Genomic DNA, 284,204 nt, shown 5'->3' with positions numbered 1-284,204 from the left:
CCAAATACTCTACAGCAGCTACCTCGACTATCAGTATTGACCCTTTTTTGCACTAACTTTTTTGACTCATCACATACGCTGCTGCTACTGTTTACTATCTTGTCACTTTATTGCTAGTTACTGTATATGTACATATATACCTCAATTACCTCGTACCCCTGCACATTAACTCGGTTAGCCAAGGTATTGTTACTCATTGTGTATTTATTATTACTTTTATTATTGCGTGTTTTACTTTTCTATTATTTATCTATTTTCTTTCTCTGCATTGTTGGGAAGGGCCTGTAAGTAAGAATTACACTGTTAGTCTTCATCTGTTGTTTACGAAGCATGTGACAAAGAAACATTTGATTTGACCAAATTATACGAAACAAAAATATTAACACAGAATGCAACATTTTCAAAGATTTTACTGAGTTACAGTTCATATATGGAAATCACTCAATTGAAATAATTTCATTATGGCCTAACCTATGGATTTCGCATGACTGGGAATACAGATATGCATCTGTTCATCACAAATACCTTAACAAAGAAGGTAGAGGCGTGGATCAGAAACCAGTCAGTTTCTGGTGTGACCACCATTTGCCTCTTGCAGCGGAACACATCTTCTTCGCATAGAGATGATCAGGCTGTTGATTGTGGACTGTGGAATGTTGTCACACTCCTTTTCAAGTGTGAAGTTGCTGGATACTGGCGGGAACTGGAACACGCTGTCGTACACATTGATCTAAACTTGATCAATGGGTGACATGTCTGGTGAGTATGCAAGCCATGGAAGAACAGGGACATTTTCAGCTTTCAGGAATTGTGTATAGATCCTTGTGACATGCTGAAACATGAGGTGATAGCGGTGGATGAATGGCACGATAATGAGCCTTAGGACCTCATCACGGTATCTCTGTGCATTCAAATTTCCATAGATAAAATTACATTGTTTTTGTTGTCTATAGCTTATGCCTGCCCATACCATAACCCCACCTCCACCATAGGGCACTCTGTTCACAACATTGACATCAACTGCTTGCCTTCACGATACACGCTTTCTGCCATCTGCCCGATACAGTTGAGACCAGGATTCATCAGTGAAGAGCATGGTTCTCCAGCGTGCCAGTAGCTATCAAAAGTGAGCATTTGCCCACTGAAGTTGGTTATGAAGCCGAACTGCAGTCAGGTCAAGACCCTGGTGAGGACAACGAGCACACAGATGAGCTTCCCTGAGATGGTTCTGACAATTTGTGCAGACATTTTTCGGTTGTGCAAACCCACAGTTTCATCAGCTGTCCTGGTAACTGGTCTAAGACAATCTAGCAGGTGAAGTAGCCGGATTTGGAGGTCCTGGGCTAGCATGGTTACACGAGGTCTGCGGTTGTGAGGCCAGTTGGACGTACTGCCAAATTCTCTAAAACAACGTTGGAGGCGGCTTATGGTAAAGAAATTAACATTCAATTATCTGACAAAAGCTCTGGTAAACATTCCTGCAGTCAACATGCCAATTGCACACTCCTTCAAAACTTGAGACATCTGTGGCATTGTGTTGTGTGACAAATCTGCATATTTTAGTGGCCTTTTATTGTCCCCAGCACAAGGTGCACCTGTGTAATGATCATGCTGTTTAATCAGTTTCTTGATATGCCACACCTGTCAGGTGGGTGGATTATCTTGGCAAAGGGGAAATGCTCACTAACAGGGATGTAACAAATCTGTGCACAACATTTGAGAGAGTTATGTTTTCTGTGTGTATTGAACATTTTGCGGATCTTTTATTTCAGCTCATGAAACATGGGACCAATACTTTATATGTTGCGTTTATATTTTTTTCAGTGTAAAACGTTGTCTAATTCTTCTCTATTGGAAGTGATTGATTTCCATACTAATTTCCAATGTCTCTACAACTCAATAGTTAAAATAATTGTGGTAACATTTGTTGTAGTTTCATTACTTGTTCTGTTAGCCTTGGCCTACAAGTTTCAAATCTACCTGTCATACTGTTGAATTGGGAAGGTGGAAGAAGATGAGAATGAGGGGAAGCCTCCAAACGCCTTAAACCAGAGTCAGGAAATGCACCCACATCCACAACTGCTCGACTAGGCCCAAGGAAACCCAGAACTAGAAGCAGAGATGAGAGCTCAGGCTGAGCACTCCTACCTGGAGACGGTGCTGTGGAGGTGGCAGAGGATGCTGGGGGGCCAGAGGGACGAGATGAGGAGGCTGAAGACTGACATGAAGAGGGAGACAGAGAGCTTGCAGACTCTGCTCGCTGGCCTCTTGAAGATCTGGGGGTGGAGGCAGAGAGAAATTAAAATTAAATGCAGGTTAGTTCAAGTGAGTCTTAACTGTCATGCTTCACTCACTTTTACAATCTGTTTTTTTTTTTTTTATAATAAAGGGCCTCCGTTTTAGCCTTGTGCTACATACCCAGTCTATTGTTCTGTTTCAGCTGTCTGAAAATGTAACCCCAGTTTGAGGTGGCGCCGAACCGCTCTGCCAAGTTCCTGAAGGAGAACAACAAGCTGAGCTGCCTGCTTCGCATGGTGGAGTCCTTGGTGGCCGACCTGCAGCCCCATCTCACCTACCACCAGGTCCTTGTGGAGGACACCATGAAGGACAACTCCGTATAACACAAGATGTAAAAAGAACTCTGAAGGACTGATAAATAAAAGTTTCTGATTGTGGATCCTTTTGTGTTTGCTTACTGTTTCTTTTGGGCTCAAACATTTTATAATGTATGATCTAAATGATCTAACTATTAGTCTTTCCCTGCGCTTTATATGGCCCTAAGTCAATATAACTTTATTGCCCTTTATCTTTACAATAAGAGCTACAATTATCTACTAGACTATACTGAGAACCTATGCTATCTGGGATTCAAAGTTCTCTTTATTTTAGAGGGCGTAACCGCACATAATGCAGACAGTTGCCGATCCAACTTACAAATGTTGCACTTCTCTGATGACCCTTTAATCAGAACAGTAGGGCATAACCTCACAACAGTGACCTGAGAAGCATTAGACATGGCTTGCATAACCAATAAAATAACAATCCCAAACATGACATTTCCATTTGCAATAAACTTTTAAACAAGCTCAAATTAATTGAGTTTATATGTTTTTTTGTATGATGCAAACTGGTATAATACCTGAAAGTAGTTAAGTGACAATATGTAGCTGCACTGTGAATACACAATACCTGCCTATGTAACTCCCAATGTAATTACATAGGTATTGGGTATTACATTTATTCTAAAAGGGGTCAAGTACTGTTGCTAAAATGGATATTTGACCTAATCATCTATCCACTAACCATGAGGTAAAGGAGAAGAGCAAACGGGGTCTAATCAGAAAAGTGCTGTGACACAGTTCATCAGCACAGACAGCTGACAAATAATTATTTACAGAATATAGCCATTTTTTATCATTTTGTATGTTGTCTGTAACAAGTCCTGAAATCACGTGTATAATTAAGCAATAAGGCCCGAGGGGGTGTAGTATATGGCCAATATACCATAGCTAAGGAATGTTCTTATGCACAATGCGGAGTGCCTGGATACCAACGTAATTAGATTTATTTCTAATTAAGTATTTTAGGGGGTCATACTGTCATACAGGGGTGTCAACATATGGCCCACAGGTGGTTTGAGAATACATTTCTACACAGTGTGACATGCGTCACCTAACTGTGATTGTGCCCAGGTATGTCTCGTTATCTGAGGGTGCGGTTTTTCCTATAGAATGACCGTGTTTCCCTGTGCCCAACAGATTGCCGTTATTTGTAAAGGTTGGAGTACCTTGGGAGGACAAATTCCAGTGTGGCAGTCCAAATTCCAGTGTGGCAGCCTGGTAGGCTAATCGTAAGTATGTTGTTGGCAAATGTGTTCCCTTCAGCCATGATCCTCTCTCCTCCTCCCTGTGGCACACTTCCCTCAACAATGGACGGAAATGCTTGTTTCAGTAAGAGGGTCAACCATCCAACTGCACATATTTTTTTGCTGGTCAGCAGAATAAACAGCAAAACTGTAAAATATGGTTTGATAAACCAATCATTCACTATATCACAATAGTTATTAGTAGGGGTGAATACTCAATAGTATGCAGCATACTGTAGGCTTAATGATAGTAACCGTTGTAACAACAATGATAATCGTAAAGTTTTATATTTTGTTTGGTATCCAGGCCTTTTTAATACCCTTTATCAGTGTAATGTCTGCTCAAACACATTTTCACACAGAAACATGTTTCAACAACACTGCTTCTCACCAATTCTTCTCCAGGTTATTCTATTGTCATTTAAGTGATTGTGTTTGTCAAGGAGTGACAGAAAGTGACCCAGTTGTTTCTTTCGTTGTTACCGAATCAGACAGTGTAGTCTAGTTATTAATAATATTAAGTCAGGTATCAGCTTGTTCCTACATTTGATGATATTCTGTAGTCCTATTTATAATTCTCTATGTGACTTGAAACGGGGTACGATTGATTCCGGCATTAAACATTTGTTTAACACATTTCTGCTATCAGACCTGAATAAAAACCACAGAGTGATAAATCAAACTCAGACACTGAAGTGACACAAATTACCTGAATCAAACTCACACAGATGAAAAGTTACAGAAGCATCTTGGATCAAACACACAGAGATCACAGTGATTACACAGACCGCATGTGATCACAAGCATACTGCAGAGTAACACAGCCAAGATGAAATTGCACACACTAACCCTGTTTCCATCCACAGTTTTTATGCGAGGAAAGTCATACCGTATATTAAAAGAAAGCTGTGATGGAAACAGGCAGTTTAGTTACAATTTTATAAATGCCAATTTTTTGTCACTTTTTGGAGTCTTATTTAGCTAAAGGGGTTGTCCCTCCATTTCAGGTAAGTGTTCCTTTTGAGGTACCTATGGAGCCCAACAACTTTCTTGGTCCTCTCCTTCTCTATGTCTTCCAGTATGATGTTGGGGTTGCCCTCAAGTAGAAACCAGGACTGAGCCACATGCAACTCAAAGCAACACCACATACTGTCAACAAAGTTTCTCACAATGATCTTGTGGCTTTTCATAATCCCCAGATTGATAATATTGGACGCAATGGAGGGACTCTTTCTCAAGGTTCTCCACCAGTTCCTCCATAACCCAGGACTTGTCCTTGTTGGAGTTGATCACAAAGGCACCGCAACTGTATTCTTGGCGTTGAGAGACCTTGTAGTTTCTCAGCTCATTCACCCCAGCTTATCTTGAGGCGCAGTATGGCGCTGACCTTCTGCACCTTCTCCCTCATGCGCTCCTCCATGCCTCCCATGGAGCATCTTGCTGCTGCTTCTGTTTCAACTCCTCTGCCTTCTGCCTCTTCAGAGGCATCGGCAACCATCTAAAAGAGAGAGGGTTAAGGTAAATTAACAATAAACAGATACATCAGTATTACCTCATCTTGTTTGCCCTTATCTTGACGAAGGAAACATGCTCACTGACAGGGATGTAAATGAATTTGTTCACATTGAGAGATATAAGCTTTTTGTGTGTATGGAACTTTTTGGGGATCTTTTATTTCAGTTAATGAAACATGGGACCAACACTTTACATGTTGCATTTATGTTTGTGTTCAGTATACATTCACTTAAGGGTCTGAGTGTGTTTGTGTCCCAATAGCCTTACATGGTTTCCTTCCCTTGTATCCTTAACTTTGTAATAAACTATTAGATAATGTGAGAACAATACGCCCTGGTTAGCATAGGTATCCATCCACTGTATTGTTTTCACCCATTCAGAACTGTTATATCAGTAACCTAAAAGAAAGGAGTTGAGGAGAGGCACTCAGGCACCAGCACCACTGTAGAGAATTGGGACATGGTGAGCATATGACTGCTTGGTTGCTGCATTTTGATTGGTCCCACTGTGGCTGATAAGACCTCTACTTTGCCCTAACATTTTTACCTCTGAATGAGAGGGAAAATGGCAACTGCAGGAAAGGTTAGTGTGTATATTATATTCTCATGTAAATTGCCTTCAGAAAGTATTCACACCTCTAGACTTTTTCAACATTTTGTGGTGTTACAAAGTGGGATTAAAATGGATTTAATTGTCATATTTCTGTCAACGATCTACACAAAATAATTTCAAAGTGGAAGAAAAATTCTAAACATTTGTAAAAAAAAAAATAATAATAATATGAAAAATGAAATATATCTTGATTAGGTAAGTATTCAACTGCCTGAGTCAATACATGCTTGAATCACCTTTGGCAGTGATTACAGCTGTGTGTGTTTCTGGGTAAATCTCTAAGAGCATTCCATACCCGAATTGTGCAACATTTGTCCATTATTATTTTCAAAATTCTGTAAGCTCTGTCTAATTGGTTGTTGATCATAGCTATACAACCATTTTCAGGTCTTCCCATTGATTTTCAAGTAGATTTAAGTCAAACTGTAACTTGGCCACTCAGGAACAGTCACTGTCTTCTTGGTAAGTTACTCCAGTGAATATTTGGCCTTGTGTTTTAGGTAATTGTCCTGCTGAAAGGTGAATTAATCTCCCAGTGTCTGGTGTAAAGCAGACAACCAGGTTTTCCACTAAGATTTTGCCTGTGCTTAACTCCATTCCGTAATTTTTAAAAATCCTGAACCTCCCCCCAGTCCCAAGTATACCCATAACATGATGCAGCCACCGCTATGCTTGAAAATGTGAAGGTACTCACTAATGTGTTGTATTGGATTTTCCTCAAACATAAGACTTTGTATTGAGGACAAACAGTTAATTGCTTTGCCACATTTTTTGCAAAATGTCTATATTGCCTTGTTGCAAACAGGATGCATGTTTTGGAATCTTTTTATTCTGTACAATAATAGTGTTTAACATTATTTTTGAATGACTACCTCATCTCTGTGCCTGCTCCACACATACAGTACAATTATCTGTAATGTCCCTAGGTTAAGCAGTTAACACAGATTCAACAACAAAGACCAAGAAGGTTTTCCAATGCCTCGCAAAGAAGGGCACCTATTAGTAGATGGGTAAAATAATAAATAAGAAGACATTGAATATCCCTTTGAGCATGGGATTAATTACACGTTGGATGGTGTATCAATACACCCAGTCACTACAAAGTTACAGGCATACTTCCTAACTCAGTTGCCAGAGAGGAAGGAAACCGCTCAGAGATTTCACCATGAGGCCAATGGTAACTTTAAAACAGTTACAGAATGTAATGGCTGTGATAGGAGAATATTCAGGATGGATCAATAACATTGTAGTTACTCCACAATCCTATCCTAATCGACAGAGTGAAAAGAAGGATGCATGTACACAGAGTGAGTCCATGCACCTTATTATGTGACTTGTTAAGGAAATTGGTTCTAAGTAGTTGACTCAAGACAGTTTAGCTTTAAATGTTTTATTAACTTGTAAAACATTTCGAAAAACATTATTCTACTTTGACATTATGTGGTATTATTGTGTGCAGGCCAGCGACAAAATAAAATCTATATTTAATCAATTTTAAATTCAGGCTGTAACACAACAAAATGTGGAAAAAGTCAAGGGGTGTGAATACTTTCTGAAGGCATTTTAATTGTTCCATATTCTTCTAAAGGTGATATGTCAACAAAACTATCTGTGTCGTGTGTTTTTTTGTTGTTGATAATAATGGCTGTAATGGAGTGGATGGAATGGTATCAAATACATGGTTTTCATTTCATTCCAGCCATTATTATGAGCTGTCCTCCCCACAGCAGCAGTTCACTGTCACATGGCCAGACAAGATGCAACTCCTTACTCATTTCAATCTACACATTTGATAGAAAGAAACACACATTTGACAAATCAAACCTTGTTCACTTTGTTTGAACTTGGCCACCAATTTCATGCCAAGGAATCATGTTTGGCTTAGCACTCAAAGCGCATACAGAATATTCAATATATAAACAGTAGTTTTTCCTTTGCCACGGATAGTGCAGTCAGACACAAGCAGGGAGACAGATCTTTAGGCTCTCCAGCTCAGCCAGTGTTTATAAGAGGGTGTGCCATTTTGTGTGCTGTATTCTCACTCAGCAGCCATGTCTTCCCCCAAAAAACTGTACTATGAGGCCATGTGTTATATTCCAATGTATCAAAGGTCATGTAGAATATTGCTAAACTATAAAGAGTATGATTATTGTTTTTCAAATGAAAAGAAAGGCAGAAATCCAGGGCTTGAGCAATCTGTCGTTTTGGGAGAGGAGACAGTCCACTGTTGCAATTATTTCCACACAATCCGTGGCAATGGAAAAACTACTGTTTATAAATTGGATATACTGTATGTGTCTGGGGGGAAATACATCTTTGAGTGCTAAGCCAAACATGATTCCTTGGCATGAAATTGGTGGCCAAGTTTAAACAAAGTAAACAAGGTTTGATTTGTCAAATGTGTGTTTCTTTCTATCAAATGTGTTGATTGAAATGAGATGCATCTTGTCTGGCCATGTGACAGTGAACTGCTGTGATCCGATGCCGGGCAGCAGTTGCATGCTAGGCTGGGAAGCCCCTCTCCGTGGAGGAAGTGCGCATCAAGATAAAGGTCACAAGGTCATGTACTATAGCATGGAACCACTGGTGTACCTTATACCTTGGTCACAAGAGCACACTTAGTATTATTAACTGCTTTCTTTCAATTACTTTCGATTCAATTGATTTAGCTTGCCATGTTGCAGTGCTCCTTACAGTAAGAGATTACCGTGAAGATGGGACAAGTTCTGGGAGGGGGGAGAGTTGAGTGGGTGACCAGAAATCATAGGGCAAGAGTCCAGTTGCTCTTAAATTACTAACATCATTGACATTTATGGGGGGTGGTTTCATGATTGCCCTTGAAAACACTGGTTATTGTAATTACCTAAGTGGACAATGGTAAAGTTGAATCATCTCCTAAATTGGCCGAATTAAAATACCCTGAATGTGTTGCAAATTGTTGCCTCTGGGATCTGCCATACAGATTCCTGAACACTGAGTGGCTCAAACCCAGAGGGGGGTTTCCCTGTCGTGAAGGTGCTGGGACGATGGAAAGCGTTGAAGATGGTATCACAAAATTCAAACCAGGTAGTCATACCAGAGAGGTAGCGGCGAAGCGAGAGATTTCACTCTCACCAAAATAAACCCAATAAGTTTCTATGGATTTATTTTGGATCTAAGCTTGTCGCCAGCCTTCCCGCCTTTGGGACGACGACTCCCATTGTTAGGGCGGAGATGTGAGCATCTCATCATTATATAGAGATCTCTGATCATACTGAGTGAGTCAGAGAACAGAAGGATATTGTTACCTCCTATTGCTCACATTCCAAGAGCTTTCAATAATTTTATTTAAATATCTTGATATAATACATACAGGGCTTTAACAAGTTATTTATTGTGTGTGTTTTTAGGGGATACTGTGATCCTCCTGTACCTCCCTGTGTGGAGAGTGCAAGTTCTGTAAAAAGCACAAGACTAACCTGGTCAAAAGATCAGGTGAGTGTTCCGGGCACAGCCAACAAAATCAGAGACAACCTCTAGCCACTACATCTGGTTGTCACTAGTTGCCACAGCCACAGAGTCAAAACAGCTGCATCATAATAATTCATGAAAACAAAGATGTGGTTTTGGTCTTAATTTAAGGTTAGGCATAAGGTTAGCAGTATGGTTAAGGTTAGGGTTAGGTTTAAAATCAGATTTTAAGACGATAAATTGTAGAAATAGGCTGGGTTCATTCAGTCAATTCTCCCGTTAGGGGATAAGTCTGGCCCACTTCATGGGCTGCAGCACTTTCTTTCTCTGAGTACATGGTGGTGGCAGACATCTCGCTGGCCAAGGTGGACGAGAAGGCAGGGATGGGATTTCCACAGGCTACAGGGCAGCAATTAACATAGCTAAGGTGTCACTGGATTTCCTGATGGTAGTGTCTCTCCTTCAGGAAAAAACATTTCTAAAAGTTTTGAAAACAGCATGCCATTTTAGAAAAGCAGAATATTTTCTTATGAACACAACTGATTCAACTGATTGTTTATAGCAGGACAAAACTCTCACCTAGTCTCTTTTGGTGATTTGCATGCCCAATGATGTCCTTACAGGTGGAGACGGGCTCGACCTGTGCAGTGTTTGGCCTTGGCGCGTTGGGTCTGGCTGCCATCAAGGGATGCAAAGCAGCTGAGGTGACCAGGATCATTGGGATTGACCTCAACCCAGTTTAAAGTGGCCAAGGAGTTTGGATTATTCCTTCATATGTGTGTGCAACATGGAGATCATGGTGAGGAAGTGGATTCTACCTTTACAGACCACCCTTGAGTGTTTGGGGAATTTATGACCATTTTACAGACAATGTGTAGAAAGAGTGCACAGTGCTTTTCTCAATTTTATGATAAAAAAAAACAAAAAAACAATGTCAACAAATGCTCAACTAAGCAGTGGTGTAAAGTAATCAAGTAAAAATACTACTTAAGTAGTTTTGGGGGGTATCTGTACTTTACTACATTCCTAAAGAAAAGTATATACTTTTTTCCATGACACCCAAAAGTACTCGTTACATTTTGAATGCTTAGCAGGACAGGGAAATGATCAAATTCACACACTTATCAAGAGAACATTCCTGGTCATCCCTACTGCCTCTGATTTGACACTCACTAAACACATGCTTCATTTGTAAATTATGTCAGTGTTCGGGCTTGCCCCTGGCTATCCGTAAATTAAAATAAACAAGAAAATGCTGACTGGTATAAGGAATTTGAAATTATTTATACTTTTACTTTAGATACTTAAGTATATTTCAAACCAAATACTTTTAGACTTGTACTCAAGTAGTATTTTACTGGGTGACTTTCACTTCAGTCATTTTTTATTAAGGTATCTTTACTTTATAAAATTGGGTACATTTTCCACCACTGCAGCTAAGTGTTGTAATCTCAATTGTAGCATGTTATCTGTTACACCTAATGGCCATAGTGGCACGATAGCAAGGTTACAGCTGTGTAAGTGATTGTTCCAGAGTGCAGCCCTGAAGGCTTGTCAGCAGGCGGGCAAAAGATCTCCATTCACCCATTCCAACTGGTGACGGGATGAACTTGGACAGGAACTGGGATGGGTCTAATGTGTTAGTGAGAGCCAAAAGCTCTGTGTAGATGTCTATCATTTGATTGAACTGAGGTCATGCTTTTCATTTGCTTTCAATAGGAAATACAAGTGTGGAGGGTGTTCCTAAACTGGTCAGTGAGTACATGAACAATAAGCTGAAGGTGGATGATTGTGACCCACACATCACCCTTCGAAAGGATCAGAGGGCTTCAGTATAATGCACGCTGGGAAATTTTAAGGCATTGCACAAAAATCACAACAAATGTAAATCTTTCTCGTTTCCTCGGTCCTGCAGTATTCGTGTTGTCCTGAAATTTTAGATTTCAAGAGGCGGCTCTGAAAACCATAACATCACTCCTTATTTCTCCATTTCAATTGAATACATTAAATCAAAGGATACTCAAAGGATTGTCTTACTGGTCAAATTAATTTGAACCCCGTTGCCAGGATAATTGAGCCTAGCATTGGGAGAAAGCATCTAGTGAACGAGTATCATGTCATTTGCAGTCAGATTCTCTTAATGTGCACATCATAGAAGTACAAAACAAGAAACACTTAACTTTGAGCTAATGCAAAACAATCAATACTTCAATGATTATGTTATTACTATTTTAATAATACAGTACTCTGAAAAAGGGTATTAATTCACAGGTCTGTAGTAAACCCAGACTTCTGCTGCAATAGAGCCTTTGGCATTTATACAGTCCTCACCACACTCAAACACAAAAGCATATACGCACACACACACACAAACAAACTACAGAACAGCTGTTTATTACTCCCATCATAGAAGAAATAAAAAGCTGGCAGAGAAACTGGAAAGATTGGATTAAAATGGAGACTCAAGAGTGTTGCTCAACAGTATATCAAGGTAAATATTGATTGACTGGATTGAGGAATAACAGACACGCTGCCTAGACATTATCTGGCATGGTTATTCTTAATTCACACAGATTAAGGCTCAACGCGCTGCACCAGGGCAATTCCAATCCAGGCCTTGGGGTCCACCGCACTGCAAGCTTTCCTCCCGATTCAAACCAGACCTGGCAAGGAGATTCTGGTCAATCAATGAACCTAAATCAACTAGTTCACTAGAGAGAGAGAAAAGAAAACTAGCAGTGCTGCAGACCTCAGAACCCAGGTTTGAATAGACCTGCACTACACACTTTAGCAGAACACTGAGCTCAACAGCTCCCCTCTCTGGCCAGTCAATAAGACCCAGCTGCCTTGCTGTCAATTAGGCAACACAGTAAGGTGGCACATGTCTAGAGGTCAAGGAGTCAAACTGAAGCATGACCCTTTCCACACCTCTGCAGTCAAATATGTCAACAGAATCAAAGCTCACAATCAAGGTAAAAATTAAACCTGCTACTGCGCATAAATACACTTCTTTATTTTTACTTTTCATCTCCTGATGAGACATTTATTTTTTAAAACAGCCTCATTAAAACAATCCACACAGTTGATATCAGATGTATTCAAGTACTTCCCGTAAATCTTGGAGAACAACACTAAATTCGTGGAACGGTGAGAGCCAGGCCGCGGCAGGGACAGCCTCCGGAGGGGGGGGGAGGGGGGGGGGGGGGGGGGGGGCAGGCGGGCGGCGTGCCTCAGGTTAGAGGCGTGTATGTGTGATATGACATTGGGGATCAAAGTGAGCTGCCCACGAGACAGTCATTTCGTTGCTGTATCCCTCCCCCCATTTAGATTTGGTTGAGGAAGTGGGGACGCCCGTTGTCGTCCAGCCGGCGTGTCAGAATGTCACAGCCCGTCTCCGTCACAAGCAAGGTGTGCTCAAACTGGGCGGAACGCTTCCCATCCCGAGTCACAGCTGTCCAGCCATCAGGCCACGTCTCGTCCTGCCAACCACCTACACAGAACACACAGGTAGCCAGTGTTAAGCACACAAGTACAGTATTAAAACACAGGTATACAATTACCAACCATTACATTAAGCACACAAACAAAATTATACCCCAAACCTGCTGTCATGTCTGAGAACCCTTACCTTCACAGATCATGGGCTCGATGGTGAATACATGGCCAGGTTTCATCACTCCGACCGCTTTGTTTTCTGCAAAGAAAGGAAACCCACCAATTTATACATCTTCCCCCAAAATCCTTTGAGGATTAACGTGTACGTGACCTATAAAACTTGAAGTAGGCTACTGTGTTATCTGAGAAAAGGACGTCAATTTCACAAGCGTATTGGTGGAAGGAGACGGAGGGGTACTCACTGGCATAGTGGGGCACGTTAGGAGCAGTGTGGAACAGTTTGTGGATGCCATGGCCACAGTAGCTCCGCACCACAGAGAAGCCGTTAGCCTGGGCATGTTTCTGGATGATGTTACCGAGCTCCCTGTAGCGGATACCAGGCTTTACTAGAGAAGGAAGAGGGGGACATTGTGATAGTGACCTAATTGAGACTCGTTCCATGAAACTAGGCATATGTCACGTGTCACTACTTCACAGGAGCGCCATTTGAATGCAAACTTTATTTATCAAAATGCATTTGGTCAGAAATGCCTTCTGGAACATGTGAACTTTCATGTGCCTTAAACAAACTTGTATGTCATCTGTAAATACAAATAAAATTGTTAAATTACGAGCCTAGTTGGTTTAGCCATGGAAAAAAGCCGCAACCTTCCAGCTAGCCATGGTTGGCTGAGACAATGAGTGGGCTGAACATGCCGAGAGATGAGTTTGGATTGGCCTGCCATGTAGCATGCTTCTATCTATAATATGACCTGGCCAGTATGTGTAGGTAATCCTTTCCAAACAGGGCTTTTGAAAGATATTAGGTAGAACTGCATAACTGTTGCTCCCCACTTTCTGGAGGACCGAGTTTTGAAATCAGTGGAATTAGAGTATGATAGCTAAGGAAATTCTGGCGTTTTGATTGCAAATATGCAGACTGAGTCAAAAAGAGAACACACAGAAGGCTGTTGTATAAAAACACCTGTCAAGAAACTATTTCAATAGAATGTTTATGATGTCACTGTGACAACTGTCGATAGACGTAGCTGGTAAATTTACTCTCGCTATCTACTCCGATTTCTGAGCACTCTCCCGAGTGTGCCAGAGTGCAGAATAACTGACAAATTTACAAACGCTCAACACCCAACGAATATGTTCGGTGTCAGTAAACTTGGGCAAAAAATGTGTAATTAAATAGTTGCCAGCGTCACAGTTGCAGTCACCAACGCTCTGGATAACCAGCTCTGCTAGGGCGAGTAAAATGGTCAGAGTGAGCTGTTCTCTCATTTGTATCTGAAAGTAGTTAGCTTGGGTGCTTGACTGCTGTTAGGTCAGAAAGCTCAGATCAACCCAAAGTTTCATCCAGAGTGTCCAATGTTTGCTCTAAACACCCCAAGAGAGAAATGCTCTCAATTTACAAACGGTCAATCTGACAACACTGGGTTTCCGAACGCCCAGAGCACACTGGCACTCCAGATTAAATTTCCCAACACTCCCGTAGTTTCAGCCTTTAGTCTTGAAATCTTTGGTTGTTTAGTACATAGCCTCACATGTGAATCCTTAAAGCTTCAAATGTTGTGAACGATTCTGAATGGGTGTAGACAAAGAAGAGCTCTCCAGTAGATGTACCAAAACATTCAAGGGACATTTTCTCAAAAGTGAGGTTACAAGTTTATCAACTTTAAAAAGTACAATTACTTTCCCATTGTTTATCAACTGCAGTATATGACATACCATTTTCTAGTCTCTACTTTTACTCAATGTAAAAAACACATTTTATAATTTTGCTACATAAGACCTATTCGAGCCGGTCATCCACAATTATATATAAAAAAAAAACTAGTTTATCTGGCATCAGGTAAGAGATCCTACCTGAGTCGATGGCTTGCATAAGGCATTCAAAGGTGGTCTGGACAAGCTTTTTCGCCCCTTCATCTGCCTCTCCGACAAAGAAGGTCTCGTTGAGATCTCCGTGGAATCCATTGTGGTACACAGTAATATCCACTGCACGGGGGGGGGGGGGGAATGCTGAACATTAGCAGAAATATATACAGTGCCTATAATAAAAAATTAATGCTTTATCTTGATTATATATATATATATATATACACACACACACATATATATATCTAAAAAAAAACACCTTTGGCTGACATTACAGCTTTTGACTCTTTTCTGATAAGTATTTAAAAGCTTTGCACACCTGGATTGTGCAATATTTTACCATTATTCTTTACAAAATTCTTCAAGTTCTGTCAAGTTGGATGCGGGATAACTGCTAAATGGTCATTTTCAAGACTTGCCATAGATTTTCAAGCAAGTTTAAGTCAAAACTAACTAGGCTACATGGAAACATGATGTCTCTTTGGTAAGCATCTCAGTATATATATTAGGCCTTCTGTTTTGGGTTATTGTCCTGCTGAAAGGTGAATTCCTCTCCCAGTGCCTGGTGTACTGTGCAGCAGAGCATGAGCAAATGGCTCCGTTTCAAAATGGTAGTGATTCATTTAGTGATACCCGAGCCCTGCCCATACCCTAGTTATTGATTAAAAAAAACAGGCTCTATGTATAATGTCGGGTCATGCAAGACTTGGGTTGGGTTAGGAAGGACAACCATCTTTGTAGTGTCTGGGTCGTTTCATACAACATCCACAGATTAAGTGCTAACTTGAGCCTACTTAAAGGGATATTCAGTGTCTGCTTTTTATGTTTTACCCACCTACCAATCTGTATGAGGCGAGGCACTGGAAAAGCTCCCTGGTATTATAGATTAAATCTGTGCTGGAAATTCAAAACACGACTTAGGGACCTTACAGATGCTTTATAAATGGGGTACAGGGGAAGTCATTAAAAAATATAGGGTTGCCATAACAAAGGGGGTGAATACTTATACAACCAAGATATTGAAGTTGTTCATTTTTATTAATTTGTTAGCATTCATATAATTTAATTTTCACTTTGACACTGACATTTTCACTTTGAAATATTTGTGTAGACAATAGAAAAAAAATCACAATTAAATCAATTTCAGTCACACTTTGTAACAGAGGGATAAATACTTGGGCACTATCATGCTCATGAGACCACTTGTCTTGTCAAACCATGCTGTAAGTCAGTTTTTTTGGTAGTGTCTCATGGGATCTTTCTCTTGAGAATAGTCCCGTTAGCAGACATATATAGGACACAGGCTACATTTTGGCTGAAGTCCTATAGACTCTTGCTGAATACTAATAAAAACCATTTCTCTTGTCAAACCATGATGTCAGCAAGAGCTCTTTGGCAGTCTGTCTAATGGGAACTAGCCCGTTCTCTATGTGCATCTCAATAGTCTAAAGTCTCACTCACCTATTTAAACCACATCATACTCAATGATCTGAAAACACAAATTAGGTGAAAGAATATGGAGGATGCCAACTGGGGATTTATATTTCACCTGTCCAGTCAATTCAAGTAAGTAACGGTAAAGGGACAGATGGGGAAGCCACTTTTTGCCCTTGGGAAACTTACCGTTGAGGATATCCCCATCCACCAGACGTCTCCTGTCTGGGATGCCGTGGCAGATGACCTCATTGACTGACGTGCAGCAGGACTTGGGAAAGTTGTAGTAGTTGAGAGGGGAGGGGTAACAGTTTCTGGCTGTGCAGGCCTGGAGGAAGGAAGTACTTACACGTCAACGTTCAAGACGAGGGAGAGAGGAGGAAAGAGTGAAAAAGGAAGAGAGCGACAGGAGAAAGTGAGTGGATGGGAAAGAGGGAAAAGGAGGCTAGTGTCTTTACCAGGTGCACAGTGTGGTCAATCTCTTCCGTGGTCATGCCAGGTTTCACCATCAGGGCGGCAATGTCAAGCACCTCTCGGGCCAGCTACAAAAGACAGAAATAGACTTTGCATTTCAAAACCACTGTTTTTAAAACTGTTTGAGTATGTTATTAACTGCAACAGCGAAAGATTAAAAAACAATTGAATAATTTACCGTAGACACAACTCTCATGCCTTCAATGTCTTCGGCAGGAAGGATCTTGATCTGTGAAGTGCCCTTCAAAGACTGCTCCGACTCAGACATGCCTTTAAAAAAAAACAAGCGAAAAGAATAGGCATACTGGCCTCATTTTAACGTCACTATTGTATCCATACACCAACTCACCCTGATCAGCTTTCCATTAAACTGAGTCAACGAACATCACTCAGCCCAGTCTGACTTTCACGCAAAACGGACTACCAGTCTACTGACTCAACCACTTCATGCATCTGCTCAAAAAAGTAGTTATGCTACTGGAAAGAGCTTAAAAGAGATACTTTGGTAAATTAGGCCCTTTGTCTACTTCCCCATATTCCATTGAACTAGTGGATATCATTTTTGTGTCTCCAGTATGAAGGAAGTTCGAGGTAGTTTGCAAGGCAATGCTAACTAGCGTTAGCGCAACGACTGGAAGTCTATGGTATCTACTAGCATAGACTTACAACAATAAAATATCAGAATTGGGCTGCCTATGTAAAACACAACTTTTGAAGCCCACATACTCACAGAATAGATTCACTGCATTAAAGTAGACACCAAACGTCCTCACCTAACCTGGCTATATGAAAGAAAAATAACACACTATATCACAGCACGTCACAAGGATGCAGTTCTACACAAGTCGACCAAGGGGCATGATAATATTGATCTGCAGACTTCCTGAAGCCGCCTCAATTCTGCAGCGCTCCAAATCAACCTCTGCCCCTTACACTAAAAACCTGTAGAGCTGAAAGGATCCTTATCCGGCTGGGTGGAATTCTCTATATTGTTTATTCCTATGGAAATATTTCAGAGCTACATAATTCTATGGCATGGGGGCCTTTTTATTGACATAGGCATACAGTTATTCTGGTTGAGCCACATGGTTAGACTATTTTCATTGAAAAGGCCCATGTCATTCTTCTTGTACAGTTTTTATCTGGTTATCAGATCACAACACCAAACAATGTTTACATACAATGTATAGACCACAGCACTGACATGAGCGTCATAATCGGTGTAGGTAACATCACTGAAGCATGAGCCACAACCACATCAGTATGTTTATCAACCACTTAGCAGAGACAACACAATTACTATACAAAACCCCCATCACTATGATAAAATACAGACCATAGCTCTAACGCAGCAGCAAAAGATGAATGAAAACAATGCCATGCAGAAACACAATATCTTTGACCATGGTTCCATTTCCTGCCTGGTGTTCGCAGATGGAGACATACAAAATAAACATACAACAAGAGGAGCGACAGTGTGTGGTTATGTGCTGCACAGATGGGGGGGATAAGGGATTGTTGTGGGTGGGGTAGGACGTACCTGCCATAAGACCCACTTCTGCTGCTGAAGTGATGAGTAGAAAAGAGCTTCAGACACCTACCTCTCCCACTCAAACATGCGAGCACACATACACCCCCTCTTAAACTCACACAAACACTCAAAAGCACTTGCATACATAGCCAGACACAAGTGGGAATGACCATGGGATCGACCAAGACGAATATGCTTTTTTCAGAAGGTAGCAAATGTATAAAGGAATGCCATTGTTTAAGCTAGTTTGTCTACAGATTAAGCAGAGGTAAAACGTTATTATAGGGTAAAGTTCTCGTTTAATGGATTGAGTAGGAGAATTTAACTGGACAGAGTTCAAGTGCTGTAGACCCAAAACCTTGCTAAGAAGCTAGCAAAAAGACAAAAGGCACCTGCTACAACAGCCATCTACTGTAACATACACAAAGAAATTCATCCCGTTTACTTGTTTGCTGAGATGAAATATTAATGTGCATGTGTACAATACTGAGTTGCAGTTCAACAATGGGTTGTTTGTACTCTGAACCAACAGAGAAAGCCTAGGGGTAGATCAATTATGCCATCTCACTAGCCAGGGTCACACCGTAGACTAGACTCAGGACGACAGGAAGCGATTTGATGCCATTAACAATGAACAGCACTGTGGCAGACTCAAATCACATTTTATTGCTCGCATACACATATTTAACAGGTGTAGCAATATGCTTCTGTTCCTAGCTCCAACAGACTGTCTGGCGATTAATTCTGGGAAAGGACAGCAAAGCAAATCGACAGTTGTGCTGCTTATGGTTATATTTAACCCAGCCAAGCTGTATGAGGTCTAGATTTTTACATTTCGAAGTGCCCAGAAATCTAGGTTACATTCTAATTTTGAGAACACTGCAATGCAGAGATCATCAGAACTGGGAAGTGACTGATGTGAAATGGATTAGGAGTAAAGTTATTAATTCACGAAAACACGCACGCTTAGTGCTGGCTAACTGAATGGTCAAATATATGTTATGCAGTAGTTGGCCGGAGTCAACATTCCAATCAGATTCCATACATAGTCATTTCTATTTATGGAAGTTTGCATGGTTGCCTAGCAGCATTTTGCCAGGATCATTTGGCTATGGAAGAAAATGTTCAAGCCCCTTGCCATCCAGAGAAACTGAACTGGAATTCACTGTGCACTAGCTACTACTTACTTACTCTCAGACTTCGCTGCTTCAGTAGAGAAATACATAAACTATTGTTCCAAAGTTTGGGATCACTTAGAAATGCCCTTGTTTTTTAAAGAAAAGCAATTTTTTTGTCCATTAAAATAACATCAAATTGATCAGAAACAGTTTAGACATTGTTAATGTAGTAAATGACTATTGTAGCTGGAAACAGCTGATTTTTTTATGGAATATCTACATAGGCGTACAGAGGCCCATTATCAGCAACCTTCACTCCTGTGTTCCAATGGCATGTTGTTAGCTAATCCAAGTGTATCATTATAAATGGCTAATTGATCATTATAAAACCCTTTTGCAATTTTGTTGAAAACTGTTGTACTGACTAAAGAAGCAATAAAACTGGCCTTCTTTAGACTAGTTGTGTATCTGGAGCAAAAGTCATTTACAACACTAATAACGTCTACACTGTACATCTGATCAATTTGATGTTATTTTAATGGACAACATTTTTTGCTATTCTTTCAAAAACAAGGACATTTCGAAGTGATGCCAAACTTTTGAACGGTAGTGTAGGTATTGTAACATAAGTCGAAATGAGAGTACTTATTGCATCTTTAGAAAGGTTGTGGGATCATAGCTAAATGAATGCATGGAGTTCCCATCATATCATGTTCCAACATTGAAATCACCAGCATAATGGCGCTCTTTTGGCTGACCTTACACGATGTGGCTAGGGTTGCAAAGGTTCGGAAACTTTCTGGTCAATTTCAGGAATTTTGAGTACATTTTCCATGAGAAGTTAGAATGCACTGTGCATGCAGGAATTTAGCTTAAATTTAGCTTAAATTCATCAAAAACTTTAGCTTATAACAGTGAACCTTTATTGTGGGATACACAAGGCAATTCTAGGTCTTGTGTCATTTTGTTTAAACTATCCCCAATTCAATGGAATTGCAACCCTATACATGCACAGTGCATTCTTCTATCACAGCTGATTCTCAAGATCTTGCACACCAATGAGATGCTATTACGCCCACACGAGTCAAGGACTACATGCTTTCTGGTAAGTTTTGATTACAATACTGGGTGGGGTGAATATATTTTCTGACATACATGATTTTTTGTTAACTAGTAAATAGTAGCCGACAGCAAAGTGTGTTTAAATCATTTCTAACAATTCCTGCGAGTTAGTTTTTGCTACCATGTGGATTTCAGCTTGCTTGAGCCTGCTAACTGAGTGTTAATTCACCTGTTTCCATACATGTTCCATTTTAAAACATTTATCTTACAAAGGAGTTTAATCTAACTGCTTAACTATTTATCTGTACACGGATTTTTATTTTTATTTTTTTAACTCATTTTCTTCAAATCTTTACAGGAAAATGCCACGGGCACAATCTGATGTGTGGAGACATTTCACTGCAGCTAATGTAGAAGGAAAAGCTGTGTACCTTTGCAAATACTGTGCCAAATCATATGTGAAGAATGCAACAAAGATGCAGAATCTGGCCAAGTGCATAAAGTTTGCTAAGCGCTCACAACAAGCAACCTCTGACAAGTCCCTCTACTTCTATTTGAGGTGAAAATGATGAATCAGACACCTTATCGATAACAACAGCTCGTGGTCCTCCTGAAATCAGACGTTTTTTTGACTCAATGGAAGAACATGGTCAGAGAAATGCTGATGAATGTCTTGCTCGAGCTGTATATGCAATTGGTTCACCGCTGATGCTCACAGGCAACGTGTACTGGAAGAGATTTCTCAATGTTCTTCACCCAGCATTACACCCCCCCCCCCATCCAGACATGCTTGATTTACTAATTTGCTGGATACAGAATTCAAAAGAGTTCAAATGAAGGTCAAGCAAGTCATAGAGAAAGCAGACTGTATTGCAATCATCTCTGATGGGTGGTCGAATGTTTGTGGGCAAGGAATAATGAACTACATCTCCACCCCTCAACCAGTATTCTACAAGAGCACAGACACAAGGGACAACAGACACACCGGTCTCTACATTGCAGATGAGCTGAAGGCAGTCATCAATGACCTTGGACCACAGAAGGCATTTACACTGGTGACAGACAATGCTGCGAACATGAAGGTTGCTTGGTCTAAAGTGGAGTCCTTCCCTCACATCACACCCAATGGCTGTGCTGCTCATGCATTGAATCTGAACCTCAAGGACTTCATGGCACTGAAAACAATGAATACACTCTACAAGAGAGCCTTGGAAATGGTTAAGTATGTGAAAGGTCATCAAGTTATAGCAGCAATCTACCTCACCAAGCAAAGTGAGAATAATAAGAGCCCCACATTGAAGCTGCCCAGCAACACCCGTTGGGGTGGTGTTATCATGTTTGATAGCCTCCTGGAGGGGAAGGAGTCTCTCCAAGAAATGGCCATATCACAGTCTGTCGATATGGAAAGCCCGATCAAGAGGATCCTCCTGGATGATGCATTTTGAGAGTGGTAAGCAGCCTGAAAGTCCTGAAACCAGTAGCAGTAGCCACTGCACGGATTGAGGAAGACAATGCCATCCTGTCTGATGTTTAGACTCTGCTTGCAGATGTAAGAAGAAATCCGTACTGCCCTGCCCACTTCACTGTTGCTCCAAGCAGAGGAAACTGCAGTTCTGAAATGCATCAAAAGGCATGAAGATTTCTGCCTGAAGCCCATACACGCCGCAGCGTACATGTTGGACCCAAAGTATGCTGGGAAGAGCATACTGTCTGGTGCAGAGATCAACAAGGCCCATGGTGTCATCACTACTGTGTCTCACCCCCTTGGCCTGGACGAGAGCAAGGTTCTTGGCAGTCTGGCGAAGTACAGTTCCAGGCAAGGGCTTTGGGATGGAGATGCAATATGGCAGTCATGCCAACATATCTCATCAATCACCTGGTGGAAGAGACTTTGTGCATCTGAGGCTCTTTCCCTTGTTTCCTCCATCATCCTCAAAATCCCACCCCCTCAGAGCGCAACTGGTCCTTGTTTGGGAACACACACACACCAAAGCACGCAACAGGGTGAACAATATAAGGGTTGAACAATTGGTGGCCATCCGGGCAAATTAGGCTTTCTGAGCCTGACAATGAGCCATCCTCAACAAGGTTGGAAAATGACAGTGAAGATGAGGCCTCAGAGTCTGATGTCCAAGAGGTGGACATTGAGGAGGTCCAGGGAGAAGACATGGAAGCCTGAGAAGACAACCAAAGCGTTAGCTTCTCGACTATCATTTTACAGATGTTGAAAACGTTTTTGGGACATGCGATGGATCATTCAATATTCCCTTTTGTTGTTCAGGGAAATCATCCCATGTCAAGAGCCAACTCAATTAATTAAAGGTCAATTCGGAACTAAATTGCTATTGTGAGGATTTAATCATTTGCAATTGTTATAAGGTAAAAGTTATGTTGTCATCTTCATATGATAAATATATCTAATGCAACAAACATCTACATTTAAAAGGTATTAATATTAATTGCTGTATATTCCTGTTAATTCCCATGGAAAGTTTCTACCTCTGAATAAAATGTGCAACCCTAGATGGGGCTGCAACTAAAATGTCAGACTGATCTGATGACGAAGGCCTAATTAAACTGATGTTCAACTTTAATTCACTGGCGCTATGAAGAATAGTTTAGCCATTAATCATTGATAGCCTAATATATACTTTTGGTGAATTTACGAGGCAGATAGATTTCCAAGAGATAGCCTACGCGCGTGGTTCTGACTGTCTGTCTGCCCCTCTCCTTTGCTCCTCTTTCTCTTCGCTATGAAAAACGCTAATGTGTGTTCGGGCTGTTGCGTGTAGTATAGCTCAGTGCATTAGAAGCACAATTTCTAATGTCTTTGCATTGGTTTTAACTTACACTTGTATGTTGACTTCTCTATTGATGTTGTTTAAGTTTTCGCAGACTTTTCTTAGCGGGTGTACAATCGTTGTAAACGGAATTATGGAGAGTTTCGGGCCCCGGAGTGAACATAATTGTACACTCGCAAAGCCAACTAAAAACAAGGACTGAGGGGCTTACGTTGCAAATTTCCCTTGCTTGGCTAATCATTTGGATCACCGTCCAAGATGGCGATGGGGATTCCCCGTAATGCGAGGGTGTGTATTAAGTATTTGGACCGCAGCCCCAGAAATGGGAGTCAAGGAATCTATTATTTTGGAGTCGAATCCACACCCTGAATCAGCAGTCAGATGGTGCGTTCGTAAAATTCACTCTGATTTCAGAGGACTCGTGTTTGAGTGTAGAATAGTTTATGAATTTACGAACACGCAACACCCATTGTTGACTGGTGTCAGTAAATGTCCGCAAAAAAAACATTGTTTCCAGCAGCACAGTTAGTCACCAACATTCTAGATAACATTAAAACAGCCTAATCAGCTCTGGTGGTCAAAGTGATGTGTTCTCTCATTTGTGTCTCGAAGTAGCTAGCAAGCTACTTAATGTTAGCTTGGGTGCTTGACCGCCATTGTGATATCAGAACGCTCAGATCAACCCTACTCCTCAGCCAGAGCATCCAGTGTGCGCTCTAAACGCTCCTAGAACGAAACACTATGAATTTATGGACAGAATGGATGCTCAGCCTAGAGGTTCCCATGGTTACAACATGAATAACCAGCTTTAGTGGAATCTAGTAACCCATTTTCTATGACTGATATTGTATGTCAGGTGAGATGTTAAACATAGAAACAATACTTTTCTGGGAAGCGTTGTTCCGGTCTTTTTTGATACTAGATCATGAAAAACGGTTTGGCACTAGATTTGTCTTTACTTTGGGCACTTCTGTCAAATGTGTCTCACGGAACAAGTCTGTTAATCAGCGCAGCCAACCTCTTATTAAAGTGCGCACTGTGCTTTCTCCACTTACTGGGAGTCTAGGCTGCATCATGTTAGCTCCCCACTCATGCAGCACTGAAGTTAACACACTTGAATAATGCAACACTGCATGTAGAAATGTTGAAACTGTTAATTACTGTTCGCAAAACAATGTTCATACAAGCTTGAACACTTTACAACGCAAGAAGATATCAGTAGCTTCCAGCTTTATAGGCAGACTTTGCCTGTAGGCAGACTGTGCCATCAGAGACTCTAGGTTCGCGCCCAGGCTCTGTCGCAGCCGGCCGCGACCGAGAGGTCCGTGGGGCGACGCACAATTGGCCTAGCGTCGTCCGGGTTAGGGAGGGTTTGGCAGGTAGGGATATCCTTGTCTCATCGCGCACCAGCGACTCCTGTGGGGGGCCAGGACGCGCACTAACCAAGGTTGCCAGGTGCACGGTGTTTCCTCCGACACATTGGTGCGGCTGGCTTCCGGGTTGGATGCGCGTTGTGTAAAGAAGCAGTGCAGCTTGATTGGGTTGTGTATCGGAGGACGCATGACTTTCAACCTTCGTCTCTCCCGAGCCCGTACGGGAGTTGTAGCGATGAGACAAGATAGTAGCTACTAAAACAATTGGATACCATGAAATTGGGGAGAAAAAGGGGTTAAAAATAAAATTAAAAAATAAACTACTTCTACGCAAATATTGTTGATAAAAATAAGTCACAAATTGAAGGGAAACATTGTCATCTGTAACCCCCAGCACAAGCTCAATAACGCAATGCATGCACAGTCCTATTGAATATGCATTCACCTGTATATAGGCTACATACATCTTGATAAGAGATATACCATCTTGTTAGATTGGTAAAAACAAAGTACAATTAATTGTATGAATGTATAATTGTCCCATGGCTGTCTGAAAAATGTTGACGTAAAAAAAACATTGAATGTAATGATATTGGGGCAGCAGGTAGTCTAGTGGTTAGAGCGTTGGGCCAGTAACCCGAAAGATTGCTGGATCGAATCCCTGAGTTGACAAGGTAAAAAAAATCGGTCGTTCTGCCCCTGAACAAGGCAGCGAACCCACTGTTCCCCGGTAGGTCACCCATGGTATCATTTTTTGTTTCGAGTATTGTGATGGTATTGAGTATTGTGATACAAAACCTGGTATCGAAGTCAAAATGATGGTTTCACGACAACACTATTTCTAGGTATAGTACTGGGTATTGACTAGAGGTCGACCGATTAATCGGCATGGCCGGTTAATTAGGGCCGATTTCACGTTTTCATAACAATCGGTAATCAGCATTTTTGGATGCCGATTATGGCAGATTACATTGCACTCCACGAGGAAACTGCGTGGCAGGCTGACAACCTGTTACGCAAGTGCAGCAAGGAGCCAAGGTAGGTTGCAAGCTAGCATTAAACTTATCTTATGAAAACAATCAATCTTAACAGAATCACTAGTTAACTACACATAGTTGATATTACTAGGTTAACTAGCTTGTCCTGCGTTGCATATTATCAATGCGGTGCCTGTTAATTTATCATCGAATCACAGCCTACTTCGCCAAACGGGGGATGATTTAACAAAGGCACATTCACAAAAAAAGCACAATCATTGCGTGAATGTACCCAACCATAAACATCTTTTGCCTTTCTTAAAATCAATACACAGAAGTATCGTTTTTTAAACCTGCATATTTAGTTAAGAAATTCATGTTAGCGGGCAATATTAACTAGGGAAATTGCGTCACTTCTCTTGCATTTATTGTACGCAGAGTCAGGGTATATGCAACAGTTTGTGCCGCCTGGCTCGTTACTAACTAATTTTGCCAGAATTTTACAAAATTATGACATAACATTGAAGGTTGTGCAATGTAACAGCAATATTTAGACTTCGGGTTGACACCCGTTTGACAAAATACGGAACGGTTCCGTATTTCACTGAAAGAATACTAGTTTTATTTTCTAAATTATAGTTTCCGGATTTGACCATATTAATGACCAAAGGCTCGTATTTCTGTGTTCATTATAATTAACTATGATTTGATAGAGCAGTCTGACTGAGTGGTGGTAGGAAGCAGCAGGCTCGTAATGTTTGAATGAATGCTTACTGTGTTTGCCAGCAGCTCTTAGCAATGCTTGATCACAGCTCTGTTTATGACTTCAAGCCTATCAACTCCTGAGATTAGGCTGGCAATACTAAAGTGCCTATTAGAACATCCAATAGTCAAAGGTATATGAAATACAAATGGTAGAGAGAAATAGTTGACACGTCATAATTCCTATAATAACAGCAGCCTAATATTTCTTTACTGGGAATATTGAACCACCAGCTTTCATATGTTCTGAGCAAGGAACTTAAACGTTAGCTTTTTTACATGGCACATATTGATTGCACTTTTACTTTCTTCTCCAACACTGTTTTTGAAATATTTCAACCAAATTGAGCATGTTTCATTATTTATTTGAGACTAAATAGATTTTATGTATTATATGGAGTTAAAATAAGTGTTCATTGTTCATTCAGTATTGTTGTAATTGTCATTATTTCTAATATATATAAAAAAAATTGGCCGATTAATTGGTATCGGCATATTTGGTCCTCCAATAATCGGTATCGGCGTTGAAAAATCATAATCGGCTGACCTCTAGTATTGACAGTGTAAATTTGACTTGGATAAAGTGTAAATGTTTCAATATCAACACAACTCACAACAAATAATACTAGCTTTGGGAAGATTTTCCAAATAGACACCAAAGGATTTCATAACAATTAAAAGCAACTGAAGGCTGTTTTAGTCTAAGAGGTGTAGCGTTACCTAGTGGATGATCAGCATAGTCAGGTCTTTGGATGTCACTGGGGACAGTCCTCATCGGAGTCTACATGGGGGAACCAATGACAACAGAGATTGATTATATGGAGCTCACAGAAGCAACCAACAAGAAGAGCGATTACAGACATGATTACACAGCTCCCGGGAGCTAATGAGTAAACTTATACAAAGCTTGTGTGGTTTACATCTATTAATCATGTTATGTGGACATTAGATGAACTACTATGTAGCCAAGAAAAAAATATCCTACATAAAAGCTCATATCAGCACTATTTAGAAATGTACCAGAAAGGTGTTCTTACGAGTGGGTAGTGAGGGCGTAGTCTGCCCGTGTAGCGGTAGCCAGGCCATGGGTCTGTGTTGGTGTCGGTCTCCACGCAGTTCTTTGCCTCATCCTGGTTATCCTCCTCTGCAAAAACAATGTAATTTAGGTCATCTGATTTGGCACCATTGTGAAAGATCACAGTTAGTCTTGAGTGTATACGTGAACATCTAAGGCAGGGGTGGGCACGCTTAGCCTACGAGGGCCAAGTGTGGGTACAAGTTTTTGTTCCAGCCAAGCAGTAAAATGCCCAAATCTACTAACAAAATAAATAATTGCCTTTAATGGTGACATTGTTTAGTTGAATCAGTTGTGTTGCTGCCCTCTCAGGTTGTCCGCCCCTGCTCTAATGGCTTGTACTGATTGCAGTGTATCATCCACTTTGAATGGCTACACCATTGCTCTATTCCACCATAAAAAAATAGAGGATGGAAAAGTTTGGGCAATTATGTGGGCTTTCACCTATTCTATGCTTTCAGATGATATGTAAGAATGGGAACAATGACAAACGCCATGAAGGGACATTTCAGTCTATTTGAAAAATGATTTGGAAGGGAGTAAGCCTATGTGATAGAATATTGCTGAGGATACATACTTGCTTTTTTGTGCAGCTGCTTGTGAGTGGCCCAGCTCCCTTTGAAGCACTCCTGAATGAGAGGACATGGGGAGAGAAATACATGACTCAGTACACCAGGGGTGTACAGGTGTTAATGGCAGCAGTGTCTGCTGATTGTTGGTTTTTCACTGGCCCTAATTGCGGAATCAATTCCTCATCAATTCCTCTAATTAACTGGGAGTTGTGCATCCCTGCTCAATATTAAAGGCAGATGGAGTGAAACCAATGAGCTCTGAATTTCACACATGACATAAGCCACTTTAGTTTCCAACAGTGTCATTGAGGAACGCTGCCATTTAGGCTAGTCGAACTGGTAAGACATACAAGGCTAAGATATAACTTTCTTTCAAAACTAGGTCAATGGCCATTTGACCATAACTAATCTCTTGGTTGTTCAATTAATGGATTGTTTTTAATGACCAATAGAATAAGGAGAGAGTAGTGGGGTTAAAATATCCCTTGGAATGCAACTAGCCTCATGGCTCTGGGTGGGATAGAGGCCCTGACAGAGCTACCTGTGTGGAACGTCGCAGCAGATCCACCTACCCATCTGTATCAGACAAATGAATCTAGGCCTACACTGCCAGAGAAGTTTAAGCTTAAAACTAATTACACTGCCTTTTATCCTTATCTCTAGTGGTACACAGCTAAACTGCCACTTGGCCCCTGCATCCTTGGCAATTTCAATGATCGTATCCCATTCTAACAGACCCTTAGTTACCCATTGGTAATGGTATGCATTCATTTAACGTTCAAAGTTGCTCAACGTTTCACACAAGCAAGCCACAGGTGGTTTACAGCCAGGCCAGGGGCAGATAAATCAAATGAATGAATATAGCTAGTTAACGTCACATCAGCGTGTTGAACGCATGCCTCAGTTAGCCTAACTTGCTCAATGACATTGTTTGTTAAAATGAATTAAATGGTTAAATAGCCAAACAAGGAAGAGCTATCTAGCCAGCTAACGTTAATTTGCTAGACTTCGCAAACTTGATGTTCAGATGAACAAACACAGACTTAACGTTAGCTAGTAGCTAGCTAGCAACTAACTTACTAGTAAACCCATAAAGACAACTTTAACAAGCATTTTTCATACATGATTATAACATTAGTTGTTGACCTCCTAGATAATCTATTTGCAAACCGTTACTTTTTAGCTAACGTTAGGGTTTTATGCAGAAAATTGTTTGTAAGTTAGCTTCATGTGCTAGGCTAGCTAAAGGGGTGTGTGAGGAAACTCAATCAGGGCCGTTATGTTACCTCGTGATGAATTATGTATTGCTGGGCCGCTGTGTATCATGTCAGACCCCTCTCTAACTGAATGAATTAGAAAATTAATGTTACCTGAGAGCAGAAGTATGAGCCTTGGATCCCGAGCTTGATGCAGGTTGGACATTGAAGTTTGGCCTTGCTGCTACAGCCTTCAGTTTCGCATTCCCGAGCCTCGATAGCCGCCATGCCTGCAGTCTGGAGGGGTGGAGACTGGGGAGTGGACTGGACGATCTGTCAGCTGGAGAGAACCTCGCGAGCGCTGCCTGTGCACATAATTATGAGAAATTCAACATGTAGTTCTGACCTTGGCTAGCTATTTTATATGCTGAAATAAAGTGTATTTGTGTGTTCACCATAAAAAATAGTTAGCGTTTACAATACGATTGTGTATTGACAGTGCGCACGAGTAATAGCATATCTGATTAGTTTACACAATACAATTATATTTATATTACATTTTTTTATCCACCTCTTTTATGACTATTATTACGTGTTAATTGACAATTACACTAATAAAATGTAGGCAAATAATATTTAAATTACTTATTTCAATAAACTTTTTTGTTTTACCTATGCCCAAAGAGGACCTGTCACGTTGAACGGGGTGGATTCACTAGGAACCAAATAGAACCAAACGGAACGAACCCGGGAGGGAGCTACCTGAATTCTATTCAAAAGAAACTATCGCTTTCGTTGCAAAACGAAACTGTTTGCAACTGTTTGGACTAATGATTACACCCCAAGTCAGTCCAATGAATGTCAACGTTTACGCGAAGAATCATAAGATGGCGACCGCGGAACCGGTGAGTACCTTTACCGGCCAAAATATTTAATAAAGTTTATCGGAATCCGTTTCCTAAAAATATACACTAATACTCCAAATATGGTATTAGTAGCTGAAATCTAATAACTTAGAATTAAATGCATGTTTATGGTCATATTTTCGGTTGTAGAAACTTTTTGTGCCACGACCCAAGCAGCATGGCAAAGTGAGAGGGGAATGTTCGCTAGGTTATGTGAATAGCCTTAATAATAGCTAGTATCTGGCTTGCTACCAAGCTCGGTAAACGGTGTGACAGCTGTTAAATATGCTCGGTCATAAATGTTTTAATAAAATAAGTAGTGCACTAAACATGGTATAACTCGCTAGGTAGTTGTCAGCTTGTGCTTTCTTGGGACTTTTTATCCCACTTCAGGCTAGCTATCTCTAGCTGGTTTCCTAATAAAATCACAGTGCGCTATACAGGTAAAATACAACTGGTGGGTCTAATCCTGAATGCTGATTGATTAAAAACGCATTCCAGCCGGTGTCTATTCCACAAGTTACCACCGGCTAAATCTATGACCTTAAAATGCCTATTTACTCTGATCCATCTGACTGGCAATTCACTGTCTCGTCAGCCCAGCCAGGAAAATTATAAACTTGATATCCACTATAAAAAGCATCTTGACATTATCTCACATTGCTTTTAGACTAACATTTAGTTTAACAGCAGAGATTTGTATAAACGTTGCTGTCGGTCTCTCCGACATTTGCAACATTGTTTCAAAAGTCAAATTAGATCTCCAATTGCCCCATCGTAGGCTGGACACATGACATTTAACAATGCTTTTTTTTCTGATTAAAAGCTTTTTCATTGCATCCGCCGTGGAGCCCAGTTTAATAATATTACCATATGTCCCAGCTGCTTGCGGTAGTTTAAGTAATCACGAAAAAATAGGCCTTATTTTAGGGCATTTTAGCCTTCCGAACGTTCTATTCCCTGCCTTTTGTTCTACGTCACAATATGTGCGTTGCCATTTTTGGCAATGAGACCTGTCCAGTGATGCCATTTTAGCAATTTTCAGACTACCCTGACAACTTTTTTTTCATTCAGCACCTAGCAACAAATTTAGCTACTTTTAAAAATGTATTTGCAACTTTTGAAAAGTGACTCAAACGCTAAAATGCACGCATTTCCCCTCTAAATGACAAACGACTTTCTGTCACAACACACGTGCCTGGCTGCAAAAGTGCGTTGTGAGTGACGTCAGCAGCAGGCGCTCAGCTCGTGCACAGGCAGCAGCAGGACAGCAGCAATTTCAGCAAATTGCAAATCATGACGAGCCAAAACCAATTAATATAGTTGGTCACGAATGTTTGATCTTGAACAGAACTTACAACATCAATCAACAAGTTTCAATCAAAATTGTACAGAAAAAAGTGGGAGGGAGTCTGTACCTGAACAAAAATGTCAAATCAAAGTGGATAACTGCAAAAGCGTAGAAGCTACTATGGCAATGGCCATTGCGGAGCATTGTTCCCTGCTAGCATGCAACCATTTAGGTATGGCTTGCAAAGCTGCCTTTTCAGATTCTATGACAGCAACAAACTTCCAAATGCACTGCAGCAAGTGCACAGAAATGATTAGGGGAGTACTGGCTCCTTATTTTCTCAAAAGGGTAACATCAGATTTGGGGGATGAGAAGTTCAGTCTTCTTTTGGATGAGTACACTGATGTCAGTGTCTCGAAATACCTGGGTGTGGTGATTTGGTATTTCAGAGCTAAAGAAATAACCATTGTGTCCACATTTTTCGGGTTGGTTGAATTGGAGGGGGTGAAGCCAGATCAATAGCAAAGGTGGTAGTTGAGTTTCTTGAGAAGTGTAACCTTAAAAAAGAGAATCTTCAGGGTATTGGCACTGACAATGCGTCCGTGATGACTGGGGTGCACAACGGGGTTCACAAGATTTAAAGGAAGAATGTGCATTGCCCAATTTGGTACTCATCAGCTGTGTGTGCCAGTCTTTACAATTGGCTGTCAGTGCAGTATCCAAAGAAACCATCCCTAGGAGTGTTGATTACTTAATCAGGGAAACCTACATCTGGTTTTCGATTTCCCAAAAATGGTGCGAGGCATACAAAGCAGCGTGTGCCACCATTTAATTGTGGCCAGAAACCCCTGCAGAGCACCAAAGTGTGTGCCACACGTTGGCTATCGATTGAGCCAGTGGGAAGAACTGAAACTCCACTTTGAGTTGACCAAGGCCAGTGAGCATTACTACATGGCGTATGTGCTCCACCTCATGTACATGGACAAGACCAACTATGTCTACCTGACATGCTTGAAATCAATCCTGTCCGAAGTACAAGTTGCAGTGAAGTCAGTTGAGGGAGAGCAAACAGATCCTGTCAAGCTTTTGGACAGTCTGGTACACCTCTTAACATCAATTTTCAGCAGAGTAGTCAACCCTATGGCAAAAATTGAGGTCCTGAAGGATGCCATTGATGGACATCTCAGTCCATCACCATACCTTGGGTACCTTTTCGAGAGCACGGTGTACCAACTCAGTCTTGCGCCAGAGGACGAAAAGGTCATTCGGAGACAGTGCATCAACTACATTGTTGCTTTAAGCAAGGAGCTGCAAGCAAGGCTCCCAGACAACCTAGACGCCTTGCAAAACATGGCCTTGTTCAGTGTTAAGGAAACGGCAAAGCACAATAAAGGCACCACTGAAATTATTAAAGTAGCTGAGCTACTGGGGTACCAGCCCCCAAAAATTGATACAATTGTTTCCCAAATCTTTTTATATAATATATAATATATATTATATATATATATATATATATATATATATATATATATATATATATTTATATATATATAATTTATAAATATATATATATATTATTTATTTATATTTATTTATATATATATAAATAAATATATTTATTTATTTATATATATATTTATATATATATATTTATTTATTTATATATATATATATATATTTATTTATATATATATTTATTTATATATATATTTATATATATATATATATTATATATATTTATATTTATATATATTTATATATATATTTATATAATATATATATATATTTATATATATATAATATATATTATTTATATATATATATATATATATATATATATATATATTTTTTTTTTACTAGGCAAGTCAGTTAAGAACAAATTCTTATTTTCAATGACGGGCCAGGAACAGTGGGTTAACTTCACTAGGGTATGGGGCAGCATTCAGAATTTTGGATGAAATGCGTGCCCAAATTAAACTGCCTGCTACTTAGGCCCAGAAGCTAGGATATGCATATAATTAGTAGATTTGGGTAGAAAACACTTTGAAGTTTCACAACTGTTAAAATAATGTCTGTGAGTATAAGAGAACTGAATGGCAGACGAAAACCTGAGGAAAATCCAACCAGAAAGTACTATTATTTTGAAAGGCTGTTTTTCCATTGAAAGCCTATCCACTATACAAAGACTTAGGACCCAGTTCACGATATCTATGGCTTCCTCTACACGTGGCCAGTCTTCAGGCATTGTTTCAGGCTTTTACTCTGAAAAATGAGGGAGATACAGCACTTTCAATGAGAGGCCAGTGGAAAATTCCCGCCATGAGTCCTGCGCATGATCGGGAGCGCGCATTTCTTGTTTCTCCTTTTCTATTGACGAAGCTTTTGTCCGGTTGAAATATTATTTATGACAAAAACAACCTGAGGATTGATTTGAAACATCGTTTGACATGTTTCTACTAACTTTTATTGTACTTTTTTGACTTTTCGTCTTGATGTTGAGAGCGTGCATATTGTGCCTTTGGATTTCTGAACTAAACGCACCAACAAAACTGAGGTTTTTGGACATAAAGAGGGACCTTATCGAACAAAACAAACATCTATTGTATAACATGGAGACCTGGGAGTGCCACCAGATCAAGATCATCAAAGGTAAGTGGTTAATTTGAATGCTTTTTTGAGCCCTCTCCTTGGCTGGAAAATGGCTGTATGGTTTTTGTGGCTAGGCGCAGACCTAACATAATCGCGTTGTGTGCTTTTGCCGTAAAGCCTTTTTGAAATCTAACACAGCAGTTGCATTAACTTCTTTGGGGTACCCTCCTTCTTCTCAATTTCCGCCTAAAGTCGTACCCTAATCTAACTGCCTGTAGCTCAGGCCCAGAAGCAAGGATATGCATATTCTTGGTATCATTGTTTTTTTTAACCTTTATTTTACTAGGCAAGTCAGTTAAGAACAAATTCTTATTTTCAATGACGGCCTAGGAACAGTGGGTTAACTGCCTGTTCTGGGGCAGAACGACAGATTTTTACCTTGTTCCGGTTACTAGTCCAACGCTCTAACCACTAGGCTACCCTGCCGCCCCAGAAACACTCCGAATTTTGTGGAAATGTGAATTGAATGAAGGAGAATATAACACAATAGATCTGGTAGAAGAAAATACAAATAAATAAACATAAGTTTTTTGTTGTTGCTGCATCATCTTACAAATGACCAAGAACAGGCAAACATACAGATAGGATGCTGGGGATGATTTTAATGAAGAACATAAGATGGCAACAATAGCTGAGCAACGTTTTAGACAGATAACTTAAAAAATGAGCGAGCTACATGACATTGAGCATGAAGTCATCCAGGTGTCCCCCACAAATGTAACCAAATGTACCCAAGTGGCCGAATTGGTACAGTGATACATTGTGAAGGAAATAACTATATACATAAATGCTATTCTAACACACACCAAAATAATATATATATATATAAAAAAAATAACAATTTACTCGCTTTCTCTATCAATTTCCTCTATAATTTGGCTTAAATCTGTATATCTAGACTTTGTTTTAGCTTTTTCTGATTTATTCGCCATAATTTAAACTCCAATGCGTAACACTTGTGGCTCCGTCAAGTAAGATTTGCAATGGCGAATGAACCTCTTTTACGCCAGAGTTTACGACAAAGGCTGGTCTTCGAACGTATAACCATTACATATTGCCGTTTACCTCAGCTCATTGGCTATCTTCCAAGCTAGATTTCAAGATGATCATTGGGCCAAAATACAGTCAATCAACAATAGACCGGTCCTACCATTGATGCGCAATGAGGTCATTGATTGGTGTCTTCAAATCGGTTTGTTTCGGTCAATACGTCCCGGGAAAATAACCTTCACGTATAGTTGTGTTAGTAACAACCAGAGGATTGCAATGAAACCATTTGTTTAGTGTGTGTAATTACCACGAACGCTTCGTCCAAAGTTGAATGAGACGGAAATCACGACGAGGCTATATAAATGGATGTTATCAAACAAAACGAACATTCACTGTGTAGTTCACTGTGTAGTCAGGACACTTGGCTTTGCCACCAGAGGAAGATCTTCAAAGGTAAGCAATTTATTTTATTGTTATTTCTGACTTTCGTGACTAATGCTTGGTTGGAAAATGCTAGTAATACTTGTGTGTGCGGGGAGCTGTCCTCAGAAAATCGCATGGTTTGCTTTCGCAGTAAAGCGTTTTTGAAATCTGACACAGCGGCTGGATTAAGATGTTTATCTTTTAAATGATGTAAGATACATGTATTTACAAGAATGTTTACTATAACAAATGGTGTATTTAGAATGTTAGCTCTCTGCAGTTTCACCGGATGTTGGCCTGGTGGGACGTTAGCGTCTCACCTACCCTAGAGAGGTTAAGGAGAAGTTTATCTTTAAATGTATGTTAAACACTTGTATATTAGATCAATGTTTATGATGAGTATTTCTGTAATTTGATGTGGCTCTGCACTTTCACCGGATGTTTGTTTGAGACCATGCATTTCTGAACAAAACGCGCCAATGTAAACTGAGATTTTTTTATATAAATATGAACTTTATCGAACAAAACATACATGTATTGTGTAACATGAAGTCCTATGAGTGTCATCTGATGAAAATCATCAAAGGTTAGTGATTAATTTTATCTCTTTCTGCCTTTTGTGACTCCTCTCTTTGAAAAATGGCTGTGTTTTTCTGTGACTAGGTGCTGACCTAACATAATCGTTTGGTGTGCTTTTGTCGTAAAGCCTTTTTGAAATCTGACACTGTTGTGTGATTAACAATACGTTTATCTTTAAAATGGTGTAAAATACTTGTATATTTGAGGAAATTTAATTATGCGATTTCTGTTGTTTGAATTTGGCGCCCTGCACTTTCACTGGCTGTTGTCATATCAATCCCGTTAGCGGGATTTCAGCTGTAAGAAGATAAACTAGTAATATCATCAATCATGTGTAGTTCACTAGTGATTATGTTAAGATTGTTTTTTATAAGATACGTTTATTGCTAGCACCTTACCTTGGCTCCTTAACAGGTACCTGCACTCGCATAACAGGTAGTCAGCCTGCCATGCAGTCTCCTCGTGGAGTGCAATGTAATCTGCCATGATCGGTGTCCAAAAATGCAGATTACCGATTGTTATGAAAACTTGAAGTCGGCCCTATTTAATCGGTCAACCTCTAATTGAAATGTCTTCGAACACGTGTGTAACGAAAGAACAATGCCAGAAAAATACTGTCAGCTTGAACTATGTTAAAACCGGTGAGTTGTGTATTTTCTATTTGTGAAATTATTTTGGTGTGATGTGAAAGTTAAGGGCTTTATGTTTCCAAATTTGTATTGCAAGTGAGCATTATAACGTTTCTAAACATTAAAACAGAGGGTCGGGATTGTAGTTCACATGGAGCCAGCTGTGGTCTATACCTTCAGCTAAGAACCCAAGAGGGGAAGCTTTAAGCCCCCTTTTGTTGTCCAGATCTAGATGATAGACAGTTCACCAACTTGCCCAATCATTATGGCTGGTGCAAAAGTTTATGCTTGTCCATATTTCCACCCTAGCAAAAACAAACAGTTTATTTCATTGATTTTAAATCATGTTGGACCATCTATGTGATTAGTGTCTATATAAGTTTTTTTTTATTTATTACAATAAGCTTTCAAACATCACGTTTCATTGATTGTTACCTATACTCACTATCAACCCAGCTTTGTATAAAATAAACTACAAAAAAAACATGACAATGACCCAAGGCATGACAGTCCTGCAAGATCACGCTTCTTACTTCTTTCAAATTGTTTTCCACTAGGAGAACAATTTAAATCCCCAACATGCTGAAGGAGGAGAAGAAGCAGAGACTGGTCAGGAGATAGTGAACCCTGAGAGCTATATCAAACACCCCCTCCAGAACAAGTAAGCTGACCCAGGCTACTGCTCTTTAAAAACCCTTGTTCATTACAGGCTGCTGCTCTGTGGTAAGGAAACTTTTCTTGCAAAAGGCCTCCGGGGAGTTGTTTTCTGTAAGAGTGGTGGGTATTCATCTGATGTAAAGTATTACATAGATCCCACCCGTTTGCAGTGTTGCACAGCTGCCAATGCAAAGCACCAATTCAATCTTGTGTGTTACCACTTTGAGTTTGCGCCCCCCCAGGTCTCAGGTATGGTGAATTCACATTTATTCATGACCCAAACCTAAAGAGGTGACCTTGGCTTATGAGTGTTCATACCACCACAAGCTGAGGCTGTCTGTGTGTGATTACCAACCATGCATTGCCCTTTCTTATTGCAGTCAAGTGCAGTTGAACTGCCTAAGGATTTTACATTGAATGAATGTCACAAAGCAATGAACTGTGTCAATGTTTTCCCCATCATCCATAAGGTCCTAATTTGCTTTGAGGCTTATGGGCTGTTGATTACATTTGTTTAGCATGCGTTTAATTAGCCAGTGTTTACCTTATGTAAATCCCATTTCTGTTTTGGCCCAACAGATGGTCACTTTGGTTCTTCAAAAATGATAAGACCAAAACATGGCAGGCGAACCTCTGCCTCATCTCCACGTTTGACACTGTTGAAGATTTCTGGGCGTAAGAATCAATAAGACTAAAGTTGATCTTGTTTTGTGATGACAAGGGTTGAATTAATATGAAAAGGATGATTTGAGATTATACCAAAATTTGTCTTCATTCATCATCTTGATAGCATTCAGTTGTCAATAATACACTGCAATTGTCTATTGTACTTACGAAATGATCTTGTCATTTCAGTCTCTATAATCATATTCAGTTGTCAAGCAATCTGATATCTGGATGCGACTACTCTCTCTTTAAGGTAGGTTTGTTGCATTTCAAAAAGCAGACAAGGAACAAATTTTATTCCATGTTACTACATAGTATCTTTGCAACTTAATTAAGAATTGTACCTGGAAGAAAGTTGTTTAGGACTGTTCAGCCATGGCCTTGTTAATGCAAGTAAAGCTGTGTCTCTCTGGTGTGACAGGATGGCATTGAGCCCATGTGGGAGGATGAGCGGAACAAGCGCGGTGGGCGCTGGCTGATCACTCTCAGCAAGCAGCAGAGGAGACAAGACCTGGACCGCTTCTGGCTAGAAACCGTGCGTTTGTGTGTGTGTGTGTGGGCGTGCAGACAATTTGGAATGAAATGCAACCTTGACCTTCTCCCTGTGTGGCTGGATTAAGGAATTCTGTGATGCCACTGAAATGTTAATGTGTGGATCTATATTTTTCCTGACACTTCACCTGTCCAGCTTCTCTGCCTTGTTGGGGAGACTTTTGATGACTATAGTGACGAAGTGTGCGGAGCAGTAGTCAATATTCGCTCGAAAGGAGACAAAATCGCCATCTGGACGGCAGACTTTGACAACAGGGAAGCCATAACACACATCGGGTAAGTTAGATCAATGTGAAGTCAATGTTTGTTAGTTATCACTCCAACTTTGATCAGGACTCAGGAAAATGTGCTGATTTACAAAAAGTGTATAGTCTTAGTATTTGTAAATTATTTTGGGTTTGGTTAAATTACTAAGATCCAATACCAAAAAGTTTGTTGCTACCACCTCCCTTCAAATATGGCCATCTGTGTGACAACAGGAGAGTGTATAAGGAGCGCTTGGGAATCCCCATGAAGATGACCATTGGCTACCAGTCACACTCTGACACCTCCACCAAGAGCGGCTCGACCACCAAAAACAAGTTTGTGGTCTGAAAATGCTCCAGGCGCCTTGTCTATTACATTTTTTGGGGTCTACTACATTTCTTTGTGGGTGCATTTATTTACATAGCTACAATGACTGCGTGACACAATCTTGGAAAAACTCACGACTATATACAAAAACTTCTACAGAACCGTCCTGGACCTAAAATCAGGAAACACTTTCACAACACGGACACACTACTTTCTCTGGAAACCCCCACACAAAGACACCTGCCATAGCCACACAGGTGAACATGCAAACCTCAAAACGCAAATGAATACCTTTCATAGAAATGTAAGATGTTCAGAGTGCTCTTATAAAGAAAATGATTTTGTTGATTTATTTAATGGCAGGGAATTAATTTGACATTTAAAAAGTCAACATTTCTCTGCCCTTATACAGCATTGTAATTGCTGTTATCCTTAATTATGTTACGCCGTTTTAATTTATTATACCAATTAGCGTTTTTAGCTATTTTTAGAGTTGTTCTGTGCTATGGCCCTAAACTTCAAGTGGATGTAATCAAGACTTTTTGATCATGTCATGAATCAATTAGTCTGTGTTAACATGATTAAAACTTTGGGTTTGCAATTCAATAGCATCTGTTTTTATATTGTGGAGTACTTTTTGCAACTTTGTTATTTGTACATTTCTTGTTAGAAATGGTCTTACATTTGACTTACAGTGATGCTTTTTTTGCAAAGTTAAATTTTTTTAGTGATTTGTTTTGATCTTCTGCCTGCAATGGAAACAGCACTAATGATTCTTTAAAGTTATTCTGTGACTTTGGATGATTTTTTATAATATTATATATAGTATGATATAATATATGCCATTTCAACCCCAGGAACCAACAGGAAATAATCTCTTTCTATGCCACTTGTAATTGCCATAGCTCTTTGGCCCCATCCAGAAACAACCATCCTGTAGCCCCTAGGGACTTCATGTAGAGCTGAATAATGTATAAAGCCACAAGAAATATTATAGTAGCTACACCTACAGTACCTACAGTATATCACCGGTTGCAGCATATCATGACAGCCTACAACAATGGCAACATATAACATTGTCATGTCACCAAATCAGAGCTTTCAAATACTTTCCATTTCATAAAAGTATGAGTTGCCATTATTTCAGGCATGTTTCATTCTTATTACTTACTTTTCATAACCGCTCTTCAACATTCATACAATATTTTATGAATTTGGTTATTTTATTTGCAATGCATTAATAAACTGAGTTTTACACTTGAGTTTTAAGTATTATCCAATTGCTTTACAGTGAGGGTCAGTGATTTACTCATTTGAAGTCACCATGAAGTTTCATCTCTTCCCTCTTGAGGGTGCTGTGACCCCATTTTGAAGCGCAGGCAGTCATTGGAATAGGTACTTATTTGAACAGCTGGTATGGGACCTTGATTGTCAGTTCTCCACAGACCAAAATCCACAACATAAAACTAGACCTAAAAAATGTATACCAGGTCCAGTGGTGGCAGAAAGCCTAAAAGTAAATTGCCAAGGTTACTAATCACAAATGGGCATGGCTACAATTTAGAACATTGTTCCCACGGTGGGTGTCTTGTCCAGAGGTGTTATTTTGACATGGAGACTTATTTGACATACATTACAAAGGCCGACAAAAACAAACCCACACTTTATTTCAAGGGTACCTACATAAGGAGGACTTCAAAACCCATTAGTAAACCATATATTCCAAAGCAGTACATAAACATTTCATTAATCCTAGTACTTTGGCATTACTGTCAGTACTGCGGATATTAGCATACATGCACAAGAAAAATTCCCTTTTAAAGAGTTGAAGTATTCTATTCCATTCTGTACTTGTATTGTAGGCTATAGTGGCGAGGATGACAGCTGATCATTTTACAGAGGGTCTGGTTGGAGCTTTAATTTCACTCCCACTAGTGTGAAGATCAATGGCAAGATTTGTTATATGAGATTATGGGAATAGAAAGGATAATCAGAGACGCACTTAAGGATTTAGTATAATGCCTTTGACTTAGACATACACATGAAACATATGGGAGATCTAATGAGCTGAAATCATCTGAGAAAATGGTTAACACATACACCGCCTACCAGTGGAATACAAGTAACTGCCAAAATAAAGGAAACCCCAACATAGAGTGTCTTAATAGGGCGTTTGGTCACCACGAGCTGCCAGAACAGCTTCAATGCGCTTTGGCATACTGTAGATTCTACAAGTGTCTGGAACTCTCTTGGAGGGATGCGATGCGACACCACCATTCTTCCACGAGAAATTCCATAATTTAGTGTTTTGTTGATGGTGGTAAAAAAAACGCTGTCTGAGACGCCGCTCCAGAATCTCTGCTGACTGACACACTCACTCTAAACCCCTATGCTCCTTTGAGACCCCTCTTTCAAAGACTGAGATCTCTTCTTCTAGCCATGATAAGCAAAATAATGGGCAACTGGACATTTTTACCCATGAGCCTAATTGCTTAATTAACTCACCTGCTTTCAATATACTTTATCCCTCATTTACTTGTTTCCTTTGGCAGTTACCTGATGCCATAGGTAATGACTTTATAGACTCACCACATACAGTGCAATCAGAAAGTATTCAGACCTCTGGACTTTTTACATATGTATGTTAGGTTACAGCCTTCTTCATAAGTTGTTTTTTCCCCTCATCAATCTACACACAGTGCGCGATAATGACAAAGCAAAACGTTTTTTCGTAATTTATATTTAAATAAAAAAACTGAGATCACATTTACATAAGTAATCAGACCCTTTACTCAGTACTTTGTTGAAACACCTTTTGGCAGCAATTACAGCCTCAAGTCTTCTTGGGTATGACGATACAAGCTTGGCACACCTGTGTTTGTGGTGTTTCTCCTGTTCTTCTCTGCAGATCTTCTCAATCTATATCAGGTTGGATGGGCAACGTCGTTGCACAGCTATTTTCAGGTCTCTCCGGAGATGATAGATCGGGTTCAAGTTTAGGCTCTGGCTGGGCCACTCAAGGACATTCAGAGACTTGTCCCAAAGCCACTCCTGGGTGAACCTTCACCCAGTCTGAGGTCTTGAGCGCTCTGGAGCAGGTTTTTATCAAGGATCTCTCCCTGTACTTTGTTCCGTTTATCTTTCCCTCGATCCTGACTAGTCTCCCAGTCCTTGCTGCTGAAAAACATCCCCACAGCATGATTCTGCCACCACCATTCTTCACCATAGGGATGGTGCTAGGTTTCCTCCAGATGTGATGTTTGGCATTCAGTCTAAATAATTCATTATTGGTTTCATCAAACCAGAGAACCTTGTTTCTCATGCTCTGAGAGTCCATTAGTTGCCTTTTTGGCAAACTCTAAGCGGGCTTTCATGTGCCTTTTACTGAGGAGTGGCTTCCATCTGGCCGCTCTACCATAAAGGCCTGATTGGTAGAGTGCTGCAGAGATGGTTGTCCTTCTGGAAGGTTCCCCCATCTCCACAGAGGAACTCTGGAGCTCTGTCAGAGTGACCATTGGGTTCTTGGTCACCTCCCTGACCAAGGCCCTTCTCCCCAAATTGCTCAGTTTGGCCGGGCGGCCAGCTCTAGGAAGAGTCTTGGTGGTTCCAAACTTCTTCCATTTAAGAATGATGGAGGCCACTGTTTTCTTGGGTACCGTTTCCCAGAGCTGTGAATCGATATAATCTTAGCGCTCTACGGACAATTCCTTCCACCTCATGGCTTGGTTTTTGCTCTGACATGCACTGTCAACTGTGGGACCTTGTATAGACAGGTGTGTGCCTTTCCAAATCATGTCCAATCAATTGAATTTACTACAGGTGGACTCCAATCAAGTTGTCTCAAGGATGATCAATGAAAACAGGATGCACCTGAGCTCAATTTCTAGTCTCATAGCAAAGGGTCTGAATTGTTATGTAAATAAGGTATTTCATTTGTTTTTGTATTTATACATTTGCAAAAAATTCTAAAAACCTGTTTTCACTTTGTAATTTATGGGGTATTGTGGGTAGATGTATGATGGGGGGAAAATAATTGTATCAATTTTAGAATAAGGCTGTAACTATGTGGAAAAAAGTTAAGGGGTCTGAATACTTTCCAAATGCCCTGTACATGTGTGCATACAGAGCTCCTAGCCTATCCTCCACAAGACCACAATTCCTCAAAGGAAGTAAATGACTGACACACATCCCCAGAGATAGGTCTATATATTTCTTTATTTTTGTTATGATCTACACAGTTTTCAATTCACCAGGCTACTAAATAACAGACTGATTTAACAGTTTCCATTTAATCTTTCATGCCAACTGGCAGCACAATGGGCAGACAGGTGACAATGGAAATATACTATATCCAATTGGTAGAGGCAGGTGTATGGCTCTGGGTAGAGGGTGCTGAGCCAAAAGAGTAGAAGTGTGGGGAGAATACCTAACATCTGCAAAGCAATTACATCTTAATGGGGACCATCGGGATTAGAGCTCACCATTTAGGTTTATTAGAATAATTACTAGACTGCAACACTAGTTCACTGTGGGTAATACCAGAACTGTGATAGCTGAGTTGGTTTGAGCATGGGGCTGGCAACACCAGGGCAGTGTTCAGTAATGTAATTGTATGGATGATTTGTGCTCTGACTTGATTAAAGCTGGATATAATTATATTGCTTATTATGTTGTGGCATGAATGTTATTTTATGGAACTGTACATTGTTGTTGAACTGCTAATTGAAGACCTGCATTGGTATTGTATGCTATGTATAAAATTGCAAATCAGTAGGGATAAAATGTTTACTTGATTAAAAAAATATATATTTAAATGTAATTACTGAACAGAATTTAGGTTATACACTACTTATAGAAAATCATGCATGCCATGCATTTTCCTGAATTATAGAATAGCTTAGATGGTGTAATTTTTTTTAATGCTTCCTTCACAAGGCAGCATGGATGTCATAGTTCTGCCATTTCCTTAAGTCTAGGGCAGTGGGGTGTTGCATCTATTTTGGTCTCCCTTTTCAACCCTCCGTATCAGCTGGCTCAGAGGGAGGCAGCGAAGGCAGTCTGTCACCTCAGGGAGAAGCAGAGAGCTAGTTACAGTAGGGTAGCTAACCCACAGAGAAGCTCAAGCCACAGGTACAGTTGAAGTCGGAAGTTTACATACACTTAGGTTGGAGTCATTAAAACTTTTTTTTCAACCACTCCACAAATGTCTTGTTTATAGTTGTCTATAGTTTTGGCAAGTCTGATGTGTCATGCACAAAGTATATGTCCAAAGTAATTTTTCCAACAATTGTTTACAGACAGATTATTTCACTTATAATTCACTGTATCTCAATTCCAGTGGGTCAGATGTTTACATACACTAAATTGACTGCCTTTAAACAGCTTGGAAAGCTTTAGAAGCTTCTGATAGGCTAATTGACATCATTTGAGTCAATTGGAGTTGTACCTGTGGATATATTTCAAGGCCTACCTTCAAACTCAGTGCCTCTTCGCTTGACATCATGGGAAAATCAAAAGAAATCAGCCAAGACCTCAGAAAAACAATTTAGACCTCCACAAGTCTGGTTCATCCTTGGGAGCAATTTCCAAATTCCTGAAGGTACCACGTTCATCTGTACAACAATAGTACGCAAGTATAAACACCATGGGATCACGCAGCCGTCATACCGGTCAGGAAGGAGACGCGTTCTGTCTCCTAGAGATTACCGTACTTTGGTGCAAAAAGTGCAAATCAATCCCAGAACAACAGCAAAGGACCTTGTGAAGATGCTGGAGGAAACAGGTACAAAAGTATCAATATCCACAGTAAAACGAGTCCTATATCGACATAACCTGAAAGGCCGCTCAGCAAGGAAGAAGCCACTGCCCCAAAACCGCCATAAAAAAAGCCAGACTACGGTTTGCAAGTGCACATCGTTATGTTTGGAGGAAAAAGGGGGAGGCTTGCAAGCCGAAGAACACCATCCCAACTGTGATGCACGGGGATGGCAGCATCATGTTGTGGGGGTGCTTTGCTGCAGGAGGTACTGTTGCGCTTCACAAAATAGATGGCATTATGAGGATGGAAAATGATGTGGCTATGTTGAAGCACCATCTTAAGACATCAGTCAGGAAGTTAAAGCTTGGTCTCAAATGGGTCTTCCAAATGGACAATGACCCCAAGCATACTTCCAAAGTTGTGTCAAAATGGCTTAAGGACAACAAAATCAAGGTATTGGAGTGGCCATCACAAAGCCCTGACCTCAATTCTATAGATCATTTGTGGGCAGAACTTAAAAGCGTGTGCGAGCAAGGAGACCTACAAACCTGACTCAGTTACAGAAATAAAATAAAAAAGGAATAAAAGCTTAAACAAGTCATTCTCACTTCTATTATTCTGACATTTCACATTCTTAAAATAAAATGGTGATCCCAACTGACCTAAGACAGGGAATTTGTACTAGGATTAAATGTCAGGAATTGTGAAAAACTTGAGTTTAAATGTTTTTGGCTAAGGTGTATTTAAACTTCCGACTTCAACTGTACATGCTAATGAAGCAAACTGAATCAATAGCACACCCCTCTATTACCACAGCAATCATGACTCCTCTTTGTACTGTGAACATACCAGTCAAATGTCCCCAGAGATATAGTTAGAGGAGGATGTCAGAGAAAGTAGAAAATAACGAGAAATTGAATGGAAGAGCGCAAGATGGGAAGGGGTGAAAGGGATAGCCAGGGAGAGGAGTAAAAAACCTGTTTGAGCAGATGTCAGAGAGAAGCTAAGAGAGAGTGAGGCTATGTAAGAGGGAGGGGAGGAGTAAAAACCCTACTGTAGGTTTTTATTCACCCATTCAGAGCGCAAAGGTAAGGCTGCTCACAGGTGATGTGCAAGAGTAGAGTGAAGAGGGGGGAGGATCAGTAGAGCGAGGGGGATAACTGAACCGCTGCCACTTCTCAACAAAGGAGCTCACACTAGTGAAGAGCCTCTCTCAGCCTCATCTCAGTTCATCTCCCCAGATTCGCCTGCCTGGTCCAGTGTCATACAGGGCTTTCGAGATGCTTCGTTAGAACAGTGGGAGGCAGGAGTGCGAATGTGGGGATGAAATGCGCAGTAATCAAAGAGAGAGGGAGATAAAAGGATATTGTTTCAATGAAGGGCGGATTGGAAGGGACGCACAGAGGATTGAGCGGGCACTCCGAGGCAGTGTGTGTGTGTGTGCATTAGATTGTGTGTGCGTGTAAGTGTCAGCTTGGCTGCATGCCCCATCTGTGAGCTAATCTGGAATATGGATTTTGAAATGAGGAGCAGCACTTTAAGGTAAGAATCGAGACACCTCAAACTATTGCTGTCACTGAGAATATGCTATATTATTAAGGAATTGTATTTTTTTCCATAGGGGAGAAATCTTACCAACAGCACTTGTTTCAAATCTGTAACGGACATTTCTAACATAGGGAAGATTTCACTGGCATGACCCTTCAAAGTCTGTCTTCTCTTGCACATACTGTATAGGCAGTAGTAGAGAGTAGTAGATTTCATCATTCTCTTGTTTGAAAAGCCCCTGAAAAGGCGTAGTCTTATTCTGTTGTGGATGGGGAATGTGGATGAGTAATATAGGGGCGAGAGGAAACTGGGTGAATTGAAATTAGTCGATGAGGTGGAGGCTGTGTGAGATTATCAGTGGGTGAGGAGTGTGGATGAGGTTGAACGAGCAGATAGCTCTGTGGATGAGGTGAGTTTTGTGCTAGTGTATGTATATGCGCGTGTGATAGTGGGGGATACAATTGAAAATTAAATGAATGGATAAAGTGTGCATAAGGTTGACGACATGACTGAGGTCTGTGGATGAGATGAACTGGATGGGATGAATGGAACTGGGATGACTTATGTAGATGTGTACTGCATTGTTGAGAAACATGATGAAACACGTCATGGATGAGAACTGCGGAAGAGGTGAACTGAATGGATGAGACTTATAGATCAGGGACTTGTCGTTTATCTATTGAGCTGTACTGACAAGGTGAGCTGAGGGTATGTATTTCTTCCAAGTGGATGAGCACACTTTTGTAGGCTTGTGGATAAGGTAAGATATTGTGGATGTAGCCCTGCAAATGAGTGCTCGCGAAACCAATAACTTTATACACATCTCCCCTGACCTTCAACATGAGGTGTCCATCTGAATTATAAATGCACTATGCTACTGAAGAGGTCTCCAGCCTGGACCTGCTTTCTGTCTATTCTGTCTGTCTGCTGGAGCTGCTAATGGAGGGGGAGAGGAGCCCAGTTTCCAGTAAAGAGGCAGTGCGCGGGCATGGATGTGAGAGTGTATGTGAGGCGTTACCACAGCAACCTGTCGGGTGTGTTTGTTCCCCTGAGACGGAGGGGAGCAGAGAGGAGCAAAGAACTATCTCTTGTGAGGGGGGAGGGGGGGGTCCATATTGTTCTCTCATTGTTTTCATGCTCCTCTCTTTGCAGCCATTTATTCAAGAGATGCAGTTTGCAAAATATTTCTTTTGAGAAAGGTCTACAGCCAGGAGTAGCAGATTGATGAGAATAATGATAACTGTCAACACACTTAAGCATTTCCCTCTCTCGTACAGTGAATATGGATGGCATGCTACGTGGCACAGTTCTCTGGAGTAGTTGTGCCACTCACCTTCCTCTGCGGCAAGCTGAGGTGTTTGGCTGTTATTGGCGACTGGGTTTGTAGTTCTGACAGGGAGACTAGGCTTCTCTGTAGTGTCTTTAGTCTGGGATAATTAGAATTGCAGATGTAGTCTTCTGTAGGCGTTCTTTAAAAAAAACTCAAGGTTCTCCTGTCTGCGGTAAATAGTTTGACTCAGAAACACTTTTGTGCGGATGATTTACAAGAGCAAGGCCATACTCGTACGCACGAAGGGCCTATTTTGTCTCACCGGCAGGTACGCTACCCATAGTGCCACTGACATCAGTTGGACTGCCATGAAACCTGAATTGGTACAGAATACACACACAACTGAATATGGAAGATACTTTCCAGTGAGCTAAATCTTCTGCCTTGAGCAGATCGCTCACAGACTAAGATTTCTTATTTCAAGTTTATATTTTCGATCTTGTCTCATCGCTGCAACTCCCCAATAGCCTCAGGAGAGGCGAAGGTGGAGTCATGTGTCCTCCGAAACATGACCCGCCTAACCGCGCTCCTTACCACCTGCTAGCTTAACCTGGAAGCCAGCCACACCAATGTGTCAGAGGAAACACCGTTCAACTGGCTACCGGGGTCAGCCTGCAGGCACCCGGCCCGCCACAAGGGCCCAGTAAAGTTGGCCAAACCCTTCCCTAACCCCGATGACTCGCCGGGCCAATTGTACGCTGTCCTATGGGACTCCCTGCCAACAACCGTTTGTGGCACAACCCGGGAATGAAACCCGGGTCTGTAGTAATGCCTTTAGCGCTGCGATGCAGTGCCTTAGACTGCTGCGCCACTCGGGAGGCCCACTCTTATTTCATTTTTAATAACCCATCTAGGATGGTGTTGCTGTAACCCCACTGCTAGATGCTCAATATGTTAATATTTCCCACCACATGGATCATTCGTCAGGGACTTGGCAGATTGTGTTTGCATCCGTTTGTATTAAAAGTCAGATGTACCAACACGTGTGTTCCAGTGGAGGCTCCTCAAAGGAGGACCATCCTCCTCAGTGAATTTCATGAAAAATGTAAATGGTGAAACATTTAAAAAGTTATTATTTTTAGATAAAACTATACTTAATATAATCACGTCACCAAAATAATTTATTAAAACACAGTGTTTTGCAATGAAGGTCTACAGTAGCCTCAACAGCACTCTGTAGGGTAACACCATCGTGTAGCCGGAAGACCGCTAGCTTCCATCTTCTTCTGGGTACATTGACTTCAATACAAAACCTAGAAAGCTTATTGTTCTCACCCCCTTCAATAGACTTCCACAGTAATTATGACAACTTCCAGAGGACATCCTCCAACCTATCAGAGCTCTTGCAGCATGAACTGACATGTTGTGTCCACCCAATCAAAGGATCAGAGAATTAATCTCGCACTGAAAGCATGAGCTACAGCTAACTAGCACTGCAGTGTATAAAATGTGGTGAGTTGTTGACTCAAATAGCAAGAAAGACAGTAATAGTCTTGAATTAATTAATTTCTTCCAAAATTAAGAAGCAAGAAAGGAATAGAGGCATATTTAGTCTTTTTTCTCTCTTCCAATTTCAGTTTCACTTCCATAAAACTTCAAATTATTAGAATAGTACAAAACGCAAAACAGAACTCCCCGGTTAAAGGTCAGTGGCTCAGGCCCGTGAACAGGAATGACAGAAGGGGGAGTCAGATCGCTTTGATTGCCAGGTACTTTCATTTTGGTTTTCTATTTTCATTTCTTGCGCTACAAGTACTGCCTGTTAATGTTAAGGAGGCAGCTACAGTAGCTGGATGATATTAACATCTTCAGTGTTTATTTCATTACATTTATTTGAATTAATCTGGATGCTTACATAACCTACTAACACCCTGGTACTACCTGTAGCTCCCGTCTCCTCAGTCTGAGAACACTGAGAGAGAAAGGTATGTGTTGCAGATTACTCCTGTGTAGAAGTCCAAAACATTAAATAAATAAAGCATCCTAGGGTTAATGCTATAGGTATTGTTATAAGGGAGTGAGACTATTGAAACATGTAACTTTCAGCATGTCCTTATGTGATGCAGATGGTTAGCTGAGCTGCGACTTATACTAGTGTTACTTTATGGGAGATGTAGTTTTAGCTCTCTAAGGTCTGAATGGGATAAATGTGATTTCATGTTGTAGCTTGTTTGTATTAGTGTTTTTGTACATGCGTTGTTCTATTTTAATACTGTCAAAACTGAAATCACCTAGCAATGTATTGGAGATGTGAGACAGGATATGTGTTTTACTTTTCTTCATGCTCCTCTATAGAACAACTTGTCATTGTTATGGTGTAAGAGCTCATGAAGTGACATAGTGTGCCTTGAGAAAGTATTCATACCCCTTGACTTTACAAAGTGGGATTAAAATGTATTTATATGTACATTTTTGTCAACAAATTAAATACTTTAATGTCAAAGTGGAAGAAAAATTCTACCATTTGTAAAAAAAAAAAATATATATATATATATATATATATATATATATACACACAGTGGGGCAAAAAAGTATTTAGTCAGCCACCAATTGTGCAAGTTCTCCCACTTAAAAAGATGAGGCCTGTAATTTATCATAGGTACACTTCAACTATGATAGACAAAATGAGAAAAACAATCCAGAAAATCACATTGTAGGATTTTTAATGAATTTATTTGCAAATTATGGTGGAAAATAAGTATTTGGTCAATAACAAAAGTTTATCTCAATACTTTGTTATATACCCTTTGTTGGCAATGACAGAGGTCAAACGTTTTCTGTAAGTCTTCACAAGGTTTTCACACACTGTTGCTGGTATTTTGGCCCATTCCTCATGCAGATCTCCTCTAGAGCAGTGATGTTTTGGGGCTGTTGCTGGGCAACACGGACTTTCAACTCCCTCCTAAGATTTTCTATGGGGTTGAGATCTGGAGACTGGCTAGGCCACTCCAAGACCTTGAAATGCTTCTTACGAAGCCACTCCTTCGTTGCCCGGGCGGTGTGTTTCGGATCATTGTCATGCTGAAAGACCCAGCCACGTTTCATCTTCAATGCCCTTGCTGATGGAAGGAGGTTTTTCACTCAAAATCTCACGATACATGGCCCCATTCATTATTTCCTTTACACGGATCAGTCGTCCTGGTCCCTTTGCAGAAAAACAGCCCCAAAGCATGATGTTTCCACCCCCATGCTTCACAGTAGGTATGGTGTTCTTTGGATGCAACTCAGCATTATTTGTCCTCCAAACACGACGAGTTAAGTTTTTACCAAAAAGTTATATTTTGGTTTCATCTGACCATATGACAATCTTCTTCTGGATCATCCAAATGCTCTCTAGCAAACTTCAGACGGGCCTGGACACGTACTGGCTTAAGCAGGGGGACACGTCTGGCACTGCAGGATTTGAGTCCCTGGCGGCGTAGTGTGTTACTGATGGTAGGCTTTGTTACTTTGGTCCCAGCTCTCTGCAGGTCATTCACTAGGTCCCCCCCGTGTGGTTCTGGGATTTTTGCTCACCGTTCTTGTGATCATTTTGACCCCACGGGGTGAGATCTTGCGTGGAGCCCCAGGTCGAGGGAGATTATCAGTGGTCTTGTATGTCTTCCATTTCCTAAAAATTGCTCCCACAGTTGATTTCTTCAAACCAAGCTGCTTATCTATTGTAGATTCAGTCTTCCCAGCCTGGTGCAGGTCTACAATTTTGTTTCTGGTATCCTTTGACAGCTCTTTGGTCTTGGCCATAGTGGAGTTTGGAGTGTGACTGTTTGAGGTTGTGGACAGGTGTCTTTTATACTGATAACAAGTTCAAACAGGTGCCATTAATACAGGTAACGAGTGGAGGACAGAGGAGCCTCTTAAAGAAGAAGTTACAGGTCTGTGAGAGCCAGAAATCTTGCTTGTTTGTAGGTGACCAAATACTTATTTTCCACCATAATTTGCAAATAAATTCTTTAAAAATCCTACAATGTGATTTTCTAGATTTTTTTTCTAATTTTGTCTGTCATAGTTGAAGTGTATCTATGATGACAATTACAGGCCTCTCTCATCTTTTTAAGTGGGAGAACTTGCACAATTGGTGGCTGACTAAATACTTTTTTGCCCCACTGTATATATACAGTGGGGAGAACAAGTATTTGATACACTGACGATTTTGCAGGTTTTCCTACTTACAACTCATGAAGAGGTCTGTAATTTTTATCATAGGTACACTTCAACTGTGCGAAGTGGAATCTAAAACAAAAATCCAGAAAATCACATTGAAGGATTTTTAAGTAATTAATGATCATTTTATTGCATGACATAAGTATTTGATAAATAAGAAAAGCAGAACTTAATATTTGATACAGAAACCTTTGTTTGCAATTACAGAGATCATACGTTTCCTGTAGTTCTTGACCAGGTTTGCACACACTGCAGCAGGGATTTTGGCCCACTCCTCCATACAGATCTTCTCCAGATCCTTCAGGTTTCGGGGCTGTCGCTGGGCAATACGGACTTTCAGCTCCCTCCAAAGATTTTCTATTGGGTTCAGGTCTGGAGACTGGCTAGGCCACTCCAGGACCTTGAGATTATTCTTACGGAACCACTCCTTAGTTGCCCTGGCTGTGTGTTTCGGGTTGTTGTCATGCTGGAAGACCCAGCCACGACCCATCTTCAATGCTCTTACTGAGGGAAGGAGGTTGTTGGCCAAGATATCGCGATACATGGCCCCATCCATCCTCCCCTCAATACGGTGCAGTCGTCCTGTCCCCTTTGCAGAAAAGCATCCCCAAAGAATGATGTTTCCAACTCCATGCTTCACGGTTGGGATGGTGTTCTTGGGGTTGTACTCATCCTTCTTCTTCCTCCAAACACGGCGAGTGGAGTTTAGACCAAAAAGCTCTATTTTTGTCTCATCAGACCACATGACCTTCTTCCATTCCTCCTCTGGATCATCCAGATGGTCATTGGCAAACTTCAGACGGGCCTGGACATGCGCTGGCTTGAGCAGGGGGACCTTGCGTGCGCTGCAGGATTTTAATCCATGACGGCGTAGTGTGTTACTAATGGTTTTTTTTGAGACTGTGGTCCCAGCTCTCTTCAGGTCATTGACCAGGTCCTGCCGTGTAGTTCTGGGCTGATCCCTCACCTTCCTCATGATCATTGATGCCACACGAGGTGAGATCTTGCATGGAGCCCCAGACCGAGGGTGTTGACCGTCATCTTGAACTCCTTCCATTTTCTAATAATTGCGCCAACAGTTGTTGCCTTCTCACCAAGCTGCTTGCCTATTGTCCTGTAGCCCATCCCAGCCTTGTGCAGGTCTACAATTTTCCCTGTTGTCCTTACACAGCTCTCTGGTCTTGGCCATTGTGAAGAGGTTGGAGTCTGTTTGAGTGTGTGGACAGGTGTATTTTGTAAAGGTAACAAGTTCAAACAGGTGCAGTTAATACAGGTAATGAGTGGAGAACAGGAGGGCTTCTTAAAGAAAAACTAACAGGTCTGTGAGAGCCGGAATTCATACTGGTTGGTAGGTGATCAAATACTTATGTCATGCAATAAAATGCTAATTAATTACTTAAAAATCATACAATGTGATTTTCTGGATTTAAAAAAAAAAAAAAAAAAAAAAAAAAATTACAGACCTCTACATGATTTGTAAGTAGGAAAACCTGCAAAATCGGCAGTGTATCAAATACTTCTTCTCCCCACTGTATATACAGACAGATTATTTCACTTATAATTCACTGAAATTCCAGAAAATGGTGTCATGGCTTTAGAAGCTTCTGATAGGCTAATTGACATAATTTGAGACAATTGGAGGGGTACCTGTGGATGTATTTCAAGGCCTACCTTCAAACTAGTGTCTCTTTGCTTGACATCATGGGAAAATCAAAAGAAATTAGCCAAGACCTCAGAAAAATAATTGTAGACCTCCACAAGTCTGGTTCATCCTTAGGTGCAATTTCCAAACTCCTGAAGGTACCATGTTCATCTGTACAAACAATAGTGTGCAATATAAACACCATGGGACCATGAACGTACTTTGGTGCAAAAAGTGCAAATCAATCCCAGAACAACAGCAAAGGACCTTGTGAAGATGCTGGAGGAAACGGGTAAATAAAAAGCCAGACTAAGGTTTGCAACTGCACATAGGGACAAAGTGGTGGCAGCATCATGTTGTGGGGGTGCTTTGCTGCAGGAGAGACTGGTGCACTTCACAAAATAGATGACATCATGAGGTAGGAAAATTATGTGGATATATTGAATCACCATCTCAAGACATCAGTCAGGAAGTTAAAGCTTGGTTGCAAATGGGTCTTCCAAATGGACAATGACCCCAAGCATACTTCCAAAGTTGTGGCAAAATGGCTTAAGGACAACAAAGTCAAGGAGTGGCCATCACAAAGCCCTCACCTCAATCCTATATAAACTTTGTGGGCAGAACTGAAAAGGTGTGTGCGAGCAAGGAGGCCTACAAACCTGACTCGGTTACACCAGCTCTGTCAGTAGGAATGGGCCAAAATTCACCCAACTTATTGTGGGAAGCTTGTGGAAGGCAACCCGAAACATTTGACCCAAGTTAAACAATTTAAAGGCAATGATGCCAAATACTAATTGAGTGTATGTAAACTTCTAACCCACTGGGAATGTGATGAAAGAAATAAAAGCTGAAATAAATAATTCTCTCAACTATTATTTTGACATTTCACATTAAAATAAAGTGGTGATCTTACCTGACCTAAGACAGGGAATTTTTACTGAGTTTAAATGTATTTGGCTAAGGTGTAGGTAAACTTCCGACTTCAACTGTATTATATATATATATATATATATATACTGGTAGTGTGTGTGTGTGTGTGTATATACAGTGCCTTGTGAAAGTATTCGTCCCCCTTGAACTTTGCGACCTTTTGCCACATTCCAGTCAAAAGTTACTAATTCAAAGGTTTTTCTTTTCTTTTTACTATTTTCTACATTGTAGAATAATAGTGAAGACATCAAGATGGCGCTGACAGAGATGGTCGCCTCACTTTGTCCTTAGGAAACTATGCAGTATCCTTTGTTTTTTCCTCTATTATTTATTACATTGTTAGCTCAGAAAATCTTACGTGTTGTTACATACAGCCTGGAAGAACTGTTGGATATAAGAGCGACGTCAACTTACCAAACTTACGATGAGGAATACGACTTTCCCGAAGCGGATCCTTTGTTCGGACCACCACCAAGGACATTGGATCTAATCTCAGAAGCCGACCCAAAACAACGTCACTGCAGAAGAGGTAGACTGAGCGGCCTCCTGGTCGGACTTCGAAGGCCTGCACACCACCCACCGCTTCTGAGTTTATGAAGACCGCCACAGGAAAAGAATACCCAGAGCTACCTCTGCTGCAGCGGATAAGTTCTTTAGAGTTACCAGCCTCAGAAATGGCTGCCTAAATAAATGCTTCACAGAGTTCAAGTAACACACATCTCAACATCAGCTGTTCAGAGGAGACTGCGTGAATCAAGCTTTCATGGTCGAATTGCTGCAAAGAAAACACTACTGAAGGAAAAGCATTCCAGGTAAGGCTTGTTGAGAGAATGCCAAGAGTGTGCAAAGCTGTTATCAAGGCAAAGGGCGGCTACTTCAAAGAACCTAAAATATATGTAGAAAATAGTAAAAAATTAATTACAACTCCTGAATGAGTAGGTGTCCAAACTTTTACTTTGTCAAACTGGTACTGTATCTTTATTAGATAATTATTCAACCCCAAGTCAATACATGTTAGAATCACCGTTGGCAGTGATTACAGCCCTGAGTCTTTCTGGGTAAGTCTGTAAGAGCTTTCCACACCTGGATTGTGCAACATTTGCCCATTTATTATTTTCAAAATTCTTCAAGCTCTGTCATATTGGTTGTTGATCATTGCTAGACAACCATTTTCAGGTCTTGCCATAGATGTTCAAGCAGATTTAAGCCAAAACTGTAACTCGGCCACTCAGGAACATTCACTGTCTTCTTGGAAAGCAACTCCAGTGTAGATTTGGCCTTGAGTTTTAGGTTATTGTCCTGCTAAAGGGTGAATTCATCTCCCAGTGCCTGTTGGAAAGCAGACTGAACCAGGTTTTCCTCTAGGATTTTTCCATTACGATAATTTTTTATCCTGAAAATCTCCCCAGTCCTTAATGATTACAAACATGACCATAACATGATGCATCCGGGCACCTTGCTTGAAAATATGGAGAGTTGTACTTAGTAATGTGTTATGTTAGGTTATGTCAAATCCAAATACAACACTTTGTATTCAGCACAAAAAGTGTATTACTTTGCCACATTTTTGCAGTATTACTTTAGTGGCTTGTTGCAAATAGGATGCATGTTTTGGAATATTGTTATACTTATTTAGGCTTGCCCTATCAAAGGGGTTGAATACTTTATGACTGAAGACATTTCAGCTTTTCATTTTAAATTAATTTGTAAACATTTCAAAAAACATAATTCCACTTTGATGTTATGGGATATTGTGTGTAGGCCAGTTACAAAACATCTCAAGGAGTGTAAATACTTTCTGAAGGCACTGTACGTTCTGGAGGGTGCTTCCAGAGGTCATGATTTCCCAGGTTCTAGATTTTTCTCATAAACTTTATAGCATGGAGGTCCAAATCTGTTTGGGCTTTGGCGAAGTCCTCCCAGCCATATTTGTTCACTGTCACGCCTAAGTAACATGCATGGCTTGGCAAGGAAAGACCTAGTTAGCTATACAGGCAGTGTTCTGTAGGTTGTTATTCAACTTCATATTGAAGCAAATTATGTAAGTTGTTGGTTACTCAACCGGCAACATTAAGTTCCCGAGGCAGGAAGCTAACTGCAGTGCCAACAGAATTTACCTGCTGTGCTGTGGTGGTAGCACACATACCAAGTGCTTGTTTGGCAACAGTATGACAGGCATTATGTCATTCATGACAGCTCTACAGGCCATAACCTACATTTCAAATCAAGATTTGACCTTCATAGCTCACGAGTTTTACTCAACAGCATTTGTTGAGTGAACTCACTGGCCTGGCCTGACATAAAGTCCAAGAGCACAGTCCTTGCCATGGGCTGTGTGGGTTGATGACAGGCAAATCTGCAGCTTCTGTGTTTTTTTAAAAAGAATGACGACACTAGTCTGTTACAGAGACTTTTCATGCCCTATAATCCCTGTGACCTATTTCATTTTACTTGCTGTTTATTTGATCCGAGGGCCATAGCAGGAAATAACGTTTCTTTGAACCACCTGTATGTAACAATGAATACATTATAAACCAACCCTTGAAATCCTATTGTTGACTTGTTGTTGATATAAAAATTAGACAAACTCCACGTAAATTCACTGAACTAGCTACGTTGATGTAATGCAATTAGGTTGATAAAGTAAGTTGTAATAACACGGAAACAAATTTGACTCGCCACTTTTTGCCCAGAGGCAAGTTCTCTGTTGCACATCACCACCGTTTACTGTTATATAGGTGCTGCCCGAGAGAGGTTTTCCCCCCCAAACTCTCTGCAAACAGAATAAATATTCAATGTGAATCATTATTCTCCAAGCTGATTAATCTGAGGTAAAATTTGGGTCCAAGGAATACTGGAGAGAGATTCGAGGAAAAAATATTGAGAAAATAAAATATTTGCAGTGTTGACTGAATTCAGAGTTACTGTTGGGAGAGAGAACGAGCTTTGGGGACAGTGGGGTAGAGTAAATCTGTGGAAAGTGAGTATTTGACAAGCAAGAACAGGGAGAATGCTTTGAGAGAGAGTTTTGGCAGAACACATTTATGAGCATTGCATTGCAATAATGAGCAAGTGAGCTGGAAGCTACTGTTGAGAGTGAGAATTTGAAGAGGGAGTGTTGCACGTGTGTTACTTTTCCCTATTCTTGTGAAATGTGTTAGCATTCCTTGTCACTTGGATTGTCAGCTGCTTTGGGGATTAATTAGCATACCAGCATCTGATATGTATCCACTGCAGTGTTGTGTGACTTTCCCCCAATCTAAAGGTTTATAGTGCCCAGCACACCCTTAAAGGGATAGTTCACTTTACTTGTAAATTATATTTAACTTGGGGCTGGTAGTGGTTTAGAAAAAAAGACAGAGAAAAACAAACGCTTTATTTTTATGTATCAAAACACTATTTGTGGGTCATAAAGCCCACATAACACTGTCATAATAATGACATAATAGATGACAGATGATGGTCGTGGCAGCTGGTGTTGTATAACAACTGTGCCTGTCACGTCTCAATCCATTTTTTTTTCACACCTCAACATTTTCAATAGCTCGTTCTTGGATCATTTGCATTAAACACAATTCTGTGGAGAGAGAGAGATGACTGAGTCATTGCAAAAGAAGACCAACGTGATAGAACTCATAACGGACCCTAGCCAACTTTTTGAATAATCATCTGCATGACTTAATTTACCATCTTCCAAAACTTAATCAGGAGGAACTAATTAGCTGCTAGATTACTTTATAAGATGACTACAAATACTGTACATGGCGAAAAAGATGGCTACCACAGTTAATGCGTATTATATTTTTAGGAATCCTATTTACCATGCAAATCTACATCTTGTGAATACCATATATATTTGACAAGCAACAAGTAATTTGATCATATTACAGTAAATTAAACAGACAGCGCACTCACTGTAAAGCAAACAGTTATTTTTCAGGCACAGTGAAACCAGGCTTGTTTTCTGGCTTGCTGGTGGAAATCTGGGTTTGTGGTAATTGGTGTTTTTTCTTTATCTTAAGACACACATTTACAGTGACAGTTAGATGCAGTAATAGTTTATGAAACCATACGAGAAAGGACAATATGAAATGAACAGATCTGAGCCAGAACTGTTACGATTCAGGTTGGCACAATAGGTTGAAAAGGGCAGAGTTGGGTAGGTTACTTTCTAAATGTTATCTGTTAGTTACAGGTTACCTGTCCAAAATTGAAAAATCAGAAGCGTAACTTTGGATTACCCAAACTCCGTAATTTCTTTCCCCTTAAGAGGCATTAGAAGAAGACAAAAATATATGTTACCAATTAAACAATATCTAGTACAGGATAAATCAATGTTAAAGTTTACATAGCTGGCCATATATGGATATTAAATTTTACTTTATGGTTTGATTATGTAGGCTTCTTCTAACCCATAGCTTTCTACTACATATAATAATATTATTAAATTAAATTGTTACATGTAAAACCAAAGTCTCTTAGAGTTCCAGTTATTCCAATAAATGTTATACCCCTTGATCTTCAAGAATAGGACTTGGAAATATGGAAGTATAGATTAGCCAAATTGTTTTACCTGAGCATAACCCCAAAACTAAGGACTTATTAGCCAGCCCTACTCTGTTGTTTATGATTTTGTTGTCATGGAGGACTGATTGGGCTCATTGATTCGAGTTGAAAAATAAATGCTGCGCTCATGGAATGGCACGCTTTGAGCACGACTGAGAAGTCCTATTTACATGTGAAAAATTAATGCCATATGCTGCATTTGCTATAGGCCTATTGTTTACCTTTTTGTTAGTGACACTTTGACATCTTGATAATATGCAGCTGTTTAAAGGGCAAATCCACAGATGAAACAATAACAAAGTGGACACCCCACCTCTGTTTTGGTAAAAAGCTGAGGGATGGGCCTGGAGAAATGAAACCACTCTCATATTAATAGATAGCTATGGATGCAAGGACTGACCATCCAAGATATCAAAATGGTTTTAACCATGTTCTTTATTTTTACTATTTCTACATTGTAGAATCATAGTGAAGACAGCAACATTAAAAAATGACACATGGAATCATGTAGTAACTAAAAAAAAGTGTGAAGCAAGTCAAAATATATTTTATATTTGAGATTATTCAAAGTAGCCACCCTTTGCTTTGACAGTTTTGCACATTCTTGGCATTATCTCAATTAGTTTCTTGAGGTAGTCACCTGGAATGCAACAGGTGTGCCTTGTTAATTTGTGGAATTTCTTTCCTTCATTTGAGCCAATTGGTTGTGTTGTGACAAGGTAGGGGTGGTATACAGAAGATAGCGCTATTTAGTAAAAGACCAAGTCCATATTATGGCAAGAAAAAAGCTCAAATAACCAAAGAGAAATCCATCCATCATTACTTTAAGGCATTATCTCAACCAGCTTCACCTGGAATGCTTTTTCAACAGTCTTGAAGGAGTTCCCACATATGCTGATCACTTGTTGACTGTTTTTCCTTCACTCTCCAGTCCAACTCATCCCAAACCATCTCAATTTGGTTGAGGTCAGGTTGTAGTGGAGGCCAGGTCATCTGATGCAGCACCATCACTCCACTTCTTGGTAAAATAGCCCCTACACAGCCTGGAGGTGTGTTTTTGGGTCATTGTCCTTTAGAAAAACTAATTATAGCCCCACTAAGCGCAAACGGGATGGCATATCGCTGCTGAATGATGTGGTAGCCATGCTGGTTAAGAGTGCCTAGAATTCGAAATAAATCACTCACAGTGTCACCAGCAAAGCACCCCCACACCATCACACCACCTCCTCCATGCTTCACGGTGTGAACCACACATGCGGAGATCATCCGTTCACCTACTCAGTGTCTCACAAAGACACGGCGGTTGGAACCAAAAATCTCACATTTGAACTCAGGCCAAAGGACAGATTTCCACCGGTCTAATGTCCAGTGCTCGTGTTTCTTGGCCCTAGCAGTCTCTTCTTATTATTGGTGTCCTTTAGTAGTGGTTTCTTTGCAGCAATTCAACAATGAAGTCCTGTTTCATGCAGTCTCCTCTGAACAGTTGATGTTGAGATGTGTCTGTTCCTTAAACTCTGTGAAGCATTTATTTGGGCTGCGATCTGAGGTGCAGTCAACTCTAATGAACTTATCTTCAGCAGCAGAGGTAACAATTGGTCTTCCTTTCCTGTGGTGGTCTCATTAGAGCCAGTTTCATCATAGAGCTTGATGGTTTTTGCGACTTTACTTGAAGAAAAAATACATTTCTTTGCAGCGATTCGACAATGAAGGCCTGATTCACCCATTCTCCTATGAACAGTTGATGTTGAATGACCTTCATGTCTTGAAGTAATGATGGATTGTCATTTCTCTTTGCTTATTTGAGCTGATCTTGCCATAATATGGACTTGGTCTTTTACAAAATAGGGCTATCTTCTGTGTACCAACCCTACCTTGTCACAACACAAGTGATTGGCTCATACACATTTAGGAAAAAGAAAGTCCACAAATTAACTTTTAACAATGCACACCTGTTAATTGAAATGCATTCCAACCTCATGAAGCTGGTTGAGAGAATGCCAAGCGTGTGCAAAGCTGTCATCAAAGCAAAGGGTGGCTACTTTGAAGAATCACAGATATACAATATATTTTGATTTGATTAACACTTTTTTGGTTGCTACATGATTCCATATGTGTTATTTTATAGTTTTGATGTCTCCACTATTATTCTACAATGTAGAAAATAGTTTTAAAAAAATGAAGAAAAAGCCTGGAGTGAGTAGCTGTGTCCAAACTTTTAACGGGTACTATATTTATAATTTATTTGTTCAAAAATTGATGTAGCAACTACAGATTGCCGCTTTTAAGTCCATCAAAAGTGTGTGAGTTTTAGCATGTCTCCATTAGGCCTATGGATTTTTTTAATGAGCATTAATTAGATTGATTCATAAAAGCCCCACTTTTATTCCATAGGCTGGGATCTTCACTATTCAGCTGTTGCAAGAGTGCATTTTTCACTGGCTGTCCACTGGTTTCAAACACAATGATTGATAGGCAGCTTAAACTTCTTGAATTCAACCATTATTGGGCTAAAATACATATTTAGATGTGTGGACAGCCATCCACAACAACCGCAAATAGCTAAATGAGAGAGCAGCAGTGTGATTCACATCAATGCACTATGTAGATATCAATAATAAGTGATAGCCGTATCGCCGTAGACTACACACACCACTGTCATCCTAAACTTCAAGTGTTTATTCAAGTTCAGTAATCTTTGGATGCTGACAGCAGTCGCACCATTGGAAGACATAGCTTGGACTGGAGCCTACAAAAGCTATTTTCCCGCGATCCATCAAACACATTTGGTGTGTCATCATAGTGGTATCTGACTTGTGGTCAGACTTGCTCAGGTGGACAAATCTAAACTTGAGCTTTGTTTTCAATGCTGATTTGAATATCATTGAGAACAGAGAAGTGTCTTTTTCAGTAAACATCCTTTCTGAATTTAAAACTAATCATCGAAGTAATCAAGTATTTCAAAAGTATCTGTCATCTGATTACAATATTTTTGTGGGTAACCGATTACAGTTAACGTTTTTTTTGTAATCCCTTACATGTATTCCGTTACTCCCCAACCCTGGAAAAGAGTTTAGGGATTTTCCATTCTATATTTAAACTTCTTGCTTCAGTTTTACAGTTTATCAGTCACACCTGTAGGCCAATAACATGCAGTAGGGCTAAATCCTTGTGTCAAATTACATAACAGCTTTACAGGTCATACAACAGAATATTGTGGGCATTCATCCACTTCAAGTGAAGTGGAACTGAAACATTTATCTTAAAGTTGTGTATTACCTTGCCAAGCAGTGACAGAGAAATGACAGAAGTGGTGGTCTTTCTCCACTCAATGTGGTTTTCACACAGAGAATAATGGAAGCCAAATTCTGTGACTAACAGTATAAACTGCTAATCCCTTGGTATGATTTGATGACGGGAGAGTGTTAATCCTTTGATATGATTCAGTGCCAGTGAGGACTGCTTAATCCCTTGGCATGAGTCTGATGGAAGAGGAAGGGATGCTAACTGGCTCTTCAGGAATAAAACAAGAGCATGCCGGGAAGCAGGGCCAGTCGCTCCAAAGGACTTCCTGTTGTTATCTGGTAGCCATTGTGACAATTCAAGGAGGGTTGTTAGCATCTTCTGTAGTTCTTTCAGATGAAAACTAATGCTTGAATGGCCCAGTGCAGACAAAAATGGGATTCTCCTGTGTTTTTATACATATTTCCACACTGAGTTTGGAATAATACTGTGAAATTGAAGATAATGCCCTTGGAGCTATTTGAAAAGACTGCCTGAAATATCAGCCTGTTTTGTTAGGATGGTTTTGGCCTGCCTGGTGTCATCACCAGGCGGTAAATTAGTTAATAGACCAATAAGAAAGAGAGTTCCAAACCTTTCTGCCATTAACAGCTACTTTTCAGTTTTCCACTCCCCACTCAGACCACTCCCAGACGTTCTCTTTATTTTTGACCATTTTGATTTAAAATAATCACAGTAGGGTACTTCCTTGTTACCCAGAAATGATTTAATATTGAGATAAAAACAGTTGCATTGGAACTTCAATGAATCTCAATCCAACATTTTGATCAAAAGATGAATATCCATGGATTTTACATGAATGACGTGCTATAATTGCTTTTTCAAGCCTTCGTGACAATGAAATAGACTACATGGAATAATGCATTTAATGGATGTAATTATTTATCCATTCCAGATTCATTAAATCTACATTCACCATCAGAGAGTCATATTTTGATCAACAAATATAACTTGGTTTGTGGAATCACTGCACTCAAGACATTCACTGCCAGGAATTTTACATTTATGACGAGTTGGAAACTCGAAAGGCACTCGCACATCTGAGCTATCTTTTTTTGCAGATGCACGGTAACATTTGAATAACATTTTATAAAAAAAGGAACCCGGATGAGGAGTTGGAACAATGAATATTGGATGAACAAGCCATGACATATTTTACGGCTCCGGCAAGCTTCCCTTGTTCTCATTTACTCTGAAATCCACTGTTGAATCTCATAACCCAGAACTTGGGTGGTCAATATTTTGGATCAATATGGTATATGGCACCACATAACTGCAACACCCTTCCACGTGGGCATATACAAATGTTTCCCCAGAGCTTTGTGGGAACCATAAAATGTTTACAACAAGGAGAGAGTGCACTTTAAGTAGTTGTTTTATTTGTTATAGCCTCTGGATAGAGGCTGACACTTAACCTTTGAAATGGTCCCTTTCTGACACCTTTCTGTGTCAGTTTATGTTGACAGTTGCTGACACAAAGCCTTTAAGAAGGCAAAATATTACCACATTTCACTGCTGTTTCAGGCTGCAAATGGCAATATTCATAAAAGCTAACCATCATGTTAGGACTTTTATATCCTTTATAGTGCTGTTTAATGCTACATAACTCTGTTAACAGTGTATGAATCAATACTATGTGTTTTATATAGAAAGGTGGAAAAACTTTTGGTGTGACAGTCTTTTTTAAGAGCCTCAAGTGGGTTAGAAAGAAAGTGGGCTCTATGAAACAGTGGCGGTATACAACATGAAAAATGGATGAGTTCTACCTCCTGAGACTAAAATTAGAGCGAAACCTAATACGCAGTGTCCTTCAAGTCACACTTGATTTACAAACAAGGAAATAAATCTGGCATTCAACAGAACATCCGGACAAGATCGGTCGGAAAAATGTAATGCCAGTCAACACGCCATGGAAAATGTTTTATTGTTGCTGGAACCTAAGAAAAAACTATCTTTCCAACCATACATTACACACAGCCTAGTTTATTTTATAATTATCCTAATCGCTCTCTGGAGAGAATACAAATAGCAAAACTATCATGCAAGCTCCCTGTATGATCTACTGCATGACATAATTACTTGCATCAGGTAATACAGGTGGTTATGTCACAGTATACCCCATGTCAACATGTGTTGGTAGACTAAGCATCCCTGAGCACTTTTGCAGTGCTTATGTCTGTTTAATGCATTGCATGCTTTTGAGCATGAAGTTCCCTTTTAAGGAAATTTGCTCAAAACCCTTATTCACCCATCCACTCGAGAAAACAACAACAGACAAATATTTGCTTTGTGTTTTTGAATAAAAAAAACTAGGATAATTGTAAGCCGCCGGCAACAGACCTTGTATAATCTACAGGGCTGTAGGAGAGAGAGAGTGGCTGTTGAGTTGATTGTTCTACAACACAATGCTTGAGAGCAGGCAGGCCCAGTGTTGCAGAAAGGAGCTGTTTAATTGTTGCGAATGCATTAACACCAATTAGCACAGAAGCGTACAGATTAACTATAAAATCTCAGCAGCGCTATAATAACCAGGATGACGTTTGGTATTTATTAGGATCCCCATTAGCCGCTACAAAAGCATCAGCTTCTCTTCCTGGGGTCCACATCAAACATAATCTGCTATTCTTGGGTACCGGAAAGACCTTTGCCTCCCTCCATGTCTTCTAGGCTTAAATTGAAGATGTGGCAAACAGGAGTCACAATATATTCCACTACCAACCTCAGCAATTTACCATCCAGGTTGTCAGTACCAGGTGGTTTGTCCTTATTTCTAGATAGCAAAAAGAAATTCACTTCTTCCACACCCACTTTGTGGAACTCAAAACTACAGTGCTTGTCTTTCATTATTTGGTTCATTATGCATGAATATGAACTCTCAACATTTTGTTTTCTGTATGTAATACCTAAATTTGCTAATCTTGTCAACAAAAAAAGTGATTAAAGTGGTTGGCAATATCAAAGGGTTTTGTTATGAACAAGCCATCTGCCTCAATGAAAGATGGAGCCGAGTTTGCTTTCTTGCCTAGAATTTATTTAAAGTACTCCATAGCTTTTTACTATCATTCTTTATATAATTTCTTTGTTCCATAGTATTGTTTTTTCTTTTTGTTTAGTTACGTGATTGTGCACTCTGCAGGACATTTAAAATGATGTTTGCAATTTCCGAAGCAAAAATTACAGTATGCCTATGTGGTCTCATATGTACACAAGCAAAGTGTATATATATATATACAGTTGTGTATATATACAACTGTATATACACTGCTCAAAAAGGGAACACTAAAATAACACATCCTAGATCACATCCTAATACTTTTTTCTTTACATAGTTGAATGTGCTGACAACAAAATCACACAAAAATGATCAATGGAAATCAAATTTATCAACCCATGGAGGTCTGGATTTGGAGTCACACTCAAAATTAAAGTGGAAAACCACACTACAGGCTGATCCAACTTTGATGTAATGTCCTTAAACCAAGTCAAAATGAGGCTCAGTAGTGTGTGTGGCCTCCACGTGCCTGTATGACCTCCCTACAACGCCTGGGCATGCTCCTGATGAGGTGGCGGATGGTCTCCTGAGGGATCTCCTCCCAGACCTGGACTAAAGCATCCGTCAAATCCTGGACAGTCTGTGGTGCAATCTGGCGTTGGTGGATGGAGCGAGACATGATGTCCCAGATGTGCTCAATTGGATTCAGGTCTGGGGAACGGGCGGGCCAATCCATAGCATCAATGCCTTCCTCTTACAGGAACTGATGACACACTCCAGCCACATGAGGTCTAGCATTGTCTTGCATTAGGAGGAACCCAGGGCCAACCGCACCAGCATATGATCTCACAAGGGGTCTGAGGATCTCATCTCGGTACCTAATGGGATTCAGGCTACCTCTGGCGAGCACATTTAGAAGAAATGCCACCTCACACCATGACTGACCCACCGGCAAACCGATCATGTTGGAGGATGTTGCAGGCAGCAGAACGTTCTCCACGGCGTCTCCAAACTCTGTCACGTCTGTCACATGTGCTCAGTGTGAACCTGCTTTCTTCTGTGAAGAGCACAGGGCGCCAGTGGAGAATTTGCCAATCTTGGTGTTCTCTGGCAAATGCCAAACGTCCTGCACGGTGTTGGGCTGTAAGCACAACCCCCACCTCTGGACGTCGGGCCCTCATACAACCCTCATGGAGTCTGTTTCTGACCGTTTGAGCAGACACATGCACATTTGTGGCCTGCTGGAGGTCATTTTGCAGGGCTCTGGCAGTGCTCCTTCTGCTCCTCCTTGCACAAAGGCGGAGGTAGCGGTCCTGCTGCTGGGTTGTTGCCCTCCTACGGCCTCCTCCACGTCTCCTGATGTACTGGCCTGTCTCCTGGTAGCGCCTCCATGCTCTGGACACTACGCTGACAGACACAGCAAACCTTCTTGCCACAGCTCGCATTGATGTGCCATCCTGGATGAGCTGCACTACCTGAGCCACTTGTGTGGGTTGTAGACTCCGTCTCATGCTACCACTAGAGTGAAAGCACCGCCGGCATTCAAAAGTGACCAAAACATCAGCCAGGAAGGATAGGAACTGAGAAGTGGTCTGTGGTCACCACCTGCAGAACCACTCCTTTATTGAGGGTGTCTTGCTAATTGACTACGGTTTACAACTGCACATGGGGACAAAGATCGTACTTATTGGAGAAATGACTTGATTACACACAGGTGGATTGTATTTATCATCATTAGTCATTTAGGTCAACATTGGATCATTCAGAGATCCTCACTGAACTTCTGGAGAGAGTTTGCTGCACTGAAAGTAAAGGGGCTGAATAATTTTGCACGCCCAATTTTTCAGTTTTTGATTTGTTAAAAAAGTTTGAAATATCCAATAAATGTCGTTCCACTTCATGATTGTGTCCCACTTGTTGTTGATTCTTCACAAAAAAATACAGTTTTATATCTTTATGTTTGAAGCCTGAAATGTGGCAAAGGGTCGCAAAGTTCAAGGGGGCCGAATACTTTCGCAAGGCACTGTATATATATATATATATATATATATATATATATATATATATATATATATATATATATATATATATATATATATATATACATACAGTTGTGGCCAAAAGTTTTGAGAATGACACAAATATTAATTTCCACAAAGTTTGCTGCTTCAGTGTCTAGATATTTTTGTCAGATGTTACTATGAAATACTGAAGTATAATTACAAGCATTTCATAAGTGTCAAAGGCTTTTATTGACAATTACATGAAGTTGATGCAAAGAGTCAATATTTGCAGTGTTGACACTTCTTTTTCAAGTCCTCTGCAATCCGCCCTGGCATGCTGTCAATTAACTTCTGGGCTGATGGCAGCCCATTCTTGCATAATCAATGCTTGGAGTTTGTCAGAATTTGTGGGGTTTTGTTTGTCCACCCACCTCTTGAGGATTGACCACACATTCTCATGGGATTAAGGTCTGGGGGGTTTCCTGGCCATGGACCCAAAATATTGATGTTTTGTTCCCCGAGACACTTAGTTATCACTTTTGCCTTATGGCAAGGTGCTCCATCATGCTGGAAAAGGCATTGCTCGTCACCAAACGGTTCCTGGATGGTTGGGAGAAGTTGCTCTCAGAGGATGTGTTGGTACCATTCTTTATTCATGGCTCTGTTCTTAGGCAAAATTGTGAGTGAGCCCACTGAGAAGCAACCCCACACATGAATGGTCTCAGGATGCTTTACTGTTGGCATGACACAGGAATGATGGTAGCGCTCACCTTGTCTTCTCCGGACAAGCTTTTTTCCGGATGCCCCAAACAATCGGAAAAGGGATTCATCAGAGAAAATGACTTTATCCCAGTCCTCAGCAGTCCAATCCCTGTACATTTTGCAGAATATCAGTCTGTTCCTGATGTTTTTCCTGGAGAGAAGTGGCTACTTTGCTGCCCTTCTTGACACCAGGCCATCCTCCAAAAGCCTTCGCCTCACTGTGCGTGCAGATGCACTCACACCTGCCTGCTGCCATTCCTGAGCAAGCTCTGTACTGGTGGTGTCCCGATCCCGCAGCTGAATCAACTTTAGGAGATGGTCCTGGTGCTTGCTGGACTTTCTTGGGCGCCCTGAAGCCTTCTTCACAACAATTGAACCGCTCTCCTTGAAGTTCTTGATGATCCGATAAATTGTTGATTTAGGTACAATCTTACTGGCAGCAATATCCTTGCCTGTGAAGCCCTTTTTGTGCAAAGCAATGATGACTGCACGGGTTTCCTTGCAGGTAACGATTTTTGACAGAGGAAGAACAATGATTCCAAGCACCACCCTCCTTTTGAAGCTTCCAGTCTGTTATTCGAACTCAATCAGCATGACAGAGTGATCACCAGCCTTGTCCTCGTCAACACTCACACCTGTGTTAATGAGAGAATCACTGACATGATGTCAGCTGGTCCTTTTGTGGCAGGGCTGAAAGCAGTGGAAATGTTTTTGGGGGATTCAGTTAATTTGCATGGCAAAGAGGGACTGCAAATATTTGCAATTCATCTGATCACTCTTCATAACATTCTGGAGTATATGCAAATTGCCATCATACCAACTGAGGCAGCAGACTTTGAAAATTAATGTGTCATTCTCAATGTGTCATTCTCAATGTGTCATTCTCAAAAAAAAATGGTGTCATTCTCAAAACTTTTGGCCACGACTGTACACACACACACAAATTTGAAGGCGAAAGTTTACATACGCTTAGGTTGGAGTCATTAAAACTTGTTTTTCAACCACTCCACAAATTTCTTGTTAACAAACTATAGTTTTGGAAAGTCGGTTAGGACATCTACTTTGTGCATGACACAAGTTATTTTTCCAACAATTGTTTACTGCAGATTATTTCACTTATAATTCATTGTGTCATAATTCCAGTGGGTCAGAAGTTTACATACAATAAATTGACTGTGCCTTTAAACAGCTTGAAAATTCCAGAAAATTATGTAATGGCTTTAGAAGCTTCTGATAGGCTAATTGACATCAAGCCACTGCTCCAAAGCCGCCATAAAAAAAAGCCAGACTACGGTTTGCAACTGCACATGGGGACAAAGATCGTACTTATTGAAGAATTGACCTCTGGTCTGATGAAACAAAAATAGAACTGTTTGGCCATAATGACCATCGTTATGTTTGGAGGAAAAACGGGGGAGGCTTGCAAGCCGAAGAATAACATCCCAACCGTGAAGCACGGGGATGGCAGCATCATGTTGTGGGGGTGCTTTGCTGCAGGAGGGACTGGTGTACTTCACAAAATAGATGGCATCATGTGCTTTGCTGCAGGAGGGACTGGTGTACTTCACAAAATAGATGGCATCATGAGGGACGAAAATTATCTGGATATATTGAAGGAACATCTCAAGACATCAGTTAGGAAGTTAAAGCTTAGTCGCAAATGGGTTTTCCAAATGGGACAATGACCCCAAGCATACTTCCAAAGTTGTGGCAAAATGCCTTAAGAACAACAAAGTCAAGGTATTGCAGTGGCCATCACAAAGCCCTGACCTCAATCCTATAGAACATTTGTGGGCAGAACTGAAAAAGTGTGTGCGAGCAAGGAGGCCTACAAACCTGACTCAGTTACACCAGCTCTGTCAGGAGGAATGGGCCAAAATTCACCCAATTTATTGTGGGAAGCTTGTGGAAGGTTACCTGAAACATTTGACCTAAGTTAAACAATTTAAAGGCAATGCTATCAAATACTAATTGACTGTATGTACACTTCTAACCCACTGGGAATGTGATGAAAGAAATAAAAGCTGAAATAAATAATTCTCACTACTTTTATTCTGGCATTTCACATTCTTAAAATGAAGTGGTGATCCTACCTGACCTAAGACAGGGAATTTTTACTAGGATTAAATGTCAGGAATTGTGAAAAACTGAGTTTAAATGTATTTGGCTAAGGCATATATAAACTTCCGACTATATATATATATACCAACTGTGTGTGTGTGTATGTCTGTGTCTGTGTGTATATATATATATATATATATATATTCTTATATATATTCTTATATGTATAACTGTATAAGTCAGGGTTTTTTATGCTTGTCAGGGTTTTTTATGCATTGTCTCTGCAGAATATACACTGAGTATACCAAACATTAGGACCCCCCCTTTTGCCCTTAGAACTGCCTCGATTCTTCGAGCATGGACTCTACAAGGTGTCGACTGCATTCCACAGGGATGCTGCCCCATGTTGACTCCAATGCTTCCCACAGTTGTGTCATGTTGGCTGGATGTCCTTTGGGTGGTGGACCATTCTTGATACACGCTGAAAACTGTTGAGTGTGAAAAACCCAGCATTGTTGCAGTTCTTGACACAAACGGGTGCGCCTGGCACCCACTAGCATACCCCGTTCAAAGGCACTTAAATCATTTGTCTGGCCCATTCACCCAATGAATTGTACATATACACAATCCATGTTTCAATTGTCTCAAGGCTTAAAAATCCTTCTTTAACCTGTCTCCTCCCCCAAAAGTCGAGCAATTATTATGGCTAACCCAATGATGTTTCCATCCAAGTCAGCCAGGCGAATGTGTGTTATCATGCAGAACATGTTATGGGTTGTGCTCACGTCGCTGTGCTAAAATGCATACATGTGAACTCACTCATGTGCAATAATCTCATTATACATGCCACTATTATGGTAGGAAATTAACTAAACAGAACCATTGGGCTTAACTTAACATTAAGAGACAGTACTGTTGTATAAATATTGTGTGCTCTGCAGTACATGGCCACAATAATTGTTTAAGGCAAATACATTTTATTTTAAAAAATTATAGCAAAAGCCAGGGTTAACCAAATAAGAAAGCTGTTCATAGCTACAGTTGAGACTAGAGCTATATAATGGACCTCAGTTTTACTGAGTCAAAGATAGACTTAGCGATATGACATCATTCATGGGATCAGTGGATTAAAGTACTTAAATAAAAACACTTGAAAGTACTAATTAAGTTGTTTTTTGGGGGTATCTTTACTTAACTATATATATTTTTCTATTTCACTACATTCCTAAAGAACATTATGTACTTTTTACTCCATACATTTTCCCTGAAACCCAAAAGTACTCGTTACATTTTGAATGCTTAGCAGGACAGGAAAATGGTCCAATTCACATACTTATCCTGGTCATCCCTACTGCCTCTGATCTGGCGGACTCACTAAACACATGCTTTGTTTGTAAATCATGTCTGAGTGTTGGAGCGTGTCCCAAAACAAGAAAATGGTGCTGTCTAGTTTGCTTAATATAAGGAATTTGAAATTATTGATACTTTCTTTGTTGTTGAATTTTTACCCCTTTTTCTCCACAATTTCATGGTATCCAATTGTTGTAGTAGCTACGATCTTGTCTCATCACTACAACTCCCGTACAGGCTCGGGAGAGACTAAGGTTGAAAGTCATGTGTCCTCCGATACACAACCCACTACACCGTGCAACCTTGGTGAGACAAGGACATCCCTACCGACCAAGCCCTCCCTAACCCGGACGACGCTAGGTCAATTGTGCGTCGCCCCACGGACCTCCCGGTCGCGGTCGGTTACAACAGAGCCTGGGCACGAACCCAGGGACTCTGATGGCTGCAGTACAGCACCCTTAACCACTGCGCCACCCGGGAGGCCCCCTATACTTTTACTTTAAGTTTTGATACGTAAGTATATTTAAAGCCAAATACTTTTAGACTTTTACTCAAGTTGGATTTTACTGGGTGACTTTCCCTTTTACTTGAGTAATTTCTATTAAGGTATCTTTACAATGACAATTGGGTACTTTTTCCACCACTGAATGGGATGAACAACAAGAACAAACTTCAAATCTAAACTTCAAATCTGCCAAGATGGTTGCTATTGGCTTCTCCAGATTTGCACCCTCTCTTGAGGCATGTCCAACATGGGAAGAGCTAACAGTGTCAGTCTTATCAGATTTAAATTGTATTATTGTAAGCAGGAAGTCGCCCCACTGTGTATGATGATACCACATTGCTGCATTTCTTTGAGGCCAGAACTGTAGCTACACGCAAGGCAGAACATGGGTCTAATAAATACCCTCCAGCAAGTCCCAGGCACATCAATAAAATGAATAATAATCTCCAAAATAATTACTTGTAAAATCAATAATTAAGCATGGCTGGTGAACATTCATTCTAATGAACTAATTGGGTCTCCCTGTGCTATCATGCATTGTGCACTTGTGTCAGAAAAAGAAAAAACAACAACACTAATTGGCTGGTCATATAACTGATCTGGAATTGAGTGGAAATGGATTGTTGACTTTGAAAATGGAGATGAAGTTCTGAGAGTATGTCGTATACTGCTTGTTGAAACAAATAATTGTGATCAAAAATGTCAAATTTAACTACACTACCGGTCAAAAGTTTTAGAACATCTACTCATTCAAGGTTTTTTCCTTATTTTTACTATTTTCTACATTGTATAATAATAGTGAAGACATCAAAACTATGAAATAAATAACACATATGGAATCATGTAGTAACCAAAAAAAGTGTTAAACAGTAGCCACCCTTGGCTGAATGGAAGCAAGTCCCCGCCGCAATGTTCCAAAGCCTTCCCAGAAGAGTCGAGGCTGTTGTGGCAGCAAATAGGAGGCCGACTCCATATTAATGTCCATGATTTTGGAATGAGATAATCAGGTGTCCAAATACTTTTGTTCATGTAGATTGTATGAGTGCACACTGAGATTCTTCAAATAGCCACCCTTTGCCTTGATGACAGCTTTGCACACACTTGGCATTCTCTCAACCAGCTTCATGAGGTAGTCACCTGGAATGCATTTAAATTAACAGGTGTGCATTGTTAAAAGTTAATTTGTGGAATTTGTTTCCTTTAATGTGTTTTGAGCCAATCAGTTGTGTTGTGACAAAGTTGGGTTGGTACACAGAAGATAGCCCTATTTGGTAAAAGACCAAGTCCATATTATGGCAAGATCAGCTCAAATAAGCAAAGAGAAATGACAATCCATCATTACTTCAAGACATGAAGGTCATTCAACATCAACTGTTCATAGAAGAATGGGTGAATCAGGCCTTCATTGTCGAATCGCTGCAAAGAAATGTATTTTTTCTTCAAGTAAAGTCGCAAAAACCATCAAGCTCTATGATGAAACTGGCTCTAATGAGACCACCACAGGAAAGGAAGACCAATTGTTACCTCTGCTGCTGAAGATAAGTTCATTAGAGTTGACTGCACCTCAGATCGCAGCCCAAATAAATGCTTCACAGAGTTTAAGGAACAGACACATCTCAACATCAACTGTTCAGAGGAAACTGTGTGAATCAGGCCTTCATGGTCGATTGCTGCAAAGAAACCACTACTAAAGGACACCAATAAGAAGACGAGACTTGCTTGGGCCAGGAAACACGAGCAACGGACATTAGACTGGTGGAAATCTGTCCTTTTGTCTGGAGTCCAAATGTGAGATTTTTGGTTCCAGCCGCTGTGTCTTTGTGAGATGTGGTGTGGGTGAACGGATGATCTCCGCATGTGTATTTCCCACCGTAAAGCATGCAGGGGGAGGTGTTATGGTGTGGGGTGCTTTGCTGGTGACACTGTCTGTGATTAATTTAGAATTCAAGGCACACTTAACCAGGATGACTACCACAGCATTCTGCAGCGATACGCCATCCCATCTGGTTTGCGCTTAGTAGAACTATAATTTGTTTTTCAACAGGACAATGACCCAACAGGCTGTGTAAGGCCTATTTGACCAAAAAGGAGAGTGGTGGAGTGCTGCATCAGATGACCTGGCCCGACCTCAACCAAATTGAGATGGTTTGGGATGAGTTGGACTGCAGAGTGAAGGAAAAGCAGCCAACAAGTGCTCAGCATATGTGGGAACTCCTTCAAGACTGTTAGAAAAGCATTCCAGGTGAAGCTGGTTGAGAGAATGCCAAGCGTGTGCAAAGCTGTCATCAAGGCAAAGTGTGGCTATTTGAAGAATCTCAAATATAAAATATATTTGTTTCTTTTTTTGGTTACTACATGATTCCATATGTGTTATTTCATAGTTTTGATGTCTTCACTATTATTCTACAAAATAGAAAAAAGTAAAAAGTAAAGAAAAAAACTTTTGACCAGTAGTGTAAGTGGGCATGATTTGTCTCTGTACAATAACACAGTCAGTGAGTGTGCACTCATATAATCTACATGAACAAAAATATGTGGACACCTGCTTGTCAAACATCTCATTCCAAATTCAGCCTCCTATTTGCTGCTATAACAGCCACTACTCTTCTGGGAAGGCTTTCAACTAGATGTTGGAACATTGCAGCGGGGACTTGCTTCCATTCAGCCAAGAGCATTAGTGAGGTCGGACATTGATGTATGGCGATTAGGCCTGGCTCGCAGTTGGCGTTCCAATTCATCCCAAATGTGTTCAATGGGGTTGAGGTCAGGGATCTGTGCAGGCCAGTCAAGTTCTTCCACACAGATCTCGACAAACCATTTCTGCATGGACCTCGTTTTGTGCACTGGGGCATTGTCATGCTTCCCCAAACTGTTACCTCAAAGTTGGAAGCACAGAGCCGTTGTTTCTCCTAGATGTTTCAACTTCACAATAACAGCCCGTACAGTTGACCGGGGCAGCTCTAGCAGGGCAGAAATTTGATGAACTGACTTGTTGGAAAGGTGGCACAGTGCCATGTTGAAAGTCACTGAGCTCTTCAGTAAGGCCATTCTACTGCCAATGTTTGTCTATAGAGATTGCATGACTGTGTGCTCGATGTTATACACCTGTCAGCAATGGGTTTGGCTATGATAGCTAAATCCCTCAATTTGAAGGGGTGTCCACATACCTTTGTGTGGTGTATATACATATATATAGTGTAATATAATTCAGAATCTAGAAGTATCTGCAGGTTCTTATAAAATTCATTACACTTGTGTTGCTGGAATGAATCACATTATAAAACTCCAATGAACTCAGCAAGCAAATTAAGCTTTCATCCAATCTACCACAGGCTTTGCTCTGCCTCCATTCTTTACATATTTCCTGTTATCTTTGTCTGCATTTCTCTCTCTCTCTCTCTCCTCTCTCTCTCCCACCGTGACTCATGCGTCTCCCCTAGGCTCTCATTCGCCTGTCAGATTTTCTACAGTTTCACTGCGTCTCTAATCCAATTCTAAACATAATCCCAAAAAGCTCTATACCCTGTGGGTCTGCCCTACTGAATGACTCCTTACCCTTCTCTTCTTACCCTGCCTTCTCAGGTATGTTTTCCACTGTCCAACAAGTCTGGTGGTCCAACGGGCTCTAAAAGTATGGCACAGCTCCAAGGGAGTCAGGATGTGCCAGACCAGACCAAGCACACTGGCATCCTGTTAGAAAGACTGACTAATTGACAAGACATTCTGTACAGACCAATAGATACACCAGCAGTGAGATGTATAGACTGGTAACTTGATAGACTGATAGAGACAGGTAGTTGGACAGATCCAGAGACAGACTTAGACTCACTGACAGATTGTCGGAAATACTAAATGGCACACAGACAGACACACACACATACACAGTCTCAAGAGAGACAGACAGACAGATACCAGATAGGTAAAGGCAGACCAATAAGAAGACCCAGACAGACTTGAAGAAAGGTAGATAGATACCCAGAGACCAACAGAGGGATAGGCAATCAGACAGCTCGACAAATAGCCAGGCAGGCTGACAGTTGAGAGACTGTAAACTTGATGCTTACAAGTTAATAAAGCAACTATTTTAAATATATTCAAATCATGTTTTTTCCTTTATTCTTTTTCATTAATTTGATTGGCAGACCACAAAGAGGGGATGGGAGGGAGGGTTTGTGGTTGCTATGGCAACAGCCTGCTCTTTGTTAAAAGGATACATTCCTGGCATCTGATCTGTGTCACGATCGATAAAACACAGCCTGCGGGGAATGGAAAATGGAGAGTATGGGGCTTCTCCCAGGCAATGACGACGAGCAATGACGACGAGAGAGAGAAAGAGAAAAAAGGAGGGAGGAAGGGGTGTGAAAAATTAGGACCAAAAGATGAGAGAACAGTAGAGAAGCAGCAGCAGATATATAGTGTGGGAAAGGGAGAAGGATGGGAGGGAAGACACCAGAGTGCAGCTGTTCAGAGTCGGGGAGAGGGGTGAGTGCTGTGTGTATGACGTACGTACGTACGTATGTATGTATGTATGTATATACTCGGCCCATCTATTTAGTGATTGAGCGGCAGGGTAGCCTAGTGGTTAGAGCGTTTGACTAGTAACTGGAAGGTTGCAAGTTCAAATCCCCGAGCTGACAAGGTACAAATCTGTCGTTCTACCCCTGAACAGGCAGTTAACCCACTAGGCTGTCATTGAAAATAAGAATTTGTTCTTAACTGACTTGCCTAGTAAAATAAAATTGTTACTCGCAGCAGCATATACACATATATCTGTATTTATGCTTACCAACTGCTCACCTCTGCAGTGTTTTGTGCTTGTTTGCAATGATTTGACAATGTGTGCTGCTACCAATCCTAAACTGCGTTACAGTGTTTTGCTATATAGCCTATGCTTTATTCTTTAAAAAAAATTGTAACAGGACAGAATAGCCAGAGTATGATCCATAATAGGCAAGGTTAACAGAATACAAAACAGAGACGTTCAGGTAAACGTCTAAGACCATCTGCTATGCCAACAACCTGTTTTCTATAGGAGGGGTTTTCCCATCCTTCTCTATTTAAAAGTGCGGCTCCTGGGGGAACAGAATTGCCCCTGGGTCAACACCTGTCACCCACCTCCTTGCATCCAATAGGGTTTCTGCCTAGTCTTTATGATGTGACCAGGGTCAATCTAGGCCACAAGCCTTAGAACAACTTGCTCCTTGTTTTTTAACACACTAGATACCCTTCAACCTTTTGCTTACACATTGATACACATTGATTGATTGATAGTATTTACATTTTGCATCTGTAACAGTATAATTTTAGACCGTCCCCTCGCCCATTCCCGGGCGCGAACCAGGGACCTTCTGCACACATCAACAGTCACCCTCGAAACATCGTTACCCATCGCTCCACAAAAGCCGCGGCCCTTGCAGAGCAAGGGGAACTACTACTTCAAGGTCTCAGAGCAAGTGACGTCACTGATTGAAACGCTATTTAGCGCCCACGCTAACTAAGCTAGCCGTTTCACATCCGTTACACATCAGCTGTCCCACTTTTTTATTCATTTGTTTATTTCACCTTTATTTAACCAGGTAGGCAAGTTGAGAACAAGTTCTCATTTGCAATTGCGACCTGACCAAGATAAAGCAAAGCAGTTTGACACATACAACGACACAGAGTTACACATGGAGTAAAACAAACATACAGTCAATAATACAGTAGAAACAAGTCTATCTATATACGATGTAAGCAAATGAGGTGAGATAAGGGAGGTAAAGGCAAAAACAAGGCCTTGGTGGCAAAGATTTGATACAATATAGCAAGTAAAACACTGGAATGGTAGATTTTCAATGGAAGAATGTGCAAAGTAAAAATAATAATAATGGGGTGCAAAATAAATAAATAAAATATATACAGTAGGGAAAGAAGTAGTTGTTTGGGCTAAATTATATATGGGCTATGTACAGGTGCAGCAATCTGTGAGCTGCTCTGACAGCTGGTGCAGCTCAATGTTATTGCCCATTTTCCGTAAAGTGTATTGGTGTTTTAATGCACTTTAAATTAAGTTTGATTTGATTTAAATTTAAGTTTAATTCCTTTTGGCAGAAAAAATACTGCTGATAAAAGAAGAAAAGTGTGGATAGTGTGATGGGAAAGAAAGGTTGAGAAAGGACGGAGAGAGAGCAAGAAATGGAAAACAGAGTGATGCATGGTGGGGGAAAGCATCAGGGTAAAGCTTTGTTGGCAGTAAAGCTTTGTATAACTAACAGTGCTATTTTGCAGGATAATTCATGTTAGGTATTCTAATGCACTCCTCCCTGTGTGTGTTTTTGTGTTGCAGGGCTATACAGTGATGGTGGTCTGCATGGATACGAAGCTGTGTCGTAACAGAGGGCAGCGTGGGTAAAAGTTATGCGGCGCTCCGCCCTGTACCACTGCCACCCTCTTCTGGGTGGGGCTCTGCTGCTACTGCTGGCTAGCTGCGCCATGGGCTGCCCTGCCCGCTGCGATTGCTCCGCCCAGACCAAGTCAGTCAGTTGCCATCGCAAGCGCCTGCCCACCATCCCTGAGGGCATCCCCATCGAGACCCGGCTTCTGGACCTGAGCAAGAACAAGCTGCGGAGCATCACCCCAGACAACTTCTCCTCCTTCCTACAACTGGAGGATCTGGACCTCAGCGATAACCTGATTGGCGTGGTCGAACCGGGCTCCTTCAAATTTCAGCTCTCCCTGCGCTCGCTGAACTTCCACAGCAACCTCCTCCAGCTGGTCCCTGCCGGCGTGCTCTCCGGCCTGGCCAACCTCACAAGTCTGGACCTCAGCCACAACAGGCTGGTGGTGCTGCTGGACCATGGCTTCCAGGACCTTCGGAGGCTGAGGTCCCTGGAGGTAGGCGACAATGAGCTGGTGTTCATCTCCCAGAGGGCCTTCACAGGCCTGCTGGGCCTACAGAGCCTCACCCTGGAGCGCTGCAACCTGACTGTGGTGCCCACCGACGCCCTGGGTCACCTGCACAGCCTGGTGGAGCTCCGCCTGCGCCACTTGGGCATCGGCACCCTGAAGCCCTATTCCTTCAAGAGACTTCCCCGTCTTCGCCACCTGGAGATCGACTACTGGCCCTGGTTGGAAGTCTTACCCGCTCTGTCACTACACAGCCTCAACCTCACCACGCTCTCTGTCACCAATACCAACTTGTCTTCCTTCCCCGGCCATGCTCTACGCAACCTGCCCTACCTCACACACCTCAACCTGTCCTTCTGCCACATCCAGCACATCCAGCAAGGGGTGCTAGACCAGCTTCCGCGACTGCAGGAGTTGCACCTGCGAGGAGCTCAACTGGTTTACATTGAACCCCTGGCCTTCCTGGGCCTCCCAGCACTACATATGTTGGACGTGTCCCACAACCAGCTGGACTCAGTGGAGCGAGCTGTGTTCAAGTCCCCTGACAGCCTGCAGACGCTGCTCATAGGGGGGAACCCACTGGTGTGCGACTGCCGGCTCCTATGGCTGCTGAGTGGCCGGAAGCCACCCTTTCTGCAGCTCCCTGACCCCCAGCCCGAGTGCAGTGCCCCTGAGCGCCTCCGTGGGAAACCCCTGCTGGACCTCAAGGAGCCACTGGTGACACGGTACGTGATCTGCACCAAGCCCCGGATTGGGCCCAACACCACTCAGCTGCTGCTGGCAGATGAGGGGAAGCCTGTTCGGCTCAACTGCATTGCAGACGGGGCTCCTCGGCCCTCCATGGCCTGGGTGACGCCACACAGACAGTATGTCACAGTGAAAAGCACCGGTAGAGTGACGGTCCATACCGACGGCACCCTGGAGATCAAGGCTGCAGAGCTGCACGATAGTGGCGTGTACCTGTGTGTGGCCAGCAATGCGGCGGGCAACGCCAGCCTGTCGGCCTCGCTGGCAGTGAAGAGCCTGGGCATCAGCGACACATCGCTCTACGCCAACAAGATTGGACTCCTGGCAGACTCCAACGGGACCTGGGCCAACGGGACCGTCCTGTACAATATGACAAACCCCATAGACCTGAAGACCATCATCATCTCCACAGCAATGGGCTGCCTGTCCTTCCTGGGCGTGGTCATTTTCTGTTTCCTGCTCCTGTTTGCATGGAGTCGTGGGAAGGGAAGGCACAAGAGCAACTTTGACATGGAGTACGTTCCCCGCAAATCGAACGGGACAGCAGCTGAGGCAACTGAGACAAGCGGGCCCAGACGAGTCAACATGAAAATGATTTAATTTAACAAACGGACCAACTCATATGATAGTAACAAACAAAATACAGTGCATCTCATTTGCAAATATTTCTTTGATACAGTGGAGTCGTGAAAATGGAAGTGATGTACCGATGTAGTGGTGTTGATATGAAGATGATCTAGTGATTCAGTGGACATGTTGATAGAAAAGTTATCAATGATACTGTGGACGTGTTTATATAAAATGATGTAATCATACAATACACTGGATATAATACTATATAATCCACATATCAATATGACAGTGATGCAGTGATACACCGCTGGGCATGTTCTAGATGGTGATGTAATGACTAATGATGTTGTAGACTCGCGTGACACCAAGGTGAGAAAGGAAGTCTGTTGGAGCGACGGGAGAAGTTGCGATGACAGTGGAGCTATCATTGCTCTGCCATGTCTGGAGTAAATTGTGTCTAATAACCATCTGAGCTGCAGGTGTGAGTGTGTGTGCGCGTGCGTGTATGTGTACTGCCTTTGTTGTGTGACAGGGTAATCATCCAGGATAATAGGGTCCAAAGTTGTTTGACCTGCCTTTGTATTTGTTAATTCATTGTAACAACAGTATTGTCACTGTTCAGTAAAATAACGTATGTTTGTATGCACATGCAAATCCCTCCAAACATTATCCAAGAGACCTGTTGCATATATTTTCAACTAGGTCATTGTTTCCCTTTGTACCACCTCAAGATAGGCATAGAGGGATTTTAGCAAATCAACCTTCAACTCAAGGAACATTTATACACACGATATTTACAACTTTAAGTGGGATTTCAGCTCAAATCACTAGAAAAACACAAGACAACGTCTTGCTGAAGAAATAGTAGCAGCTGAAAATGTTGGTTATTGCTTGGAAAAAGACCACAGGTGATAAAATTTGTATGTTAAATCCCCTTTTATTACCTTGTAAATCAATGGCAAATTTTCCTGTCAGCAAATTCCCCTGATGTAACATAAAAAAATGGTCAGTGACAAGACTAGACACAATAGCAAAGATTTACTGACCAATGTCCCCCTTGGAACAGGACAAATCTCAGCCCTGTTGAGTTATGTGTTGTTTTGTATCCCCTCTTAATTTCTTTATCCCAATGCTTCAAGCTGGCATGTCCTGAGGCCTCCCATGGGCTAAAAGGGGTTTCTGGGTATTTAATTGATGACATTTGAAGGTTGTGGTGTTTTTGTTGATATGTTTTAACTGTAAAAAAAATATATATATATATTAAGGATGTATTAAGGGCAACTCTTTGTAAATGCAAGGATGTGCGTGTCAATATGTGTGATACAATGTTAAAGGTTGTATAAATGTTTTCATATGATAAATTTATGGGTATATTTTCAAACGGAAATAAATCGTAATCATACAGCTTTATGTTGTAATTTTGTCATTTCCAATGTCAAATCAGTACTTTTTACTTTAATTTGTACAATTTTACTTGATGTCTCAAACATTTGTAATAGCAAACCACAGATGTGCAGACTCCTTAGAAAAATGTGAACTAGAAAGCAACATGGTGTGTTGTAGCAAGGATATAGATTGGTTGTAGCCTATGACGCAGGCCAAGGAAAGGTGACAAATGGGAATATTTTCATTTCCCACCAGATGTTTAATTCAACACTTCTTAAACCACACCTACTATACCCTACGAGCCTGAATCTCTCCTGAAAATCTGATAAATGTAGCTGCTCCTGATGTCTTCATTCAGCACCCTTCTCTTTACAGAGATCTGTGAAGGGTGCACTTGATGCTATCACGTTAATGGCTAAAAGTAGTTCTATCTTTGGAGTCGGCACAGGGAATATTCAAGAAGACAAGATCAAAGTCCCACCGATGGGCTTTTATCACTTTTGTTACAGTGGTTTCTCCACAACTTGGGAAAGAAAGAGGGCTCCAGTAAACAATGGGGAGAAAGAAATACCACATGGATAATATTACTCTAATTTCCGTAGGCCATTTCTCTAGATGAAGAGGATTTGGTAATCAGTGCTTTAATGATTGGTGCTAAGCGTGCTTTGCTATCTGGGGAGGAAACATTGTTATTAGCTTTATTTTATGCCTATGATTAAACTTGGTGTCTACATGGATTATAGCGAGCATATTGTGCCTGCAGTGAAATTTAATAGAAAATAATGCAGGGAAACATTCAAAACCACTTCTTAAAGCTTTTTTAAAAAGAGACAGGCCAAATAATATCACCTACAACACGAATGGCATCCATGCTGTTATTAAAGATTTTGAGCATTTTTGGACCGGTTCTGATTGACATTTGTGTGTACAAAAGCGCACTGTGAATGCCGTAGGGTCCTGTGCCTTCCCTTTCACTCTCCTACTGGAGCTGTATGGAAAGTGTCAGGTTTCACAGCCTACATTTGCATAGGGAGTGATTCAATCAATTCATGATTTTTGTTTTTGTTGCTTTTTGGACTTAAATTAAGGTTTGGGGTAGGCAGTGTGGTTAAGGTTAGGTTTAAAATCACATTTTAAGAAGATACATTGTAGAAATTTGCGGGGTTTATGGCTGTGATAACTAGTAAATACCGAGTGAGGCCAGCCTGTGAGACGGCATATGAACGGTAACAGTCTAGCGGATCCAGCCACTGTGATATTCTCAACATTTAGAGCATTTAGAGCTCTCAACATGAAAAAAAAATATTTAATAGAATGGAAACAATAACACTTTCTCTTGATCATAGACGGAAGAAATCACTTAGTCCTTAAAGCTGAAGTTGTAATGAGTCTGCACACATTTGAATGGTGTCTCTGTGCCCCTCAAATAGTGCCAATATTGGTTAATTGTACTGTCACTATGTATTTATTTATTTACAGTTGCAAGAAATCTGAAATTTTACAGTAAGTGTTTTATAATTTCATTGTTACTATACAGTACTTGTCAAAAGTTTGGACACACCTACTCATTTAAGGGTTTTTCTTTATTTTTTTTACTATTTTCTACATTGAAGAATAATAGTGAAGACATCAAAACTATGAAATAATACATGTAGTAACCAAAAACGTGTTGATTTTAGATTCTTCAAAGTAGCCACCCTTTGCTTGATGACAGCTTTGCACACTCTTGGCATTCTCTCAACCAGCTTCATGAGGTAGTCACCTGGAATGAATTTCAATTAACAGGTATGCCTTGTTAAAAGTTAATTTGTGGAATTTCTTTCCTTCTTAATGTGTTTGAGCCAATCAGTTGTGCTTTAACAAGGTAGGGGTGGTATACAGAAGATAGTCCTACTTGGTAAAAGACCAAGTCCATATTATGGCAAGAACAGCTCCAATAAGCAAAGAGAAATGACAGTCCATCATTATTTTAAGACATGAAGGTCAGTCAATCTGGAAATTTCCAAGAACTTTGAAAGTTTCTTCAAGTGCAGTTGCAAAAACCATCAAGTGCTATTATGAAACTGGCTCTCATGAGGACGGCCACAGGAAAGGAAGACCCAGAGTTACCTCCTTTGCAGAGGATAAGTTCATTAGAGTTACCAGCCACAGAAATTGCAGCCCAAATAAATGCTTCACAGAGTCTAAGGAACAGACACATCAACATTAACTGGTCAGAGGAGACTGTGTAAATCAGGCCTTCAGGGTCGAATTTCTGCAAAGAAACCACTACTAAAGAACACCAATAAGAGGACGAGACTTGCTTGGGCCAAGAAACATGAGCAATGAACATTAGACTGGTGGAAATTTGTCCTTTGGTCTGATGAGTCCAAATCTGAGATTTTTGGTTCCAACCGTTGTGTCTTTGTGAGACACAGAGTAGGTGAATGGATTATCTCTGCATGTGTGGTTCCCACCGTGAAACATGGAGGAGGCGGTGTGGGGGTGCTTTGCTGGTGACACAATCTGTGATTTATTTAGAATTCAAGGTACACTTGGCTACCACAGCATTCTGCAGCAATACGCCATCCCATCTGGTTCGCACTTAGTGGGACTATCATTTGTTTCTCAACAAGACAATGACCCCAAAACACACCTCCAGGCTGTGTAAGGGCTTTTTGACCATAGAGAGTGATGGAATGCTGCATCAGATGACCTCCACAATCACCCAACCTCAACCGAATTGAGATGGTTTGGGATGAGTTTGGGCTGAGTTTGACCGCAGTGAAGGAAAAGGATTCAACAAGTGCTCAGCATATGTGGGAACTGTTGGGAAAGCATTCCATGTGAAGCTGGTTGAGAGAATGCCAAGAGTGTGCAAAGCTGTCATCAAGGCAAAGGGTGGCTACTTTGAAGAATCTCAAATATAAAATATATTTTGATTTGTTAACACTTTGTTGGTTACTACATGATTCCGTATGTGTTTTTTCATAGTTTTGATGTCTTCACTATTATTAGTAAAAATAGTATAAAATAAAGAAAAACCCTTCAATGATTAGGTGTGTCCAAGCTTTTGACTTGTATTGTCTTTAGAAAGCCTTTCAGTCATTTCAAGACCTAGCTATTGTCCCACTTTTGTTGAATAGGAAAGAAATCATAAAAAATAATTATGTTTGGTTATGTATATTTAGGCGGAAATCTTTTATCTGTCCTATCATTCAACTGGTTTAATAGCATGCAGCCTGGCAGAATTACGTCCTCAGCTGTACTTAGAATGAGACCCCAAGCACGCCATTAGATTGAGCTTCCTGCTTAACCCCACAAAGGGTCTAGATCACAAACCTCACTGCTTCCCTGTGCAATTCCACATTAAAACAAGGCTTGTGGCAAGTGTCAGTAAGATGCATACTGTGAAAGATGAGAGCAATAAAAGGATTGAAGAGCATCGCATCATACATTGACGTTGTTTATCAGAATGTGGATTTACACACAAGGAAAGCATTGGAGGGAGAGTCCACTATGATGTCATCAAGCCCTGGTTCTTACTCCTTAAGCATATTCAAATCAGGATGATTCCCCCTCACTAATTACTTTGGGCTCCAAGAGTATAGGACCCCCCTGAGCATTACACACACACACACACACACACACACACACACACACACATATATAGAGAGAGAGAGAGAGAGAGAGCGCCTGAGGCTAGGGATGTGATTTGTGCTCGATTGCAGAGGACTACAATCACATTAGGGATGTCCTCTGGGCTTGGATACGAACATGCCCTGGCTGTGTGATAACATAACCCTATAGGCAACTGAACAATGGGTGCATATTTAGATACGCATCACAGTGTGACAGCTTTTAGAACACTAGGATATATCTTACTTAAAAGGACAAAGGGCGAGAGAGAGACTGGAGATGAGTACGAAATTAACATAATTATGAAATTAATATCAATGTATTATGAAATCATTTAAAGCTGCGCTGCAGTTCGTCTCCAAGTTTTAATGTATGAATGATTAATTAGCGAGTGTGACTTTCTGCACCCTTCTCCTACTGCAGATATTAAATCATAGAGGAAGAAAATCACAATGCAAGGTTCTGATTAATTAAAGCTTTAATTCTCCTTAGATCTATCTTGAAAGTGTGCTTTAAATAGGCCCATTGATCTACTGATGTTTGGTTGAGCTGGTATAGCCTTTTCTTTACATGATTCCTCTTGCTAAAACACAGATGTGTTCAGTTTTATGAAATAAGTATATTTTGGTTGCAATAAGAGGGCCAATAACTTTGAGGATAGGTTGAGGAAACAAAACAGCTAGACCTTTATTTTGGTAAGTGGTTGCTTGTCAGTCCAGGCAGTGAGGTCGATGTCAAGCCCTTTAGCTGATGGAGAGGTCATAGAGGCACTTAAAGGTGTCATGAAGGCTAATTAGCGAGAAGTAATGCTTATGGCCTTTAGGTCGAAACACAATTACTGACTAAATTAAAAAGTATGCAAGAGGAGATAAGGCACCAGTTATCAGCAATGGAAGGTTTTACCTTTAAACTCCTAATATTACCTCAAGTCAAAGACAAATATTAGCATTTAAATTGTTTATCTGTGTGGGATGAGGTTTTCATTTAATACAACCATTCCACTCATGTCCATGCATCCCACAGCTGAAGCTAAAGCAGGGCTGGGCCTAGTCGGTGCTTGGATGGGAGACCCCCTGGCTAAATCAGACAGATGCTGGGATCAGCGGCCCAGGCTAGTGATGGAGACACAGCCCTGTGAAATATGCTGTCGTTCAGGAGCGACCAAACTCAAGCCATCATTATAAAGATCCCATGACATGTATTGCAGGAATAGTGGTGTTACTGTTAACCCTCAACATGATTCCAAATCTAGCCCCACGTTCAGTGCTTCAATGGCCATTCAATTATCATGTACCTAAAATGCACTCTTCCAATTATCCTGCACTTAAAATTGACAGAATTCGCAGTTCATCTCTCCCCTGTGATACCCGACATACTGGTACATAATGGCTGCTATGCATCGCCTATGTGAGTGCTTTACTGTACATTGGTAGCGGACGAAGTACATTTCCCAATATTAAATACATTGAGACATTGAGAAACACAGAATAAATGCCATCCACTCATCACCCGTCTATTCATGGGTGTTGATATTGGTCTTTCAAATACTCTAACCCAAGATGATGCCTGAGAGATGGCCTGCTGTGTGTCACTGATCTTTGTCTCTCTGATAGTCTTATCTAAAATCCAGTTTATTGGCTTGTTTGTTTTTCCAGTATGGCGTCGAAGTGCAGCTGTCGAAAAGGGATTCAGTTCAGCTGAGACGGGACTCTTTGAAGTTCTCTTTTTCCAACCACTACAGAGATGCTTGTGCGTGCCTCATTTGGAATCATAGTGAGAAGGGCTCTGGGTTATAATTGTGCCTACGACCCACAGTTCCTCCTTTGAAATGTGGCAGTTGAGCCCTCTTGAAAAGTCTGAGCAAAGTTGCCTATCATCACTTGAAGGAAAAAGTGTTGATGTGATTTGTACAGCCTGCCTCATTTTAGACTTTCATCTGTCAACTTGCGACATAATCAAGGATACCATGAGATTGTTTTAACTAATCCAATCACAATCATTTGAAGTGAAAGTGTTGATGGTCTACAGTCCAGTGTAGTTTGTTTTACGAGAAAGAGGGTGGTAAAGAGGGCATGGGCAGAGGAGTGGATGAATTGCTCCCCTAGACACTCAGTAATACAATGTCAGTTGCACATTTCCCCCCCTAATGGATTGGGGAGGGTAAGATTATCCTACATTGTTAAAGGGGATTTATAATGTAATTTTAAATGGCCCTGGCTGGAGGCATAATTAAATGCCTTTGTTCAAAACAAACTCATCGCAGCCTCACTCAATGCAACCCTAATTCCTGCTGCTCATAGATGCGGTAGAGGTCAATAAAACTCAGCCAAGACCAAAACAATGGGGCTCCGAGAGGCACAGCAGTCTAAGGCACTGCATCACAGTGCTAGAGGTGTCACTACAGACCCTGGTTTCGATTCTGGGCTGTGTCCCAACCGGCCATGATCGGGAGTCCCATAGGGCAGCGCACAATTGGCCCAGCGTTGCCGTGGTTAGGGTTTGGCCGGTGTAGGCCGTCATTGTAAATAAGAATTTGTTCTTAACTGACTTGCTTAGTTAAATAAAGGTTAAATAAAAACATACAACAATAAAATGGAATTGCCATGGGAAAGGTTCGTGGGGAAAGATCCCAAGTCTCCTCATTGTCCCACAGCAAAATTAACCTACATTTAGGCCATTGTTTATACGTGTATTTCACACTATGTTGAGGTAAAAATCTGAGTATAATGCTTGCATGGATGTCAACCCTAATATGTGTTTATGTCATCATTACCAATCAACTGCATTAATACAGTTAAAAATGACTGACTAGTACCACCGATGTATGTATGCTAGCTATGCTAACTAGCTTATATGAACGGGAGTTAGCATTTAGCAGTCAGTTCTAAACCTTAAAAGGGGCCACTTCTACATGTTATGCAGCAAAAACAACCAAATATATCAAAATTGGACTTAAGCAACCACATTGTGGGCATGTCATAATACATAAATCATGATGGATTTGACAGATATCCACTTTGTTTGATCAGATATGTTTAATGTGCGCTAACTCCTTTACCTCATCTATGCAGTAATTATTTGCATATCAGGTGCAAGTCGAGTCAAAAGTATCAAATCAAATTTTATTTGTCATATGCGCCGAATACAACAGGTATTACAGACCTTACAGTGAAATGCTTACTTACAAGCCCTTAACCAACAATGCCGTTATAAGAAAAATACCAACAAAAAAAATAAATAAAAGTAACAAAGAATTAAAGAGCAGCAGTCAAATAACAATAACAAGGCTATATACAGGGGGTACTGGTACAGAGTAAATATGCGGGGGCACCGGTTAGTCGAGGTAATTGAGGTAATATGTACATGTAGGTAGAGTTATTAAAGTGACTATGCATAGATAATAAACAGAGTAGCAGTAGTGTAAAAGAGGGTGGGGGAGGGATAATGTAAATAGTCTGGGTAGCCATTTGATTAGATGTTCAGGAGTCTTATGGCTTGGTGGTAGAAGCTGTTTAGAAGCCTCTTGGACCTAGACTTGGCTCTCCAGTACCGCTTACCATGCGGTAGCAGAGAGAACAGTCTATAACTAGGGTGGCTGGAGCCTTTGACAATTCTTCGGGCCTTCCTCCTGGTATTGAGGTCCTGGATGGCAGGAAGCTTGGCCCCATTGATATACTGTCTGTACGCACTACACAAAACATTAAGAACTCCTTCTCTTTCCATGACATAGATCTGACCAGGTGAATACAGGTGAAAGCTATGATCTCTTACTGATGTCACTTGTTAAATTCCTTTCAATCAGAGTTGATAAAGGGGAGGAGACAGTTTAAATAATGATTTTTAAGCCTGGAGAAAATGGATAGTGTATGTCAAAATCAAATCAAACATTATTTGTCACATGCGCCGAATACAACAAGTGTAGACCTTACTGTGAAATGCTTACTTACAAGTCCTTAACCAACAGTGCAGTTCAAGAAGAGTTAAGAAAATATTTACCAAATAGACAAAGTAACATTTTTTTAAATAAAAAGTAACACAATAACATAACAATAAAGAGGATATATACAGGGGGTACCGATACCGAGTCAGTGTGCAGTGTACAGGTTAGTTGAGGTAATTTGTACATCTAGGTAAGGGCGAAGTGACTATCAATAGATAATAAACAGCGAGTAGCAGCAGTGTACAAAACAAATGGAGAGGGTGGGGTTAATGTAATAGTCTGGTGGCCATTTGATTAATTGTTCAGCAGTCTTATGGCTTGGGGGTAGATGCTGTTAAGGAGCCTTTTGGTCCTAAACTTGGCGCTCTGGTACCACTGGCCGTGCGGTAGCAGAGAAAACAGTCTATGACTTGGGTGACTGGGGTCTCCGACAATTTTACGGGCTTTCCTCTGACACCGCCTATTATATAGGTCCTGGATAGCAGGAAGCTTGGTCCCAGTGATGTACTGGGCCATATGCACTACCCTCTGTAGCGCCTTACGGCAGATGCCGAGCAGTTGCCATACCAGGCGGTGATGCAACCAGTCAGGCAGGATCCTCTAGATGGTGCAGCTGTATAACTTTTTGAGGATCTGGGGAACGGTGCCAAATCTTTTCAGTCTCCTGAGGGGGAAAAGGTTTTGTCGTGCCCTCTTCACGACTGTCGTAGTGTGTTTGGACCATTATAGTTTGTTGGTGATGTAGACACCAAGGAACTTGAAACTTTCAATCTGCTCCACTACAGCCCCATTGATGTTAATGGGGGCCTGTTGGGCCCATCTTTTCCTGTAGTTCACGATCAGCTCCTTTGTCTTACTCACATTGAGGGAGAGGTTGTTGTCCTAGCACCACACTGCCAGTTCTCTGACCTCCTCCCGATGTCTCATTGTTGTTGGTGATCAGGCCTACCACTGTTGCGTCGTCAGCAAACTTAATGATGGTGTTGGAGTCGTGTTTGGCCACGCAGTCGTGGGTGAACAGGGAGTACAGGAGAGGACTAAATACACACCCCTGAGGGGCCCCAGTGTTGAGGATCAGCGTGGCAGACGTGTTGTTGCCTTGCCTTACCACCCGGGGGCGGCCTGTCAGGATCCAGTTGCAGAGGGAGGTGTTTAGTCCCAGGTTCCTTAGCATAGTGATGAGCTTCGTGGGCACTATGGTGTTGAACGCTGAGCTGTAGTCAATGAACAGCATTCTCACATAGGTGTTCCTTTGGTCCAGGTGGGAAAGGGAAGTGTGGAGTGCGATTGAGAATGCATCATCTTCAGATGAGAATGGGCAAGACAAAATATTTATGTGCCTTTGAATGAGGTATGGTAGTAGGAACTGCAACGCTACTGGGTTTTTCATTTTATCAAACAGTTTCCCATGAGTATCAATAATGATCCACCAAAGAACATCAAGACAATTTTACATAACTATGGGTAAGATTGGAGTAAACATGGGCCAGCATCCTTGTAGAACGCTTTGACACCTTGTGGAGTCCATGCCCTGAGGGAGGGGGGTGCAACTCAATATTAGGAAGGTGTTCCTAATGTTTGGTATTCTCAGTGTATGAATCAACCTTCAATATTATTTATTTGTTTTGCATGTAAAATTACATCATCTATCTTAGATATCCATAATATTTCGCTAGACGGCAGTGTGCCTTCACGACATATAATGTAGTGTTGACGAATGAGGAAGTGATTATATTTCTCCGTGTTTTTCTGTTAAAGCAAATAGTATGGATATTCTGACAAGATACATGTCTCTCCGCCCTAACAATGGGAGGGAGAAAGATTTTCCGCTGAATTGGGCCTTTCTCTTCCTCTCTGCTTAACGTTCCCCCGTTTGCACCCCCACACAGTAGGTGGCAGAGTGCACTTTTAACATATGTTTGTGCCGTCATACCACACTATTTATGCGAGCTACAAACCAAATACATTGAGACTTTGGTGAGTAAAGCCTCTCTTTTAAATGCAGATATAATTGAAAATGTTTTCGGACATGCCAGTTTCTATTTACAGCACGTTTACCAACATTATATGTACTAACGTTACAGCTTGGCTAGCTAGCTACTGCTTGTAATGCATACATACGCCTAACTAACTAGTAATGAGTCAGCTAATGGCTCTGTATTAAGATGTGTAGTTCTCCTTTTATGTTTCACATGATTTAAACCCCAGAAAACATTAACCTTGACCACTTGTTGTAGACAGTAACCAAGCCTTTGACCATGACTCTCAGTTCCATTAAACATAGCTCATTGGACAAAGACGTCTTCTGTGGGAGTTTGGTTAAGAGCCGCGACACTCAATCTGAACATTAACAGACGTAGTTTACGCCACGGTAAGGTTTTGGATGTATAAGGACCTTATCTTTCATATCAGCAAGAAGAAAACAAAGGTTACATTGGTACACACCGTGATATGGTTCATGTTCCCACTAAGGCTATATCTCCATGTTACAGCGCTTGTTTACAGAAAATAGACAAGTCAAGAGGTGGCCACTTGTGCTAGTTAGCCATCTAGCATGCACCTGGCTGTGTAGTTTTGTTGGATGGAGGCACCCATAGCTGTATGGATCTGTACAAAACTGCTACAGTAAGTGTATCTATTTTATTTGAAGGATTCGTTCTCGCGGATATGGGTTAAGGGCCATATGTTTCGAAAGCCGTATCGCAAGCAATGATTATTGACGTTTCTAAACGTTAAAACACTGCGTCGGGATTGTAGTTCACACGAGCCAGTCGTGGGCGAAGCTAATGGCTGAAAACTAGGGAGAAGGCAGATTTATTTTGTATTATTTCACCTTTATTTAACCAGGTAGGCCAGTTGAGAACAAGTTTTCATTTACAACTGTGACCTGGCCAGGATGAAGCAAAGCAGTGCGACAAAAACACAGAGTTACACATGGGATAAACAAACGTACAGTCAATTACAGAATAGAACAATCTGTGTACAGTATGTGCAAATGAAGTAAGGAGGTAAGGCAATAAATAGGCCAATAGTGGCGAAGTAATTACAATGTAGCAATTTACACTGGAGTGATAGATGTGCAGATGAGGATGTGCAAGTATAAATACTGGTGTGCAAAAGAGCAGAAAAAAAAATATGGGGATGAGGTTGGTAGTTGGTTGGATGAGCTATTTACAGATGGGCTGTGTACAGCTGCAGCATCGGTAAGCTGCCCTGACAGCTGACGCTTAAAGTTAGTGAGGGAGATAAGTCTCCAACTTCAGTGATTTTTATTTTTTTATTTTTAAAAAAAAAATTTTTTTGTGCAATTAGTTCCAGTCATTAGCAGCAGATAACTGGAAGGAAAGGCGGCCAAAGGAGGTGTTGGCTTTGGGGATGACCAGTGAAATATACCTGCAGGAGCACGGTGGGTGTTGCTATGGTGACCAGTGAGCTGAGATAAGGTGGAGCTTTACCTAGCAAAGACTTATAGATGACCTGGAACCAGTGGGTTTGGCAACGAATATGTAGCGAGGACCAGCCAACGAGAGCATACAGATCGCAGTGGTGGGTAGTATATGGGGCTTTGGTGACAGACTGCATCCAATTTGCTGAGTAGAGTGTTGGAGGCTTTTGTAAATGACAACGTCAAGGATCGGTAGGATAGTCAGTTTTACGAGGGTAAGTTTGGCAGCATGAGTGAAGGAGGCTTTGTTGTGAAATAGAAAGCCGATTCTAGATTTAACTTTGGATTGGAGCGAGAGCGACATCATTGATATATACAGAGAAAAGAGTCGGCCCGATAATTGAACCCTGTGGCACCCCCATAGAGGCTGCCAGAGGTCCGGACAACAGGCCCTCCGATTTGACACACTGAACTCTGTCTGAGAAGTAGTTGGTGAACCAGGCGAGGCAATCATTTGAGAAACCAAGGCTGTCAAGTCTGCCGATGAGGATGTGGTGATTGACAGAGTTGAAAGCCTTGGTCAGATCAATGAATACGGCTGCACAGTAATGTTTCTTATCGATGGCGGTTAAGATATCGTTTAGGACCTTGAGCGTGGCTGAGGTGCACCCATGACCAGTTCTGAAACCAGATTGCATAGCAGAGAAGGTATGGTGAGATTCTAAATAATCTGTTTGTTGACTTGGCTTTCAAAGACCTTAGAAAGGCAGGGTAGGATAGATATAGGTCTGTAGCAGTTTGGGTCAAGAGTGTCCCCCCCCTTTGAAGAGGGGGATGACCGCAGCTGCTTTCCAATCTTTGGGAATCTCAGATGACACGAAAGAGAGGTTGAATAGGCTAGTAATAGGGGTGGCAACAATTTTGGCAGATCATTTTAGAAAGAAAGGGTCCAGATTGTCTAGCCCGGCTGATTTGTAGGGGTCCAGATTTTGCAGCTCTTTCAGAACATCAGCTGACTGGATTTGGGAGAAGGAGAAATGTGGAAGGCTTGGGCGAGTTGCTGTGGGGGGTGCAGTGCTGTTGACCGGGGTAGGAGTAGCCAGGTGGAAAGCATGGCCAGCCGTAGAAAAATGCTTATTGAAATTCTCAATTATAGTGGATTTATCAGTGGTGACAGTGTTTCCTATCTTCAGTGCAGTGGGCAGCTGGGAGGCGGTGTTCTTATTCTCCATGGACTTTACAGTGTCCCAGAACTTCTTTGAGTTAGTGTTGCAGGAAGCAAATTTCTGCTTGAAAAAGCTAGCCTTGGCTTTTCTAACTACCTGTGTATAATGGTTTCTAGCTTCCCTGAACAGCTGCATATCACGGGGGCTGTTTGATGCTAATGCAGAACGCCATAGGATGTTTTTGTGTTGGTTAAGGGCAGTCAGGTCTGGGGAGAACCAAGGGCTATATCTGTTCCTGGTTCTAAATTTCTTGAATGGGGCATGCTTATTTAAGATGGTTAGGAAGGCATTTAAAAAAAATAACCGGGCATCCTCTACTGACGGGATGAGATCAATATCCTTCCAGGATACCCCGGCCAGGTCGATTAGAAAGGCGTGTGTTTCAGGGAGCGTTTGACAGTGATGAGTGGAGGTCGTTTGACCGCTGACCCATTACGGATGCAGGCAATGAGGCAGTGGATGGGCCCGGGTGGACAGAGGCCCACCCAATAGGGAGCCAGACCCTGACAGGCCCACCCAATCAGATTTATGTGGTTTCAGCATTGTTGTGGACTTAGACCATCAAAATTGTATTTTCTATTAAATAAAGTGTACTTTTTTTGTTGTTGGGTGGGGGGGGTGAAAATCTGGAAAACAAGAACTTGATTTTTCACACAGGGTGCCTTTCGCTGGGCGGGCCATTTGGGAACTTTTTTGGCAAAATTTGAGTATACCCACTTCTCCAGGCACCACTACACCACTGTATAGGGCCGATGGAAAGACAGCAGTCACACACAGTATGATGTTAAAAGATAAGCAGTCCATAATAAGCCAGTAGCTCCCGATCATAAGAATACAAAAACACAGCCATTAGGCGTTTCCCAATCAAAATGTACAACTATTACTCCCGTTGCATAAAACAGTTGGCACACAGTAACCAGTGACTTAAAGTAAAACTGACCGCATTTGAACTGCTTTGCAGATATGAAACAAACAGACAATCATAATATCAGTCAAGAGGTTTTAAAAATAGGTTCTATTTGACTCAACGTTCCATGACGTACGCTAAGGCATTGTTGGCAGAATAGATTAATACAGTTCAATGCATGATTAATATTCATCAATACATTTCTTGGTAGTCCAAAAAGTATTTATCAGTTTGTTTGCTGCCTCCATTCGGGATGCACTGTTTCAATGACTCAATGTTCTGGACAAAAACTGACAAATGTAACCAAGGCTGGGAATGTCAATACATTCAAACTAGCAAGGGCAATGATCACAAATCAGTCATAATGTGGCTAATAGGCTAACGTATCTATTTATGTAGCACGCTAAAAACACAGAGCCTAATGTTAGCTTGCTAGCTGCTAGGACACATATGTCAGAGTCAAGGCCCGCGGGCCACATCCGGCCCGCAAGAAGGTTTTTTACGGCCCCTGGGATGATCTTGATTTATTATTAGAACCGGCCCGCAGCAAGCCGGCAGCCCGCAGATCTTTTACACGCACCAATACTACATTTCCCACAATGCAAAGGTGACGCACCGAGCAGTAGGCTGCTTCATTTCAATATTTATTGGCACAGCAGTCGTCAGCATCACAGTAAAATTAACTTTCAGATACCCATCAAAAATGGCAAAACGGAAGGTGGATACTGAGAACCGGGGGTTTCAAACAAGGTGGGAGTCGGAGTATATGTTCACGAAGGTAGCTGGAAAACCTGTGTGTCTTCTGTGTGGAGAAAGTGTGGCGGTACTGAAAGAGTATAATCTGAGACGACATTATGAAACGAAACACGCGGACAAAAACAAGAATATGGACATGGAACAAAGGCTACAAAAGGCAGAGGAATTAAAACGAGGCCTCAAATCTCGACAGGCTAGTTTTATTTTGGCAGAAAAGATCGCTAAATCAGCCCGGCCATTTACGGAGGGGGATTTCATCAAAAACTGCATGATTAAAGTTTGTGACGAAGTTTGCCCAGAAAAAAGGCAACTCTTTTTAAATGTGAGTCTGAGCAGAAACACCATTGCCGAGAGAGTAGACCAGTTGTCCATCAATCTAAAAGAGCAGCTTGTGAAAAAGGGAAAAGATTTTATTGCATATTCCTTGGCTGTGGATGAGAGCACCGACATTTCTGACATTGCCCAGTTGTCAATTTTCATCCGCGGAGTGGACTCCAGCCTAAGCGTGACAGAGGAGTTTTTGGCTTTACGTCCTATGCATGGCACAACTACGGGGCATGATTTGTATGAAGAGGTGTCAAGATGTGTAAATGAGATGGAGCTGCCTTGGGAAAAACTCGTGGGTTTGACAACCGACGGAGCACCTGCGATGTGTGGACACAGGAGCGGACTGGTGGCGAAGATACGGGAAAAGATGCAAGAGGAAAACGCGACAGGTGAGCTGACAGCTTATCATTGTATCATACACCAGGAAGCGTTGTGCGGTAAAGCCTTGAAAATGGAGCATGTAATGAGCATCATCACGCGCACAGTTAACTTTATCAGAGCCAAAGGTTTGAATCACCGCCAGTTCAAGGCATTTCTGACGGAGTTAGAAACGGAGCATGGTGATTTGCCTTATCACACAGAGGTGCGATGGCTAAGCCAGGGAAAGGTGCTTCAAAGATGTTTCGAGCTTCGTGAGGAGATTTGTCTATTCTTGGACAGCAAAGGGAAAGACACAACACAACTCCGAGACGAAATGTTTCTGTGTGAAATGGCTTTTCTGTGTGACATTACGAGTCATCTGAATGCAATAAACTTGCAGCTGCAGGGTCGGGATCGTGTCATCTCTGATATGTACAGTACAGTGAAGGCATTTAAAACCAAACTGACTCTGTGGGAGACGCAGATGCGGAAAGAAAATTTGAGCCACTTTCCCAGCTGCCAGACCATGAAAGAGAAGCTCTCTACCAGTGCGTTCCCGAGCACACAGTTGGCTGATAAAATAGGTATGCTTACCACTGACTTTCGACGCCGATTTGCTGACTTTGAAGCACAAAAAAGCAGGTTGGAACTGCTCGGTAACCCATTTGCTGTTGACGTGGAAAGCTCACCACCAAACCTCCAAATGGAGTTGATTGACCTCCAATGCAATGATGCACTGAGGGAAAAATATGCGGCAGTGGGTGCTGCGGAGTTTGCCCGTTTCCTCCCCGGCACAATGCCCCAGCTGCGCATCCAGGCTGCTCAAACGTTGTCTATGTTTGGCAGCACATACCTGTGTGAACAACTGTTTTCTTTGATGAACCTGAACAAAACATCACACAGAAGTCGACTTACTGCTGAACACCTCCACTCAATTCTGAGGATTTCTTCAGCTCAGAGCCTTACCCCGAACATTGATGAACTTGTGGAAAAGATGGGACACCACCAAGTATCACCCTCAACCTCAAACAAGTGAACATTACTGTGCAATCACATATTTAGAGTTTTTACTCAGTTCAAGTTTAAAAGTTAAAATTTAATATTTGTTTTCACTGCATGTTACTTCTCCTTAAACAAAGTGTTGTTTTTGATTAATAGATTTTTGCACTTTATTTTTTTGTATTTCAATCCAATTATATTTTAAAAATATTTCAGTTGAGTGGATGATAGAAAATTGCTATTATTGTTTTTTCTTTGAAGTAAATTTAGCCCACTTTTGCTAAAATAGAAAATATAGTCTACTGATGGTGCCTTGAATACCGGTTTCTTTCATTTAATGTTCATGTTATGGGGATATTTATATAAAGGAAATTTGTCTTTTGTGTCTGTTGAAAATTAAAGATTACTGACAGAGCCATAAGAAAATATTGCTTTATTTATCTGATCATATTGTAATATATTTGTTAGGTTTTCAGTAGGTTCAATTAGGTTCACTAGACTATATGCGTCATTTAAAAATTTTTCAATGAACATTCGAACAGTCCGGCCCTCGTCTTGTAGCTGATTTTTTTATTTGGCCCTCCGTCCATTTGACTTTGACACCCCTGCGCTAGGAGGATGACATGCCATTGCAGGAGTGGGTGGGTGAGTGACTGACTTTTCCCCTTATTGTTTTTTGGTGGCTATACACTGCTAGAGAAGCAGGTTTCATTTGGTTATTTAGCAAGAACTTGTACAACTATTATATAGTAAGCATATCTCTTGCGTTTGCAAATTCACTCTGACTATCTACTTCGATTTCGGAGCACTCGTCTGTGTGCCAGAGCGCAGAACTGATGAATTTACGAACGCGGAACACCTGCTGAATATGACCGATATCAGTAAACGTAGGGGGGGGGAAGTTATAGTTAGTCAAGAACGCTGTAGATAACATGTAAGCAGCCTAACCAGCTCTACTGCGCGGAGTAAAATGGTCAGAGTGAGGTGTTCTCATTTGTGTCTGGGAGTAGCAAGCTAGTCAACTTTAGCCAGTTAGCTTGGGTGGTTGTTTGGGACAAGCATGCATTGGCAGGCAAGCTACAGAAGGAAGAGTAGGTTACAATTCCCTATGGTTTATCATTGCAATTTTGACGGCCAACTAGACGAAAAAGTTTGGGAGTGTTTATCTAATGTTCCTTCATATAGATTTGAGCTTATCTTGCTCTGGCTTGCTCATAAGAGGAACAGAGAGTCTACCTTTTCATGGTTGTTTGGTCAATAGGACTGTAAAGTTCCAAAATGTAAGAGGACTCCTGTGGTGTTTTACATATTTGCAGAAATCCATTCGGGTGTAGTTTGTGGCTTTTGGCGAATGCGTTCTAATGATCTAAAGTCGCGCTGTTCAACTGCCTGTAAACACACAGTTTAGTTCAAAGTGAATGAAGGCAGCTGCGGGCGGCAAATGGCTTGTTTGTAATGGTCTACTGTCACTCTGATTGGCTACAGCGCACCGGTCTGAGTTTTTTTTTTTATTCGGTTTTATTTGCTGCAGTGTCTATTAATTGTCCAAATGCATGGCCACTTTCCCACTCTATATTGCTATAGAATTTTCACAAATGCCTTCCCAAACATTCTAGGAATTTATGAAAATGACTAAGTGGTCGCTTGTCAGACCATTTTAAAGTGTCCTTCTTTCTGGGGATGTATATGAACATATTTGAGTAAGGTTTCATATTGCTAAAATGCTGTCCGTTCCACTTTAAATGCAACAATGTTTCACATGCACACAAGGTATTTTCAAATAGATGTCTAACAGAAAGCATGCTGCAGTAAAAAAATCCAGTTCCACTCACCAGATGATGATGATCATTAAACTTAACTTATTTTTGAAAGTTATTCTTGAAAAGGGAGAAGCTAACAAATTAGCAACAACATCCTCTTTGATAACACCTGCTGCAGCCGCTGCAAACTAGCTAGCTAGACCTTGTGAAAACTGATGCGCGTTATTGCCCAATGACCTATTGGCCTTCAAGAAGGTAGAAGTTTCTGTACGTTTTTGTAAAAACGGTCCCACTTAAGTCAAAATGTGATTGGTTGATTCTACTGTCACTCCTTCACTTAAGGTTTACACCAGTTGTATTTGGCATATGTGACAAAATATTTGATTTGAATAGCTTCTGATGGCTTAGCCAATGGCTGACTTGGATAGCTAGATTTATCTCCCCAGAGACCAGCACAGAAAAATCCTGATTGGATTTTTTATTTTCTTTTTAGTGTTAAACCTTTCCAACAAAACTAAAGAGATTAAATCAGAACATCATTGAAAGTAATTATAATTATTGTTCCCTGCTTGGGTTAATAATAATTCATAGTGGCTCTATTTTCCCTCAGCATGCATTGTTTCACTATATAGAATCCATATGATCTGAAATATGAACACAGAAATACTGGACATTTTGAACTCTTATTATGGTGGTTTGACAATTACAAACATGGTCTTGACTCTGACTCGATTTGCTCCCGAACACAACACTGGAAAATACACACCAATTTGTTTAATATCTATTTTCTCTTCCTATAAGATAGCTTGAACAATAAATAGATGTATAATTCTACCAGCCAGGTGTGATCTACGTTCCACCTTTCTGGTCTTCCAACCCACCCCCAGGTACAGTAACAACATGTCTTCTGGCCCACCTCAGTCGCCCGCAGTGGCTAAGACAGAGGTGACTGTCGAAGGAGAATGCCCTCTCCTCGCCGCCACCTTTGCCTACTGGGACAACATCCTAGGCCCGCGAGTGCGCCACATCTGGGCTCCCAGGTGTGAGCAGCCGCTGTTGCTGAGTGACGGTGAAGTCACCTTCCTGGCCAATCACACGCTGAACGGGGAGATTCTGCGCAGCGCCGAGTGTGGAGCGGTGGACGTCAAGTTCTTTGTCCTAGCTGAGAAGGGCGTCATCATTGTCTCGCTGATCTTTGACGGCGAGCTGAAGGGTGACAAGAACACGTGTGCCCTGTCCATTATTCTTCCACAGACAGAGCTGGCCTTCTACCTGCCCCTGCACACTGTCTGTGTGGAGAGGCTCAAACACATAATCCGCAAGGGACGCATCTGGATGCAGAAAGTAAGTGTTCAGATTTTAAGTTCCAAGTCTATCCCCTACTAGGCCACCCCCTTAAGGTGTGACCGGTTAAAGGAAATATTCATAGCCTGTTATACATTAAAAAGTATAAGTAAGTTCTTAGTATGTGAGGATCTTAAAACATCTAAGGTTATAAAGATGCATTCAGTATTAGTTGACAGAGATTGATAACATTCATATAATTGTGTTAAAGTTCAAATCCGTCAAGCGTACAAAGGGTACGAATTGTGAGTAATGTGTAAACGTTATATTGATTACTTTATTTTGTGGTGCCTAAAAGTGTTAATCTGTGATCTACGAAATGCTCTTAATCTATGAGCCGGAGATCGATTGCTCTGGTCTCCACCCATATTCCTGGGGAAATCGGTCTTTTCTCATTGAACTAAAAGTTTAATTGAGAATACAACACCGTATCACTCGTGATTATTTCTCCCCTGTTTTCAGGTATGTTATTGATGATAAAGAAGAGTAATTTAAATGTAATAACTCGCTAACATGTCAAGAGTGTTTAAGGTGTGTCTTAGTAATGTCTTGAGGAAGTTAGAGTTAAGTTTGAAGAGAGTAATATTAGCCCTGCTCGGTTGTAGTGAAGAATAGCATCGTACTGAGAGTAGCTGCCATTTTATGTCGATTGTGAATGAACATGTGCATTGTTAATAGGATATTATGCTGTGTTATTTGTATAATGGTTTTTCTGTTGTTTTGTAATGTGTTACTTTTTTGAAATGAACTAAAATTTGAATTGAGAATACAACACCGTATCACTCTCGTGATTATTTCTCCCCTGTTTTCAGGGGCGTAACAAAGGCAGTGTTTCTCAATTCATCACTAGGGAAATTGATTTATCATTATAGGCCAGTACTATCACCTGAATCACCTAGCCTGCCATGCCGGTATTTGTCATTGACATACAGGGTTACAACATCATTTCTGTGCTGACATCAGAGATTGTCCCCATCATGGAGCTGCTGTCCTCCATGAAGACACACAGTGTCCCAGAGGACATAGATGTGAGTATCAGAAGCCATCGTGCACATTTGGCAACACTTTCATCGTGCAAAAAATATAGTAAAGCTCATTATACTCTGCAGACCCATTTATGTTGCAACTTTGCTTTTAACAGTTAGTGGGGTCTGAAATTGACAACATTGATGAAGATTAGCAAAAATTACTGAATAAAATGAATAATTCAAATACTGTATACTATATTGTATGCTCAAAAAAAAGGGAAATATTTTTTTACTAATACAATTTCTGAGATTTGGAGATTTTTAACTATTGACACCCCTGTCTTCAATACCTCACCTTGCAAGGATAACGGCACTGAGCCTTTTTATAAAATGCTTTGAGTTGGAGAACACATTGGGATGGATCTTAGACAATTTCTCCTTCCAGATCCTTGATATCTTACATCTGGGTTAATGGACTGGACTGTCCTCTTCAACAGGTTTTCAATCAGACCTGGGCAGGGGGGCTGGCTAACAACTGATGAGAGTGTGAAATAACACAAGCGTAGACCAAAATGGACCTTTCTCATACGCATGGACAAAGGATATTAAGGATCTGGAAGAATTCTGTATGGAGGAATGGTCTAAGATCCCTCCCAATGTGTTCTCCAACTCATAAAACATTTTAGAAAAAGGCTCCATGCTGTTATCCTCGCAAGGTGAGGTATTGAAAACGGGTGTCAATCATTTTTACCCCTACCTTTTTGAGAAAGATTATTACTTGTAAAACAAAATCTCTTCTCTGAGCAATTATGTTAGTATAATATACACTGCTCAAAAAAATAAAGGGAACACTTAAAACAACACAATGTAACTCCAAGTTAATCACACTTCTGTGAAATCAAACTGTCCACTTAGGAAGCAACACTGATTGACAATTAATTTCACATGCTGTTGTGCAAATGGAATAGACAACAGGTGGAAATTATAGGCAATTAGCAAGACAGCCCCAATAAAGGAGTGGTTCTGCAGGTGGTGACTACAGACCACTTCTCAGTTCCTATGCTTCCTGGCTGATGTTTTGGTCACTTGAATGCCGGCGGTGCTTTCACTCTAGTGGTAGCATGAGACGGAGTCTACAACCCACACAAGTGGCTCAGGTAGTGCAGTTCATCCAGGATGGCACATCAATGCGAGCTGTGGCAAGAAGGTTTACTGTGTCTGTCAGCGTAGTGTCCAGAGCATGGAGGCGCTACCAGGAGACAGGCCAGTACATCAGGAGACCTGGAGGAGGCCGTAGGAGGGCAACAACCCAGCAGCAGGACCGCTACCTCCGCCATTGTGCAAGAAGGAGCACTGCCAGAGCCCTGCAAAATGACCTCCAGCAGGCCACAAATGTGCATGTGTTTGCTCAAACGGTCAGAAACAGACTCCATGAGGGTGGTATGATGGCCCGACGTCCAGAGGTGGGGGTTGTGCTTACAGCCCAACACCGTGCAGGGCGTTTGGCATTTTCCAGAGAACACCAAGATTAGCAAATTCGCCACTGGTGCCCTGTGCTCTTCACAGATGAAAGCAGGTTCACACTGAGCACATGTGACAGTCTGGAGATGCCGTGGAGAACGTTCTGCTGCCTGCAACATCCTCCAGCATGACCGGTTTGGCGGTGGGTCAGTCATGGTGTGGGGTGGCATTTCTTTGGGGGGGCCGCACAGTCCTAAATGTGCTCGCCAGAGGTAGCCTGACTGCCATTAGGTACCGGGATGAGATCCTCAGACCCCTTGTGAGACCATATGGTGGTGCGGTTGGCCCTGGGTTCCTCCTAATGCAAGACAATGCTAGACCTCATGTGGCTGGAGTGTGTCAGCAGTTCCTGCAAGAGGAAGGCATTGATGCTATGGACTGGCCCGCCCGTTCCCCAGACCTGAATCCAATTGAGCACATCTGGGACATCATGTCTCGCTCCATCCACCACAGACTGTCCAGGAGTTGGCGGATGCTTTAGTCCATGTCTGGGAGGAGATCCCTCAGGAGACCATCCGCCACCTCATCAGGAGCATGCCCAGGCGTTGTAGGGAGGTCATACAGGCACGTGGAGGCCACACACACTGAGCCTCATTTTGACTTGTTTTAAGGACATTACATCAAAGTTGGATCAGCCTGTAGTGTGGTTTTCCACTTTAATTTTGTGTGACTCCAAATCCAGACCTCCATGGGTTGATAAATTTGATTTCCATTGATAATTTTTGTGATTTGTTGTCAGCACATTCAACTATGTAAAGAAAAAAGTATTTAAAAAGAATATTTAATTCATTCAGATCTTATTTTAGTGTTCCCTTTATTTTTTTGAGCAGTGTAATCCCCCCCCCCCCTGTTCTGAGCATACACATTTTTAGCTATACTGTATTTTTTTAGTCATTTTTGCTCATCTTTATCAAAGCTGTCAATCATTTCTGACCCCACTGTATGTCCATGAGAAGGAGACTATTATGCCTGCAGTTCACTGTCACATTTATCACATGCGTATCCAAGAATGATATCCATCTAGTTTCACTGATATGTTAAGTCTTGCACAGCTTTCATTACCAGGCAAAAACCCCAGTTGAAAATGAAACTAAAACTTCAAAGCCTCCACAATTTCTGTGGAAAAGAAAGCTGAAGGTTCTAACCAATGAGGCTCCACTGAAGCTTTAATTATATTTTTGATGTTCATCAATGAGATGTGCAAAGTCACACACAATTCCACAATAATTTGAGGATTAGACTACTCAAATTCGGGCAATAACTACTCTGTCTCACCACTGTTACAGTAGGCAAACATTTTTATCTTGTTTTTCATATTGAGGACTATTTCACCAAATAACTCTTGTTTGTTCCAACTGTGTTAGATCAAGGACACCATCCTAAATGATGACGACATTGGAGACAGCTGCCATGAAGATTTCCTGCATAAGTAAGCACTTTTATTGTAGGCTTATCTGCTTCATTCTGAAAATTGGAAGCATCTGCCTGTAAGTTGTTTACCTGTTTTTTAAATTGTATTATATATATTTTTTTACAGTACCCAGAACCATTCTGTGACTATTTAACCATAGGAAAAGTATAAATACTGCAATGCAGTGTTGACTAAATTGAGCTCTGAGACTAAGTAATCTCTATTAACTAATGTTGCCAACAAGTGGAAAACCCTGCACATTATCAAGAAACAACCTTGAGTGCCCCTGCTTTTCTTTTTGTGGGATAGTCACAGGGTTAAAAAAAATGTTTTACTCTCCTTCAGGTTAACAGCTTTTCTCTCCTTTTTATCCAAACTGGGCAGGTCCATTAGGTACACATTGCTTACCTTGCACACTATATTTGTGATGAGATTGTAGTTATCAGCGGAATGCAGTTATGCACCCCTTGACAAATCTGTCTAAACATCATTATCTTAACTGCCTGTGGCGATGACAAATACACTGCAAGTCATAATTTCTTTACTCAGCTTTTAAGTGTTCTTGCAGTAGTCAGGAAACACTTATGTCACTTTAGAGACCTATATTAAAGTAATGTTTTTATGACAAACACGTGGACACATTTTAATACATTTTAATGTTGCTCATGTTCTCATTGTGCTAAATGAATATCAAATCACTTCCTTGTCATTAATTTAAAAAAATACACACAAATGAAATTGCCTTCGTCTCTCAGGGCCATCAGTTCTCATCTCCAAACGTGTGGCTGCTCCATGGTGGTCGGAAGCAACCCAGACAAAGTCAACAAGGTACTGACAGGCTGCCAATACTCTGTGCTTAACACATACATACATGCATACATTGGCTACTGTATCAGCATATGCATTCACACTCATGCATACAGTAGTTGTTTAAAAAATGTTCTATACACAGGCATGTCTGCATATGTTATTGTATCTACAAAAAAATTGCAGCATACACAATCTGACATTACAGGTTAACACGCGCACACACCCACACTCTCATCCAAATCCTCTCTCCCTCACTAAAATGCGGATGTGTTGTGAGGTATTCCACATTGATATTTGTGTTTTCTTGTGCTCTAGATAGTGCGAACACTGAGCCTTTTCCTCACCCCTGCTGAGAGGAAGTGCTCTCGGCTCTGTAAAGCTGACTCCTCTTTCAAGTACGACACAGGACTGTTTGTACAAGGCCTCCTCAAGGTACCACGCCACTCTAAATTACAGTTCTCTAATGCTGGTCCTGGAGAGCCAGTGGATGTGCAGGCAATTGTTGTATATATTTTTTTAGCACTAACGCACTAAAAACAATCTTCGGTCCAATGTGTTCAATGAGGGTTACTTAATTTAGTTTTCTCACATCTTGATTATCCCATTGTAAGTGCATGCAAATTAATAGTCATGCAAAGTAAGTATTTTATTTCAAACCAAGGCCTCAAAAAATGAACAAAAGGTTATAGCTCAACAGACTGCCAGTTTGGCATTGTGATCCCCCTCATTACTCTCCCCCTCCTTTCTCCAAACCAAGGACTCCACGGGCAGCTTTGTCTTGCCCTTCCGCCAGGTGCTGTACTCGCCCTACCCGACCACGCACATCGACGTGGACATCAACACGGTGAAGCAGATGCCACCCTGCCATGAGCACACGTACAACCAGCGCCTCTACATGCGCTCGGAGCTCAGCACACTCTGGAAGGCAGCCAGCGAGGATGACATCGCCCCCGACGCTGTCATTCACACCGATGAGTCCTTCACCCCCAACCTGTATGCTTTCTTCTCTCCTGTTCTGTTATTCCAATTAAATTGGAATTACCTGTGTTTATTTAGATGCCTTAACAGCATTGATTGATTTATTTCATATGTATCAAATTTGTATGTCTTGTTTACATTAACATTCATGAAAGATGTGGATGTTAATTCTGTTTTTGTGACCACTAAAAGCTCTACTCTTTTCTCAGAAATATTTTTCAGGATGTTATGCATAAAGACACTCTGGTGAAGTTATTTATAGATGAGGTAAGACACCAGAAAAAAGGAAGCAACAATATTTGTGGTGCTGAAAAATGGTCTCCTCATATGTCGGCCTTTTGTTGGCTTATCAGGGCCAACAATAATAGTTGATTCTCGGTGTTGTTCCCAGGTGTTCATGCTGAAGCCAGGCCTCAATCTGCGAAGTACTTACTTAGCCCAGTTCTTGCTGATCCTTCACAGGAAGGCTCTCACGCTACTCAAATACATTGAAGATGAAACGTAAGTTACCTCCCGCTATGGAAGCAGATGTAATTGGTTTCAATAGGACTTTTGTCCCAGCACAGCAGGACACCGTGTAATACAACTTTTTTATGTTTGAATTCCCCACCCTCAGGCAAAAGGGAAAGAAGCCTTTCCGCTCCTTGCGCAGCTTGAAGACAGACCTCGACCTGATGGTGGAAGGCGACCTGAATATTGTCATGGCTTTTGCTGAGAAGCTGAGGGCTGGACTGCACTCCTTTGTATTTGGGAAGCCATTCTACACCAGTGTACAGGAGCGAGACGTGCTCATGAGTTTTTGACTCTTTTACTCTTATCCTCATGACTTATGTTTGTTTCTTATCTTTAATTATTTCTTATTATTGTAGCATTGTCAATAAGGAACCTGCAGGTAAGCATTTCATTGGACCGTGTATACCAAGGTTATTATAGTAAACTAAAATTGTAAAAACAATATAGTAAACAAATAATAACATATGCTGAAACGTATAATTGACTGCAAAACGAACTAAAATGGAAGCCATCATAAATTATTTGTTTATTTCCCCTTCTAAACAAATCTAATACGATGTAACCTTTTTTTCTAATGGGGTTTTTGAGCTTCTGAATATGGTGGTTAAGTACTGCCAGTAGATGCTGACGTTTCAAATAGGTTTAGTTTGTGCATTGCTATCACTAGCTAACAGGGAAGAAATCTGAGGGCAAGAGCAGAGCCGGACTGGGCTAAGCTAGAACAGCTTGTAAAGTTGGAGCCGTTCACAATCTACAACGACAAACTTCAGACTGACAGCTAGTTGCTGTCTGATGTGGTGCCGTGCCTTCTCACTTGCAATCTACTACTACTGGGGGAGAGAGTGAGAAAGTCACCTCTAGCAAGGATGGCTGTTTATCCTAAGCTGTGGCACTGGATCTGGTTTCTGCCCCTGCATCCCAAGAGTTTGTGGAGAGAATATTCTTTGTCCTTGGGCAACTGTCATCAGGCTTGAGAAACCGAATGACCACCTCTCTGGAACGCAGTCTTCTTGAAGATGAACCAGAATCTTGTTTGGTGGAGCAGAAACACACACAAGCTGGCTGGCTTTGAACTGATAGATTTGTGAATGTGTTGCTTATGTTTTTGCTGTTGCAGCCATTTTTATTAACCTATTTGAAGGGCTTAGTCAGTGATACATGTTTAATATTACATAAACATAACATGTCAAATGTGCCATGACTTCATTTGTTTTTTTCCTTTCTGTTAGGTAAAGGTACTCGATTCTTATATCTGCTACTAAATTTTAAAAAGCATTGGATTTGTGTTAACATGGGCAAGAGTTTCCTTCCACCATAATTCTTGCACCAGTCTTGGTGTTTATCCTTTTAAATCCAAGTCACATTAGGATTGATTTATAATTTAAACCTAACCAAACTATCTCCTGGACATGGAGTTGTATGGAGTCCTCTAGTGTAGGGTTTCCAAATCTCGGTCCTGGGCCATAGACTTGATCCCTCTTGATGAACCGGTTGGAGTCATGATAGCCGGGTGATCGGGTGGGATCAGCCAATTAAGTTTACTTGTTAAGAAGAAAATGTACTATTTCAATATGGAGGTGGCCTCAATGGTGGCCATTGTGATACAAAGATGTTAGGCCTATCACGTTACGTATTACTGCCCCCCCCCCCGCAAGAAGTTACACCCCCCCCCCCAAACTAACTATAGACCTACAACACAAATGGCTCCTGTTTTTATCAAACAAACTAAAGAAAAACTAGTAAACCAAGTCTGATCTAACAAACTAAACTGAATTTCAAATTAAAAACAATAGAAATAACATAAAATTACAAAACTATAATAACCTTGACGTATACCATGCGTATCCTGTACATATGACTAATAAAACGTAACTATCACGTCTTGAAATGGGTAAGACATTTACATGTGATTTGTCCAAAAGCTGCCTTTTATTAGGGAGAGATTTTCTGTCCACTAAACAGTGTTTGAAATGTGCAAAAACAATACAGAATTTCCAAAGGTCCACATTTCAGATGTTGAATTTTTGGAGGATCTCTGTCCCATTTAAAAGTCCAAACACTCAATGTCTTATTGAAAGTGTGAGTCTGGTGTCTTCAGTGTCTGTGTGGTACAACGAGCACTTGGCGGGACTTCTTTATTTATGAAACTTGAATGTTTGGATAACTTTCATATCAATGTTAGCACACTGATTGTACAACATGTTTAATTACATGGAGGAAATCCAGAGTTAATGTAGTCTTTCTGTTGACTGACAGACTAGAACAGCCATGTCTAGGTCATGAACCATAATTGCCCTTTTCAGTGCCAATACTTCACGCTTACATGGTAGCCAATTGTAGAGCTTTAGGTTGGCAAAATGATAATTACAAGAGGGACAACTTCATCTGATGCACGTATGGTCAACACACCCTCTGGTTTTGTTATAATGAACCATTTGCATGGGATATGGTCTGTAGTCTTGAATTTGAGCACATTGCAATTACGGATATGTACTGTAGGTCTGAGCATGCATGCTGATTGTTGACAAGAGACAGGTTATTTTTAGTAATTCTTTTTCACATGTACATCTTGATGTGTATAGAATGAATTATTAACTTAACTTATGAGGTATAATGTGATACACCAGGCCATATCATATCGGTATCATGTCTTACCATACTTGTTATCATATAGTTGCCATTTGATGACATGATTCTAAATGCATCTTAATGTTTTATCGTATAGCATCTTTGACTCATCAACTTTGATTCAGGTGGCCTTAACTTATTTTCTCACAAACTTTCATTGGCAGATGTGGTTTATGGCGTATGCCAATGAAACCTTAATATTGTTCACCCCACTGGCCTTCATGCTGATGCAGTGTTCAAATTTTATTCTAACATTTGTCAATGCATCCATGATGATGATAAATAAATGTGTCAATACAAAATGGTATGCATATTTACTCAAATTAGTTTACACATTTACTGGTCTTACAGAATGTGCATAGAAACGATGTCTAAATGATTTTACTTATGTAAATAAGGCATCCTTTTTATTTTTAATACATTTGTAAAAATGTTTAACCTGTTTCACTTATTAGGGGGTATTGTGTGTAGATTGAGGAAAAACATTAATTTAATAAAATGTTAGAATAAGGCTATAATTTAACAAAATGCGAAAAAGGTCAAGGGGTCTGAATACTTTCCAAATGTGCTGTAAACAGTACATTACATAAGACAATGTAAAAAGACATTGTGATTGTAAGATCAAACATTTCTTCCATAATCGCATTAGATCAGGGATCATCAACTAGATTCAGCCGCGGGCCAATTTTTTTCTTGATCAGATAGCTGGGGGGCCAGATTGACCGCAAGAAACTTTGATTACATTTGAGGACATTGCCTTGCTTAGGGTGCCGTCTTTCGGATGGGACGTTAAAACAGGTGTCCTGACTGTGGTCATTCAAAATCCCATGGCACTTATTGTAAGAGTAGGGGTGCCTGGAGAAGTGGGTATAGTTCAAACATTTCATACATAAACGCATTAGATCAGGGATCATCAACTAGATTCAAAATAGCCTATAGCCAAAATCCCACTATAGAAACGTGGAGGAAATTATTTTTTTGCGTTCCCCTGTTCTATTGATTTAATTTCAACTTTATTTCATTGTCTAGCAGCCAAAGGCATTATCCTAATCATATTAGCAACCCATGATAGTTGTTGCATCTTTAAATCCCCCTTCTTTCTAACGGATATTTCCATCTGTCCTTGAAACCACTTGCATGTGCGGTGCGAATTTTAGAACGGTATTTTCCCGCAAATTGTATTTTGGAACGTTGACGCTTAGACCTACTGCCGTGTGTACATTTCCGCGACTAATTAAGACATAATAGTTTATCAACATGTTAAGCTAAACATTCCGATCTGTTCTATCAGCCCTATTGATTGATACGCGTATACCTTCACTACTTTGATAAGTATCAGTGGCTACACTGAAAAATAAGCGTTTATACCTGATTATACCCGCCACTACAATATTGGGGTGTTCACCCTGGTCTCATGGCTAAATTCCCAACCTAGCCACCTAATCATCCCCCTCATTCCTAAATGACATATATCACTCCTTACCTCGCCACCTGATGTATGGTGAGCGTTCTGGAACAAAAAATGATTGCCATGCATATGCATCACTGAAGTGTGTGCTACACATTGTGATGGTGGATGAGGGGAGTTTCCCCCTACTATGTAAAGCAATTTGAGTACCTCAGCTGGTAGAAAGTGCTATATATATAGAGCACTTTTTGGATTTTTATATAAAAATCCAATCAATTATTATTTTTATATAAAAATCCAATCAATTATGATTTATATACAATCACATGTCTCTTATGCCTAGGACTATTTGGGAACATATTTCCCAATTTAAAAATAAATTGGAGCTGATTCTGTTTTTTTTACAGTATTATATCCAAAAATGATATTCCACAAAAGTTGTATTTTTATTTATTTTGCAAATTCGGTTCTTGGGCCGCCAGTTGGGAAACCCTGCATTAGATAGTACTCAGGTCGTGCATAATAATAAAAACATTACAGTTGATACGCTGAAATTAATATCAATCTTCAAAGTGGGTTGTACTTTGTCAAATCCCTTGTCTCAATTGGTTGATTTATCGCCCACGATTTACCCATTGGTCGAATGTTGGGTTTGGTGTCTGCGAAAGGAAGAACTGTAAACTAGTTTGCTGTCATGCAGATATTTTGGAGAGCTGCTAAGGATGTCTAAAAGAACAAAGGAATAGTAAATCCCGAAGAATTGGCGCAAAATGAAATCTAATGTCATACAACGTATTAAGGTTTGTGTTTTCTTTTTGTCCTTAGACTTTCTATAAGGATAAAGAATACGAAGTCGTTGGGTGCGGCCTGTTGTAACATACTACAGTAGCTAGCTAACGTCATTATTTTACCTGAAGCGGTGGGGAACCAAGGCTGTCAAAAAAATGTTACGAGGCAGACGTGGCGCAGCAATTGTCTGTCAGTTTACATCAAATTTCCCCATATTTATGCGTTTTGTTCATAGTTTAAGTTAATGACCTGAGAATACTGCAAATCTCAAATGAATTGTTTGCGGAAGGCCGTACAAGCTAACGCTCGTGCCCACAACAAATAAATATAGCTAACGTTAGCTACTAGCTAACTAAGTAAATACGTTTTCAGAACATTCATCACGGGTTAGCCGGGGGCCTTCACCTGGTCGTTAAATACTATCGATCTGGGGGTCCCAGGCTAAACATGGTCGTGAACAGCAGCTAGCTGTATTTATTGCAATCAATAAAAATGGTGATGGAATAAGTCGCTAGTGCAAGGTTAAACGAACCCAATTCGGTCCTGGGTAACTTAGCACGTTTTGTTTTTTGCCTGAGCACAACAGAGTTGATTCAAATAATCAAAGCTCGATGATTTCAATATTTGAATCGGCTGTGTAGTACTTGGGCAAATACCAAAACGTGCACCCCTTTGGGTCCTAAGGATCGAGTTTGGGATACGCTGCACTAGCGAGAGTGCAAGGTTCACTTGTTGTTCTGAAAGCCACTTATCTAGCTGGCTGATGAAGCTAGCTTGCCTCCAACTAACTTCCTACCTACTAACTTGTAAACAAATAGAAATACTCAAATGTATGACTATCACGTGGCTAGTTAGTACAAAACTATTTGTCATTATGGTTGCTTCACTGATTGTGCTGTTATCAAACATCCAATTTTCTCCTGCAACATGTCTGAGCATGCCTTGAAAGATTCAAAGAATGAATCCTCTTTTGCTGTCTGTATGACAATGCTTAAGCATACTGGGCCAACATGATGAGCCTCACCGACACAAGGAAATAACATTGTCAGGTGATGTCCTAGGTTGAAAAAGTAGATTTCCAGATAGTGTGCCTGGCAGGACCTAGATAGTATTCTATTTTTGTCATAACTGTTGCTCATAATCTACTACCATGGCATGCTTCGTATCACTTTACTCAGATCTGATTCATCAACTTCCTGTAGTATTAGGCGTACGATCACTCTGAACCTTCAGGAAAAACTGTCTCTTCAAGCCTGGTTTCACACAACCGGACTAACACACACACACAGGAGTGTTTATGAACGGCAGTGCTTATGTCCCGTGCATCCCCCCCCTTCTTCTACACAGCATGATCTAAGGTGGATTAGGTAGGGATTTGCTTGTGTGTGTTCACAACTACTGACCTCTTTTTCTGCATAACAACTGGACTATTACCACACCATGCTTGTGCGTTGAGCCTTACTCACACACAGGTAGCTAAGAGATTTCACTCTTGCCCCACTCAACATGACCTGGCTGAGAAACTGGGCCCCATTCAATCAATACTTGGTAGTGTCCAAGTTAAACAATACTCTTCAAGTATTGTTGGAGAGCAAGCTTACACCTGAACCACAAGGGCTGCAGACTAGGCTATGTCTGGTCATTTTAGGGTCGTTTCATCTGATTTCAAACACTTCTTGAACAAAACTTTTTATACTGGAAAATATAAACGGTTGAGTTTGATTATCATTTAAAAGCTTACAAACCGGGTTGTCAAACTATTTTGTAATTTCTAGAGTTTCAAAAATATAGAAAATATTTGTACCTTTTTTTTAAAGGGTCAATCTGCAGTTGCTACATTTTTTAAAATAATATATGAATGATGTATTCATTGATTTATCAAAATAACTTCTTATGAATGTCTCATGAACCCAAAATATAAGCTTGTTTTACTCCAATGCTTGTAAACAAAGTAAATGTAAACAAACACTGTATACCATCAAAACATGGTTGAAACTAATAATTTTGTTATCATGGATGGTCAGTCCTTGCATCCATAGCTCTGTCTATGAATCTGAATGGTTAGATTTCTCCAGCCCAATCCCTCAGCTTTTTACCTTAACAGTGGTGAGGAGGACACAATTGTTTCAACTGCTAATTGCCGCGTTCACATAAATTATCTAAAAGCGTTTAAACTCAGATTCTTTTCATTTTTGAATATGTTGTAACTTAGCCTCAGCTGAGTCCCCAGCAACTGGATGTTCTGGTTTTCAGGGGAATGAAAGGGAGCCTATGACTCTACTTCCACTTTTGGATTTTAACTCTTTACACTCGTATACGGGTTGAAAATGTTAGATGCTGTACATGACATCAACGTTCTGGCTCTGCACTTCACAGTGCATTATGGGGTTTGACTGACAGCCGTTAGGAACTTGAGCACCGCGTGACAAGAAGTTGCCTCCATCCCTCCTAGTAATTGTGCAACTTTTGCAAATGTTTTGTTTTGAGTGAGGGAAATGCTGTAAATTAAGCTGACTTGATGTATTTTGAAAGATCAGATGTTGAGGATTATAATTAACGCTTTGATCTCATACAAGTAAGCCAAACACCCGCAAGTCCAAATGTACACTAAACATTTCCAAATCATAAAACTCATGACATACACAGTGTCAACATTTGTGATCTCTGTTTTGATGTACAGTTACAAGTTTACGTTTTCATACCCTGGGGTTGTTCTGAACAGAATGAGCATATGTTTGTTTATTTTGAAGAAAATGAGCTGCGGCATATGCTCATGAATGCACTCATGACTACTTTCTATGCAAAAAAATAAAAAAAAGTTGAATTGCCTTGTGAAAGCTTAACACTGTAAGCTTGTATTTTATAACTTAGCTAGTCATGTTGGCAATAAAACAAGCTTTCAAATCATGCCCACCTTCTCTGGATTGTGATTTATAATTGGCTGTTTTTGTATGGAGTAAAGAACGACAGTAATTGTGTGATGGCGGGGAAGCAGGGTTGTGTTCCAGACTATACAAATACAAGTGTCCTTGCTATAGTTTAACAGCTAGGAGAGTTTTTTTTTTTTTAAGGGGGAAAAAGTACCTTATAGTTGAAGACTCTTCTTTGAGTCATAAAAGTGCATTCAAATTGCTTAGGAACAGTGCACTTTGAAGAGATGTGTGGCCACTTGGAGACACATGTTAGTCCTCTCACTTAAACTCTTCTAATGTTTTAGTCTTATGTTGCAGCTACTTCACTTTTTCCAGGAATGGTCCTATCATGTTACTGAATCCAGAGTATTTTTAGATTTCATTATCAACAAATGCGGAAAAGTACAGTAAATGTAAAATGCACATAAAATCAACAGTGTAATGTTTGGATTCAGTCTTGTCAGGTGAACTGTCGTACTCACCTTTGGTCTAATAATTTCACCATTATCTCAACTGTTCCCTTCCAATTGCTACAATCGTTATGCATTTCATATTTCTAATGTAAGAAAGATTTGAATTTATCCTTATCAATGTAGGCCAATTCCCATGAGTGTAAATGGTGGGAATTTACTGGATTGGTTGAACAGTGTAGAATAATAACTTATTGAATATAAATATAAATTAATAGACATTTCTATTAAGTTGACATTCTATGGTGGATGGACCGGCAGCCACCTTTGTGGTAGTAATTGGAAGTAAAAATTATAATTACAATTATATTTAAATGTACCAGTTAAATTGCAGTATTCTGAAGGGATATGTCCACAAAATGAATTATATTTCTATGATTGAAATGACACTCACCTAGGGCTGTTGCTGTGACTGTATTACTGCCACACCGGCGGTCTTGAGTCATGAAGGCAGTCAAATTCCACATGACCGCTTAATCACGTTAATTAGGCTCTCTCCAATCTCTGATGCTGCTGATGGTCATTAGTAGCCTACTAAACTTGCTAACTACCTGGTACTCAGCACTCTATTGTCCCTCTAATCACTCTGACATCAATGCAAATGTAATCGAAAATCGAATTAAACACTTCATGAGAGCCCACGAGCTTATGTTGCACAACATTTCTATAGGCTATGCAATTGGTGAGAACAGAGTGATGGCCTCTACTAAAAAGAGGAGAATCAGCTTTCTATAGGCTAGGCCTACTATATTTATTTTTCAATTTTCCCAATATTAAGCAATTGCTTATATTTACAACAGGAGTATAGCCTACCTCGTCCTCTATTCGTTATTTAAGTGCATAGATGACGTATTTTTTCCTCCGATGCCCCTGTTTCGATACAGGTGCATGATAACGGTCCATTCTAAATCAAAACTAATTTCACACATATATAAACTCAGGGAAAAAAAGAAACACCCCTTTTTTAGGACCATGTCTTTCTAAGATAATTCGTAAAAATCCAAATAACTTCACAGATCTTTATTGTAAAGGGTTTAAACACTATTTATCATGCTTGTTCAATGAACCATTAAAAATTAATGAACTTGCACCTGTGGAACGGTCGTTAAGACACTAACAGCTTACAGAAGGTAGGCAATTAAGGTCAAAGTTATGAAAACTTAGGACACTAAAGAGGCCTTTCTACTGGCTCTGAAAAATACCAAAAGAAAGATGCCCAGGGTCCCTGCTCATCTGCGTGAATGTGCCTTATGCATGCTGCAAGGAGGCATGGGGACTGCAGACGTGGCCAGGGTAATAAATTGCAATGTCCATACTGTGAGATGCCTAAGACAGCGCTACAGGGGGACAGGACGGACAGCTGGTCATCCTTGCAGTGGCAGACCATGTGTAACAGCACCTGCACAGGAACAGGATGGCAACAACAAATGCCCAAGTTACACCAGGAACGCACAATCCCTCCATCAGTGCTCAGACTGTCCACAATAGGCTGAGAGAGGCTGGACTGAGGGCTTGTAGGCCTGTTGTGAAGGCAGGTCCTCACCAGACATCACCGGCAACAACATCGCCTATGGGCACAAACCTACCGTCGCTGGACCAGACAGGACTGGCAAAAAGTGCTCTTCACTGACGAATCGCGGTTTTGTCTCACCAGGGGTGATGGTCGGATTTGCGTTTATCGTCGAAGGAATGAGCGTTACACCGAGGCCTGTACTCTGGAGTGGGATCGAGGTGGAGGGTCCGTCATGATCTGGGGCGGTGTGTCACATCGGACTGAGCTTGTTGTCATTGCAGGCAATCTCAATGTTGTGCATTACAGGGAAGACGACCTCCTCCCTCATGTGGTACCCTTCCTGCATGCTCATCTTGACATGACCCTCCAGCATGACAATGCCACCAGCCATACTGCTCATTCTGTGCGTGATTTCCTGCAAGGCAGGAATGTCAGTGTTCTGCCATGGCCAGCGAGAGCCCAGATCTCAATCCCATTGAGCACGACTGGGACCTGTTGGATCGGAGGGTGAGGGCTAGGGCCATTCCCCCCAGAAATGTCCGGGAACTTGCAGGTGCCTTGGTGGAAGAGTGGGGTAACATCTCACAGCAAGAACTGGCAAATCTGGTGCAGTCCGTGAGGAGGAGATGCACTGCAGTACTTAATGCAGCTGGTGGCCACACCAGATACTGACTGTTACTTTTGATTTTGACCCCACCTTTGTTCAGGGACACATTATTCCATTTCTGTTAGTCACATTTATTTATTTATTTTATTTCACCTTTATTTAACAAGGTAGGCTAGTTGAGAACAAGTTCTCATTTGCAACTGCGACCTGGCCAAGATAAAGCAAAGCAGTTTGACACATACAACAACACAGAGTTACACATGGAATAAACAAACATACAATCAATAATACAGTAGAAAATCTATATACAGCATGTGCAAATGAGGTAGGATAAGAGAGGTAAGGCAATAAATAGGCCATGCTGGTGAAGTAATTACAATATAGCAATTCAAGTCTGGAATGGTAGATGTGCAGAATATGAATGTGCAAGTAGAGATACTAGGGTGCAAAGGAGCAAGATAAATAAATACAGTATGGGGATGAGGTAGATTGGATGGGCTATTTACAGATGAGCTATGTACAGGTGCAGTGATCTGTGAGCTGTTCTGACAGCTGGTGATTAAAGCTAGTGAGGGATGTAAGAGTCCCCAGCTTCAGAGATTTTTGCAGTTCGTTCCAGTCATTGGCAGCAGAGAACTGGAAGGAGAGGCAGCCAAAGGAAGAATTGGCTTTGGGGGTGACCAGTGAGATATACCTGCTGGAGCGCGTGCTACGGGTGGGTGCTGCTATGGTGACCAGTGAGCTGAGATAAGTTGGGGTTTTACCTAGCAGAGACTTGTAGATGACCTGGAGCCAGTGTGTTTGGAGACGAGTATGAAGCGAGGGCCAGCCAACGAGGGCATACAGGTCGCAGTGGTGGGTAGTATATGAGGCTTTGGTGACAAAACGGATGGCACTGTGATAGACTGCATCCAATTTGTTGAGTAGAGTGTTGGAGGCTATTTTGTAAATGACATCGCCGAAGTCAAGGATCGGTAGGATGGACAGTTTTACGAGGGTAAAGAAGAGCCAGAGGAGCGTCCAAAGAAGGGCCAGAGGTATACAGAATGCTGTCATCTGCATAGAGGTGGATCAGAGAATCACCAGCAGTGAGAGCATCAGTAATACAGTGGGGCAAAAAAGTATTTAGTCAGCCATCAATTGTGCAAGTTCTCCCACTTAAAAAGATGAGGCCTGTAATTTTCATCATAGGTACACTTATACTATGACAGACAAAATGAGAAAAAAATATCCAGAAAATCACATTGTAGGCTTTTTAATGAATTTATTTGCAAATTATGGTGGAAAATAAGTAATTGGTCAATAACAAAAGTTTATCTCAATACTTTGTTATATACCCTTTGTTGGCAATGACAGAGGTCAAACATTTTCTGTATGTCTTCACAAGGTTTTCACACACTGTTGCTGGTATTTTGGCCCATTCCTCCATGCAGATCTCCTCTAGAGCAGTGATGTTTTGGGGCTGTTGCAGGGCAACACGGACTTTCAACTCCCTCCAAAGATTTTCTATGGGGTTGAGATCTGAAGACTGGCTAGGCCACTCCAGGACCTTGAAATGCTTCTTACGAAGCCACTCCTTCGTTGCCCTGGCGGTGTGTTTTGGATCATTGTCATGCTGAAAGACCCAGCCACGTTTCATCTTCAATGCCCTTGCTGATGGAAGGAGGTTTTCACTCAATCTCACGATACATGGCCCCATTCATTCTTTCCTTTACACGGATCAGTCGTCCTAGTCCCTTTGCAGAAAAACAGCCCCAAAGCATGATGTTTCCACCCCCATGCTTCACAGTAGGTATGGTGTTCTTTGGATGCAACTCAGAATTCTTTGTCCTCCAAACACGACGAGTTGAGTTTTTACCAAAAAGTTATATTTTGGTTTCATCTGACCATATGACATTCTCCCAATCTTCTTCTGGATCATCCAAATGCTCTCTAGCAAACTTCAGACGGGCCTGGACATGTACTGGCTTAAGCAGGGGGACACGTCTGGCACTGCAGGATTTGAGTCCCTGGCGGCGTAGTGTGTTACTGATGGTAGGCTTTGTTACTTTGGTCCCAGCTCTCTGCAGGTCATTCACTAGGTCCCCCCGTGTGGTTCTGGGATTTTTGCTCACCGTTCTTGTGATCATTGTGACCCCACAGGTGAGATCTTGCGTGGAGCCCCAGATCGAGGGAGATTATCAGTGGTCTTGTATGTCTTTCATTTCCTAATAATTGCTCCCACAGTTAATCTCTTCAAACCAAGCTGCTTTCCTATTGCATATTCAGTCTTCCCAGCCTGGTGCAGGTCTACAATTTTGTTTCTGGTGTAGTTGGTGAACCAAGCGAGGCAATCATTTGAGCAACCAAGGCTGTTGAGTCTGCCAATAATAATGTTGTGATTGACAGAGTCGAAAGCCTTAGCCAGGTCGATGAATATGGCTGCACTGTAATGTCTCTTATTGATGGAGGTTATATCGTTTAGGACCTTGAGCCTGGCTGAGTTGCACCCATGACCAGCTCTGAAACCAGATTGCATAGCGGAGAAGGTACGGTGAGATTCTAAATGGTCGGTAATCTGTTTGTTAACTAGGCTTTCAAAGACCTTAGAAAGGCAGGGTAGGATGGATAAAGGTCTGTAGCAGTTTGGGTTTAGAGTGTGTCATGACATTGCCCTCTTGGGGTATAGCAAGCCCCATCCCCCTCTCACTGCCGCCCCCTTGCCTCCTTCAACTAGGCTGCTGTGGTTCGAGAGAGGTCGTAAATTCCTGAGAAGACCCTGCCACATAGTATAAGAGGCAGAATAAATTTTCATAAAGCACAAAGGAATTTCTCTCACCTCACAGAATTTGAGGTACGAACAAATTTCATGTTTCGGAGAAAGTATAAAAGATCGGTGAAGAATCCAGCTGCGAACTGGTCCGTTTGTTACAACTTGGGGAAGCTCTTGGGAGACGGTGTGGCCACATTACCATAACGCTGTTTATATAATAGCCTCAGATATGAGGTTTACATCTAATTGTTGTATAAGATGAGTGAGTATGATACTGTTTGTAAAATTGTGTAATATGATTTTGGACTGTTTAATGAAGGAAAATACAATTCCCTTTTGATTTGAACTAAATCAGAGGACCGTCCCTGAGCCCAGTTAGGGTCAGGCATCCTGGGACAGCCCCTTTTCTGCAATTCTGAATAAAACCCAACTTTGAGAAATTATCAGCAGACCATGTTTTTCTCCATTAGGAGAGGACAAAGGTTGTAGACCATTGCTGAATTTTTTTAACCATACCACGTGGTTAAACTCTTAGACTATCGATACCGACAGAATAAGAACAAGTCTTTGATATGAATTACTAGTCTGCAGCTAGGAATTGAACGTGAAGAACGACAACCGCCGAAACATCCTTTCTATAACGAAACGAATGAATGTCACTGAACTATCCATTATAACCACGACAGAGAGAGAGAGAGAGGGAGACGGACAATTCTACAAAATAAACAACTTTTCACCAGCGATCAAGACGACACACTGAGCGTAAATATATATATTGATTGCAATTGTTCCCGAATGAGTGAGCGTTCATGTGCAAACGATTAGCATTTCAATTGTTATAATTATCACTCTGTAGTGACTTCTCAGTCGACCCCCACTTCCCCTTTTGTCTAACATGCCGCCGGTTTAGCCCACTAGTGCACATTCTCCTATCATCTCTTGTACCCACCCCTACCTTATGTTTGTGCATTTCTGTGAATTAGTTAGTAATAAATAAATGATTTAAGACAATTGATGTATGGATGACTCATAGTGAAGACTGGGTTCGTGCAGATAACCAACAATTTACGATGTTTGGAATGAGACTAACGTGAGGTAAAGTAAATAATTAATTAATCAGAAGACTATGGATCAGATATGAAAATATCTGAAAGGTTATATTAGGAAATTATAACCTTATAATATTTTTCCTTGGTGCCCCGACTTCCTAGTTAATTACAGTTACATGATTAATCAGTTGATCGCATAATACTAATTACAGAGAATCTTTGATAAAAACTATAAGTCTTCAATTTAATGATAGTAAAGACACGACAAGTGTCTCCCCCTTTGAAGAGGGGGATGACTGCGGCAGCTTTACAATCTATGGGAATCTCTGATGATATGAGAGGTTGAACAGGCTAGTAATAGGGGTTGCAACAATTTCGGCAGATAATTTTAGAATGAGAGGGTCCAGATTGTCTAGCCCAGCTGATTTGTAGGTGCCCAGCTGATTTGTAGGGGTCCAGATTTTGCAGCTCTTTCAGAACATCAGCTATCTGGATTTGGGTGAAGGAGAAGTGGGGGAGGTTTGGGCGAGTTGCTGTGGGGAGCGCAGGGCTGTTGACCAGGGTAGGGGTAGCCAGGTGGAAAGCATGGCCAGCTGTAGAAAAATACTTATTGAAATTCTCAATTATTGTGGATTTATCGGTAGTGACAGTGTTTCCTAGCCTAAGTGCAGTGGGCAGCTGGGAGGAGGTGCTCTTATTCTCCATGGACTTTAGTGTCCCAGAACTTGAGTTTGTACTACAGGATGCAAATTTCTGTTTGAAAAAGCTAGCCTTTGCTTTCCTAACCGACTGTGTATATTGGTTCCTAACTTCCCTGAAAAGTTGCATATCATGGGGGCTATTCAATGCTATTGCAGAACGCCACAGGATGTTTTTGTGCTGGTCAAGGGCAGACAGGTCTGGAGTGAAACAAGGGCTATATCTATTCCTGGTTCTAATTTTTTTTTTAATGGAGCATGCTTATTTAAGATGGTGAGGAAGGCACTTTTAAAGAATAAACAGGCATCCTCTACTGACAGGATGAGGTCAATGTCATTCCAGGATACCCTGGCCAGGTCGATTAGAAAGGCCTGTTCGCTGAAGTATTTTAGGGAGCATTTGACAGTGATGAGGGGTGGTCGTTTGACCGAAGACCCATTACGGATGCAGGCAATGAAGCAGTGATCGCTGAGATCTTGGTTGAAAACAGCAGAGGTGTATTTGGAGGGCGGGTTAGTTAGGATGATATCTGTGAGGGTGCCTGTGTTTACAGATTTGGGGTTGTACCTGGTAGGTTAATTGATAATTTGTGTGAGATTGAGGGCATCAAGCTTAGATTGTAGGATGGCTGGGGTGTTAAGCATGTCCCAATTTAGGTCACCAAGCAGCAGGAGCTCAGAGGATAGTTGGGGGGGAGGGAGGGGGGCAAATCAATTCACATATGGTGTCCAGGGCACAGCTGGGGGCAGAGGGTGGTCTATAGCAACCTGCAACGGTGAGAGACTTGTTTCTGGAAAGGTGCATTTTTAGAAGTAAAAGCTCGAATTGTTTTGGTACAAATTTCAGGGGTTTTGGTGATCTTCCTAAGCTAGGATTCAGACACGGCTAAGACGTCCGGGTTGGCAGAATGTGCTAAAGCGGTGAATAAAGCAAACTTAGGGAGGAGGCTTCTAATGTTAACATGCATGAAACCACGTCTGTGGAACTTGTTCAGTTTATGTCTGTTGTTGAATCTTGTTATGTTCATACAAATATTTACACATGTTAAGTTTGCTGAAAATTTAACGCAGTTGACAGCGAGAGGACGTTTTATTTTTTTGCTGAGTTTATTATTTAGTCTATGTAAAAATAAGATGAAATCAAGAATAGTCTGATGGGTGACAATGTTAGCTTGTGAGTTATGTATTGTTGCTTGTGAATGATCCCCAGAAAAATAAACAAATACTTTCTTTTAGCAAATTTTTCAAATCAAAGTTTCACACTTCATATGGCCTTGCCCATAGGCCTATATATTTTGATACGGTTTGTATCAACTAAAGTGGCCAAATAACTTCTTAAGCACATTAATCCGCTTTACAAGGGGTGTAGAGCCTAACTGGCATACATAAGCAGCGTGTGAGTTTGAAGTTTGGGGAAGATCATTTTCACCATAAAAAATGCACCTTTATAATATAAGCAATGCATGCATAATTGCATTTGCGGTCACTTTTGATGATGGTGTTTTCCTGGTAATGGAACATTTGCATATAGCCTACTATCATTTGTGCATTGCTGTGCTTATAATGTGAAGAAATAAACTATTAGGCTATCAATATTTTAGGCTAAACGTTCTGATCTGTTGCGTCGGCCAAATAGCTTAAAAAACATGTTTAGTGCTAGTGGTTGTATTAATTTGGGCTCTATCGCATCCCACAACTATCCCAGACTATGTTGGTAATATTTATTTCTCGCATAGAATGGAGTAGGTCAACCTTTGTACTATGGGGGATAGTAGAGTGACATGGGCTAATGTTTTGCTGTTTGTTAGGCCTACTCATCTTGTTGGCTGACGAAAAAGTAAATGTGGACAGTTCTTCCAATATCTTCAGTATGCACCTCGGAATTGGATAAGGACGCATGCATTTGCATTCCCGATGAGTCTGTCTTCACTTGTAGCCTGTGAGAAAGACCCAATCACGTTATTGAGTGCGCAGTGCTCAGGGTGAAGGGCACAATGGCCACTGGCCACTAAAGGCATGGATTTTTTTATAGTGCATTATGACCACACAAATGGGATGCCGCCATGAAACTCGAGGCATTATCAAGTGCTTGTCAAATTGTGAATGAGTGACTGATGAAGTGTGTACAGCCTGCGCAAAAAACAAATCATCATTAGTTGCATCATGCAGCCTTACAATGTATTAAAAATCAAAACATATAGCCCAATGTTTGTATCACAACTAAAGTTACATTACTAATGCTAAATCAAGCACATACCTGTTCAGTACCTGTTTCTTTGTGAACCGCTCAACACAGAATACCTGCATGTGCGCACTCCCTCAAATCGTTTGGAGAAAATATCCTTTATTTTATTCAGCTTTGTTCAATTGTATTCTTCATACCATAAAATGACGCCATGGAATTCTAAGCAAATCTTTTCTGCTAAATGAACTAGTGTAGCCCCTAGCCATTTGGCATAGCCAGCTCAGGGCCTAACATAAGGACAACTCGGAGTATGCTATTCTGTTCTTCTGAAATATAGACTACATTTTCTTCACATGTTCCTTTAGACCTGTCTAAAATAAATAATGCATTTATTGTGATGGTGTAGACTAAATTACATGGATTTATTAGACTTTAAAATGTAGATGTTCCAAAGGTCTGCATTAGTGGAAGCCATGAGATTATGTGTTTATGTTAGTTAAGACCGTCAGTTATTTGCTTGACAATCACCGGCTGATGAAATTTCGTGATCGCCACAGCCCTACACCTACCCTGTATTCAAGAGTATTCTGTCTCAACTGATGGCGGACATAAAACAAGCACCTCAGAATATGTCAAATAGGGTCAAATTTAGGCTTGGGCGATACCTTGGTATAAATGGTATATTTGAATATCGTTTTTTGAAAATCACCACCTCGTGGGGGTCTGTGTTTAACCCATAGTTAGTTATAAGCAGTGACTTAAGTATAACTATGAGAAATCTAAAATGTTTCAAAAAAATTAAATCCAGCTCAGGGCTCCAGCTATGCATTTGGTTTGTTAACTTGCTAGCTAAGTGGCAATATGTCTAGATCAAACTTCTTGGTTACAGCAAACATTCTAGCCTGAGTACCAGCTTCTTTAGCTAATATTGCACTCCTTGTCATTGCCAAAGAGACTGGCCTTTCTGCCATCTTCAAATATGAACATTCAATCATTAATTAGCTCGAGGAGGACAGAGGAGTTGATTCTGATTTGATAGCCCTCACAGCTATCCTCCATTCACAACAATTATCCAAATATTTGGAATCTATACTTTTTTTTCCTCAACAGAACACGTTTGTAAGCAATTGCTAAGCAAACATTTTGTTTTTTTGTCCAGACAATACCAGTCTGTCAAAAGTTGCTATCTCATGTCTAAGTTCTCAAACTAAATACATATTGCAAATCCAACCACAAAACTTCTGCTTTGATTTTAAGCCTCACAATACAACAACTTGCCTAGCTAACAGCTACATGTTTGTTTTTGACTTTGTTATAATTTCTAATTCTATTTTTCAGGCTGTATGTGTTGTCCTGGAAAATGTTTATGTAATTTCCAACAACTAATGAGCAACTCTGTCGTAAATCCAGCTGCATATTGAACGTTGAGATTGCCTAAAGGCCAGTGTTTGGCAATGACATGGAGTGGAATGTTAGCTAAGAAGACTGGTACACAGACTAGAGACATTCAATCCGCTCCTGGATCAAGATCCCTGTTGCCTAAATTATTTTGTGCGTCCAAGAAAACCATACATATTATTTTAGAAATAGCGCCCCTTGTGTGCATTTCCGGTAATACCATATAGTACAGAAATGGTATGACAATCGGGATACCACCCAACTCTAGTCAAACTACAACATAATGTGAAAATGAAAACATTTGGATTTGACCTTTTTTTCTTTTTTTTTTTTTACAATTTAAATTAAAGGATAAAAGATTTTTAACAATAAAATAGTTTGACAACCCTGCTTGTAAGCTTTTAAATTATATCACACTCAACTGTATATCTTTTCCAGTGATGAAGACCTGGGATGTCTCATGGCAAGGTGGTGTATGCAAAATGGGTCACCTGAGCACCTCTATCTCCTAAAATGTTTTTGCATTGAAGTCCAAAAAGTCACTTTCTGACCATTTCTACCATAAGCAAATAAGTATGAAAGTTTAATTCAAATCAAAAGTGGTCCATTCAAAAAGTGATTGAAATCAAATGGAATGACCCTTTACTAACATGTCATGCAATTCTTTTAACAATGTTGGCAACTAGTTAGGCTTTTTCAATCCGTTACTCAGGGTCCCTCAGCTATTGCACACGTTTGTTCATTTTTGTAGCAGCACACCTAATTCAACCAAGCAAAGGCATTTGATGATTAATTGACTAGTAGAATCTGCGTTAGTGCTAGAAGAGAAATGTGTTATGTCTGGCGTTTTCCCAGAGTAATTGATTTTGAAACACTTGAGTTATTTGGCTTTCTGCTGGGATAATCAGTAAACTCATCTTATGATACCATTTGGTCTGTTTCAGTGCTGGTTGTCATACTGAGCCGCAGCTGTAGTCATGGATGCCAAAGCCAACGACAGCACCTTCCCTAGTTTTGGAGACTTAGATGATTTCCTCACCAAGCATGACTCCAATTTTGTGTGGCTACTTGTGGGTAAGTATTGAGGAAATTTTCTAGACTAAGAGTGCGGGTGGAAAAACACCTGAGTTAGAGAGAGGGCTGGCTGCAGTGAATCACACCCATTTCTCAAATTAGAGTTGATGAATGGGGAGCACTTAACTCCAAGTATACAGGAGTGAAGCCTCATTTAACACTATCATAACAATATGAGACATAGTTTAAACCTTCTGAGTCAGTGGTAACCAGGGGTGTAATTCCATTCTTAATGGTAACCCGTCTTTCACTTGAGTCATGGCAGGACGTGGACCAGCTATTGTGTCACTTTTGTGACAACCTTAATGAAGTCGTTACGACAGTACCAAACATTTCCTCCCGAACTAATGATGGTGGGACATCAGTGACGCTCTGTTTTCTCTTCCAGCCACCATTCTGTCCTGTGGATGGATCATCTACCTGACCTACTACAACTCCCGTAACATTGGCCTCATCTTAACCCTCATCATCAACAGACTCTACAAGAATGGCTACATTCACATTGGTGAGTGTAAATAATGTAATGAAACAAGCTTGCAGATGCGTGAATTATGAACCTTGCACGAGACTTGGCTACCAGGTGCCTTATTTATGGAATTCAGTGTGAAGAATCTAATGTTTGCGTGTCTGAAATTCAGTGTGACTCTGTGACCTACTTGCATCAGTTTTAGCATCACTGTCTGACTGTCTGTCCTCTCTCTCTCCACAGGCTCCTTCTCCTTCTCGGTGCTGTCGGGGAAGGTCATGTTCAGAGATGTGTACTTCATCAACGAAGACATGTCCATCAGGTGCTTACTTTTACAGTGTTATGTATTCTACTCTCTGTACAATACATGCTTATATTCTAATGCTATTTTTTATTCTACCTTCAATGTATTTTGTGTTACAGAATACAAGATGGTTTCCTTATATTCCGCTGGTGGAAAATGTATAACCCTAAGCAGAAACAGCACGGTCAGTGGATTGTTCAAGATACATTGTTTTGATATGGGAAACAAGTCCATAGGTGTAGGAGTGGTGGGAGGCCGCAATAACTCAAATGGCTTGTACTCTTCTTGACCATCATATCAATGTTACAGATCTTGTTCTTCTCTTCTCCAGACCCCAAGGCTGAGACCAGGCTCTACGTGACCGTAAATGGATTTGAGTTCCACGTTTACAACCGCACAGACCTCTACGCACGGCTACAGGAGACCTTCGGGTTGGACCCCACCCTCATACCTCCCAAAAAAGATGAGGAGAGAGGAAGAGAGGAACGAGAAAAGAGCCTGGATAGTGTTAACATCAAAGCAGAGACTCCTGACCCGTCGTCATCTTGGAGATCCCTCATCCCCGTCATCAAAGTCAACATCAGCACAGTAAGTTTCCCGTTAGCTTAGCTACCTATCTATCTGAGACATCACACACGCTAGTCAATAGTTAGGTTATCTGAAAGTGCACTTATGTTTAATTCTCATCATTGTATCGTGTGCATTTCTCCAGGGTCGCTTAGCATTTGGGAACCACCACCTCCCACAGACGATATGTGTGAATTTTGAGGATGCCTTCCTGACCTACGCCACCAAACCCCCCTCCAGCCACCTGGACCAATACATGCACATCGTCAAGGGCTCTCTGGAGAATGTCCGCGTCATGCTCGTACCCAGCCTACGCTACCTGGGCATGCAGAACGACGAGTAAGTTGACCTTTGACCCTAAACCCCATTACATAGGCCCGCTGAACGATAAGTGAGCTGACCATCGACCCTAAAACCTAGCCTCTTAATCCTAAAGAATACAACCTCTGTTGTCCTCCATAGGCCGCCCAGACTGATGGGAGAAGGATTTGTGGTCATGCAGTCTAATGACGTGGACATCTACTATTACCAGGATGAACCAGGTACGACCATATTGTGTAGAATTCTGGTCTGTTTGCCAGGATCGAAGAGTCCTGAATAGTTTTTTTTTTATACATGTAAAGTCATTAGTAATTCATATTCTTGTGTGTGTATTGTCAGGCCTGGTCCCAGAGGAGCAGGAGAGTGGGGATCCAGAGCTGTGTGGAGAGGGCACCAAACTGCAAGATCTGCCTCCCTGCTGGGGTCTGGACATAGTCTGTGGAAAAGGAACTGACTTCAACTATGGACCCTGGGCAGACAGGCAGAGGTACACGCACAAACTAACTATACTACTACATAAAACATAATTGGCTGTTCACCAGACTCAACAGCATTCCCTCCTGTGTGCAGAGACCATAGGAATATAATTACTAATATTTATATTTCTGTATGCAGGGACTGCCTGTGGAAGTTCTTCCTCCCGGCAGACTACCAGTCCTTGGGTGTTACGGAGGTGGCTCAGCCTGGCACACCCAGACAGATCCTAGCCTTTGAGCTGCGCATGAACATCATTGCAGATGCCACAATAGACCTGCTCTTCACCAAAAACAGGGTACTAGGAGATCAGGCTTCTCACTCTCTCTCCTCTCTCATTTTTTAAAAAGCCCTTTGTATTAGATAATGCCAGATCTAAATAGCTCTAAACTATTATAATCCATTCCACAATGGGATCATGTGTTTCTCACATTATGCGCTCTGGATTTTTTTGCTCTTAGGAAACCAATGCTGTCCACGTGAATGTCGGAGCAGGCTCTTATCTGGAAGTGAATATCCCCATGACTGTGGGGGAGTCTGGTGAGTGGGACACTGAGAGAAACAACAGGTTAGAAGAAAGTGTGTGTCTTTAGTAGGGGTGTGCCGACCTGACCATATTCGTAATCGTATCCATAATTAACAGTTGATATTAGGATCGGATGATATTCGTGATCTGAAAACACGGAAGTGTTTAAATATGCCTAGATAGATGTAGTCAAAATACCAATCTCCCTGCAAAATAAACTGCAGATTAGGAGCAGTGTGTGTGTCTGACCTTAACTTGCAGAAGGCAGTTTGCTGTCACTCAGTCATCTTTTCTCCCTACCCTCTGCCTCCTTGTTAGATACTATGCTGCACATTGATAGCTTGAGCAAATGTCCTACCCATAGGAGGCTAACAGAAGGCAGCATCAATAAATTATCAAACCGAAACATGCAAGTAGAAGTGGTCGGGTGAAATACAGCTTCGCTCTATTCAATCAGAGCAGCAGGATCAACGTAGAGCCCGCCCTTCTCTTTACAGACTAGCCAGTTTAGCTAAACTAGCCAGTTTAGTTATTTAGACCACCTAGCACCTTGTATTTGATTGAAAGATGCGCGCTGGCACCCGAAAATGACTTACTTTCCGATCACGGATAATAACAAAAAATACTTGGATCATAATCGTATCAGGACAATTGCCCATATCCCTTACAATTCTTCTTTTATCCGACTACTCGGCACACCAATAGTCATTAGGTCTATGGTTACAGGGTAAGACAGAGGAGGGATGCCGTGAAAGCATGCATTAATCCTGACTCATTAATCAATATTACCATCAATAAAGTTCAAACTTGGACTGTCTGTGAGCATTCGTTCTCTTCTCTCTCTCCCCAGGCTACTCTCCCACAATCAAAGGTCAGCTGCTCCATGTTGACACCACCACCAGCATGCAGTACAGGACCCTACTGGAGGCTGAGATGCTGGCTGTAAGTACTGTACAATAGGGATCTGTAGGGGTCCTATTCTACCACAAGCCATAGCCTGAATTTCCAATACAAGTTTTGTACTGCAACAGAGTGATTTTTGGGATTCAAATTCATACCATGTATCATTTCACTATTTGATTTAGAATTTTAGGACCCCACAAAAATATGGCCTTTACTACTATAGCCCATAGAAACACATTTAATAACACATTCATAAATGTCAAAAACGACAGTAAAAAAATAAATCAGACACAGCCCATCCAAAAAACGATTACCTTTACATGTCCCCTCAGTTCCATGTGATTGCCAGCTATCCCTGTGTATGGAACATGCCCCAGTCCTGGAACTGTGAGATAGAGGTGTACAAGGCCACCTATCACTTCATTTACGCCCAGAAGAACTTCTTCACAGGTAAGACCACCCTTTCCTCTCAGTCTATAGACACATGTATTCTACACATAGTCGTGGCCAAAAGTTTTGAGAATGACACGAATATTAATTTTCACAATGTCTGCTGCCTCAGTTTGTATGATGGCAATTTGCATATACTCCAGAATGTCATGAAGAGTGATCAGATGAATTGCAATTAATTGCGAAGTCCCTCTTTGCCATGCAAACATTTCCACTGCATTTCAGCCCTGCCATAAAAGGACCAGCTGACATCATGTCAGTGATTCTCTCGTTAACACTGGTGTGAGTGTTGACGAGGACAAGGCTGGTGATCACTCTGTCATGCTGATTGAGTTCGAATAACAGTCTGGAAGCTTCCAAAGAAGGGTGGTGCTTGGAATCATTGTTCTTTCTCTGTCAACCATGGTTGCCTGCAAGGAAACTCGTGCAGTCATCATTGCTTTGCACAAAAAGGGCTTTACAGGCAAGGATATTGCTGCCAGTAAGATTGCACCTAAATCAACCATTTATCGGATCATCAAGAACTTCAAGGAGAGCGGTTCAATTGTTGTGAAGAAGGCTACAGGGCACCAAAGAAAGTCCAGGAAGCGCCAGGACCGTCTCCTAAAGTTGATTCAGCTGCGGGATCGGGGCACCACCAGTACAGAGCTTGCTCAAGAATGGCAGCAAGCAGGTGTGAGTGCATCTGTACGCACAGTGAGGCGAAGACTTTTGGAGGATGGCCTGGTGTCATGAAGGGCAGCAAAGAAGCCACTTTTCTCTAGGAAAAATATCAGGGACAGACTGATATTCTGCAAAAGGTACAGGGATTGGACTGCTGAGGACTGGGGTAAAGTCATTTTATTTTTCTCTTTGATGAATCCCATTTCCGATTGTTTGGGGCATCCGGAAAAAAACCTGTCCGGAGAAGACAAGGTGAGAGCTACCATCAGTCCTGTGTCATGCCAACAGTAAAGCATCCTGAGACCATTCACTGCTTCTCAGTGGGCTCACTCACAATTTTGCCTAAGAACACAGCCATGAATGAAGAATGGTACCAACACATTCTCCGAGAGCAACTTCTCCCAAACATCCAGGAACAGTTTGGTGACGCACAATGCCTTTTCCAGCATGATGGAGCACCTTGCCATAATGCAAAAGTGATAACTAAGTGTCTCGGGGAACAAAACATCAATATTTTGGGTCCATGGCCAGGAAGCTCACCAGACCTTAATCCCATTGAGAACTTGTGGTCAATCCTCAAGAGGCGGGTGGACAAACAAAAACACACAAATTCTGACAAACTCCAAGCATTGATTATGCAAGAATGGGCTGCCATGTGGCCCAGAAGTTAATTGACAGCATGCCAGGACGGATTACAGAGGTCTTGAAAAAGAAGGATGCAAACAACAATGCAAATATTAACTCTTTGCATCAACTTCATGTAATTGTCAATAAAAGCCTTTGACACTTATGAAATGCTTGTAATTATACTTCAGTATTCCATAGTAACATCTGACAAAAATATCTAAAGACACTGAAGCAGCAAACTTTGAAAGCTATTATTTGTGTCATTCTCAACTTTTGGCCACGACTGAACAGTACCAGTCAAAAGTTTGGACACACCTACTAATTCCAGGTTTTTTCATTATTTTTACTATTTTTTTACATTGTAGAATAATAGTGAAGACATCAAAACTATGAAATAACACATGGAATCATTATAGTAACAAAACAATGTTAAACAAATCTAAATATATTTTAGAATTTAGAACTGAAACATCACATTTACATAAGTATTCAGACCCTTTACTCAGTACTTTGTTGAAGCACCTTGGCAGCGATAACAGCCTCGAGTCTTCTTGGGTATGACGCTAAAAGCTTGGCACACCTGTATTTGGGGAGTTTCTCCCATTGTTCTCTGCATATCCTGTCAAGCTGTGTCAGGTTGGATGGGGATCGTCGCGGCACAGCTATTTTCAGGTCTCTCCAGAGATGTTCGATTGGGTTCAAGTCCGGGCTCTGGCTGGGCCACTCAAGGACATTCTGAGACTTGTTCTAAAGCCAGCCCTTTGTTGTCTTGGCTGTGTGCTTAGGGTTGTTGTCCTGTGAACCGTTGTCTGAGGTCCTGCTTCGAGGGTGGCTGTTGTCGATGTGTTCCTGGTTCGAGCCCAGGTAGGGGCGAGGAGAGGGATGGACGCTATACTGTTACACTGGCAATACTAAAGTGCCTATAAGAACATCCAATAGTCAAAGGTATATGACATATAAATCGTATAAAGAGAAATTGTCCTATAAATCCTATAATATCTACAACCTAAAACTTTTTTACCTGGGAAAATTGAAGACTCCTGTTAAAAAAGGAACCCCCAGCTTTCATATGTTCTCATGTTCTGAGCAAGGAACTTAGACGTTTTTTTACATGGCACGCTTTTTTACATGACACATATTACACTTTTACTTTCTTCTCCAACACTTTGTTTTTGCATTATTTAAACCAAATTGAACATGTTTCATTTTATTTGAGGCTAAATTGATTTTATTGATGTATTATATTAAGTTAAAATAAGTGTTCATTCAGTATTGTTGTAATTGTCATTATTACAAATACTTTTTTATTTTTTATAAATCGGCCGATTTAATCGGTATCGGCTTTTTTGGTCCTCCAATAATCGGTATCGGTATCGGCGTTGAAAAATCATAATCGGTCGACCTCTACTTCAGATGGCTTTTAGCACCTGAAGGTTATGTGCATTTTACTGAGAAGTGGCTTCTGTCTGGCCACTACCATAAAGGCCTGATTGGTGGAGGGCTGCAAAGATAGTTGTCCTTCTAGAAGGTTCTCCCATCTCTAAAGAGGAACTCTAGAGCTTTGTCAGTGACCATCGGGTTCTTGGTCACCTCCCTGACCAAGGACCTTCTCCCCCGATTGCTCAGTTTGGCCGGGCGGTCAGCTCTAGGCAGAGTCTTGATGGTTCCAAACTTCTTCCATTTAAGAATGATGGAGGCCACAGTGTTTTTGGGGACCTTCAATGTGGCAGGATTGTTTTAGTAACCTTCCTCAGATCTGTGCCTCGACACAATCCTGTCTTGGAGCTCAACAGACAATTTCTTCGACCTTATTGCGTGGTTTTTGCTCTGACATGCACTGCCAACTGTGGGACCTTATATAGACAGGTGTGTGCCTTTCCGAATCATGTCCAATCAATTGAATTTATCACAGGTGGACTCCCAAGTTGTGGAAACATCTTAAGGATGATCAATGAAAACAGGATGCACCTGAGCTCAATTTCGAGTCTCATAGCAAAGGGTCTAAATACTTATGTAAATAAGGTATTTCTTTTTTTCCCCTTAATTTTCTAGAACTTCTAAACCTGTTTTCACGTTGTCATTATGGGGTATTGTGTGTAGATTGAGGATTTTTTATTTATTTAATACATTTTAGAATAAGGCTGTAACGTAACAAAATGTGGAAAAAGGCATTCTGAATACTTTCTGAATGCACTGTACAGATCTGCCCTTTAAAGGAATAATCCACTCAAAACCACCAATTCCTTGTGATTTACTTTGTTAAATAACACAACTGAGAACAATATACAGTGGGGCAAAAAAGTATTTAGTCAGCCACCAATTGTGCAAGTTCTCCTACTTAAAAATGTAATTTTCATCATAGGTACACTTCAACTATGACAGACAAAATGAGAACGAAAAAATCCAGAAAATCACATTGTAGGATTTTCAATTAATTTATTTGCAAATTATGGTGGAAAATTAGTATTTGGTCAATAACAAAAGTTTATCTCAATACTTTGTTATATACCCTTTGTTGGCAATGACAGTGGTCAAACGTTTTCTGTAAGTCTTCACAAGGTTTTCACACACTGTTGCTGGTATTTTGGCCCATTCCTCCATGCAGATCTCCTCTAGAGCAGTGATGCTTTGGGGCTGTTGCTGGGCAACACGGACTTTCAACTCCCTCCAAAGATTTTCTATGGGGTTGAGATCTGAAGACTGGCTAGGCCACTCCAGGACCTTGAAATGCTTCTTACGAAGCCACTCCTTCGTTGCCCGGGCGGTGTGTTTGGGATCATTGTCATGCTGAAAGACCCAGCCAGGTTTCATCTTCAATGCCCTTGCTGATGGAAGGAGGTTTTCACTCAAAATGTCACGATACATGGCCCCATTCATTCTTTCCTTTACACGGATCAGTCGTCCTAGTCCCTTTGCAGAAAAACAGCCCCAAAGCATGATGTTTCCACCCCCATGCTTCACAGTAGGTATGGTGTTCTTTGGATGCAACTCAGAATTCTTTGTCCTCCAAACACGACGAGTTAAGTTTTTACCAAAAAGTTATATTTTGGTTTCATCTGACCATATGACATTCTCCCAATCTTCTTCTGGATCATCCAAATGCTCTCTAGCAAACTTCAGACGGGCCTGGACATGTACTGGCTTAAGCAGGGGGACACGTCTGGCACTGCAGGATTTGAGTCCCTGGCGGCGTATTGTGTTACTGATGGTAGGCTTTGTTACTTTGGTCCCAGCTCTCTGCAGGTCATTCACTAGGTCTCCCCGTGTGGTTCTGGGATTTTTGCTCACCGTTCTTGTGATAATTTTGACCCCACGGGGTGAGATCTTGCGTGGAGCCCCAGATCGAGGGAGATTATCAGTGGTCTTGTATGTCTTCCATTTCCTAATAATTGCTCCCACAGTTGATTTCTTCAAACCAAGCTGCTTACCTATTGTAGATTCAGTCTTCCCAGCCCGGTGCCGGTCTATAATTTTGTTTCTGGTGTCCTTTGACAGCTCTTTGGTCTTGGCGCCAGCTGTGCCATCAGAGTCCCTGGGTTCGCGCCCAGGCTCTGTCGTAACCGTCCGCGACCGGGAGGTCTGTGGGTCGACGCACAATTGGCCTAGCGTCGTCCGGGTTAGGGAGGGATTGGTCGGTAGGGATCTCCTTGTCTCATCGCGCACCAGCGTGGCGGGCCGGGCGCAGTGCGCGCTAGCCAAGGTTGCCAGGGGCACGGTGTAGCCTCCGACACATTGGTGCGGCTGGCTTCCGGGTTGGATGCGCGCTGTGTTAAGAAGCAGTACGGCTGGTTGGGTTGTGTATCGGAGGACGCATGACATTCAGCCTTCGTCTCTCCCGAGCCCGTACGGGAGTTGTAGCAATGAGACAAGATAGTAGCTACTACAACAATTGGATACCACAAATTGGGGAGAAAAAGGGGTAACAAAAATAAAATTAAAATAAATAAAATACATTTTTAAAAAATCCTACAATGTGATTTTCTGGATTTTTTTTCTCATTTTGTCTGTCATAGTTGAAGTGTACCTATGATGAAAATTACAGGGCTCTCATCTTTTTAAGTGGGAGAACTTGCACAATTGGTGGCTGACTAAATACTTTTTTGCCCTACTGTATGTTGTGAAAATGTTTTCCATTTCATGGTTATAATAAGTTAGGGAGCAAAGTAAATATTTTGTAAATCTGCAGAATCGATGACAAAAAACCTCAATGCAAATTCTCTCTCTAGAAAGGCTGGCTGGCTAACTAGGTAGGTAGGTAGCTAGCTAGAAAACGTAGCTAGCTACACACTAATACCAGTCAATATCAGCATGTGAAGTAGTTGTAAAATCCCTGAAGCAAACTGCACTATCAATTTAGGAGTTACAATCTCACCATGTTCAACCTGGTAGAGATTGCGTTTCTAGCTCAAAGCTGTGTGTCAGGTTGCTCTGGCAACTTTCAAGGGCCCTGCGTGCATGGAGACGGAGGAGAAAAAAAGTTTTGCGCCATGGTATTTGAAGGAAGAAAGGATATTAATTTGGCAGCGCACTTTGAGTACATTTGAACAACATATATATACTTTGTTATGACGATACAGACCGATGAATGTGTTCTAGACCAGTACAGTCCCAGTCGATATTGGATAGAAGTTGCGGCCCTGCACACCTGTGGGGAAAACAACCTGTGGTTACCCATTTTGCTCAAAGCAGCAACAACAAAAAGTTCTAACTACTTAGAAAAGCGAAATATTGTGGGGCTTTCCTCATGCCAAGACCAACAACACGGACAAACAGTCTATACAGCTACAAGTAGTGAGTGGAGTTACAAACGGACTATACAGCTACAAGTAGTGAGTGGAGTTACAAATGGACTATACAGCTACAAGTAGTGAGTGGAGTTACAAACGGACTATACAGCTACAAGTAGTGAGTGGAGTTACAAATGGACTATACAGCTACAAGTAGTGAGTGGCGTTACAAATGGACTATACAGCTACAAGTAGTGAGTGGCTTTACAAATGGACTATACAGCTACAAGTAGTGAGTGGAGTTACAAACAGACTATACAGCTACAAGTAGTGAGTTGAGTTACAAATGGACTATACAAATTAAGTTAAATGTCATACCTGTGATTTAAATATTTTACACACACAGCTATGTGTAGGATTCTTGGACACTGGGTCCCCACTCTCCCACATATGCCGGGTAGCCTGAAGCCATATGGCTCTTGCAGGCTCTATTTACCTACTTAGGAACATTACAAACTGTAGATAGAGATTTTTGACCTGGTTACATGTACATTGAACAACACAGCAGCTTATCAGGGCTCCCGAGTGGCGCAGCGGTCTAAGGAACTGCATCTCACTGCAAGAGGCGTCACTACAGTCCTTGGTTCAAATCCAGACTGTATCACATCCGGCCGTGATTGGGTGTTCCATAGGGTGGTGCACAATTGGCCCAGCGTTGTCCGGGTTTGGCTGGGGTAGGCCGTCATTGTAAATAAGAATTTGTTCTTAATTAACTGACTTGCCTAGTTAAATTAAATAAAAATAAGCAAGTTCTGTTATTTCTGTATAACAAAAAATCTACAGCCAAGTTGGCTTTTTTTAATAATAGGGTTCAATGGGATAGAATGTTTGTCTTCCCCAATTTGTGAGCGTGGTTTAGGAATTCCTTATTGCTTAAATATATAGAATCAGTATGCCCATACCATCATTTCTATGGTGGGTTATCCCTTTAACGTCATGTATTTGGTTTGTTTCTGTCCATGTCCAGACCTGATCGGGGACTGGGCCAGCGACAGCGCCCCAGATATCTACTCATTTGTCCCTTACGCCTGGAAGTTCAAGGTCCTCTTCCATCAGTTTGAGATGATCTGGGCTGCCAACCAGCACAACTGGATCGACTGCTCCACCAAGCAACAGGAGAATGGTGAGAGAGCTGTTGGAATTCAATGATGAACAAACTCAATAATTCGCAAGGAGTAAACAAAATAGTTAATTTAGTGAACGTTTACACTTTGGCTGCACTTTTGATATTATCCCTTTGTCTTTCAGTGTACCTGGCTGCTTGTGGGGAGACTCTGATCATTGATTTCACATTGCCTTTTAATGAGTATGTCCCTACCACCTGTAATACAAAGTTCTGTCTGAGGGTGAGTAGTTAATAGCAGATGGGATTTTTCATGATTTCCTGATCATGTGAAGTATGGAATACCCTTACAGCAGGGGTTCTCAAACTTTTTGGCTCATCAAATTTTATTGGTCACATGGTTAGCTGATGTTAATGCGAGTGTAATAACGCGAAGCGAGGCGACCATCTCTGTTGGCGCCATATCAGTCACTCCTGGGACCCCTTTTGTGATAGCAAATATTTCATGGACCCCCTCATAATCAGAAAACAAAACGAGTGAGATAAAAATACAAGGAGTTTGGCTATGACTTCGGCAGTGCATGTCCGGACAAACCAAGTCTTGGGGCCCTGGGAATTATTTTAAAGGCCTGCCTCTTAGCATTGGACAGAACATTTTTCAGTTTTCAATCAAATGTCCTGCAATCTACAGATTTATGTGGCAGCGCGATGTTTGTTGCAGCTTTAAAGCCAATATTCTGCAATTCTACACATTTGTCCATACGGCAAAGAACTCAGCAGTTTTAAAGCTTAAATTATAGAGCATTTTAAAGCTTAAATTACAGCAGGTATACAAGAAGTATTGAGTTGAAAAATGTATAATTGATGGAGTATAGGACTACTGTGGATACCAATGTCCCTGTGAGCCTCCCAGACTCATGTTGAACAGGGTTAACAAGAGAGATTGCGGACCCCCTGCAGTACCTCTGCGGACCCCACTTTGAGAACCCCTGCCTTAAGGCTTCCGCAAGCTCCCAGCCGAAACCGTTCGGAAGAGTTTGTGCATATATTATGACAACTTTTTGTAATGTTTTAGTTTGTTTTGGACTTCGATAAGTTTAGTTTTTTTTCCAGCCAAAGTTCGGGAGCTGGTGTACTGTAGGGATTCTTCAATTAAGTATTTTGTCATTCAATGAAAGACAACTTGTTTTCCTGCAGTTTTTTTAATGAGAAATACTGCAACAAACTTCTTAGACGTACAATTTGTATAAAAAAAAAACTTACGGGTTCGGGAGAAGCGACGGTCGAGAGCTATGCGTCCACTGAAACACAACCCAACCAAGCCGCACTGCTTCTTGACACAATGCCTACTTAACCCGGAAGCCAGCTGCACCAATGTGTCGGAGGAAACCCCGTACACCTGGTGACTGTGTCAACATGCACTGCGCCCGGCCCGCCACAGGAGGCGCTAGTGCGCGATGGGACAAGGACATCCCTGCCGGCCAAACCCTTCCCTAACCCGGACGGCGCTGGGCAAATTGTGCGCCGCCACATGGGCCTCCCGGTCGACTGCGACAGAGCCTGGACTCAAACCCAGTGCCTTAGACCACTGCACCACTCGGGAGGCCAAATGACCGATTTCTTGAGTTATCTTTGATTAATTCTGACTATTTTGAGTAAGTCTATAATGGCTACGGCATCTCCTGACTAACTTGCCCTCCAAATACACCTCTGCTGTTTTCAATCAGGATCTCAGTGTTCATTGCCTGCATCCGTTATGTGTCCGCGGTCAAACGACCACCCCTCATCACTGTCAAACGCTCCCTAAAACACTTCTGTGAGCAGGCCTTTCTAATCGACCTGGCCCGGATATCCTGGAAGGATATTGACCTCATCCCGTCAGTAGAGGATGCCTGGTTGTTCTTTTTAAAAGTAATTTCCTCACCATCTTGAATAAGCATGTCCCTTTCAAAAAATGTAGAACTAAGAACAGATATAGCCCTTGGTTCACTCCAGACCTGACTGCCCTCGACCAGCACAAAAACATCCTGTGGCGTACTGCACTAGCATCGAATAGTCCCCAAGATATGCAACTTTTCAGGGAAGTCCGGAACAAATACACAGTCAGTTAGGAAAGCAAAGGCTGGCTTTTCAAACAGAAATTTGCATCCTGTAGCTTTAACTCCATAAAGTTCTGGGACACTGTAAAGTCCATGGAGAATAAGAGCACCTCCTCCCAGCTGCCCACTGCACTGAGGCTAGGAAACACTGTCACTACCGATAAATCCACAATAATTGAGAATTTCAATAAGCATTTCATCTCGGCTGGTCATGCTTTCCTCCTGGCTACCCCAACCCTGGCCAACAGCTCCGCACCCCCTGCAGCTACTTGCCCAAGGATCCCCAGCTTCTCCTTCACCCAAATCCAGATAGCAGATGTTCTGAAATAGCTGCAAAACCTGGACCCGTACAAATCAGCTGGGCTAGACAATCTGGACCCTCTTTCTAAAATTATCCGCCACTCTATACTCTTGACCCAAACTGTTACAGACCTATATCCATCCTGCCCTGCCTTTCTAAACTCTTCGAAAGCCAAGTTAACAAACCGATAAATGACCATTTCGAATCCCACCGTACCTTCTCCGCTATGCAATCTGGTTTCAGAGCTGGTCATGGGTGCACCTCAGCCACTCTCAAGGTCCTAAACGATATCATATCCGCCATTGATAAATACATTACTGTGCAGCCGCCTTCATCGACCTGGCCAAGGCTTTCGACTCTGTCAATCACCGTATTCTTATCGGCAGACTCAACAGCCTTGGTTTCTCTAATGACTGCCTCGCCTGGTTCACCAACTACTTCTTAGACAGAGTTCAGTGTGTCAAATCGGAGGGCCTGTTGTGCGGACCTCTGGCAGTCTCTATGGTGGTGCCACAGGGTTCAATTCTTGGGCCGACTCTTTTCTCTCTATACATCAATGATATCACTCTTGCGGCTGGTGATTCTCTGATCCACCTCTACGCAGACGACGCAGCATTCTGTATACATCTGGCCCTTCTTTGGACACTGTGTTAACAAAACTCAAGATGAGCTTCAACGCCATACAACACTCCTTCCGTGGCCTCCAACTGCTCTTAAACGCTAGTAAAACTAAATGCATGCTCTTCAACCGATCGCTGCCCGCACCCGCCCGACTAGCATCACTACTCTGGACGGTTCTGGACAACTACAAATACCTAGGTGTCTGGCTAGACTGTAAACTCTCCTTCCAGACTCCTATTAAGCATCTCCAATCCAAAATTAAATCTAGAATCGGTTTCCTGTTTCGCAACAAAGCCTACCATTCTCATGCTGCCAAACATACCCTCGTAAAACTGACCATCCTCGACTTCGGCGACATCATTTACAAAATAGCCTCCAACACTCTACTCAACAAATTGGATACAGTCTATCACAGTGCCATCCGTTTTGTCACCAAAGCCCCATATACCACCCACCACTGTGACCTGTATATTCTCGTTGGCTGGCCCTCGCTACATATTCGTTGCCAGACCCACTGGCTCCAGGTCATCTATAAGTCTTTGCTAGGTAAAGCTCCACCTTATCTCAGCTCACTGGTCGCCATAACACCCACCCGTAACACATGCTCCAGCAGGTATATCTCACTGGTCATCCCCAAAGCCAACTCCTCCTTTGGCTGCCTTTCCTTCCAGTTCTCTGCTGCCAATGACTGGAACGAATTTCAAAAATCACTGAAGTTGGGAGACTTATCTCCCTCGCTAACTTTAAGCTTCGGCAATCTGAGCAGCTTACCGATCGCTGCAGCTGTACACAGTCCATCTGTAAATAGCCCATCCAACTACCTACCTCATTCCCATATTGTTTTTATTTACTTTTTTTGCTCTTTTGCACACTAGTAAATCTACTTGCACATCATCATCTGCACATATATCACTCGTGTTAATTTGATAAATTGTAATTACTTCGCTACTATGGCCTATTTATTGCCATACCTCCTCACGCCATTTGCACACACTGTATATAGATTTTTCTGTTTTGTTATTGACTGTCCTTTTGTTTATTCCATGTGTAACTCTGTGTTGTTTTTTTGTCGCACTGCTTTGCTTTATCTTGGCCAGGTCGCAGTTGTAAATGAGAACTTGTTCTCAACTGGCCTACCTGGTTAAATAAAGGTGATTTAAAAATTTAAAATAAATATTTTTAAATAAAATCTCAAAATGGGCAAACAGTACTATTGCCACTTTTTCGCGGCAAGGGAGTCCGTGAGCACACTCATTCGGTTTGCCTAGCCACCAGCCTAACTGAAGCATGCTGACGCATTTACTGTACTTAACCCATGTGGGCACTCATAAGTCTGCGTCTCTGTGTAAACCCCAGGCTGAAGACACAGACCTGCGGCTGTCCCTGCCAGACTGCCACCCCAGCAGGTACCCGCTGCTCACCCTGACCAAGGACTACCAGAACAGCAAGTTGTCCCCTGACATGTGCATGCCTGTGGAGAGCCAGAGTCAGAGCCATAGCGGCCCACCCAAACTCAACAAGTCTCGCTGGAGGAACATCACCCATGCAGAGTGAGTTAGACCCACTAGCTCTTTTATTTTACAGTATTCCACTAGTATTTACCCATAATTTACTAACAAATTGTGTGGTTGTGCCTTGTGATGCTTGTTTAATTGAGAAATAAGTCAATTATTTGTTTCTTGTTCTCCAGGGCTGGCTGGGTGGACTGTTGGACTGTCCCAAACTTCCTGCTCATCATTGATTACACCTGGCACCCTATCTATCCTCAGAAATCAGACGAACAGCTCAAGCAGTCCTGTAAACAGATGCCTCCTTTGTTTTAAGTTCATGTCTGTGTTAATACGTGTATACTGTTCATATGTCTGTTTAGATCTGTTGTCACCAAATTTTTCTGAACCAAGATCATTTTCTGAGTCTACCGCTGAGCCGAGATCTACTGCTCAGAATGTTTTAAAAACATCACTTAAAACACGTATGCCTATGCAACATGAACCTATTAAAACCAGTTCTGTAGCAATGAGGTTTGTAGGCTATAGGCCCAGTTCATTATCACTGCATATTGGCTATGCTTGAATTACCCTGCCAATGTTAATCTTCTTAGGCCATTTTTAAATTATATTTCAAAATTTGAAGTATATGATCACACTGGTAATATAGCATAATTTGTTGTATGACTTGAGCATGAATTTAAACAATTTGCTTTATTTTACTGGACTGATGGTGCCTGCATCTGATCAGTCTCAGTGGAGGGAGAGCATCAGCGGGTCTGCCTCTCACGGTCTGATCGTCCCTCAGCTCTCCCCCTTCGCTAAGACTGACCAAAAGGGGACACCGTCGTCCAGCTGATGGCAAGGCTTTATCGTCAGTTTTTTTTCAAGAAATGTTTTGTGATTGACTAGGAATGCCTTGGAGATAGACCAGTCAATCGCGATCCACTGTTTGGTGACTGCTAGTTTATATGGTCTTACTCTGTGCTTATGTATGCAAGTGTTTCTCCTTCCCTGCAGTGTCGGAGATGGAGGATGCCATGCTGTCGTCCTTGCGCCCCCCTGAGCACTCGTCTGTACCCCAACCGCCTCGCCGCTCTGCCCCTAACAGTAGAGTTATCACAGACCCCTCGGAGCTGACCCCTGACAGGCTCCACGTGGAGATGGAGATGTCCCCCGACTCCCAGATCATCCTCTACGGGCCCCTGCTCAAGGCCCTCGTCTCCATCAAGGTACAGTCAGGGACACAACACACAGACTCCAGTGACATCCTAAAACTTTCCCAGGAATGGTAAATGGGAAATTTGAGTAAATCTGAGGGATGAGTCATAAGATTGATCCATCCACCCTTCCCTCCTCCTTTCTGCAGGAGAACTACTTTGGTGAGGACGACATGTACACAGACTTTGAGGAGGCGGTGTCCAGCCCTGTGCTGTCCTACCTGTCCACCTCCTCCATCCTGGGCTGGTCTCCACTGGGCCTGGACGATGACGGGAGGGTTGCTGCCACCCTTCACCCACTGGCCCTGCGTCCCTGGGACATCACCGTCCTCATCAACCTCTACAAGGTGCACGGACGCCTGCCCATGGTAAATCCTCCCCCACCCACCCATCCAACAACCACCCATTTTTATCAACAAATAACACATTATGGGTCTACTAGCACCACTTTGCTCCAGTTCTAGGACTGGAGATGCCCCTAAACACACCCATTCTTCTAACTCTTTCCACTTGTCTGGACAGCACTGCGGCAGCGACAGTCCTGAGGGCCCCTCTGGGTTCTTAGAGAGGCTCTGTTTTGAGATGAAGAAGGGCTATAAGGAGACCATGCTCCAGCTTGTGCTCTCCCCGGCTCATATCTTCATCAGTGACAACTACCAGGTGAGTCGACCACAATCGATGGGACCATCTTTAGGGATAGATTCATACAGTAACCCTCCACCTTCTCTCCAAAGGGTGCACTTGTTCATGTTCACAAGGTTTTAAAAGCATTGGATTGGTGTAGATATGACGCAATCATGGTTTATGATTGTATGCTTAAGCAGTAGCCCTGGGTTTGTTATTACAGTAGCCTCAGAGCTAAGAGCTTAGAGCTTTACCTGAAATGCCCTGGTAATCTCTTCCCTCATGCAATGACCTTCAGAACTGACTTCTGCTGAGGATAATAGACAGCTGAGTTTTGTTGTTGCTCAGTTTTTTGAGAGTACAGTGAATGTCGATCAACTGGCTAAAAATTTGAATGGCACAGAAGCACAATACTTCCATTTGACAGTCAAACTGCAGAAAATAGCCATTCTAAGAGGTATTTTTGTGATGTGTGCATGTGATGGGTTTATGATAGATGTACAGGTAACTGCCAAAATAAAGGAAACCCCAACATAGTGTCTTAATAGGGCGTTGGGCACCAGAACAGCTTCAATGCACCTTGGCATAGATTCTACAGGTGTCTGGAACTCTATTGGAGGGATGTGTCACCATTCTTCCATGAGAAATGCCATCGTTGTTTTGTTGATAGTGGTGGAAAACGCTGTCTCAGGCGCCACTCCAGAATCTCCCATAAGTGTTCAATTGGGTTGAGATCTGGTGACTGAGACACACACACATAAACTCACACACTCACACTCACCCCATTTAAACCCCCTAGATCTCTTCTAGCCATGGTAAGCAAAATAATTGGCAACTGTGCATGAAGGGATGTTAATTGCTTTATTAACTTAGGAACCACAGTGTGAAAGCACCTGCTTTCAATATACTTTGTATCCCTCATTTACTCAAGTGTTTCCTTTATTTTGTTACCTGTACATGTGCATGCTTAATGTAGAACCACAAAATGTTAGTTTCTGTGATGCGTATATATGCATATTTGAAGCTAATTCCATCTGTCTTTACACTGCAAAAAATTATTAATATTATTTCCTGTGTCCACACAGCGGCCCACGTCTGATGGTGTTCTGAGGGATGGCCACCTGAGTCTGTCTGGCCTGCAGATGCGTGCCCACGCCATGTTCTCAGCCCAGGGGCTGCCTCTAGGCACAGACACCCTGGAGTACGCCTGGCTCATAGACATGCAGGCTGGTGCCCTCACGGGGAGAGTCACCGTGCCACAGGTTTGTGTGTGTGTGTGTGTGTGTGTGTGTACGCATTTTCCATTTTGTGTATATCTAATGAATGTGTTGTTCCTCAGCTGGCCAGTGTGATGGAGTGGGGTGAGACGTACATGTTCCACGTCTTCTCCCGGGAGTTCCAGCTGGAGCAGCCCAAGCCCTCTGTCATCTGCCAGCACGGGGTGGACCGCCGTGTGTGTGACTCCAAGGTAATACGTTCCCACTTTTTCTGCGCATGGAAATCACACACTTGAAAATCTGTAGTTTGTCAAATCTACTGGTTTTGTATATTTGTGTAAAAATGTGAGTCTGACCTCCGAAGGCAATAATTAACCATTGTAACTATTCTGTTCTCTACTTTCGTAGATGTCCTGCCTGCCCGGACACTGTCGGACGTCTGAGGAGCTCAAGTACACCATGACCCGTCTGGCTGTGGATGGGGCTGACCTCTTCATAGTGGAGCACAGCTGTGCAGCCAACATCAAGGTAACACAAGTCTTCCACACTAGAACAAAAGTGTGTAATGTTTGTATTTATTATAGATCCCCATTAGCTGCTGCCAAAGCAGCAGCTACTCTTCCTGGGATCCAGCAAAATTAAGGCAGTTTATACAATTTTAAAACAATACATTCACAAATCCATACATTCACAATACATTCACAAATTTCACAACACACTGTGTGCCCTCAGGCCCTTACTCCACCACTACCACATATCTACAGTACTAAGTGTGTGTGTGTGTGTGTGTGTGCGCGTGTGTCTGTGCCAATGTTTGTGTTGCTTCACAGTCCCTGCTGTCCCATAAGGTGTTTTTTAATCTTAAAAAAAAAAATGTAAATCAAATTTTACTGCTTGCATCAGTTACTTGATGTGGAATAGAGTTCCATGTAGTCATGGCTCTATGTAGTAATGTGTGCCTCCCATAGTCTGTTCTGGACTTGGGGACTGTGAAGAGACCACTTGTGGGGTGTCCGAGTAGTTGAGACGTAGTTTGCCAGTAGTTGAGACGGACAGCTCGGTGCATTCATCATGTCAATACCTCTCATAAATAAAAGTAGTGATGAAGTCAATCTCTCCTCCACTTTCAGCCAGGAGAGATTGACATGCGTATTATTAATATTAGCTCTCTGTGTACATCCAAGGGCCAGCCGTGCACCTGACCACACGACTTAACAGTAGTCTAGGTGCGACAAAACTAGGGCCTTTCGGACCTGCCTTGTTGATAGTGTTGTTAAGAAGGCAGAGCATCGCTTTATTATAGACAGACTTCTCCCTATCTTAGCTACTACTGCATCAATATATTTTGACCATGACAGTTTACAACCTAGTGTTACTCCAAGAGCAGTTTAGTCATCTCAGCTTGTTCAATTTCCACATTTATTTATTACAAGATTTAGTTCAGGTTTAGTGAGTGTTTTGTTCCAAATACAATGCTTTCAGTTTTATAAATATTTAGGGCTAACTTATTCCTTGCCACCCACTCTGAGACTAACTGCAGCTCTTTGTTGAGTGTTTGGATAACATTTGGATGAAATGGCAGCAGTTTTACAGGCTCCCAGCCAATTGTGCTATTATGTGGGGGGTTGCGTTATTTGTAACTTATTTTGTACATAATGTTTCTGCAACTGCAACAAAATATCTTCTGGCTATCAGGAGAGCGATCACTCACCTCGGATTAGACTGAGATTTTTTCTACAACAAGCAGGACGCACATGATATTTGCCAAACGCCCCACAGGGCCAACATCCCCATTATTTGCAAGGTACAGAGGACGAAGAGCCAGATGCCTGGTCAGGACCCGGAGAAGGCGAGTGGGAAAGCTGCCATTACCGTCAATACTACTCGCCAACGTGCAATCATTGGACAATAAATTAGACGAGGTATGATCACGAATATCCTACCAAAGCAACATAAAAAACTGTAATATCCCATGTTTCACGGAATCGTGGCTGAATGACGACATGGATATTCAGCTAGCGGGATATACGCTACACCGGCAAGATAGAATAGCACACTCCGGTAAGACAAGAGGGGGCGGTCTGCATATTTGTAAACAACAGCTGCACGGAATCTAAGGAAGTCTCTAGATTTTGCTCACATGAAGTAGAGTATATTGTGATAAATTGCAGGCCACACTACTTGCCTAGAGTTTTCAGCTATAATTTTTGTGGCTGTTTATTTACCACCACAGACAGATGCTGGCACTAAGACCGCACTGAGTCAGCTGTATAAGGAAATAAGCAAACAGTAAACCACTCACCCAGAGGCGGAGCTCCTAGTGGAGGGAAACTTAAATCGGTTCTACCAAATTTCTATCAACATGTTAAATGTGCAACGAGGGAAGAAAATTCTAGATCACCTGTACTCCACACACAGAGACGCTTACAAAGCTCTCCCTCGCCATCCATTTGGTAAATCCGACCCATACTCTATCCTCCTGATTCCTGCTTACAAGCAAAAATGAAAACAGGAAGCGCCAGTGACGAACCATCAAACAGGCAAAGCATCGATACAGGACTAAGATTGAATCATACTACACCGGCTCCGACGCTCGTCTTATTTGGCAGGACTTGCAAACTATTACAGACTACAAAGGGAAGCACAGCCGCGAGCTGCCCAGTGATATGAGCCTACCAGACGAGCTAAATCACTTCTATGCTCGCTTCGAGACCAGCAACACTGAGGCATGTATGAGAGCATCAGCTGTTCCGGACAACTGTGTGATCACGCTCTCCATAGCTGACGTGAGTAAGACCTTTAAACCGGTCAACATACACAAGGCTGCGGGGCCAGACGGATTACCAGGACGTGTGCTCTGGGCATGTGCTGACCAACTGGCAGGTGTCTTCACTGACATTTTTAACATGTCCCTGATTGAGTCTATAATACCAACATGTTTCAAGCAGACCACCATGGTCCCTGTGCAAGAACCCAAAGGCAACCTGCCTAAATGACTACATACCCGTAGCAGTCACGTCCATAGCCATGAAGTGCTTTGAAAGGTTGGTAATTGCTCACATCAACACCATTATCCCAGAAATCCTAGACTCACTCCAATTTGCATACCGACCAAACAGATCCACAGCTGATGCAATCTCTATTGCACTCAACACGGTCCTTTCCCACCTGGACAAAAGGAATACCTATGTGAGAATGCTATTAATTGACTACAGCTCAGCGTTCAACAACAAAGCACCCTCAAAGCCCATCACTAAGCTAAGGATCCTGTTACTAAACACCTCCCTCTGCAACTGAATCCTGGACTTCCTGACGGGCCACCCCCAGGTGGTGAGAGTAGGTAGCAACACATCTGGCATGCTGATCCTCAACACTGGAGCTCCTCAGGGGTGCGTGCTCAGTTCCCTTCTGTAGTCCCTGTTCACCCACGACTGCATGGCCAGGCATGACCCCAACACCATCATTAAGTTTGCAGACGACACAACAATGGTAGGCCTGATCACCGACAACATCGAGACAGCCTATAGGGCGGAGGTCAAAGACCTGACCGGGTGGTGCCAGAATAACAACCTATTCCTCAACGTAACCAAGACTAAGGAGATGATTGTGGACTACAGGAAAAAGAGGACCGAGCACGCCCCCATTCTCATTGACATTGGCTGTAGTGGAGCAGGTTGAGAGCTTCAAGTCCCTTGGTGTCCACATCAGCAACAAATTATCATGGTCCAAACACACCAAGACAGTCGTGAAGAGGGCACAAAAAAGCCTATTCCCCCTCAGGAAACTAAAAAGATTTGGCATGGGTCCTGAGATCCTCAAAAGGTTATTCAGCTGCAACATCGAGAGCATCTCGACTGGTTACGTCACTGCCTGGTACGGCAATTGCTCGGCCTCTGACCGCAAGGCACTACAGAGGGTAGTGCGTACGGCCCAGTACATCACTGGGGTTAAGCTGCCTGCCACCCAGGACCTCTACACCAGGCGGTGTCAGAGGAAGGCCCTAACAATTGTCAAAGACCCCAGCCACCCCAGTCATAGACTGTTCTCTCTACTACCGTATGGCAAGTCTAGGACAAAAAGGCTTCTCAACAGTTTTTACCCCCAAGCCATAAGACTCCTGAACAGGTAATCAAATGGCTACCCAGACTATTTGCATTGTGTTCCCCCCCCCCCCAACCCCTCTTTTTACGCTGCTGCTACTCTCTGTTTATCATATATGCATCGTCACTTTAACTATACATTCATGTACATACTACCTCAATTGGGCCGACCAACCAGTGCTCCCGCACATTAGCTAAACGGGCTATCTGCACTGTGTCCCGCCACCCGCCAACCCCTCTTTTACGCTACTGCTACTCTCTGTTCATCATGTATGCATAGTCACTTTAACCATAGCTACATGTACATACTACCTCAATCAGACTGACTAACCGGTGTCTGTATGTAGCTTCGCTACTTTTATAGCCTCGCTACTGTATATAGCTTGCCTTTTTACTGTTTTATTTCTGTTAATTACCTATTGTTCACCTACTACCTTTTTTGCTCTATTGGTTAGAGCCTGTAAGTAAGCATTTCACTGTAAGGTGTTACCTGTTGCATTCAGCGCACGTAACCAATAAACTTTGATTTTATTTGAGTGTTGCAGTCATTTCAGTCGCTGTAGTAGCTGACGTGTATAGTGTTGAGTCATCCGCATACATAGAAACTCTGGCTTTACTGAAAGTCAGTGGCATGTCGTTAATAAAAATTGAAAAAAGCAAGGGGCCTAAACAGCTACCCTGGGAAATTCTTGATTCTAACTGGATTATAATTGATAGGGTTCCATTAAAGAACACCCTCTGTGTTCTATTAGACAAGTAACTCTTTATCCACATTATAACAGGGGGTGTACAGCCATAACACGTACATTTTAACAGCAGCGGACTATGATCAATAATGTAAAATGCTGCACTGAAGTCTAACAAGGCAACACCCACAATCATTTTATCATCCATTTCTCTCAGCCGATCATCAGTCATTTGTGTAAGTGCTGTGCTTGTTGAGTGTCCTTCCCTATAAGCATGCTGAAATTCTGTTGTCAATTTGTTTACTGTAAAATAGCATTGTATCTGGTCAAACACGATTTTTTTCAAGATGTTTACTAAGGGTTGGTTGCCTATTTGAGCCAGTAAGGGGGCTTTACTTTTTTGTTGTTGTAGCGGAATGACTTTAGCTTCCCTCCAGGCCTGAGGGCACACGTTCTCAGGCTTGAGGACAGGAGTTGAGAAATACTGCTCCAATTCTGCCTTTACCTAGACGGGTGCCATCCGACTGGCCAACTGCAACCTGCACAACCAGGCGGTGGGAGAAGGGATCAGTGCTGTGGTGCAGGATGTCCATATCCACCAGTACATCGAACAGCAGCAGCCCCAGTCAGACGGGGTCTGGCCAGGACAGGGCTTAGGGCTGGGCCAGCCCGCTGTACTGCGGAGATCCTTCTGGTTGGAGGCTGGCTCGGTCAACTTCGCCCTGATCACAGCTGACGTGGCACTGGCTGCGGACCACCCGGCCAAGTACGAGGTGCAGAGGCAATTCCTGGAGCTCCATGATGCTCACACCAAGAGGTAGGAATGGAGGAAGGAAGGAATTAATACACTTTATTGATCCCAAAGAAATTTGGGAGAAATGGATCCCTAGAGAAAATTGGTCTTGCCGTCACCAGTAGCAATCACAGACGTAGACTAGACAGACACGCATGCATACATCAGATCAGAGACATGAGTGCTCTCTCTCGCTTTCCTTTCCTCCCAGGCTATGGTTCCTGTGGCCAGATGAGACTGGTCGCAACAAGCGCAGCAGGAACAAGTGTGGTTGCCTGGGGGGCTGTCGTTTCTACGGGGGCACCAACACGGGTCTGGACTTCTTCCATCTGGAGGAGATGACCCCCTCCTGCAGCTTGGCCTTCTCCTCCTCCAGTGTTGAGTCAGACATGTGCTACGGCCAATCACTGCTGCAGCCTGGAGAGTGGATTGTCACCAAGGAGACGGCCAAGCTGTCTAACGGTACGAGTGTTTCAATGTATTTATCAAAATAAATAAAACATTTTCACTGGGATTGGAGACTGACACGGAGGTCATATCTTGGTTCACTGTGATAGTTGTGTTAAATTATAGGGTTGCTGCTCTGTTCCATTTTAGCTTTGATCTGTTAACTGGAACACACCCAACCTACAGTACAGTGACATACTGTGTATTCCCTCTTGTAGGTAAGGGTGTGGGGGTGAAGGGAGACACCTGTACCCCCAGTCCGGCCCCTGAGCTCGGAATACGGGGCCAACACCTGAGCCTGCAGGTGCCTCTGCGCTCCCACAGTTCGGCCTCCTCTTCCGAGGAAAATAGTTGCTCCAGCGCAGCACTGCCCCTACTGGCCGGAGAGAGGGACAGCCCGTCTCCTAGCACTGAGGAACGCATGCTCCCCATGAACGGCAAGAGCACTGCAGAGTGAGTAGCAGATGAATGCAGCACGGGTGCAACATGAATACAGTGTTTACACACATTCACAATTCACCAACAGCCCATATACTAGTGAAGTAGCTGACAAAAGTGCATTATCTTGGTATTCTCAACCCCTCCTTCTCTCCTCACAGTACTCTTACAGAACTCCCTGAGGGCACCCCAGTGTCACCCAACAGTGCCCAGGAGCACTCCTCTCTCCGCTCACCCCTCAAGCGCCAGTCCTCCGTGCAATCTGGCCGGCTGGGCAGCACTAAGAGCCTGTCGGCGGCAGTCTTCACCGACAAGCCCCCACCTCCCCTTTCTGGCGTCCAGTTCAGCAGTGAGGTCTCCCGTAGCGACGAGAACGTCCTGGACTCTCCTCGCCAGCGCCGGAGCTACAGCTCCTTCCCGTTCACGCCGTCCGCAGACTCCAGCACCTTCCACCAGTATCGCTCAGCAGACTCCAGCATGTCGGTGGCAGACAGCGAGGCTTACTTTTCAGCAACAGAGGACTTTGAGCCCATCAGCAGTGCAGACGAAGGTCCAGGCACCTACCCTGGTAGGAAGAAGAAGAGGAGGCAGCAGCAGATGCAGAATCAGCCCCAGCAGCAGCCCTACCACATGGACAACTACAGGTTGGACCTGTACCTGCTAAATGACTGCCCCTCCAGTCCGACCCTTTCCCCTCTTACCTAACCTTTTTCTTTCTTAGAGAATGTGTTGTCATTTTACTTAGTAAAATAAAGGGAAACGATGCATGATTACAGTAGTTAAACCAATCTGTTGTGAATCTGATTCCAGCCGAAGTTCTATCTACCACAGTGTGGAGGGACCTCTCACCTATGTGTTGAATGGGGATCTCATCACAGAGCCCAGGCCCCTGCCCATGCCCCCCATGCTGCCCCCGCTGCCAGCCCACCCCATCCCCGGCCACCAGTCGCAGGCCTCCTTTGTATCAGCCATGGGGTTGGAGGAGGAGTGCTCGGTGGATGTGGAGAAGACTCCCGAGCCAGGCCTGGTGACTCGACAGCCCCATGTCATGGCCTGCTACCAGAGCTACCTGGCCCACTACCAGGTAAGGCTGGTACACAATAGTGTATTATCCCTGAACGAATTATTATTATATGATTTGATCAGAAAATTAAGACATGTATCGTACGGCAATGTGACACCCCTGTATGATTGTCTGTCAGGTAGAATAGGGAATTATGTCTGCTCTATTCAACCTTCTGACCGTTTATCCTTCTGAATACACCCCAGGTGTCCAACTGGTCTCAGAAGCAGCCCACCAATAAGAGGACCTCCAAGTCCTCACTGCATCGCCCCCTGGACCTGGACACACCCACCAGTGAGGAGAGCTCCGCCTCCTTCGACCAGCTCTCTGTTCCCAGCTTTAAGGTAAGAAACACACACTATATAGATCAGCGGTATTCAACTACTATTTGAGAAGGTTCGGTCAGGCAAATTTCCTAGGTTGCAAGGGTCCGGATGGATATTGTCATTTTTCGGCATAGCAACAAACCCCCACCTTCCAAAACATTTTACAACAAACTGTTCACACCCGTCTTGTTGGTAGACAAAACATTTTACAGTTTTGAAGCACATTTCCTGCAACCCTACACAGTGACTCAACATAATCATTATGGGCCCCCTTGGGGTCGAGGCCCCTGGGCACGTAATCTGGCCATGATAACAACAAGATTTAGATGGGCTAACCAGCTATCTTACCTACCTAGCTAACATGCTCTAGTTGCTCAACTGGACATTTCTGACAAGGTCTATCAGTGAATGACGTGAGGAAAACAGCCCATGCTCTACCACATTTAGAAATTCCTCCTTGTGCCTTCTACTTTTACAGCTATAAAGAGCAGTAAGTTCAAATCCTGACTGATTTCCTTAAAAACATTTTTTTTTTACATAAACACATACTACCGTTCAAAAAGTTTGGGGTCACTTAGAAATGTCCCTGTTATTGAAAGAAAAGCAAAAAAAAAATGTCCATTAAAATAACATCAAATTTATCAGAAATACAAGGTAGACATTGTAAATGTTGTAAATGAGCTGGAAACGGCAGATTTTTTTTTAAATGGAATATCTACACAGGCGTACAGAGGCCCATTATCAGCAACCATCACTCCTGTGTTCCAATGGCGCGTTGTGTTAGCTAATCCAAGTTGATCATTTTAAAAGGCGAATTGATCATTAGAAAACTCTTTGCAATTATGTTAGCACAGCTGAAAACTGTTGTACTGCTTAAAGAAGCAATAAAACTGTCCTTCTTTAGACTAGTTGTGTATCTAGAGCATCAGCATTTGTGGGTTCGATTACAAGGCTCAAAATGGCCAGAAACAAAGTCTATTCATGTTCTTAGGTTGGGGTCATTAAAACTCGTTTTTCAACCACTCCACAAATGTCTTATTAACGAACTATAGTTTTAGCAAATCGGTTAGAACATCTACTTTGTGCATGACAACTAATTTTTCCAACAATTGTTTACAGACAGATTATTTCCCTTTTTAATTCACTGTATCACAATTCCAGTGGGTCAGCAGTTTACATACACTAAGTTGACTGTGCCTTTAAACAGCTTGGAAAATTCCAGAATATTATGTCATGGCTTTAGAAGCTTCTGCGCGGCTAATTGACATAATTTGAGTCAATTGGAGGTGTACCTGTGGATGTATTTCAAGGCCTACCTTCAAACTCAGTGCCTCTTTGCTTAACATCATGGGAAAATCAAAAGAAATCAGTCAAAACTTCAGAAAAATAATTGTAGACCTCCACAAGTCTGGTTCATCCTTGGGAGCAATTTCCAAACGCCTGAAGGTACCACGTTCATCTGTACAAACAATAGTAGGCAAGTATAAACACCATGGGGCCACGCTGCCGTCATACTACTCAGGAAGGAGACACGTTCTGTCTCCTAGAGATGAACGTACTTTGGTGCTAAAAGTGCAAATCCATCCCAGAACAACAGCAAAGGACCTTGTGAAGATGCTGGAGGAAACGGGTACAAAAGTATCTATATCCACAGTAAAACTAGTCCTATATCGACATAACCTGAAAGGCCGCTCAGCAAGGAAGAAGCCACTGCTCCAGAACCACCATAAAAAAGCCAGACTACGGTTTGCAACTGCAAATGGGGACAAATATTGTACTTTTTGGAGAAATGTCCTCTGGTCTGATGAAACAAAACTAGAACTGTTTGGCCATAATGGCCATCGTTATGTTTGGAGGAAAAAGGGGGAGGCTTGCAAGCCGAAGAACACCATCCCAACCGTGAAGCACGGGGGTGGCAGCATCATGTTGTCTGGGTGCTTTGCTGCAGGAGGGACTGGTGCACTTCACAAAATAGATGGCATCATGAGGGACGAAAATTATCTGGATATATTGAAGCAACATCTCAAGACATCAGTCAGGAAGTTAAAGTTTGGTTGCAAATGGGTTTTCCAAATGGACAATGACCCCAAGCATTCTTCAAAAGTTGTGGGAAAACGGCTTAAGGACATCACAGTCAAGGTATTGGAGTGGCCATCACAAAGCCCTGACCTCAAATGTATAGAAAATGTGTGGGCAGAACTGAAAAGGCGTGTCTGAGCAAGGAGGCCTACAGACATTGTCACCAGCGAAGCACCATCACACCTCCTCAATGCTTCACGGTGGGAACCACACATGCAGAGATCATCCATTCACCTACTCTGCGTCTCACAAAGACATGGCGGTTGGAACCAAAAATCTAAAATTTGGCCTCATCAGACCAAAGGACAGATTTCCACCGGTCTAATGTCCATTGCTTGTGTTTCTTGGCCCAAGCAAGTCTCTTCTTCTTATTCGTGTCCTTTAGTAGGGGTGTCTTTTCAGAAATCTGACCATGAAGGCCTGATTCACGCAGTCTCCTCTGAACCGTTGATGTCTGTTGAACACTGAAGTATTTATTTGGGCTGCAATTTCTGAGGCTGGTAACTCTGATAAACTTAACCTCTGCAGAAGAGGTAACTCTGGGTCTTCCTTTCCTGTGGCGGTCCTCATGAGAACCAGTTTCTTCGTAGCGCTTGATGGTTTTTGCGACTGCATTTGAAGAAACTTTCAAAGTTCTTGATATTTTCCGTATTGACTGACCATGTCTTAAAGTAATGATGGACTGTTGTTTCTCTTTGCTTATTTGAGTTGTTCTTGCCCTAATATGGACTTAGTCTTTTACCAAATAGGGCTACCATGTCACAACACAACTGATTGGCTCAAACGCATTAAGAAGGAAAGAAATTACACAAATGAACTTTTAACAAGGCACACCTGTTAATTGAAATGTATTCCATGCGCCGGAGGAAACACCGTGCACCTGGCCACCTTGGCTAGCGTACACTGCGCCCAGCCCGCCACAGGAGTCGCTGGTGCGCGATGAGACAAGGACACCCCTACCGACCAAGCCCTCCCTAACCCGGGCGACGCTAGGCCAATTGTGCGTCGCCCCACGGACCTCCCGGTCGCGGCCGGTTACGACAGAGCCTGGGCGCGAACCCAGGACTCTGATGGCACAGCTGGCGCTGCAGTACAGCGCCCTTAACCACTGCGCCACCCGGGAGGCCTTATTTTTTTTTTCTGCATGATTCCGTAGGTGTTATTTCATAGTTTTGATGTCTTCACTATTATTCAACAATGTAGTAGATAGTAAAATAATAAAAATCCTTGAATGAGTAGGTGTGTCCAAACTTTTGACTTGTACTGTATAAATCGACCTGCGGTATGTATTGATCCTGTTCTGTGTCCGGATCCGGACTGTAGTCTGTCTGAGTATGGCAGATTTCATAGACTGTGAATGTGTTTTTGTGTGTTACTGTATGTGTTTGTTCATCCATGGTGTACCCTAAATTCATAACCCTTCATCTTATGTTGTAGGTGGTGAAACAAGGCCTCTCTGCCAGCTCTCTACTTGACAGAGGCCTTTCGTTGATGGGAGACACAAACAAGTATTTAGAATTTATGTTGCTTAACTTGGATCTCTATGGTCTGCTCGACATGTGTTTCACACACACATCTGTAACTGCATCTCTCGCTATGTGACTTTAGCCAACCCTACACACCTCTGGATAAGAAGGCTATGGAGAACACAGACGACACCACCACTGAGGACTGGACCATGGAGCAGCCCCTCTCCCAGACCAGAACCACCGCCATCGTGGAGGTGAAGGGGGCCATCAATGTGGTGCTTACCCCTCTGGTGGCTGAAGCTCTGGACAGGTAACAGCTACTGGGTTAATACAAAATGCTAGTATGCCATAGCCACCAAAGGCTTTTGTGGAAATACCATTATAGGTAATGTTATAGAACAGCTCCTTGTAGAAAATACTGACCATATTAGCTTTCCATCTGCAATCAGTGTCTCCCCACTGCAACTGTGCCCAACCACTCTCCTTGGCATATTGCAGGAATAGTATATTGCTCAAGACAGTGACAATGTATGTTCTTTCAGATACATTGAGTCCATGGTCCACTACGTCAGTGTCCGTCACCCTGCAGCCATTCTGGATGACCTGCATGGGAAGGTCCTCAATGAAGCCTATCAGATCAGCAAGTCCACAGTAACTGAATCCGTAGGTGAACCTCACCAATCGGCAAATCTGTCCAAAAGTAGCGCTATAAAGAGAATAGAGTGCGATTTTTAGATGAACCCTAAGTTTGTCTTGTTTTGACATTTTTTCCCCCTCTATAGAGCTCAGCCAAGCAGGAGAACAAGCTATCAAAGACGGAGGGTACCACAGGCTCCCTCAGCACTCCCCATGTCCAAACGGACCTGACGGTCAAACCAGACAACGTGAAGATCAAGGGCCTGCAAGCTAACGTGTCAATTCCCAAGGTAGGAATTGTCATTGTGCCAAGAAAATTGTATTGGGCTTAAACAGAGTTCGCACTAATTTGAAGTGAACTTATCAGGAGTCGACAGCAGTCCGATGCTGACCTCCTTTCCTGAGTTGATTTTCAAAAGTCCAACACATCTTTGTCTCTGACTGTACAGGTGAACCTGTGTCTGCTCCAGGCCTCGGTAGAAGAGTGTTCTCCCTCCAACTCCAGTAAGAGCCACATCACACACGTCTCCCTGGTTGCTCTGTGCTTCGACAGGATCGCCACACAGTTTCGCATGAACAGGTAATCTCACTTCCACCAGCTTGCACGGGTCTCTTTACGACACACACACACACACACACAGTTACACCGCACCTGCAGGCGGCAGGTAGTCGTCATGGGTCCGTAACTGAAAGGTTGCAAGTTCGAATCCCTGAGCTAAAAAATCTCTGTGCCTTTAAGCAAGGTACTTGAACCTAGTTATAAACTGGGTGGTTCGATCCCTGAATGTTGATTGGCTGACAGCCACGGTATATCAGACCATATACCACAGGTATGACAAATAATTTATTTTTACTGCTCTAATTACGTTGGTAACCAGTTTATAATAGCAATAAGGCACCTCAGTGGTTTGTGATATATGGCCAATATACCACGGCTAAGGCCTTTGTCCAGACACTTTGTCCAGACACACTTTGTCCACACGACGCATGGCGTCGTGCCTAAGAACAGCCCTTAGCTGTGGTATATTGGCCATATATCACACCCCCTCTGCTTTATTGCTTAATTGCTCCAGGGTCGCTGTTGATAATGGCAGACCCTGGCCGTCACCCCACTCCAATGGTGTCTTAGGGGGAGTTAGGATATTATTTTTTTTTAACAATGAAATAGGACAAATATAAGCACCCACCAAATGATTATTACTATTCTTATTACACGTGCGTACCCTACTGTCGGTCTTCATAGGGGCATAGTGGAGGAGACGCCCAACACAGCAGAGCATGGCCGTCCCTCCGTCAACTTGGAAAAGTACGCATCGGCCACCAAGATGCAGCCACAGTCCTCAGGCTCATTGCGCTCCAACGCTGGCATCGAGAAGGGCAAGGAGATCGCTGCCAAGCTTAACATCCACCGCATCCACAGCCAACTACGAGGCCTGGATTCCACAGGTAAGAATTTGCTATTTTCAATGTTATGCTCTACAGCTCTTTTTTTTTTCTTCATGTGCTAGGCTGGAACACCATCCTTCACACCCAGCAGGCTATCCATGACTGGAGTTGGAGACCCCTGCCCTAATAAAATATTACGTGTTAGACAGTTGTGACCTGTCCTTTTTCCTGTCCTGTGGTTTAGACATAGGAACATGTGCAATCACGGCCATCCCCTTTGAGAAGTCCAAAGTACTGTTCAGCCTGGAGGAAATGGATGAGTTTTCCCTGGTGGATGAGACGGAGAACCAGGTGGCTGCAGACCTGGCCCGGACCGGCGCATCCTTGGAGAAGTGGGGCTGGATCATGTTTGAGTGCGGCATCGAGAACCTTACTGTCAAAGGTAATGTGTCATTGCCAAATATATGTACACTTGCCTACATACAATACCCCATAATGTCAGTGGAATTATGTGTTTAGAAATGTTTACAAATAAATTAAAAGCTAAAAGTATTCAACCCCTTTGTTTTGTCAAGCCTAAATAAGTTCAGGAGTAAAATAGTGCTTAACCCTTTGAGCATGTTGAAGTTCTTAGTTACACTTTGGGTGGTGTATCAATACAGACAGTCACTGCAAAGATACAGACGTCCTTCCTAACTCAGTTGCCAGAGAGGAAGGAAACCGTTCCGGGATTTCACCATGAGGCCAGTGGTGGCTTTAAAACAGTTAGAGTTGAAAGGCTGTGAACAACATTGTAGTTACTCCACAATACTAACCTAATTAACAGAGTGAAAAGAAGGAAGCCTGTACAGAATAAAAGTATTCCAAAATGTGCATCTTGTTTGCAACAAGGCACTAAAGTAGTACTGCAATTCACTTTTTGTCCTCAATACAAACTCTTATGTTTGGGGCAAATACAACACATTACTGAGATCCATTATTTTCAAGCATAGTGCTGACTGCATCATGTTAACAAGAAGACAGTGAATGTTCCTGAGTGGCCGAGTTACAGTTCTGACCTAAATCTACTTGAAAGAGACCTGAATAGTCTGGCAATGATCAACAATCAATTTTTACAGAGCTTGAAGACTTTTGAAAATAATAATGAGAAGATGTTGCACAATCCAGCTGTAATCACTGCCAAAGGTGCTTCTACAAATTATTGACTCAGGGGTGTGAATACTTATGTAAATGAGATATTTCTGTATTTAATTTTCAAAAAATGTGCCAACATTTATACAAACATGTTTTCACATTGTCATTTTGGGGTATTGTGTGTAGATGGGTGAGAATAATTTTTTAATTCAGGCTGTAACACAACTAAATGTGAACTAAGTCGAGGGGTATGAATACTTTCTGAAGACACCAATAGACATTGGCATTTAGATTCACTTTGAATGAACTTAATTTGAAGTTATTAAATTGATGTTATTAACCCCATCACTGAACACTGTTGCCTGATTGTGTGCCTGTCTGTGTGCAGGTGGGCGTCAGTCGGGTGCAGTGCTGTACAGTGCGTTTGGCATCATGGGACAGTCTGGTACGGGCGTGAAGACTGGCATGTCCAAATCTAATGGCTCAACGTGTTCTCAGACGGGCAGCGGCTACAGCACCGATGTATCTGATGACAATCTGCCTAACGACGCGACAAGACCAAACTCTGATGCCAACAGAAACTCAGACTCTGACGATCAGGTAACTTATCACTGTCCGTCACTTTGAACTGTTGTACAAGTACTTGATACAACCTCGTTTCAGTAACAGAAAGCATTCACAAAAAATATATAGACTTGCTTCTTTCTTGCTCCTGTTCTCTCATTGGCTTATGCTGTGTGGATTGCTCTTGCAGGATGAAGGGGTGGAGTCTGACGACCTGAAGAAGGACCTCCTCCTCATGCCCCCGCCCCCTGACTCCAGTAGCATGAAGCTCACCATCAAGGAGATTTGGTTCAGCTTCGCTGCCCCCACCAACGTACGCTCTCCCTCACAGGCCATCTCCAGGCAGCTGAATCTCCTAAGCACAGCGACGCCAGCGATTGGCGCCTGGTTGGTCCCCATCGACCAGCTCAAGTCTTCTCTGCGTAAGCTTGACATGGAGGGCACTTTGAGAGTGTGTGCTGTCATGGGCTGCATCATGACTGAAGCCTTGGAGGTCAGTACTGCACAGATTGAGGGTTCCAATGCCTTTTATCAATTTAATTGTCCTATATTTTGTATATACTGTATGGTGATTGTGTATATTCCTCTGGCTATATTTTGTCTGTATATTTTGTCTATTGCTGTCAGCACCATTTCACAAGGTCAAATGGAGGGTACATGTAAATGTCCTTGGCAAATAACGGTGATTCTTATTCTATATGAGACACATTTCCTTTTCTTTCCCTTGTTCTGTACAGAAAAAGAGTATCCACATCCCCTTTCGGAGCAAGTACAACAGGGTGACCAAGCGAGCACGCTACCTCCACGAGAACCCCTCCTGTCTGCTGTGTAACATCCTGCATCGCTACCTACAGCAGGCTGACTACACTGTGATAGAGGAAGCCACCATGGTGAGATGTGTGTTTAGAGGCTTGAGAACTTCAGTCTGGACCATGATTGACTGAATAATGTGTGCTAGTGCTGGGATGGAAATAGTTCTTATGGATCTACCTTAACTTACCTCCTAATTAACTATTAAACCCATCTGATCTTGTCCTCACTAGAATGACGGGCTGCCTGCCCTGGTGACCCTGAAGAAGGGGCTGGTGGCTCTGGCCCGGCAGTGGATGAAGTTTATTGTGGTGACCCAGGGCTTCAAGGCTATCGGCCTGATGAGGCCCAACCAGCTGCCCAAACCCAAGGAGACCCCCCAGCAGCAGACCTTCCAGGATCAGAGCCAGGGCCTGGACAACGGAGCTGCGCTGCAGAGTGACACCAGTGCTGATGGGGCTGAGTTTGAGTTTGACGCAGGTAGGAACGTATGTTTTTTTTTTTTTGGACGATGACATTTCTGGTAAATGAATACATGACAGATATACTTTTTTTAAACCAATTGTATTGAAAAGTCCCCCCACGTGTTAATGAATTTGATAATGATTATAATGATGACGGTAATAATGCATGCAGTATGTTGGTTCAATGGGTTGTAACTGCTGTCCAGCCACAGTGAGTGAACACACCATGCTGCTAGAGGGAGCATGCAGCCGCCCCCTGCCCACAGGAGACAAATCTGGACCAGTTAGCGGGGTGGAGATCATGAGGAAGCTCTCCAAGTCCCACACACACAGTGAATCTGCCCTCAAAATAAAGGTAAAGGTATGTCTATCCACCCGTCTGTCTGCATTGTCTACTTTAACTTTGTACCATTATAATTAATTATATGGGTGGACAGGGGCGACAGGGCGGTACCACTTTTCATTAGTATACCATAGGAATGCATTTGTTTTCACACTAATGATATTGGTGTATGTTCTTCAGGGTTCCCACCCATACCAGTCCCTCAGCTACACCAGCGGGGACACAGCGGCTGACTCTCCTGCCCATGTGAGTCGTGTGGGCATGACTGCCAAGGACAGTCCCCGTAAGGAGAGTCTGCTGAGCTACCTGACAGGCAGCTTCCCCAGCCTGCACAACCTGCTGGAGGGCACACCCCAGAGGAATGAAACCACCACCAAAAGCACAGGTATGCTCACATTATCCTGGTTCTGACTTGGTTTGTGTTCCAATTCCATACCCTCATTCCCGAAAGTGTGAACATTCTCCTAAAGCATGGGTTATAGGGAATTTCCACCGTATTTTTATAGTACTTTGATTCCTTTTAAAACTATCGTGATAGAGAATTGGTATAGAATTGGACTGCAACATGACATTGTTTGCTCCCCCCTTTAGGTAACAGTGTGGGCCCAGATGTGGTGACGGAACACCCCCTGCTGTCTGAGCCCTCCTCCGTCAGCTTCTACAACTGGATGTCCAACGCTGTGGGCAACCGGGGCGGAGGGAATGCTGTACCCCAGGAGTCCCCGGTCAACCGCTCCCAGCACAATATCCTGCAGACAGGTAGGGGGGATGTTGTGAGAATATTCTGGGAATGTTGGGGGAAATGTTGGTGATGTAACCAACCCTGATTGCTCACAGTAAAATAATTTTAAAAATAAGGTCACCCTAAGTGTCTTTCTGTTGCTCCTCAGGCATCACCTGTAACCTCCACACCATCCCATCAGCGTCAGACTTCAACACGGTGCTGTCCAGCGACCAGAACACTCTTGATGGAACACAGTCTCAGCACTCTCAGCACAGCACCAGCCAAGATGACATAATGATGGCCGACATTGAGGAGGGCAACCAGTGTCCCGCCGCCGTTCAGCTAGCAGACGCCCAGGTGAGTGAGTGAGTGAGTGAGTGAGTGAGTGAGTGAGTGAGTGAGTGAGTGAGTTATAATTCTGATGATTCTCTCTCCCCTCCTTCACAACACACAGGTTGTGTTCAAGCCTCTACTGAGTCACACAGGGATCCAGGCCCAGGACACCACTCCTCTCAGCTACAAGATGTACTTCGGGGAGCACCTCTCCTTCTCTGGCACTTTGGAGTGTCTCAGAGCAGACATTGTGGACTCTGACACATCCAAAGAGCGGAAAAATAAACGGTTGAAAAGGTAAATAAACCAAGTATCTAATGTAAATCATGTTTAGCGAGTCCCAATAGTCTTAAAGGTGCAATCTCTAAGACCTGGTTGCCCAGCTGGTTGCCCTCGGGATGAATTTGGCCCAGGGGTGGTTTTATTTGGCCACCAAGTTTTTTGAGCAAAAAATATATATACAGTGCATTTGGAAAGTTTTCAGACCCCTCGACTTTTTCCACATTTTGTTACGTTAGTCTTATTCTAAAATCCATATACATTTTCACACAGTACCCCATAATGACAAGGCAAAAACAGGTTTTTAGACATTTTTGCAAATACATTAAAACATTTTAAACAGAGGTACCTTATTTACATAAGTATTCAGACCCTTTGCAATGTGACTTGAAATTGAGCTCAGGTGCATCCCGTTTCCATTGATCATCATGGAGATGTTTCTACAACTTGATTGGAGTCCACCTGTGGTAAATTCAATTCATTGGACATGATTTAGAAATGTGCACACCTGTCTAGATAAGGTCTTACAGTTGACAGTCCATGTCAGAGCAAAAACCAATCCATGAGGTAGAAGGAATTGTCCGATTGTGTCAAGCAACAGATCTGGGGAATGGTACCAAAAACATTCTGCAGCATTGAAGATCCCCAAGAATACAGTGGCCTCCATCATTTTTAAATGAACATTTGGAACCACCAAGACTCCTAGACTTCCTAGAGCTGACTGCCCAGCCAAACTGAGCAATTGGGGGAGAAGCGCCTTGGTCAGTGAGGTGACCAAGGACCCGATGGTCACTCTGACAGAGCTTCAGAGTTCCTCTGTATTGGTAGGAGAACCTTCCAGAAGGACAACCATCTCTGCAGCACTCCACCAATCAGGTTTTTATGGTAGAGTGGCCAAACGGAAGCTTTGGCCACTCTACCACCCGCTTTGAGTTTGCCAAAAGGCAGAAACAATATTCTCTGGTCTGATGAAACCAAGGTTGAACTCTTTGTCCTTAATGCCAAGCGTCACATCTGGAGGAATCCTGGCACCAATCCCTATGGTGAAGCATGGTGGTGGCAGCATGATGTGTGTAAGTATTTCAGCGGCAGGGACCGGATGACTAGTCATGATCGAGGGAAAGATGATCAGAGCAAAGTACAGACCTGCTTCAGAGCGCTCAGGACCTTAGACTGGGTCAAAGGTTCACCATCCAACAGGGCAGCAATCCTAAGCACACAGCCAAGACAACGAAAGAGGGGCTTCGGGACAAGTCTCTGAATGTCTTTGAGTGGCCCGGACTTGAACCCGATCGAACATCTCTGGAGTGACCTGAAAATAGCTGTGCAGCGATGCTCCCCATCCAACCTGACAGAACTTGACAGGATATGCAGAGAAGAATGGGAGAAACTCCCCAAAAACAGGTTTGCCAAGCTTATAGCATCATACCCAAGAAGACTCGAGGCTGTTATCGCTGCCAAGATGCTTCAAGAAAGTACTGAGTAAGGGGTCTTTTTTTTTTTTTGCATAATAGAGAGACTTGATCGAATACAAATAATTTATAATAATTGGCTTTTCTGCCAACTGAGGTTCTCAAGGCACTTTACATACTGTAGTAGGGGGAAACTGACTTCATCCACCATCAATGTGTAGCACCCACCTCAGTGATGCACGGCAACCATTTTTGTACCAGACCGCTCATCACATCAGCTAGAGAGGTGAGGAGGGATATATGCCCGTTAGAGGGATGATTAGGTGGCCATGATGAAATGTGTCCAGGTTGGGAATTTAGCCATGACACCGGGGTGAACACCCTTACTCTTCCAATAAGCCATGGGATTTTGAATGACCACAGAGTCAGGACACCCATTTTAACATCTCATCCAAAAGACTGCACCCTACGCTGGGCAATGTCCCCATATGTAATCAATGTTTTGTAATGATTATGTTTTAGACAAATAGTATACATTTTTGTGCTTATTGCAGTCAATTTGCAGTCTAAAAATGTCTTTTTTAGTATGTTCTGACAAAAGAAAAACTTGGCCCGTGGCTGAATCTCGTTAATGATCCCTGCTCTAAGATATCCTGCCATGTAAAGGTAATCTTCTCTCTCTCTCCCTCTCCAGACAGGGCATGCCAAACCTCCCTCTGCTGGAGTTCAAGCCTGCCCTGCTGATCGAGACGTTCAGCCTGAACGCTGTGGTGATGGAGAAGTCTACCAGCACTGGCCCGCCAAACTCCACGGCTGCCGCCGCTCCCCTCGCCTTTCACGACCTGAATCGTCGCCACTACAACACCTTCCACTGCGACTTCACCATCGCCTGCCAGGCCATCAGCCAGCGTGTGGACATGGCCCTGGTGCGCCTCATCCACCAGTTCAGCACCATGGTGGACGACATCAAGGCCACACAGACAGACATCAAGCTGAGTCGCTACACCGCCGGCTCTGCCTCCCCCACACCCACCTTTAAGGTGCGGCCCTACCGCCACTTCCGCTCCTCTGACTTTAGCCGCAGCTCGCGGGGAAGCGTCAACGGAGCCGGGCGGAGTGGGGTTGGCGGCGGCGGGAACACTGCTCAGAAGAGCAAGCGGGGGGGAGGTGGAGGGGGGGGTCAACTGCCCAACGGCCCCCAGTCAGGACTGGACACGCTGGGCAGGAGGGAGCCCCGGGGACGCAACACGCTTGGTCGCTCGGAGCGCCGTACCTCCAAGGTACACCAACCAGTATGTATCTTTATTTCACAATAATCATATAGACTATATTTCTAAGTGACCTATCAAATGATGTATGCTCTGTTTTAATTGGGATCTAATAAATTCAATCAATCCAATTGATCAAGGTGTCGCGGAAGGGCTCTCGGGATGTGGCGGACCACATGACCATCCAGATGGACGACTCAGACTCCATCACAGTGTCAGAGCAGAGCGAGCCCTCTGCAGAGTGCTGGCAGAACATGTACAAGCTGCTCAACTTTTACTCCCTCATCTCCGACCCCACCGGTATCCTGGAGAAGAGCTCCCCTGAGAACTGCCTCTCGGGTAAGGCTCTCTCTCTCCCTCCACTTAGCCACTTCTAGCCCCTACCCCCTAGGCTCTTAAGAAAGCCTCACACTCATCGTTCAATCATTTTGTGTGTGTGCGTTATGTGTGCTGTACAGACGGTGGCCGCAGCCCCTCGGAGCCCCTGTGCAGGGTGATGTTTGAGAACGAGCAGCAGGACCCCACCAACAAGCCTCCGGCCGGGCTCGGAGCAGGGGGCCGACGGCGTAGCTTGGTGAGCTGTGAGCCACAGCACGTCACCCTCATCGTGTTTGGCATCGGCGTTGTGAACCGCACCCACCTGGAGGCAGACATCGGGGGCCTGACCATGGAGGCAGAGCTAAAGAAGATCCACGGCAGCTTCACACTTAAGGAGAAGATGAAGGGTGAGGCTCTTAGCTCTTGGGTTATGTCACTAGTTCAATACACCGCCTCTTTGTATTACGTTATTCAGTGCCATATCTGGATTATAATTCCCAAATCTGTTTTTCAGACATACTGCACCAGAAGATGACAGAGACTTGTGCATCAGCCCACATAGGAGGAGTTAACATTGTGCTCCTGGAGGGTATAACCCCAGACATTCAGTAAGGACTGCTCCAATTTAAGTTGATAACTGTTTAATTTGAATTGCCACATTGAGGATTGAAGTTTGATACTGTGCATTAGGTCTGTTAATTAACCTAAAATACACTCTGTTTCTAATTTGTTTGCCTGTCATTTTGGTAACCAGTAAGATTAATTATGAACGTTTGAGTTTCCTACCCCACTATGTCTGTAGCTATGTTTCGATTTAACTTGTCCAGTGATTTTGTCGACATTTAACATTTGTCCAATATAGAAAATAGATGCGACAATTGGGTGCTTTTCTATTTCACTATCTTGGGTGCGTTCGTAAAGCCAATCTGGAGTGCCAGAGTGAGCTCAGAGTGCCCTCTGGGCTTTCTTAAATTCAGAGCGTTCCGCTCTGGGAGCGTTCAGAGCGCACACTGACTGGACGCTCTGGCCGAGGAGTAGGGTTGATCCGAGCGTTCTAACCTCACAACGGCAGTCATGCACCCAAGCTAACTGGCTAACGTTGGCTAGCTTTCCCGCTACAAAAATGAGAGAACACCTCACTCTGACCATTTTACTCGCCCTAGCAGAGCTGGTTATCCAGAGCGTTGGTGACTGCAACTGATGCTGGTAACAATTTAATTACGCTGTTTTGTCAATGTTTACTGACCATATATGGCCATATTCAACGGGTGTTGAGAGTTCGTAAATACATCAGTTATTCTGCAATCTGGTACATTCAGACGCGATTGCTCTGAAATTGGAGTAGATGGCCAGTGCGAATTTACGAATGCACCCCTTGTGTCAATAAAAACAGCTGGGCGTAATGACGTCAGACCAATCTGTTTCATGTCTCAAATAGTCCGCGAAAGCCAGCGTGGATAGAATGCAATAATGTCATATTGTAATAATTCTCATGCCAATGTATCGCCACAGTCTGTCCCATGTTGAAACTTGAAGTCCTGTAGATCAAAAATGATTGGATAGTGAAACTTGCCAGCCAACCAGAGAAGAAGCGAAGTGAAGTGTTTCGTCAGGACAATACCTATCCTGCAAAGAAACATATATATTTTTTTATAGTTGAACATTTTGATTTTGCCGACAGCAGTAAAAATGTAGAATTAAAGTGGCGCTTTATAGTTGCGTGATCACATCACGTGCCCATCACATCCACCCCTATCTAATGGATACAATTTTTGTCTGTCTTTAGAAATGTCTCATATCTGCCGTTTCCATTACACATGTCGCAGTGATTTTATTTTTTGAGACATTTGCGTTTGTCAAATCAATCTTGTTCAATGGAAACCTGCCTACTGATTGCATGTCAACCTACTGTGTGAGTAATTCCTACAGTTACTTCACTCTAAACAAATCCTAGAAATATTCAAAGGACTGCACATATTCGGCTGGCAACACTGGAAGTACTTTTGGCAGTTGAAGGATGGTGAATAAGTATTCTAATCTAGTCTGTTGTCTCCGTATATCTATGCGTGAATAGTCTATCTCATTTGCTCTCTTTTTCTTTTTACTTTCCCTGGCTTTCTCTTCCATCGTCTTGAATAGACTGGAGGATTTCCCTACATCTCCTACCAGCACTGCCAAACAAGAGTTTCTGTATGTGTTTATAACTACTGCACCTTGGCACATCATAGCAATGCCACAGTACTGTAGTACTAAGTTTAGGCACAGCTTTCATTTTGTCTCGAGTCTGTGGTAACGCAGTGTTTCGTCAGTGTACAGCTCTAGTTATGTTATTCTCCCTCTTCATGTTAGTCTGATAATCACCCACTCCTTTTCTCCTCTGTTCCTGTGTCCCTTTAAGTGTATGGCAGGTAGATCATCTTTATAGATCAGCCATATGACAGCGATTCCTCCTGTAATTGTGATCAATATTATTATTTTGTTTGTTTTTTTGTTGATAATTTCGGCAATGTAATGCAAGGTCAAGGTGTAGTTCTTATGCCCCCATAACATGGATGACGTTGTGTGCCTGTTAATGTTTAGTGTGCTTGTTGTCTAACATGACCAAAACAAGCATTTTTGTACATTGTTGTTGCTCTATCGACGTTGTCCTGTGTTAACCTGTAGTCAAACAGTCATATTTGTACATTGTTGTTCTATCGACGTTGTCCTGTGTTAACCTGTAGTCAAACAGTCATATTTGTACATTGTTGTTCTATCGACTTTGTCCTGTGTTAACCTGTAGTCAAACAGTCATATTTGGAACGCTGACACTCTGCTCTACCATTCCAGAACAGTTGTGAAATGCAACATAGCGAAGTCCCAGGCCCTGTACAGCGCCCAGCGGGGCCTGAAGAACAATAACGCCGCTGTGTTCAAGGTGGGCGCCATCATGATCAACATCCCCCAGCACCCAGCCACGCTGCACAGCATGATGGTCCGCAGCTCCCACCAGCTCTCCAAACAGATCTCTGACCTCATCCGCCAGCCATCCAACGTGTGAGTCTCAGGGAGGAAATGGTTGGATTATTCATAAGTTGCATTATATATACTTTGAGTCCCATTGAAATCAAAAGGTATCTCCTAGGAGAGCCCCTGCCATGAATTGGTGCTGAGTAGGCAGAACTGCTTGCTCAGTGTGGTCCTCACCAAAAGGATCTTGTATGAGAGGAAAGCACTTTCGTGAATCGTAACATTTAGAGATGAAACCATTTCCTTTCCTCTGTATCACCTTCATGAACTAAGCAATACTTGTTTTCATTCTGAACTACGTTCTTTTCTCTGTAGGCCACCCTCCAACAGGGAGGATACTCCCACCCCTCAGCCCTCTGACAAGGCGTCCAGCATCAACCAGACTCCTGTGGAGGCCAACGAGTTCCCCCAGCTGCCGGAGGGGCTGGAGAAGAAGCCCATCGTCCTCAAGTTCAGTGCCATGATGGACGGCATCACCATAGGAGCGGCCCTGCTGCCCTCCCTCAAGGCTGAGTACAAGATGGGCCGTATGAAGAGCCACGGCATGACAGGTAGCGTAGCACCAAGCTTTAACCCCTGACTTAGGTAATGGGATATTGTATTTGTATTACTGTGTATGTACATGATGTTACTATTTGTGATATGGCAATGTTTTCTTAATTTCCTCTGCGTTGATTGATAAAGTTATTGACTTCAATTGGACTTCCTCATCCTTGTTTGTTCTCTGTGCAGGAGCCCAGACAAGGTTCACGTTTGAGCTGCCCAACCACAAGCTATGTTTTCAGTCCAAGGTGTCTCCGGTGGACACCATGTCCGCCATGCCCCCCTCTGCCAGCCTCAACCTCCCGCCAGTCACCATGTCCGGAGAGTACATCATGGAGGATCACGAGGGCCACTCGGACTTCACCGACGACTTCCCTATCCCCATGAAGCAGGGCAACTACCTCCAGGGGAATTACCTGCGCTGTGTGGCTGAGGTGAGGCTGCCACAGTCAAGTAGAGTAGCTCCAGTATTCCTGACTATACTTTATATACATACATACATTACATTACATTTCATTACATTACCGTTCTGATTAAAGAAGCAATTTCAAAGGAGCATCAGCATTTGTGGGTTCGATTACAGGCTCAAAATGGCCAGAAACAAAAAACTTTCTTCTGAAACTCGTCAGTCTATTCTTGTTCTGAGAAATGAATGCTATTCCATGGCCAAGAAACTGAAGATCTCGTACAACGCTGTGTATTACTCCCTTCACAGAACAGCGCAAACTTGCTCTAACCAGAATAGAAAGAGGCGTGGGAGGCCCCGGTGCACAACTGAGCAAGAGGACAAGTACATTAGAGTGTATATTTTGAGAAACAGGCGCCTCACAAGTCCTCAACTGGCAGCTTCATTAAATAGTACCCGCAAACACCAGTCTCAACGTCAACAGTGAAGAGGCGACTCTGGGATGCTGGCCTTCTAGGCAGAGTTCCTCTGTCCAGTGTCTGTTTTGCCCATCTTGATCTTTTATTTTTATTGGCAAGTCTGACACATGGCTTTTTCTGTGCAACTTTGTATGTTGTACATGCATGCTTACATACATACATACATACTAGAGGTCGACCGATTATTCGGAATGGCCGATTTAATTAGGGCCGTTTTCATAACAATCGGAAATCGGTATTTTTGGCCATCGATTTGGCCTTTTTTTTAACCTTTATTTAATCTTTGTTTAACTAGGCAAGTCAGTTAAGAACACATTCTTATTTTCAATGACGGCCTAGGAACGGTGGGTTAACTGCCTTGTTCAGTGGCAGAACGACAGATTTTTACCTTGTCAGCTCCGTGATTCAATCTTGCAACCTTACAGTTAACTAGTCCAAGGCTCTAACCACCTGATTACATTGCACTCCACAAGGAGACTGCCTGTTACGCGAATGCAGTAAGCCAAGGTAAGTTGCTAGCTAGCATTAAATGATCTTATAAAAAACAATCACTCAATCATAATCACTAGTTAACTACACATGGTTGATGATATTACTAGTTTATCTAGCGTGTCCTGCGTTGCATATAATCGATGCAGTGCGTATCTTTGCTCCAATGTGTACCTAACCATAAACATCAATGCCTTTCTTAAAATCAATACACAGAAGTATATATTTTTAAACCTGCGTATTTAGCTCAAATAAATCCAGGTTAGCAGGCAATATTAACCAGGTGAAATTGTGTCACTTCTCTTGCGCCTAATTTGCCAGAATTTTACGTAATTATGACATAACATTGAAGGTTGTGCAATGTAACAGGGATATTTATACTTATGGATGCCACCCGTTAGATAAAATACGGAACGGTTCAGTATTTCACTGAAAGAATAAACGTCTTTTTTTCGAGATGATAGTTTCCGGATTCTACCATATTAATTACCTAAGGCTCGTATTTCTGTGTGTTATCATGTTATAACTAAGTCTATGATTTGATAGAGCAGTCTGACTGAGCGATGGTAGGCACCAGCAGGCTCGTAAGCATTCATTCAAACAGCACTTTTGTGCGTTTTGCCAGCAGCTCGTCGCTGTGCTTCAAGCATTGAGCTGTTTTTGACTTCAAGCCTATCAACTCCCGAGATTAGGTTGGTGTGAAAATGGCTAGCTAGATTAACTGATGTGAAATGGCTAGCTAGTTAGCGGGGTGCGCGCTAATAGCGTTTCAAACGTCACTCGCTCTTGGAGTGGAGACTTGGCGTGGTTGTTCCCCTTGCTCTGCATGGGTAACGCTACTTCGAGGGTGGCTGTTGTCGATGTGTTCCTGGTTCGAGCCCAGGTAGGAGCGAGGAGAGGGATGGAAACTATACTGTTACACTGGCAATACTAAAGTGCCTATAAGAACATCCAATAGTCAAAGATTAATGAAATACAAATGGTATAGAGAGAAATAGTCCTATAATTCCTATAATAACTACAACCTAAAACTTCTTACCTGGGAATATTGAAGACTCATGTTAAAAGGAACCACCAGCTTTCATATGTTCTCATGTTCTGAGCAAGGAACTTAAACGTGAGCTTTTTTACATGGCACATATTGCACTTTTACTTTCTTCTCCAACACTTTGTTTTTGCATTATTTAAACCAAATTGAACATGTTTCATAATTTTTTTTGAAGCAAAATTGATTTTATTGATATATTAAGTTAAAATAAGTGTTCATTCATTATTGTTGTAATTGTCATTATTACAAATAAATAAATAAAAAATCGTCCGATTTAATCGATATCGGCTTTTTTTGGTCCTCCAATAATCGGTATCGGCGTTGAATAATCATAATCGGTCAACGTCTAATACATACATGCATACATACATGCATACATGCATACCGACATACATACAGTTGAAGTAGGATGTTTACATACACTTAGGTTGGAGTCATTAAAACTAGTTTTTCAACCACGCCAAAAATATAGTTTAACAAGAAATTTGTGGAAAGTCGGTTAGGACATCTACTTTGTGCATGACACAAGTAATTTTTCCAACAATTGTTTACTGACAGATTATTTTACTTATATTTCACTGTATCACAATTCCAGTGGGTCAGAAGTTTACATACACTAAGTTGACTGTGCCTTTGAAATGATGTCATGGCTTTAGAAGCTTCTGATAGGCTAATTGAAATAATTTGAGTCAATTGGAGATGTACCTGTGGATATATTTCAAGGCCTACCTTCAAACTCAGTGCCTCTTTGCTTGACATCATGGGAAAATCAAAAGAAATCAGCCAAGACCTCAGAAAAATAATTGTAGACCTCCACAAGTCTGGTTCACCCTTGGGAGCAGTTTCTGAATGCCTGAAGGTACCACATTCATCTGTACAAACAATAGTACGCAAGTATAAACACCATAGGACCATACAGCTGTCATACCACTCAGGAAGGAGACGCGTTCTGTCTCCTAGAGATGAACGTACTTTGGTGCGAAAAGTGCAAATCAACCTTGTGAAGATGCTGGAGGAAACGGGTACACAAGTATCTATATACACAGTAAAAATTAGGCCTATATCGACATAACCTGAAAGGCCGCTCAGCAAGGAAGAAGCCACTGCTCCAAAACCGCCATAAAAATGTTACATTTTTTATTTTATTTCATTTTAAAGGCACACTTAAACAACATGGCTACCACAGCATTCTGCAGCGATATGCCATCCCATCTGGTTTGTGCTTAGAGGGATTATCATTTGTTTTTCAACAGGACAATGACCCAACACACCTCCAGGCTGTGTAGCGGCTATTTGTCCAAGAAGTGGAGTGATGGAGTGCTGCATCAGATGACCTGGCCTCCCCAATCACCCGACCTCAACCCAATTGAGATGGTTTGGGATGAGTTGGACCTCACAGTGAAGGAAAAGCAGCCAACAAGTGCTCAGCATTTGTGGGAACTCCTTCAAGACTGTTGGAAAAGCCTTCCAGGTGAAGCTGGTTGAGAGAATGCCAAGTGTGTAAAGCTGTCATCAAGGCAAAGGGTGGCTACTTTGAAGAATCCCCTAACAGAGTTGCAGTTCTTGACACCGGTGTTCTTAATGTTTTGTATACTCAGTGTATTTGGAGTGGTGAGCACTCCGTTTGACCTGACGAAGATCCTTGTGGATTGAAACATTGTCAATACAGCCATGGCTCTACGCTGACTTTTTTTACAAGGAGCACGTGTGCACCTATGTTGAAGAATGTAGGCCCACACAAAGAAATTTAGGAGAACAATTACAAATATTTGTGTTAATAAAGATAGAATCCTTAATATTTCTAGGTACACTGGTGCTCCTAAATATAAATGTCAGGTCACACAGCAAAATATTTAGGCGCATATGCGAGTAAAATGGTCACACTGTAGAGCCCTGAAATGTGGTAATTATGAGCATATTCAGTTTGCAGGCCTTTGTTATTTTCATTGATTTCAATCCCCCTTCACCTAGATTGGTTCTTTTGAACACAACCTCACAACGGACCTCCTGAACCACCTGGTGTTCCTGCAGAAGGTTTTCATGAAGGAAGTCAACGAGGTCATCCAGAAAGTATCAGGTCTGTCCCGCTGTATAACACAAGAACACTGAAAGTTGTTCTGTTTCAGTATTTTGCTTAGACTCTTTGGGTAAATGCTTGTTTGTGTCTATGCAGGAGGAGAGCAGCCCATCCCTCTATGGAATGAGCACGACATCTCGACAGACGCTGACAAGCCCAAGATTCTGCTTTACTCACTCAGTCTGATGTTTAAGGTACCAGTATGAGAAGCAAGAAAAGTCCTGCAATATGCATATATACCCACCTATCGTTACGTGTCCTAATCATTTGAAAATGAAATAAATTGACTTTCCAGAACACTTGTGGTTTGCAGGGGATCCAGATGACGGCCACCACTCCGTCCATGAGAGCGGTGCGCTTCGAGACAGGGCTGATAGAGCTGGAGCTCTCCAACAGGATCCAGTGTAAAGCCCAGGCCGGCGGCAGCAGCAGCTATCTCAAACTGTTTGGGAAGTGCCAAGTGGATCTGAACCTCGCCCTGGGCCAGATAGTCAAACACCAGGTAGGCTACAGCAAATCAATATAGGTTGTGTTAGTTTCTATTGGCTGTTGCAATCAGGTTTTGTTAGATATAACCCTTTTTTTTCCCCACAGGTTTATGAGGAGGCAGGTTCAGACTTTCACCAGGTGGCCTACTTCCGCACTCGTATTGGCTTACGGAACGCCCTTCAGGAGGAGATTAGTGGCTCCTCAGACAAAGAGGCGGTCCTCATCACACTCAACCGGCCAATCGTCTTTGCTCAGCCTGTGGCTTTTGACAGAGGTCAGGCCTTGATAATAGACTACGTTTTCTAATTCTCGAAATAAAAATGTCTAAATCATATAACCTCTATAGTGAAACGTCATCCCTTTTTCCCTTCTCATTGCAGCTGTACTCTTCTGGTTGAACTACAAGGCGGCCTATGACAACTGGAATGAGCAGCGTCTGGCACTGAACAAAGACATTCACATGGCCACCAAGGAGGTGGTGGACAAGCTGCCGGGCATCCAGCAGACCTCTGCCCAGGCCTTCAGCACCCTGTTCCTGCAGCTCACCGTCAACGACCTGGGAATCTGTCTGCCCATCACCAACACCTCACTGGTAGGAGGACAATGATGATCTGAACAATGATTTTTGCAACCAAAGATTGCATATATGTTTTAAGGAGAAAACCTTTGCAATGCGGCATGTTAAAATGGTGTGGGATATTTTTTACCCCAACCCTGACAGTGCTCCATTTTGTCTTATACACTTAGACCCATTTTGTCATAGATCAATTCTGTTTCAGATCCTGTCCTGGAACTGTTTGTGTGTTTTTATATTGATATGAGCTAAATTGAAAGAAATATTATTGTCTGAAAGTGGCACTCTCTGTGAGTCATCAAATCTCTGTGAGTCATCAAATCATAGGTAATTTAATTCCCTAAAGAACTGATCCAAATTGTCTTGTTTTTTTCTCAACCATTCTCACAATACTTCATTTGAGCTTCATTGATTTTATTTAAATATAGTTAGCTATACTGAATAAAAATATAAACGCAACAATTTCAATGATTTTACTGAGTTAGTCTATATAAGGAAATCAGTCAATTTAAATAAATGCATTACCTAAATTCCTAACCTATGGATTTCACATTACTGGGCAGGGGCGCATCCATGGGTGGCATTGGCACACCAGTCAGTATGAGGTTTTTCCCCACAAAAGCGCTTTATTACAGATGGGAATACTCCTCGGTTTCATTAGCTGTCCGGGTGGCTGGTCTCAGACAATCCCTCAGGTGAAGAAGCCGGATGTGGTCCTAGGCTGGTGTGGTTACAGGTGGTGTGCAGTTGTGAAGCTGGTTGGTTGGGTGTACTGCCAAATTCTCAAAAACGATGTTGGAGGCAGCTTATGGTAGAGATATGAACATTCAATTCTATTGCAACAGCTCTGGTGGAGATTCCTGCAGTCAGCCAATTGCACGCTGCCTCAAAACTTGAGACATCTGTGGCATTGTGTTGTGTGACAAAACTGCACGTTTTAGAGTGGCCATACGGTGCACCTGTCTAATGATCATGCTGTTTATTCAGCTTCTTGATATGCCACACCTTTCAGGTGGATGGATTATCTTGGCAAAGGGGAAATGCTCACTAACAGGGATGTAAACAAATTAGTGTCCAACATTTCAGAGAAATAAGCTCTTTGTGCTTTCTGGGGTCTGTTATTTCCTCTCATGAAACATGGAACCAACACTTTACATGTTGCGTTTATATTTTTGTTCAGTATATATAAATATATAGCTCGCTGCAGTAGTATGTAGCTGTATATATGTAATTATACCTACCTTTATAAACTTGGAAATGTAGGAAACATGGGAATGGTGGAGAAAGGAATGGTGGGGAAAGGTTTGTCAGTGCAGTGACCTACTTTGTATTAGCAGAAAATTACAAAATGTATCCAAGATAAATGTCTTCATTTGTGACTTGGTGAATGACTGACTGATATAGGAAAATAGATATTGGGGATTAATCAAAGTTAGAATTTGATGACTACATCCACTGTCCCTGGTGAGTTCTCCTACAAGTTAGTTAAAGTTATAATTTTATCCCTTATCTCCATAGAAAGGACATATACCAGGTTTCGAAGGCATCCGCTCTGAAGCTGGGGCCAGCAGATCTGTAGGCCAGAAAAAATATGCACGAAAAGTAACCTTACAACCTATTCAATCTCTTTTGAACACTTGTGTGATGTTATTCAGTGGTCTTACTGCTTTACTTGTAACAACCTGTCATTAGTGTTTATGATGCAGTCTTGATACAATGCTGACATAACAGGTTATGGCAGTTTACAACCAACCATTTTATTGATACTACTGGGATAACTCCATTTAAGCTTGAAATGGTTTGACTGGTTTAACTTCTCACCATTTCAAGAATCTTAAATTATTACCTTCAATTGGAACAGATGCTCTATTGTTTTCATGTATCATGGAGTGGTATGGCACGCACAATGTCACACTTGCATCAACTTTGCATAATTTTATAACAGGCTGCAACTAAATGGGTGTTTCCAAGGAGCAATGCGTTTTTCAACATTACACACAGGCACGTTTCCTATTCTCAGTAACCTACTTTTTTTGAGGGTCTGCCAATAAACAATTATTACATTGTTTTTAACCATTTGTAAACCGTTATATTATTAAGGGGGTTTGTGCATTTGTAAACACCTTTTAATTGACATTTCCTGCAATCTAAAGCAAAAAAATACTATTAGGGTGTGGTGCCTGGCCTTGATAACAAATATAATATAACAAATATTTTAAAAATTATATTATATATTAAAAATTATATAAATTATTTGTATTCATTTTTTTTACACAGTGGTGTAGTGCGAACAACAAGGTGGCGCAACGCCCCTCTTACATTATTTGGGGTGTGTGTGTTTGTGTGTGTGTGTGTGTGTGTGTGTCGACTTCATTTAATTGTTAAACTATTTAATAGTGTTTATAGGCAGACCGTCAAATAAAATGTTATCACTATTTCCAACAAACGACTGACACTTAAGCCTAAATATTATCCATGTGTTAGACTTATCTGATGGCCTAACTGTAACATCTTACTCCACCTTTTAAACCTCCGTTCTCACAGGCAAACCACAGCATTGACTTTGACACAGGCTCGGCCCTGGTGCTAACCATCGAGAGTACGCTGATCACCGCTTGCTCCTCTGAGTCGCTGGTCAGCAAGGGCCACTTCAAGAACTTCTGCATCCGCTTCGCCGAGGGCTTTGAGACATCCTGGGACGACTGGAAGCCTGAGATCCGAGGAGACATGATCATGAACGCCTGTGAGTCATTGGACCGCGAGATGTTGACTTTTACATGCAGACTGGGATTGAAAAAAGCATGAAAATAGGATGGCTTGTCTGTATTTAGAGCTGGGCCTGGGAAAGCTGAGTTTTGAAGTTTAAGAATAAGTAGATAAAATGACATAGGGAAGGGCTTCACCCAAATATTGTGTATCGAACGGACCAATACCTTTTGATATTCCACCCTAATTAAGGTCTATTTGTGCCCTACTTCTTGCAGTGTGGTTCCCTACACTGTGCTGTTCCCCTTTTTGATGTAATTTTGTTTGTTTTGCTGTTGTAGGTGTTGTTCCTGATGGCACATATGAAGTCTGCTCCAGAACCACAGGCCAGCTGTCAGCAGGTAAGTACTGCGCTGATAATGAGCATCGAACCTTGTGTTTATTATGAAAGGGGTCCGTGTGAACATTGTCAAGCTGTTATCCAAGACACAGCACAGCTGTTTTCTACTTCTCTGTGAACAAGATCTTTGTATTGTATTGAGTGATAGATGGATTTAGTGTAGGGTAATATTATCTCTCCCACTACGACCCTCAGAAAGCAGCAGTGCGGGCACCTGGGCACTGAACGTGCTATGGAAGATGTGTGGTATCGATGTCCACATGGACCCCAACATCGGCAAGCGGCTCAACGCCCTGGGCAACACGCTGACCTCGCTGACTGGCGAGGAGGACGTGGACGACATCGCTGACCTCAACTCCATCAACATGGTGGACTCTGATGAGGATGAGGCCGACACCATGTCGCCCACCATCCATATGGTCAGTCTTTCAGTCTTTGCCTAAACATGATAACCATGCTGAATATTTGTATAAATCACTTTGAACATGTGAATTGTATACTGAACAAAAATATAAACACAGCATGTAAAGCGTTGGTCCCATGTTTCATGAGCTGAAATGGAAGATCCCAGACATTTTCCATACACACAAAAAGTTTATTTCTCAAATTATGCGCACAAATTTCTTTACATCCCTGTTCGTGAGCATTTCTCCTTTGCCAAGATAATCCATCTACCTGATAGGTGTGGCATATCAAGAAGCTGATTAAACAGCATGATCATTACATAGGTACGTACACCTTGTGCTGGGGACAATAAAAGGCCACTCTAAAATAAGCAGTTTTGTCACACAACACAATGCCACAGATGTCTCATGTTTTGGGGGAGCGTGCAATTTCCATGCTGACTGCAGGTATGTCCACCAGAGCTGTCGCCAGAGAATTGAATGTTCATTGTACTACCATAAGCCTCATCCAACATCGTTTTATAGAATTTGTCAATACGTCCAACCGGCCTCACAACCGCAGACCATGTGTAACCATGCCAACCCAGGACCTCCACATCCGGCTTCTTCACCTGCACGATCATCTGAGACCAGCCACCCGGACAGATAATGAAACTATTTGCACAACCAGTTTGCACAACCAAATAATTTTGCACAACCAAAGAATTTCTACAAAAATTGTCAGAAACCATATCAGGGATGCTCATCTACATGCTCATCGTCCTCACCAGGGTTTTGACCTGACTGCAGTTCAGTGTCGTAACCGACTTCAGTGGGCGTATACTCCCCTTCGATGGCCACTGGAAAAGTGTGCTCGTCACTGATGAATCCTGGTTTCAACTGTAGCGGGCAGATGGCATACAGCGTAGTGTGAGCGAGTGGTCAACTTTGAACAGAGTTCCCCATGGTGGCGGTGGGGTTATGGTATGGACAAACTTAAGCTACGGACAATGAACACAATTTAATTTTATCGATGTCAATTTGAATGTACAGAGATACAGTGACGAGATCCTGAGGCCCATTGTCGCGCCATTCATCCACCGCCATCAACTCATGTTTCAGCATGATAATGCACGGCCCCATGTCGCAAGGATTTGTACACAATTCCTGGAAGCTAAAAATTTCCCAGTTCTTCCATGGCCTGCATACTCACCAGACATGTCACCCATTGAGCATGTTTGGGATGCTCTGGATTGACGTGTTGGATAGAGTGTTCCAGTTCCTGCCATTATCCAGCAACTTCGCACAGCCATTGAAGAGGACTGGGACAACATTCCACAGGCCACAATCAACAGCCTGATGAACTCTATGCGAATGAGATGTTGCGCTGCTTTGAGGCAAATGGTGGTCACACCAGATAGTGACTGGTTTTCTAATCCACACTCCTACTTCTTTTTTTAAGGTACAATTACTTGACCAAAAGTATGTGGACACCTGCTTGTCAAACATCTCATTCCAAAATCATGGGCATTAATATGAAGTTGGTCCCTCCTTTGCTGCTATAATAGCCTCCACTCTTCTTGGAAGGCTTTTCACTAGATGTTGGAACATTGCTGCGGGGACATGCTTCCAGTCAGCCACAAGAACATTAGTGAGGTCGGTCACTGGTGTTGGGCATTAGGCCTGGCTCGCAGTCGGCTTTCCAATTCATCCTAAAGGTGTTCGATGGGGTTGAGGTCAGGGCTCTATGCAGGCCAGTCAAATTCTTCCACACCGATCTCTACAAACCATTTCTGTATGGACCTCGCTTTGTGCAGGCTGAAACAGAAAATGGCCTTCTCCAAACTGTTGCCACAAAATTGTCAAGAATGCTGTAGCGTTAAGATTTCCCTTCACTGGAACTAAGGGGCCTAGCCCGAACCATGAAAAACAGCCCCAGACCATTATTCCTCCTCCTACCAACATTTACAATTGGCACTATGCATTGGGGCAGGTAGTGTTCTCCTGACATCAGCCATACCCAGATTTGTCCGTCGGACTGCCAGATGGTGAAGCGTGATTCATCACTCCAGAGAACACATTTCCACTTTTCCAGAGTCCAATGGCGGTGATCTTTACACCACTCCAGCCGACGCTTGGCATTGCGCATGGTGATCTTAGGCTTGTTTGCGGCTGCTCGGCCATGGAAAACCATTTCATGAAACTCCTAACATTACTTCCAGAAGCAGTTTGAACTCGGTAGTGAGTCTTGCAACCGAGGACAGAAGATTTGTATGCACTTCAGCACTTGCCGGTCCAGTTCTGTGAGCTTGCGTGGCCTACCACTTTGCGGCTGAGCTGTTGTTGCTCCTAGACTTTTCCACTTCACCATAAAATCACTTACAGGTGACCAGGGCAGCTCTAGCAGGACAGAAATTTGACAAACTGACTTGTTGGAAAGGTGGCATCCTATGGTGCCACGTTGAATGTCACTGAGCTCTTCAGTAAGGCCATTCTACTGCCAATGTTTGTCTATGGAGATTGCATGGCTGTGTACTCGATTATACTTCTGTCAGCGACATGTGTGCCTGAAATGGCCAAATCCAGAAATTTGAAGGGGTGTCTACATACTTTTGTATATATAGTGTATCTGTGACCAACAGATGCATATCTGTATTCCAATCATGAAATCCATGATTTAATTTGTATTTCAATTGACTGATTTGCTTATATGAACTGTAACTCCGTAAAATAGTTGGAATTGTTGCGTAAGTCTGAGTGTGTTTAATACCCTGTTAGAGTTTGCTAATACCTGTGATTCTATTGCAGTACAACCACGAGACGGTTTAAAAGACTGTTTGTGTAAGAGATTATTGTAGCTCTGTGTGTGTAAACACTCTGTCACAGAGTCTGTGTCAAAAATGTAAAAATCCACTGTGAGTGTTAAGGCTTTGCATATCTGTTCAAGCCACGTCAACCCCATCCAGCCACTGTGACAGCGCTAAAAGCTATCCAAGCTACCTAAGTCCATGCACCCAGTTGAACCTTGCCTTGGGTGTATCCTTACCGTTGCTTGCAGGGGAGCCCAGAGGGAGAGTGCAGCAGCCCAAGGCTCAGTCCCAGGCTCACGTTCAGGAAGCGGCTAGTAAACAGCATCCTGGGCCTGAAAAGCCCCAGTGTCCAGAGCGTCTCGGTACCAGCCGACTACCTAAGCGACTATTCTCCTCCCCAGTCCAGAGGGAACAGGGCCAGGGCTCCCAGACCCATATCCTGGGGATGTGTATGTACTGCCCCACCCTCTAGTCTCCTGTCTTCTGGGCCCCACAATCACGTTTAGGGTGGCATGAAGTCTCTATCGTCCATGTTTCAAGCTGCAGAATAGATTTCAATTGCTAAGTTACACCATGAAATGTGGTAATCTCAGAGGGAAAACAAAATTATATCACTTAGCAATTGACTTCGTGGGGTTTAAACACTTTTGGTTCCCTTGTCACCTGGTTACACATGTTGTGATTACTTCCTTTTCTGAGAATTGGGTCATCAATTGGTCTCAAGGATTATGGTGATGGTGACTTCCATTTTGTGTATTTCTCTGCTGTTTATGTGTGTGTATAACTTGATTATTGGTGTGAGTATAAAATGTGGATTAGGTGGTGAGCTATGTAACTTTGGTGTAATAATTCATGCTTGGTTTAATACTTTTTTTGTGGTGTAATACAGTAACCCCGGTTGGTGGAGGTGTAATCTAATTCAGGTTATTTAATGTTGGTAATTTAGGTTATATAAATAACCAAACATTCTGTGGTGTAATATGTGAATTACAGGGTGTCATTTGTCCTCTATACTCCACAGGAGACCATAGACCTCAGGCGGCAGACGGCAGTGGGCAACCAGATCTTGGATCCCAGAAGGGGGAAGTTAAACAAAAGAATAGTGGACATCAGAGAGCTGAACGAGCAGGCCAAAGTCATTGATGACCTCAAGTAAGAGTTCTTCCTGTCAAATGCGATTTATAACCTCATGTTGTATATTTTATCACCTAAAACAAGGATCAATCATGTTTCCCTTCCCCACCCTTCAACAGGAAACTGGGAGCAAGTGAAGGCACAATCAACCAGGAGATCCAGCGCTACCAGCAGCTGGAGTCTGTGGCCGTCAACGACATCAGGAGAGACGTGCGCAAGAAACTACGACGCTCCAGTATGAGGGTGAGACAACTCATTTAATACCACCCTTTATTCAACTGGCATTTTCCGGTCTAAAATGTAAAATGTCATTAACCTGAGCTGAAATGGAAAGGACACCATGACTGATGAGCCCTGATCATTGCTTTTCTACCAGGCTGCGTCTCTGAAGGACAAGTGGGGTCTGGGATACAAACCCAGCTATAACCGTTCCAAGAGCATCTCTACAGCAGCAGGGAGACCTCCACTCAAAAGGATTGAACGCCAAAGGTACTGGAAGAGGAATCTTCGCTTGCAGCCGGAACCTAGCAGTCGTGGGGTCAATCAGGAATTCAGGAAGTGAATTGAATTTCCAATAGGTTGGATTGTTATTATTCTTATTTCCCTTTCAGTTCCAGAATAGGAGACGTTGATGACTTACCGGACATCAGAGTTGATGCGTCCTCCCCAGGACCGAGAGTCACCTTCAACATCCAGGACATGGTAGTGTATTGAAATAGTCCACAATAGTCTTCATGGTAGCTATTACCATGTAGACCCTGAGATAGGGCTGTAAACAATTTAATTCTCCAAGATGGCAGTTGTACAGCAGCTGAAGAGAACTGGAGATGTGCATCCCTGAGTTATGGCATCATTTCATCTTCCATGTCCTTGTTTGTTTATCACTATGACAGGCCTCTTGACTGTGTGTGTCTAAACATTGTGGAAACGCTCTATGTTAGCGGAAGCTAAGTATTAGCTTTTTCGCTTGCTTGTAGCTTGAGGGAGTTAAGTGTGCCTTTTTTGAGCGCAAAATCCCATCCTGAACATGCCATACTTTCATTTTCTGGATGGATTCCATTGTTCTCTTTCTGTTCAACTGAAGATTAATAATCAGGACTCTACAAACCGACCGGTCAGTCCCGGAGAAGTCTTCAAGGTATTTGTAAAACCCCCAAAAAACTATCCCGAACAAATGAAAATCCCAAAATAACCAGTTTTTTTTTTTTCCTCTCTTCTAATAAATTGGTTAAAACTGAAAACGTGGACATTCCAAACAGGATGGTGAGATATAGGCTAGAACTATCAATCAATGCTTGATTGTCATATCTTGGTTTGAGTCATTCCTTGCCATCTATAATAGCTAGAGATGAGCTAGTCAAGTGCACTCTAGTTAATCATTTTACGCATTCAAATACAACTCTAATTGCAATATGGTCAGTAGGGAATAATATGCTTGGAATAACAAGGCTTTCAACCAGCCGTTGCCTCTGGTTATGTGTTACAAAGAAAACAATTTATTCACTGCATTGCTACGTCATTGACAATATTTTGCTGCTATGTAGATATGGATAGGCTATGCATGTGCATTGTAGTATACATGCATAGTATGCTATGAATGTAGGTACTAAGTGGTTAAAATTATATTTGAGTATTACAATTGATTCACACCTTCCCATCCTGTTATGGAATTCCATGTTCCATGTTATGGAATTCCTAATCAACTTCCTTCAACCACAGATGTCTTTTCCTAATCACCGCAGCTATGCATGGCCAACTTCAAAACCTTAGGATGTATAGTTTGAGCCTAAAACTGTGAACCCTTACGTTGGCCAACCTCAGAATAAGTGTGCATCAAAGCCATGACTAAAGGTGACATTGAGTTTTCTTTCTTTCTTAGTTGGTGGTTGTTTATGACTAATACTGTCTTTTGTGAGGGCTTTTAATGTTTTCTGTTTTGGGAGTTTGTCAGTTTCATCCACTGTCCTGGAACCAGATGTTGTCCTGCAGCTTCTTTCTACCCAGGTGTCTTCATCCTAACATCCTCTTCATCCTCTTTATCTCCCACTCTGTATCTCTCTCCTATGTCCTCTCCCAGAGCATTGCATGATCTCTGAGCCTCCTGTGGGGGGAAAAAACTGACTGCACATAGCAACCTGTATTACAGGACATTGTATCCTCTAGTAATATATATTATATCTAGCAATAGTCATGACATTGGCCGTGTGTGTGTGTGTATGCGCGTGCGCGCGCGTCATGTTTGGACACGCCTACTCATTCCAGGGTTTCTTTATTTTTTACTATTTTCTACAGAATAATAGTGAAGACATGAAATACTATGAAATAACACGTATGGAATCATGTAGTAACCAAAAAAGTGTATATTTGAGGTTCTTCAAAGTAGCCACCCTTTGCCTTGATGACAGCTTTGCACACACTTTGCATTCTCTCAACCAGCTTCATGAGGTAGTCACCTGGAATGCATTTCAATTAACAGGTGTGCCTTGTTAAAAGTTCATTTGTGGAATTTCTTTCCTTCCTAATGCACTTGAGCCAATCAGTTGTGTTGTGACAAGGCAGGGTGGTATACAGAAGATAGCCCTATTTGGTAAAATACCAAGTCCATATTATGGCAAGAACAGCTCAAAAAAGCAAAGAGAAACGACAGTCCATCATTACTTTAAGACATGAAGGTCAGTCAATCTGGAAAATTTCAAGAACTTTGAAAGTGTCTTCAGTCACAAAAACCATCAAGCAAGCGCTATGATGAAACTGGCTCTCATGAGGACCACCACAGGAAAGGAAGACCCAGAGTTAAGTTCATTAGAGTTAACTGCACCTGAGATTGCAGCCCAAATAAATGCTTCAGAGTTCAAGTAACAGACGCATCTCAACATCAACTGTTCAGAGAGGAGACTGCGTGAATCAGGCCTTCATGGTTGAATTAATGCAAAGAAACTACAAACTACAAAAGGACACCAATAATAAGAAGAAACTTGCTTGGGCCAAGAATCACAGGCAATGGACATTAGACCGGTGGAAATCTGTCCTTTTGTCTGAGGTCAAATTAGATTTTTTGGGTTCCAACCGTCTTGTCTTTGTGAGACGCAGAGTAGGTGAACGGATGATCTCCGCATGTGTGATTCCCACCGTGAAGCATGGAGGAGGAGGTTTGGAGGTGCTTTGCTGTTGACACTGTCAGTGATTTTTATTTAAAATTCAAGGCACACTTAACCAGCATGGCTACCACAACATTCTGCAATGATACTTCATCCCTCCTGATTTGCACTTAGTGGGACTATCATTTGCTTTTCAACAGGACAATGACCCAAAACACACCTCCAGGTATATTGATTTGTTTAACACTTTTTTGGTTACTACATGAGTCCATATGTGTTATTTCCTAGTTTTGATGTCTTCACTATTATTCTGCAATGTAGAAAATAGCCAAAATAAAGAAAAACCCTTGAATGAGTATGTGTGTCCAAACTTTTGACTGGTACTGTATGTATGTATATATGCTAAGTTAGAATAGATGTTAGTCACACACATTGGTTATGACAATTTTTTATCCACAATCGTGATAAATGAATTAGTACTACACGTGCATACAGTTCCTTTGAGCAGGATGCTATCTGCTACAGAGTTTATATCACTAAACATTTTTGACCTTTTCTAATTGAGAGAGTCTAACTGTCCCCCTCTCAACACCTCCCATCTTTCCTCTGCTGAAGTTTCCGGAGGAGACAGAAATGGATCTGTTGTCTATCACCATTGATGAGCGACTCCATCCTCATCTTCATCATCTTCATGATTTCCCATCCATTAGCGAAGGGCCCCACTCAGTGTTCAGTGCCCCTGCCACCCCTGCTGTCTTTTCACCTGGCATTCCCTTCCAGCACGACGACATGCGCCGCGACGAGCTCTCCTCCTCTTCCTCAGAGGATTCCGACAAGGAGGAAGAGTTTGACCGCGAGAGGCCTTCCTGCTACTTCAGGAGGCCTGTGTGAGTCCGCTCTCATTACTGTTTATTTGGCCTGTTTCTTGGACCCAGATTAAGCCTACTCCTGGACTAAAAAACATGCTCAATGGAGAATAATAATTCAAACTATTTATTATTTTATTCCTCCTGTTTTTGTGCCTGCTGATGACCCTGCTTTCCTCTCTGTGTCACAGCCAACCACCACACAGAAAGCCATCGGGTTTCGCCGCCGTCAGCCAGCTGTTCAGCGAGCGCTGGCCCAGCACGCCCACCAACCGCAGCCTCATGAGCTCGGTCACCGAGAGGAACATCGACTTTGAGCTGGACGTGCGCGTGGAGATTGACAGCGGCAAGTGTGTCCTGCACCCCACTACCCAGCAGCCGGAGAACGAGGATGTCTCCTTCAGAAGGTACGGCACCTGAACCCTAGGGATCTTCTAACTATTTTGATATATAGAGAGACCTATGCCTTATTATAATCTAGACAAGTTATAAAGCATTATAGCTGCAGGCTTTAAGTAAAGTGTTACCAAAGTTTCTTTGTCAAAGAATGCTATGTAACCAAAGTGTTCCTACTCCTCCTGTACTGTAGGAGTTGTGATCGCAGCTCTAGGAGTCTGGACCAGGAATCTCCACCCAAGAAGAAGAAGCTCCAGCCCACCTATACCTCCACCACCCAGCTCCTGGCCGGGAAAAAGGTGCCCTCCTCTCTGCAGACCAAATCCAGTGACCTGGAGACCACTGTCTTTTACATTCCGGGAGTAGATGTCAAGGTCGGTTATTTTGCTTTCAGCCATTACTGATTTGTTTCCCTCTAGCTATGGAATGGTGTAAATAATGAGTTTAAACGATGACCCATCAATCGGATGCATTAAATGGTAGGATCTATATTGCTGTTGATGACCTAAGAGTTCAACTATTCTGATGCAAAACCATTTTTCAATTTCCTCCAACCCCAGTTGCACTACAACTCCAAGACCATAAAGACAGAGTCGCCTGATGCCTCACGCGGATCCTCCCTTCCCCGCACCCTCTCCAAAGAGTCCAAGCTGTATGGTATGAATGATAGCGGCCCTCACAACCCTCCCAATGCTGGCCAAAGCAAGACTAACTCGCTCCTTCCTCCCCCATCCCCACCTCTACCATCAGGTACTGAGAGCTCTCATCATTACCTGCATGCCCTTTCGCCTTCTGTGTTTACCTGCAGTAGAGCGCCACGTCTCCATCGTGCCCATAGACATCCTTAATCAACCCACCCATTAAAATCTAGTGCATGCTCAATCTGTCTTGTCCAAGGCTTTGATCTGTGAATGTTGAAGACGCCGGTGATTTCTGTGTTGGAATGTTTTAAGATCCGGTTTGATTTCATTCCGTTTTAAACACTTAGGGGGTGGGTGGATAGACGCAGAGTGGCTGTTTTTCTAAACGCTGTTGCAAAGATATTCTCCAGAGGAAAGAAAACATACAGTGGCAAGAAAAAGTATGTGAACCCTTTGGAATTACCTGGATTTCTGTGTAAATTGGTCATAAAATTTGATCTAATCTTCAGCTAAGTCACAACAATAGACAAACATAGTGTGCTTAAACTAATAACACACAAATTATTGTATTTTTCTTGTCTACATTGAATACATAGTTTAAACATTCACAGTGTAGCTTGGGGAAAGTTTGTGAACCCCTAGGCTAATGACTTCTCAAAGCTAATTGGAGTCAGCAGTCGGCTAACCTGGACTCCAATCAATGAGACGTGATGTGAACCATGCCTCGAACAAAAGAGATCTCAGAAGACTTAAGAATTGTTGACTTGCATAAAGCTGAAAAGGGTTACAAAAGTATCTCTAAAAGTCTTGGATGTTCATCAGTCCACGGTAAGACAAATTGTCTATAAATGGAGAAAGTTCAGTACTGTTGCTACTCTCCCTAGGAGTGGCTGTCCTGCAAAGATGACTGCAAGAGCACAGCGCAAAATGCTCAATGAGGTTAATCTCTAATCCTAGAGTGTCAGCTAAAGACTTACAGAAAAAAGTCACAGCACACGAACATCAAAACATCATCCCAGCTGTAAAGTATGGTGGAGGGAGCATCATGGTTTGGGCAGCTTTACTGCCTCAGGGCCTGGACAGCTTGCTATTATCAACAGAAAAATGAATTCCCAAGTTTATCGAGACATTTTCCAGGAGGATGTTAGGCTATCTGTCCTCCAATTGAAGCTCAACAGAAGTTGGGTGATGCAACAGGACAATGACCCAAAACACAGAAGTAAATCAACAACAGAATGGCTTCAACAGAAGAAAATACTGGAGTGGCCCAGTCAGAGTTCTGACCTCAACCCGATTTGAGATGTTGTGGCATGACCTCGAGAGCAGTTCACACCAGACATCCCAAGAATATTGCTGAACTGAAACAGTTTTGTAAAGAGGAATGATCCAAAATTCTCCCTGACCGTTTTGCAGGTCTGATCCGCAACTACAGAAATGTTTGGTTGAGGTTATTGCTGAGGGTCAACCAGTTATTAAATCCATGGGTTCACATACTTTTCCCACCCTGCACTGTGAATGTTTACACGGTGTGTTCAATAAAGACATGAAAACGTATAATTGTTTTTTATTAGTTTAAGCAGACTGTGTTTGTATATTGTTGTGACCTAGATGAAGATCCAATTTTATGACCAATTTATGCAGAAATTGAGGTATTTCCAAAGGGTTCACACTTTTTCTTGACACTGTAACATGTAGACCCAAAAAGTAAATGAAAGCACAAGATCTTATTTCTTACCTTTTTTGTTTAATTTCCTTGGGAGCGAAAAACATTTATCCCAATATCTGTTTCACTTTGTGTTTTCACTCTCTTACCAATGTTGGTGGGTGTAGGCCTTGTATATGTGACCCTGTCCAAACTCCGATCATGTCTCCCCTGCAGCCAAAGGCAAGGGCAGTGGTGGGGTGAAGACAGCCAAGCTGTATGCCTGGGTGGCCCTCCAGACCCTCCCAGAAGAGATGGTCATAAGCCCTTGTCTTCTGGACTTCCTGGAGAAAGCCTTGGAGACCATTCCCATCACACCGGTGGAAAGGAACTATACTGGTATGTAGGGTCATTACATTGCAAATAGATCACCTGTTCACCTCACCTCTTTGGATTTTAATTGTGCAAAAAATCCATAAATGTTTGCTGGACCTAAAACATCAACAACTTACAAAACTGTTGCTCAAAGCTGACCCCTTTTTGTCTCTGTGTGTCTCAGATTTGAACTCCCAGGAGGAGGACTTAGGCCAGTTTGATCCAGTGGAGCCCCTGGAGGAGTCCACCACATCCCTGGTGTCCTCATCCACCTCTGCCTACTCCTCCTTTCCTGTGGACGTGGTGGTTTATGTCAGAGTACAGGTAACCTACCTCTGTCTGCCCGCCTTACTGTGGTCCCCATAGCTCAGTTCTTGTAACTCTGTTCTCCATTGTACAATATGAGTATGTTTTGCTGTCGTAATGTCCAATCCCTGAGACACCACACTCAAAGTAATGACGTTTTCAAATTCTATTCTAATCTGACTCAATGTCTCTAGCCCTCTCAGATCCGCTTCAGCTGCTTGCCCATGTCCAGAGTGGAGTGTATGCTGAAACTGCCATCTCTAGACCTGGTATTCTCCTCTAATCGCGGTGAACTGGAGATCCCATCCAGCACCCAACCTACCGACGGCCTAAATACACCCTCCTCCACCCCCCTGAGCCAACACATCCTCAAACCACCCCCTGGCAAAGGAGGTATAGATAGCAACACTCCAAAGCACCTGTAAAGCAACTTCTAGGTGTGTGAGTGGATTCATTTTGTTTTCTAAGCCTATCTGGTCCATAATAAAACCTCTTTGATCTAATCTCCAGGTCCCTCTCCATCTCTGGGTAGCCCTCTGGGCCGGACCCATCACAGCAGCAGCCAGTCAGACCTCACCGCCCCCCCCAGCAACTCCTCAGGGCTCAGCTTCACTGCCTGCATGTCAGACTTCTCCCTCTACGTGTTCCACCCTTACGGGGCAGGGAAACAGAAATCTGCTGTCACAGGGCAGGCACCAGGCCCAGGACCTCTAGGTATGGAAAAGTGTAGTGGAAAGTTTCTCAACTTCAACATTTCTCATGTATATTCTAATATTCTATAGCAATTTGAATGTTTGTTTTTTTCGGAGTGGATGGTCGGGTGCCGGAACATTGACCAGAAACTAAGCCCATTTAATTCCTTTATTACATTGAGACACGATCACATTTCCTTATTTATTCATGGTAATACTTGGGAGAAGATTTTTTTTAAATGAAACTTATTCTTAACTGAATTCCTGGTGATTTTTATTATTTATTTACCTAAAACTAAAATCCTAAAAAAATATAGACAGTGCCCTCAAAGTATTCACACCTCTTGACTTTTTCCACATTTTGTTGTTACAGCCTAAATTTAAAATGAATCAAATTGAGATTTTGTGTCACTGGCCTACACACAATACCCAAGAATTTCAAAGTGGAATGATGTTTTTAGAATCTTTTACAAATTAATAAAAAATGAAAAGCACAAGTGTCTTGAGTCAATAAGTATTGAATCCCTTTGTTATGGCAAGCATAATTAACTTCAGGAGGAAAAATGTGCTTAACAAGTCGCATAATAAGTTACACTCTGTGTAAGTTACTCACTCTGTGTGCAATAATAGTGTTTAACATGCTTTTTGACTACAGCATCTATGTACCCCACACATACAATTATCTGTAAGGTCCCTCAGTCAAGCAGTGACTGTCAAACACATTCAACCACAAAGACCAGGGAGGTTTTCCAATGCTTTGCAAAGGAGGGAACTTATTCGTAGGTTTAAAAATAAATAAATAAAAAATACATGAAATATCCCTTTGAGCATGGTGAAGTTATTAATTACTCTTTGGACGGTGTATCAATACAGACAGTCACTACAAAGATACAGGCATCCTTCCTAACTCAGTTAAAGTAAAACTGCAAAACAAAAACATTTTAATTAATTTTATGTCCTGTGTACAAACTCTTATGTTTGGGGCCAATCCAACATAACACATTACTGAGTGCCAGTCTTCATATTTTCAAGCATGGTGGTGGCTGCATCATGTTATAGGTATGCTTGTCATTGGCAAGGACTAGGGAGTTTTTTAAGATAAAAAGAAACTGAATAGAGCTAAGCTCAAGCAAAATCCTAGAGGAAAACCTGGTTCAGTCTGCTTTCCAACAGACACTGGGAGCCCATAACCCAAGGCCAAATATATATTGGAGTTGCTTACCAAGATGACATTGACTTTTCCTGTGGCCTAGTTACATTTTTGACTTAAATCGTCTTGAAAATCAATTGCAAGACTTGAAAATGGCTGTCTAGCAAGGATCAACAACCAACTTGACAGAGCTGGAAGAATACATTTGAAAAAATAATTAGCAAATATTGTACAATCCATGTGTGCAAAGCTCTTTAGAGACTCGCCCAGAAAGACTCTCAGCTGTATGTCACCACCAAAGGTGATTCTAACATGTATTGACTCAGTGGTGAGAATGAGATATTTCTGTATTTCTTTTTCAATAAATTATCCAAACTTTGGTGTGTAGATGGGTGAGAACTTTTTTTTAAAGTGGAATAAGTCCAGGAATATGAATACTTTCTGAAGACACTGTAATTGGCATCATAAAGCCCCCATAAAAATCTGTCAGTTTAAACTAGAGATATCTATATATTTTTTGTATTGGATACGGGTGTCTCAATCCACCGCATCCGCCGATGTTGCACTTCCGCATCTGTGGTGACAGCTAGAGCAGTGTTTGTCAGATCATGAGACATCCCGAAAATCGGTCTTCTCTCAAAATCGTCTGTAGCGTCTGAACAGTTTGGCCTACAAACTATTATGGACCCTATGGAAAGATGAGACTATCACGAACACAATAGTTAATTTTGCTGTACGACCCCCACAAACATCTTGGGACTTGTCTGAAGTAGGTATCCCCTGTTCTATAGCCTATGTTTAGTACTGTGCATTATATTGCAGTGAAGTCTACCAACTACGCTGTACAGCATGCCTCAGAGTGATAGTGTACTTTCACAGCAGGCTTGTTCAGTCTTCCATCAGTTCAATGTGTAGCATTAAAACAGCGCTATGAAGTGTCGCCTCATAGCTGTTCTTTCCTTTAAGGTACAGTGGATGAAGAGCCGTCCTCTGTGACTGGGAGGAAGGATTCCCTCAGCATCAACCTGGAGTTTGTCAAGGTCAGCCTGTCCAGAATGAGACGCACCGGAGGACCAACCTTTATCGAGAGTTTTATACCTGGCAAGGGGGGCAAGATGGACACCACCCTCATCAATATCTCAGGTGCCTTGGAACGGGGTTAATGGTTGGACACTGTCTAACCTGAGCTCAATCTTTGGTCTTCAAAATGGGAATGTCATGTATATCTTGACAATGAAGCTGATCCATTTTGACATTTCAATTCCCCTGCCAAGATGGTTGAATCCACAGACACTGGTATTCCTGGCCAACTTTGAATGTTTTCTCTCTCTTAGCTGTGTGTGACATCGGCTCTGCCTCCTTCAAGTATGACATGCGGAGGCTGAGTGAAATCCTGGCCTTCCCCAGAGCCTGGTACCGCCGCAGCATCGCCCGACGCCTCTTCCTAGGAGACCAGACCATCAACATGCCAACAGGTAGAAACACAACTCCTCGATAGGCCTTTGCGCCCTGTGAGTGTAATTTTCCTTGTGTAATAAATTATCAAAATGTTTACTTCTGACTGGGTTTATTTCCTAGTTACTCTGTTTTCTCTCACTCTCCGACTCTGTTAATGTCAGTCCCTTTAAAACCTTAGGGATGTTTTCCCCAAACCTGTGTTTGTTTCAGAACATGCCCTTTACCTGAACCTGCTTCTCTCCTCCAGCCTCGGGTCCAGCGACCCCAGACTCTGTAGAGAACATGGCCCAACACCTGTCACCAGAGTCCAGCCGTAAAGCCTACTGGAGGACCTGGGACGGTAGCACTGGGCAGCACATTCCCCAGTCCCCCAACGTGTTCTCAGACCACTCCACTGGGAGCAACATGTCCCCTGGGGGCCTGTCCTCCCACCTCAAATCCCCGGCCCCTGGACGCACCAGGAGTGTCTCTGATTCCTCTGCCCCCAGAAGAGGTACCAACTCAAAAATGAGTGATCAGCATCATCAAGGAACACTATCTAATTAAAACTGTGTTAATGTTGTTTATTTTAGCTTAGTATGGAGATTGTTTTCACAAGCTAGACTTAAAATGCAGTTAGAATGATGAATGGATACTTTATCCCTCATTAAGACTGGGAATAACTTTGTCCGTAATAACTTTGCCCGCAAAACACCAATCTCAACGTCAACAGTGAAGAGGCGACTCCGGAATGCTGCCCTTCTAGGCAGAGATCCTCTGTCCAGTGTCTGTGTTCTTTTGCCCATCTTAATATTTTATTTTTATTGGCCTGTCTGAGATATGTTTTTTTCTTTGCAAATCTGCCGAGAAGGCCAGCATCCTGGAGTCGCCTCTTCACTGTTGACGTTGAGACTGGTGTTTTGCGGGTACTATTTAATGAATCTGCCAGTTGAGGACTTGAGGCGTCTGTTTCTCAAACTAGACACTCTAATGTACCTGTCCTCTTGCTCAGTTGTGCACCGGGGCCTCCCACTCTTCTTTCTATTCTGGTTAGAGACAGTTTGCGCTGTTCTTATGAAGGGAGTAGTACACAGCGTACTGAGAAAATTTATAGCTATAACCCCCCTGGAAGTTTCTTGGAAATTTCTTGCATGGAATAGCCTTCATTTCTCAGAACAAGAATAGACTGACGAGTTTCAGAAGAAAGTCCTTTGTTTCTGGCCATTTTGAGCCAGTAATCGAACCCACAAATGCTGATGCTCCAGATACTCAACTAGTCCAAATAAGGCCAGTTGTATTATTTTAGTGGTAAAAAAAAGGCTTTTCTTTCGAAAACAAGGACATTTCTAAGTGACCTCAAACTTTTGAACGGTAATGTATTTCCCATGCAGATTCTGTGACCAAGACGTCCACGCCATCGTTCAATAAGAGCGGCAAGGCAGCCGGCCCCCAGGGGACCCCGTGGGAGACACTAGTGGTGTTCGCCATCAACCTGAAGCAGCTCAACGTTCAGATGAACATGAGCAATGTCATGGGCAACAACACGTATGTCTTCCTTTTACCCCTCCCACTCAACACACTATACTCTACACACTAGGAGCCAGTTTCCCAGACACAGATTTAAGTCTATTCCTTATAATTCATATCAGCATATGACTTAATGTCTATATCTGACTACCTATAAAAACATAACACAATCTGACATATAACCCTTACCAAAGCTATGATTCTAAACATTGAAATATTTCTGTTGAAACAAACCATGCCTCATAGAAAGCAGATGTTGATTATTCATGAGGAGGTGGGTGGAACTAACTTTTCCCCCTTTGCTCTTGTTTACCTCTAGTTGGACCACCAGTGGGCTGAAGAGTCAGGGTCGTCTGTCAGTGGGTAGTAACAGAGACAGAGAAATCAGCATGTCCGTGGGTCTGGGCCGCTCCAAACTGGACTCTAAAGGCGGCGTGGTGGGGGGCAATATAGATGTCAACACCCTAGAGATGGTCTGTAAGTACAGGGATGGGGAATCATGTATTATGCCACTGGCATGTACTGTTTTTGTGCGATTCCTAAATACATTGTTATGGATGTCAAAGATTGAACTCTGGCCTCGGGTCTTGGTGTTTTTAAATGATAAATGCATCCACCTCTAACTTAAATATCCCTGTCAAACGAGTAGAACTTGAAATCCCTCTGCCGATCCTAACAACACATGTTTGTTGAAGCCCACATCTCGGAGCACCCCAACCAGCAGCCCAGCCATAACATCCAGATCACCATGGGTTCCACGGAGGCCCGTGTGGACTACATGGGCTCCAGCATCCTCATGGGCGTCTTCAGCAACGCAGACCTGAAGCTTAAGGATGAGTGGAAGGTCAACCTGTGCACTGTGGAGACAAGCCTATCAGAGAAAAGGTAAATAAGCTAGCTGAGCCTACCAGAGAAAATGTATAGCTATAACCCCCCTGGAAGCTACATTCTTGTATGTTCTCATTCTCTCTCATTTGTGGCCCCTTTCTCCCTCTGTCCCTTCCCCCTCTTCTCATTATTTTTTCCTCTCTTTTTTACCTCTCTTTCTACCTATCCCTCCCTCTCTCCAGTAAGATATTTGTCCAAGGGGACTTGCAGTGGGATATCTTCCAGGTGATCATCTCGCGCTCCACTACCCCCGACCTCATCAAGATTGGGATGAAGCTGCAGGAGTTTTTCACCCAGCAGTTTGACACAAGCAAACGAGCATTGTCCACATGGGGTCCAGTCCCCTACCTGCCCCCCAAGGCGCCGGTCATCAACATTGAGAAAGGTGCTGCAGAGCTGTGTAAGTATCCATTATGACTGGGTTCCCGGGTTCATCAAGTAAATGGACTGGTTTCGATCTAAATGCTCATCCACTCTTTCCGTCCCTTTCCCCCTCTATTGTCATTGCACCTTACGGATCTCTCCCTTCCTCTCTCCTAGACATGGATGCGGCCCACCATCGACACTGGCCTGGAGTTCTGAAGGTGATCGCCGGGTGCCACATCTCCCTCTTCCAGATGCCTCTTCCAGAAGACGCAGTGCAACTGGGTGGCTCCATTAGTCTCCATGGCAACCACATGACCCTGGCCTGCTTCCATGGGCCCAACTTCCGCTCCAAGTCCTGGGCCTTATTCCACCTGGAAGAGCCCAACATAGCTTTTTTGACTGAGGCTCAGAAGATATTGGAGGACGGTAAGGCTTTCAAGAGACTGAGAGGAGGGATGGGGAATTTGGATTTATTTGGGTAAAAAACTATACAACAATATGTACAGTGTCTTCCCAGAGGATAGGACTTAAGTGTTTTAATTGATACTTTTGTTTCCAAAGTGGTCCTCAATGGTAAAAATAAATCAAACATCTAATGATCGAAAACTAAAAAGAATTGAACAATGAACAACCACATTACATTCATATAGGCATACAAACAAAGTGGCACATCATCCCTAAGCAAGTTGCCCTAAATACCTCTAACCTCAACCTATTTTCTATCCAATCAGGCTCCACTGATGAGTCCACCTACATCGTGCAGACGTTGGCTTTTAATCTGGGTCACAACACTATGGAAACCAAACCCTGCGGGGCGCTAGAGAGCCCCATGGCCACCATCACCAAAATCACCCGTCGCAGGCACGAAAACCCGCCTCACGGAGTAGCCACAGTCAAAGAGTGGTTCAACTACGTAACTGCCATGAGGAATGAGGGTAAAGGGTACTAAATACTACCCATGTCGAATTCAAGGTCTATCGTTTCCTTTGACCCAATGTTATTCAAGACATCTGCCTCATTCTAATGTATCCTGTTCCCCAGAACTGAACCTCTTGCGCAACGTACACGCCAACAACCCAGAGAGCGGGGCGGCCGCCAAGAGTTCAAGCCTGCTCAGCAGCTTCAGCGGCTCTTCCAGCTACAACCACGAGACGGAGACAATCTTCGCCCTTCCTAGGATGCAGCTGAATTTCAGCTCCAAAAACTTTCAGGATCCTGAGGAACCCTCCTTGACTGGTAGGCTCAGTTGAGTTATACACTGAGTGTACAAAACATTGAGTTGCACCACCCCCTTGCCCTCAGAACAGCCTAAATTCGTCAGGGCATTGAGTCTACAAGGTGTCGAAAGAGTTCCACAGGGATGCTGGCCAATGTTGACGCCAATGCTGCCCACAGTAGTTGTGTAAAGTTGGCTGGATATCCTTTGGGTGGTGGCCTGTTCATGATACACACGGTAAACTGTTGAATGTAAAACCCAGCATCGTTGCTGTCCTTCACACACTCAAACCGGTGTGCCTGGCACCTACTACCATACCATGTTCAAAGGCACTTAACCCATAAGAGTCTTAAGTCGAGGGGGGGGTCTACTAAGCTATATGGAATTGTTTTAAGAAGGTCATCCCAAGGATCATTTAGCTATTTGATTTTGAATTTTAATACCCCTTGAAAATTATGTTAGGCCTTTATTAGCCCATATTGAATAACAGATTCACTGCATGGAACAACAGTCCCCAAAATATCTAAAGGAAGTTTGTTCTGAAGTGTCTGACCTATATCTTAGAGACACTACATAACCAAAAGTATGTGTGGACACCTGCTCATCGTACATCACGTTCCAAAATAATGGGAATTAATAATGAGTTGGTCCTATATAATATTTGCTACTATAACAGCCTCTACTCTTTTGGGAAGGCTTTCAACTAGATGTTGGAACATTGCTGCGGGGACTTGCTTCCATTCAGCCACAAGCATTAGTGAGGTCGGGCACTAATGTTGGGCGATTAGGCCTGGCTCGCAGTCAGTGTTCCAATTCATCCCAAAGGTGTTTGATTGTCATGCTGAAACAGGAAAGGGCCTTCCCCAAACTGTTGCCACAAAGTTGGAAGTAAAGAATTGTCTAGAATGTTATTGTTTGCTGTAGTGTTAAGATTTCCCTTCACTGGAACTAAGGGGCTGAGCCCGAACCATGAAGAACATCCCCAGACCATTATTCCTCCTCCACCAGACTTTACAATTGGCACTATGCATTGGGGCAGGTAGCGTTCTCCTGGCATCCACCAAACCCAGATTCATCCGTCAGACTGCCAGATGGTGAAGCGAGATTCATCACTCCAGAGAACGCATTTCCACTGCTCCAGAGTCGAATGGCAGTGAGCTTTACACCACTCTAGCTGAATCTTTGCATTGTGCATGGTGATCTTAGGCTTGTGTACAACTGCTCCTGACAAACAATAGTTGTGCTGACATTGCTTCCAGAGGCAGTTTGGAACTCGTTAGTGAGTGTTGCAACCGAGGACAGCACCCGGCGGTCCAGTTCTGTGAGCTTGTGTGGCCTACCGCTGAGCCGTTGTTGCTCCTTGACGTTTCCACTTCACAAAAAATAACAGCACTTACAGTTGACCGGGGCAGTTCTGGCAGGGCAGAAATTTGACAAACTGACTTGTTGGAAAGGTGGTATCCTATGACGGCGACACATAGAAAGTCACTGAGCTCTTCAGTAAGGCCATTCTGCTGTCAATGTTTGTCTATGGAGATTGCATGGCTGTGTGCTCAATTTTATACATCTGTCAGCAACCAGTGTGGCTGATATTGCAGAATCCACAAATTTGAAGGTGTCCACATACGTTTGTGTGTGTGTGTATATATGTATATATATATAGAGAGATATATATATATCTATCTTTGTTGGAAAGCAAGGTAACGACACTATTGTTTCCCGTCCGTTTCAGACTCCAACAGTAAGCCTAAGGTGGAGTGCAGCCTGGTGACTGAATTCACCGACCACATCTGTGTCACCATGGACGCAGAGCTCATCATGTTCCTGCATGACCTGGTCTCTGCCTACCTGAAGGAGAAAGAGAAGGGTGAGAGCACCTGAAATGTCAACAGCAGCAGCACACTACATTGCGCAACCTAGAACAATTAACTGTACTTTAAATTAGATAAATAGTACTGAACTTTATATAGACAATAAGAGCAACAAAGGTACAACTAAAATAGAATTTCAGTTGAAGGTGCTGTTTGATTTCGGAGTCAAAAGAAAGGAGAACCAAGGCACTCTTTATAGTTTCTCTCCCTCTCTCCCTTCCCTGTTCTGAAGCCCTTTTCAACCCCCGGATGTTTGCCACTCGGCCTGGCCAGAAGAGCCCAACGGCCCTTAATGATGAGAACTCCACAGACAAGGAGGATGGCATCAACTACACTACGGTGGACTGGAGAGAATTCATGTGCAACACCTGGCAGCTGGAGCCCACACTCAGGTAAACCAGACCCCTTCCCTCAGACCCAATATATGCCACTATGTAGAGACTTTTATCCAAACTAACAGTACAGTAAGTGCATACATTTGTAGTATGTGTATATGATCCCTGTGTTTGATTCCTTAACCCCTCACCTGAGCATGTCAACTACTCCATAAGCCCACTTTTAGGCCTGTACACTAACCCTAAACCCTTTTGTCATACATCTCTGAGGTTTCTTGACACAGTCTTAATAATTCATTTCCACAGGCTCATCTCCTGGACGGGACGGAAGATCGATCCTGTCGGCGTGGACTACATTCTCCAGAAGCTAGGCTTCCACCACGCAAGGACTACAATTCCCAAATGGCTCCAGAGGGGAGTGATGGACCCCCTGGACAAGGTCCTCTCTGTCCTCATCAAAAAACTGGGCACGGCCCTGCAGGACGAGAAAGAGAAGAAGGAGAAGATAGGACGAGACAAGGAAGAGCACTAACACCAACATCCATACCTTCTAACACAACACTTTAAAAACTGGAGGTCAGACAGTAAATCGTCAACAAACAAAACACTGGATAACTGGAAAACACTGGATAGTTCCTTGACTTGCTGTACAGTGGATAGCGTCATAGGCACATTTCCCGCTAAGCCGTGTGAATTTCAGCATAGATGTTTACTGTGGTGCATGCCACTATAGGTTTTGACAGAAAAATGTGCACTGTTTTTGTATATTTTGAACAAAATATTAAGTCTTATTATTTGGCAGCTTAAAATAATAACCCTGAAAAACCCCAACATGAATTATATGATATACATGCTTTATATGGTTGTTGTCAGAACAAACACGTTGAAGTCATCATTTATGATACTTATTTTATGGTTCATTACCTTTTTTCTGATGAGTGTGGGGGTTACTTCTAAATCATTGCCTTTTCTATGTTTCCAATGGTAAAGTTGGAATGAGGAATCTCATTTTAAGTGTCAGTTTTTCTAAATTCATCCCAATGACAACCGTTTTTGGAAAATTTTCCTATGAACTAAAAAGTATTGGATGGTTTAAATCCACTTATATAATGTATTGTAATGCTAAACCATGGTTTAATTATTTTTTGTTTGTATCTTAATTTAATGGGGATCAGAAATGTATAGTCTAAAACACATGTGAGCTGGGTGTGTCAAGCCTGTTTTTTTTTTTTATATGTGCAATAGATCAGTGTATATAAAATGACTGTGAATTTCTTAAGTGTTAAGTTCTGAATATAATAAAATCATTGCCATCCAATTTTACATCTGACTTCGTTGTCATATACAATGAGTGTACAAAACCTTATGAACACCTCTTTCCATGACCATAGATTTCACCTGGTCAGTCTATGATCCCTTATTGATGTCACTTGTTAAATCTACTTCCATCAGTGTAGATGAAGGGGAGGAGACAGGTTAAAGAAGGATTTTTAAGCCTTGAGATAATTGAGACATGGATTGTGTATGTGTGCCATTAAGGGTGAATGGGCAAGACAAAATATTCAACTGCCTTTAAACGGGGTAAGGTAGTCGGTGCCAGGCGCACCGTTTGTGTCAAGAACTGCGACACTGCTGGGTTTTTCACACTCAACAGTTTCCCATGTGTATCAAGAAAGGTCCACCACTCAAAGGACATCCAACCAACTTGACACAACTGTGGGAAGCATTGGAGTCAAAATGGGCCAGCATCCCTGTAGAATGCTTTCAACACCTTGTAGAGTCCATGCCCAGATGAATTGAGGCTGTTCTTAGGGCAAAAGGTTGAGTTGCAACTTAATATTAGGAAGATGTTCTTAATGTTTTGTACACTGTTATCAGATTTTCTAGATTTGAGTCAAGTGACAGTTGTGTGTTTCTCAACAAAGAAAAGCTTTAACCTGGTTGCTGTGTGTGCGAGCAATGGGAAGGTTACTATACTCCAGACCTCTTGTGGGTTCTGTTCAGACTATCCTGCATATATTTTAGCTACAGTTATGCACTATGTGTAGTGAACTGTCAGTACGAATGGGAAAATCCCATTCCAAATGTGTGATTGGGTTATGGTGAACCAAATATTTGTGGCCAGAAGATGGAGACCAAATGTCGCGGTTTAAGTGGAATGCAACAGGAGAAGCTATAAAAACACTTCTGCCCTGTAAAACGGCTTACCAAAATCTAAAACTGACCTTTACCTTAACCCCAAACTAATTTTAACCAATTATGATTCTTTTTTTATTAAGCCTCTGATACAGTCCCAAAAATGTTTTGCATGTCAGCAGTCAAGTTTTCAAGATACTGGTCTTTCAAAAAGCAAAGTGTGAAAAAATGATGCGGCAAGTGACACTGCTTTTTGACAGACCACAATATTTTTCTGAAATATTCCAAATAAAATACAAATCAAAATACATTTTTCACAAAAGTAGTGCACTTGGCCTTTACTAGTCTTGATATAACCATCAGTATCGCAGGCAAAACATTTATTCAGCATTGTCGGAGAGCAGCCACTGGTGAGACTGCTAGAGGAGAGCAGTGAGTGAGACTGCTGAATTATTTTATTTTTTTAACCTTTTATTTATACATTTTTTTCTCATTAAGATAACATCTCTTTTCCAAGAGAGACCTGGTCCAATAAATGGAGAGCAGCTGCTGGTGAGACTGCTGAAAGAGAGCAGCTGCTGGTGAGACTGCTGAAAGAGAGCAGCTGCTGGTAGGACTGCTGAAAGAGAGCAGCTGCTGGTGAGTCTGCTGAAGGAGAGCAGCCTGGTGTATGACCTGCTAGAGCTCAGCATGCAACACATACCCCTGACCACCGGGGGAAGCCTTCACACACATGCACACTGACATCACAATTCTGAGGTGTATTGAGATCCAAGATGTCGGACCGTTGTTTTCAAGGTAATTTACTCACGTTCGCATATACTGATTCATAGACCGTCTATATTCGGGTTGTATCCGGTTTATACGGACCAACGTCACATGCACACTAGCACTCAGCAGCGACGACGTCATCCAGAAACATGGCAGACATTGGATGAATATAAAATGTTTATATGTTCGTTAATATCTTTGAATGATTTAAAAAAATTGGCCTCAGCTACAATTATTTGAATAATTCAATGGATGTTTTGTGCACAAAGGTGATGACTAAAGTGTCTTATTAGGAATTTTCAAATCTGACTTCTCTATGTGGCCATCTGTGGAAATTGTCTTTCTGAGCTGGGCAACAGTTAAACTGCAGTACCGAAACAAAACTGTAGGATCAGTCGAAACTATGATTCTAGAGTGGAATCCTGGCCATTTGCAGCCTCACACACACAAACCCAAGATTAGGTAACAGAATCTGGCAAGATGCCTAGGTTACACACACAAACAATAACAATAAAACAAAACAAAAATGTAATTGGTAAAAAAGTATATATGAACGATATTGAAACTGTTAGTCCTGACGCATTTTTGTTATTATGGGGCACCGTTATCATATATTTTCATCAGCTTATTTGAAACTGGTTACTAATATTGCACTTTAGTAACCAACAATTTCGTAAAAAAACGTTGAATTTGGGAAACCCAACCAAGATGTCTGCATTCAGAAACACACTAGTTATCTAACAGTCCACAGGACTACATTTCAAAGCAGAGCACCAAGTGTCACATCAATTAAAATTACATACAATCCCGCTTCTAAACAACGATTATTATTTGAATCTCAAGTGAGCAGTACATCTTCCTCTCTCACTCGGTCCAATTTAATATAAAGCGTGCATAAGAGTCCCTGTAGCCAGTAGACTAGTGTGGTTTGTATCTGATACACATTAGGAAAAACATGGAGAAATAGGAGAATTGATTATAGAACAAATTACAACTGATTTACCTCTCTCTCTCTCCATCTCTCTTTCCTTCACAGACCAAATTACCAGACTCCCCTTCAGCCACCCTGGGATGGTAGTCATGGCAACATAGAGGCTAATCTCCAGTGGACAGAGAAAGAGAGAGGGAGAGAATGAAAGAGTGAAGAGGCTGGTTTGTGCTTTATCCCTCTCTCATCCCCCTCTTCTTAAATCCTTATAATTGCTCCTCCCCTACCCACTATCTCTCCCATCTCCCACACCCTCTTCCTTCCTCACTCCCTCTATCTCCATCTCTTCTCCCCTCTCCTTCCTCTCTCCCTCTCTCTCTATTTCCATCTATTCTCCCCTCTCCTTCCTCTGGCAGGGCTCACGCACACACACACACATATGTTCTGGGTGATTAGGCTGGCTGAGCTATTGGCCTGAAGCCTGCTCAGGAAGGGAAGAGAGGGGGGTTGGTAGAGAGAGTGTATGTACAGATGTGCAGATGTTGTGTCTAGTCTTGCCGCTAGGAGGCGGAGTGTGTGTGAGTGCGTTCTGACCTGAGCTGAGCAGCGCAGAGGGCTCAAGCAGTGAGGTGGAGCGGACAGCTCATAGGCTGCTGTGGTGTATGTGTGACAGGTTGAGAGACAGGCTGGGGAAGGCTGAAACGCGACCACAGTTCCGCATAGATGAGGATTAATTCACTGGCTTTTCACACACTCATGTCTCAGCACACACACACACACGTCTCTTAGCTGGGAGATGCTGCATTACGTCATAACAAGCCACTGTCTCCCTAGATGACCGTGGTGAGTACAGCCATGTAGAAGATGCAGAGGGAGCGAGAGACTGGGAGATGAAGATTGGCTGGAGGAGGAGAGGAATAGGAACGGATTCAACCGCTGCCACTGGTCGCAAGGAGCGCCTGGTAGGAGAGGGGATAGAGTGTTTCCTAGAGAGGAGGGCGAGGAGGAAGGGAGAGAAGGAGGAGGGAGAGGGGCAGCCGCCTTCGTGCGGTGACCGGCTCTGATGGCTCCCCGGGAGAGTCAGAGACAGAAACACCGCGGCTGGGGAGGGACAGGAGGTATTTTGGAAGTGACGTGGGTTCAGAGGAGGGTGTGTTTTGGTTTGGGACGAGAGGAAAGGGGAGGAACATGGCAGCGCAGTCTGATGGAGGGGGAGAAATGGAGGAAGGAGTGGGGGAGGGGGTGTTTGATGGAGACACAGAGGAAGACTGTCAGCCTCTGGACTCTGCAGCTATCCACATCTGCCTCTGCTGTCACTCTGCTGTCTGCTACTGGGGCTGTCGCTCCAACTGTCTGGGAAACCTGCTGGGGAAAGACACTACTGGGTGGGTGAGAGAGAGAGAGAGAGAGAGAGAGAGAGAGAGAGAGAGAGAGAGAGAGAGAGAGAGAGTGTGAGTGAGTGAGAGAGAGAGAGAGAGAGAGAGAGAGAGAGAGAGAGAGAGAGAGAGAGAGAGATAATTATGATAATTGTCTCTGCTATTCTCGTTTTGAGCCTTTTACCATTATTATTATGATCATTATTATAGAAGGATCGGGGATACCGGAGTTGGAGGTGGTAGGAGTTTGAGGGAGACTCGCTGCCCACCAGAGGAGGGACTGTGGCTGGACTGTCTCTGGTTGATCCTGGCTCTCCTCGTCTTCTTCTGGGATGTGGGAACAGACCTGCTTCTCGCTGCAGACTACTATGACAGACAGGACTATCTGTGGTTTGGCCTGACGCTCTTCCTGGTGCTGGTGCCGTCGATTGTAGTTCAGATACTGAGCTTCCGCTGGTTCATCCAGGACTACAGCGGAGAGTGTCTGACCACCTGGCTGGGGACGGTGGACTGCAGCAGGGGAGGAGAGAGAGAAAAGCTGACCAGGCAAGGGCCAACCAGCCACAGGGGGGTTTATCCTGGAACAGACCGGGTCAGAGTGGCCTCAGTCTGGCTGTGGCAGATCACCATACACATTCTACAGCTGGGACAGGTCTGGAGGTAAGGACAGATCACCATACACATTCTACAGCTGGGACAGGTCTGGAGGTAAGGACAGATCATCATACACATTCTACAACTGGGACAGGTCTGGAGGTAAGGACAGATCACCATACACATTCTACAGCTGGGACAGGTCTGGAGGTAAGGACAGATCACCATACACATTCTACAGCTGGGACAGGTCTGGAGGTAAGGACAGATCACCATACACATTCTACAGCTGGGACAGGTCTGGAGGTAAGGACAGATCACCATACACATTCTACAACTGGGACAGGTCTGGAGGTAAGGACAGATCACCATACACATTCTACAGCTGGGACAGGTCTGGAGGTAAGGACAGATCACCATACACATTCTACAACTGGGACAGGTCTGGAGGTAAGGACAGATCACCATACACATTCTACAGCTGGGGCAGGTCTGGAGGTAAGGACAGAGCATGCCCCCCTGTTCTCCCCTCTCTTCTTCAATCAATCAAATTTATTTTATAAAGCACTTTTTACATCAGCAGTTGTCACAAAGTGCCTATACCATATTGGGTAGGACACATTTGCCACCCAATATGTCCTACCCAATATTCAGAATAGGTTGATTCATTCCCCCCAATAATTTCTTTAAAATACTTCTTTTTTTATTTTTATTAATTGGGTCGTGGGGCCCCCAGATAGCATATGAACATGTCAAAAAGCAATGTCAAAATTTGTAGAATTGCAGGAAATTAGCTTTAACTGTGAACTTGGGGCACAAAAAAGTTAGCTATGCTAGCCACTTGTAGCTAGCTAGTAACTCGTCATTTCACAGGATATGTTTTTGGACGTAAGCTGCAGAGATTGGTAGGAAATGCCACTTCTGTAGCCAAAATCTTATTCAGCTATTTTTTAAGCATTAAATGACCTGGTGTGATGGTGCATTGATCGGATTGACCAGATTTCTATGAAATATGACCTAGAATGAATTACAATATTCGTTTTTTTTTAAATTTGGAAGGAAAATTAATATGTTAAAACACAGCTTTTCTGCTTTGGAATGGTGTGGGTGTACCCCAACAACAGAATGGAGTGGGCATATACCAATCATTAAAAATGCTGATTGGCCAGCTCATCCTAATCAGGAGGATGACATCATCCTCTATGAGGAAATAGGAATTACTGTTTGAGATGGGGGTTTTTTAAAGTGTTTTTTCTCCAATTTATTCTTTGGCCACAAATACAAGTATAGGATGAGTCAACATCATTATTTGGGTATGAGTTATTAATTTTAAAAGTGAGATTTACACTGGACAGTTACTTTAAATCTGCAAAATTCTCTGCCTCGTGTCTGTCACGCTCGTCGAAATGAATGGACCAAGGCGCAGCGTGGTCAGTGTACATTTTAGTTTATTTATAATGTCTCCAACAAAACAAGAAATAACAAACGTAAAGCTACGTAGTGCTCTCAGGCCACTACACATAGACAACTACCCACAATCACAGGTGGGAAAAAGGGCTGCCTAAGTATGATCCCCAATCAGAGACAACGATAGACAGCTGCCTCTGATTGGGATCCACACTCGGCCAGAAACAAAGAAATAAAGAACATATAATGCCCACCCAAATCACACCCTGACCAAACCAAATAGAGACATAAAAAGGCTCTGTAAGGTCAGGGCGTGACATATGTCAAAATGTGAATAATATCATGAGATAAGCTATAAAACAGCACATTTTTCTCTCTGCCACATGGAAGGATTTGTAGAATTGCAGGAAATTTGCTTTAAAACTGCTAAATGTTCTCAGACTCATGAGAAAATGTGTAGAATAGCATTATAAAACTGCACATTTTTCTGTCTGCCCCATGACAAAAGGTGTTGAAATGCAGGAAGTTAGCTGGTTTCCTAAGAATATATTTATATGTATATATATATTTTTTTGTGGGGGGGGGGGTTGGGTGGCCTTCTACTTATCCTTCCCACTTGTGCTGTGTTTTCAAAATACCCCTCCATATACCCCTCAAAATACCACTCAAGAGAGGCATAATAAGTCATTTCAAACTGTGTAGAATTGCAGAGAATGCGTTTTAAAATGTCAAAAATAAAATCCGGGGTGGACCACCAGGACCACCTGAACCTACTGTTCATCCCCCAATATCTACACCACAATTTTCCCCTTGGCTTATACAGATACCCGGCCTAAAACTCCAAAGAGCAAGCAATGCGGAACCACAGTGGCTAGGAACCAGGCTGTGAGCGGTGGCCAGTCTGGTTGTGCCTGGTGGAGACAAAAGGAGTACTTGGCCATTTAGGTCATTCTCCTCACTTCTCCTCTTCTCTCCTCTGTTCTCCTCTCCCATTCTCTATTCTCTACTATCAAATGAAGTCCATGTACTAGATCACGTGTTAACCTCACCGTGTGTGTACAGGTGGAGAACAAAGAAGAAAGAGTATCTGCCGCTGACACACAAACACACACAAAAAATTGCACGCACACACACTGGAAGTCAGTGAAGGAGGTGATATTTAGAATGTGATTGGCTGTAAGTATTAGCTAGGCTACTCAAACCATACACTAATGGCCTATATAATTAGCAAGGAAGGGCACATATGCAGAACCAGCACTGACCTGAATAAAGCTTCTTTTTTTTTTTAATTCGGTAAAAACAGTTTGAACCTATTTGGGCTCAATCGATTTCCATCTTCTCTTGTGTTTTCTCTACACTTCCACTGTCTGTGTCTGGCACAGCTAGACAATTAGCTGGATAGCTAACTAGCTAGCGGAGCTGATAGTCACAAGGCTAGTTAGCCATCAAACTGACAAAACACTACATCAAAACATCCAGACTGAACACCAAAGGTCGAAGGCATGCCACTCCACTCGGATATCCTGTATGTACCCCCTCCCCACTCCCCGCTCCCCCCTCTCTCCCTCTCTCTGTCAGACTAATCTTTCATGGCCTAGGTGCCTGAGGGAGATGTTGAGTGGGCTTAAGAGCTAGTGTGTGTGTACGTTTGTAACAATCTCCCTAATAGAGTCTTTCCCAAAGAGTGGTGTGTGTGGAATGGTTCAGTCTGATTGAGTTAGATCACTGTGAGATGGAGGGAGGGAGTAGAATGGACAGAAAAAAAGAGCTTGAACACGCAGAACAGAAGTGAAGGGGGAAGGGGAATGATGGATAGCGACACAATTTTTTGCCAAATTAAACTCTCTGTTGTGATGCGGCATCTTGCAGGTTTATCTGGTGAAATGCGTGCGTGCATGTGTTTCTACTGTATGTGACCAGTGAATTATTGATGTCGTATGAAATTAGCTCATATCATGCAGCCCAGATGGTCGTATGAGCATGTCTACGCACATGCTCACACATACACAAACACACAAGAGAAACACAGACACACACACACACCCCACAAGCACAGCCTGGGGCACTCAGTGTTTAATCTGATTCATTCTACACAAACCGTCTCTCTCACTCTCTGCCATAATTATTGACCTCTGACCCCCAGGTATATCCGTACTTTATACCTGGGTATCCAGTCCCACCGTATGAAGGAGCATAAGGAGGCACAGAGGAGGTTCTACTGGGCCATGATGTTTGAGTACGCAGACGTCAACATGCTGCGGCTACTGGAGACCTTCCTGGAGTCAGCTCCTCAACTAGTACTACAGCTCTGTATTATGATACAGCAGAACCGGGCTGAGACTCTACAGTGTACGTATACACACAGTTCACACACACACACTCACTGGTCAACTGGTATTACAGCTATCAAGATGAGTCACTCCATCTCTCTCCCTAGGTATATCTAGTCTAGGCTCTCTTCTGTCTCTATCCTGGGTGTTGGCCTCGTACCACAAGCTCCTGCGCGACTCCAGAGACGACCAGCGCAGTCTGAGTTATCGCGGTGCCCTCCTCCACCTTCTCTGGCGCCTCCTCACCATCTCCTCCCGCGTTCTCTCTCTCGCCCTCTTCGCATCCCTCTTCCACCTGTACTTTGGCATCTTCGTGGTGCTCCACTGGTGTGGCATGGCCCTGTGGGTGGTGCATGGCGGAACAGACTTCTGTATGTCTCGCTGGGAGGAGGTTTTGTTTAACATGGTGGTTGGCATCGTCTACATCTTCTGTTGGTTCAACGTCAAGGAGGGACACACCAGGGGACGCATGGTGGCTTACTACTCTGTGGTACTGGCTGAGAACACACTGCTTACTGGACTGTGGTATGTAGACAGACAGACAGATAGACAGACAGGCACACACCTACAGTATGTGTTTTATCTTCGAATAGGTGTATCTCTCATGATTGTACAGAGACAAATGTGTGTGCATGGATATCATAACAGTTGTGTGTGTGTGCGTATGTGTTACAGGTATGTGTATCGTGACCATGAAGAGACAGACAGCTACGCGGTTCCAGCGTTGTGTGGTGTCTACCTGTCCTTTACGGGTGGAGTACTGGTGATGCTTCTGTACTACGGCCTTCTTCACCCCTCACACACACACCCCACCCCGGCATCGACCTGGTGTGATGAGCTGCTGTGGGGTAACCCCTTGCCCCCTTCAGCTCCGCCCACCCCAGCCCACCTTGCTGCCCCGTTTCACAGTGATGACATCATCGCAGAAGGCTGTCTGCCGGTGTTCCAGGTGCGTTTGGAGCCCCCCACCTCGAGGCGTTTCGAAGGTCCTCTGATAAAGATTGACATGCCCAGGAAACGTTACCCAGCCTGGGACGCTCACTACGTGGACAGACGGCTGCGAAGGACCATCAACCTACTACAGTACCTGACGCCTGCAGCCGCAGGCATACGATACAGGGACAGACCTCTGCTCTATGAACTACTGCAGTACGAGTCTTCTTTCTGACACATACACACATAGACAAACACACATATTTACAAGTGCGCACATGTAACCGATGTGAAATGGCTAGCTATTTAGTGGTGCTCGCTAGTAGTGTTCAACCGGTGACCTCATCCGCTCTGACCTAGAAGTAGTTGTTTCCCTTGCTATGCAAGGACCACAGCTTTTGTGGAGTAACAGGTAACGATGCTTTGTGGGTGATGGTTGTCCATCTGTTCAGAGGGTCCCTGGTTCGAGCTCAGGTTGGGGCAAGGAGAGGGACGGAAGCGACACTGATACACACAAATGTGACTCTTCTCTCTGTTTTTATCTCTTCATCTCTGTTTTGTATTCCTCACTCTGCTGAGAAGACTGGATGGTGACAGAAGACAGCATGTCATGTTATTTTCACATCTTCATGAATAATACTAAAAGATAATATGAAATTAGAAAAAATGTGAATGTAATATAAACAGCGGTCTGAAAGCTGTCTCCTAGCTGGGAGTTTATTATCTTTAGTTTGGTTAACTGGGTGTGCATTCTCTTTAGTTTGGTTAACTGGGTGTGTGTTCTCTTTAGTTTGGTTAACTGGGTGTGTGTTCTCTTTAGTTTGGTTAACTGGGTGTTTATTCTCTATAGTTTGGTTAACTGGGTGTGTGTTCTCTTTAGTTTGGTTAACTGGGTGTTTATTCTCTTTAGTTTGGTTAACTGGGTGTGTGTTCTCTTTAGTTTGGTTAACTGGGTGTGTATTCTCTATAGTTTGGTTAACTGGGTGTGTATTCTCTATAGTTTGGTTACCTGGGTGTGTATTCTCTTTAGTTTGGTTAACTGGGTGTGTATTCTCTATAGTTTGGTTAACTGGGTGTGTATTCTCTATAGTTTGGTTAACTGGGTGTGTATTCTCTTTAGTTTGGTTAACTGGGTGTGTGGTCTCTTTAATTTTAAACTGAATGTGTATATATTTATATGTACAGAGATGTGTGTGTGTACTGTGTGTGTTGTGCCTGATCTGTGAGTCATAGTAAATTATGTTTGCTTGTTTGTTTGCTCAGGAAGGCACAACATTACAGAACGTTAAGATAGACATGAATTGTGTAGAACAGATAAGATTTTCTGTCATGTAGAATACGGATATGTGATTCTCTTTCTGATGAACTCAACCCTGAGGTCGTCATGGTGACAGAGACCTTTACCTGACTACGTCTGACCATCCCTCCACCAATCAACACTAAGCCTTCCACCGATCAACTTTATATGGTGCAAATATATATGAATATACAGTACCAGTCAAAGTTTGGACACACCTACTCATTCCAGGGCTTTTCTTTATTTTTACTATTTTCTACATTGTAGAGTAATGGTGAAGATGTCAGAACTATGAAATAACACATATGGAATCATGTAGTAACCAAAGAAAATCTTAAACAAATCAAAATATAGTTTATATTTTACATTCTTCAAATTAGCCACCCTTTGCCTTGATGACAGCTTTGCACACTCTTGGCATTCTCTCAACCAGCTTCACCTGGAATGCTTTTCCAACTGTCTTGAAGGAGTTCCCACATATGCTGAGCACTTGTCTGTTTTTCTTTCACTATGCGGTCCAACTCAATTGGGTTGATGTTGGGTGATTGTGGAGGCACATCTGATGCAGCAATCCATCACCTTCCTTCTTGGTCAAATTGCCCTTACACAGTCTGGAGGTGTGTTGGGTCATTGTCCTGTAGAAAAACAAATGATGGTCCCACTAAGCACAAACCAGATGGGATGGCTTATCGTTTCAGAATGCTGTAGTAGCCATTCTGGTTAAGTGTGCCTTGAATTCTAAATAAATCACTGGCAGTGTCACCAGCAAAGTACCATCATACCTCCTCCATGTTTCATGGTTGGAACCACACATGTGGATACCATCCGTTCACAAAGACACGGCGGTTGGAACCAAAAATCTCAAATTTGACCTCATCAGACCAAAGGACAAATTTCCACCGGTCTAATGTCTATTGCTCGTGTTTCTTGGCCCAATCAAGTCTCTTCTTATTGGTGTCCTTTAGTAGTGGTTTCTTTGCATCAATTCGACCATGAAGGACTGATTCACGCAGTCTCCTCTGAACAGTTGATGTTGAGGTGTGTCTGTTACTTGAACTCTGTGAAGCATTTATTTGGGCTTCAACTTCTGAGGTGCAGTTAACTCTAACTTATCCTCTGTAGCAGATGTAACTCTGGGTCTTCCTTTCCTGTAGCGGTCCTCATGAGAGCCAGTTTCATCATTGTGCTTGATGGTTTTGCGAATGCACTTGAAGAAACGTTAGAATTTCTTGACATTTTCCAGATTGACTGACCTTCATGTCTTAAAGTAATGAAGGAATGTCGTTTCTCTTTGCTTATTTGAGCTGTTCTTGCCATAATATGGACTTGGTGTTTTACCAAATAGGCCTATCTTCTGTATACCATCCCTACTTTGTCATAACACAACTGACTTTCTTAAATGCATTAAGAAGGAAAGAAATTCCACAAATTAAAATTCCAGGTGACATGAAGCTGGTTGAGAGAATGCCAAGAGTGTGCACAGCTGTAATCAAGCCAAAGGGTGGCTACTTTGAAGAATCTCAAATATAAAATACACTTTGATTTGTTTAACACTTTTTTGGTCATTACATGATTCCATGTGTTATGTCATAGTTTTGATTTCTTAACTATTATTCTACAATGTAGAAAATAGTACAAAATAAAGAAAAACCCTGTAATGAGTAGGTGTGTCCAAACTTTTGACTGGTACTGTACATATGTGAACTTTATTTGGTGCAAATATAGATGAACATAATATGAACTTATTTTTTTGGCAAATATATATGAACATATATGAACTTCATATGGTGCAAATATATATTAACTTTATTTATAAAAGCAATAATACACTTGAGCGTCTGCATTTGGAGTCACAAGTGGACTCAGCATTCTACATTTGACCTTTAACCTCTCTCTGTTTCTGTTCTGGGTCAAAAGTAACAGCAGTTTGAGACGCAATCGGCTCAGAGATTAGGCTGTATTGTTCCAGGTTCATATCAGAAACTAGTTTTATAAAAAATAAAGTCAGTCAGGGCATCAGGCTGAGCTGGAGCCAGCTCTTATAAGCACAGAGCAGGTTAAAGGTACACTGCAATATGACATCATCATATGGGTCAACTTCCTACTTACAGAAATCAACAGTAAAATGAATTTCTGCAGTTAACAGAAATGATGATGTCATATTGTTGAATCTACCTTTAACCAAACTTAACATGGATGTATTGTACAGGTGTGATATAGAAGTTATGACATAAGTCATTACTTCCTTTGAACTCACAGGACACCCTTGAAAAAGACATAGTTGGTGCATCTCAAGGAGTTTAAAAAATAAATATATTAGTGTTTTTATTTGGTGAGGGTTTACATTGTTCTAATGTTGATGTGTCCATGTCCCTCAGCTTGGACATATCTCTTGTTGCCCCTAGCAATATTGATTCTAGTTATGTACTGCTGATTTATGTTCTTCCATTTAGAATGTCCAAACTGAATGAGAATGATGAAAATAGTGTTTTATAGGACTTTGATATTGTGTTGTTGTCCTGGGTCTGCCCCATTTCAAGCTTACACCCCCCCCCCCCCCAAAAAAAAACAAACAAAGCTATTTAAAAAAATATTCAGGCAAGTTAACCGGCTAACTCCTTGATCTAGCTTTGTAGTATACCCCTCTGGAGGGTTCAACGTTTGACAGGCTAACTTATTGATCTTTCTTGGTGACATACCCCTCTGATGCTAATGTTTGGAGATTGTTGCACTAAAGTTGATGCTGTGAGATGGATTATTACTGTAACATTACCTCCTGAAAAGACTATTAACCTGTGACAATTCAGACATACTATGAGATACCACAGAGATAGTAGTAGTATCTATAGCGATATTGGTAATAAGAGATAAGATAACCCATATTTTAAAACATGTAGTTTCATCAGAAAAATATACAAATGTTACATGAGTCAGTATCTATTTAATTTTATATCTTTGCATTTTAATACATTATAATGTGACTGAAATTAAGAATATATAAACTATTCATACCCAACATGTGTGGTTGTGTTCTTTTCTTTTTTCCTGGTGGTTCCAATGACACATACTCTTTCCCCTTCTTTTTCTCTCTCTCTCACTCACACACACACACACACACACACACACACACACACACACACACACACACACACACACACACACACACACACACACACACACACACACACACACACACACACACACACACACTTCTCTACACCGACACACACACACGCGGGCACACGCACACACAGTGGCTTGACCAGAGAATCAGACAAACTGAAACTGTTTTCCTTCAATAACTTATTTTCAGATAAAGGACCTGAATCGAACAGTATAGCTCGTCTGTCTCCTTTTAACACTGCAGGAAACCATACAGTACCAGAGCTATAGCTTACCTCAGCACACACAGACACTTCTAAATATAATCAAATTAACTGACTAATAAACAGCAGAAACAAAGCTTCAGTCCTGTTTCTGACTCCACTCCCTGGCTCAGCAGTTTACAGAGTAGCTAACAAAACCCATCACTGCTGTTCAAACAATTACTACTGCTACTTCTGCAATATAGCGGTACTCTTTAGGAAATAAACCCTTCAAAATACAAATGTACATCCCTTTACCAGAAGCTCTCCTAGCAAACATGTATTCTTCTTTATAGGATTGTCTTGCAAAAAAATTAACAGAGCATTTCTTCAAATATATAAACACGTGTTATATCATATTAGATGGTTTCTCTGTATACAGACAAATTCAAGTAACCCCAGTCTGTTTCTACTAATTGACTATTCTCTTTAGTGTCTTATTTCTTTAGTTTGATCTATTTATGGTTCAATATGTTTATTTATAGTGTACATATTTATTTGAATACTCCATACTGTAAGTATTGTACCACAGAGAATGAGGAGTGTATAAATCTGAAATCTGACTACCGCTCTGTAACTCTTGTAAAAGAGTATGGCTGTGTCTGAAATGACACTATTCCCTATTTATTCCGATTTGAGTTCTGACTGGTTGTTGGGAGCATGGTGGTGAGCTTTGGTTTGTTGCTTGTTTTGTTGTTATGATCTGTGGTTGGTCAGTATAGTCAGGCTGAGAGCTGTGATTGATTAATTTAGTCTAGCAGAGGGTCAGCATCATCAACATCATCGTCCTGTATCGACATGTGTTGGAAGGGACGAGAGGCAGACTGACGCCGTGGCCTCCACAACTTGAACAGACCTGAGAGAGAGAGAGAGAGAGAGGAGAGAGAGGGGAGAGGAAGAGAGAGAGGAGAGAGGAAGAGAGAGGGGAGAGGGGAGAGGAAGAGAGAGAAGAGAGAGAGAAGAGAGGGAGAGAGAGAAGGGTAGTATAGTCGTGGCCAAAAGTTTTGAGAATGACAAATATTAATTTCCACAAGGTTTGCAACTTCAGTGTCTTTAGATATTTTTGTCAGATGTTACTATGGAACATTGAAGTTTAATTACAAGCATTTCATAAGTGTCAAAGGTTTTATTGACAATTACATGAAGTTGATGCAAAGAGTCAATATTTGCAGTGTTGACACTTCTTTATGAAGACCTCTGCAATCCGCCCTGGCATGCTGTCAATTAACTTCTGGGCCACATCCTGACTGATGGCAGCCCATTCTTGCATAATCAATGCTTGGAGTTTGTCAGAATTTGTGAGTTTTTGTTTGTCCACCCGCCTCTTGAGGATTGACCACAAGTTCTCAATGGGATTAAGGTCTGGGGAGTTTCCTGGCCATGGACCCAAAATATCGATGTTTTGTTCCCCGAGACACTTAGTTATCACTTTTGCATTATGGCAAGGTGCTCCATCATGCTGTAAAAGGCATTGTTCGTCACCAAACTGTTCCTGGATGGTTGGGAGAAGTTGCTCTCAGAGGATGTGTTGGTACCATTCTTTATTCATGGCTGTGTTCTTAGGCAAAATTGTGAGTGAGCCCACTGAGAAGCAACCCAACACATGAATGGTCACAGGATACTTTACTGTTGACATGACACAGGACTGATGGTAGCCCTCACCTTGTCTTCTCCGGACAAGCTTTTTTCCGGATGCCCCAAACAATCGGAAAGGGGATTCATCAGAGAAAATGACTTTATCCCAGTCCTCAGCAGTCCAATCCCTGTACATTTTGAAGAATATCAGTCTGTCCCTGATGTTTTTCCTGGAGAGAAGTGGCTTCTTTGCTGCCCTTCTTGACACCAGGCCATCCATCCTCCAAAAGTCTTCACCTCACTGTGCATGCAGATGCACTCACACCTGCCTGCTGCAATTCCTGAGCAAGCTCTGTACAGGTGGTGCCCCGATCCCACAGCTGAATCAACTTTAGCGCTTACTGGACCTAGCGCTTGCTGGACTTTCTTGGGCGCCCTGAAGCCTTCTTCACAACAATTGAACCGCTCTCCTTGAAGTTCTTGATGATCCGATAAATGGTTGATTTAGGTGCAATCTTACTGGCAGCAATATCCTTGCCTGTGAAGCCCTTTATGTGCAAAGCAATGACGACGGCATGTGTTTCCTTGCAGGCAACCATGGTTGACAGAGGAAGAACAATGATTCCAAGCACCACCCTCCTTTTGAAGCTTCCAGTCTGTTATTCGAACTCAATCAGCATGACAGAGTGATCTCCAGCCTTGTCCTCGTCAACACTCACACCTATGCCAGCAGCATACCACCCTGCATACCACTGCTGGCTTGCTTCTGAAGCTAAGCAGAGTTGGTCCTGTTCAGTCCCTGGATGGGAGACCAGAAGCTGCCGGAAGTGGTGTTGGAGGGCCAGTAAGAGGCACTCTTTCCTCTAGTCTAAAAAAATATCCCAATGCCCCAGGGCAGTGATTGGGGACATTGCCCTGTGTAGGGTCAGGTGTCCTGACTCTCTGAGGTCATTAAAGATCCCATGGCACTTATTGTAAGAGTAGGTGTGTTAACCCCGGTGTCCTGGCTAAATTCCCAATCTGGCACTCAAACCATCACGGTCACCTAATAATCCCCAGTTTACAATTGGCTCATTCTTCCCCCTCCTTTCCCCTATAACTATTCCCCAGGTCGTTGCTGTAAATGAGAACGTGTTCTTAGTCAACTTACCTGGTAAAATAACGGATATAACATTTAAAACATATTTTTTTTAAACGAGAGAATCACTGACATGATGTCAGCTGGTCCTTTTGTGGCAGGGCTGAAATGCAGTGAAAATGTTTTTTTGAGATTCAGTTCATTTGCAAGGCAAAGAGGGACTTCATCTGATCACTCTTCATAACATTCTGGAGTATATGCAAATTGCCATCATACAAACTGAGGCAGCAGACTTTGTGAAAATTAATATTTGTGTCATTCTCAAAACTTTTGGCCACGATTGTAGTGCTCATTTAAATGTCCTGTCTTTCAGCTATAGTAAAAACAACATATTTCAATAGAAACATGATAATAATGTAATGCATGTAATAAAAAACAATAAGGCAGACTGACCTGTGAGTGTGGTGAGAACCAGCAGTACCTCCACCACCAGTCCCACCATTAGGGAGGTGTTGACACAGCCCTCCCCAGCCAGGAAGCAGCGTGCCTGGGACAGAGATCAGTTGTTTGGCGACAGTGGCAGCCCCAGCAGCTGACACATTAACCAGAATCTCCTTTAACTAGTCATAAACTTCTCACTCACAGTGAGTATATGTGTGTGTGTGTATAGCTCCATTGGGTATGATAGCAGCAAGGGTTAGGTCTACTACTGAGTAGTTGTCAGGGTGATGACATTCGTCCAGTCTGATGATGCGATCAGTGTAATACTGGGCCATTCCCTGGTCGCTGGTGACGATGACGTTGACACGCCCCCACAACCCCAACCTCTTCAGCTCTGACAGCAGCAGACCCACGTTGTCATCTACCTGTTAACACACACACAAAAAAATCAGCAGAACTGAGCACAATATAATGCAATGTAATATTGTCCATGTTTGAGTTGATCAATTTTGTCGAGTCGATGACCAATGTTGCGCCATTCAAAGTGTGTTGCATTATGTGGATAAAAATTGTCAGACTTGTGCCACATTACGACTGCCTGAGCTTTACAATAACCATGTGATCAAACGTCATTACGTGAGTCGACTGCAAGTTTTTGAAGTTGCTCTTCCTCAACTTCACCCTGCAGCATCACCCTGCATTGTGGGAGGCTCTATTGTCAACCAATCATTAGTGGGTTTTTTTGACCCAAGCGAACGTGACCAAAGACGTGACTGAAACGAACTTTGACATGATTGTTTACAGTGTGGATATGTACAAATTAATGTGATATTTGAGTATTTAAGTTAATACTTTGTAGCGCCACCTTTTGCTGCGATTACAGCTGTAAGTCGCTTGGGGTATGTCTCTATCAGTTTTGCACATCGAGAGACTGAAATTTTTTCCCATTCCTCCTTGCAAAACAGCTCGAGCTCAGTGAGGTTGGATGGAGAGCATTTGTGAACAGCAGTTTTCAGTTCTTTCCACAGATTCTCGATTGGATTCAGGTCTGGACTTTGACTTGGCCATTCTAACACCTGGATATGTTTATTTTTGAACCATTCCATTGTAGATTTTGCTTTATGTTTTGGATCATTGTCTTGTTGGAAGACAAATCTCCGTCCCAGTCTCAGGTCTTTTGCAGACTCCATCAGGTTTTCTTCCAGAATGGTCCTGTATTTGGCTCCATCCATCTTCCCATCATTTTTAACCATCTTCCCTGTCCCTGCTGAAGAAAAGCAGGCCCAAACCATGATGCTGTCACCACCATGTTTGACAGTGGGGATGGTGTGTTCAGTGTGATGAGCTGTGTTGCTTTTACGCCAAACTTAACGTTTTGCATTGTTGCCAAAAAGTTCAATTTTGGTTTCATCTGACCAGAGCACCTTCTTCCACATGTTTGGTGTGTCTCCCAGGTGGCTTGTGGCAAACTTTAAACAACACTTTTTATGGATATCTTTAAGAAATGGCTTTCTTCTTGCCACTCTTCCATAAAGGCCAGATTTGTGCAATATACGACTGATTGTTGTCCTATGGACAGAGTCTCCCACCTCAGCTGTAGATCTCTGCAGTTCATCCAGAGTGATCATGGGCCTCTTGGCTGCATCTCTGATCAGTCTTCTCCTTGTATGAGCTGAAAGTTTAGAGGGACGGCCAAGTCTTGGTAGACTTGGTAGTCTGATACTCCTTCCATTTCAATATTATCGCTTGCACAGTGCTCCTTGGGATGTTTAAAGCTTGGGAACAGTATCTCGGACCTGCCTGGTGTGTTCCTTGTTCTTCATGATGCTCTCTGCGCTTTTAACGGACCTCTGAGACTATCACAGTGCAGGTGCATTTATACGGAGACTTGATTACACACAGGTGGATTGTATTTATCATCATTAGTCATTTAGGTCAACATTGGATCATTCAGAGATCCTCACTGAACTTCTGGAGAGAGTTTGCTGCACTGAAAGTAAAGGGGCTGAATAATTTTGCACGCCCAATTTTTCAGTTTTTGATTTGTTAAAAAAGTTTGAAATATCCAATAAATGTCGTTCCACTTCATGATTGTGTCCCACTTGTTGTTGATTCAGTTTTATATCTTTATGTTTGAAGCCTGAAATGTGGCAAAAGGTCACAAAGTTCAAGGGGGCCGAATACTTTCGCAAGGCACTGTATATAACCAGGCTGTAATGGATGGGGAAGGTCTTGGTGATAAAGACATTAGTGATCTGTTCCACAAGGACTCCCTGTGAGTACAGAAGCTTTAGGTTGGATAGAAGGAACCGTCTGAGATAGTCAGCTCTGAAACCGTCAAACGACACCAACAACACCGCCGCCACTTTCTGTCTTTCCCAACGAAGCAGCCAATGAGGCGACGCTAAAGAGGAAGTACAGCAGCGCTAACATTCCAAGAGTGAGTGAGTGAGTGAGTGAGTGAGGCCAAATTAGTGTGGAGTACACACTAAGGTTAGAGTCCTTAGTTGAAAAAATAAAGCGATCATCCCACCTCTGTTTTGGTAGAAAGCTGATGGATGGGCCTGGAGAAATGTGACCACTCAAATTCATAGACAGAGCTATGAATGCAAGGACTAACCATCCATGATATCAAAATTATACTTTTAACAATGTTTTGAGGCTATAAAGTGTTTGTTTACATTGTTTACAAGCATTGGAGTAAAACAAGCTTATATTTTGGGTAACATTTTGACTAACCTTGAGGCATTTATAAGTTATATTCTTCAAGAATCAATGGGTATCTGTCACTAATTTAGAAGTTTAAAAAAAAATGTATGTAACAACTAACTATTCTAGCTTTAAAACCAATAAAGCCTTTATATGGCCGTGTTCAAGGTGACTTACGAAAGCAGATGGAAGTCGATGACTGCAGTCGGGGGAGGTGCATATGCTTCAACTAAAAGTCCAAACAAACTTTGTGATGGAAAAATACCAAATTATGGTTGTGGAGTATATACCAATAAAGCCTTTAGCTATAATATATTGTTATAAAGACGTATAATATACATGTATTTCAAGATTACATTTTCTGAAAAGCTTCCTCTCCCTGAGGGAGACTCTGTAACGGCTGATTTCTTCCTCTGAAGAGGTGTAGCAAGGATCGGACCAAGATGGGGCGTGGTAAGTGTCCATGTTTTAATAAGAAAAACTCAACATGAACACAAAACACAAAAACAATACATGTGAACAAACAGAAACAGTCCCGTGTGTCACAAACACTGACACAGGAAACAATCACCCACAAACCAACAGTGAAAAACAGGCTACCTATGTATGATTCTCAATCAGAGACAACTAACGACACCTGCCTCTGATTGAGAACCATACTAGGCCGAACACAGAAATAGAAAGACATAGAAACACAAAACATAGACTGCCCACCCCAACTCACGCCCTGGCCATACTAAAATAAAGACAAAACAAAGGAAATAAAGGTCAGAACGTGACACTCTCCCATGTCCATATGTCATTTTCGAGTTTGTGTTTCATCTTACTAAGGAGAACAGAGAGGACTATGATATTTTACAAGTCTGTGAAATCTCCTTAATATACTGAATTACCACTGGTGTGATCTGGCAGGGCTCACAGGACACACACACACACGGTGTCACTGTGACAAACACACACACTGTGTCACACACACTGTGACACAAACACACTGTGACACACACACACTGTGACACACAAACATACTGTGAAACTGTGACACACACACACTGTGACACACACACAAACACACCTGTGGTTATTGTCAAACAAGTCCCAGTGAATTTCCCATATGCAAAGCCTGCAGGCTAGGGTTTAAAATGGAAATCAAATGACAACTGCTAAGCTAATGGAGCTAACTAGAAAATCAGGAAATTAGTCATTACATACATGAAGGGCACTTTTCTGCATTTGCTGTATGATCAATGAAAATCTCCATATTGCAAATGTACGGTCCCTTACTAAACGTCCACGAATGTTTGTAAAACACGGCGGCGGGCCGTTTATCGGGGCCAGATCTTCCGGGAAACCGACATTCATTTTCAAATTTTGGTCCTTTTTCCGCTGTCCCGGGTAAATTCCACCAGATGGCAATTGGAATCTTATTGCAAATGTACAAAACATCACCAATGGCCACCATGGCCATTTCTCCTAAACGGAAAAGACTTCGAAGACAAAACTTGGTGAGCATAGGTTTGGACTAATGGGCTGTTAGCCCAGACACAAGATGGTGTCGAGGCCTCAACGCTTTTTGAGTTAAGGCCATTTTTCTGGGATTAAAGGTCAAAAACAAAAATAAAGCGCTAATTTGACCACTTCACGTCAAAGTACATGAACCTACGGTGTCAGGAAAAAAAGAACCAGCCATTTATCTATTGTAATTTACGAGAAATCGTACAATGTACAATTGGTGATGGTCAAAGAAATGTTTTTTTTTTTCAAAAAAGTTACAGATCCAGTTGTGGCGTGTTCAGAGGAATCCGTTAAGGTGAGTTTCGGAGCTATGCGAGATTTCTGTGATTTTCTGAAATCACACACACTCATTCAACCCTTTGTAAATCAGTCAGTTCTTAACGTAAATACTTAAAACTCAACATTCTGTAAGAGACTACCCCAAGGAGGGGGTAGATATGTTTACTTTTAGCTTCCTGTGCCAACTGGAAGTGCCATTAATTGGGGTTCTAGGGGCTTTTTCGAAGGGTTAAAATAGTCACATCTTTCCAAAACTTCATATGTGTGATTAGGCAACACTCATGAACTGTAAATCAGTCGTGTCTCCCATCAGATTTCCAAGAAAAGCTCTCACACACACACAGCAAGGACAAAGTGACAGAGTGTGGGTCTTACAGACACACAGAACCTGCAATAGTTACCTTTGTTCGATCTATCAAAGAACCGTCTAACCTAGAGCTTTGAAACTTTAGAAACCTGTTCTCGAGCTCAAGTTGATAGTACGTGGTGAGTTATGTGGCTCAAGAAGGTTCTCAGACCAAGAAACAGCCTCGTACATTTGCAATAACTTCAATTCATTTTGACCATCACGAAAATGACGACATTTAGAAAAGTCCCAGAGTCGCAAGACCTGGTGCATTGAAACCGCCTTGGCCCATAGAGATGGACCCCAACGTTGGAGAAAGTTGATTTTCAGCACCAATTAAGGTTGTTGCTGTGGCACCGAATGACCTATCGAGCCGAAACTCGGGATTTGGGGTCACCTCACATAGACCTACACATAATGTCAGATCTGGACCCGCAGCTAGAACGTAACTATGTGTTTTACGTTTTTATTATCATTTAAACTGAAGGCGCTGTGAATTATGGGCCTGCTCTGAAATATATGATAGTTGGCTTCTAAACGAGTTGGAAAAAGTGGATTTGGTGTCAGAATGATATCTAATTGACTGATGGACGGTGACTTGCTGGCTGACTTTTGTATATTTGCAATATGTTTAAACAGTGATGAACCATCACCAAAATGACAGACTGAAATCAACACTAAAAATGGCATCACCATAGTCTCTAGGCCGTGCCAAGTTCAACGAGACGCCCCACTTGACTGTAGCTCGCTCTGAGCGCAGCGACCGTGAAAAAAAGTAGGCCAAAAATGAAGCCTGTCCCTAAATGTCAGGTGCTTTTGGGGGACAGTGGCGGAACCGTTAGGGTTAGAAGGACAATTCAACCACGTGAATGTTCCTAAGGTCCTCCCGATCTGTGCAAGCCTAACCTTGACCGTTTGGCATTAACCCTTAACAGTGAAAACAGGGTTTTATCATCTAACCGTTTACAATGACATCTCTCCCCATAGGAATACATTGCCTGCTCCCCTAAATTCAACCTGAAGCCTATGTGGGTTATGAATGCCAAATCAAACTGTCTTCGATGACAATCCATCAGGACACTATGAGGACTACTTGTGTTGATTCTAAGCTTCCTGGAGCAACCGGAAGTGATTAAAATCCCACTAAAAGTGTTTTGCCATACCCAACCTGCAGTTTGTGAGAAATAGTGCATTCAAGCCTGTGTAGATCAATCAGTTCTTAATGTAAAGACTTAAATCTCAGGATTCTATAAAAGCCTACCCCAATGAGGATATGTGTTTACTTTCAACTTCCTGTGCTAACCGGAATTGCCTTAAATTGGGGTCACAGGGGCTGTTTCGAATGGTTAAAAAGGTCAGATCTTTCCAAAAAGTCATATGTGTGATTAGGCAACCCTCATGAACTGTAAAGCAGTCATTTCTCCCAACAATGTCAAAATAAAAAAATGATCTCACACATACACACACACAAAGGATGGAATAACACAGTGCGTGGCTTAAAGACACACAGAGTCGGCAATGGCATTACCATAATCTCAAGTACGTGCCGAGTTCAACGAGATGCCCCGCTTGACCGTCTAAGCGCAGCGACTGTGAAAAAGATTAGGCCCAAAATTAAGCCTGGTCCTAAATTTCAGGTGCTTTTGGGTGACAGCGGGGGAACCGTTAGGGTTAGAAGCACAATTCAACCTCAGGAACGTTCCTGATATCCTCCCGATCCGTGCAAGCCTAACCTTGACCGTGTGGCATTAACCCTTAACAGTGAAAAGAAGGTGTTTACATCAAACCGTTTGCAATGACTTCTCTCCCCATAGGAATACATTGCCTGCCCTAAATTCAACCTGAAGCCTATGTGGGTTATGAATGCCTTATGAACCTGTCTTCGAAGACAATCCATCAAGCCACTATGAGGTCTACCTGTGTTGATTCTAAGCTTTCTGGAGCAACCGGAAGTGGTTAAATTCACCCTAAAGGTGTTTTGATATAACCAACCTGCAGTTTGTGAAAATCACTGCATTCAACCCTGTGTAAATCAGTCAGTTCTTAACGTAAAGACTTTAAACTCAGGATGATGTAAAAGCCTACCCCAATGAGGATATATGTTTACTTTTAGCTTCCTGTGCCAACCGGAAGTGCCTTAAATTGGGGCCGAAGGGTTAAAATAGTCACATCTTTCCAAAACTTCATATATGTGACTAGGTAACCCCCATGAACTGTAAATCAGTCATTTCTCCCATCAGATTTCCATGAAAAGCTCACACACACACACACAGCAAAGATGGAGTGACATACGGAGTGGCTTATAGACACACAGAGCCTGCAATAGTTACCTTCATTCAAACTATCAAAGAACCGTCAGACCTAGAGCTCTGAAACTTTAGAAACCTGTTCTAGAGCTCAAGTTGATAGTGCGTGGTGAGTTATGTGGCTCTAGACGGTTCTCAGACCAAGAAACAGCCTTGTACATTTGCAATAACTTCAATTCATTTTGACCATCACGAAAATGACGACATTTAGAAAAGTCCTAGAGTCGCAAGACTAGGTGCATTGAAACCACCTCAACCCATAGAGACGGACCCTAAAGAAGAAGAAGAAGAAGAAGGACCCTTAGAAATCTGGATTCCCAATGAAATCCCATTGAAAAGAGTGACCTCCAAAAAAAGAAATCTGAATGGTTTGTCCTCGGGGTTTCGCCTGCTAAATAAGTTATGTTATACTTACAGACATGATTCAAACAGTTTTAGAAACTTCAGAGTGTTTTCTGTCCATATCTACTAATAATATGCATATATTGTCTTCTGGGGATGAGTAGCAGGCAGTTGAATTTGGACATGCATTTCATCCAGACGTGAAAATACTGCCCCCTGTCACCAAGAAGTTAAGATCGCTGCTTGAGCTCCAAATTACCTATAGAGCCGAAACTTGGGATTCGGGGTCGCCTCAGCTAGGCCTACACATAATGTCAGATTGGACCCGCAGCTAGAACGTAACTACATGTTTTATGTTTTTATTATGGTTTAAACAGAAGGTGCTGTGAATTTTGGGCCTGCTCTGAAATATGTGATAGTTGGCTTCTAAACGAGTTGGATAAAGTGGGTGTGGTGTCAGTTTGTATCAGTTTGGTGTCAGAATGATATTTAATTGACTGATGGACGGTGACTTGCTGGCTAACTTGTGTCCATTTGCAATATGTTTAAACAGTGATAGACCATCACCAAATTGACATTCTGAAATCAACACAAACAAGCGATGGAGAGAACCCAGAATCACTGCCCAGCCATCCCGAGTTCATCGGGCCAGTCAGTTTCGCATTCCTGCAGTATTTTTGAGCATGTCAAATTCGTGATGGTAAATGCCCATTGAAACATATTGCAAATGGACAGCCGTGCACCTGGTGATTGGAATGGGTTACCAGGAGCACATTTTTAAATGCCTTTAGGGGGAGAAAAGGGTCTACGGTTGGGTAGGGAGCAACCCCCACCCGTGCCAATCATTAGGGTCACCCCTGGTCATTTTGGACGTTTTTCAATAAAAATTTAAAAAACAACAGAGTCCCACTTCTCCCTCATCATACATGACAAATAGACCATCTAGGTTGATTCATGGCTTAACGTAGTGCTAAATACCATTTGGGCAGTTTAAATGCCATTTGGACATGGTTCACTGACTTTTGGGTTTGGAAACCGACTTCCTATGATCGTACATGGCAAATCGACATAATATCCTGATTTGGCATTTTCCATACTTTCATATTGCATTTGGACATTTCTTATGGCATTTGGCAATGGTTCACTGACTTTTGACTTCGACCTTTGACTTCCTATGAAATCATACGGCAAATGGACAAAACATGCCTTATGGACAAGTAAAAAGAAATATGACAATAAAATATGACAAAAGTATGTTCATACAGTTCTTATACATGTATAATTGACAAACGGTCCAGAAAGCACTTTTTTAAGGGGGTGATAAGTTGGGTTTTTTTCTTCTAATTTTCTAAATTTGACCCTTGGGTCTTGGGTTGATGTGCATTTGGAATATGAACATTTACTGTGGAGCGCGCTCACCATCTATTGGATTTTTGCTGTGTGACACTTGGCATTTACCATATGACATTTGCCATAAGCTTTGAATGAAATGCTGTCCCTTTGAGTGGTATTGGACATCGTGTATATGTTTCGTATGGTGCCAATATGTTCCCATTCATTTTTGTCCATTTCAGGGGGGTCTTCCCTTACATTATATTGACAACCCCCACCACCACCACCACCACTACCACTACTACTGCTGCCACCAATGCACTGCCACCACCACCACAGCACATCATGTAGCTAGCTAGTGATTTTAATGACAGTTATAGCTCCCTACTAGCTTCAGAGAAATATAGCTACAACTGACGACTTTTTTCCAAACTAAAAGTTTGGTAGCTAACTTACTACCTCTGCCAGGTAGCTAACATTGGATGTTTACTAGCTAGCCAGCCAGCTGAAGGATTGCGCAAGATCGTCATACACACCTTGTTAGTTTGTCAACAATTCCACAGCTTTCTCATTTGGTTTTAAATAGATCCGCTTTCACATCCATAGCTATCTACAATAGCTGTTGTCATTTCAATATCTTGACGATGTCCTAAAACTTCCTCAAAATAGAGGCGCTCCTTTTAACAAGCAGCTTGGTAAACCAATCGTAATATAGGATACGTCGATAGACGCGTCACACCCATAACAGACGCTTCCTGATTGGCCCAGTGGACCGAGGGCTAATCTACGGGTCTCCTCTCCCCTTTCTGCAGCCTACTGGAGATACTCAATTGATTTTTATGCCTGGGGAATCTGGGTCCGGGAGTCCAGCTAATTTATATCTGAAAATTATGCCAATCATGTTTTCCTCTCCTCTCCTCTCCTCTCCTCTCCTCTCCTCTCCTCTCCTCTCCTCTCCTCTCCTCTCCTCTGCTCTCCTCTGCTCTCCTCTGCTCTGCTCTGCTCTGCTCTCCTCTCCTCTCCTCTCCTCTGCTCTGCTCTGCTCTATTCTCCTCTCCCCTCCTTGAGTGAACTCGTCCTCCAGGTTCAAAGTCCCCGGATAATCACAGCAATAAGTGTTGGTGGGGACAGACCGCTCATGTGCACACACGGCCCCCAGGTCATTTACAATCTCATCAACCTCCATCTCTCTCTCTCTTTTCCCATCCCTCCCTCCCTCCCTCCCTCTCCTCCATGTCAGAAGCACCTGCTGCATCGTGGTGAGAACATGAACATGGAGCAGCAGAGTGAGAACATTTACGAGACTCCCCTGGACAGAGACTCAGACAGCCCAACGGAGGATACCTACCAGAACCAGACCCAGACCAGCAGTATCTACGAGACACCCAGTGACGTGGTGAATGATTCTGTTTACTGTGATGTAGAAGCACCCCAGGCATCTGGGAACGGAAACGGAGACGGTCTAACTGTGGAGTACGAGAACACCGGGAGCCTGAGAGAGGCACCTGCGGTTCCACTGCCCCAACTGGAGAGCAAGAGCAGCTCCTTCGGGTCCTCCAGCTCATCAGAAGACGAGGGAGAAAGGGAGAAAAATAAAGAGAGTGAGGAGGAGGAGAGGCTGGAGAGTGAGGAGGAGAAGGTGGAGGAGGAGAAGGAGGAGAATAGGAAGTTGGAGAGGAGGGTTCTGCAGGCGAAGGTGAACACAGATGAAGCCTCTTCCCGGCGGTCCTCTTTGTCATCTTCTTCATCATCTATTTCCACTTCATCATCGTTGTCAGAGCAGGGGAACCCTCCTGAGGAACCAATGCCAGTAGCAGATGGGCCAGTGATCTCACTCTTCGTCAGGGTAAGACAACATGGTAATGATATCAGGGTACAACGTACTGTGAAAGATGTATGAGTTTAAGACCCAATTCAGTTGTGTTTCCCCACAAGGATAGAAAATGTCCCTACAAGGATAGTAAAACAAGGAAGATAGAAGAACATAACGTGTGTCTGTGTGTGTGTGTGCGTATGTGTGTGTGTGGTGTGTATGTGTTTCATCATGCTCTGTAGACTGATATCAGAGTGGAGGTTGCCCTCTCAAGGTCATGTCTGAGATAAAGTGAGCTATAAAACACATCTGGTATAAACACACACACACACACACACACACACACACACACACACACACACACACACACACACACACACACACACACACACACACACACACACACACACACACACACACACACACACACACACACACACACACAGGTTTGAGGTTGACAGTTGGGCTGCAGACCACTAGAGAGAGCCTTGCACTTCTCTGACCGTTTAGGTGACATTACCACAGTCAGCAGTGTGTGTGTGTGTGTGTGTGTGTGTGTGTGTGTGTGTGTGTGTGTGTGTGTGTGTGTGTGTGTGTGTGTGTGTGTGTGTGTGTGTGTGTGTGTGTGTGTGTGTGTGTGTGTGTGTGTGTGTGTGTGTAGACTGTGTTTGTGTTTGTGTGAGGGGGGGGTTGCCAAGATTCTAAATTTAAAATGAACTGACTGGAATTCCATCCCACCCCAATGACTCAACTGAGGGTTCCAGTAGCATGTGAATCCCCCTTGTGAGTGCATTTACTGCATGTGTCTGTGTGTTTAGTTGATGTGTGTTTGTGGAGGGATATCACAGGTAAGGTCATCCTGCTTCCTCTCAAGGTTTGATTGATTTATTGATTAGGGCAGGTGTGAGTACAGGTGAGGCCTTGAGGAAGCGGAGTAGTTGATTTTCTGTTTGATGTTTTCTATAGTTTAAATAGTTTTATAATCCTCCTACAATCTGATGGAGCTCTGAAGTCCACTTCACAGGTTATCTATATTGGATTTAACACGACAACACACCTCAATAAATAACAACAAGGTCAGCAGTAAAACACATCCACACACACACACACATACACACACACACTCTCCATTCCCGACACCACAGATGCGTTTGAGTTGAAGAGTGAGTCCCAAATGTCCCCCTACTCCTATTTTAGGGCACCACTTTTAGACTCAGGGGAAAAGGCTCTGGACAAAAGCAGTGCACTACAGAAAAAAGGTGCTATCTAGAACCAAAAAGGGTTCTTTGGCTGTCCCCATTGGAGAACATTTTGAACAACCCCTTTTAGTTCCAGGTAGAACCCTTTTGGGTTCCACGTAGAACCCTTTCCAATGAGGGTTCTACATGGAACCCAAAAGAGTTGTACCTGGAACCAAAAAGGGTTTTACCTGGAACCAAAAATGATTATCCTATGGGGGACAGCCACAGATCCTTTTTAGAACTCTTTTTTTCTAGGAGTGTACTGTATATAGGGGAAAGGGGTTCATTTCAGATCTAATTATGTTAATAAGGGAGGGAACCTGATCCATCCATACCTACCTGTCCTCCTTTTCCCTACACTACACTACAATCCCAAAGCACTTCTCCTTTTCCACTCTACTGCTTTCCTCCTCTCCCCCTCTTCTTACTGACACCTCAACCCCCTGCCCCCTTGACTATTTTTGACCAACACACTCATTCAGACAGCTGGACTCAGAGTACAAATCAAAACAACCAGGGCACACACACAAACACATACACATACATCAAGAGACACGTCAGGACAGAAGCTCTGACACACAAGCGCGCAGCACAGCAAGGAGTTGCTGGGTACAACAGGACAAACGTGACTGGGCCAGAACCCAGGCTGAGAACACAGACGGACAATACACACATACACACTTTTGCAGAAGATAACACACACCCGTTAGAGCAGTGGAAATGACTGACACGTCTGCAGCTGAAGAGGAGAAGGACCCTGATATTGAACTTTTTGTCAAGGTGGGGGGTGTGTGTGTGTATTTGAGGATCATGTTTATCTGCTGTATGATTATCTGCTGCGTAGTGTGTGTGTTTTGTTGTTGTTGTTGTTTTCCCGTGGCACAGGGCCAGAGTAACCCAACACGCCTGTGAGTGTTTTCTCTGTCCCCTGTCCCCTGTCTCCCCTATACCTTTCTCCTCCTATTCTCTGCTGCCCCCTCTCTCTTTCTTTGTCCGACAGATCAGATCTACTGAATTATTTCTGGTCCTCTAAGCAGTGAAAGCATGAGGTTAACTGGTTAAATGGTTCAGTCATGTTGTGGCTCTAGTGTTGCCAGACTCATTCTTATGAGACTCATTTATACTTATTCATAGCTCCCTGATATGCAGGTCTAATGAGGTAATAGTAGTTGGTATAGTGGGGTAGTTAGTATGAGGTAGATTTGGAGCATACGTTATGCTAAATAAACAAGGGATTTGCATTAGAGTTCATGTTACTTGCCTCCTGTCATTTTGAGGTGGGTAATGGACTGTTCGGGAGTAGTTAGTGTAGTTGAGGGCGAGTTGTAGTAGGGGTAGTTATATTGTGGTGTAGTCTATATGTAGTAGGCCTTTTAGTGGTTAGTTATGAGGTACTTCTAGGGGTAGTTAGCTGATATGAGGTAGTTCTAGGGGTAGTTAGCTGATGTATGAGGTAGTTCTAGGGGTAGTTAGTTGGTATATGAGGTAGTTCTAGGGGTAGTTAGCTGGTGTATGAGGTACTTCTAGGGGTAGTTAGCTGGTATATGAGGTCGTTCTAGGTGTAGTTAGCTGATGTATGAGGTAATTCTAGGGGTAGTTAGCTGTATATGAGGTAGTTCTAGGGGTAGTTAGCTGATGTATGAGGTAGTTCTCGGTGTAGTTAGCTGGTATATGAGGTAGTTCTAGGGGTAGTTAGCTGGTATGAGGTAGTTCTAGGGGTAGTTAGCTGGTATATGAGGTACAGTAGGGTAGTTATAATGTGATAGTTGTTCCAGGGCAGTGTGTCCAGTGAGGTGTGTAATGGAAGGTTGATATATTATTCATGGTGTGTCTGGTGTCCCCTTACAGGATCCCCTTTCAGCCATCGCCATTGTGTGTGTGTGTGTGTGTGTGTGTGTGTGTGTGTGTGTGTGTGTGTGTGTGTGTGTGTGTGTGTGTGTGTGTGTGTGTGTGTGTGTGTGTGTGTGTGTGTGTGTGTGTGTGTGTGTGTGTGTGTGTGCTGCCAGTCTGACAAGGTCTGAGTGTATAGGGCAGTGATTTTAGTAGGCTAAAGGTTACAGGTAGCTGTAGTCATATCCTATTGTTTTGAGATCCATGCACAAATTGTGCAACTTGAAAAGGGTATGATACTGGCTCAAGAAATATTTAAATAACTGTATGTGTACTAATGTCTGCAGTGTGTGTGTGTGTGTGTGTGTGTGTGTGCGTGGTTGTTTGTGTGTGTGTGTGCATGTGTGTGCAGGCAGGGAGTGATGGGGAGAGTATAGGTAACTGTCCGTTCTCTCAGCGTCTCTTCATGATCCTTTGGCTAAAAGGAGTCGTCTTCAACGTCACTACAGTCGACCTGAAGAGGTAAAACACACACGGACATACACACACTCTCAGATATACACTAACCCATCTGTGTGTGTTGTCCTATAGAAAGCCGGCTGACCTCCATAACCTTGCTCCAGGCACACACCCACCCTTCCTGACGTTCGAAGGAGAGGTGAAGACGGACATCAATAAGATAGAAGAATACTTAGAGGATATGCTGGCTCCACCCAGGTACACACACACACACACACACACACACACACACACACACACACACACACACACACACACGTGCATGCACACACACTGTAAAAAGTCTAAATAAGGTTGTGTTTGTTAACGCTGGTGTTCCTCAGGTACCCTAAACTGTCAGCTAAGAACCGGGAGTCTAATACGGCAGGAAACGACATCTTCGCCAAGTTTTCAGCCTACATCAAAAACATCAGGCCAGAGAACAACGCAGGTACACACACACACACTTCACTGATCTAAGTGGGTTGCCTGGGTTTGTGTGTGTGTAGTAATGTGTGTGTGCATCCTGCAGTTCTAGAGAAAAGTCTCAACAAGGCATTAGCCAAGCTGGATGAGTTCCTTCTGTCCCCGCTGCCAGAGGAGCTGCAGGATGGCAGAGATGTGGCAGAAGGGGGGTCTATACGGAAGTATCTAGACGGAGACACATTAACACTGGCCGACTGCAACTTGCTGCCCAAATTACATGTCGTCAAGGTATTATTCCTATTGTTATTATCCAACTACAGACAGAAAGTGATGATCAACCAATTACAGAAGTGGGCTGTATCAAGATACAGTATCTCTTTACCTTTGGTGTTTTATTCAGATCTGTTTGTGTCAGGCTGTCTGTTCCAGGATTTAGTGTTGTGCCCTAAATTCTTATGACCTCAAATAACACCTTCTGCCCATACAGGGCACCCTTTTTGGCCAGAGTCACCTATAGGTTTATATGGTTATGGTTACTGTATCAGAAGTGATTGTGATTCTCTCCATGGTGTGTGTTCTGTCTCCAGGTGGTCGCTAAGAGATACCGTAACTATGAGATCCCTGCAGAGCTGCGGGGTGTATGGCGTTACATTCAAAATGCCTACAGGCGAGATGAGTTTACCAACACCTGCGCGGCTGATGCAGAGATAGAACTAGCCTATCAGGACGTGGCCAAGAGACTGTCCAAGTGATAATGCCTGGAATCATTACTCTGTGTAGTTTTTCTAAATTAATCAAATCAGGTTCCATTAAATCCAATAAAATAAACCAGACTCAGTCATATAAAACCTATTTTAGTATATCCTGCTTTCTTTCACACTTCTGGACTTTTAGACTTTTACTCAAATAATAGTTTTTTTTTATATAGTTCCAGCTGTCCCACAAAAATACATTTTCAGAGCAAGGGTGGCGCAGCAAGATGATCAAGATGTTAATATTGCAAGATTAACTTAATTCAAGATATATGATCTTCGATCTTTATAATATGTTAATATTTGAACAGTTTTATTACAGTAAATTGGAGCAAAGAGCAGTAAACGAGGATGAAGAGAAAGTGCTATTTGAATGGAAGAACCACAGTAGATTTCAATGAATGGTTGGTTAGTAGATGAATGAATGATAGGGCATGTGATTGTGAAGTGAAAGTGTTTTCCCAGAATGCACCATCCTGTGGTCACAGAGTTGTTGTGTGAATTGTAAAAGCAGGAATTGACAACAAAGTTTTCTTATAACCATACTGATTTGATCATAAGTTAACGAATGTTAATGAGTGTTATTGCTCTAATTTAAATAATAAATCTATTTTCTCATAAATTAGTTGGCTGGACTCTTTACTGTTCCTCAAGTAATTGACATTCTCTTCTATGAATGATACCAAAGTAAACAAGTGAGTGTGGGAGGGGGCTTGCATACAGAAACCACATGCTCTCACCCTCTGCTGAATAAATAATGATGTTGTTACAATGTGGATGAGATGATAGTTATGACTGGACATGAGAGGAGAGGAGGGGACACAGAAACAGGCAGACAGAGTGCCCAAACTTTACATTTATGCACTACAACATGCACTGAATCAGTGATTAATTTTGTTTTCCTGTGCCATGATTCTGGCATTGAACAAATCATCCTCGTGCTAGGCAGTTTCAGTGGTGCAGTACACTTAATTCATCTCAATTCAACTTGTTATGGAAAGATTTGAAACATGTGATGGGGTTTAGAAAGGAAACACTTAATCCTCCCACATACAGTGCCTTGCGAAAGTATTCGGCCCCCTTGAACTTTGCGACCTTTTGCCACATTTCAGGCTTCAAACATAAAGATATAAAACTGTATTTTTTTGTGAAGAATCAACAACAAGTGGGACACAATCATGAAGTGGAACGACATTTATTGGATATTTCAAACTTTTTTAACAAATCAAAAACTGAAAAATTGGGCGTGCAAAATGATTCAGCCCCCTTAAGTTAATACTTTGTAGCGCCACCATTTGCTGCGATTACAGCTGTAAGTCGCTTGGGGTATGTCTCTATCAGTTTTGCACATCGAGAGACTGAAATGTTTTCCCATTCCTCCTTGCAAAACAGCTCGAGCTCAGTGAGGTTGGATGGAGAGCATTTGTGAACAGCAGTTTTCAGTTCTTTCCACAGATTCTCGATTGGATTCAGGTCTGGACTTTGACTTGGCCATTCTAACACCTGGATATGTTTATTTTTGAACCATTCCATTGTAGATTTTGCTTTATGTTTTGGATCATTGTCTTGTTGGAAGACAAATCTCCGTCCCAGTCTCAGGTCTTTTGCAGACTCCATCAGTTTTTTTTCCAGAATGGTCCTGTATTTGGCTCCATCCATCTTCCCATCAATTTTAACCATCTTCCCTGTCCCTGCTGAAGAAAAGCAGGCCCAAACCATGATGCTGCCACCACCGACAGTGACAGTGGGGATGGTGTGTTCAGTGTGATGAGCTGTGTTGCTTTTACGCCAAACATAACGTTTTGCATTGTTGCCAAAAAGTTCAATTTTGGTTTCATCTGACCAGAGCACCTTCTTCCACATGTTTGGTGTGTCTCCCAGGTGGCTTGTGGCAAACTTTAAACAACACTTTTTATGGATATCTTTAAGAAAAGGCTTTCTTCTTGCCACTCTTCCATAAAGGCCAGATTTGTGCAATATACGACTGATTGTTGTCCTATGGACAGAGTCTCCCACCTCAGCTGTAGATCTCTGCAGTTCATCCAGAGTGATCATGGGCCTCTTGGCTGCATCTCTGATCAGTCTTCTCCTTGTATGAGCTGAACGTTTAGAGGGACGGCCAGGTCTTGGTAGATTTGCAGTGGTCTGATACTCCTTCCATTTCAATATTATCGCTTGCACAGTGCTCCTTGGGATGTTTAAAGCTTGGGAAATCTTTTTGTATCCAAATCCGGCTTTAAATGTCTTCACAACAGTATCTCGGACCTGCCTGGTGTGTTCCTTGTTCTTCATGATGCTCTCTGCGCTTTTGACGGACCTCTGAGACTATCACAGTGCAGGTGCATTTATACGGAGACTTGATTACACACAGGTGGATTGTATTTATCATCATTAGTCATTTAGGTCAACATTGGATCATTCAGAGATCCTCACTGAACTTCTGGAGAGAGTTTGCTGCACTGAAAGTAAAGGGGCTGAATAATTTTGCACGCCAAATTTTTCAGTTTTTGATTTGTTAAAAAAGTTTGAAATATCCAATAAATGTCGTTCCACTTCATGATTGTGTCCCACTTGTTGTTGATTCTTCACAAAAAAATACAGTTTTATATCTTTATGTTTGAAGCCTGAAATGTGGCAAAAGGTCGCAAAGTTCAAGGGGGCCGAATACTTTCGCAAGGCACTGTATAGGCCTAACCTAACCAGTAAATAGCGGACTTCTGAGTTTTCAGCACCAAAGACAATGGAATGTATTCATTTGATGGCTCTGTTCTGATCAAATCGATACAATTTTATTTAATTTGGAACTGAATTTATCAAACCTGTTTCATGAAACCAATCCTTTATTTGATTCAAATAATTACATATTTTTCAATCCATTAGCTATTCATTTATAATTTTTTTGTCATTTCATAGATAACTGTTTGGCATCAGACAATAAAATAAAACACAATCGACCAAACATACCTGATAACCGATAATAAGCCTACCCATAACCAACAATAACCATAAAATAACACTACATAACCATAAAACTCAAAAGTACATTTTGTACGAGTTCATAAAACACACACATAAATCTACGTAGTCTTAGTATTATTCATGGGAACAAATATAAATGTAAAGACACAGGCGTAAAGCACTAACCATCAGGTTTTGATTGATTCTTGATTGATTGATTCTTGATTGATTGATTTTTGATTGATTGATTGCACCATCCTGTCCGAGTCAATATGGCCTCCACACAGGCTCCTCCCCCCTACCCTCTGTTTGATTGGCCAGTGCGGCAGTGGGGGCCTGGTCTCCTCCCGGCCCAGAGGTAAAGTGGTTTGTCCTGTCCCCCTCTGGCAGTGAGATGTAGTGGTTGGTCCCAGCAGAGGCTCCATAGTAGAGGATGGGGCTGCTGCTGGGCTGGAAGAGTCCACTGTGGGAATGGGGGGTGAGCGTGGGGAAAGGTGGGGGGAGGTACGGGGGTGGAGGGGGGGTGACGGAGTAAGGGAAGGACGAGAAGTGCATTCTGGGAGTGGACGAGAATGAGGAGAGGGGGGGAAACGGGCGATCAAACCCAGCAGCCAGCTCACACACACCTGGAAAACAGACGCACACAGGGTCAGAGGGCACATCACTGTGTTACTGTGTGTGCGCGTGTGCATGCATGTACAGTGGGGCAAAAAAGTATTTAGTCAGCCACCAATTGTGCAAGTTCTCCCACTTAAAAAGATGAGAGAGGCCTGTAATTTTGATCATAGGTACACTTCAACATTTGACAGACAAAATGAGAAAAAAAATCCAGAAAATCACATTGTAGGATTTTTAATGAATTTATTTGCAAATTATGGTGGAAAATAAGTATTTGGTCAATAACAAAAGTTTATCTCAATACTTTGTTATATACCCAATGGCAGAGGTCAAACGTTTTCTGTAAGTCTTCACAAGGTTTTCACACACTGTTGCTGGTATTTTGGCCCATTCCTCCATGCAGATCTCCTCTAGAGCAGTGATGTTTTGGGGCTGTTGCTGGGCAACACAGACTTTCAACTCCCTCCTAAGATTTTCTATGGGGTTGAGATCTAGAGACTGGCTAGGCCACTCCGGGACCTTGAAATGCTTCTTACGAAGCCACTCCTTCTTTGCCCGGGCAGTGTGTTTGGGATCATTGTCATGCTGAAAGACCCAGCCACGTTTCATCTTCAATGCCCTTGCTGATGGAAGGAGGTTTTCACTCAAAATCTCACGATACATGGCCCCATTCATTCTTTCCTTTACACGTATCAGTCGTCCTGGTCCCTTTGCAGAAAAACAGCCCCAAAGCATGATGTTTCTACCCCCATGCTTCACAGTAGGTATGGTGTTCTTTGGATGCAACTCAGCATTCTTTGTCCTCCAAACACGACGAGTTTAGTTTTTACCAAAAGGTTATATTTTGGTTTCATCTGACCATATGACATTCTCCCAATCTTCTTCTGGATCATCCAAATGCTCTCTAGCAAACTTCAGACGGGCCTGGACATGTACTGGCTTAAGCAGGGGGACACGTCTGGCACAGCAGGATTTGAGTCCCTGGCGGCGTAGTGTGTTACTAATGGTAGGCTTTGTTACTTTGGTCCCAGCTCTCTGCAGGTCATTCACTAGGTCCCCCCGTGTGGTTCTGGGATTTTTGCTCACCGTTCTTGTGATCATTTTGACCCCACGGGGTGAGATCTTGCGTGGAGCCCCAGGTCGAGGGAGATTATCAGTGGTCTTGTATGTCTTCCATTTCCTAATAATTGCTCCCACAGTTGATTTCTTCAAACCAAGCTGCTTACCTATTGCAGATTCAGTCTTCCCAGCCTGGTGCAGGTCTACAATTTTGTTTCTGGTGTCCTTTGACAGCTCTTTGGTCTTGGCCATAGTGGAGTTTGGAATGTGACTGTTTAAGGTTGTGGACAGGTGTCTTTTATACTGATAACAAGTTCAAACAGGTGCCATTAATACAGGTAACAAGTGGAGGACAGAGGAGCCTCTTAAATAAGAAGTTACAGGTCTGTGAGAGCCAGAAATCTTGCTTGTTTGTAGGTGACCAAATACTTATTTTCCACCATAATTTGTAAATAAATGCATAAAAAATCCTACAATGTGATTTTCTGGATTTTTTCCCCTCATTTTGTCTGTCATAGTTGAAGTGTACCTATGATGAAAATTACAGGCCTCTCTCATATTTTTAAGTGGGAGAACTTGAACAATTGGTGTCTGACTAAATACTTTTTTGCCCCACTGTATGCCTACCTGAGAGGCCAGTGGTTCTTGAGGATGAGAAGGGGTAAGATTGATCATTGGTCCAGGGGGGTGAGGAAAGGGGCCTAGAGTCTGAGAGAGGGAAGGCTGGAGGGAGAGATAATGAAAGGAGAAGGGGATAGAGGAAGAATGAGTGAGAGAAACAGGGATGGAAGTGAGAGAGACAGGGATGGAAGTGAGAGAGACAGGGATGGAAGTGAGAGAGACAGGGATGGAAGTGAGAGAGGCGGAAGGAAATGACAGAGATAGGGAAGGCAGTGAGAGAGACAGGGAAGGAAGTGAGAGAGACAGGGAAGGAAGTGAGATAGACAGGGATGGAAGTGAGAGAGACAGGGATGGAAGTGAGAGAGACAGGGATGGAAGTGAGAGAGACAGGGAAGGAAGTGAGAGAGACAGGGATGGAAGTGAGAGAGACAGGGAAGGATGTGAGAGAGACAGGGGTGGAAGTGAGAGAGACAGGGATGGAAGTGAGAGAGACAGGGATGGAAGTGAGAGAGACAGGGGTGGAAGTGAGAGAGACAGGGATGGAAGTGAGAGAGACAGGGAAGGAAGGGGAGAGACAGGGAAGGAAGTGAGAGAGACAGGGATGGAAGTGAGAGAGACAGGGATGGAAGTGAGAGAGACAGGGAAGGAAATGAGAGAGACAGGGAAGGAAATGAGAGAGACAGGGAAGGAAGGAGAGAGACAGGGATGGAAGTGAGAGAGACAGGGATGGAAGTGAGAGAGACAGGGAAGGAAGGGGAGAGACAGGGAAGGAAGTGAGAGAGACAGGGGTGGAAGTGAGAGAGACAGGGATGGAATTGAGAGAGACAGGGAAGGAAATGAGAGAGACAGGGGTGGAAGTGAGAGAGACAGGGATGGAAGTGAGAGAGACAGGGATGGAAGTGAGAGAGACAGGGATGGAAATTAGAGAGACAGGGGTGGAAGTGAGAGAGACAGGGATGGAAGTGAGAGAGACAGGGATGGAAGTGAGAGAGACAGGGAAGGAAGGGGAGAGACAGGGAAGGAAGTGAGAGAGACAGGGATGGAAGTGAGAGAGACAGGGATGGAAGTGAGAGAGACAGGGAAGGAAATGAGAGAGACAGGGAAGGAAGGGGAGAGACAGGGATGGAAGTGAGAGAGACAGGGATGGAAGTGAGAGAGACAGGGAAGGAAGGGGAGAGACAGGGAAGGAAGTGAGAGAGACAGGGATGGAAGTGAGAGAGACAGGGATGGAAGTGAGAGAGACAGGGAAGGAAATGAGAGAGACAGGGAAGGAAGGGGAGAGACAGGGAAGGAAGGGAGAGAGAGAGGTAAAGTGATGGAGGGAAGGAAGGAGTAAAAGAGCAATGAGTGTTTCATATAGTTATTAGTATCTCATGAAAATATCAGTAAACTTTGGCCCATCAGTATACACAGAAAGCGTTTAACTGCTCTGTTTTCACCTCTTGTTGGAGGGTTGGTGATGTTGTTGAGGGGGCGGAGACTCTGCATCGGCATGGCAACCCTGAAAAGCCCTGTTTTTGGACCCACCTCTAGCTTCTGCCTGTGACCTATCAGAGAGCAGCATACACAAGTAGTTATAGCCCTCTTCAATCAGAGTGTCCCTGTTCAAAAACTTGTGTGTGTCCGTGTGTGTGTGTGTGTGTGTGTGTGTGTGTGTGTGTGTGTGTGCGTGCGTGCGTGCGTGCGTGCGTGCGTGCGTGCGTGCGTACTCACGGCGTGGCTCTCTAGGTCCGTCTACAGTAACTTTGATAGCTCTGTGGTACGTGGCCACCTGGGGAGGACTGGTGAACACGGTTATGGTCAGATTAAAGCTTTTACCTAGAGAGAGAGAGAGAGACATGTTAAACACACACACACACACACACACACACACACACACACACACACACACACACACACACACACACACACACACATACTCTGTTGTACACAAACACACACAAACACACCTCTCCCACTGCGTCCTACAAAGCGGAGGTCATTGAAGCGTGCTGTGTGTGATGTCATCAGCGTGGTGGCGTTCCGTAGCTCAGCTGAACAGTTCTCATCATTCCCTGCCATCACCGTGACTAGAACACCGTCACTTACATCACCCAGGGCAACCACCTGGAGAGGGAGGACGGAGGGGGGATGGAGGACAAATTAAATAGGGAGAGAAAAGATGTTCAATGGTACCCCACTAAACCTTTCAGTACCTCTCCCATGTGTACACTGTGTACTGTAAACACTGGCAAGCTGAAATAAGGGGAATTTTATTTTGACATGAGGTCAAGTGATGAAGACTCAGAATCCAGACTTTGTGTGTGTTACCGTGAAGGCACGTGGCAGAGTCTTGTTGCAACGCCAGTGTGCAGGGAGGCTTGACACCAGAAAGTTGGGGCTGTCGGTGGGCCTGAACTCAGCAGGAATGTCCCCTGTACTCTGGGGGCCACTCTCCTCATGCTGAGCTGTCACTCCCACTTTCCCATCTCTGGTCTTACCATGGAGCGGTGGACTGAACCTACGGCTAGTGATCTGGGGATCTGGGGGAATAAGTAACATGATGAGACTCGATCTTCATTAGCCAGCAAGCAAAAAGCCTTCTGAAGCCACAGAGGCCCTAGAACAAGTCAAATCTGCTAAAAAACAGTTCTGACCCATCTATGTTTCAATAACATTGTTGGGAGCATATAGAGCGTGTAACTTTATTTCTTGTCATTCATACAGTACTGTATTGTATACATATTTAAGTACAGTAAAACAAGTAAAAAGAAGGGTTAAACAGCACACACACACACACAGTGTCTCTCTCTCTCTCTCTCTCTCTCACACACACACACACACACACACACACACACACACACACACACACACACACACGTCAGGCAGGACTTCGCACAACCTCCATAAAACCGGCCAAACTATTTTTGTCAGCTGCCACCAGGTGGCACAATGAGCCCGTGACAAGATCAACATTGCTGACGTCTTTCACTGTGCGACAAAACGACAAAGCAGCTTATCCAAGTGCAGCAGTGGTTTGTAAAGAAACCAATGACGAGGGACAAATAATATTGTACTAAATCGTTGAATCACGGTAAGATTGCATTGTTCTAACACCTTCTAAAGACATTCGACTAGCCCACTTTACTATTTGCCCGTAACTTCAATTTGACTGGTTCTGTCTGGGTTATGGGGGAAAGTGACAGACCTGTTTACTAGCTGGAGAATGGGAGCGTGTGTGCGTGCGTGCGTGCGCTATACATCCTCTCTCTCTGTCTGTCTACAGCCACAGGTTTGAATACAGGAACGACTGTCCTACAGGATTCGTTCATGCAAACACTGAGAGAGGGGAGGTAGGGAGGGAGAGGAAGGCAGTGGTTAAGAGTTAAGCCAAGCAGCGAACAAAAACAGTCAAATCCATATTGTGACATTAGCAACAGCTGATTTGCCTTAGCTCAATTCTGGTTGAGTGACTCCATCCTGTTCTTTTGTTTACCGCATACCTGTGTGTGTGTGTGTGTGTGTGTGTGTGTGTGTGTGTGTATAGCTGTTTTTCGGTGCTACCAAAAACATGTTTGTGTAACTGTGGTGTGTGTTTAGGCTACTAGTTCATAGAGAAACTGACTTGAAATATTACGACTGAGTCAACACACCCAACAACTTCAGTTGATAAACCGTATGTGCCGATATAAATGTATTTTATAGAGTTGATATGCAATGACTGTAATAACGATTATATCTGTTCTACACAGTAGCCTATATTTCTATCATAAAGTGTTGTAATGTTGTCTTCCTGAACACGACCCTGGGGTGTGTGTGTAGGTGATGAGCAGCAGTCCCATGGCAGGCTCTTCCAGCCAAGCGAGGGACCGCCCACCCACACGGACCAGCTTCATCCCCGAAATACAGAGCATGATGTAACTACACACACTGAGTCAGATTGTCCCAAAAACACACACACACACACACACACACACACACACACACACACACACACACACAGGTCGACATATAGATCCACTTACCCCAGTAGAGGTTGTGTTGACTCGGGCTGAAAAGGCTGTTGGATGCCATGGCAACAGTGTATCACAGAGTAACCAGCTAGTTTCAGCAGTAGGTTGACCGTAGTGTCGAAGGGTCGTTGTGTGGTCGGGTCCTGGTCTGCTACGCTAAGACGGTCTGCGTTGTGGTTCTGTGGTCCTGGAGCGGTGTGTGTGATGGCGTTCGGACCACAGCGTGGTCGCCATACTCCCTTGCTCCACCCTCATTCGACGAACCACATTAATCTGACTATGACATCACTGCCGTCACACACTCACAGACACTCAGGTGTTCAACCCAACCTTTGCATAGAGATACACCACATCCCTCAACCTCACCTACTAGAACAGAGCCTGCATCCTGTGTGTGTGTGTGTTTCTAACCCGTCTCATGTGTGTGTGTGTGTGTGTGTGTTTCTAACCCGTCTCATGTGTGTGTGTGTGTTTCTAACCCGTCTCATGTGTGTGTGTGTGTGTGTGTGTGTGTGTGTTTCTAACCCGTCTCGTGTGTGTGTGTGTGTGTGTGTGTGTTTCTAACCCGTCTCATGTGTGTGTGTGTGTGTGTGTGTGTGTTTCTAACCCGTCTCATGTGTGTGTGTGTGTGTGTGTGTGTGTGTGTGTGTGTGTGTGTGTGTGTTTCTAACCCGTCTCATGTGTGTGTGTGTGTGTGTGTGTGTTCTAGGTTTGCTCTGGGAGATGCTCGCAGACCCCTACATGAGACTGCTGCTCTGGTAGAGGACATTGTACACACCCAACTCATCAACCTGGTAACACACACACACACATTTTAGTCCCTGTTCTCTCTCTGATACTGACAAACCTTTTCAACTATGAAACAGTAACTCATATCACTCCTCTCTTGTGTGTGTGTGTGTGTGTCCGAAGCTACAGCAGGCGTGTGAGGGGGCGGTCCTTAGAGGGTCAAGGGTCATCTCAGCTGAGGACATCCTGTTCCTCATGAGGAGAGACAAGGTACACACCAGCTACATACACCATACACAGACACACCATACACTCACACTATTTTCTGCCTGCAATACCTGTGAAGTACTGATTTCAGCTGACTGGCGTTAACTAGAAAACCGGAGGCTTGTAGTATTATTTTAAACTACGTAATTTTTTCTCTCATTGTTCTCTTCATCTTCTCCCTACAGAAGAAGGTGAGGAGGTTGTTAAGGTATCTACAGTTCAGAGACTACAAGTCTAAAGTGCTGAAAACCATTGAAGATGAGGAACCACTGGAGTCAGGTACTTGACACAGTACATGTAAAGCAAAAAAAAGTCCCATGACTGAAACTTAAGTCGATCTCAGATCTATTGTCTGGGGCCAAGTTATCCTCCCCTTTCATGTAAAAAGGTTGTGACCACCTTACTGTTAAGGAAACAGGATCATGTTGTATATGTATTAAACTGCACGTTTGACCAATTTCAGTTTCCTTTGCTTAGGAGGTCTGGGGACCTCCCTGTAAAAATGTTATGTAAAAGGACTGAGAAACTCAGTTCTGGTGACTTTTTAAAAGGACATTCTACTTTCAAATTAATGAAAATAAAACGATGCTGACATCATCTAAAATATAATTTCCACCTCCAGAAGTGGGCCCAAAAACATATGGGTAAAAATGTTGTTAAAATTATATTGGACCAGGCATATAGCCTATGCATGGCCTATATTATCATACAGTGCCTTGCGAAAGTATTCGGCCCCCTTGAACCTTGCGACCTTTTGCCACATTTCAGGCTTCAAACAAAGATATAAAACTGTATTTTTTTGTGAAGAATCAACAACAAGTGGGACACAATCATGAAGTGGAACGACATTTATTGGATATTTCAAACTTTTTTAACAAATCAAAAACTGAAAAATTGGGCGCGCAAAATTATTCAGCCCCCTTAAGTTAATACTTTGTAGCGCCACCTTTTGCTGCGATTACAGCTGTAAGTTGCTTGGGGTATGTCTCTATCAGTTTTGCACATCGAGAGACTGACATTTTTCCCATTCCTCCTTGCAAAACTGCTCGAGCTCAGTGAGGTTGGATGGAGAGCATTTGTGAACAGCAGTTTTCAGTTCTTTTCACAGATTCTCGATTGGATTCAGGTCTGGACTTTGACTTTCTAACACCTTGCCATTCTAACACCTGGATATGTTTATTTTTGAACCATTCCATTGTAGATTTTGCTTTATGTTTTGGATCATTGTCTTGTTGGAAGACAAATCTCCGTCCCAATCTTACGCCAAACATAACGTTTTGCATTGTTGCCAAAAAGTTCAATTTTGGTTTCATCTGACCAGAGCACCTTCTTCCACATGTTTGGTGTGTCTCCCAGGTGGCTTGTGGCAAACATTAAACAACACTTTTTATGGATATCTTTAAGAAATGGCTTTCTTGCCACTCTTCCATAAAGGCCAGATTTGTGCAATATACGACTGATTGTTGTCCTATGGACAGAGTCTCCCACCTCAGCTGTAGATCTCTGCAGTTCATCCAGAGTGATCATGGGCCTCTTGGCTGCATCTCTGATCAGTCTTCTCCTTGTATGAGCTGAAAGTTTAGAGGGACGGCCAGGTCTTGGTAGATTTGCAGTGGTCTGATACTCCTTCCATTTCAATATTATCGCTTGCACAGTGCTCCTTGGGATGTTTAAAGCTTGGGAAATCTTTTTGTATCCAAATCCGGCTTTAAACTTCTTCACAACAGTATCTCGGACCTGCCTGATGTGTTCCTTGTTCTTCATGATGCTCTCTGCGCTTTTGACGGACCTCTGAGACTATCACAGTGCAGGTGCATTTATACGGAGACTTGATTACACACAGGTGGATTGTATTTATCATCATTAGTCATTTAGGTCAACATTGGATCATTCAGAGATCCTCACTGAACTTCTGGAGAGAGTTTGTTGCACTGAAAGTAAAGGGGCTGAATAATTTTGCACGCCCTATTTTTCAGTTTTTGATTTGTTAAAAAAGTTTGAAATATCCAATAAATGTTGTTCCACTTCATGATTGTGTCCCACTTGTTGTTGATTCTTCACAAAAAAATACAGTTTTATATCTTTATGTTTGAAGCCTGAAATGTGGCAAAAGGTCGCAAAGTTCAAGGGGGCCGAATACTTTCGCAAGGCACTGTATGTGCTATTAGCAATACGCATTATCACCTGTAGCCCAACTGATGAAGCATAGTTGCTATAAAATGTACATAGGCTGAAGCATGGGGTTGGTCCATCTGCATTTACCCCATTGGACACAACATCCTGATTGCTATTGTTAATTATTATTATTTTATTATAAATATATAAATAATTATTTGTTTTTATTTACTCGAAAAATCATCTTTTTTTGTTTGTTTCTGTTTGCTCTTTTAAGATGACATTGCCCCTTTAAGAGCTCTGTTGTGCAGCTGTGCCTAAAACCAAGCTTGAAGCTGCATTTGTAAAAGAATGCCACGCACAATTGAAGGAGTAGAGAAATTAACGTGGTAGCAATGTAGAACTCGGATCCCATATCATTTTTTTTAAAGGCCAAACTGCTTAAAAAAATATTCTCCTGCGATTGCATTAAGAATGGTTGTGCATTGACTGCTTGTCAGAATAATTATTTTGCCAGCAGCTACAGTAGGCCGGCTACACCACTCTGAGTTGAGCACTGCTGTGGTGCACATTATAGACTGTAATTTCCTTCATCTGAATATCCGCGTGTCATCAACAATCGTGCATGTCAGTTCAGTGCACACAGCTTAACAGAGAAAATGTCATATTTGAGAACATATTTTGTAGAACACACAAAAAATGACCTCTTCAGAATCCATTTAATGGAAATCTGTCCCAGTGATGGATAACTTTAACCCTGCTTTTAACCCTGCCTGAAGACTTGTTAGCTTCCAGTACTCCTAGACTTTAGCTTAGAGGGCTAACATTGCCCCCTCTCTATCTATCTCTCACTCACACACTGATAGATAGGTGGGTTGTTGCCGGGAGTAACAAGCGCCAGCGGCTAGCAGGAGACTTCTTGTCCTGGGTGGACCAGACGGGAGAGTTCCTGTCCCTGTCTGACAACCAGGAAGTAGATGACGTCAAACTGGAACGACTGGAGGTCAGAACACACAAACAGACACACATACACAGTGTGTTAAAGTGGTATCTGGGTAGCAGCTCCCCTCGGTGAGTATTAACTCCTCTCTCCACACTCTCTCATTACCTCTCCTCTCTGTAGAGGTTGGAAAGACAGACCAGGGGGATGGACAGTGCTCAGTACAGTGAGTTCTGTGAGAGTCGGCAGCTCAGCTTTGGTGAGTAACATTTCTTCTCCCAACATTTAACCCTTAACTCAGTCTCTGATAGATTGTGTGTGTGTGTGTGTGTGTGTGTGTGTGTGTGTGTGTGTGTGTGTGTGTGTGTGTGTGTGTGTGTGTGTGTGTGTGTGTGTGTGTGTGTGTGTGTGTGTGTGTGTGTGTGTGTGTGTGTGTGTGTGTGTGTGTGTGTGTGTGTGTGTGTGTGTGTGTGTGTGTGTGTGTGTGTGTGTGTGTGTGTGTGTGTGTGTGTGTCTGTCTGTAGCTAAGAAGGCATCTAAGTTCCGAGACTGGCTGGACTGCAGCAGTCTGGAGGTGAAGCCCAACACTGTTGCCATGGAGATCCTGTCCTATCTGGCTTATGAGACCACCGCTCAGGTATGTGTGTCTACCAGACCACTGCTAGTTAAAGAACTAAGTCTCTGGGCCTCCCGGGTGGCGCAGTGTTTAAGGGCGCTGTACTGCAGCGCCAGCTGTGCCATCAGAGTCCCTGGGTTCGCGCCCAGGCTCTGTCGTAACCGGCCGCGAACGGGAGGTCCGTGGGGCGACGCACAATTGGCCTAGCGTCGCCCGGGTTAGGGAGGGCTTGGTCGGTAGGGGTGTCCTTGTCTCATCGCGCACCAGCGACTCCTGTGGCGGGCTGGGCGCAGTGTACGCTAACCAAGGTGGCCAGGTGCACGGTGTTTCCTCCGGCACATTGGTGCGGCTGGCTTCCGGGTTGGATGTGCGCTGTGTTAAGAAGCAGTGCGGCTTGGTTGGGTTGTGTATCGGAGGACGCATGACTTTCAACCTTCGTCTCTCCCGAGCCCGTACGGGAGTGGTAGCGATGAGACAAGATAGTAGCTACTACAACAATTGGATACCACTAAATTGGGGAGAAAAAGGGTGTTTCTTTTGCAGACAACTGTAGTATACTATAGTATTCACCCAGACTTTACTGTAGTATTTATTCACTGTAGTGTTTTTGCAGACATGACTGTAGTATACTATAATATTCACTGTAGGGTTTTTGTGTAAATGACTGTAGTATACTATAGTATTCACTGTATTGTGTCTTTTGCGGACATAACTGTAGTATACTAAAGTATTCACTGTAGTGTTTTTGCAGACATGATTGTAGAACACTATATGATTCACTGTAGTGTTGTTGCAGACATAACTTTAGAATACTATAGTATTCACTAGTGTTTGTGCGGACATGACTAGTGTACTGTAGTATTTACTTGTGTTATTGCTGACTTTACTGCTGCATACTAGTATTCACTGTAATATTTTTGTGGACAAATCAAATCAAAGGTTACTGGTCCACAGCAAGTGGGGACAACAGACTGGGATAGGGAGAGATTGAATATGTCCGGAAACTCTCCAGCCAGCTGGTCTGCACATGCCCGAAGGACGCAGTTTGGGATGCCGTCTGGGGCGGCAGCCTTGCGAGGTTTAACGAGAACAATAGCTCACACTCTTTGTTGGAGGCGGATAGCTCTCACTCTTTGTTGGAGGCGGATAGCTCGCACTCTTTGTTGGAAGCGGATAGCTCGCACTCTTTGTTGGAGGCGGATAGCCCGCACTCTTTGTTGGAGGCGGATAGCTCGCACTCTTTGTTGGAGGCGGATAGCCCGCACTCTTTGTTGGAGGCGGATAGCTCGCACTCTTTGTTGGAGGCGGATAGCTCGCACTCTTTGTTGGAGGCGGATAGCTCGCACTCTTTGTTGGAGGCGGATAGCTCGCACTCTTTGTTGGAGGCGGATAGCTCGCACTCTTTGTTGGAGGCGGATAGCTCGCACTCCTTGTTGGAGGCGGATAGCCCGCACTCGCACTCTTTGTTGGAGGCGGATAGCCCGCACTCTTTGTTGGAGGCGGATAGCGGATAGCTCGCACTCTTTGTTGGAGGCGGATAGCTCGCACTCTTTGTTGGAGGCGGATAGCTCGCACTCTTTGTTGGAGGCGGATAGCTCGCACTCTTTGTTGGAGGCGGATAGCTCGCACTCTTTGTTGGAGGCGGATAGCTCGCACTCCTTGTTGGAGGCGGATAGCTCGCACTCTTTGTTGGAGGCGGATAGCTCGCACTCTTTGTTGGAGGCGGATAGCTCGCACTCCTTGTTGGAGGCGGATAGCTCGCACTCCTTGTTGGAGGCGGATAGCTCGCACTCCTTGTTGGAGGCGGATAGCTCGCACTCCTTGTTGGAGGCGGATAGCTCGCACTCCTTGTTGGAGGCGGATAGCTCGCACTCCTTGTTGGAGGCGGATAGCTCGCACTCCTTGTTGGAGGCGGATGGCCCGCCTCTGTGGCTCTGTGTTTTCCTCAAAGCAGGCGAAATAGGTTAGCTTGTAAGCTTGTAAAGCTTGTAGCTTTAAGGCAAGCCTAAAAATTTGCATGGACTGATCTGTAAGTGAATAGTCTTTTTTTATGTGGGTTAGCTGTTAATGTGTAATATGTTTTAACTAGGATCACAATGGAAATAAATTTTCAACTTTCTTGTGTTATTCTTGACACATTTCTAAATGCATTGTATCCATATCCATATTTGTGTTTGTATTGTGTTTTTAAATAGTCAAATAAAATAAATCAATCAAGGGATACTACAGTTTGGAGTATAGTATTCTACACTATACTACACATTTATATAATCTCAGCAAAAAAAGAAACGTCCTTACACTGTCAACTGTGTTTATTTTCAGCAAATTTAACATGTGTGAATATTTGTATGAACATAAGATTCAACAACTGAGACATAAACTGAACATGTTCCACAGACATGTGACTAACAGAAATGGAATAATGTGTCCCTGAACAAAGGGGGGGTCTAAATCAAAAGTAACAGACCGTTTTTGGTGTGGCCACCAGCTGCATTAAGTACTGCAGTGCGTCTCCTCCTCATGGACTGCACCAGATTTGCAAGTTCTTGCTGTGAGATGTTACCCTACTCTTCCACCAAGGCACCTGCAAGTTCCCAGACATTTCTGGGGGGAATGGCCCTAGCCCTCACCCTCCGATCCAACAGATCCCAGACATGCTCAATGGGATTGAGATCTGGGCTCTTCACTGGCCATGGCAGAACACTGACATTCCTGTCTTGCAGGAAATCATGCACAGAACGAGCAGTATGGCTGGGGTCACGTCAGGATGAGCCTGCAGGAAGGGTACCACATGAGGGAGGAGAATGTCTTCTCTGTAACGCACAGCATTGAGATTGCCTGCAATGACGACAAGCTCAGTCCGATGATGCTGTGACATACCGCCCCAGACCATGACGGACCATCTACCTCCAAATCGATCCCGCTCCAGAGTACAGGCCTCGGTGTAACACTCATTCCTTCGACGATACACGCAAATCTGACCATCACCCCTGGTGAGACAAAACCGTGACTCGTCAGTGAAGAGGAGTTTTTGCCAATCCTGTCTGGTCCAGCGACGGTGGGTTTGTGCCCATAGGCAACGTTGTTGCCGGTGATGTCTGGTGAGGACCTGCCTTACAACAGGCCTAAAAAGCCCTCAGTCCAGCCGCTCTCAGCCTATTGTGGACAGTCTGAGCACTGATGGACGGATTGTGCGTTTCTGGTGTAGCTCGGGCAATTATTGTTGCCATCCTGTACCTGTCCCGCAGGTGTGATGTTCGTGATGTTCCTGTGCAGGTGTTGTTACACGATCGTCCTTGCAGTGGCAGACCACAACTGTCCGTCCTGTCCCCCTGTAGCGCTGTCTTAGGCATCTCACAGTACGGACATTGCAATTTATTGCCCTGGCCACATCTGCAGTACCTCATGCCTCCTTGCAGCATGCCTAAGGCACATTCACGCAGATGAGCAAGGACCCTGTGCATCTTTCTTTTGGTGTTTTTCAGAGTCAGTAGAAAGGCCTCTTTAGTGTCCTAAGTTTTCATAACTGTGGCCTTAATTGCCTACCGTCTGTAAGCTGTTAGTGTCTTAATGACCGTTCCACAGGTGCATGTTCATTAATTGTTTATGGTTCATTAAACAAGCATGGGAAACAGTGTTTAAACCCTTTACAATGAAGATCTGTGAAGTTATTTGGATTTTTACGAATTATCTTTGAAAGACAGGGTCCTGAAAAACGGACGTTTCTTTTTTTTTCTTCCTGAGTTTAGTAAGCACTACACGATCGAGGGGGAACCTCAGAGGAAATCCCTGCCATGAGGTCCCCAAGGACAGCACGTTAAAATAAAAACAAAGTTGACAAAGCTAACAGCTACCCGTAAACCTAGCTAGAAGTCCAATTGATAAAAAAAATCTAGTCAGCACTACTTGATCGAGGGATACTACAGTGTGATGTATATTATTCTACACAGTATACTACAAAATTATATAGTAAGCACGACACGATCGAAGGTGTCAGAGAAAGCCCCTAAAAATTGTCAAGACTCCAGCCATCCAAGTCATAGACTGTTCTCACTGCTACCGCATGGCAAGCAGTACTGGAGCACCAAGTCTAGGTCCAAAAGGCTCCGTAACAGCTTCTACCCCCAAGCCATAAGACTCTTGAACAGTTCATCAAAATGCTATTTGGACTATTTTCATTGACCCTCATTTGTACGCTGCTGCTAGTCTCTGTTTATTATCTATGCATAGTCACTTTATCTCTACCTACATGTACATATTACCTCGACTAAACTGTACCCCTGCACATTGACTCTGTACCCCTTGTATATTGCCTCGTTGTTATTTATTTTTTTTACTTTAGTTTAGTTTATTTTTTGCATATAGCCTTGTTATTGTGTTACTTTAGTTTAGTTTATTTTTTGCATATAGCCTTGTTATTGTGTTACTTTAGTTTATTTATTTTTTGCATATAGCCTTGTTATTGTGTTACTTTAGTTTAGTTTATTTTTTGCATATAGCCTTGTTATTGTGTTACTTTAGTTTATTTTTTGCATATAGCCTTGTTATTGTGTTACTTTAGTTTATTTTTTGCATATAGCCTTGTTATTGTGTTACTTTAGTTTAGTTTATTTTTTGCATATAGCCTTGTTATTGTGTTACTTTAGTTTAGTTTATTTTTTGCATATAGCCTTGTTATTGTGTTACTTTAGTTTAGTTTTTTTTTGCATATAGCCTTGTTATTGTGTTACTTTAGTTTATTTTTTGCATATAGCCTTGTTATTGTGTTACTTTAGTTTATTTTTTGCATATAGCCTTGTTATTGTGTTACTTTAGTTTAGTTTATTTTTTGCATATAGCCTTGTTATTGTGTTACTTTAGTTTAGTTTATTTTTTGCATATAGCCTTGTTATTGTGTTACTTTAGTTTATTTTTTGCATATAGCCTTGTTATTGTGTTACTTTAGTTTAGTTTATTTTTTGCATATAGCCTTGTTATTGTGTTACATATAGCCTTGTTATTGTGTTTATTTATTTGCATATAGCCTTGTTATTGTGTTACTTTAGTTTAGTTTATTTTTTGCATATAGCCTTGTTATTGTGTTACTTTAGTTTATTTTTTGCATATAGCCTTGTTATTGTGTTACTTTAGTTTATTTAGCAAATATTTTTTTACCAGCTCTTAACCAACAATGCAGAGTAAGTAAGCATTTCACGGTAAGGTCTAGAATTGTTGTATTCGGTGCATGTGACAAATAAAATATGATTTGATACTACAGTGTAGTAAAGTATTCTACAGTATAATACAAAATATTAAAGTAACCACTAAACAAGTGAGGGATACTTGAGGGATACTACAATGTGTAGTATAGTACAGTATTCTAGAACATTCTATAGTAAGTACTAAATGATCGAGAGATACTACAGTGTGGAGTATGGGATTCTACAGTATACTACAGTTTACTGCATAATTCTATAGTAGGTACTATAGTGTTCTATAGTAAACTGTAGTATTTTTTTTATGTGTATCATTGCTCTGTTTGGATTACAATATTCACTCCCTCTCTTTCTCTCTCTAGCTGGTAGATCTGTCTCTGTTAGTGAAACAGGATATGACTCCAAAGACAGATCCCTTCAGCCATGTTGTGTCTGCCAGCTTCATACACTACCACAGCAATACAGAGGTAAGTTAAAACACACACCCCTCTGTTAGCCAGCTAACAGGAGTAGCAGCTAGCTAACTTGCTATTCCTACTGGCCGCTCATTTAAAACGTGTTCTCTACCTTCCCCCTCTCTCCCTTCCCCACCTCTCTCTCTCTCTTCCCCACCTCTCTCTCTCAGGTAAAGAGAGATCCAGAATCTCCAGAGACCACGCCCCCCTCCACTCCTGGCTCATCCCACTCCTCTAAGCCCTCGAATGGAGGCTTGGGATTGGACAGTAAAACCAGGCAAAGGAAACGCAAGAAGGTCTGTTAAGATAGTTTTTTTGTGTGTTGCACAGCTTGTGTGTGTGTATACCATGTGTTAAGGTGTGTTTGTTTCAGAGTTCAGCAGTGAGTGGTGTGGAGCCTCCCAGTGGAGCCATTCAGCCCTGCCACATCAGAGAGGCCATCAGACGCTACAGTTACAGACACACGGTACACTCATCTCCCTTTCATTCCTCTTCCCTCCCTAACTTCCTATATGCACTGTAGGACTGTTCTCTCACAAAACAACTGGTTGGAAGTAATCAATATAACAAACACGGTCCCTCTCTCCTCTTCCAGAGTGCTAATAGGGGGAATGGGATGGCGTTCCTGGCCTGCTAAAGGCAGAAGAGAAACGGTTCGACAGAAGATAAATGTTTTTTTATGATTTGAGATTCTTACCATAACTTCCTGTCTTTATCTATTTCTGTTAAAGTCCAGACATCATGTCATGATGTATCACTTACTCTGCGTTTACACAGGCAGCCCAATTCAGATCTGGTTGGTTAGAAGACCAATTAGTGAAAAAAAATAAATTGGGCTGCCTTTGTAAACGCAGCCTTAGTGTCCGGTTCATTTTTTTTGTCCACATTCACTCACATTGATTATGCATCCTTGGTTTATATAAAAAGTAGTCTTTAATAAAGCTATTTGATTAGACTGACTCAGTTATTCAACACTAACCACATTTCCATCCAGTTTTATGCCATACTGAATAAAAATAATCTTCATGACAGCCGTGATGGAAATAAGGTCTTTCATAAATGCCGACAATTTGTTTGTTCGACATGGTGGGATCTTTTTCTCAGTACAATGAATTATGCGAGATATGGTGGCAAATAATATTAAAACCATATCGAAGTCATGTGAACATGGTGTGTGGTCCTCCCACTACGACTTGGAAAATCATGCAGTGATCTTGATGCTCCATTCCAATAAATATTGAGGGTCTTATTCTGGTGACGTGATCGATGCTTGACTGCCGTTCCACAAATTAAAATATTCTCGCTCTTATCCACAACAATCTCATGTTGGTTAGAGCACGTGTCAAGACCAGAGTAGGTACATTTGGTATTTAATGCAACAGTTTGACAAAACTATCAGTAGAGTTAAATGCAATGGAAACATTTAAATTTAGATTTTTATTCTGTACATGAAAACTTAAATAAAAAAAGTACATTGTGTCATCAAGCACTATTTAAAAAAAATCCGCAACAAGTCCATTTGGAGGGAACACCACTGGTGGGAAAAATGTGCATATTTTCTTCATGCTGATTCCAGAATATTTGCATAAATCTCAGCAATTGGATGGAAAGCTAGCTTTCCGTCAATAGGGCATCTTCAACACTTATGTGAACTGTAGGAAAACAGATTATCATCCAATAGCCCTGACAACACTGCTAAGAACAAGTTCCTCTATACATTTCATAGGCCATGCTTTGAGAGGCACTTTGCTTTTCCTGGTATTTCCAGCATTATCCACTAGGTTTGCTGCAGGTAGAAAATCCTAGGGGCAGACAAACACAACATATAGCAAACAGGTCTTAGGGAGAAATCAGATTTGTATTGATAATTTGAAAAGACACTGATTCACCAGAGGAAAGACCAACACTAGGCATGCTCTAAGCACTGGACCATGACATCAATATGACATGAGGCAGAGCTCCAATAGATCATTCACTTGTAAATATGTTTACCTATCAACACACAATTAGAGGGCAAGACGAGGGTTGCTATGATCCTGTGTTTGAGAAGACACTTTCTCCAGTATGTGTGCATTTGCTTAACATGTTTTTATAATATGTGTTAGTGATTTATGTGTGTGTGTGTGTATAGAAAGCATATATGGGGTTTCTAGTAGGGGTGTGTTAGTATTTAGCAGACAGCAGAGCTTCTTTCTCCAGCAGCAAGTCTCCATATCTCTGCTGAAGCTCTTTTTCTCTCTCCTGCTGTCTCTCCACATCCTCCCTTAGAGCCTAAAGAGAAAATGAAGTCCAATAAACACAGGCTGCAGTTTTTGTCAGCTGTTTGTGTGATATGGCAGGGTGTGTGAAAGTATGTGTACCTCTTGTCTGCGGGGTATCGCTGTGTCTTCTTGTTTCTTCAGCTCAGTGAAGGTGTGGAGCTCCGTAGCTGCCTGCTCAACCTGCTCCCACAGTTCACCATGCTGCTTCAGTAGACCTACAGCACGGGACTGGTACCCTCCTAGTAACACCTACACACATACAGACATATCACTGCTCCCACAGTTCACCATGCTGGTTCAGTAGACCTACAGCACGGGACTGGTACCCTCCTAGTAACACCTACACACATATCACTGCTCCCACAGTTCACCATGCTGCTTCAGTAGACCTACAGCACGGGACTGGTACCCTCCTAGTAACACCTACAGACATATCACTGCTCCCACAGTTCACCATGCTGCTTCAGTAGACCTACAGCACGGGACTGGTACCCTCCTAGTAACACCTACACACAAACAGACATATCACTGCTCCCACAGTTCACCATGCTGGTTCAGTAGACCTACAGCACGGGACTGGTACCCTCCTAGTAACACCTACACACATCACTGCTTTCACCATGCTGCTTCAGTAGACCTACAGCACGGGACTGGTACCCTCCTAGCACCTACACACATACAGACATATCACTGCTCCCACAGTTCACCATGCTGGTTCAGTAGACCTACAGCACGTTTGAACACCTACACACATATCACTGCTCCCACAGTTCACCATGCTGCTTCAGTAGGCCTACAGCACAGCAATGGTACCGTCTAGAAACAGTTTGAGAGACATACAGAAAGAGTATAGGTAAGTGTTTAGTCACCTTGAGACGACGCTCCAGACGAGCAGCGCGACGGGCCTCACACGTCATGTGGCCTCGGTTGATCTAGGAATACACACATCATAAACATGTGGTATACATCATGAGTTACCTACGGCCCAGCAGCTTCTAGTGTAAAAAGGGACATGATAGCGTGTGTATGTGGTCTCACCTCTAGTTTCTTCTCCAGGGAGTCTATGCGGTCCTTCTTGGAGGCCAGGTTGGCCCTGGTGTAGCGGCTCTGGGCGGAGAGGTACAGCACCTGGCCGTAACACTCCTCCCACACCTGGCTGTAGGCCTCCATGGACAGGTCCCCGTGACCCATACCTGCCCTCACCACCTCCATCTCCTGGCTCAGCAACTCACTGGCCTGAGGGGAGAAGTTACACACACTATTATTTACACATCTCACACAAATGTCCACATTGCGTGGACAAAGTTACTCTACTCTGTAGGGATTTTTTATTTTTAAACGTGTATCTGGATAGTCGAAAGGTCAATGCAATCCAAGGACCTTGGGATGTCCCTACCCTAAACCCAACCATAACCCTTACCATTTTAAATTTCAACTTCAATGGGGTAGGGACGGTCTCTAGGATCCCAGATAGCATGGACCATAGTGGAAATCCTATTCATTTTTACTCTTGACCAATCAAAATGACCAAAAATGCACATAGCAGAGGTAAAATGCAGACTGCTTTTCTCTGTATAGTTTTGGCAAACAGCAACAGTGAAAGAAAGTTATGATTTTAGAACTGATTCTGATCCAACAATGTTTTCTGGTGACTATTTTTCATTGATCTCAGGTCTTTTAACTCTACCTACATGTACATATTACCTCAACTAACCGGTGCTCCCGCACATTGACTCTGTACCGGTAACCCCATGTATATAGTTTGTTATTTTACTGCTGCTCTTTAATTACTTGTTACTTTTATTTCTTATCTGTATTTTTTAAAACTGCATTGTTGGTTAGGGACTCGTAAGTAAGCATTTCACTGTAAGGTCTACAACTGTTGTATTTAGCGCATGTGACTAATCAAATCTGATTTGTAGAAACTCCATTATGTTGACGCCTGTAATTGCCATTTGAAGTGGGAAAAACAGCATACTGATGTCTGGGCAGACTGGAGGGCCAAATGGGCAGCTGTAACTCAATGCACCATTATAAAAACTACATTGATAACAAAAATATAAAAACAACATGTACAGTGTTGGTCCAATGTTTCATGAGCTGAAATTAAACATCCCAGAAATGTTCCATATGCACAAAAAGCTATATTTCTCTCAAATTTGGTGCACACCAGATACTGACCGGTTTTCTGAGTCACACCCCTACCTTTTTTCCCCTTAAGGTATCTGTGACTAACAGATCTGTATTCCCAGTCATGTGAAATCCAGAGTTGGGGCCAAATGTATTTATTTACATTGACCGATTTCCTTATTATTATTATTACCTTTATTTAACTAGGCAAGTCAGTTAAGAACAAATTCTTATTTTCAATGATGGCCTAGGAACAGTGGGTTAACTGCCTGTTCAGGGGCAGAACGACAGATTTGTACCTTGTCAGCTCAGGGATTTGAACTTGCAACCGTCCAACGCTCTAACCACTAGGCTACCCTTATGAACTGTAACCCAGTATAATCTTTGAAATTGTTGCATGTTGCGTTTATATTTTTGTTCAGTATACATTCAAAAGTTAGTGGTTTCATTATATTAAGAATTTCAAATGTCATGGTGTATCCTTGTAGGTAACAATATCACAAGGATAATTTAAAATGTAATTTAGACAAAGCTTTTTCATTGTTTTAAAAAGGCCTAAAAAAAAAACAATCTGAAAATGAACTCAAGTAAGCCAATACTAACGTCCGTTCGGATATTCGATTAACCGTACCCATCCCTAACACTCCATCTAGACAGTGTCCATCTTTCCTATTTTTTAGACAGTTTTCCTATTCATTTTAGGATTGAGGCATACTAAAACACAGCAGATGGAGACCATGACATTACAGGGGAAACAGGTTGGGAAACACTGATCTACATTAAATCTTGGGAAACAATGGCTAGTAGGGGTGTGTGTGTGTGTTTTACATGTGCCAGCTCCTCATTGCTGATTGGCTTGTAGGGGTGTCTGTCCAGGTGGGCGATGTGTTCTGCGTTGTTGGAGGTGGAGGCAGGCCCTCGTTGTTTGCTGCGCTGTGGTTGGATAAACAAAGTACTTTAGGTCTGCTCCAAACACAGCCCTGTGTGTGTTTATGTATACACCTACCTGTTGGTTGGCTGGTGGGTGGTGTAGACAGTCAAAGTGCAGCATAGTGATCATCTCCTTCTTGATAATCTCCTCAGCCTGCTGCAGTTCTGACAGAGGATCTGTTCCCAACGGACGCAGGATAGACTCATTCACCTACACAATTTTTCATTAGTTTTGTCACTAATGCTGTAGCCGGGAAGGGGAGGTGATGCAGCACTTGAACTCTTGTGTGTGAGAGAGTCACACTGTGTGTGCTTACCTCTGATGGTCTGGGTAGAATCCTCTGTACAGCAGTGTGTCTCAGCTTCAGCTCTTTCTCCTGCTCTGCATCCCGGGCAGCCTGAAACACACACACGGTTACAAAAGGGGATAGTCAAGAGTAGAGCTTTATATGAGTTGTATGCATGTGGGTCTGTGTGACTGAGTGTTACCTGATTGCGTAGCTCTATCTCTGAGGCGTCCTCCATGTATCCGGTCTCAGTCTCCATTTCCTCCAGTTCAGTCTCTGCGTTTTCTGGTAGAACGATCTCAAAGTCGTTCTTGGGGATCGGCAGCGACATCAGACCCAGCTTCAGCTGCTCCCTCGACTCTCGTTGCTACGCACATACACACAAAATAAAGTTACACACACACAAAATACACACAAAAACAAATTCGAAACAGTAGCCATTTCAATAGTAGTTTGTGTTACCAGATGTCTAGCGTAGGCAGGGTCTGCTAGTTGTTCCTCACTATTGATGTTGAGTTTGTCTCGTAGAGGGGTGCGCCCAGGGGTTACTCCGGGGGTCACAGTACCCGGTCCTTTAGGGGTTAACGCTCCCTGGGGGGTCATACCGCCCTCAGACCCTGGACCCGGGGTTCTACAACAGCAATAGTGTGTTTCACTAGTCAGTACAGAATTAGGTGTGTGGGAGAATGGCTTGCATGTTTATTTATTGTACTAGGCAAATTGAGTGAGATCACATTCTCATTTACAGCAACGACCTGGGGAATAGTTACAGGGGAGAGAAGGGGGGATGAATGAACCAATTGGAGGCTGGGGATGATTAGGTGGCCATGAAGATATGAGGGCTAGATTGGGAATTTAGCCAGGACACCAGGGTTAACAACCCGACTCTTGTGATAAGTGCCATGGAATCTTTAGTGACCACAGGGAGTCAGGACACACGTTTAACGTCCCATCCAAAAGACAGCACCCTACACAAGGCAATGTCCCATATCACTGCCCTGGAGCATTGAGATATTTTTTTTAGACCAGAGGAAAGAGTGCCTCCTACTGGCCCTCCAACATCCAGGGACCGACCAGGACCAACCCTGCTTAGCTTCAGAGGCAAGCCACCAGTGGGATGCAAGGTGGTATGCGGCTGGCGTGTGTGTGAATGCCGTGTGTGTGTACCTGAAAGGTGTGGTCAGTACAGTATTCGGTGTCTGTACTGCCTGTCTTTGGGGTGTGACTCCTGAGAAGTCACTCTGGTGGAGAGGAGTGTTCAGACCTCCTTTCAGAGGAGTGTCTACGTTAGTTAGAGCCATCAGGTTCTGGGCCTCCTGGAGAGAGAGAGAGATGTTGTCAGAGGTATTGTATTGGCATTCATTTTATGTTATAATTTACATTGTATGATAATATGTACCGTGGACAGCTTTCCTCATATACCCTGAGACAGAGAAAAAGGGAGAGTGACTGGGTGTACCTGTAGTATCTTGTCCTGCGCGGCAGGGGTCTTGGGGGTGCGTAGCCCAGTTGTCATGGCGCTGTTGGAAAGGCTGTATTCTGACAGTAGGGCTGAGGAGGCGGAGTTAGTGATCCCAGATTCCTCAGCGGTCTGACGAGCCACTTCACTGGCCTGACCCAGCTTAACCACCTCCTCCAGCTCCGCATCAGAGATCTACACACGCCAGACAACATCAGACACGCAGTCAAACTTCCCTGGCCTGACAAAACTTCACTACTTCCCGTAGCTATCCATCAGAGATGCGCACACACACACACACACACACAGTCATAGCGTTGTTACCTGTGGTGCAGGCAGCACCAGTTTGCTGCGTTTCTTGGTGAACTCTGCTACTCCGCTGGTCTGGAGGATGGCTGACGGAAGATCACTTTCCTTCTTCTTCTTGATCTTCTGTCTATCCCTCTTCCTCTCCCTCTCCTCCTTCTCACTGAGGACACACAAAGTCAGGCACACACAGCTCTCTCCTCCTCACATTCAAACTGTCAAATTATCCCATCTATAAATGGCCCAATCAGATCATACTAGTGGCATTCGACAAGATGGGTGTGTGTGTGACTGACTTGCGTAGCTCTCCGTCCAGGTGTTGTTGTCTCAGGCGTTTGAAGTTTGGTTCCAGACCTTCATAGAGCTCCATGCTGGTGTCATAGAAACCCTAGAATCATAATATATTAACACTTAGCCCCAATAATACACACGTTACACACACGATGTATGTGTGTGTAATGTGTTACCTGAGAAGGTTTCTTCTCAAAGGGAATCTCAGCATTGTAGTCCACTCCTCTCTTCTTCTTCCTCTTCTTCTGAGCGTCGATGCCTGCTGCCCTCAACTCCCTGCGCTTCTGTAGAGCAGCCAGTCGTCTGGGAGTGAGGAGAAAGAGAGGGCGTGTATGTTTGTCAGGGTTGAACGTTTTCTTGATTTGGTGGTAGGCATTGAGGGGATTCGATTAAGATGGACTGGGTTGCAACGGGCTATGAACGTGCAAAACCGGTGATGGACACACGCCCTGCTCAAATTGAACAGTAATCTGCGCCACTCGGTCCTGTTGTCAACAAGGCAGAATAGAAACATATCTCTATTCCATCAAATAAACATTTGAATTTTCAAACTAGTTCTCATTGGGAAGGCAAAATAGTTTTATCAAAATAAATCACTTTTGCATGTGAAAACAGAATCCTACTCATTACTCCACGTGCTTAACCTACATCACTTTTGTTTTGAGACAACGCTGCCGTCAGCCAGAACGGGGCGCGTGGCTCACGCCTGGAGGCAGCCCAGTTCCAAAATGAATGCAATCACTTTTCACCCGGTGCAAACTACACCCACTAGGCACCAGGCCAGCTTAATCGAGTATCCTCACTATGAGAGCAAACTCAGAAATGTCTGGTCTGAAATTTATGCTGAACGTTATGCAGTTCACAAATCCTGCATTTGTGGTATTTACATGACACAGCTCTTATTTGAAACACAAATTCGTGCTGGTGTGTAAAAGGTGTGCCTGTGTATATACCTGGCCTCCTCCAGCTGTTTCTCTCTGGCCTTCCTCTTGGCTTTCTTCCCCTGAGTGTTGGCCAGACGAGCTCTGGCCTCAGACAGCATCTCCAGCTCATCTATACACACACACACAAACAGACAGAGTCAGGAATAGCTGGTTTGGTCTTATTTATTTAATTTGAATAAACCATGAAAGTTGACTGAACAGCAACAAGCCGAAGAAGCATTGCACCAATTGTTCCTTTGGCCGCCTCTCCTTCCAGTTCTCTGCTGCCAATGACTGGAACGAACTGCACAAATCTCTGAAGCTGGAGACTCCTACCTACCTCCCTCACTAGCTTTAAGCACCAACTGTCAGAGCAGCTCACAGATCACTGCACCTGTACATAGCTCATCTGTAAATAGCCCATCTAATCTACCTCATCCCAATACTGTATTTATTTATCTTGCTCCTTTGCACCCCAGTATCCCAACTTGCACATTCATCTTCTGCACATCCTACCATTCCAGTGATTAATTGCTATATTGTAATTACTTTGCCACCATGACCTATTTATTGCCTTTCCTCTCTTATCCTACCTCATTTGCACATGCTGTATATCATTTTTCTACTGTATCATTGATTGTATGTTTGTTTGTCCCTTGTGTAACTCTGTTGTTGTATGTGTCGAACTGCTTTGCTTTATCTTGGCCAGGTCGCAGTTGCAAATGAGAACTTGTTCTCAACTAGCTTACCTGGTTAAATAAAAAATAAATAAACCTTCGTCCATGTCCACAGGGTCAGGCCTAGCGGGCTTGGTTTCAGGGTTGGGGTCGATCTCTCCAGGCTTCAGTTTCCTGGGATCATCAGCTGTATCCTCCTCATTGTCCCTCTGGGCTGCTTTGTCTCTATACACACACACCAAGAAAATGCATAAGAACATGGATGCCAAGAGGTATTCTCTGAACACAGAGAGAAAGTGTTTTTGCGTGGGTCTTACAGTAGAAACTCGTAGTGCTCCAGACACTGGGCAGCGGTGCGTCCTATGATAGGAGCAATGGTCCTCCACTGGGTGGGCATAAGCTTGGCCAGATGGAGCAGCTTCTCCTCTTCTTCTCTGGACCACTCGGTTTTCTTAATGCTGGGATCCAGCCACTCATACCTAAACACAAAAACAGCACATTAGATACAAACAGAACTGTATCCACACACACTCACAAAAACCACTCAGTCTCCTTTGGGGCTCAGCTTATCATGCATGCCACACACACCGGGTTTAACGTGAGACACACACACACACACCAGCGGGCCTTGCACTGTTTGGCAGACTTGCGGTGCAGCAGGGAGGCAATACGAGACCACTGGTTCTTCCCATATTTCATCACCGCTGCCTTCAGTATTTCATCCTGGGAGAAAGAGGGAGGATGTCATATTTTATTGATTAATTAATTGTTCACTGATCCCCGAAGAAAATTCAGTTTCAACTGCAGACAACTATAATTTAAAGACGGCGTTAACTAGTAGATATTACTAGTTAACTAATGTCAACTAGCTAACGTTGCATTGAAGTTCAGCTAGTGAGCTATTACGACTAACGTTAATGTGGTTAGCTAACTAGCCAGGTAATGTTAGCTAAAGTGATGCAGTGTCGAGTAGCTAATTCAGTGAATACATTTACATGGTAGTTCATTAACCTGGAGTTGACTTAGTTAACTAAAAATGTTGTATATTAGTTGGAAGCTAGTTAGCAGCAGACGTAAGTTATTAGCGTTAGCTACGCCAATTTACCTCGGTGTTTCGCCATACACCCCCCTTGATCATGATACGCGGCATCTTGGCTGTTGTGTTGCTACCCTTCAGGTAGTAACTATAAATAAATAACCAGATACCACAATAAAACAATAATACGAAAAGTTGGACATAAAATTGAACAACGATTTAAGAACGTGTGTTATCAACATCCACAAAAAAAATCAATATGGCGGCCACCGGAAGTGCGCAAAGTATAGTCAAAGATTTTTATAACTTAACCAAGATAGCCCGTCGTTTCACATGCAAACAAATTAGTAATTATTAAAAAAGCAGGTCAGGCAAGCCAATTAAGAACAAATTCTTATTTACACTGACGACCTACCAAAAGGGGGACGGGGGCTGGGGTTAAAAATTAAAATACAGGACAAAACACATCATGACAAGAGACACCACAACACAACATAAAGAGAAACCTAAGACAACAACATAGCATGGCAGCAACACATGACAACACAGCATAGTAGCAACACCACATGACAATAACATGGTAGCACCATAACATGGTGGCAGCACAAAACATGGTACAAACATTATTTGGCACAGACAACAGCACAAAGGCAAGAAGGTAAAGACTACAAAACAGTTGAAGTTGGAAGTTTACACACACTTAGGTTGGAGTCATTAAAACTCGTTTTTCAACCACTGCACAAATTTCTTGTTAACAAACTATAGTTTTGGCTAGTCGGTTAGGACATCTACTTTGTGCATGACAAGTAATTTTTCCAACAATTGTTTACAGTTATTTCACTGTATCACAATTCCAGTGGGTCAGAAGTTTACATAGACTAGGTTGACTGTGCCTTTGAACAGCTTGGAAAATTCCAGAAAATTATGTCATGGCAATAGAAGCATCTGATAGGCTAATTGACATCATTTGAGTCAATTGGAGGTGTACCTGAGGATGTGTCAAGGCTTAACTTCAAGGCCAAACTCAGTGCCTCTTTGCTTGACATCATGGGAAAATCAAAAGAAATCAGCAAAGACCTCAGAAAATAATCGTAGACCTCCACAAGTCTGGTTCATCCTTGGGAGCAATTTCCAAATGCCTGAAGGTATCATGTTAATCTGTACAAATAATAGTACACAAGTATAAACACCATGGGACCGGGACCACGCAGCCGTCATACCGCTCAGGAAAGAGGCGCGTTCTGTCTCCTAGATGAAAGTACTATGGTGCGAAAAGTGCAACACAATCCCAGAACAACAGCAAAGGACCTTGTGAAGATGCTGGAGGAAACAGGTGCAAAAGTATCTATATCCACAGTAAAACGAGTCCTATATCGACATAACCTGAAAGACCGCTCAGCAAGGAAGAAGCCACTGCTCCAAACGCGTATTGAAATAGCCAGACTACAGTTTGCAACTGCACATGGGGACAAAGATTGTACTTTTTGGATTCATATCCTCTGGTCTGATGAAACAAATAGAACTGTTTGGCCATAATGACCATCGTTATGTTTGGAGGAAAAAGGGGGAGGCGTTTGCAAGCTGATGAACACCATTCCAACCGTGAAGCACGGGGGTGGCAGCATCATGTTGTGGGGTTGCTTTGCTGCAGGAGGGACTGGTGCACTTCACAAAATTGATGGCATCATGAGGGAGGAAAGGTATGTGGATATATTGAAGACATCAGTTAAAGCTTGGTTGCAAATGGGTCTTCCAAATGGACATTGACCCCAAGCATACTTCCAAAGTTGTGGCAAAATGGCTTAAGGACAACAGAGTCAAGGTATTGCAGTGGCCATCACAAAGCCCTGACCTCAATCCTATAGAAAATTTGTGGGCAGAAGTGAAAAAGCGTGTATGAGCAAGGAGGCCTACAAACCTGACTCAGTTACACCAGCTCTGTCAGGAGGAATGGGCCAAAATTCACCCAACTTATTGTGGGACGTTTGTGGAAGGCTACCTAAAACATTTGACCCAAGTTAAACAATTTAAAGGCAATGCTACCAAATACTAATTGAGTGTATGTACATTTCTGACCCACTGGGAATGTGATGAAAGAAATATAAGCTGAAATAAATAATTCTCTCTACTCTTATTGTGACATTTCACATTCTTAAAATAAAGTGGTGATCCAAACTGACCTAAGACAGGGAATTTTTACTAGGATTAAATGCCAGGAATTGTGAAAAACTGAGTTTAAATGTATTTGGCTGAGGTGTATGTAAACTTCCGACCTCAGCTGTACATCACGTGAAGCAGCCACAAAGGTCAGTAAGAGTGTCCATGGTTTAGTCTTTGAATGAAGAAGTGGAGATAAAACTGTCCAGTTTTAGTGTTTTTTTGCAGCTTGTTCCAGTCGCAGCGAAATGAAAAGAGTGACCCAGGGATGTGTGTGCTTTGGGGACCTTTAACAGAATGTGACTGGCAGAACGAGTGTTGTAACCATTTATTATTCGTATCTCTTACTTTTCTTTTTTGGTATTGTCTTAAAACTGCATTTTTGGTTAAGGGCTTTTTAATTAAGCATTTCACTGTAAGGTCTACTACATCTGCTGTATTCGGTGCGTGTGACAAATACAATTTGATTTGTATGTGGAGGATGAGGGCTGCAGTAGGTATCTCAGATAGGGGGGAGTGAGGCCTAGGAGGGTTTTATAAATAAGCATCAACTAGAAGGTCTTGCAACGGGTATACAAAGATGACCTGTTTACAGAGGAGTATAGAGTGCAGTGATGTGCCTTATAAGGAGCATTGGTAGCAAATCTGATGGCTGAATGGTAAATGGACTCCCGAGTGGCGCAGCGGTCTAAGGCACTGCATCTCAGTGCTCTAGACGTCACTACAGACCCTGATTCGGTTCCAGGCTGTATCACAACCGGTGGTGATTGGGAGTCCCATAGTGCAGCGCACAATTGGCCCAGCATCATCCGGGTTAGGCCATCGTTGCATTTCGCTACACTAGCAATAACATCTGCTAACCATGTATTTGAGACCAATAAAACTTGACTTGCCTAGTTAAAAAGGTTACATTTAAAAATAAATCTTTAAAAAAAGTAAAGAACATCTAGCCAGAGCACCCTTACCTGCCGATCTATAGTCATAGTGGGCAGAGTCAAGCACGAGATAGCAAGATCATATTGGCGCATTCTAGCAGACATATTTCCATAGTGGATGGCTACTCTGAAGTGCGCATTAACTCAATTCGACTTTCTATTGTCACAAATAGAACAATAAATACACAGAACAAGGAGACAGATATTTCACCGGATGTATAAATGTGAAGCATCCAGTTGGCACACTCGCAAATGCTTTACAATGTATTTCTTTGTAGGCTATAAGCCTTGATATAATTAAGCAATAAGGCAGGAGGGGGTGTGGTATATGGCCAATATACCACGGCTAAGGGCTGTTCTTAGGCACAAGGCATTGCCTGGACATAGCCCTTAGCCGTGGTATATTGGCCATATATCACAAACCCCCTGAGGTACCTTATTGCTATTATAAACTGGTTACCAACGTAATTAGAGCAGTAAAAAAAAATGTTTTGTCATACCGTGTTATACATACACCACAGCTGTCAGTCAGCATTCAGGGCTTGAACCACCCAGTTTATAATTGAAATAATATAACCAAAATAAATGTATTTTGGCTCCCTGTCTGGCTCCGGACCTATTTAGTGTTTATTTGCTGTTTAATATGACATTTAGCTTATTTAAAATGACCACTTCATACATTCACCTTTTCATGTTTATTAAAATACTTAATTCAAATCCCATGGTTTGGTTTGAATAATTCAAAACCAAAACGTAGGTCAAGGTAGCCACAAAAATAGATGGGTGTTGGTTAAATTGGGGTTTTTCAATTAATTTGGAACGGCAGTTTTTTTCCCCTGTGAGTGCGGAGCTGTTTTTAACAGAGCGTTTGGAAAGGACATGGAGCGTAGTGCTCCATGAGCGGGATTTCCGACAGCTCAACTCCGCTCACATATTCTGTAACCAACTATAGACAATTTATACACATTCATCATTACTACCAACACACCAAGGGTGAGTTAGCTATATCGACAATTATATTTTTAGTAACAGAATGTTTTCCATACAAGGGTAGAATAGATGGATACTATATTGAGTTATTCTTATTTGCTAACGTTAGTCAAAACTAGAGTGAAAAGACAAACACGTTTACTCTGCTGAAGGTAACTAACGTTACCCGTTTAGCAGTGACTACCAGGACTGTAAATTAGCTAACGTAGGTTATTTACTTAGTCCAGATAACATTACGTTACTTCTAATCAAGAATATTCCTGTTTTGTTGTGAAGGTATCACATCACTTCTCAGCTGTCGTCTAAAATCCGTTCAGCCTGAAAATCCTTCTAATCTTTGGTCACCATAAACATTCTTTATGGCCGCAGACCACAGGCAGCATCTGGATAAAACCCTGGTAGGTAGAATGGTGAAAAATAACTCAATTTCGCGCTTGTTTGTAAGTAACACCGTGAGACAGAACACCACACGGGCATGATGACAAACGTTAGTGGAAAAACAAACGTTTTTTAAAAAAAGTGCAAGAAAATATTTCTCAGATTACTATGTGTTGGTCGTTTGAAGTAAACAATACCATGAACCAAATTCATGGGCACCTCCCATCTACCTATTGGAGTGGTTTCTGCATTCGCTGTGAATGCTGGCCTTTGTGGTTCACTATACACAGGAAGTTGAACTGGCCAGATTGGACCGGTTGGCCAGATAGGACTTCTGCAGGTTGGAAACAGATGGTGGACAACGGGCCAAACGTGCCAAGTTTGGGCGGCAGACATGAAGGAAAGAACATAACTGTTACCAACTTAAATGTAAATACTTATTGAAAATATCTGCAATCAGTCTTTAAACTGTCACCACAAATATTTCTCTTGCATTTTGTATCTTAGGTTTCTGGCTATAATGGGTGCCAAGGACCTGAAGTCGACAGTGTGGCAGATGCTACCTTGCATTCTGTCAAACAGTCTTCCCATCACTGCCGCCTGGGCAGGGGATGAGGCCTGTTTCAGGAACTTGTTTCTGATGACCATTCTTCACAGTAAGATTTGATATTAAATGTGTTACATTTGTTTTGTGTACTTAAGTAAATTCTTAAACGTGTTTAAGACCATGTGGGATTCAACTGTAACTCCATGTTCTTTCTTTGTGTATAGGAGCCATTCGGAAGAACCCTGCAACCCGGGATGCCACGGATGAAGGGGTCCAGATTCAGATCACCCGTTACCTGAAAGGGGACTCTGATTGTGTTGGCAGTGCACAGGGGAGATGGATCCACTGCAGGGAAGGTCAACATCAAGTCTCAGACCACCCTGTGTCAAAGCCAGTCCCTTTCCCCAAGCCACAAGACTAATCCAACAACTGAACCCTGGACGGACTACTGCACCACACACTTACCATTTATTCATATTCTGTACACATCAAGAATGGTCCACCACCCAAAAGACATCCAGACAACTTGACTTAACTGTGGGAAGTATTGGCGTCAACATGGACCAGTATCCCTGTGGAATGCTTTCGACACCTTGTAGAGGCCATGCCCCGACAAATTGAAGCTGCAACTCAATATTAGGAAGGTGTTCTTAAAGTTTTATACTCTACGTATATACTTTCAGCGGCGGCTCAGGTGCGGGACGCAGACCCCGCTCCACCGCTGGCTCACCCCACTTTGGTGGCACCTCTGGTGCGGGGATCTTCGCCGCGGGCCACGGACTGGAGGGCGACTCTGGAGACGCCGGGCTGGGCGCAGGCACAGGACTCACCGGGCTGGGGAGACACACAGGAGACCTGGGTCTGGGAGACATACAGGAGGCCTATTCCTTGGCCGAGGCACTGGATACACTGGGCTGTGGAGGCACACTGGCGGTCTCGAGTGCAGAGCTGGCACCACCCGTTCTGGCTGGATGCCCGCTTCCACCCGGCAAATGCGGGACGCTGGCACCGAGCACACCGGCCTGTGAATGCTCAGTCTCGACACAGTGCGCATCACCCCATAGCACGGGGCCTGACCAGCCACATGCTCGCCACGGTAAGCACGGGGAGTTGGCTCAGGTCTCCAACCTGACTCAGCCACCCTCACCATGTGCCCCCCACAATTTTTTTGGGGGGGGCTGCCTCTCGGGCTTCCTTGCCAGCTGTGTTCCCTCATAATGTTGCCTCTCCGCCTTAGCTGCCTCCAGTTCCTCCCGTGGACGGCGATACTCCCTAGCCTGCCTCCAGGGTCCCTTACCATCCAGGAGCTCCTCCCATGTCCAGGAGTCCTCTTTACCAAGCTGCTTGGTCCTTTGGTGGTGGGAGGTTTTGTCACGGCCGTTAAAAGAACTGGACCAAGGTGCAGCGTGGTGAGCGTACATTTTCTCTTTTATTCGGAATGACGCCGACAAAATAATACGTGGGTTAACAAAGTTAACCTCCCACAAACACAGGTGGGGAAAAAGGGTACCTAAGTATTGTTCCCAATCAGAGACAACGATAGACAGCTGTCCCTGATTGATTACCATACCCGGGCCAAAATATAGAAATAGAAAATCATAGAAACACAAAACATAGAAAGCCCACTCCAACTCACGCCCTGACCAAACCAAAAGAGAGACATAAAAAGGATCTCTAAGGTCAGGGCGTGACAGATATACAGTATTTTGCACACATTTTATTTTACAGTAATTTTCCAAATGAACATGGCATCCAATGTACCTTGATTAATAAAAAGCAATAAATATTTACAAAAATAAGTGGCGATAGGGAGAAGGCATGCCGCTGGCATTATGTTGAAAAATCTTCTTGCCTTCCGCTAGCAGCAGTAGTGTCGCCAGTCGGGAGAAGGGCGGGTCATGGGTGGGTGGGCTGTGTGAGGAAAATGGCACGTGAACGGCAGGAGCACAGCTGCCGCTTGACAGGCGCCCTGTGAATGATGGGTAAAAAAAGCTGTTGCACGGTGTGCGACCACTCTGAAGGGAAGACAGCCTCCCGATTGCTCATTGCTAACTGGGTACTCACATGAATCCTCTCAGGATCCCTCCCCCTTGACCAATTTTCCTCAACTTTCTTCACTGCCTCAGCATACGACACCCTCTGCTTTACTCTAACCCTGGTAACCTCAACCTGCTTCTCTCACACCGGACATTTCGGATCTTCAGCCCCATGGGCATCCCTACAATTAGCACATACCGCTTCATTCCCCATTGCTACACCTTCCTTTGTCTCAAGCCCTACTGCACACTTCTCACACCTAAGAACCTCCCTCCTACACACTGCTGCCACATGCCCATAAGCTTGGCACCTGTAAAAACTTAATGTATTTGGCACATAAGCTCGTACAGGATAACTGACATATCCTAACTTCACTTTGTCTTCTGTTTCACCACTCACGCCACACTGTCTGCGCTGCACCAAACGACGAGTGTCACAAACACCAGGAATCTTTCCCTTCAGTTGGTCCACTTTCACATTTACCGTTACCCCAGTATCACATGTCACATCGCTTGTCCCAATTTGTTTGGCCCAAAGCGCCTGCTCCCTTTGACCAGCAGAAACACAAACAATCACAAGACTACTTCTGGTTACCTTCACCGATTCCACAGCACCAAACTCCTTTTTCACCCACCCTGAAACCACAAATGGATCAGCCAAAAGGCAGGGTCCACTTTCTCCAGAAATGTCACTCCTACTGTCACAGACTCATCTTTATCCTGACCATTGGTGCAAGTATCGGGCTCTGAGGACTTCACCGACCCTGCCTCCTCCAATAAATTGCCCTCATTAACTTCCATTTCTCCTCCAGACCTCGATATGGCTTACGGCTCATTCTGCTCCTACTTTCTAACATTCTTCTTCGACAAACCATCTAACTTTTTCCCACAATTTTTCCCATACTCAAGCTCACCCTCTTCCTCTGTCTCTCTCTTTGACCTCCAAATTAATCATAGAGGGCAGAACAAGCAAGGAGTTGGGCAGAGCCAAGCACAAGCTAGTGAGATCCTATTGATGCATTCTAGAATTTATTAGCATATTTCTGTTAGAGAACGCCTACTCTGTGAAGTGTGAGTGTGCATTCTAGAAAACGTAGTCCACTCGGTTTGTTATAGATTCTTGTTGTGGAAACAGAAAACTGTATGGTGATCAAATGTCTCCTCTCATCACAATATTTGGTAGTGAGTAGAAACGCCAATGCGATGCTTCACATTTATACATCTGGTTAAATATCTGACTCATTGATCTATCTATGATTATACAGATGGTAGAGCTTCATACTGTACAGTATATACTATATACAGTCATTGGCATAGAGTCACAGAATTACATGTGATTTATAGGATCTTTATGTAGTCTGACGTCTCAAAAAAAATACTCAGTTATACATTTATATTATTATGATGTGGCTCATGGAATAGAATGCATTTTTATAATGTTGATTGTAACAATAGGAAACATTAAATGGTACAACACAGAAACTCAAGAGTTAAGTTGACATTCATGCAGTCTGTCACACCTACTCCCGCTCCCCCTCTCCAGCGCACAACGCCGCTGGTCTACTAACCACCGGTCCAGGCACCATCATTACCCACATCTGCTCCCCATCATTACGCACACCTGGACTTCATCACCTTGATTACTCTCCCTTTACTTAGCCCTCAGTCATCAGGCAGTATTGGTTTTGTTCACATTCAGTACTCTTCTCCCTTTTTGATTATTTGGCTTGTTCATGTTTATTAAACTCACCTTCTGCACCTGCTTCCTGACTCCAAGCGCATACGTTACAGCAGGGGTGTCAAAGTCAAATGGACGGAGGGCCAAATAAAAAAATCAGCTACAAGACGAGGGCCGGACTGTTCGAATGTTCATTGAACAATTTTTAAATGACGCATATAGTCTAGTGAACCTAATTGAACCTACTGAAAACCTAACAAATATATTCCAATATGATCAGATAAATAAAGCAATATTTTCTTATGGCTCTGTCAGTAATCTTTAATTTTCAACAGACACAAAAGACAAATTTCCTTTATATAAATATCCCCATAACATGAACATTAAATGAAAGAAACCGGTATTCAAGGCACCATCAGTAGACTATATTTTCTATTTTAGCAAAAGTGGGCTAAATTTACTTAAAAGAAAAAACAATAATAGCAATTTTCTATCATCCACTCAACTGAAATATTTTTAAAATATAATTGGATTGAAATACAAAAAAATAAAGTGCAAAAATCTATTAATCAAAAACAACACTTTGTTTAAGGAGAAGTAACATGCAGTGAAAACAAATATTAAATTTTAACTTTTAAACTTGAACTGAGTAAAAACTCTAAATATGTGATTGCACAGTAATGTTCACTTGTTTGAGGTTGAGGGTGATACTTGGTGGTGTCCCATCTTTTCCACAAGTTCATCAATGTTCGGGGTAAGGCTCTGAGCTGAAGAAATCCTCAGAATTGAGTGGAGGTGTTCAGCAGTAAGTCGACTTCTGTGTGATGTTTTGTTCAGGTTCATCAAAGAAAACAGTTGTTCACACAGGTATGTGCTGCCAAACATAGACAACGTTTGAGCAGCCTGGATGCGCAGCTGGGGCATTGTGCCGGGGAGGAAACGGGCGAACTCCGCAGCACCCACTGCCGCATATTTTGCCCTCAGTGCATCATTGCATTGGAGGTCAATCAACTCCATTTGGAGGTTTGGTGGTGAGCTTTCCACGTCAACAGCAAATGGGTTACCGAGCAGTTCCAACCTGCTTTTTTGTGCTTCAAAGTCAGCAAATCGGCGTCGAAAGTCAGCGGCAAGCATACCTATTTTATCAGCCAACTGTGTGCTCGGGAACGCACTGGTAGAGAGCTTCTCTTTCATGGTCTGGCAGCTGGGAAAGTGGCTCAAATTTTCTTGCCGCATCTGCGTCTCCCACAGAGTCAGTTTGGTTTTAAATGCCTTCACTGTACTGTACATATCAGAGATGACACGATCCCGACCCTGCAGCTGCAAGTTTATTGCATTCAGATGACTCGTAATGTCACACAGAAAAGCCATTTCACACAGAAACATTTCGTCTCGGAGTTGTGTTGTGTCTTTCCCTTTGCTGTCCAAGAACAGACAAATCTCCTCACGAAGCTCGAAACATCTTTGAAGCACCTTTCCCTGGCTTAGCCATCGCACCTCTGTGTGATAAGGCAAATCACCATGCTCCGTTTCTAACTCCGTCAGAAATGCCTTGAACTGGCGGTGATTCAAACCTTTGGCTCTGATAAAGTTAACTGTGCGCGTGATGATGCTCATTACATGCTCCATTTTCAAGGCTTTACCGCACAACGCTTCCTGGTGTATGATACAATGATAAGCTGTCAGCTCACCTGTCGCGTTTTCCTCTTGCATCTTTTCCCGTATCTTCGCCACCAGTCCGCTCCTGTGTCCACACATCGCAGGTGCTCCGTCGGTTGTCAAACCCACGAGTTTTTCCCAAGGCAGCTCCATCTCATTTACACATCTTGACACCTCTTCATACAAATCATGCCCCGTAGTTGTGCCATGCATAGGACGTAAAGCCAAAAACTCCTCTGTCACGCTTAGGTTGGAGTCCACTCCGCGGATGAAAATTGACAACTGGGCAATGTCAGAAATGTCGGTGCTCTCATCCACAGCCAAGGAATATGCAATAAAATCTTTTCCCTTTTTCACAAGCTGCTCTTTTAGATTGATGGACAACTGGTCTACTCTCTCGGCAATGGTGTTTCTGCTCAGACTCACATTTAAAAAGAGTTGCCTTTTTTCTGGGCAAACTTCGTCACAAACTTTAATCATGCAGTTTTTGATGAAATCCCCCTCCGTAAATGGCCGGGCTGATTTAGCGATCTCTTCTGCCAAAATAAAACTGGCCTTGACAGCAGCCTGGCCTTGTGATTTGGCTTTTTTGAACAGAGCCTGTCGAGATTTGAGGCCTCGTTTTAATTCCTCTGCCTTTTGTAGCCTTTGTTCCATGTCCATATTCTTGTTTTTGTCCGCGTGTTTCGTTTCATAATGTCGTCTCAGATTATACTCTTTCAGTACCGCCACACTTTCTCCACACAGAAGACACACAGGTTTTCCAGCTACCTTCGTGAACATATACTCCGACTCCCACCTTGTTTGAAACCCCCGGTTCTCAGTATCCACCTTCCGTTTTGCCATTTTTGATGGGTATCTGAAAGTTAATTTTACTGTGATGCTGACGACTGCTGTGCCAATAAATATTGAAATGAAGCAGCCTACTGCTCGGTGCGTCACCTTTGCATTGTGGGAAATGTAGTATTGGTGCGTGTAAAAGATCTGCGGGCTGCCGGCTTGCTGCGGGCCGGTTCTAATAATAAATCAAGATCATCCCAGGGGCCGTAAAAAACCTTCTTGCGGGCCGGATGTGGCCCGCGGGCCTTGACTCTGACATATGTGCGTTACAGAATACTGCCTCAATAATTATGGAACCAGCAGAAGATAAAGAGATCTCCCAGACTGTCGGTGAATAGGGATACCTACTTTGCCAACACCACGATCAGCTGACGCAACTGAGTGCGGCTATGGATGAGGTCCTCCACTGCCTCGACACCACCCGAGAGGTTTCGCCTCCAACTAGCGGAGGGCCTCCTACCACGAGTCGTCTCAGCAAGCCAGCCCCCTAGCCTACCCAGCAGTCCGCCCAGGGGGGCGATGCCCGAATGTCCCTCCTGGACAAGTATGACAGGACTCCATCCAAATGCCGTGGCTACCTACTCCAGTGCTCCCTCTATTTCGCCCATCTCTCCTCGCCCTTCTCCTTTGGCCATCCTGCGGCAGAGCGTGAACCCATGGAGGTAGGGGCCAAACACCTCTCTTTTGCAGAGCGGTGTCGCCGGAGACATGGGACTGTGTTCCTATTGCGGCCAGGAGGGGCACCAGCTTCAGCGGTGTCCGATGCATCCCAACCCAGGATGCACTGGGGCAGAGAGGCAGGCCAGTGATCACCTGTCTGTAATGAACACGAAGGGAGACAGAGAGCTGGTTTCAAGCGCAGGGTGCAGCAGGTGTTTATTGCAAAGTACCACAGGAGGAGGCAGGTAGCTGGGTCCAGGGGTAGGCAGAAGGTCATACACAGGGGGTCCAAAAGGGCAACAGTACAGGCAGGGTAAAAGCTATGTAACTTAGTCTGGGAGATCAGGCAATAGGTAGATAACAGGAAATCTGATAGGCTAAAGTATAGGCAAAAGGCGTTGTTATTGAGGCAGGCAAAATTGTTTGCCCCGTGTTTTGGGAAGTAGATGTGGACATCCGCCGGGCTTTGGAGAGGGAACCCACACCTGCTACCTGCCATCCTGAGTGCATCTACATCCCCACGGGGTTACGAGACCGACTGTTGACCTGGGCGCACACATCTCTCGCCGCTGGACACCCAGGTATCACACACCATTCAATCCATCTCCGTATGTGCCCAAACCAAATTTCCCCGGCATGCTCAAGCAGGGAAACTCCTTCCCCTTCCCGTGCCTAGGCGGGCTTGGTCCCATTTGTCCATAGAATTCGTAACTGATCTCCCTCCGTCTGATGGATTCACCACTATTATGGTTGTTGTGGACAGATTCTCTAAATCCTCCTGTTTTATCCCTCTCTCTTGTCTCCCTACCGCCCTCCAGGTTGCTGAGGCACTGTTCCAGTAGGTCTTCCAACATTATGGCCTTCCGGAGGACATCGTCTCCGAACGTGGACCCAAATTCACGTTGCGGGTCTGGAGAGCCTTCGTGGAGAAGCTGGGGCCACGGCCAGCCTCACATTCGGGTACTGGCCTTAGTCCAACTGGCAGGTGGAGAGGACCAACCAGGAGCTGGGGAGGTTCCTTAGGAGTCACTGCCAGGAGCGGCAGGTTTCCTTCACTGGGCGGAGTACGCCCTTCGTCACTCCTCCACCGGGCTGACTCCCTTCCAGTGCGTCCTGGGATATCAGCCAGCCCTGGCCTTGTGGACCCCGAGCCAGACCAAAGCCCCTGCGATGGACGAGTGGTTCCGGCATGCAAAGGAAGTTTGGAACGCTGCCCACGTGAGGCTCCAGCGCGCTGTTCGCTACCAGAAGGAGCAGGTGGATCGCCACCGCAATGAGGCTCCCGTGTTCCATCCTGGTGATTGCGTCTGGCTCTACCAAGAACCTCTCGCTCCATCTGCCCTGCTGGAAGCTGAGCCCCCGGGTTTGTGGGGCCCTTCAAGGTCCTCCAGAGGGCCAACAAGGTAACATGTCGGTTACAACTCCCCACCAACTACCGGATCTCACCCTCTTTTCATGTTTCCCTCTTCAGGCTGGTGGTTCCTGGTCCCCTGGCTGATGCCATCCCCCGTGACACCCCTCCGCTTCCCCTGGACATCGATGGGACCCCCGCCTATGCCGTCTAGTCCCTACTGGACCCCTGATGTCATGGGGGTCGGCTTCAGTACCTGGTGGACTGGGAGGGGTACGGTCAAGAAGGAGAGCTGTTGGGTCCCGGTGGCTGACATCCTGGACCCCAACATCGTCCGGGATTTCTATCTCCGCCATCCGGAAAGGCCCGCTCCTTGCCCTCGAGCCAGTACTAATGGCCGGCGCCATCCTGAGGCTGGAGCTGCATGTTGTGGAGAGGTACTGTCACGTCTACTCCCGCTCCCCATCTTCAGCGCACAACATGGCCGGTCTACTAACTCTTTGATTCAACTAGGGTGGAAGTTCATCAACAATATATACAACTATAATAATAGTGTTATTAAAAATAGCATAAAATAAAAGAACAAAATTCCATACAAATGTGATCCTTTATTGGTGTTGCTTTATATGGAGTGTGTGTGTGTGTTTGTGTGCCCGTGCATGTGCGTGTCAGGTAGGTATAGTCTGATCTGGTGTATGTGACTGTGTGTGTGTGCCTGTGTATGTGTGTGAGAAGCTCGAATGCAGAGAGGCGGAGGGTGGGGTTAAAATGCAGGGCTGAGCGTATCAGACAGCGAGCCTGCGAGGTTAGTATGCCCCCCCTTCTGTTTGTCCATTCCCCAACAGGGTAGCAGCCCAATAGCAGCGGATGGAGCATTATTCCTAGAGACCAGACATCTGTAGCCGGAGCACAGACCCACAGAGGCCAGAGACATCCCCAGGTCCTGGGCTGCAATAGTGGGAGGGGTTTCCTTCCTGCATTATGACTGCATCATCCAAGCTCTCCAGCATCAACAAGGTTCTGACACACACACACAAACAAGGAAAACACTTTGAGTGATGCATGCACGCACAAACACATGCCTACACACACTCACACGCAACTCTCCTTGTTCTTGAAGACAAACTTATTCAGCTTGAGGTCTCAAAGCACCAGTCCGTTGTCATGGCAATGTGCCACGGCCAGCACCAGCTGTCGGAACAGGCATCGGGCTCCATTTGCTGGTAGCCGCCGACACCGGGCTCGGAGCAGCGCCTCTGGGTTCCATAGGAACGTGGGAAGGGGGGGGCTGTAGCATGAACACAGAACCTATCGTGAGACAGGAAGCACCTAGAACACAGAAACACTGTTGAGAGGTCATACAGATTCTACAATATTAGCCTATATTATAGATGGAACACCTAGAATACAGGGATACTGTTGAGGCCCTATATGAAACCAGTAAGACAAGATCTGCATTATGGTGTTAGCACAGCCTACAAACAAACACAGGCCTATTGTACATGAGCATCAACTGTCCTGTTTCTGTTGAGCTTGGTGGCACATGCAGTAAGAAGAGGAGATGAGGGGGAAAGGCTGGAGTTTGGAGACGAGGAGAGAAGACACGTGATGGTGCTCCCTTGCCTTCTTTCATCTCTTTTCCATCTCAATAGTTGGCTTCCTCTTCTAGTTTTACAAAATAAATAACTTTATATATTGTAATCCACGGACCTTGCACACCAGCTCGTTTATATAGGCTACTCTGCTAGCGTGTCGTGGAACACACCTTCCACATTGTTCATTATTTTCCATAGAATGCATAGCTCCTCGTTGATTATCCCTTACATAGATCTATCTCTTTCTCACACACACACAAGGCAGCAAATGCAAGTTTGTTGAAGTTTTATTTTTTTGTACATTATGCACGGGATAATGAACATAGTGATACATTGAGTTAACCTTTTTGACAATAACACTGAACACACACATCATTACCATGGCAACATGCTGAGAGGAACACACACACAGCACAACACAGCAACACACTACAACACAGACACTTCCCCTAACCTCTGACTCCTAACACCTGTGTCGATCTTTCAGATCACTAGTGTCTAGCGGGCTAGGGGACATGTCTACGGGGTAGTGCATAAGGGTCCAGGGGTTAAGGGAAGTGTGTAAGGGCTAGGAGGATTGTCTAGGGGTGAGGGGAGAAGTGTGTAGGGAGTAGTATTGTGATATGAGGGAGGGGCAAGAGGAGAGGAAAGTAAAGGGTTCAAACATATATACATATTTTCATAGGAGAATAATCAATAGAAACACTTTTAGAACAGAGGACTCCGATTTGACAAGAATTATTAACACACCATTATATGACCCACAGAACAAGTGTTCATTCCCTTTGGTTTCTCTCTCTCTCGCTCACACACATGCATACACACACAAACATATACACACACACACACACAACTACAACAAGCACGGGCACAGATATATTGGCTTCAATGTGATACATTGAATGCACACACACACACAATCTTTACATACACTATCTGTATAGCCCTACACGTTAAAACGTGAACCTGTACAGGGTCCAATCAAGGGAAGATATTCAGTGGAGATGTTAGGAAGGTTAAGTGTGTCATACACTGTAAAAAAAAAAAAAAAAGTGTACTGATTCACATTAAAAACATGAGTGTAAGAGTACCCTACTTAACTAAAAGATCAAGTTGTATAAACATTTATACTATTATGTATCTAATAATTTGTCAACTGGTTTTTCAACTCCTGGGTAACTCCTACTTGTAAAGTTGAAACAGCTAAGGTTTTTGACAGTGTGAGTCTGAGGGGAAATATGGTAAGACACGATGAACTACAGTCATGGAGTTCTTTACACTGAACACATCAAACACATAAAGACCTGCCTCCCTTCACACCACTGACCTAACCCTATATATTTCCTCCATCCCTTTCATCTCTCCATCCTCTCTCCCTACCCATATCTTTCTCTATCTCTCACTCCTGTATCCCTCCCCCCCAACCCACCCCTCTTTTCTCTTTATTTGAGATCTCCAGCATCTCCCTGGATGGTCTTCTTGATACGGAGCAGCATGGTGGTGAGCCATTGGTCCAGACGAGAGATGGAGTCAAACTCTTTAACAGCTTCAGTAAACGCCTCACAGTTCTGCTCCTCATGGGCATCCAGCAACTTCTACAGAGAGACAGAGAGGGGGAGGGAGATGGGTGTGGGCTTGTGAAGAAGGAAGCTATGCTGGTAAACAAGCAATGTTAAGTCCGTTAACACACACACACAAAGGCGCTCATCATGTCTACCTTCAGCAGCTTGCACTCTCTGGAGTCTGCAAAAGCAGGAAACATCTCCTCATACTTCTCTATGGCCAGCTGTAAAAACACACACACACTTGTAATCACTAATAATTGACAGGTACTCTCTTGGTTCAGTTGTATTATCTGAATGATATATGTCTACTCTGTGTGTCTTGTTTTAAAACAGACACAAACTACCATTAATAATGATAATAATACCTTTGCGTTGAGTTCGTCCACAATGAAGTGACAGAGGGAGGCTTTAAAGAAGTACTCTTTGGCATTATACTTCAGCAGGGGGTTGTCCATAGTATTGGTGGCCACCTGACACACACACACACACCATTACATTACTCAGAGAGCGCTGTTCACATTTCATGCGCCTCCCGGGTCGTGCAGTGGTCTAATGCAATGCATCGCAGAGACTCTGGGTTCGAGCCCAGAAAAAGGGGCTAAAACAAAATCTAATAAATGCATGCATAGCAGACACATACACACCTGCTCGTAGATCTCAATGGCTTTCGGATACTGCTCCAGCTGAGCGCTGTAGTGGCCCACTTTCAGCAGACACTTGTTAGCAGAACTGAGAGAGAGAGAAACATAAGGAACAGCATAGGTCCTAGTATAGAGCTCTGTGGAACCCCTCATGACGACTCCCACTGAACCCTAAACTCTGTGATAAATAGTACTAGAGTAGTATAATACAAAAGCATTTGGGTGTAGTAGAGTGTAGCATAACTGAATAGTATAGTATTAATTTATACTACAGAACACTGGATACTCACCTGTTGGACTCCTCCCCTTTATAATAATCGGCTGCCTGCTCATAGTGGGCGATTGCCTGGGCAACAGGAGACACACACGTAAAGTATTGTTCATAAGGAGTTAGATGTGAGTGAGTGTGTGTGTGTTCCGTACCTTCTCTATGTCCACCAGCTCAGACTCGTACACCTCTGCGATGGTGATGTGATGTTTGGCTGCGATAGTAAACCTACCCTGTAATACACATGTGGACAACACTGATACATAATCAATAGAATATACACTGTATCAGCCTTCAAATCGGTTGGTATCAGCCAATGATGGCTGGAAAACAAAGCCCCCTCACACACAGTACATGCACTATTGCACATAGAAATGGGTGAAGCAGGTTAAGATGACAGTGGTATGGTTAGCGGTCACAGGTTAGGAATTAGAGGTCAGGGCTCAAGGGTTGGACCAGGCTTACCATGTCAGTGTAAATATCGATGGCTGCATTTATACAGTTGATAGCCTCTAAAGGAGAGATGGGGAGAGGGAGGAGTGAAAGGGGAAAGAGAAAAAGAAAGGAGGCAGAGAGATAGAGAAAGAGAGAGCAGGGAGTAAGAGAGGTTAGGTTTTCCTACCAGAGAGAGTGAAAAAGAAAGAACACAGACAGAAACATACAGTATGTACTAGTAGGGACTACTATTAGGGAGGCTTTGCCCTCTGGGGCGGCAGGTGGTTAGAGCGTTGGGCCAGTAACTGAAAGGTTGCAAGATCAAATCCCTGAGCTGACAAAGTAATAAGGCAGTTAACCCACTGTTCCTAGGCTGTAATTGAAAATAAGAATTTGTTCTTAACTCACTTGCCTAGTTAAATAAAGGTAAAATAAATAAGTAGTCTAGTATGTATTGTTGGAGTGTGTTCCTACCCTGAGGATCAGCCTTCTTGTACGCGTTTCCTGCGTCGACGAAGCTGGTGGCTGAGTCCAGTTTATTCTGCAGCTGCATGTGGAGCCGGGCCCCCTGACAGAACGCATTACCAGCAGCTACACACACACAAACACATAATGATCATATCTATGGAACGTATGTAGAATTTCAGCTGTGTGTGTGTGTGTGTGTGAGTGACCCACCGGTCCAGTTCTTGGCCATCTTGAACATGTTGGCTGCTCTGGCGTACATCTCACATGCATCTTCTACTTTGTGGTGACTTCCCCTGAAATACACAGATATTCACACAAATGTTTAACAACACTGTAAGGTATATGAGTTCTAGACCTGGACACCATCAGAAAATATGTTTTTGTCTAGTGGGTCTCATTCAGGAGGATGCAAACTGAACGTTGTCTACTGAAGAAAATCTATAAATGCAACACGCAACAATTTAAAAGATTTTACTGAGTTACACTTCATAGAAGAAAATCAGTCAATTGAAATAAATAAATTAGGTCCTAATCCATAGATTTCACATCACTGGGCAGGGGCACAGCCATGGGTGGGCCTGATAGGGCATAGGCCCACCCACTTGGGCGCCAGGTCCACCCACTGGGGAGCCAGGCCCAGCCAATCAGAATGAGTTTTTCCCCGCAAAAGAGCTTTATTAGAGACAGAAATACTCCTCAGCACCCCCCTTCCCCTCCTCAGATGATCCCACAGTTGAAGAACCCGTATGTGGAGGTCCTGGGCTGGCGTGGTCACACATAGTCTGTGGTTGTGAGGCCGGTTGGATGAACTGCCAAATTCTCTAAAATGACGTTGGAGGCGGCTTATGGTAGAGAAATTAACATGACATTCTCTGGCAACAGCTCTTATGGACATTCCTGCAGTCTGCATGCCAATTGCACACCCCCTTAAAACTTGTGACATCTGTGGCATCATGTTGTGAGACAAAATTGCACATTTTAGAGTGGCTTTTTATTGTCCCCAGCACAAGGTGCACCGGTGTAATGATCGTGCTGTTTAATCTGATTCTTGACATGCCACACTGGTCAGGTGGATGGATTATCTTGGGAAATGAGAAATTAAATGCTCACTAACAGGGATGTAAACTAATTTGTGCACAACATTTGAGAAAAATATGCTTTCTGTGGGTATAGAAAATGTCTGTGATCTTTTATGAAAAATGGGACCAAGACTTTACATGTTGCGTTTATATTTTTGTTCAGTATATTGAATATCTCATTAATAGAGCTGGCCTACTCTATATGTCAGAGAGCCATGTCTGTTCTGCAGAATATATTATGGGCCACTACCAATAAGCACCTTACTGTTGTCATTAATGAGCAACAACCCGAGCCGGGTGGCGCAGCGGTTCGCTACAGATCCGGGTTCGAAACCGGGCTGTGTCGCAGCAACCAGGTGTCCCATAAAGCCGGCCGGGATGTCACTGTCCCGCGCACGCACGCTGATATGGTCGCCAGGTGTAGGTGTTTCCTCCCACACATTGGTGCGGCTGGCTTCCGGGTTAAGCGAGCAAGAAGCAGTGCGTCTTGGCGGGTCGTGTTTTGGAGGACGCATGGCTCTCGACCTTCGCCTCTCCCGAGTCCGTAAGGGAGTTGCAGCGATAGGACAAGACCGTAACTACCAATTGGGGGTAAAAAAAAAAAAAGAAAGAAAGAAGCAACAACCCCGGTGGTTAAATGGTACATGTTGTCAGAAGACCTGAGCACAGCACATATTTTCCCTGAGGCCTGACTGCGACAAACAGGACCGTCATCCTCCCCCTCACTACTGCAAAATTATACGTATAATAATTACATTAATATAGGCCTAACCATCATACAGCTAACCAATACACTCCCAATGTCAAGAAAAATCGACACATCCCCTTGCCGTGATGCAGCAGTAGTGAATCTGCGCTCGTGTACTGACTCGGTAGGCTACATGAGAACCAGGGCATCTCATCTCACCCGAACATCCCTCCCAAGAACGAGCCGGAGGACTTGACCTTCTTGTCTGCTTCGGCCATCAGCTGCATGGCCTCCTTCTCTTTTCCGGAGGTATCCATCGCTGTTTGGGCTGTGTGTGTGTCGTCCACAAGGTAAAAACAAATATTCCGCAGAATCCGTTCAGCTGGGAATGGATTCCGAGAGATGGTGCTGATGAGAGTCCTCCTCGGTCGTATGACTTTATCTATTGATTCCCTCTTGGTGCATTACCGCCACCTATCGATCTGGAGAACATTTCAACAAGTTTGACTCCAGCACGACTTATTTGTAAGAATCATACTGCATTTATATATATTTTGTCTACCATAACAAGTGCACTATATAGCGTTTCATACAAGACTGAAAACAAACCTCTGCAAAGTATGTTTTATGCATTTGAGACTTGAGAGGTTCTCCTGAAAAATCCTGCAGCGAAGCGATGCGGAAGTTGCTCCAAATGGCTCCAAAGTTGAAAACATAAACAGAGCCATCAACAGAAACTGTCGTTTTGTTAACTACTATTGTTTGCTAGCTATTACATTTTCAATATAGCTCATTATTAAAGCAGCGTAACCAAAGAATATCGATTCATCTTTAAAGTTTGTCTTCAGAGAAGTCACGTTCGCTTCCCCAACAAGAAACTCGGGTGAGCAGCAACATTCGTCTTCCAATGACTAGCTTACGTTAGCTGTTCTTCTGGTAGCTAATTCTAGCTAAGTGGTAACGTTAACTTTTCAGCATAAATTGTGAGTTTGATAGCTGGAGTGGGAACGCACGGCCTCCCCCAGTGCTCAAAGAGGTATGGGTCAGACACATACAGTTAGTCGTCGGTAATACTAGTCTCTAACCAGCCTCTAAATATCCCCTAACCCCTCAATGATGTCCAAGTGAGCCCTTGGTTTCGGGACAGCACTGACAACATGGTGGATACCTGTGAAGGTAGGGGTGATTGGTAATTCAGCATCTCTTGCTCTGTTTGCCTGTGTCTGTGGTGTCTCAGACTACTCTGGACAGACTCTGTCCTTATAAAAGGCTGGGCCCTCTACTTCATTGAATGTAGGTGTGTCTATGTACATACACACTGAGTGTGTGTTTCCTGTGTGAAGGTTTCATACAGAGTTCTCCATATATGGAGAAGATCAAAGTGTTTGAACAGTACTTCACCTCACAGATACACCATTGACAAATATGTCAAAAACATAGTCTGAAGACATCATTTTTAGCTCTGATAATAGTAGCCTTTGGTGAGAGGGTGAACTTAGTGTGTGTGGGATGAGTTTGAGGACCAGGGCAGTGTGTTGGTGGACTATAAGCGTCTGGTTGAGGATAAGGAAGTTTATATGGCTCTGCCAG

General features: G+C 42.8%; 11 protein-coding genes across 34 annotated transcripts; 7 read left to right on the top strand and 4 right to left on the bottom strand.

Annotated features, from left to right (window-relative positions):
• Positions 1 to 11,657: 11,657 nt before the first annotated feature.
• Positions 11,658 to 30,010, bottom strand: LOC139383281 (methionine aminopeptidase 1-like). Its single transcript, XM_071127727.1, has 11 exons — positions 29,473 to 30,010; positions 28,108 to 28,159; positions 27,493 to 27,599; positions 27,176 to 27,236; positions 17,010 to 17,101; positions 16,816 to 16,899; positions 16,547 to 16,685; positions 14,912 to 15,043; positions 13,300 to 13,443; positions 13,071 to 13,136; positions 11,658 to 12,932 (listed from the first exon to the last, which is right to left on the bottom strand). Exons 1-11 carry the CDS (start codon positions 29,584 to 29,586, stop codon positions 12,766 to 12,768), a joined length of 1,158 nt encoding a protein of 385 aa, XP_070983828.1. The 5' UTR covers positions 29,587 to 30,010; the 3' UTR covers positions 11,658 to 12,765.
• LOC139383283 (eukaryotic translation initiation factor 4E-like) lies at positions 29,982 to 39,818 on the top strand. Its single transcript, XM_071127728.1, has 7 exons — positions 29,982 to 30,203; positions 37,322 to 37,425; positions 38,001 to 38,096; positions 38,277 to 38,340; positions 38,509 to 38,622; positions 38,776 to 38,915; positions 39,119 to 39,818. The coding sequence occupies exons 1-7, from the start codon at positions 30,129 to 30,131 to the stop codon at positions 39,231 to 39,233; spliced, it is 708 nt and encodes a 235-aa protein (XP_070983829.1). The 5' UTR covers positions 29,982 to 30,128; the 3' UTR covers positions 39,234 to 39,818.
• Positions 39,819 to 70,487: 30,669 nt separating this feature from the next.
• Positions 70,488 to 81,613, top strand: LOC139383250 (leucine-rich repeat and immunoglobulin-like domain-containing nogo receptor-interacting protein 2). Of its 2 annotated transcripts, none has more exons than XM_071127698.1 (2): positions 70,488 to 70,509; positions 78,515 to 81,613. In XM_071127698.1, the coding sequence occupies exons 1-2, from the start codon at positions 70,488 to 70,490 to the stop codon at positions 80,350 to 80,352; spliced, it is 1,860 nt and encodes a 619-aa protein (XP_070983799.1). In that variant the 3' UTR covers positions 80,353 to 81,613. The 2 variants fall into 2 exon arrangements, with proteins under 2 accessions (XP_070983799.1, XP_070983800.1); XM_071127699.1 differs by lacking the exon at positions 70,488 to 70,509 and adding an exon at positions 70,681 to 70,707 and having other exon boundaries at positions 78,544 to 81,613.
• Positions 81,614 to 90,997: 9,384 nt separating this feature from the next.
• Positions 90,998 to 109,675, top strand: LOC139383251 (guanine nucleotide exchange factor C9orf72-like). 4 transcript variants are annotated; one of them, XM_071127702.1, is made up of 11 exons: positions 91,269 to 91,640; positions 91,762 to 91,894; positions 99,877 to 100,333; positions 101,266 to 101,361; positions 104,187 to 104,251; positions 104,989 to 105,061; positions 105,359 to 105,475; positions 105,801 to 106,036; positions 106,231 to 106,288; positions 106,413 to 106,522; positions 106,638 to 109,464. In XM_071127702.1, exons 2-11 carry the CDS (start codon positions 91,851 to 91,853, stop codon positions 106,822 to 106,824), a joined length of 1,443 nt encoding a protein of 480 aa, XP_070983803.1. In that variant the 5' UTR covers positions 91,269 to 91,640; positions 91,762 to 91,850; the 3' UTR covers positions 106,825 to 109,464. The 4 variants fall into 4 exon arrangements, with proteins under 4 accessions (XP_070983801.1, XP_070983803.1, XP_070983804.1 ...); XM_071127700.1 differs by lacking the exons at positions 91,269 to 91,640; positions 91,762 to 91,894 and adding an exon at positions 90,998 to 91,246 and having other exon boundaries at positions 106,638 to 109,675; XM_071127703.1 differs by having other exon boundaries at positions 91,269 to 91,894; positions 99,911 to 100,333.
• Positions 109,676 to 111,227: 1,552 nt separating this feature from the next.
• On the top strand, positions 111,228 to 200,492 carry LOC139384114 (bridge-like lipid transfer protein family member 1). Of its 18 annotated transcripts, none has more exons than XM_071128762.1 (89): positions 111,228 to 111,370; positions 125,888 to 126,017; positions 126,406 to 126,522; positions 126,727 to 126,805; positions 126,907 to 126,971; positions 127,119 to 127,375; positions 127,500 to 127,693; positions 127,817 to 127,896; positions 128,015 to 128,162; positions 128,291 to 128,447; positions 128,611 to 128,689; positions 129,526 to 129,617; positions 129,911 to 130,028; positions 137,073 to 137,228; positions 137,354 to 137,451; positions 141,546 to 141,739; positions 141,880 to 141,986; positions 142,697 to 142,908; positions 143,046 to 143,264; positions 143,419 to 143,556; positions 144,606 to 144,782; positions 144,860 to 144,988; positions 145,146 to 145,265; positions 150,033 to 150,340; positions 150,528 to 150,778; positions 150,982 to 151,216; positions 151,363 to 151,845; positions 152,012 to 152,285; positions 152,471 to 152,608; positions 156,107 to 156,177; positions 156,278 to 156,448; positions 156,681 to 156,801; positions 156,921 to 157,064; positions 157,224 to 157,354; positions 158,018 to 158,220; positions 158,405 to 158,602; positions 159,683 to 159,894; positions 160,049 to 160,351; positions 160,596 to 160,748; positions 160,902 to 161,148; positions 161,339 to 161,487; positions 161,656 to 161,860; positions 162,067 to 162,234; positions 162,366 to 162,556; positions 162,654 to 162,829; positions 164,918 to 165,503; positions 165,632 to 165,830; positions 165,950 to 166,216; positions 166,324 to 166,417; positions 167,949 to 167,999; positions 168,639 to 168,845; positions 169,134 to 169,369; positions 169,551 to 169,795; positions 173,755 to 173,860; positions 173,957 to 174,054; positions 174,174 to 174,362; positions 174,455 to 174,623; positions 174,730 to 174,941; positions 176,442 to 176,525; positions 177,468 to 177,666; positions 177,971 to 178,030; positions 178,225 to 178,448; positions 181,471 to 181,671; positions 182,244 to 182,374; positions 182,476 to 182,599; positions 182,733 to 182,845; positions 182,968 to 183,058; positions 183,441 to 183,494; positions 186,070 to 186,341; positions 186,512 to 186,727; positions 186,910 to 187,090; positions 187,277 to 187,466; positions 189,237 to 189,398; positions 189,559 to 189,698; positions 189,875 to 190,073; positions 190,191 to 190,394; positions 192,489 to 192,665; positions 192,857 to 192,997; positions 193,228 to 193,473; positions 194,351 to 194,504; positions 194,806 to 194,963; positions 195,182 to 195,371; positions 195,557 to 195,774; positions 195,915 to 196,166; positions 196,472 to 196,675; positions 196,782 to 196,976; positions 198,689 to 198,823; positions 199,060 to 199,219; positions 199,469 to 200,492. In XM_071128762.1, exons 2-89 carry the CDS (start codon positions 125,921 to 125,923, stop codon positions 199,692 to 199,694), a joined length of 15,525 nt encoding a protein of 5,174 aa, XP_070984863.1. In that variant the 5' UTR covers positions 111,228 to 111,370; positions 125,888 to 125,920; the 3' UTR covers positions 199,695 to 200,492. The 18 variants fall into 18 exon arrangements, with proteins under 18 accessions (XP_070984863.1, XP_070984864.1, XP_070984869.1 ...); XM_071128763.1 differs by having other exon boundaries at positions 161,339 to 161,493; positions 182,974 to 183,058; XM_071128768.1 differs by having other exon boundaries at positions 161,339 to 161,493; positions 186,235 to 186,341.
• Positions 200,493 to 202,052: 1,560 nt separating this feature from the next.
• On the top strand, positions 202,053 to 210,365 carry LOC139383249 (XK-related protein 6-like). Its single transcript, XM_071127696.1, has 7 exons — positions 202,053 to 202,096; positions 203,106 to 203,221; positions 203,832 to 204,382; positions 204,584 to 205,033; positions 208,518 to 208,723; positions 208,812 to 209,229; positions 209,380 to 210,365. The coding sequence occupies exons 3-7, from the start codon at positions 204,186 to 204,188 to the stop codon at positions 209,870 to 209,872; spliced, it is 1,764 nt and encodes a 587-aa protein (XP_070983797.1). The 5' UTR covers positions 202,053 to 202,096; positions 203,106 to 203,221; positions 203,832 to 204,185; the 3' UTR covers positions 209,873 to 210,365.
• A 19,372-nt stretch (positions 210,366 to 229,737) lies between these two features.
• Positions 229,738 to 232,879, top strand: LOC139383871 (chloride intracellular channel 5a). Its single transcript, XM_071128461.1, has 6 exons — positions 229,738 to 230,053; positions 231,516 to 231,625; positions 231,695 to 231,820; positions 231,946 to 232,052; positions 232,134 to 232,315; positions 232,615 to 232,879. The coding sequence occupies exons 1-6, from the start codon at positions 229,994 to 229,996 to the stop codon at positions 232,777 to 232,779; spliced, it is 750 nt and encodes a 249-aa protein (XP_070984562.1). The 5' UTR covers positions 229,738 to 229,993; the 3' UTR covers positions 232,780 to 232,879.
• A 3,125-nt stretch (positions 232,880 to 236,004) lies between these two features.
• Positions 236,005 to 240,576, bottom strand: LOC139383597 (runt-related transcription factor 3-like). The gene is made up of 4 exons (XM_071128162.1): positions 240,346 to 240,576; positions 239,985 to 240,141; positions 239,475 to 239,582; positions 236,005 to 236,363 (listed from the first exon to the last, which is right to left on the bottom strand). The coding sequence occupies exons 1-4, from the start codon at positions 240,574 to 240,576 to the stop codon at positions 236,005 to 236,007; spliced, it is 855 nt and encodes a 284-aa protein (XP_070984263.1).
• A 415-nt stretch (positions 240,577 to 240,991) lies between these two features.
• On the top strand, positions 240,992 to 253,528 carry LOC139383477 (SPT3 homolog, SAGA and STAGA complex component). The gene is made up of 12 exons (XM_071128032.1): positions 240,992 to 241,108; positions 241,837 to 241,931; positions 242,737 to 242,821; positions 242,940 to 243,026; positions 243,209 to 243,302; positions 246,005 to 246,141; positions 246,262 to 246,337; positions 246,603 to 246,715; positions 252,252 to 252,356; positions 252,515 to 252,640; positions 252,718 to 252,810; positions 252,940 to 253,528. The coding sequence occupies exons 2-12, from the start codon at positions 241,840 to 241,842 to the stop codon at positions 252,979 to 252,981; spliced, it is 1,050 nt and encodes a 349-aa protein (XP_070984133.1). The 5' UTR covers positions 240,992 to 241,108; positions 241,837 to 241,839; the 3' UTR covers positions 252,982 to 253,528.
• A 238-nt stretch (positions 253,529 to 253,766) lies between these two features.
• On the bottom strand, positions 253,767 to 262,917 carry LOC139383870 (cell division cycle 5-like protein). 3 transcript variants are annotated; one of them, XM_071128457.1, is made up of 19 exons: positions 262,714 to 262,917; positions 262,228 to 262,331; positions 261,926 to 262,087; positions 261,706 to 261,833; positions 260,962 to 261,061; positions 260,185 to 260,311; positions 260,014 to 260,105; positions 259,736 to 259,880; positions 259,412 to 259,606; positions 259,120 to 259,268; positions 258,415 to 258,583; positions 258,155 to 258,319; positions 257,983 to 258,063; positions 257,742 to 257,876; positions 257,564 to 257,668; positions 255,644 to 255,841; positions 255,475 to 255,537; positions 254,705 to 254,854; positions 253,767 to 254,615 (listed from the first exon to the last, which is right to left on the bottom strand). In XM_071128457.1, exons 1-19 carry the CDS (start codon positions 262,756 to 262,758, stop codon positions 254,508 to 254,510), a joined length of 2,421 nt encoding a protein of 806 aa, XP_070984558.1. In that variant the 5' UTR covers positions 262,759 to 262,917; the 3' UTR covers positions 253,767 to 254,507. The 3 variants fall into 3 exon arrangements, with proteins under 3 accessions (XP_070984558.1, XP_070984561.1, XP_070984560.1); XM_071128459.1 differs by lacking the exon at positions 253,767 to 254,615 and having other exon boundaries at positions 254,850 to 255,111; XM_071128460.1 differs by lacking the exons at positions 261,926 to 262,087; positions 262,228 to 262,331; positions 262,714 to 262,917 and having other exon boundaries at positions 261,681 to 261,833.
• Positions 262,918 to 277,955: 15,038 nt separating this feature from the next.
• LOC139383409 (beta-soluble NSF attachment protein-like) lies at positions 277,956 to 283,019 on the bottom strand. The gene is made up of 10 exons (XM_071127950.1): positions 282,834 to 283,019; positions 281,058 to 281,140; positions 280,854 to 280,970; positions 280,410 to 280,456; positions 280,100 to 280,177; positions 279,967 to 280,022; positions 279,680 to 279,764; positions 279,401 to 279,505; positions 279,188 to 279,256; positions 277,956 to 279,065 (listed from the first exon to the last, which is right to left on the bottom strand). Exons 1-10 carry the CDS (start codon positions 282,929 to 282,931, stop codon positions 278,913 to 278,915), a joined length of 891 nt encoding a protein of 296 aa, XP_070984051.1. The 5' UTR covers positions 282,932 to 283,019; the 3' UTR covers positions 277,956 to 278,912.
• Between the last annotated feature and the right edge of the window lie 1,185 nt (positions 283,020 to 284,204).

This window comes from Oncorhynchus clarkii, chromosome 25 (genome assembly GCF_045791955.1).
Source record: "Oncorhynchus clarkii lewisi isolate Uvic-CL-2024 chromosome 25, UVic_Ocla_1.0, whole genome shotgun sequence".
Taxonomy (NCBI): domain Eukaryota; kingdom Metazoa; phylum Chordata; class Actinopteri; order Salmoniformes; family Salmonidae; genus Oncorhynchus; species Oncorhynchus clarkii.
This window is presented reverse-complemented; position numbering and strand designations above follow the sequence as displayed.

Coding starts and splice junctions, on each gene's coding strand:
- LOC139383281 (XM_071127727.1), bottom strand. CDS start 29,586: ATGGCGGCTATCGAGGCTCGGGAATGCGAAACTGAAGGCTGTAGCAGC. Junction 27,600..28,107: donor GCAGCTGCACAAAAAAGCAA/GTATGTATCCTC, acceptor TTGTTTTTGCAG/AGGAGGATAACCAGGATGAG. Junction 13,137..13,299: donor TAACGTGCCCCACTATGCCA/GTGAGTACCCCT, acceptor CTTTCTTTGCAG/AAAACAAAGCGGTCGGAGTG.
- LOC139383870 (XM_071128457.1), bottom strand. CDS start 262,758: ATGCCGCGTATCATGATCAAGGGGGGTGTATGGCGAAACACCGAG. Junction 261,834..261,925: donor GAGCACTACGAGTTTCTACT/GTAAGACCCACG, acceptor GTGTGTGTATAG/AGACAAAGCAGCCCAGAGGG. Junction 257,669..257,741: donor ACCCACCAGCCAACCAACAG/GTAGGTGTATAC, acceptor ATCCAACCACAG/CGCAGCAAACAACGAGGGCC.
- LOC139383409 (XM_071127950.1), bottom strand. CDS start 282,931: ATGGATACCTCCGGAAAAGAGAAGGAGGCCATGCAGCTGATGGCCGAA. Junction 280,971..281,057: donor GATGGCCAAGAACTGGACCG/GTGGGTCACTCA, acceptor GTGTGTGTGTAG/CTGCTGGTAATGCGTTCTGT. Junction 280,023..280,099: donor AGCTGGTGGACATAGAGAAG/GTACGGAACACA, acceptor CCTGTTGCCCAG/GCAATCGCCCACTATGAGCA.
- LOC139384114 (XM_071128759.1), top strand. CDS start 125,921: ATGGATGCCAAAGCCAACGACAGCACCTTCCCTAGTTTTGGAGACTTA. Junction 187,091..187,276: donor TTCCGGGAGTAGATGTCAAG/GTCGGTTATTTT, acceptor CTCCAACCCCAG/TTGCACTACAACTCCAAGAC. Junction 195,775..195,914: donor GAAAGGTGCTGCAGAGCTGT/GTAAGTATCCAT, acceptor CCTCTCTCCTAG/ACATGGATGCGGCCCACCAT.
- LOC139383597 (XM_071128162.1), bottom strand. CDS start 240,576: ATGTTACTTATTCCCCCAGATCCCCAGATCACTAGCCGTAGGTTCAGT. Junction 239,583..239,984: donor TGTAGGACGCAGTGGGAGAG/GTGTGTTTGTGT, acceptor GCTCTCTGATAG/GTCACAGGCAGAAGCTAGAG. Junction 236,364..239,474: donor CACCAACCCTCCAACAAGAG/GTGAAAACAGAG, acceptor TCTGTTTTCCAG/GTGTGTGTGAGCTGGCTGCT.
- LOC139383250 (XM_071127698.1), top strand. CDS start 70,488: ATGTATAACTGTATAAGTCAGG. Junction 70,510..78,514: donor GTATAACTGTATAAGTCAGG/GTTTTTTATGCT, acceptor CGTGGGTAAAAG/TTATGCGGCGCTCCGCCCTG.
- LOC139383871 (XM_071128461.1), top strand. CDS start 229,994: ATGACTGACACGTCTGCAGCTGAAGAGGAGAAGGACCCTGATATTGAA. Junction 232,053..232,133: donor CAGGCCAGAGAACAACGCAG/GTACACACACAC, acceptor TGCATCCTGCAG/TTCTAGAGAAAAGTCTCAAC. Junction 232,316..232,614: donor CCAAATTACATGTCGTCAAG/GTATTATTCCTA, acceptor TTCTGTCTCCAG/GTGGTCGCTAAGAGATACCG.
- LOC139383283 (XM_071127728.1), top strand. CDS start 30,129: ATGATTACACCCCAAGTCAGTCCAATGAATGTCAACGTTTACGCGAAG. Junction 38,097..38,276: donor ACTGTTGAAGATTTCTGGGC/GTAAGAATCAAT, acceptor TTGTCATTTCAG/TCTCTATAATCATATTCAGT. Junction 38,916..39,118: donor GAAGCCATAACACACATCGG/GTAAGTTAGATC, acceptor GTGTGACAACAG/GAGAGTGTATAAGGAGCGCT.
- LOC139383251 (XM_071127700.1), top strand. CDS start 91,185: ATGTTTGTGCCGTCATACCACACTATTTATGCGAGCTACAAACCAAAT. Junction 91,247..99,876: donor CCAAATACATTGAGACTTTG/GTGAGTAAAGCC, acceptor ACCCACCCCCAG/GTACAGTAACAACATGTCTT. Junction 106,037..106,230: donor GAGTCCTTCACCCCCAACCT/GTATGCTTTCTT, acceptor CTCTTTTCTCAG/AAATATTTTTCAGGATGTTA.
- LOC139383477 (XM_071128032.1), top strand. CDS start 241,840: ATGAGCAGCAGTCCCATGGCAGGCTCTTCCAGCCAAGCGAGGGACCGC. Junction 243,303..246,004: donor TGAGGAACCACTGGAGTCAG/GTACTTGACACA, acceptor ACACACTGATAG/ATAGGTGGGTTGTTGCCGGG. Junction 252,357..252,514: donor ACTACCACAGCAATACAGAG/GTAAGTTAAAAC, acceptor TCTCTCTCTCAG/GTAAAGAGAGATCCAGAATC.
- LOC139383249 (XM_071127696.1), top strand. CDS start 204,186: ATGGCAGCGCAGTCTGATGGAGGGGGAGAAATGGAGGAAGGAGTGGGG. Junction 205,034..208,517: donor CAGCTGGGACAGGTCTGGAG/GTAAGGACAGAT, acceptor TCTGACCCCCAG/GTATATCCGTACTTTATACC. Junction 208,724..208,811: donor CCGGGCTGAGACTCTACAGT/GTACGTATACAC, acceptor CTCTCTCCCTAG/GTATATCTAGTCTAGGCTCT.